Genomic DNA, 288358 nt, shown 5'->3' on the forward strand with positions numbered 1-288358 from the left:
AAAAATGAGCCAAATATAATTGAACATTGAAGATTTATCTGCAGACCTAGCTGAAACATAATTCATTATTCAGAAAGTACAAGAAACAAGAACAACATTTATGTACAGACCATTTTAAAGATGCACAGCCAGTGTGTGTGTTTGCCGTCCAACAAGGTTAGATGCAGCTGTAACGCACAGCTGTAACGTAGTTGAAGCAGTTGCCATCAGTCCAGCAGTATAGCGGTTTATTCAGTTAGCTGTGATTTTAATGCCTTGCTAATTAGAGAGGAAAATAATTATACTCAGTTGACATCCTTTGGGGGCACCTTTCCACTCAACTTGATCGTAGATGTTCAAATTAAGAAAGATAGACCCAGAACGCAGCTAAAAACTCAATTATCTCCTGTGGCTCAGTAGCAGGAAACAGGTGGACACGAGCAAATTATATCACGCCCCATCCCACTATAGTTACGTTTTTCCTCTTCACAGACAGACTGCGACAGTTCATTGAGGCTGAGCTTCTCTGCATTGTGACGTCAGCAAAAAAAAGTTGGTATTTTCTCGAAAAATGATTGAGGAAAAACAAACAAGGGGAAGAACTTTTCATGTCATACAGTGCTGTGAAAAAGTATTTACCCCTTCCTGATTTCTTCATTTTTTTTGCATATTTGTCACACTCAAATGTTTCACATCATCAAACTATTTTGATATTAGTTATATTAATATAAGTAAATACAAAAGGCAGTTTTTAAATAATGATTTAATTATTAAGGGAAAAAAGGGGGAAAGGGAGGAGTTTTTGGCACACTCTTCTTTTCAGAATTGTTTTTATTTAACCACATTGGAGGGTTTTCAAGTATGAGCAGCTTGTTTAAGGTCATGACAAAGCATCTCAGCAGGATTTGAGTCTGGACTTTGACTAGGCCACTCTAAACCATTCTTTTTATGTGGTCTTTTTTGGGGTTTTTTTTTACCCATTCACAGGTGGACTGGCTCATGTATAACCTCAGTGAGTTTGAGTTTAAGGGCATGAAATGATGGCCGGACATTCTCCTTCAGGATTTTCTGGTAGAGAGCAGAATTCATGGTTCCATCAATTATGGCAAATCAGCCAGGACCTGAAGCAGCAAAGCAGCCACAGACCATCACTCTGCCACGACCATGTTTCACTGTTGATGTGATGGTCTTTCTATAAAATGCTGTTCTTTTTATGTCAGCTGTAACGGGACTTAAACCTTCCAAAAACCTCTGTCTCGTCAATCCACAGAATAAAAGTCTTAGAGATCATAAAGATGTTTTTTTGGCATATGTGAGATGAGTCTTTGTGGTCTTTTTTGGTAAGCAGTGGTTTTGTCCATGGAGGCAATTTTTGCCCATTCTCTTTCTTATTGTTGAATCATGAACTCTGACCTTAACTGAGCCAAGTGAGGCCTGATGTTGTTCTGGGTTATTTTCTGACCTCGTAGATGATTCGCCGATGAGCTCTTGGAGTAATTTTGGTAGGCCAGCCACTCCTGGTTCCAGGTTTTCTCCATTTGTGGATAACGGCTCTCACCGTGAACTGCTGGAGTCCCAAAGCCTTAGAAATGGTTTTGTAACCCTTTCCAGACTGATGGATGTCAGTGACTCTTCTCAGCTGTTTCTTTAGATTGTGGCATGATGTGCTGCTTTTTGGGATCTTTGAACCTGCTCCACTTTGTCATTCGTGTGATTTCTTGATTCAGCAGGTCTGGCAGTAATCAGGATGTGGGTAGTGAAACTGAACGCTGTCCAAAAGATGTGGTTCGTCACAGTTATTTCATGATTTAATGGCGTGGGGGGATAACACACAGGGCCAGGTAGGTTTGAATAGCTTTTTCCCCCTTAATAAATAAAATAATCGTTTAAAAACTGCATTTTATATTTACTTGTGGTATCTTTGTCTTATATTAAAAATAGTTTAAGTGTGACAAATGTGCAAAAACTAAGAAATCATGAAGGGGGCAAATAGTTTTTCACAGCACTTTAGCTTCTTATGAGATGACCTTGACTGAATGATTTGAAAAGTTCATAATTTTTCTTTTCAGGTGTTAAATGATGGACTTCATGGCTTATTGTGTTGTCTTTAATTGAAAGTGGTTAGAAAAAAAGAACATCTTTAGAAATACTTGTAATGTAACTTGTTATCATCTGCGTATGAACTGAAAGAGTGTGATTTTAGCCGATGGTAGTTTATGCTGACATTTATAAGATTACACCAGTACATGGGGTTCTGAACAAAAGGAGTCAAATAAATGAGTTTCTTTTCAAAGTGATGTTTGCTTTTGAAAAGTTTTACTCTGGCTTTTACTGGTGTAAAACTAGCCTGGCATACCAGGACCGACAGCCGTGGCAAAAAGAAACCATACCCTCTTTCAGATCCAAGGTTTTCCATATCAGGACATACATGGTCTTAAAAAAGATAAATAAAACCTCAGATTAACAACACATGACATGACATGACTGTCTCATTATTTATTTAACAGAAACTAAGCAAAAATGCAAAAGCAGTGTGTGAAAGATTAAGTACACCCTTACTGCTTCCATAGGAATTAAGAGGACAAGCAGCAGCCAGGTGCTGCACAATCAAATGCACTTGGTTAATTGATCAGCAGCAAGTGTGAACACCTTTGGCAGTGCTGGTCTGGAGTATTCAAGTGTGTGTGTTAACACAATGCCAAGGAGGAAAGACATCAGCAATTGTTGCTGCCCATCAATCTGGGAAAGGTCATGAAGCCATTTCCAAACAATTTTAAGTGCATTATTCTACACTGGGAAAGATTATTCACAAGTGGAAAACATCCAAGACAACTGCCTGTCTTACCAGGAATGCATGTCTAATTAACCCCAATATAAGACTGTGAAATGCTCAAAAAAATTGCAGAAAAAAAAAAAAAAAAACTCCAGAGACTTCAGTCAGCATGTTCAAAGTTAAAGGTTATGACAGTACAATTAGAAAAAGACTGAACAAGTATGGCTTGTTGCAGAGGGAAAGCCTCCTCTCGCTAAAAAGAACATTGTATTTGAACAAGCTACAAGAACAATGCCTTTTGGACAGATCACCATGGAGATGGATGACCATAATGCACAAGGCCACATCTGATGACAACCAAACACATCATATCAGCACAAACCGTCATACCAACTGTTAAATGTGGTGGTGCAGGGGTGATGATTTGGGCTTGTTTTGCAGCCACAGGACCTGAGCATGCTGCAGTCATTGAGTCAACCATGAACTCCTCTGCATACCAAAGTGTTCTAGAGTCAAATATGAGGCCATCTGTCTGACAGCTAAAGCATGACCAGAATTGGATCATGTGACAGGACGGTGATCCCAAGCAGAGCAGCAAATCTACAACAGAAAAAGAAAAGAATCAAAGTGCTGCAACGGCCCAGTCAGAGTCCAGACCACGACCTGATTGAAATGCTGTGACGGGACCTCAAGAGAGCTGTGCATAAATGAATGGCTGCAAACCTCAATGAACTGAAGCAACCCTCCACAATGATGTGAAAGACAGTGGAGAAAACAATTACTTTGAGTTATTAATATGTTGTGTGCTGGTTTTACTCTGAGGTTGCATTTATCTAATTTTGAGGCCTGGTAAGCACTAGATAACTTTTTATTACAGTAAGTCCTGATATATAAAACCTTATAACTGACAGAGGGTGTATTTTCTTCATACCATGACTATATCTTCACAGCTCTGTGTCGATGCATGAGAGTAATCTGGCTGTTCCCATTATCATTCTGGTATAGGGGACAAAAAAAAGCAGTGGCAAACTGCATGCAAAAGACCACTTTTTTGTATGCTGTTAGCTCAGAAAATATTGTTTTTGATTCCCAAAGCCTCCCTACCTCTGCTTTGTTTGTGGGGGGTGGGATTTTTGAGGCTAGATAGGGGGCTGGGGGTGTTAAACTATGGGGCATAATTACAACACTGCAGCCGGCACAGTAAAGGTGGAAAGGTGCTGTCAGAGGTAGGAGGGAAAGTGGTGGATAGATTGGACACTGCTGGGGCTGGGCTCACACCACCGAGAACAAAATAGAGGACCCTCTTAGTTATTGTGGTGAGGGAAGAATAGTGCTTGTAAAGAAAGTGGAAAGCTGTGTTTCTTCTTCACACTTCATCTGCTGCTGCTGTTTTGATGATAACAATGTGCCACCATAGGTCTGGCATACCCTTTAATTTTTGCCTTATAATGATGCAGATGTAGTGTGCTGGCTGATGTCTGCAGACGTGACAAGTTTTTGTTTCTCCGGCACTTTTTATTAGTTATTTTAAAAGGTGAAGCCCAGAAAACACAACATGATAAAAAAAAATAAATGAATAAAAATATGCAAAAACTCAGTACTTTAATATTTCAGGAGATGAAAAGATGCTACAAACAACGTAATACTATAACAGGCAAAAAAAAAGTATTTGAAGAAACAAAATTGCACTACAACAAAGATAATAATAGGATGGCACATGGATAGAGCAGAAATATAATACTTTATGACAGAAAACAACAGTAATCCATATTCAAGAGACTAACAACACCATAAACACACTTAGACAACAATACACAACAGGGAACCAACAGTTTAAAAAAATAACCCTATAAAGCAATATCACAAACAGAACGATAAAAAAGCAGAAGTACGAAGCCAAAGCTGCATGTGAGGAAGAATCTGAAAATCTAAATCAATTATATTAGCCAAGAGCTGAAGAGAAAATTGTAAATGTGTTTTCCAGCCTGAGATATTAACTACGTTAAGTATCCGCTGCCTCTGCAGACAATTACTACAGCCGGAGTAAAATTGATATGAGAATAAAACTGGAGTGTAAAATCTTATTTTACAGTCAGTAAAGAGATCGTGTGCGCACAAGTGCAGGTTCTTCATTACTGAGCTTTAAGTCTGATTAGGACCAAAACAAAAGGCGGAGTGACCCTGGTTCTGTTCATACAGCATGAAGGCACAATAATTCAGTCTTCTTCAAATATTATTTCAGCTTCAATAAACTATACAGTCCTTTTTTTTTTTTTTTCTATTGCTGGAAAAATAAGTTTTTCTTGACTGTATTGTTCAAGGTGCCTTACCTTAGCTGTGGCCGGACTGCATCAGTGTTGTGTTGTGAGTTTGGTTTGGCAGAAGAATATAAACACTGAGGCTTTTATTCTGAAGCATTTGCAGTACAGTTAATACCGATCTGTTCGGTTAAAAACACCACGCAGATTACAGTGTCTGCGCTTAATGAACTAGATTGAAATGTAAATGGGGATTACTTGAAAGCAGCTGTTTAATGTGGAGTCTGTTTGTGCTTCCACTTTAACAAGGACATTGAATTAAATGACCTTCTATTAAGGCAGCATGTTGTAAACTAGAGCCTGGATGCTGCTGGACAAATTTCCTTTTCAGCTCTGCCAATTTTCTGCCAATCTTAACAATCCCAGAGATTTCTCTAGTTACTTTTTTGCTGTGACATTTAACAGGATTATTGTCAAGACATAAAAAGCAACCGTGTCAACTATGTCAATTAGAACAACAACAGAGAGAATGCTTCGATTTCAGCCAAAACCACAGTCTTAAAGGTAGCTCTCTGTGAAAATAAAAGAACAAATGTGTGGGTTGTTTGTCTCACTAATGTCACTCATTTTACTTTTAAAGCAGGCGCATTTTTGGAAAATGTGCTCTTGAACTAAACCTGCCTTGCGTTAATGGAAGCTGTGCTGCTGGAGGTGCAGGGCTGCAGCCCTCCAGGGATTCTTGATAAAAAGCCATTAGTCTCCTGTGGGCAATACCTGGTGCTTTACAGTATATAATGGACTTAACATGCTGGCCGTGTAGCTTTGTGTTGTGAATTTTATCCACCTTACTGGGATTAACCCCTAAAGGCTGATAGATGCTAAATGAATATTTATGACCCCAAACAGTGAGGGTGAGTAGTGAGTACTGTAGACACAGCCTCCCCTTTCACCACAGGTGTGTCTAAGTGTTTGAGAATGTGTGACATTGTGTGATGTCGTGTGCCTTCAAACTGACCAACATAATCAAATCCTCATAACATACTTTTAACCAGAGCGCTTTACTGCAACATGACTTTATAGATTTTTTTTTTTTTCCCCCAGAAGTGAAATGACCCCTGCTGGACACCAAATTCACCCTGTAAACAACCTTTTTCTCCTGGTCCGGGCTCTGTGGGAGGGCAGGTAGGAATAGTCAGATATTTCCTGCTGTTTCTGATTGAGCTTTAAAGCTTGCATTTGGTTTTCAAAAGATTATTTCTAAATCTTTGCTGAATTCTTATAAGGCTACAGTGCTATTACTAGAAAATTCTTACACTATAACTTACAGCATTATACTTCATTGTATCTAAAACAAATGATCAGTGTTGTTGATCCTTGATTCATCACTCTAAAGTTTAAATGGTGATCTCTTTGATTTGCTTTGTTAAACCTACTCCCCAAGGATCTGGGGATCTGAGAGTGCCCACACACACTCAAGACAAAAATATACGCTACATTCTTACATTTGAAAACGCTCAGTGTGAGGAATCCATTTTTCTGTCATTTCTATCAATATTATTATTATTATTATTACAAATACCTATAACAAAGGCCAGTTAAATGCCAAGATAACTCAGAAAAGCTACATTTTTGTTAAATTCATAGTCCCCAAAGGATGAACTCTTAGGCTTTCAGCAGTCTTGTGTGCTGACGTTCTAATAGGCAGGATAGCAGAAATAGCTGCTATGAAAATTTCTTAATTTTGCTGATAAAGCGCTTTGATTATATTTACTGGTATGATCTTGTAGTTCCACCCACAGACAGTATAACAGATGTCAGCCACTGGTTCCTGAAGTTCCAGTTTTAGCATTTACACCGCCACCATCTTGGTTACAAGAAAGAAAAAAACAAACAGATGTGCCGAGGAAGGGCAGGTCTGACTGTGAAACTCCACACTGATTGGCTAATGACTTGTGCTTAACAGCTCATTAGCCTATGAGCATGTCAATTCATGATCCTCCATTTTGACACATGACCAAGATTTACAAAACTTAATTTACAAATGTAATTTTTTATTTAGTATGACACAAAATGAGAGACTGAGCCCATAAACTCAGCAGCATTTACAGAGAGCTGTTTTCCAATAGACTTCTATCAGACCGGAAATCTTTTTGTGGCCACAGCTGTCACCATCTGGTGGTCTTCCTACAGAATTCAGATTTTTAGATGCTTCCCAATTGGCTTCATTTTTCCAACCCGGAAATCTGTCCAACCTGTCTATGGTCTCACGCCATGAATTACAATTTCTTTTCCCCTTTCTAGTAACAAAGCAACAATTCTCAGCATAATATTTGTTCTCTCTCTCTTTTTTTTTTTTTTCTTTTCACTTAATAAATGTAATAAATGACATTCACTGGATGAGTAAGTAGAACTGCTCAAAATTTAAATTGGTTCTTAACATTTGGTAACAGCAAACTGTTCTACCCTAACAAAACTTTCTCTCACAAAAAGCTTTTTGGGGGTCTGCACATTGGCTAAAGCTTTTATTTTTCTTTATTTATTTCAGTTCCATAAACTTAGTGTCTTTCAGAAACTTGTAGATTTAAAAAATTGCTATGTGTGGTTTTATTGGTGCTTATTGAGCTGCAGAGAGGATTTAGTTTTTAACCATGAAAACTGGTAGTGTCACACTCTGCCCATCGGGATAAACGTGAACACAGAGTAACCTGACAGTGCCTCAGATTTGCATTAAAGTCTTTCTGATGTTATTTTAGGAATCTGGAATGGCTTTCATGCAAATGGTAAAACTCACCCACACAACTGTCTTTTTGGTGATTTAAGGCACTTCTTGAAATTGATTTTGCTGCAATGCAGTTCAAGCCATCAAGCTAACTCGCTCTTTTTAACACCAGGCGTTTGCTATGGTTGCACGAAATTGCAAATCAGCGGCTGGTGACACTCTCTGTCATGTTTGCAATGAGAAAGCGAGAAGAGAGGTAGAGAAGAGAGGAAGCCGAAACAGTATCTAACACCTGCAAATGGAAACTGTCACAGCTTGATAACAAACCTAGAGGAGGTGGAGCAGAATAAACACTAAGCTCTCTAGTGTTGCTGCTTAATGAGGTTTTCAATGATACAATTCAGTGAGATGGAAAGAAGTGACTGGCAGTTGTGAATGTGATTCACAAAGGAAGCCAAATCCTTTGACCTCTGCAAGGATCTGTAAGTCTTCGTGGCCATACATTTTGTTCTTTTCAATGACCGAGATCCTATAGAATATCATAAATGGAGTCACCGCCACGGCTGGGCGCTCAGCTTCATCTTTGATTTAGTGCAGTGAGACAGGCAGAGACAGTGGCGCAGCCTTGCATGACCAGAGGCAAATGAAACAGGAAACTGACCGCCTCATCTTCTCAAGGGTGTCTGTGGATATCTGGGGGGGGTGGGTGTGTGGTGGGGATTAGGTAGGGTGGGCACAATTGGTAAGGTTGGGGGGGTATATTTTACTAATGAGGACATACTTGCTGTCACCTATGTCTGTACAAACAGATGAGGTAGAAAAATAAATTATGCATCATCATTGCACTTGAGCATGTAAACAGCTGAATAGTGCAGAGCTGTATAGCCATCTGTTTAGATACAGTATTTCTATTAATTGCACATATAGGCCTGTTGACTAATACAAATGCAGCATACAGAATGCTAGCTATCTGCCATATTTACATAGTTACCTAACTAAAGATGTATACTTTAGAGAGTTTGAGAAAGTCTATTACAGATGCAGCCACTTAAAATTGCCACATCCAGCCGGCTGTGTAAAACAAAGCTTCTACCAATGGTGGAACAAGTTTTGAAAATCTAAAATAGATGGATACATTTTTAGTCAGCATGACCTTTCACACAGTTTCCTCTGCAAGTCACCAAACATTTGTTTCATCAATTTATTTCAGTGAATCTAATAACTAAGTAAGTAAATAAATTAATAGGTTTTTATTTTCTTTAAAAAGCAGCGCTGTGCTGAGCTGAGCAATCCATGCAGTCTCCTTTTTCAGTCTCCTTTTAGAAGTTCCATAAACGCAGCATCGAGCTGCACTTTTATCAATTATAAAATTATTTTAAAAGCTACCCACTAAAGGTAGCTTATAACGTGTCATCGGCATTAATATGAACACCCATCACCTCCACGATGTCCTGCTTCTGCTGCCTGGTGTCAAACCTGATTTGCATGACAGTATTGTCCTTCCACCATCAGACAGGTGTACCTTCTCAAAAATGTGTATTGAAGATAAACTGATTAATACACATGAATCCTGCATTTTGGAATAGTTGGTTTTTTTTGTTTTAAAAAACACTTAAAAGTAAACTGTGAATTACTCAAAAATGGCACTTAACAATGGGTTTCATAGAGTGATGAGCAAAAACTGGACATTTCTGTTCAAATTATCATCGATATGTATGGAGGAGATCAGGAGGGAGGTGCAACAGTGAGCGTCTACAGCTGTCTATAGAGGTTCTGACATGGTTTTGGGGCTGCATTTCAGCCAGTGGTGCTGAGATGTTGTCAGAAATCATTTTCAGCACAGAAAACTCCCAAACACGCTGGCAATGCAGTTAAAGCATGCCTGGATAGAAAAACACACAGTGGAACACTATCAGTCATGGATTGGCCTCCCCAGAACCCAGACTTCAACATTACTGAAGCAGTGTGGGAGCGTCCCGACAGTGAATGGAACCAAAAAATTCAAAGAAGAGCTTTGAATGACCTTCAAGAAGCCTGGAGAACTGTTCCTGAAGTCTGCTTCAGAAATTACACAAAGCCGCCTCAGAGAGTTCAGACTGTGCTGAAGAATAAAGGAGGTCATACTAAATACTGACTTTCAGGCTCCGTTTTGAACCTTATAAACTGCATTCATGTATGTTTCAAGAAATGTTGCACCCAGTGATGTAGTCCACATTTTTGTAGTGGGTATACTGTGCTTACAAACAAAAGTACACCTGTTAGTGCAATGTAATCAACAATTATTTTGAGTTTTAACCATGTTTAACATTGCAAAATTTCTCTGGTGCTTACATTTGAATAAATGTACAGCAAACTTTACAACAGTTGACTTTGTATTAAAAACATGCCGAATTTAAAAAACAGTATAAAAGCAAAACATGTTTAAGTATTAAGAACTAAGTACAGAAGTACTATACAAAAAAAAAAGGCTGAACCAACTGTGTCTATCAAACTGGCAGGTTCTTCTAAAGCTGGGAGAAAGGGGAGCTTATGGCAGCTGGTGACAGCATCGGAGAAGAGTAGTAAAGAGTTTGCGCTCATCCTTATAAAGAAATTACTTATCATTGGGCACTTACGGTTATACGGAAATTCACAAGCTTCCTAGTGGGTATGCAGCGTATACCAGCGTATCACGTAGCCTACATTTTGGCACAGTACTGAACCACCAAATGAAAGTGAATTAGACCAGTGCTAACTTTATGGACGTGGGTGCAGGGAAACAGTTTGCGTGATGTAAATGTGGCTGAGAGCAAAGCTCATGGTGCTTTCCAGAAAACAGGACATTCAGAGACTACCAATAAAATGCTGCTGGACCATTTTGTGAATTCCGTAAATTTATCGTTTTCCAACTTGACATTTCATTTTTGGTGGTTTATTTTTTGCTGCTGAAACTGACCGGAGTATTAAAAGCATCTCGACAAGTGTTTGAAGTCTGACTTGAGCTGGATTCTGTAGCCAGAGGTGCAGCTGAATCTGCTCCAAGGAGGTCAGCTGTTTTGGTTTCTGAGCTAAACATAGATATTATTAGGGACACCTGTTATGAAAACTTAAACAATTTCTACTTGTCACAGTGCTCTTTAATTTCAACCATAGTCTTTTAACTATAATCTTTCATTGAGAACATAGTTTTACCCTCACTTTTTCATGGTTTTCTTTTTTACATACACATGAATTACCAGCCACTTCATTAGTTACACCTTGTTAGTGCTGGGTTGGACCCCTCCTTTGCCATCAGAAGATGGCTACACCGTGCTCATAAAAGAATGGGCACGGTCAGCAACAATATATCATTGAAACCATAGTCAGCTGGTACTAAGGGACCCAAAATGTGCCAGCAAAATTTCCCCTACACCATTGCACCACCAGCAGTCTGAACCACTGATGCAAGGTAGGATGGAGCCATGCTTTCATTATTTATGCCAAATTCTTACTCTCTGATCTTTTTCCAATTTGTTGTTCCATTTTGGTGAGTCTGCGTGAACTGTAGCCTCAGTTTCCAGTTCAGCTGAGTGGAGCGGTACCAAGTGTGGTCTCCTGCTGCTGTAGCTCATATTTAAGGTGTGACGCAGAGATGCTCTTCTGCATCTCGTGGTTATAACAAGTTGATATTTGAATCACTGTTGACTTCATTTCAGCTCTAAGCAGTCTGCCCATTCTTGTCTGATCGCTGACATCAGCGAGATGTTTTCACCCAAAGAACTGCTGCTCACTGGATGTTTTCTCTTTTTCACAGCATTCTCTGTAAAACCCAAAGATGTTTGGGCAGGAACATCCAAGTAGATCAGAGGTTTCTGAACAGGGTTTATACAGGAATCCTAGAGCTAAATTTACTACATTTTACTACCTATTTTTACTACCACTAAAATAGTCTCTGGAGCTTGAAAAAGGCGACTGGACTTCTTTTTTTTTTTTTTTTTTTAAAAGAAGTCCAGTCGCCTTTTTCAAGCTCCAGAGACTACTATGACCTGGATGACTGAGAATCTACACAGACATACCACTAAAATATTTTTACTACCAGGACGAAATCGAGCAGCTGCCTTTTTTGGGGTAGCGGTGGATTCACAGCACTAAGCCATGTAAGATGATCGCCCATCTCTCACCAAAGACAAAACTTTATCCCACTTACTTGAAGGTGTAACTGTGACCTTGTCTTGACTAAGACCTCATACACATTAATATTTCGAACACATTTCAAAAAGTGGCGCAGTAGGTAGGCGCCTGTCTTGCAGCCAGTGGGTTGCCGGTTTGAGTCCCTGTCCCTTTGCTGTGTTGTGTCCTTGGGCAAGACACTTAAACCACATTGCCCAACAGTAGTGCCGGTCTCTGGCTGCATGACCGCAGATGCTCGTCTCTGGATGAGTGATCTGGAACGATCATTTCATCGTGTGCCTTGTGCGCACAATGACAATGAGTTGAATCTATCTAAATTTGTTGCTGAGGTGTGACGGCAATACTTGTGCTCGTAGCTGACCTTGAGGTTGCAGTTGCAGCGCTTTGTGTAGCACCAAAAAACAAAAGAGGGATCTGCTCAACACACGCATGAATCCGCTGCTGGTGAACGGTGGATGCTCGGTGTGATTTGATCGCCGTCACACCGTTTCAGGTCAAATTTATATTTTTTCTGCACACTTTAGAAAACGCCTCTTGATCATTCCCCATGACTGGCTTAACCGCTGGGCTCCGGGGTATATTTGGCCATTTTTGACTATTTTTGCTTTTAGCTTCATAGTTGACCTTAGAAACTGTTTACCTTGCTTTGTTTGGTATCATTTTTTTTTCAGCACGACCTCATGTGTGTGACTGGATAGTTATTCTTTCATTTTGACATACTGTATTAAGACATTGGACTTACAATCACATAAAAACATAAAATCAGAGTAGAAAAAAGTTAAAAATCACAAACATGCTTAACGAATTTTTTTTACAATTAAAATGCAAATATAAGTTGTAAATTTCCAAAACTTGTGTAAAAATATAGTAAATAAAGTTAAATACAACTATTCACATTAAAATGCAGGAAAGGCCTCAGGTGTTTTTGTGTACAACTATTTGCAGAGCAATCAGGACTCACATTAAGATGCTAGAGAAATTATTTATGCCACCTCAAAAAACAGTTTCTGTCCTCCACAAGACTGAGGGGCCCATCACAGGCAGAACTTGCCAGTAATGTCTCTTTTACCACTTTTTCACCTGCTCCGCAGCAGTCAAATGCACCCAAATGCATCATGTTACCGCATAATTTTCTGATTGGTTGATTTTTCCACCAATAGGAAAGGGGTTGTCGGGAATTTTGTTTTGTTGTTTTTATTAGCAAGCGCTTCCTGTTAGCGAAACTCACATTTTCGCCATTTCTTTCTGCACAAAATGCGCATCGAAGGTGAGGACAATATACAGGAAAAAGCATGGCGTAAATTATTGGGCATAACTCTGGTTTTACTTGGCCTATCAATGCAATTTAAAAACTGGTACATAGTTTGAAGTCTGCACTTTCGATTCATGGCAGCAGCGTCCCGATGCTACGTCATCTAAAATCGGCGATGTCATTTTGACGCGCCAGCGCGTCCGTGCACTCCGGAGGGTTAAGCCAGTCTTTGCCGGGTCATCGAGTCAAAGTTGTGAAAACTACATTTTCTCATGACGAGGCGCAAAATGACTCCGCGCATGCGCACAGCAGATCGGACAGTGGAACCGCTCGTCTATCAACGTCAGCTCAGGTCCTGCTGAGCTGCCAATATTTCTATACAGATCTTATAGTTAAACGAACTTAAAACAAAAAGTCTGCATCAATGGAAAAGTCAAAATATATTGAAGGGGTGATGAAAAATTTACTACCAAGTCAAATTCTGTTTACTACCTTTTACTAGCCTTAATTTGACCTCATTTAATTTACTACCTTTTACTACCCCGCGGAAACCCTGCTGAAATACTCAGACCTGCCACACTCAGAGTCCCAATGAGCTACAGATCCACTGTAGTTAACATGCATTAGGACGTTAAATCCAGGATTGTCAAATATCACTTGCTGAGTAATGCTTACCTTTGAGATGAATCTCTCCAGTCACCATCTACATAGCTGCAAGTAACTGGTGACTGTTGAGGTCTCAATTTAAGTGACATTATGTTGAGCATTTCTACCCCTGTCTTGCCAACACATGTTACCGTTACACCAAAGTCCAACCTCACTGTGGCCTGTGGTCATTCTGTGCTGAAAGTCATTCATTCATTTACATTTGTGCTGTTTTAAATAAAAGCTGTCAAGGCCACTGACTCTAACAGGTGGAAACAATTTGACAAATCAACAATTACAACAACAAACTACATAACAAAACAAAACTCATATCAAGAGAGTTGGAGTTGATTTGTTTTTAATTTTTATTTTTTTATAGTTCAAATTTGGGCACAGTTATGTAATATTTGGCCCAGGTTAATAATAAAAAAAGAAGAATAACACTACTAATAAGAAGAAGAAGAACAAAACCAATTATAACAATATTAATAAGAATAACAAAAGAAGACGAATGAAAATAACAAATTGTTTTTCTTATTAGTAGCAACTACTGCTACTAATAAGAAAAACAACAATATTAATAAGAATAACAAGAAACCCCCTATGAGCAAGCACTTGGCGACAGTGGGAAGGAAAAACTCCCTTTTAAACAGGAAGAAACCTCCAGCAGAACCAGGCTCAGGGAGGGGCAGTCATCTGCTGCGACTGATAACTATCAAGTAATTAATTAAACCAAAGTAAATTAACAAAATCCAAATAAGGAAGAAAGAAAGAGAGAGAGAGAGAGAGAGAAAGATTACAGGCCAGGCATATCACCAGGTGTTTCAGGTGTGACTACAGTGTGATTCTGCAGCCAGGGGTGCTGCTGAAGCTGCTCTAAGGTGGCCCGCTCTTGTGGGTCTGCAGTTAAGCAGAGCCTCAGAAAATTCCAGCAGTCTGATTGGAGAGAGGACAGAAAACAAAGCAAAGATCAGTCAACTGCAGAAATCTTTTGGAACTTCTAAGCAAAATGTTTATAGTGTCAGGACCAAAACACAGTTATTCTACCACTGTCTCACCTTGGGACATTTTAATGTTTAAAGGAAGTTTCCCACGGAGCAACTCTGAGATGGTGAAACATTCCACATCATTCAGCATTTCATAAAGCAGCATGCCCAGCTGCCAGACTGTGATGGAGACAGCCTCATAGCTCCTGCATTTGGAAATCTCTGGAGGGGAACCCACTCTGGTCCCTGCAACGCACAGACAGAAAGGAAGGAACAGGTTCAGACTGAAATCAAAATCATCACTCTGCAGAGCAACGGCTGAATGGAGAGTCAGATGTCATACCACTGAAGCTGCTGTATGGTTCTTCCTGTACCAGGCAGCCACATCCAAAGTCTATGATGCGCACTCGAGGGTTTTTGGAGCCGGTCTCGAGGAGCAGGTTGTCAGCCTTGATGTCACAGTGGAAGACGCCTTTGGTGTGCATCATTAAAGCTGCATCCACCAGCTGCTTCATGATGTTCTGAAACACAAAGAGGACAGTCAGAGAGCTGAAAAAGGGACCGATTCCCGACAGTGTGGCAACTATCAAACAAGCTCCGTGAAGCTTCTCTGGACCGGATTTTAGTACCTTAGCAACATCCTCCTTCAGGTATCCACCATTGTATACCAAATAGTTCAGCAGGTCCACACATGGGACTGGTCTTTCTATGACCAGAAGAACCTCCTGCTCTAGCTCATACCAGTCTAGTATAGAGACAGCTGCACAAGTGCCTACTGATGCTGCTCCAGCTCCCAGTTTCAGCATGAGGAAAGCTTCCAGCGGGATTATGCATGTCCTGCCATTGACGTCCTAAAAAAAGAAACGTGAATGAGTGCATGAGATTTTCTGTCTGTTTCCTCATAAACAGCAAAGGTACAGGAAGGGGAAACATTTGTAAATGTTTGAATCACTCACCACTTCTTGACGCTTCACATCTTCCTTGCGGATGTGTTTGATCGCCACCTACAGATAAGACAGGGGTACTGTGGTTAGTGTGTGGAATGGTGGCAAAGTGCACAAGATATAAGAATATTATGTGTTTTACTCACTGGTAATCTATCCATCTTTCTCCTCCCAGCATAAACTGAACCAAAACCTCCTCGACCAAGCAGGCCACGCTCCACGTACTTCTTCTCAAAGCAAGCTACACAAACACAGATACACGTTTGACTGTTAGAAATGGTTCACATTTAGAAAAAGCACCTGGAAGCTAAACACAGCTCCAAAACACTGTTGGTGAGACCTGTTGTGGAGGAGACCAATGCTGTGCCACAACTCAGAAAATGATTGTTTGACCACTGAAATGTTTGCATATTTGTACTGCTTACTGACCATTTAATCGTAACACTTTGAGCCCTCAAACCGACGGCTGTTTGTATCAAATTACTATGATTACTATTAGTGAAAGAAATTCCGGAAGGGTAAATGTGGCAAGTGTTGATGGGAAAAGGCTTAAAACTTGCAGGCTAATAAAGGATTTGCAAACATGATTAAACACTACAAGCTTAAGCTCACTGTCACTGCCTGTCACACTTTCAGTTTACCTCTGTTGTGTGCGAATTGGAGGAATGCACTCGCTCTTTTTTCTGTGGAGTTTGATGGACCTGGGGAGGGGTCACGGGCACGCTCCCTGTTTGCTGTCTCGGGAGCCTGTGATGCCACCAGCTTCTCGGCATTGTCCTGCTCCTTCAAGTTAGCCCCCCCGATGGCTTCATCGCAGTTTGTGCAGCTGGGTCCACACTTCTGCTTTTTTCCAAGTGGCTCTCGTTCGGTGCTGGCCTTCCTTTTGACACCCTTTGCTGGAACAGCCTCGAATGCCAACTGAGCGGCTCCACTGGCACACCTCTGCCTTTTTCTGGGAGACTCGGATGTTGTGTCGGCCTTCCTCTTCTTTGCAGATCCGCTGCAATTTTGTCCCAAGCTCTCGTTGAGTTGGGTGGTGGTGCCACAGCTCTCTACAAATGAGATAAACCCAGTTATTATCAAGATTCCTTACTTCTATCATCAAACTATGCCCAAAAAGTCTGGGTGATGTTCAGTGTCAGTTTTAATGTTCAGCATTTTAAAAATCTAAAATAAATCAATCAATACAAAACTAAATGACAGCTACAGTTTGCAGAAAGAATGCAGTTTAGTTTCAGGCCTGTGACAGGACACAACCACCTGTCTGCAGTCACACATTTTATTTACACCTTCAGCACTGGTGGATATTTCTACTTTCTCCACCTTCTACTACACCATCACATGAAGCATTTAGCATTGTAGAAGCTACTTTAAGAAGAAGTAACCTCAACAGAGACACTAAGGTGCTGCTTGGATGTAATTGTAAAATAAAATTTGTATGTTTTTTGTTGAATAAAATAACATTTGTAATATAAAACACCCAGAAGTGCACACAGGTGTTTTCATTGTTTAACCTGAGTTGAAATGTGAACACGGGCTATGTTGTCTTCACTGCAGTGTAAACTGCAGCTATCCAACCAGCTAAACTCTTGCCCGTAGAAATGAAGAGGAGTCGTAGTAAGCTTAATTCTTTTCTCTTTACTGTGGCTCCTTGTATCACTTCACAGACAGAGTGAAAACTGTACCAAACAAACACAGACATAAGTAAATAATCTTACATGCAAATGAATATCCTTACAATATGCATCTTAATACAACCTTGACATGCTTAATCATTAAATTGTACACTTACGACATCGCCTCTTTGACATTTACAAGGTGGATGGCTTGGATGTAAAAAATTGCGGACCGATTCGCCTTTCTCCATGCGGTGACCAAAGACGGAAAACCAAAACAAAGCAAAAAAGGAAGCGGAAACTGACAAACACTCCCCAAAATAAGAGTCCACCCTTCACAATAAAAGCTGACCAACATTATGTCTTAATGACAACACACTCCCCGCCTGGCCTCTGTGAGGTCATTACTTAGCTGAACTATGAACTCATAGTAGCAGCAGTTTTCTGGTTATTAGCATTAGCTAGGAGCAACACAACATCTGAAACTGGTCTAAAGAATATCTTTGAATGACCTTGGACTGTGGTCTTTACTTCCACCTTCCTCACCTTTCCATCATCTCCAGGGAAGGTCCTTGTGATCATAGCCATTTGCCAGCTGTTGCGAGCAGCTTGACTATCTTTGAGAAGAACAATGTCTCCTACTTGTAGGTTTTGGTAGAACTTTGTCCATTTCTTTCGGAGTTGCAAGGTAAACAAGTAATCTCTTCTCCAACGATTCCAGAACTTGTTGGCAAGACTTTGTACTTGTTTCCACTGTTTGATGAGGAGGTCTTTGCCTGTAAAGTCTCCTGGTGGAGGTGGGACTCCTATTTTCTGAGTCAGGAGTATTGAAGGTGATAGAATGAATGGATTCTCTGGATCGGTTGAAACTGGGATTAGTGGCCGTGCATTTATGATCGCAGTCACCTCTGCCATTAGAGTGCACAGAACATCATGGGTTAAGCGAGAGTGCTGTTCTAGAAGCATGGAGTCGAGAATTCTTCGAGCCACACCAATCAGACGTTCCCAAGAACCACCCATGTGAGAAGCATGTGGCGGGTTAAAGACCCACGTACACCCCTGCTGGCTTAGAAATCTTTGCACAGGGGTATCTGATCCATCCTCCCTCATTCCAAGCTCCTTGCAAGCCCCCACGAAGTTTGACCCACAATCAGATCTTAGTTGCCTGGCGGGTCCTCTTATTGCAAAAAATCGCCTTATAGCATTGATACAGCTGGAAGTGTCCATTGAGTCAATAACCTCGATGTGCACGGCTCTGGAGCTCATACAGCAAAACAATATAGCCCACCGCTTGCTCTCAACATGTCCTCCCCTTGTACGTCTGGCAGTGATGGACCAGGGTCCAAAGACGTCCAACCCCACATATGAGAAAGGAGAGCAAGTGGCAAGGCGCTCTGGTGGCAGGTCTGCCATGCGCTGTTCCTGCAGCTTGCCTCTGAGCCTACGGCAGGTTATACACTTGTGTAGGACTGAACTGACAAGCCTCTTCCCTCCCAGGAGCCATAGCCCTGCTGCTCTGACGGCACCTTCTGTAAAGTGGCGGCCCTGGTGTTTAACCTGAGTGTGATAATGTCTGACGAGCAGCAAGGAAACATGGCTATCTTTCGGGAGAATTATTGGGTTCTTTTCTCCGATGTTCAGGTCAGCATTTCTCAGTCTACCTCTGAGACAGATAAGGTTGTTCTTCAAGATTGGGCTAAGGTGACCAAGGCTGCTGTTTCGAGGGACCGGCTTGTTTGTCTCCAAAGCCTCCAACTCTTTTGCAAACGCACCCCTCTGAACAGCTCCAATGATAACTTCTTTTGCTCGTGACAGTCCATCTGGCGTGTGCCACAGATGGCATTTATGCCATCCTTTACAGTTGTCCATGCTGTCAGAAGACTTGTAGGACCTTGCAATGTGAATTAGGAGGGCTACTGCACGGACAAGACTACTGAACTTTGAGAACCTCTTAAACCGTTCCGTGCCGAGGCTTCTCCCATGTAGCTGTGTGGCGTAAGTCCTCACTTGTGGACGGATTTCAACGTCGAGTTCTGGTTCGACCAAGTCAAATGACTGCGCCGGTTTGGGATCACTGGTAAGTTTGAGCAGAAAGTCAGGTCCAGTGAACCATGTTGTCTGCATCAAGCGTGAAGCAGGAACCGACCTAGATGCATGGTCCGCAGGATTGTCTTTCGTAGGCACGTAGTGCCACTGTTCCGGTCTTGTGCTCTGGCGAATACGCTGAACTCTATTGTGTACATAGACATAAAAGCGTTTGGATTCATTGTATATATAGCCAAGGACCACTTTGCTGTCAGTGTAGAACTTGGTGGAATCCAGCCTCAAGTCCAACTCATCGTGGATTAGCTCTGCCATTTCCACGGCCAAGACTGCTGCGCATAGCTCCAGTCTTGGAATGGTCGGTTCAGACTGAGGTGCAAGTTTCGATTTGCCCATGATGAAACCAATGTGAACTCGACCGTCTTCTTGTACAACCTTCAAGTATGCCACAGCACCAATGGCCTTAGTGGAGGCATCGGAGAACATGCAGAGCTCTGTATGAAATGCTTTGGCCAGAGAAGCTGCTGTATACGCTCTTGGTATATGAAGGTGTCTTAAATCCTGGAGCGAGTCCCGCCAGTCTTGCCATTTGCTTAGTTTATCTCTAGGTAGTGGTGTGTCCCAATCAGATAGTTCTGCTGTGAGTTCTCTGAGGAGAGCTCTTCCCTGGATTGTTACAGGGGCCAGAAACCCCAAGGGGTCAAAAACACTGTTCACTGTAGATAGGACCCCCCGGCGGGTAAAAGGTTTGGTCTCAATGGACACGTAGAAGGTGAACTTGTCTCTCGTTATTTCCCACAGCAGGCCCAGGCTTCGTTGGGCTGGCACGGCTTCTCCACTGAGATCTATGTCTTCGACATCTACTGCACAGTCCTCAGGTGGAAAAGCTTCCAAGACCACTTGACTGTTCGAAACAAACTTGTGAAGCCGGAGATTTGACTCAGCAAGTGCAGCTTGCGTTCTGCGGAGCAAGTCAATAGCTTCAACCTCAGTTGGTACAGAGCAAAGGCCATCGTCCACATAGAAGTGGCGCTCCACAAAGTGTACTGTGTCAGCTCCGTGTTCTTGTGCACCCTCCCTGATAGCTCTTCTAAGCCCATAGATAGCTACAGCCGGGGATGGGCTGTTTCCAAAAACATGGACGTTCATCCTGTAGTCTATGACTTCTTTTGTCACATCATTGTCCTTGTACCACAAGAATCTCAGGTAATTCCTGTGCTCTTCTTGGACCAAGAAACAATGAAACATTTGCTGGATATCAGCTAGGACCGCAACCTTTTCCTTCCTGAACCTCATCAAGACTCCAAGGAGTGAGTTATTCAGGTCGGGGCCCGTGAGAAGCACATGATTGAGAGAAATGCCGGAATGCTGGGCACTCGAGTCAAACACCACCCTAATCTGGCCTGGTTTTTGGGGGTGGAACACGCCAAATGTCGGCAAATACCAACATTCCTCCCCTTGGCTCAATGGTGGTGCTACTTCGGCATGGTCATTCTCAAATATTTTTCCCATAAAAGCCACATACTGCTTTTGCATTTCTGGCTTCCTAGTCAAGTTTCTTTGGAGTGATGCAAACCGTTTCATCGCTTGTTCTCGGTTGTTGGGCAAGCGAGGTCTTGGCTTTCTAAATGGGAGAGGGGCTACCCAACTATTTGAATCATTTCTATAGACTTTCTTGTCCATCAGCTTCAAGAAGATTTCGTCTTCAATTGAAGATGCCCTCTTGTTATCATGTTCAGTGTGGTTGAATACAGTCTTTCCCAATATCATCTCTGGTGCTTTATGTATCAGCTCTTTAATCTGCAAAAAATTTGTGCAGGGTTGGAAGATTGATGGTCGGCCATTATCGAGCACAGTTGTTTTGAAAGCATTGACAGTAGGCTTGTGCACATTCCCCAAGCAGACTTCCCCAACTATCACCCAACCTAAATCTAGGCGCTGGGCAAAAGGGGCGTGGTGAGGGCCATTAACTTGTTCTCGTACCTTGTGCACTCTAATTATATCTCTGCCAAGTAACAGGAGGATCTCTGCAGTAGGGTCAACCTCTGGGATGTGCTCTGCCACTCTGGCCAAATGTGGGTGGTGGAGAGCTACATTTGGTGTTGGAATTTCTGATCGATTATCGAGTATGTCATCGCACTCAATAAGCGGTGGGAGCGGGATTGTGACCTTACCATTGAGTGACTCAATCACAAAGCCTTCAGCCCTGCAACCAGATGTTTCAATTGTGCCAGAACATGTTCTCAGGTAGTAAGAACAAGGCTTACTTTTGACATTGAACAGCTTGAAAAAACTAGATCTTGCCAGCGACCTATTACTTTGTTCATCCAGGATGACATAAGCGTTGATAGCTTTGTCTCGTTGATCCTTGGGATATACCTTTGCAAGACAAATCTTTGAACACGAGCGGTTGATTTGTCCTGCACCACACACTTCAGTGCAGCTGGAGTCGACAATGGTTTTCGCACTGTCGATTCTTTCTCCCTCCCCGCCATCATGTGGTGGAGTTGAGGGAACCTTGACTTGGTGTGCAGGGCCTGGATGCATCGCAGAATCATGATTGATGCTATCACATTCCATGCATTTGACTACAGTTAGGCAGTCCTTGGCCACGTGAGTGGCTGAGCTGCAACATTTGAAGCAGATTCCTCTTTCCTTAAGAAAGATCTTCCTATCCTCCAAATTCTTAGCTCTGAAGACTCTGCACCGCTTGAGTGGGTGCGGCTTGCCATGTATTGGGCAGTTCTTGTTTGGGTCGCTGGTATTTTTCACATGACCACTTGCGTTTGAAGCTGTTGACACAACATCTGTCTTGTGAACCATAATGGGATTTCTTGTACTTTTGAAGGAGGGTTTCTCAGGCTTTACAGGTGAGTTGGTAGCACTCAATAGAGAAAAGCTGGGATCATTCCTCTTACGTGCCTCGTAACACACAAATCTAGCAAAAAATTCAAATGGTGGAAATAGTCCATGGTTTTCGTCCTTAAACCTAGAACCATCAGAAATCCATTTTTCTTGGAGCCCGTAAGGCAGCTTTGCTACTATGGGTTCAATACCGCGTGCAGTGTCCAGATAGGTCAAAGCTGGGAGGTAGCCATCCTCCCTGGCACATTGTAGCTCTATTAGCAAATCTGCTAATTCCCGTAGCCTTGTGTGCTCTTTTGCAGAAACCTTTGGGAAATTGTCATGTCGGTTAAAAAGGGACTTTTCAATCACTTCAGGTGCTGCGTAATACTCTTGCAGCCTTTCCCATGCCTTCCTGAGGGCTGTGGTTGGATTCGTAATGTGTGCTGACCTTAATCGTTTCACATGTTCACCCGACTCTCTACCGAGCCATCTAGTCATGAGGTCCAGTTCCTCAGTAGGTGTGAGGCCTAGCCCTAGGGTGGCATTGTTATACAATGATTTCCAAGCACGAAAGTTTTCCGGCTTATCGTCAAATTGGTATAAACAGGAACTCAGCAAGTCACGCCGAGCTAAGTACCGTGCTAGATGTTCTGTTGCAGGAGCATCATGTTTAGCTGTCTGTGAAAACCGTAGCTGGGAAGGCTGATCGTACTCATTAAATTTATTGTGACAAGGTCTTGAATTTCCCCATTGGTCACATTCTCCGTATGGAGTCTCAGCTTCCACCTTCGCTTCTGGTGACGCATACCCATCACCATAGCCTACTTTGGCTAATGCAGGGTGGCTAAGGTCGGACGCACTTGGGAGGACAGGGGCCTGAAATGCTAACGGGCTAGTATGGGTGGCCGCTTGAACTAGGGGTTGTGCAGAAGTTTGGGATTGGACGTAGTCGCTTGTTCGCTGCATTATATCTTCCTCTGACGGCCCCACCTCATCCACTAAAATATACTTTTCCTTCACATCAGCTGCTTCCCACACAGCTGCTTCGGCTTCAGCAGCTGCTGCCTCTTTCCGCATAGCGAGAGTTTCTAACTCAGCATCCATTTTTGCCTTTTCCAGCTTTGCTTCAGCTTCCTTAGCAGCTCTCTCTATTTTAGCTTTAGCTTCCTCGTCTGCAAATGCAAGGCGCGCTTTTGCTGCCTCTGCCTTAGCGCGTGCTTGTGTTAGCAAGCTAGCTGATGATGCAGACGACCGTGAACTTTTCCTGCTCACGACGGAACTCTTATCACTATGTTTTGAATCCATTTCACCACAAAGTACAATGCCAACCTTCAGTGTCTTTTCACTGTGTTGTCTTCACTGCAGTGTAAACTGCAGCTATCCAACCAGCTAAACTCTTGCCCGTAGAAATGAAGAGGAGTCGTAGTAAGCTTAATTCTTTTCTCTTTACTGTGGCTCCTTGTATCACTTCACAGACAGAGTGAAAACTGTACCAAACAAACACAGACATAAGTAAATAATCTTACATGCAAATGAATATCCTTACAATATGCATCTTAATACAACCTTGACATGCTTAATCATTAAATTGTACACTTACGACATCGCCTCTTTGACATTTACAAGGTGGATGGCTTGGATGTAAAAAATTGCGGACCGATTCGCCTTTCTCCATGCGGTGACCAAAGACGGAAAACCAAAACAAAGCAAAAAAGGAAGCGGAAACTGACAAACACTCCCCAAAATAAGAGTCCACCCTTCACAATAAAAGCTGACCAACATTATGTCTTAATGACAACACACGGGCCCTGGTAAGGACACTTTAAACAGGTGACTGACTCTGACAGCCGAGCTGTGAAGTCACAGCACCATCATACTGCAAATACAGTCCATCTGATAAAGTGACGCAAGTCTGTCAGTGAGTCCTAAAATTGTATTTCATTAAAACGTGAAGAATCTTGCCTTGAAAATACATTCGATCTGTTTCCAGTAAGTGTATCTTAAGACAAAAAAGAGGAATGCAGCTTACGGCACTAAAACCAGGGGAAATGAACCTAACTGTAGAAAATACTTCAAATCATTGGCAGATTTAAGTTGTGTTTTTAAAATGACCAGTATCTAGATATAAGGCTCCATATGAACCTTTATGCACTGCATGAAAAGCAGCAGCTGACATACCTGAGTTTCGCTCAGAGGCCGCAGGATGAAGGACGTTTATCGTCTTATTAAACATGGTTTTTGTAAATTTATAATTTTGTCCAAAAAAACACTGCAAATATTCAGATGTTGAATTCAGATGTTGAATTCAGCTGTTGTAACGCTGCAGAGTGAGTATACAAATGAAATGTTCGGTAAGTGCTGCGTGTTCACTTTGATGCCCAAGATTCCATTTCAGATCTTTATGACATCATTCTCTGAGTTAAAAAAAAACAAAAACAGGTTGAACGTTTCAAAATAAGAGCCCAATAATTACAATAATTACAAAATAAGAGCCCAATAATTACTTGGTGTTGGCTCTCACTGCGGTATTAGATTAGATCCAACTCATTGTGCGCACAAGGCACACAACGAAATGATCGTTCCAGATCACTCATCCAAAGACGAGCATCTGCGGTCATGCTGATGCGCTGCTACCGTTAGATAATGTGGTATAAGTGTGTTTACCCTTCCTGTTCCTGTTTCGGAGCACAGTCGTGTTTTGCTGTCTGTTAGCTGTTAAATCTGTATAACTCGATCTATCTGGATAATAACATATTTTGGTGTAATTTTCACCTACTTTATCTAGAGCACACTCTTTGCTGAATCACCTGTATTCACATTATTCACTTTATTTGTTTTTAGAAATTCGCTAGCTTAGCGCAGCTAGTAGCTTAGCTCTTAGCCGACTCACTACCAGCATGGCTTCTTCTCCTGTCTCTGCTGCACTTTCCTCCTCTGGGTGTCACATGTTTAGTTACTCCTCGGCCTCCTTTAGCAGTAACGGTACTTGTAATAAATGTTTGTAGCTCTGGAGGCCAGGCTTTCTGAACTGGAGACTCGGCTCCGCACACTGGAAAATCCTACATCTAGCCAGGCCCCTGTAGCGGGTGCGGACCATGGTAGCTTAGCCGCCGTTAGCCCCCCCCCAGCAGATCCCGAGCAGCAGGGAAAACAGGCCAGCTGGGTGACGGTGAGGAGGAAGCGTAGTCCTAAGCAGAAGCCCCGGGTACACCACCAACCTGTTCACGTCTCTAACCGTTTTTCTCCACTCGGCGACACACCCGCCGAGGAACAAACTGGTTATTGGCGACTTTGTTTTGAGAAACGTGAAGCTAGAGACACCGGCGACCATAGTCAAATGTCTTCCAGGGGCCAGAGCAGGCGACATTCATGGAAATTTGAAACTGCTGCCTAAGGCTAATCGTAGATTTGGTAAGATCGTTATTCACGTCGGCAGTAATGACACCCGGTTACGCCAATCGGAGGTCACTAAAATTAATATTGACTCGGTGTGTAACTTTGCAAAAACGATGTCGGACTCTGTAGTTTTCTCTGGGCCCCTCCCCAATCAGACCAGGAGCGACATGTTTAGCCGCATGTTCTCCTTGAATCGCTGGCTGTCTGAGTGGTGTCCAAAAAATGATGTGGGCTTCATAGATAATTGGCAGAGTTTCTGGGGAAAACCTGGTCTTGTTAAGAGAGACGGCATCCATCCCACTTTGGATGGAGCAGCTCTCATTTCTAGAAATCTGGCCAAATTTATTAACCCTAAAACCTGACTACCCAGGGTTGAGACCAGGAAGCAGAGTTGCAGTCTTATACGCCTCTCTGCAGCTTCTCTCCTCCTGCCATCCCCCCCAAACCCCATCCCCATAGAGTCGGTGCCTGCTCCCAGACCACCAAACACCAAAGCTAAAATCAGCAAAAAGCTATTTAAGCATAAAAATTCAAAAACAATAAATAATACAGCTTCATCAACTGCACCAAAAAAATAAAACAATTAAATGTGGATTATTAAACATTAGGTCTCTCTCTTCCAAGTCCCTATTAGTAAATTACTTAATAATTGATCAACGTATTGATTGATTCTGCCTTACAGAAACCTGGTTACAGCAGGATGAATATGTTAGTTTAAATGTGCTTTGTGTTCTATCATTTGTATGCATTTAATTTTATTAGTGCATCTAATTTTATTAGATGCACAGATTCATTCTAGGTTCAGCAACCGAGACGAGAGAATCCCCCGCCTGCCCCTTTCCTTCTGTTACAACCTTTCTGTCAGACCATGGCAGAACGCTACATGCACCACACAGCAGGCAGAGGGCGCCCATTACCCCACAAGTGGAGTATTGCGGTAGGCGATCGCAAAAGGGGGTAATGCCGCCCTAGATGAGAAGCCCACCTGGGCGGCTTCCCATGTGGCCCATATCAGGAACCGCCACTGCCTGTGTTCCAATAGCTAACCACAGATTTGCATTACCATATCATCCAACATTTCAATCTGCTGACAGTGTTTCATTGTTTCTAAAAAGTAAATAAATTGAAAATGGGACCCAGTTCACTCTGACACTGTTACTCAGTTGGCTTCCTCTATCCTGAGGTTACAGCGCTGCTGGTTTGCTGTGTGCCTCATGTCAACAAATCCTATCCAAAGATCCATTGAACAACAACGGGGCTCACTGACAATGTGTGGAAGCATAGGCGATATCAGTTAATACATTGCTGCTTGTGGCATTTTCATGTTATCTATTATCAATGCAAAAAATATAGAAATTCCCCAGCCTCACACTTCACCTGTATGATAACCATCAGCTGAATTAACACAGATAAAAATGGTACATACACAATTAACACTTTCTATTCACTCTTAAAACTGATCTGAGGAAGCATTTCTCAACATCTGTCATTTATGTCCCAGTTTCAAAAGAAAACATTAACATTTTATTCTTCTTAATTTAAGAATTCAAAATTAGATAGCAATCTTATGGGACCTGACCATAGCCAGTGATATTCTGCAATGAACATATTTTGTGTTGTTCATTTCCTGCCCTAGTGTCATGTTCATGTGTCCAAGTGTTTGGTTACTTCCTGTTTTAGTTTGGTATGTTTTGGTCCTTGTGCTTTGGGTTTGGTTTTGCTTCTTGTGGTTCCCTCCCAGCTGTTTCCCATTTCCCGTTACCTGCTGTGTACATATTGTCTGTGTTTTCACTTTGTTCTTGTCGTGACGTTGTCATAGTGTTGCCCCCGCTGTGTGTTTTCCCTCTGTGGTTAAGTTTTACTACTGGCCTGCCCAGTTCTGTTCTCTGTATTTTCCAGCAATAAAAGCTGAGATCCTGTGTTTAGGTCTGTCTCCAGTGTCTGCATCTTGGGGTCCTCACCTGCCACATAAAGCGTTACATGACAGACAAACAAACACAAAAAAAAATCTGTCAGCAAAATATTTATTATGCTAAAGATGTTTTTAAGATAAAAAAATGAGCTGACATACAGTTGTGGTCAGACATGCAGATAACATGGGCATGAACGCCATGGTAATTTGGGGCTTTTAATAATTTGACATGTTCTTTTTCCAGGGTGGAATGATTGTACAGCGTACATTTTTAATGACTTTGAAAAACAAGAGCTGGGTCCACAAGTTTGAATTTACTTTAGCCGTTCTCTAATCCACACAGGGTCACATGTACACACACATTCATTTAAATCTTTTCATAAATGGCACTGAAGGTTCTACAGTGTCTTTTAACTTGACAAAGCCAAGACATATTAACTTCTCCTTAGTGATCATGATTGACTGTAACTGATAGTTTGGCACTCGTTGGATTGACCGATACTCAGAAGAGTGGGAAAGCCCAGTGAGCTCAGTGAATCTAAGGAGGATTGTAGATTTACACAAGCTGAGACGGTCTGTTGGAGTCAGACAGATTTCAGGATCATCAGTTCAAATAGGTGCATGCTCACACCTTCTGTCAACTGGAAACTGCTGGCTAAGAGGGTGCTGACCAAGAAATAAGGCCCCTTGAACTGACAACTTCAAGCGCAACTGAAATTTGCAGCTGACAATATGGACAAGCCGAGAACAGTTTGATGGTCAGACAAGACAAAGATAAAGCTTTTTGAACACAGTACCAAGAGGTATGTTTGGAGGAGTAAGGGTGGCACTTTTAAACCTAAGAACACTGTACCAGCTGTTAGGCACGGTGGTGGTAGTAGCATGCTCTGGGCTGCCAGTGATACTGGTACACTGCACAAAGTGGATGGAATAATGAAGGAGTTGGAAAACATCCTAATACTTTAACTTCACCTCAAATCAGGAGCCTGACAGATGAAACTTGGAGTCCTGCTGTAAAGATGGCTGTTTTAACCAGCTATGGGGACTAACTTGGAGCCAGCCTCAAGTGGCCATTCAGTGCTGGAGGCTGAGTATGTAAAAATGTCACACCATTACTAAAATACTATTTTGGGAACCTTGTGAAAAATGACTTGTTATTGTAGAATATTTCAGCCAGTTGTGTATAAGAATACAGTCTTTCACCTATGTGGGATTTCTTGCTGCAGATGTTAAAAAGCCCTCTGTCATATTTCTCTGTCAGTCTTGTCAGTAAGACTTACGATCTTCTTCCTATTCAGAAATGCAGGAATGTGTAAATTCTTTTGATACCCACTCACGTGGCTCTCGACACAGACTGCACATACACCTGCAAAGTGATGTCTGCAAACTGAAGAGAGAGGTTAGGGAAAGCTCCACAGGAAAAACCCATTACGTACCTGATGTCCAAGATAGTATCTTTTATTTGAACATTTTAGAGAGTCTAGTAATAATTTTTAAAAAAATGAATGCCAGATTTGTTTTTATTAAATACATACACTTACTACTGAATGTCTTGAGTTTGAGGTGTTTAACTGAGGCCATTAACCAGAATGACTTTGAATGATTTAACTAGTTTGAAGTGTCTCTCAAGGGCACTCTGGATAGCATGCCTCCTCTGCAGACTTAACCTGTGATCCTTTCTTTATTACAGGATGACTTTGTGAGAGCTAGGCGACCCTGACACTTTTAACTCCTTGTGCTGTTCACGGTTCACAAGTCCATAGTCCATTAAGTTGTGGGAGGCATGGGCGGCATTACAAACGAAATGGTCTGTGCACACCAAGAGGAGAAGAGGGGAGTGTCTTATTAGAAAAGGGGACTTGATATTATATGCTGTCACTTCTGCGCCTCCAGCTGTACTTTGAGAGTGACAGGAAAAGCCGTCGTCTTCATGGTTCTGCAAGTGGTCCAACTTCATTATATGCAGCAGTGACACATGAGCCACAAAAGGCCAAAAGTCCAAAAAGATGATTTTCCAACAGTGTGACTATGACCAAACGCTGTATCGTTTGGCTGATACTTTCATCCAAAGCTTTTTACGGTCGTCAAACACTGGTGCTAAAAGAAGCCTTAACCCTGGCAGGCCACATTCACTTAAAGGATGTGTGGAGCAATTTATTCAAAGTCTGGCATGCTTTCCTCCTTCAGTTTACATCAGTTGGACAGGTGAGAAGAATGCTTTTCAAACAGAGCAGGTCAGTAACTCTGACAATGTAATACAAACCAGCAGCAGGAGAGAGAGAGAGCCAAAGTGAGCTGTGCTTTAGGTATCAGAGGACACAGGGTGATGTCCTAGAAAGACCAAAATGAACTGAGAGCAGATGCTCAAATTCTTTTTGTATATTGCTTTATGTATTCTTAACCTCTTAAAGTCATCATTTCCAGTAAAATATGTCTTCAGCTTTTTTCCCTTTAAGGAAAAAAAAAAAAAAAGAAGGAAAAAAAGCTTCCCAAAGACTAAAAAATATTTTACCCTGTGTACAACTGGATCTCATATATTCTGTATCTGCTTCTTGTAGCGTTTAAACAAAGCGACAGCATAAAATGCTGACAGTGAGTTAGGCATTCAGACCCAAGAAACTGTGTTTTTATGGCTGCAGCATTAAATCAGGTTGAAATCTGTTAGACACATTGAACATAATTTTATTCACATCCTCCTGGAAGTCGGCCTAGCATATTTGTATCTCTGGAAGTCTGGGGGATATCCACTAGAATTCAAATAAGTCAAGATGATTTTAGTGATATAAACAGAAAAAAAGCAAAAAACAAAACCCCTCACAATCAGGTCCCTTATGGTTAGCTGATGTCAGATATATCTCGTATTTATTTTGGTTCCCCCTTGGAGAGTTGAGGAAAGCTGTTTATTGTGATAAGCTGAGACACATGTCAATCTACAGTAGGCAAATGCAGGTTACATATTGGATCATATTTTTACATTCTTTGCGATCACATTTCCTTAGTTTAACCTGTACATCCCCAGCAGTGCACCTTCATGCAATTTCATTTTGGCTCTAAGTCTGTCCTTACCTTAATGTCACTGACCCAGAAAGCAGCACACCTAATGAAAATGAACACATTTCAATTTTGCCATATGATCTGTGGCAAATTCTAATACACTCTGGCTTCACATGTGCACCTTTTGGACACAATCCTGTATGATTGTAGTCAAAAGTTCATTGTAAAAACAAATAGGTGCGATCAGTGTGGCGACACTGATAACGAGGTTTTGTTCCTCATCTCTGTAATGAATGGAATAATCATCTCAGTGAGGCTGCTGTCGAATAAACGTCAGCACTAAACCATTTCTCTTCCACACTTCTTCTCACCCAATGGGCTCATTAGTGTGCTGCTGAAAGCTGCGCTCCACAGTTACACAACATATTTATTATGTAGTGGGTTTTTTTTTTTGCATTCCTTTTCTTTGCCTTCTTTGTTTGCACAGCAACATCCTGCACATTTCACAGTAGTGCTGTGATCAAAGTCTGCTATGATCTGCTATATTTAATGTGGCTCTCACTCACTCAGGTTCTTTCCTCAGTAAGAAATCTATAGGATAATGACTTATGTAGTGTTTATGTATATTACTTGGATAAGATCCAAAAATTGTTTGCCTGAATTTGTTGACTTGTAGTGCAGTTACAATTCAATCAGGCAGCTTTTTTAGAGTGAACTTTGCTACACTTTGTAGCTAACCAACCCTAGAAAACTGAAACTCCAATACAAATATCTTCACCTTTAGTGTGAAGTTTATGACCTTTAAAAGGTTAGTCACTTTCAGCACATCCGTCCAACATCAGCAGTGTGATGTGAGAACAGAACATCCTCATTACAACTGCTGTCAGCAAGATCTGTGAAGCAGAAAAGATAGCACAGATGCGCGGCTGGCTTTGCTCATATAGACACACTGACAAGTTGGAGGTTGCACATCTGTTTGAAGCATGTAGACTCAGGAAAAGATGAAGAAAATGGCCTCAAGTCCTCATCAATTTCAGACTGCTTTTTTCCCCCTATGCTTAAAGATCATTTTAATTGGATGCTGAAAAGTTTGGGCATCTTCTTCCTCTTCTTGTATTTTAAAATATTATACTGTATTTTGTACATTGAGGCTGTTCCAGGTCAAATTTGACCCAAACTGATTCAAATGGATTTGAAATCAACAAAATCAGGGGAAATTGTGGTTTTAGGGACTCTTGAACCTGTGAAACCGTACATGTCTGTGTGTATTATTTATGGATCAGTGCTGACAAAGTTAAAGTGGGACCTTGACTCTGTCACTGTGTTCCCATCATGTGTGCCCAGGTTCTCCCAGAGACAGGTACCTGCTGGTCTTTGGACGATCACAGGGAATCTGGAAACAGTGAAATAGTAAAACAGCATAGAAGTGATCACATCTGCTACAAAGGTCATACAGGAGTCAGATGACTAACTGACACACACGAGACATGTAATAGGGTAGCACTGTCGCCTCACGGCAAGAAGGTTCTTGGTTCAAATCCCGACTGGGGTTTTTCTGTGTGTGCGTTCTTCCTGTGTCTGATTGGGTTTTCTCAAGGTGCTCTGGTTTCTCCACCTCATCCTTTTCCTCCTCACCTCAAGCCTCATCTCCTGAACTGAAGTCAGGGCTGTAAACACAAAAAATCCTGCATTCCAGATATTGTTGTAATTACTTATTGTCAGCAGATTAGACAGCTGAGATGGCTAAACAACAACAGCTTGTTATAAGATAACATTATGCCAGCTAATGTTAGACCCAAATGTCCAAAAAAATCACAGCTTCTCTCTGATAAACAGATGAGAGTTTATTCAAGATGCGTCTGAGTCCAACAATGTTCACGCCATTTCAAAGAAAGTTTCACTAACGCTGGCTAATAGCAGCTAATAATGGCAAAAACAGCACAATATCATCAACAACCCACCTCAGTGTCTCTGTCATTGGATGTCACTGACTCATCGACTCGTATCGGACTTCTGATAGGATCGTTTTTAAAGGTTTTACTTAGTTACGTAATAAATCCGAGCAGTTCCAGAATGTTTTTGCCATTTTCACTTTCAATAAAATACATTGAAATCATTTCCATTTCTCAAAATTTCTCCCCTCTCACTGGTCTCTGAAACATTAATCAATCATCCATTTATTAACGTCAGATTATTTATTTATATATTCTAACTAGAGCTGTAGTTCAGTATTCCTTATGGAAACTTATTATGAGGGAATCCTTAGCCTAGGTCAAAATTGATCCCTTCCATACTGTGAAGGCATGAAATATGAACAGTAAATAAGAGTTAAATTAATTTCACTTTACCATATGTATAAAGTACAGGGCTGAAAGCGAGTCAAACTCAACAACAGAAAGTCTGTAAATCTGACTTCAAGTGCTAAACATAAAGATGCTGCTCATCACACTAGGCTACTATTTTTATTTCAAGCTTAGTCCCTTAGTCACGTGACACTGAGTAACGCTGTGCTTTTCTCTTAAACCTGTAAAGGCTACTTTTTATTCCATCAGGCTTTCATATCTAGGATTTAATAACAGTGTTTATTACTTGAATAAGATATCATGTGACAATCTGAAAATAAACGGTGACCATTGCAGTATCCTAACAAAAACATTGTGACCACAGAGCAGATGTGAGGAAAATGACTAATGATGAGATTCCTTCACACTGCTCAGTGTTCAACTAGTATGACAGGGGGGGGGGGCTTCCTGTGTGTGTGTGTGTGTGTGTGTGTGTGTGTGTCTGGGAGCTGCTGGAACAGAGCATGCATGCTCAATCAAGTTCTTCTAGATAAATAATATGGAAAGAGATTAGTGCCAGCAGAGATTGTATTTGTATTGCATAAATTTAAATTTGTCACCCTCATATTAAGCAGCTGATTTGAAAAAAGAAAAGAAAATGAATTTGGTGAATAAATGAATTCTAAAATTAAATATGAAGTGAAATTAAGGGATTTATGTTGGCTCTGATTACATTTAAATTAATCTGAACAAGTCTACATGATCTCTTCAGTTTCCTTCTTCGCTCTGGCTTTTGTTGAGATTTGGACAGAAGTTAACCAGTCAGTGTATAATTTACAAGAGCAGGACAACATGAAGCAAATTAGTTTAAAGATGTCTAAAAATATTGATCTGACAAGTGGATTTATGATTTAGTTGGAGCTTTTGTTAAACAGGCTTCACCGTGACTACAAGTACATACTAAAACATCGTGTGACAGAAGCACAAACACACCGAGTTTTGCTGCAGAGCAACAGAGGTTACACTAAAGCAGTAAGTAAAAGGTAAAAGCTGACTAATATATATCTACTCATACTTGATTTCACTTATTGCCATGTTAAATGACAACATTAGAGATTAAAAAAATTCACTTTTTTACTCCATACATTTATCTATTAAACATTTTTTTCTTTAAGCTAAGTTTAAGATAAAAAAAAAACACAATAAGTTTATAAGTTTAAAGCATTTTTTACCAACCTTTTGAGTTGGATACAGGAAACGCAGCACCTACTTTTGTGCTCCTCTGTCATGTCTAGTCTAATTTCTTTCAGATTGCTTGAAGTCAAAAACTCTTTGAGCCTAAATATCACTTCCACCGTCACAGTTATGTCCAAAATTTGTTCAATAAAGATACAAATTTTGCAGTGTTACCTCTGCACATCACCACAGTGGATTTTTAATCAAACAATCAAGATGGGACTGAAGTGCAGACTTTCAGCTTTAATTCCAGGGAATAATAAAAGTTTTACATTAAATGTTTAACAATTACTGACATTTTCAGAGGCTCAAAAGTAATTGGACAGTCGACTGGCAAAGCAGTTTTATGGCCAGTGGGGGCTGTTTCTTTGTTATTTCATGACAAATGAAATAGATGTTATATCTAGTTGATTCAAAGCATTGAATTTGCGTTTTATAGCTTTTCACTGCAATTTTAAAGAGATGTCAGTGCAAGTGAGGGAGGCCATGATCAGGCTTAAGAAACAAAATAAAGCTATTAGAGAGACGGCAAAAACTTTAGGAGTGAACAAATCAATGGTCTCTTACACTTTAAAGACTACAGACGACAGTATAATAACAGCGTTATTCTTGTGGTTAAGAAAAACAACCTCACAACTTCTAACTATGTTAAGAGTGCCTTTAAGGAGCTAGACGTATCACTGTCATGGTCTACAGTCCAAGACACCTTCATGAATAGAACTACAGAGGGGTTAGAACAAAGTGTGAAGCGCTGGCTAAATTCAAGAACAAGAAGGTCAGATTAGACTTTGCCAGAAAACATCCTAAACAGCCTGCACAGATCTGAAAAACAGATCTTTGGACAGGTGAAACAAGACTCACCAGAATGATGGGAAGAGAATGCTGTGGAGAACAAGAGCAACCACTCATGATCTGAAGCAAACATTGATTGAGACGATGTTCCAGCCCTGGCGTGTATGGCTGCCAGTGGAACCGGGTCACTTTTGTTTATTGATGACGTGACTGATAGAAGAAGCAGGATGAATTGTGAAGTGTACAGGAGTCTACTCTCTGTTTGACTCAGCCAAATGTTGCAAAACTGATGTGACAGCACTTCACACTGCAAATGGATCATGACCCAAAGTGTACTGCAAAAGCAACCCAAGAGTTTCCCAAGGCAAAAAGTCACCTGATCTCAACCCAGCAGAGCATGCTGAACCAAACTGGATGCAGAGAGACCCACAAACATGCAGCAACCCAACGTGGCTGCAGTGAAGGCTGAGCAGGGAGGAAACACAGCATTGGGTGATGTCTGCGGGTTCTAGATTTCAGGCAGTCACTGACTGCAAAGGATTTTCATCCAAGTATTACAAACAATCTTCATATTTAATATTGTGTTAGTTGGTCCAATTACTTCTGGGAATCTGAAAATGGGGTACTGTGTCTGTGTTAGCCCCACCCTATGGCAGCAAGTGCAGCCCCCCCCCCCCCCCCCCCCCCCCCCCCACACACACACACACACACACACACACACACACACATACACACACATTTTACTCTGAATTGGATAAACAAAAGAAGATGGATGGATGGAGGAGGACTGTGTCTAAAAATGGGCATAATTCCCAAATACTTGATGCAGATTTCTTTTGTTAAACCCGCTGAATTAAAGCTGAAAGTCTGCACTTCAATCACATCTTGATTGTTTGATTTAAAACTCCTGCTGTTGTACAGTACCTTCAGCTTTTCTGTTTTTTTTTTTAAATATATGATTTTTCTCTTTTTTTCAAGAAGAATGATTAAAATGAGCACAGCAATTTGAAATATGTACTTTACTTTAAAGTAGAAGCTTACAGCTCTGCAGACTCGGGTCCTTTCACTGTGCTTCATTTCTTGCTTTTCCAGTGGACAAAATTGAAACTGTCCATAGTCCTCACTGCTCAAAGTCGCCACCAATAACGCTTAGAACCAGATATCAGATTTTGGCTGCAGTGTCTTCTCAGGCACAGTGAGCAAAACACTAAAAGCAATAATTCAATTTTGTCAAAGTCATATTTTTATATTTTGCTACATTTCCCTAGGAATTCAGCACCTTTGGCTGCTCTTTAGCTCAGGCTACTGCAGGAAAAACTCGGGCTTGCGTACAGAAATGAGTTGATGTTTTCCTGCTCCTCCAATCTGAAAGATAATGTTGCCAGTTAGTAATAACTGATATCAAGAACTGGAAGAGAAAGCCCTCTTTCCTGAAATGACATCAGGCCCCCTGGCAACACATTTACAGGTTGACTGCTCCTGAAATGTTTTTGGAGGTACTGATGCTAAAAAGTTTGTTGATTCTGATTGCAGTTTGATGTAGTAACTTTTGTTTTCTTATCTACTTTTAGAGTTTATGTTAAAGGATCATGTATGTGTTTTCAGACTAATAATTCCCATAATCTTCAGTAATGACTTGAACTGACAGTCACATCCAAACAGTAAATCTCTGCCTTTGTGATGGTCAAAGAGACAAATAACAGTGAAGGTAATTCATTTCTTGGAGAAAACAGCTAAAAAATGTGAGCAGAGCATTAAAGGTTATGTTTATTAATTAGTTAAGGACTATGTATTTGTAAGTAAAGTATGTTTCTTTAACTGCATTTGTGATTTCAAAGGTTACCTTGACTCAGGGTAGCACTGTGCATTTGTACATTACATTGTATCATTGTTATTTTGGTGACACTCACAGTTACAGCGATCATCTGTGTTACATGCACAAATCAGTAGGTGTACCTGGTTACAGTGCAGCCAGACAAACTGATGAAGTCCATCAGTGGCTGGTTTTCATGCTGCACATGATGCCCATTGTTTTTCACACGGCAGCGGGATGCAGCAAAGTTGGTTACCTTGTTGAGGAGGTGTGTAGCCTGTCACCTGCAGCTCTTCATCTAACAGCTCACTCTGACGGCTCCTTCTCATGCCTCCCTGCTTCCTTCCTTTTCTCCCTGCGGTATTTAAAACTGAGCCAGTGTTGTCTTGTTTTGTTGGTGCATTTTTGATGGACAGTATGTGCTACCTCAGTGACACATATGTTGCTCTTCATGTGACAGCTTCACAGTGAAGAAAGGAGTCCGGGTTTGTGCGCATCTAGGCAAAAAAATATTCAGGTGCAAGAGGAAAGTGACACATGCCATGAAAAAGGAAAAGGTCTGCACACTGTAGAGCTCCATTTTAATAATTTAAGTCCCTTTTAAATTATTACTTTATTATTAAATTATTATTAAATGCAACAGTTCACATATGTGACGACAGCGTGTCTTTTTTTGTGACATGTTGCTTCACGGTACACATCATCTTGTTTTTTGCATATAATGGGAAGCAGGAGTAGCACTAATACGATGTGCAGAGAGTGAACAATGAGACTGATATTAACGTGATTAAATTTATGCTGAATTACGTGGATGCATCATTTCCTCTAAATTTGGTGCAAAAAGAGAGGTAATCGCATGTAACTGCTAATGAAGAAGAGATGCTAATCATGAAACATGTCAAAACCAAGTCTGAGTCCACGCAAAGGTTTACATTCTCCAGCCTGAGCTATCAGGCGATGCCTCTTCACAAGCTACAGACGTTACAGTGGAAACATTGCTGCCTGTGTCTGTAAAGATAAAAGTCAGTTGAAAGTTAAATGTTACTGCGGCATTTGCACTCCATTTCCTCCGCACTGTAGTTAAATGAGCGCTCATTGAGAAATGATGAATAGCGCAGACATTGGCTATAATATATATGGTAGCAAAGGAGAGCACTAACAGTTTCCTGAGATGTCCAGTTTATGTATTTGATTGTCAGTAACTGACTTGTATTACAGTAAGTTTGAATGCTTACCATTTACGTTTTGTGTTATTCATAACTATAAAGTAACCAGTATATACCCAGTAGACTTGGAGACTATAAATATGCTGTCTCAATCAGCACCATGCAGGCAGATGATGCAGGCACATGGAATTTTATTCCTGATGGCCTTTTCATTAAATGATGCAAACAACTCGAGTTCAAATGGTAAGGGGTTATTTATTCAGTCCTTTTATGGCTATTGTCGACATTAAGCGTTATAGTATGCAGCCTATTAGCTCAAATTTCTTGTCCGCTCATCATAATGAGTCAGATGCTCAGCAATAGCAGTGTTACAGCTGGATGTATAACTTGATTGTTCTCTGTGGTTTGCAATATATGTGTTTACCCAACCTCTGTCATTAAACTGGTGAAACAAAGCATTGCATCCCCTGTGTTTGATCAACAAATCACAGTGACAGTTTCATTTATCAAATGACAGAATCAAGGCTTTTGCATTTTGGCATATAGACGGTGTCACGGTTTAACCAGATTATGGACTTTGAGAACACAGAGTGCTGGTTACATTTTTAAATTACTCTGATGGTTAGATGGCCTGTTGTTGCTGCATAGCTTTCTAATTAAGACTGCAGTGTGAATGTGAGCGACTGTGTGTGTGTGTGTGTGTGTGTGTGTGTGTGCGTGCGTGCGTGCGTGTGTGTGTGTGTGTGTGTGTGTGTGTGTGATGACTACTGACTCAGCTGGAGAGGGCAGACAATGACAATGATGATATTTAGTAATATGCATGGCAACTGGGCCCTTAATTTAGACATCCTGCACTTACAGCAAAGTACAAGGTCATTTTTATTACACGTGTTCCTTTTTGTACCTTTGTCGTTTGTGCCAGATTTAAATTCTTTCCTTATTTTAAACCTTACCCAAGAAAAAAAAAATGCTGACTCACAACCTCTGTTAGTGCAACTGTCAAATAATGAAAGAAATCAGTTGTTTGGTTGTTCAAAAGAATACGACCAACAAATATTGCATGACCTATAACTTCCTTAAAGACTAATTTAAACGGGGGTTTCATTTGTGTCATGAAAATAACAAGACTCTCTTTCTTTTTCTTTCATCTCCGTAATGAATGAAATAATTAGGTCTGTGAGGCTACTGTCGAATGAACGTCAGCATTAAACCATTTCTCATCTTGACTTCCTCTCCCCAGATGGCCTCATTGATTTATCCATTTCCACGCATCCTCGCTGTGCATCTGAAATATGCCCCTGCAAACACATCATGAAAAAAGCCCCGAGTTGCCAAGGGCATATGGGTCTTTTGGTCTCTGCGCCTCACACTTCTTTTCGTGCAAATCCTTCTCATCACCTGCCCACTGAGATGGGCAGATATGATTGCAATTACACCCCAGGCCTGCCTCGAAAAGCCCAAACACACCACAGACTCATTTGGCAGCATTTCCTTCCTGCCAGTTTCTGGTTACAGCAGAAGCTGATGCTGCAGTACACTGGCACCACTGCAGGCGAGGCTTCTCATATTCAGCTTCATCTTCAAAGGGTCTTCGTTGTTGCTGGAAAGGCTGGTGACAGGCTGGCATTTCGATGACATGCCCCATGCTTGAGGGGCAACGTGGAAATATGTTGCCCACCACAAACTCTAATCATTGTTGTAGCCAGCAGCTGGAAGCTTATCTAACCTTAAGGACAGACAGTGTCTCAAATGAGATACACGCTGTGGTGAATACAAAAAATCATCCATCTCACTTAAAAGTTCTGAAAGTATTAAACTGATAAAAGTACAGCAGCAAAAATATCCTTGAAGTTTAAAAAGTAAAAGAATTCATTATGAAAAATGGCTCCTTTCAGAGTGCAAAAGTTACCGATTCATTTATGTGAGGTATATGGAGCCTTTTAATGCTGTCACTGCACAGGTGGCACTAAACCTAACCTTGCTCTCATGCTTGTCCAGTGCAACAATGTGCAGAGCAAGGACATTATTATCAATGGAGAGTGCACCTGCCCCTTCCCAAGCATCTTCACTGCCTGGTTTTGCAGCCAAAACTGAAGGATTTTCATCATAACACCAAGTCCCAGTGAGCACATACATTCTTTGTGTTTTGATATTTCATACTGCATATATTTAAAGAATATGGTACAATACAGACTTTGTAATTTTAATATGAAAAGTTAGTCTTAGATCTATATCTCCCCTGTCACAAAGTGAACTGACCTGGAAGTATCTTGTTGGCAGCCATAATAAAATCTGTGTGAATTCTTTAAACACTAAGGACTCATGGGAGTCTATGAGATGAGATTTTTGCAGTCCATGTTAAAATCATGATTTCAGCACGGCAGACTCATGTCAACAACATCCACCATCACATCATCAACCAGTCTAGTGTGAGTGCAGTCAGGTTCTCTGACCACTGTGCTTCACTTTTCCAAACTCCTTCACGCCTTTCCTTGACTTAATGATGTTTTCCATCAAGGTGAAGGAGAGGAGTTAGAAAAAAAGAGATTCAGCCACCCCCACCACCACCACCACCCCTCATCCTTAGATACCACCTTTCTTCCTGTATGGCTGCATGATGTGGGGACAGCTAGACCCACTCAAGTTAAGGTAGCGGACACAGTCAGTACCAGTGAGTCAGTGTGACAGTGTTTTAAAGCGCTGGGAACATGCATTGTAGTTATCTGTTCTTCCTTATTTCTTTCTTAATATGTGAACAAATCCTAATTATATTATTAGAATTTTTGGGGATTTCTTTAAAGCAGTGTGTCAGATTGTGTAAGCTTTTATAAAACTGCTATATCACACAGAATTCAGAAGAAGCCATAAATGCAGCACAGAAGAAATGATGAAAAGTACAGAGAAGACTACAGAGAAAAATATGGAGGAAATTCTGCCTCACGATATTAGCAAAACCAACCGCAAACACATATTTATACTTGTGTGGGAAGACATCAAGGAACTTTCTCCTGGAACGGTGCAGTAGGTGCCATCTATTCACATTCAGTACAATTCTGAAGCACATGACCTAAATAAATATGCTTTTTTATTTCAGCATCCATTCCAAATATAAAGTGCAATACTATCTACATTAATAGTGAGAAAACATTTTCAGTTTATTGTCTCTCCTTTTCACAGGAATCTGTCAGCTGAGACAATGCTGAAAAGTGACGTGCTGAGTTTCATTCTACTCAGATTTCAAATCACTTCTCACAAACGATGTCTCCACTGCCTTTAAAGGCTAGAGCATGCGGGAAATATTTTGTAGTGATACGGCTTGATAATATTGCCCACAGCAGGGACAGAATTTGAAAATGTGCCGAAATCAGTGTGACAGCAAGGAAAGTGTCATCAGTTCAAATCGTCAGTTGTTTCAGTTATGATTCTGCCAAAGAGGAGGACGTGAAAAGTGTTTTGGACTAAACAGAAAGTCAGTGTGACAGGGAGGTTTCTTGACCCTCATTTCTTCTTGCTGCCCCACTGCCCTCAGTTATACTGCTGAAAGCCAGTGGGTTAAACTTGCTTTACTGCACAACAGTTTAAGTGCTAAGAACCCATGACAGGATGTCATACACAGTACTGCGCAAAAATTTTGAGCCACCACTAATTTCTTTATATTTTGCTAAGAAAATGGTAAGTAGTTGCAGCAGTTTATTGAAACATATGCAAACATACAAGCAAATACAGTATATAAGGCAAAAACAGAGTTTGCAGAACTTTAACAAGCTTGAAAAATCAACATTTGGTATGTCCAACTTTATTCTTTGGCACAGCCTGAACTCTTTTAGGCAAGCTTTTTTGTAGTTTCTTTAAATAGTATTCAGGGATAGTCCTCCAAGCTTCTTGAAGGACATTCAAAGCTATTCTTCAACCCCCTATGAGCAAACACTTGGAGACAGTGGGAAGGAAAAACTCCCGTGTAGCAGGAAGAAACCTTGTATGTAAGAAGAAGGATTTAATATTAAATTCTGGATTTAACAGGGAGCCAATGAAGAGAAGCCAATATGGGAGAAATATGCTCTCTGTTACTAGTCCCTGTCAGTACTCTAGCTGCAGAGCTTTTAGGACAGCCTGATTGTAATGAATTACATTATTCCAGCCTAGAAGTAATAAATGTATGAATTAGTTTTTCAGCATCACGCTGAGAAAGAATGTTTCTAATTTTAAAGTTATTGCATAAATGCAAAAAAAAGAAAAAGCCCTAATATGTGCATTGAAGGTCATATCCTGGTCAAAAATGACTCCAAGATTTCTCACAGTGTTAATGGTGGGAAAGGTAATGCCATCCAAAGTATCTGGTTTAGGGCTGCATAAATCGATTATTTTAGTAATCGAGTATTTGCCTAATCGAGTATCGAGTAACATCTGGAAGGCCTGGGTTCGATTCCACCTTGGCCCAGGTCTCTCCCTCTCTCTGTGTGGAGTTTGCATGTTCTCCCCGTGCTTGCGTGGGTTTCCTCCGGGTACTCCGGTTTCCTCCCACATTCCAAAGACATGCACTTACTGGGGTTAGGTTAATTGGCTACACTAAATTGCCCATAGGTGTGAATGACAGCGTGAATGTGTGTGTGAAAGGTTGTTTGTCTCTGTGTTGGCCCTGCAACAGGCTGGCGACTTGTTCAGGGTGTACCCCGCCTCTCGCCCTATGACAGCTGGGATAGGCTCCAGTCCCCCCGTGACCCTGAACAGGATGAGCGGAAGTGAATGGATGGATGGATGGAGTATTTTATCGATTATTCCATCGATTAATCGAGTAATCAGATAAGAAATACTTTTTTTATTAACAGTTTATCTGCATATTTTAATTTCCGTACTGCAGTTTTTCACCGTGTGAACAAACAGCGGTGGATGGAGCAGCTACAAAGTTCTCTTTCCTTCACCTTAACACTTGCTGATCAGGTGGTTGATGAAGGACCTCCAGCTGTTTCCCAGTAAAGATTTTAATGGTGGTCACTAAAAGAAAAAGCTGCTGTTTTGGACGCTGGAAAAATGTTTCCTTTTGCACTACTTGAGCTCACCGTCTTTACACCAGCTTCGCCTCTTTGCACAGTTAAAACCGCTGCCTGCTATGAGTGTTTTTGAAAAACAAGTGGCTGCGGGAGCCATGGAATATTATAATATTTACATTGTGCAATAATGGTCCAGTTAGGGCTCAGAGTTGAGCAGACGGATGGCTTGTGGGTAAAAACTCTTCTTCAACCTTTCAGTCTTAGTCCTCAGGCAGCGGTAACGCCGGCCTGGTGGGAGCAGGGAGAAGAGAGAGAGTCCGGGGTGGCTGGGCTGTTTTAGGATCTTCATGGCCCTCAGCCTGCACTGCTTGGTGTAAATGTCCTGCAGGTTGGGGAGGGTGGCAGGACTTCATGGCCTTTTTAGGGCCATGAAGTCCTGCTTGGTGCAGTTTCAGTGCCATGTGCCAACACAATGTCATGTACCTAAACTCTGCTCCCAGTGAGGTCGATTATCTCGTCAATACTTTTACATCCTCACTGCGTATGACTTTGGATACTGTGGCTCCTCTGAAAAGGAAAGCCTCAAATCAGAAGGGCCTGACTGCGTGGTATAACTCACAAATGCACAGCTTAAAGCAGATAACCCGTAAGCTCACTAATTTAGAAGATGCTCATTTAGCCTGGAAAAAGAGTTTGTTGCTCAGATAAAGGCAGCATGACAGATGTTTACTTTGATTATGAAAACATGTAGGAGCAGATAATGATAATAATAAGTACTGATTTGTAAATGACTGGACACAAATAACTTTAGCTTATTACATAATATTATACCACAGTATTTTTCTATCTAACTAGGCAGCTCAATTGACCTTGAAGAAGAGGTCAGAGGTCCAAAGTAATGTGATATTTAGAACCCCCATATATCATTCCCTATATGCCAATATGTTGTCAATACAAACTATGGCAGTAAGAAACAGCTTCAAATAGCTCTATAGAGCATTATTATAACTTTAACCTTCAGATCAATGTATTGACTTTGAAGGAGAGGTCAGAGGTTAAATGTGACATATTTTAAATCTTTATACAGTACTTTCTATGTTGACAATACACACCACACTTGAAAGAATCATGCTTTATAAAGTTATAAGGCTTTCAACGTTCAACCAATAAATCATTAAGGTGACCTTGGTGGATGTAAGGCAAAGTTTAATGGATTATTAACATGACCCCACTTAACACCCCTGCAAAGTTTTATCAGAATTCAATCAAAACTTTTCGAGCTATTGTGTTTACAGACAGAATGATGTGTAAATGCTACCAACAACACAACTTCCTTGACAGATAAGATAAGATAAGATACTCTTTTATTTGTCCCACATTGTGGGAAATTTACGGTGTTGCAAACAGCAAAGGGAAAGCAGAACACTCAAAAATACTAAAATACTCTACAACAAAAATCTCTAATCATTTATATACATTTAGTAATGGGGGGGTAGCTCAAGTGTTCGTAAAAATGCAAAGCTATTATGTAAAGTTTAAACAAGAAGATGTGAGACTGAGACAAGCTTTCATGGACATGACACAGAGTGCTGTACTGCAGTGGCCACGTGTCATTATCGTGTAACTGTACCTTGCCCAGCAAGTCTTTGTTTATGTGCTACGGCCTTGAAAGCCGTTCCAGTGTCTGATTCAGCTCCATCGCTGGTCAATAACACAACTACAAAGTGACTCGATCACAATTGTGGAGTCACACTAAAATGGTGGTGCGTAGGTGGTGCAGCATCGCATCTCACTCTGTTTTTTCTCTTTCCTTCCCAGTCTCACCCTCTAATTTCTCTCTCCATGTGTCTAAGCAAGATTGTGTAACAGTAGGCAGACAGAAAAAAAAGAACTCAGGAGCTGGCATTAATTTGAATGCATTAACACCTCTCAATCAGCCCATAAGATTTTTCTACTGTTGCATGGCCAACCCAGCAGGGGTTTGTCCCACATCCTCTCCAAGCTTATGACATCAGTGTTGCAAATATTGTAAAATGGTTAATGGATTGGTTCCAATGTAGCGCTTTTCTATTCTTGATAAGCACTCAACACGCTTTATACAGCATGTCTTATTCACCCATTCACACACACATTCATCCAAGTACATTAAAGTGATTTCTATCTAACATTCTCACACACACACACACACACACACACACACACACACACACACACACACACACACACACACACACACACACACACACACACACACACACACACACACTCCGATCAACACATTAGGAGCAACACAGGGTTCAGTATCTTGGCCAAGGATACTTCGGCATGCAGACTGGAGCAGCCAGGGATTGAACCACCAACCTTCCGATTAGAGGGCTGCCTTAGCCTTGTAAGGGCCCTTTTAAGAGCAAGGCAGGTTTTTTTGAGTTGCATTAAGAGTTGGAGCAGGGGCAGGGACGCAGAAGATATTTCTCTAGAAAGATTCGATCCAGTGTGGGGAGTGTTTGATTCAAGGGGCAGAGGTGGGAATCAATACACCATCTTTTTTGGGCACACACTGTAATTCAGGAGGTGTTTGGAGAGGGGGGAACACTGAAACTGGAAGCACATGAAGACCCTGAAACGATCGTTCTGTTTTCCCAGCCAGCTTGCCCTTGAGCAAGGCAGTTAGCCACCAGCTGACGTGGAGCTGATTAGTTAATGCACTGCTGGACAATTGCAAAATCCAGACCTCAGACTTTCCAGGGTAAAAAAAACAAAAGTTTCTTTTAAGACTTTGCTTTGTTTCTTGTTAAATATGATCTCAAAATTATATGCACAGAGCTGCAACAGACAAAAGCTTCCTATTTATAGTAAAGTCCTATTTGTGCTGAATGTCGTTTTTTTCATGGGGACACCAATCTGTGGCTTGCAGAGAACGCCACTGAGTGATCACTAGCTTCTTAGGAGAGTTACAGTTTGGCAAATCAGGTCACGGCATACAGCAGGAGGCTTCAACAACTCTAAATGTTTTTTTTGTTTGCTTGTTTTTTACTTTACTTCCCCACAATGGGATATATTTTTCTGATATATTTAAAATGTGCTCATTTTTATCCTCACTCAAAAGTGTTGCATATGCCCACAAAGCTCCATTGATCAATTGACTCTTTAGCATACTATAATTGTCATAATCATTCTTATAGTTACAGCGTATTGTATTTTTGTATATTAGAATGAGCGGTAAGCAATCAAATGTAACTTCAGGCTCAAAGAAAATCTAAATATAGTTTAAAAAAAACACTTGAGAAAAGTAAAGTGAAAAAAAAATAACAAGGGAATCTGCAGTGGTCCCTGAGCAACACATGCTACTGGCCTTGAAGAACAAATGCTCCTTGAAACATCTCACCTCCTACAGTATAACCTCCCTGCTGCCTCAGTATAAGCAAATCCTACTTTCAGAAAAGAAGTAGAATAATTAAAAAGATGTTGAGGTTCTGCTTTTCTTTTCTTTTCTTTTCTTTTCTTTTCTTTTCTTTTCTTTTCTTTTCTTTTCTTTTCTTTTCTTTTCTTTTCTTCTTAGAAATTGGGCACGATCCTTCCCACGTTTCCATGATTGTCAGCCTTTTTAACATACTGCACAGGCACAGTTTCAAAGTGTAAAAATGCCGCCAAATAAGCTTGAAGAGGAAAAAGAGCTCCCAAAAGAGGACCTGCTCAAATATGTATTTCTCATCTGGTGTGGGCTTAAATGCTCGAGAAAAAAAAAATTGAACAGTATGTAGGATGCAAATATTCTCCACAACTTTTGGAGTGTAACTTGTGCAGGTTTAATTCACTAATTCTGGGTGGGATGCAAACACATTTGTTGTAGATTAAAAGTAGGCTAAGTCTCAAAAATAATAATAGTACATGCCTGAACCGTAAATCAGACTCACTGTCCTCAAAACCCAAAACAAAATAGTTATTCTTTGTTCTGTTTTGAAAAGAGACCAGCATGAGCACTTTAGACAGCAGGTAGCCTCAAACAGCTCATGCTGGCTGCAAGATGGTCTCTTCATTTTAACCATTAGGAGACCGACACCGTGAGTCAGCCTGGCTCTTTTCACTGCTGCTCCTTCTGCTTCTGTGGGGCCCCTATAAAGATTTTCTCAGCTGCCTCGCTGATTCTCGTTTAAGTTGATTATGGTACTTACTCTTTTTTGGGGGGGGAATAACCTACTTTCAGAAAAGTGTGGATATGGTCTACCCACCCATGCAGGCTATGCACCATTTTATGCGGGTTTGTTGTTTCCATTTTATGGCAGTATGAAATAGGCTATCGATTTAACTTGTCCTATTTTAACTTTGGCCAAGATTGGATTTTTAAACGAGCTGGGTTGGGCATCTCCGGCCGGCCCGCCTGGGAGCAGAGGATCACAGCGGGGACTGACTCGCAGGTCGGAGTGCGCAAAGCAGCGCGCCAGTGATTCAGCCGCAGTTTCCAGACGGCGCGCAGGTGGAGGCGACGCGGAGAGGAAGCAGCCGCTCTGGACGTACTGATGAAACGTTCGGGGATGTTCAATACGCGCAAGATTTGATCCATGTAAAGAACGAACTGTTTTTTTTTTCCTCCCTCCGCGGTGTTACGCTGATTTGGAGTCAGTGTCTTTATCTGGCGCAGCTGTAACCCATTTCCCCTCCACGCCAAAAGTTTGTCTGCTTAAAAAATGATGTTCTGCTCCGCTTATGTTTTTTCACGCAGTGCTGTGGATTCCGGCGTCAGCGTAAGTGGACAGTCATCACTTGAGAAATAGCTGCGATTTTTTTCGCTCTTAATTTCGGTGCCAGTTTCAACAAACAGCGGGCTTTTATTCTCGCACGCCGTCACTCGCCCAGGATTGCATCCATTTGAATTAATGTCGCACTCCATAATGGACTTCCTCGGACTGTACTTTTTACAGCTGGCTCTCATTGGTAAGTTGAACAACACTTAGAAAAAATTCATTGTAGTCGAACTTGTACAGAACGATGCGCCGTCCTGCGAGCGGTCCCTGCAGCTCGCCTTCGACCTGTTTTTATTCGGAGCTTTATCCTCATTAGTGCAAGCGTTCTTTAAAGGTCCGTATTCGCTTGCGTCTGTCAAAGTTGCATGATGAGATCAGTCATTTTCTCGCAGGATAAGCCGGTTCTGTTAATGTGAACGAGTCGGCGACAGGGTCACGAAAAGAGGAGAGATTCTGGATTTATTTACAGACCGCACAGAAAGCCCGCAAGTAACGTCTTATGTGTGACTGGGAGTAATGACACTGTGGCAAACTGGTCAGATTTTCTCCACTCAAGAGATTCTCGCTTGTGTTTTTCGCAGTCTTTGATTATTATTAGTAATAGTAATTATTATTTCTTGTTGTTTTTACCCTGTGGGCAGGAATCCCCTTCATACAACCCATATATTTAAATGATTTCCCAACAGCAGCAGATGGATGTGATAATAGTTTACAAAAGAAAAGATGAAGATGCCACAAGCTGCCGCTGCCGCTGCTGTTCTCCAGCTTCGCTGCGAAAATGCCAATGCAGACAAGTGTGTGTCAAACTGTTGTTGTGCGCGCCCACATGTGCCAGTTTTTATGGTTTGGTGTGAGCGTGCATATGGACGGGGTACGCGCTTGTGCACCTGCCTTTGCAGGTGAATTTTGCTGTCAGTACGTGCATGGGGAGGAATAACAACGTGGAGGTGGGTGCGCGCGCACATGGCATTTGTGGATAAGAAGCTTAAAATGAGCCAATCAAAGTGGTGTGCATGATCACATCAAGCACTGAAATCATGAGCAATGACCACCAGCACTGCAGACACAACAACACACACACACACAGGCGCACACACACACACACACACACACACACACACACACACACACACACACACACACACACACACACACAGCCTTTTCTTTAGCCATTCCTGCACACTTACTTGGGCCAGGTGGTGCAAGTCAATTTCAGTGCCAGCTTTGTTTTGTGTTTGCCAAACACAAGGGTAGAAAACCTGAGCTTTTCTGATTTTATTGCACTCTATTGTGAAAAAATATTCTACAGAGAAAAAAAAATTCTTCCTGCAGAACGAAAGCTGGCTGGAAACAGGATGTACAGATGGAGGGATTTGTGTTTGTTAGATTTATAGCCTCGGTGTTGACAGCTCTCCATCCTGGAGTTCATTTCCTTTTGCTGCAGATGTGATTTCAGCCAATCTCCAGGTGGACTGACAGCAGCCTTGCAAGCTGGGAGGGAACTGGAAATTCTGGGAGTCCTAGACAAGTGCTTCGACCACTTTCAGTGTTCCTGTCTCACACGCAGTCTATTAAAGAAGCAGTACTAATATGCCATCCCCTGTCTTCCTTCACTTTTTACCATCATATGTAAAACGTGTCACCACACTGCTGTCAGTCAAGGTATGAGCAGGGTAGGTAACTAGAAGCAATATGCGTTCAGTGGAATAGTCACTCCTCGTGCAGATGTTCTCACCTTGTCAAAAAGATGTGTCAAGACGGCACAGTCACTTAGCCGGGGCCTTGTGATCCCGTCCATCAGCCACACAAGGAGGCAGACACAGAGAGGCAGAGGGGAGATGAAAGGCAGGCAAGCAGTTTTAGCCTGAAGGTGAGAAAGAGGAAGAGGAAGGTGGTTGGTTTGAATCCTGAAAGGGGGGGCGGGTCATATCTAACATCACTGGTGGTGTTTGTGGACTGGCTTAGTTGAATTTAGGAAGACCAGCACACCTCATGAGTCGGTTTAAGAGGACACATTGGCTGTGTGGGACTGCATGCAGCTGTTTTTCTGCAGCTCCTGCAAATAAAAACGTGCTCCTCTACAACTTGCTGGGCCAAACCGAGCTTTAAAAGCTGCCTGTGGTGTCCAGGGCTGTTCTAATATCCATCCAATCTAATGAATGTTTCTCTCTGATGAAGCGTGCTGTGTGAAGTGGATGTATGTGAGATTAGTGTGCTGTGTTTCTGCATTTTGTTAACTTGCAGGGCTAAACTAATGAAATAAAAAAAAAAGGGGGGGGGGGGCAAGCATCTATTTACTTCAGCTTTAAATTAGCATATTTACCGCTCAGTCTTGTGATGCTTCACTGATTATCTGCCCGCACAGCTCTGAACATTTTGCAATCATTACCGTAATTAGTTGACCAGGTTTATCTGCATATTATTCTCTTCTAAGTGGCAAGGAGTAAATGAACATGCCCTACCTCACCATTTCTGACATGGCAGAGGGTTTGTAGTGCTTACCATACCATGTGGTGAATAGTCTTTTATACAAGGCACTGATTAGCTGGCAAGTAATAATGATAATAAACACAAGTGGGGTGGTATATTTTTGCCTAACATGTGATTGTAGTGATTGATTCTGGCAGTGGTGGAGGACATTATAGATAAGATGTGTCATGGGGGGGGGGGCATCCATCCACTGGTGCTTTTTTTTATCAGCCTGTTTTGTTCGATGGCTGATTAAGTTTAATCTTTTCCAATATGAAAGCTGTCAGTGTTAGTCAGTGCCACAAAAAGCCTGATTAATTTGCGGACATCAAACATAATGAATTCTTAATATAATACAAAGCCACAAGATATTATTGCTTTTCTACAAGTTGGTAATTTGATGGAATTAATAATATTTTCATCATCATTAAAATAGGAGCATCTGCTATTAAAAAAAAATACTGCAAAAGACTGCCTGTGCAACCAAATACTGTGTATCAAAATCATTTTATTAGGCTGTTTAGTGTTAGTTCTAGCAGTTTACCTATTAAAGCTGTAGAGGAACTGTAAAGCTAATATACACATTTTAATACTTATTAATTGTAAGTCTGTTGAGCGATGGTATTATGTGTCATATTGCGCAGGTCTAGTCAACACAATCCATAATAAATGCAGAAACATAAATACAACATAAATAAAGCTTAGTTTGTTGTGGCAGTTTGATTTAGTTTTAACAGGTAGCACCTGGCCATTGGCCAATGTGTATATCATTTTGATTTGTCACTTTTTCCCTCCCCAAACCTGCCAAAACAGCACCCACTCTGGGGACCTGCTGATTGCAGTGCATATGTAACAATGTTTGTCAAGCAATGTCATTATAATTCATCCCAAAATGAAAATAAAATCAAATATAAAAGTAAATCAATGCCCAATTAATCCTCAGGTGCTGGCAGTAAACAACAGGCCACACTATAGTTATCCCTGCCCTGTGCTTGATTAAGTTAACTTAATTATAGCATTCTAGTATGTTACTAACTGGTGGTCACAATTTTTGACAGATGAGGTCAGGCAGGAGTCTCCGTGGGCTATGATGATCGCAGGCACCATTGTGATGCGTGTAGGGAGCTGGTGGAAGAGAGCCTGGAGAGGTGGAGGTACAGCATGTACCTCTGCTACTGTATGTTCTGGACTGAAGAAAAATGAAAGTTAGTAGAAGCAAGACAGAATATGTGTGTGAGTAAGGAAGGTGAACATGTAAAGAGTGGAGATAGTGAAGGTAGATTAGTTTAACTAATCCAAAGCAACGGACAGTGCACAGAAGAGGTGAAGAAAAGAGCGCAGGCAGGGTGGAGTGGGTGAAAATGAGTGTCAGGGGTTATTTGTGACAGAAGGATGGCAGCAAACGTGAAATGGGAAGGTTTACAAGATTGTAGTGAGACCTGCTGTGATGTGTGGTTTGGAGACAGTGGCACTAACAAAGAGACAGGATGCCGAGCTGGAGGTGGCAGAGTTAAAGATACTGAGATTTTCATTGGGAGTGAGCAAGATCAGAAATGAGCACATCAGAGGGACAGATCAGGTTGAGCAGTTTGGATGGTTTGGACATGTACAGAGGAGGGAGAGAGGATATACTGGACAAAGGATGTTGAATATGGAGCTGCCAGGCAGGAGGAAAAGAGGAAGACCACAGAGAAGATGTAGTGAAGGAGGACATGCAGGCTGGTGTGACAGAGGATGCTCGGGACAGATGAGATGGAGGCAGATGATCCACTGTGGCGACTCCTAAAAGCAAGCAATCAAAAGAAGAAAAAGAAGGTTTTTTGGACTTGTGGCCACACACTACTAATTTTGTGGCAGCAATATTGGGATCACCTGGTGATATTTTTCTCCCATATAGGTCATCAGGGGACTCTGTAAAAAAAAAAAAATTCTAAATGTTTGATTTTTGATTCTAAAATTATAGGTTATAATAAAATCTTTGATAATATTTAACTGTGTTTACACCATCAGTCATTTTGTACTGTAGCTAATCACGCTGTGGTTGTTGATCATGTCAGTGCAGCCTTTCAAATCACTGATTGCAACAAAACAGCCAGTTTGATTTCACATTCTGAGAGTTCCAGATCAAAGTTTCCCAAAAGTAATCACAGTGTTGAGACTATTGAAAGCAAACCTGCTGATTCTCATTTCTTGCTAGATAATTATTTACTGATTAAGTTTCCAGCCCAGTGCAACAGATTTTTAAAGCAGTGCTTCCTTACCTAAGATTAGAGTGCACTGCATTGTATAATCTGATCATGGGGAGGCAAGTGATGCTTTAAACACTCTAACACTGCACAATACAAGACGTCTTCATGCCATTTTAGTTCCAGTGTGCAGTAGACCTATTTTTTTGTTGCTAGGCTCAATCAGTCTAAAGAAATGTTGCATTAAAGGTACAGTCAGTAAGTTTTTAAAGGATATTGTACTCATAAATACACATAGTGTGTAATTATATCTCCCAACAAATTGATTTATTATCATAACGTTATAATTAATCTATTAAAAATACATAGGAGTGGGCACCAGTTTGTGAAAGCCACCATGTTCCCCCCACCATGTTTGAAAACAGTGGCTGGTAAGAACATCTCCCTCCTGACTAATCATGTTTTATGCATGTGGCCAGAGATCGGCCACATACGGAGGACGCCAACGATGGAAGAGAAGAGAATTTGTAGGCATTCGCCTGCTTTGAAGGTTTACACTCAAGATATGAATGATCATGTTTTATGGTCATGCTGGTCATGGGGTACGCCCTCCATCACGTTTTATCTTGGGTGAAGGGGTCCCGTTGACCAAAGAAGTGAAAACGCGAAGGAATGTTAGAACGCGACCACCACCTTAATAAACATGTTCATTTATTCCCAGTATGCAACCCTCCGGTCTCTGGACAGCTGACAAGAGCCGGCTAAACACTAACATCAGCTGGTTATAAGCTAATGTTGTCAGCTAACGTTAGGTTCAAGTGACTTAAAAATTACACTTTCCCTCTGATAAACAGTCTGATTACATTGTCCAATAGTACTCACTAACCCCTATCGTAATCCTTTCACAAAGTTTTACAGCCTTCTCCGGAGTAAATAAACGTGAACACTTCTTACTGGAGAAAGCTGAGGTAAAGAGTGACAGGCTTCCACAGATAGGGAAAAACTCCGAGCTGGATCCGGTCCAAACAGGATACTATATATATATAGTAAAGCAGTCATTCAGACCCAGTCACTTTGGGTCAGAATAGATCCGCTAGCAATAAGCAGTCTAAAACACGACTTAATCAGTTCATAAATAGCTTCTTTTTTCTCATGTCAAATTGTTTCTGAACTGTTCGTGCTATGTTGGAGCCTTAATTCTCTGGCTTCTTGTTAACGGCCAGCCTTTAAAATGTTCACCGCTACGTTTAATGTCTGTCTGCTTGCTATGAAATATCCCAATTAAAAGCAAAGAGAGATTAATTAATTGTGTTTCATGTAATTCTGCTCAATTTCAAGAACACAGCACAGCTCAAAAACACTGCTTATGAGGCAAGATTTCATTTACGCTACACAAGAGCGCATTTACCTCCAAAACACAGTGGTTGCCAAGAGGACTGAGGTTTGAGAAAGTCTGGTGGTTATTTCTTTCTTGGTGGACAGAGCCAGAATATATGGAGGTGGTCATCAATTGTGTTAAGTGTGCAGTGAGGTGCAAACCTCTCAGTTCCTTAACAATTGAAAAAATATATTTCACATTGTCAAGTGCTTCTAATTTCTGCCTTATACAGGAAGGCAACAGTAAAGTAAAAAAAAAAAAAAAAAAAAAATATATATATATATATATATATATATATATATATATATATATATATATATATATATATATATATATATATATATATATATATATGTATTTGTGTATACTCAAAGAAGTAAATCAGACACATGCTTGGTACTGAGCCCATCTTGATTGCACGCAGAATTGGAAAAACTGTTACTGTCGTGTTTCTGCCTCTCTGTGTTTCTGCCCACTGCACTTTCTTCCTTTAGTGCTGGTTTGGTCTCTACCACACCTTCCCTCATCCTGGGCAAGCAGGGATACATTAATGCTTAATAGATCAAACAGTTGTCTAGTAGTTGCTAAAAGGGAGTCCTGCAGCCAAAGGCTGTTTCACGGCACAGTTGGTGGATGTTTGCGTCGCTCTCCGCCTATCCAGAGAAATTATGGGAATTCCACCTACTTCAAGGCAGAGTTGTGACCTGTTGATACTGTTTTTCTTTTCTTTTTTTTTTTTTTTTTTGTAGGTTCTGATTTTCTTTCCAAAAACAATGCCTGACAGCATTCACAAACAAAAACCAGCTTGTCTTCAATGCAGACATTTCTTTTTATGGTGAAATATATTATTAAACTTTGCAATTTCCCTCAAACTGCAGCAAGTTAAACAACTGAAAATAAAGTGCTCTACTACTGGAACAGGGTATAGTTAATTAACTGAAAATGAGCTACTGAACAACAATCTTTACCTGGCATATTTCCTCTTACCAAACAAAAGCAGGTGCAGCAGGTTTATATAAAAATACAAAACAAATGTCAGTTACTTACAGCATTTCCCAGTTTGTTTATAACTTCACCAGATAACAGGACATGGACCCGCTTCTCTTTTTTACTCATCTCCATAACTCATAACGGTTTTGGTCCTTTGCTCATACCGAGGCTCCTACTGAAGCTGCTGGCTCAACAAAGAAAATGTGTTCAAAAAGTTTGTGAGAAAAAGGTGCGGTGCTTTGCTTTTTTCTTTTTTTTTTTTTTTTTTGCAGGTTTATCTCTGTCATTAAAAACCCATGTTACCATTTATTTCACAGTTATGTAATGATATTAATTAATGCACCTCTAATGAAGAGTAAATGTAAAGAGTTTAGCTGTGGGAAGCATAATCATACCTTTCATACAGGACAAATATTAAAGTGTAGAGGGACAGCAGAGGAGATTCCACAGATGAGAAGATGAACATTTCACTCCACACAAATAGCTTCCTAATTATCAACCCACACACAGTCTTGGCCAAATTAACTCACGCTCAGTCTCACACAGACACACAGAATGGCCTCCAGTGTATGCAAACCAACCTCCTACTGTTGCTGTCAGCAGTTTTTCAGCTTAATCACTTTGGTTTGGATGGGAATGAATAATTTGCATCTTGCATATTTGATTACCTTGCATTGTAACTGATAATATTATGGACTATTGCAGCCATTGCCTGCATGCATTTATTCTGACAAATCTGAAGCCCACCCCTGAAACATGTATAATTCATGCTCACCCTTCTGTCTCACCAGGTCTCTGTAGCTGGCACAGCATTGCATAGTTTCCTGATTTCTCTTACTTGAGGATACTTCTCTGCGCCTTCAAGTTCCACTGACAGAGAGAAGCAAGAGAATATTGTCGAAGAAATTACAGGAGCAAACATAGCAGAAAGAGGAGGATGTGAATGTGAATGTGAATAAGCCGCGTGACAGCGAGAGAAGGGATTTATTTTTCTGTGAGGCTGGAGCTGTCGTTGGGCATCTAACGTAGAGGAGATACATATTCTCTGTAGAGTCTCACCCTAACTGACTTTCTCTTTGGATTCCCGGCACATCAGCTCAGTTCTAAGCCTCAAATTTACTCAGCTGGCCCTTCAAAATCTATTTATACTCCTGTGATTGTTTTTCATGCAGAGCACCTGTTGCTCCACATCCCTAAAGTGGAGATTTAGAGATGGCTTTCCCAAATCTCCACACCCAATCTTCCAATTTGTTGATACCATTTTGACACTTGATGTGTCTTGTGTGATTTATTGGTTTAATTTGTTTAGTTGCTGTGATAATGCTTTGGAATCATATAGGAAAACAAACTTTAGGGACTCTCATTATGACTCAGTGATAGTGACAACCTCTGTGTTTCATTGCTGGCCAGTTGACATTTATAGGCAGCGTTCTTGCTGATTTTCTCACTACACTCTGTTATCTCTTCTGGGACAAGTATGATTTTAGAGTGGATGCATTTATAAGGAAATGGAGATAAATATTCCCTGGAACCGAATGGATCAAACTCCTCCTGGGCTCCTAGGGGCCAAAGTGACTTCTTAAAACCCTGTCATTTCCATTTACTTTTGTCGAGGGATGATTATACCACATAAACAATTATGCTGCGCTTGTCTGCTAAAAGGATATGGCATTTACTGCCACTGTATTCCATATGTTTGTAATGAAAAGGCTGCAGAATGGTCTGAGCTGATTGTAAGAAAGCCTAAAAGGCTGCAATTAATCAGAAGAAGAAGCCCCCCTCGTTTAAGTGGGGGGATGGGGGGGGGGGGGGGGGGGGGGGGGGGGGGGGGCTTGGGTTGGCAAGGCAGACAGAATGAGAGGTGCTAATGAAACAAGCTAGCGAGGCTCCAAGGCCCTTCGTCAAATGTTCACAGTACTTATAGCCTGTAAGTGTGTCTGTCAGTGCTTATTTAAGTGTAAGGAACTTTAAGTGTCTCATTGCAGCCGCTGCAAACCATCATTCAGTCTCATACAATAAAGGCTCTTATCACAACACAACTTTATTGATAGAGGTGACAATCGTTTCAAACATTCTCACATGTTCTCATTTCACACAGACAGAGCCAGCAAAAATAGATCTGATTATGAGGAGGCCTCAGCCTCCATTCTCATGATCCTACACATTAATCACACATGCTGTGCCGGTGCCTGTCTGAGAGACTGAGCATACATATTTATTTTTGTCACTTTTACACTATGAACACGCCACAGACTATAGACACTATAGACAATTGGGTTGTACCTGTCTACTACCTGACAAAAATGACAATTAGACAAATCTACATGTATTTCTTTTTTGTTTGTTTTGGTCAGTAGAAAAGCTGCTTTCAAGGTGATTTTGTCCTTTTTAGTAATAGTTTATGATACGGGGTTGAGCCTGGTCTGCAGGGTTGCAGCAGTATGAGATTTCTGTTAAATAGTCACAGTTTTAGGGTAATTGGTGTTATACAGTTATTAATCTTATCAGTTACCCCTCAATACTGAGTACTGATCTAATACCAGTGTTAAATTAATAAACTGTGATCCCCAAACATGCAAATGAAAACTGTTGGTGTAGCTAATATCTCCAAGCTGCTGTCATTTTGCTTGTCCGACTACCAGCAGGTGATACAGTAGAACTGAATAGATCCCATCTGAACTGATCCCGCAGATGATGCCATCATCCGTAGATCGACCTGTTCTCACATCCCACTTGCCGAGCCAGGATCAGACCGATGTCCGATCCAAAGAAGCTGGAAATTTGAAGCCATTATCTTTTTTTCTCATAAAGCAGCATTTGTTGACACATCTGACAGCCCGTCGAGAACGAAAGAAGGTGCACATGTACTTTCCATATGGTTTCAATAACTCTAAGACCATAGAAAGCCTCATTTACATGGTATATAAACATCAGTTTTCATACCACATACCAGAAACTGTTTGAAGTCTAATGCCTCAAGGTTTTTATTCCATCTCTGCTGAGCTAATCAGCCAGCTTTCCCATGGAGGACATGAGTTTATTGTAAGAGGAAAGCTTTTCTGGAGAGCTGTACAGCGTCATCTGTCAATTAGTGTAGAAATACAGTGACGTGTTATTTTAAAAAATGGACAACATAAAATGTCCATCAAGAGTAGTTAGAAAAAAAGTCAGTAATTTTCTCTGTGGTGCTGAAATTGACTGCTTGTTAGAACTTGACAGAAATTTTGTGCGTTGTTGAAAGTTCAGGAAAAATACCAAAACGACTGAATCGTCAGTTTCTTTGGTCTCAGACTTGATGAATAATACAGGTTTTTAAAAAAAAGGTCTGTTTGGCCCAAGAGATTTTTATTTAGCAGCAAATTTGAACTTTTTACAAAACTGAAATTTGACTCAAAGATAATAATCAATATGAGGCTAAATAAATATACATGAGAGACACAAACAGGGGCCCAAAGAACATCAATCTTTATGAGTCTTTTCCTACTACAGCTCACATTTAAGTCAAGTTGTATTAAAAGAGTACTTCTTCCACTTGTCATCCTACTTTTCCCTGTGAACTCCCAGCAAATGAGAGCAGACTGCTCCGTCCAGAGCAGGAGCCGCCGTGCAGCCTCTTCTACGGGGCGCTGGGATCTGAGGAGCTAATTGGTTTCTAATCAGGGCTTCAGTTTCTGTGGTGGCGTTCCGCTCAGTCTGTCGAGATAGAAATAGAGGAAAAGTGTGAAATCGAGATTCAGGAATCGGGTTCAGTGCCAGGCTGTCAACTGACTAAACTATGGAGAGGTAGAAGAGGATGGGGATGTGTAGCAATGGGCCAAATCGCTGCAGGCGATCCACCAAGGCAGTCTCAGATGCGTGCCAAACAACATTTATGAGGGCTAATGAAAGAGCTTGCAACTCAACACCCTTACAAGGTTTCCACTCTGTTGTCTGTTGTGGGCCACTCAGCTGATTACACATTTCACATCATCACCCGTGCAGATGGGATACAGAATGATGTTGGGGGAAAGATTAAATCTGAAAAATCTTTGAGATTTGTTAAAGAGGCACTCATAATAGGGCAGTTTGTAATTTTCTCAGAATTGCACATCTAATTTAACGGCTAAGCTACAGATTGTAAAGTTTTTGCATTAAAATATGACCAGTACCGTATGTTATATAATACGAGTTGGTGGTGGAGAGTCAAGGAAATCATACCAGGGACGTGGAACAATTTAAGTTCTACTGAGTAGTGAAGGAGGAGGCATTATATTATTTATTTCTATACATTAGTAAGCACTGTAGTTGACCTCAAGTTAGAATGATTGAATGATCAGCACAGATGAGGACAGTAAATAATAAAAATATTATCTGATAAAATTCCTGTTCATTAGATATTGACAAGAAGTCATCTGCAGAGGCCAGGGTCTCCCAAGCTGAGAGTTCAGTTCATACATTCATGGCACCAGAGATGGATGTGAGTGAAAGTGCTGTAAGAAATGAACTGTGTCTCATTTTTGATGCTTTCTTTTATACACCACCATGTAAACCACTTATGTTTGTTTAATGAATGTCAACACGATAGCGCTGTCTCAAACTGAACATGGCGACTTGTGTGCAGCCAAATGCAACAACAGCATTTTGCACCCATTTAAAAGTTTATAACTTGCCTCTAACTACTGAGATTCCCCCACTCAAAAAAATCTAGCACTGGCACCGGCATCACCATTGGTGTTGATGATGTAGCCTCCTCCTCCTGCTGGCTGAACTTTAGTTGTTAGTCCCTCTGCTATGTAGCCAAGGTGTCAGCCATTGATGGTGACAGTTGTGCATCGTTCCACACGGTGGTGCCAACAGTTGTGATCCTGTATACACTGCAAATACATTTTTTCCAGTGATCTTTAATACTATCTTTACAACACACTCTCAGCAGTGGCAGATCCTACCGTTAAATTCTTTAATTGATTAATGTGCTTGAGAAGCATCTTTCATCTGTTATGACAAATAAACCTGAAGGTCGATAACTGGTGATAACGTCACCGGAAATAAGTCCAATAACGATGCACAGTCGACATTTTTGGCACTCAGCTTGCACTTTGGCAGATTTTGCTCACATTACGTTGTGTCAGCAAGCAAATTAGTGACTTAGAAAAGAGCACATTAAATAACATTTAGGGTTTCAACAGTAGTCATAAAAGTGTTCTAAGATTCTGCTCAGAGTCTGCAAAAGTTATTGCTGCTAGTATTACGATGTTGACTTTAAACCATGGAAGTTCCCATCAGCGGCGTCTGCCTTTCCAAGGAGGACGCCCGTATCTCCCGCTAGTGCTAAGCGCTTCTTCAGCTGTTGATGATACTTGAGTATATATCTGATGATGATTGACAAAGGAGTGACTGAGCATGCTGATGAAAACCTGCCATGTTATATGAAGTGATGCTGAGGCCTTGTTGCTAGAGTTTGACAATGGAGACAGAATGAATTTCAGATTGCTAGAAATACTATTTAATTTTTCTTCAGCTGGCCTTTTTAATTTAATGTATCGTAGCAGCTCGGTTTGGTCTTAGCTGATATTGTCTTTGTGCCTAACTGTTTGCACAGGGATTCCTGCTTAATGTGACTTTTGGTACACATTTCTCTGGACTATATTAAACGTGGATGTTATGATGTTAAGATGTTTAGCTAGCTGTTTGCCCATTGGCTGGTAGGCTTTTATGATGGTGTTGTATCAGTAAGGTTAATGCACTTTTCATTAACCAGAAGTAGTTACTCTCTGCTCTCCGTTCACTCTCTCACTTGCTCAGTAAATCTGTGTGAGTGGGACTGGAAACCATAATGTTAAAGGTCATCTGAGTGGAGTTACATGATAATGATTTGTGTTGGTAAATATAACAAAATAACCTCTCTTATCAAAAGAAACAAATATTAGTAATGCCCATAAAACTCTGTTGGTTCTTCAATATAAGTGACCCCTGTCACACTGCATGAATAGCTTCACAAACTTCGATAGCTGGGCGGTAAGGTGACAAGGCTAACAATAAATAACAGACTCAGGGAGAATGCAGAAACAGGTTGTGTCAGCAATAAAGGAGTTGTGTTTGTGGTAGTTTTATCGTGTTAAACTGTTTTCTTTAAACTATTAATACATTGATGTCCTGCAGGCCTTGAGATGGATTCCATGTGAAAATCATATGCAGCTTTTTGCCAGTCTCCATATAAGCTGAGAATAAGACGGGGCAACCCCATCCTATCTTCGCTCAGTGGATCATCTCCCTTTAGCTAAGCTGATAAATCCTGCCTTCAAGGTCTTTTTGTCCCAGCACATCTAAATACTTTTTTTTTTAAGATTTATTTCAGAAGGGATTTTAGAGTATCTTGATTGACATTCTGCACACGATAAAATAAGGAATTAGTCTCTTTTCTTCGTTTCATGTTATATATGTACCTCTTTCACTTGGTTTGCAGTGCCTCATTAATGGACAAGCGAGTGGACGTATTAGATATTGTGTGGGTTGTGACTTTCTTAAATGTTTTGTGATTAAGCACTCTGCTGCATTCTAGATGATGCATGTATTTAGGGATTAGATGAAACCCAGATCTTTTTGCCTTGAATATGTTGTGCGTTTTCTTTCTCTTTTTTTTTTTGTTCCTTTCTGGTTTTTGTGTTTTTGTGACTGAGACTGAAGATTAGTTGAACCAATATAAGTAAGGTATGGAAGCTTAGTAACACCAGAATGAATGTAAATAGAATTCGGTGGCACTGAAAGGTACAAAGTGGTCTAATTAAATGCTTCTCGATGTGAATTCAATTTCCCCAGCCCTCACGGCATCCTGTCAGTGACAAGAGAGCTGCCTCTCTTTGTCTTCTTCTGAGCAAATTGCAATTAGGTAGTGGGTGTATGTTGGCTTGCCAGTCAATCACAGTCAAAGCCTGCATATTAAATATGATGACGGTGGCAATATATGCAGACTATAGGGCTTCTGGTGACTCTTATTTGGAACAACAGACAGTTAACAGAGATATTGATTTCTCTTTATATGCTTGTTGAGTAGGACACCCGGTTCATTTAGAGGCTGGCTATTTACAGCCACAGTGCTGCTCTTGCTCATTGCTCTTAGGGTTCCTCAAAAATACTGATAACACTCACACAGCTGTTTTTTTTACTGATGCAGTTTCTCCAGACAGTTAACATTGGCATCTGCTGCTAAAGTGATTTTTTTTTTTTTACCCCCTTTGAAACTGATTTTTTTTCCACGTTATTACAGATCACTGTGGTTTTACAGTCTGCCAACGAGGAGCTTTTGTTTTTAATTAATGTAATTTGACAGACTGTAAAATAACAACAAAAAAAAATAAATAATAAAGCATATACTGATGTGGGGGAGGGCAGCAGTCAACACCTACACTTGACTTAATCTGATTGAGCCTTTGGAGCAGCAGTACGTGAAAGAAAGACAGACCACAGTTACACACCACTGCTGCCTCAAACCACAGCTACACACACACTGATACACACACAGATTTTCTTCAAATCAAATTACTGATGCCTGTTACGATGGCCGGTGTCGGCTCGGCCTCAACCATCATCTGCGTTTGCCTTCAGAGAGCCTCATTTATTTTGAGAAGACTTTTTTTTTATGACACGCTCCCTCATGTGGAACACTGAATATAAGATATAAGACCCGTCTGCCTGGTGACTTTGGGCCATGACGAGATCAAACAACAGAGTGAAGGGAAAAGGATTGGAGCGATGGAGGAGTGGAAAGGAGAAGATGAAAACTAAAAAAGAGAGTGAGGGAAAATATTGGAAGTCTTTTCCAGATGACTGCTGGCTTCCCTTCGTCCCCGTGGTCACTGTAAGCTTATCTCTAGGTTTAATTAGTTGCTTTTAACTCGGTCCTTTGCCCTTTCCGTGTGATCCTGGATCCTTGCCCTGTATGGCTTTAGGCCAGTGTGAAGATCACTGAAGCTACTGAACTGTGACCCAACCTTAGTGCTATTGATCTTAGGTCACTCGCCGTCACGCCAGTGACATTTCACAGATTTCAATTACTTGATAATCTGCTGCATCGTTCATCCCTCAGATGAGTCAGGTATTAGATTTCTCCCCAGTGCTCGAGCAGCTACATGAAACACAGCTTTTGGAGGATTCTTAACGCTTTGAACACCATCAAAGTGCTGGTATTTTTCTTCTTTATCTAACAGTGCCGCTATCATGGAGATGAAGGATTATGAGTAGATAGCCTCTGAGGTCAAAGCCACTTGACTTACTCAGATATTACTTGATGGTATCTGAGTAAGGTAATAGACACAGTCTTCCTAAAAAGTCGAGATAGGCCAGCAGCACAGCACATTGGCTAACATCACCTCCTACAAGGCAGCAGATAAAGTAAAAGCCCCTCTTTCCCTGTCAGCTGTCATGACCTCATGTCTGATCAGCAACCTGAACAAACCCAAGGTTACATGTTCACAGAACAGAACAAGATGCTGTCCAATCTTGATAACCACTAGATTGGCTAAAAGCCATTGAGGCACAGAAGAATACTCTTCAGTGGACCCCAGTCTTCGCAGGGTTCATGGAGGTCTTAGCTCCCATCAGTGTTGTTTAAGAACTTACACAGTGTACCAGTACTCCAGTGTTCTGTGCAGCAGTACACTCCTGAGCGGAGGAACCCAAACACATTATAAGACCAAGAGGCTGGCCTAAGACGTGGAGCCAAGAATCTGCCAGGGCCTGAGCCGTGATAGATGGTGAGGTGTTACGGAGGTTTTATTGAGGCTGTAGCGCAGCTTGTCGTGACAACCAAAATGAATGAGATCCTTGGCATCTCTGGGCACTGTCACCCCTCCGGTCCCATTTTTATTATTACTTATTCACGTACAGCAATAATGTTGGTGTAATTTCTGCTGCTATCAATTTGCAACCTTGGCTCTTAAACAGTGAATTATGCAACCAACGAAAAAAAAAATGACGGCAGCTAATCACCACCACTGTGCTGAGGATATTTACAACCTGCCTCGGCTCCCTGGAACTGTTCTACACTTGTGAAGGGACAAAAACATATGGAAATATGTGGGCATACATCTTGACTGGAGCAGTTCTCTGCTGGTCCTCTTGATTACTCAAATCATAAATCCACCCTCCCCACTATCACACTATGATGATATTTGCATATAGTGATTAAAGTTTTTCTATAATCACTGGCAGTATTCTTCTAATTTACCATACAATATACAATATACAAGATTTGTATATTGTATGGCAGACATTGTGCCATCATGCTGTGCTGTGTTTGTCAATAACACGAATGCTCAATGGTGTGGCTGTTCACCCACCCCTCCATGCTCGAGCACCCCCCCTCTCAACCCTTCCCCAAATGTATTATGTAAAGACAAACCTGGGGGCATATTTGCCTTCCCGCTGTTTAGCTTGTCGTCCTTCAGCTAGTTTTTATCTAATATACAGCATACGGTGCAGGTTTGGAGTTTGGTCTTTATGCTTTTTGTGAGATATTGGATAACTTTACACTGATGAGGTTAAAGCAGTTCTTGAAATAGGTCTAAGGATTAGTAGAAGTTTTAAGAATAGAAAAAGCCTCTTTGATTTACCTCGCGTATCTGAAGTGTGGCAAATGTGCCCCAACAAGGAATGGCTGTGGTTCAAAAGGCACGGTAGGGCCTGCATTAATCAAAGGGGCTGCCTGTTCAGCTGGATCACAGTGAAAATTGTAATAAAAAATTTTTTTAAAAAGTAGAGGTACAGTCCCTCAAATTTGCACTGAATTTCAGTACCTAAGTAAATGTACCAGGAATTTACTTTGAGTAATTGATTTTTGGCATCATCGAAACAGGAATCATTCAGGAAATGACAAACAGTCACGGTCACTGAACAGACTCAACCCTTCATGTCCATATCTTCATATCAATATCTTCATATTGGCTGCAATAAAACCTGATGTAAAAGTGCTGTATCACTGATATCATATCACAATATCAGTGATATAGCAACACCGTGTGTTTGCTTCCCTAGTGCGCACAAAAACGAGTCAAGCCCAGACATGTCTGACAGTGAGAATGATGTGTCAGCATCCAGTGATGATTTTGTAAAAAGGGAGCTATTTCAACAACCTCCAACAAAGCAGAATGCTTTGCAAAATGCAAGAAAACTGTTCCTTCTAAAAAACAAACATGTTTCACTGTGTGAGGTAAGAACACACAGCTGAATACAACCAGGCTATGAAGGCACGTGAGGAGCTACCACCAGCTGGTGATGTGCAGCCCAAAAAGTAAACAAATGCCTCAAACTAGCGTCAGTGGAGCTCTCGCTAACTGTACTCGATGTCTCAGGATGAGCAAAACGGTGGATGGAAATTACTGATGTGGTTATATGGTGGGAAAGGAGGGCTTTAAGCAGCAGGTTAAAAAAGCTGGACAACATCCCAGGTTAAAAATATTTTTCAATTTCACTCTTATTATGTGACAATATTGTGCAGGCTGCTGAAGAGTTACATGATTAAGTCCTAAGCAGTTATGAAATTTACTCAAAATTTCCTTTGAAAACACTACCTAGGCTACTTTTGTGCTTACATTTGACGGATGCCATGCCACTGCTACTGGACTATTCAGTCTTTGAATGATGTAGTCTGTCATCATTGAGATTAGCTTTTTGGAGAAGAACGATGGAAAGTGCCATTCATTTCGTTTGCACTGATAAATGCTGCTGATTGCAAGCTGCAAAATAAAACATTATTCAGTATTTTTTATTTTATCAGAATTATCATTATTGCAAATTCCCTTGAAATGTTGTGATATAATTTTAAGGCTGTATCGCCCACTGTAGAATTTCAGTTTAGAGCATTGTGGTGGCTGTTCTGCTCAGATTAACAACCCAGTTTGGTGCATGAAGTGGTTTAGTGATTAAATAGTCCACATAAACTAAAATTGTGTTTTTCCTGCTGGCCTGGAATCAAACCAAGGCAGAGGCTTCCACGAGGGGAAACTATTTTTTAGGAGAAGCTAATTTTGACAGGCAGCAGAAAACAGCTGCTTGATATGGGTGTTTCAGACAGCAAATGGAAATGCTTTCATGGACTCAGTATCAGTTAAATGTTCTGCCAGTCAATGAAACATCCCCAGATGTATTTAGATAGATTGATTTAGGCCATACTTACTCAGACGTTGTTATGGTTCCTGCCTCCATCTATGTCTGTGCTTCCACAGAGAGGTAAGGGAGACATGCATGGGAATCCACTTTGTTCATGTCAGACATTTATGGTCAATCTTACGGTCTGGCTCAGTGTTCCTATGAACACTGCCCTTCTGCTATGCTTCTTTAACAAGACTGCTGAAATTCCCCTCTTTGCATATTAAAGCCTCTGACCAGAGTAATGTCACAATAATCCCCAACCATGTCATTAGGGACCATTGAGATCTGCTAGCATGTTCGGTTACGCTTGACTGGATGATTCCCATTTATTCCTAACTTTCTTATCCGGCCTGTTCTCTGCAAAGATACGAGCTGCCAAGTTCATCTGTTTGCTTGTCTCCTGACTTGTTAGAAGCCTCTGTCAGCCTTGTTACTGAGCCTACTGATCCATGGCCATAAACCTGCGCAAAGGTGGAGAGGTATTAGCGAACCGGGGCTTTGCACAGCTGTTAGATGGGTGGCTTTAAGCCCAGCATCGCCCTCAATTCATTACTGACACTGTTAGTAAAAGCTGAACTCTTGTCAACCTAAAATAGATAAACAAATCAGCATTTCCTCCTGTTTGAGTCTTCCTTTTGAATTTCGAAGGCTGGCTTGCACATGTGGCCGTACGCTCACTCTGCTGTATTGATAATGTTGGATTGTATCAGAATCATTTTGTGTAATGACCCCCAAAGTAATGGTCTGTGTGTACATTGCTCAATAAAAGCAACGAACTGGTACCGTTGCTCAGGCCTATAATCTCCAGCTGTCCTCTAGCACTGCTTTATTGCATCCAGGTCTACTGGCTTTAATATCCTGGTTTGTTAAATCAGTACATTTCACTGCTGGCAATGCTGATTTGTTTCCAGCGGTTGCTGTAATTACCCCTCGTGGAATCAGTTTTGTTGGTGATGTTTACCAGACAAAACACTGGAAAAACAATTTACCCGAGGAGATGAAGATGTATCTGACCTCATGGGAAATCTTTACAAGATCAACACCATTAATTACTAACAAAAGATTCCCATCTGATACGTGTGAAAAGGCAGTACATGTTAAGTATGGTCTGTAGATGTGACTTGGTATTTAATGAAGCCTGAAAAGTGAGGAAAACATGGTTATTTTTCAAAAGAATGCTGCTTATATTTATTCATAATCACTATTTAACTTCCTTTATTTATTTATTTTCGCTTTGATAAACCCATCTGGACATTTCTTTATAACAGCTCGTGTGTGATTAATTTCACTCTCCTCACTGCACACTTCATCAAATAGATGTTACCTGGAGCTGCCACAGTTTTATCTCTGTCTTTGCTCAGTGACTTTCATTAACAGCAGGTAATGTTTGCGAACAAAGCTGCAGCTTCCAGTGTTTATTCCCTCATCTCCCGGCGCTCTTGTGAATGGAAAGCACACCCATTGTGGCCACCTGCTCTGAAAATAGCTGGTGTAAAACCTCAAGTCATAAGTCAACCGACACAGTGGCAGAAAGGGAATTGTTTCAAAATGCAAAGTGTGTTGCGCAGGCAACTGTGAACAGTGCAGAGAAAGGCAAGAAAGTGTGAAGATGCATGAAACCTACATTTTACTTTTTTTGGGGGGGCTGAGAAATATCCCCCACTGGCCATCGTTCTTCATGCAGCCGTGTTAGAGACATGCAGAGAGACAAAAACAGAGGCGAGGGGACACTCGGAGAGTGAGTTCAGCTTCAGAGAAGGGACAAAATGAGGGAGCTGAGAGAGGGATTAAAAGGTGATGCAGGGGGTGAACAAGGGACAACGAAACAGCAGGATGAAGAAAGAGAAAGTTGAGAGAAAGTAGACAAGATTAATTAACTTATTTTGAACAACAGATCCTATTAAAGCTGCTGTCAGCACCGCTGAGCGACTCACTGACCACTGAGCGACTCACTGACTTGCTCTTACTGAAACTGAATACTTTATGAGCTGTGTTTTTAGGTTCTGCCGCGTGTTCAAGATATATAAATACCTATACACGGCTGTGCATTGTCTGCATGCTGGTTACTGTTTTCTTTTATGGCTTTCCTGAGATTGCTGCAGCAGCGGTCAGGTATCTGTTGCTACACTATTACGGAGCGCGGCAGATAGCAAAATGGCAGGTAGGTCTGTAAACAACATCTGAGTGATTCAGTCTAGCAGGCATTTCTCCAGGTGTATAATACCAAAGAGCGATGGAGTCAGAGAGGAGGAGGTGGTGTGTGGGGTGAGAGGCCAGCTGCCAGGAGACAGCAATGAAAGATTGATCAAGGAGGCAGATGCCTTTTCAAGGTGAGATCTCAGTTCTGAGGGAGGGTGGGACCTCATCCTCACCTTCTCACCTCCTCAGTTCAGATGTTTTTCTTCTTGTCAGTACTCGGGGAGAGAGAAGATCTCAGAGAAGAGAATGAAGCTGAGCAGAGGCAGCAGGAAGTCTCAGATTACGGGAGTGAAGCATTGTCTGTTTTCTTTACCTGGTGGACTGCAGTAACACTCAAATACCTTCCCACAGTAGGTTTTCAAGTATTTTTCTCTCTGCAGAATACTTCCCCTTATCTTTTGTTTTCCTCTCATTTTATACATACATTTGCTGGACACTTTATTAGGTCCACTTTGCTGGTACCAGGTTGGACCTGCTTTTGTCTTCGGAGCTGTCTTAATTCTTCATGTCAAAGATTCAACAACGAGCTGGAAACATTCCTCAGAGATTTTGGTCCATATTGACATGATTGCGTCACATAATTGCTGCAGGTTTGTCAGCTGCACATCCATGACATGAATCTCCTGTTCCACCATGGTATCTGGTTACTGTGGAGGCATTTTGGGTACAGTGAACTCATTTTCATGTTCAAGAAACTATTTGTGGCATGGCATGGTTATCCTGCTGGAAACAGCTGTTTAGAAGAAGGGTACACTGTGGTGATAAAAGGGTGGACATGGTCAGCACCAGTACTTAGGTAAGCTGTGGCATCTAAACAACGCTCAGTTAGAACCTAAAAGTGTGCCAAGAAATTATCTCCCACACCATTACACCACAAGCACCCTGCAGTGTTGATACAAGGCAGGATGGATCCATGCTTTCATGTTATTTACAACAAATTCTGACCCTACTATTCAAATGTTAACCGTGAGCCTTCAGACGAGGCGGTGTTCGTCCGATCTTCTGTTTTCCAGTTTTGTGGTGAGTTCAGGTGAAATGTAGCTTCAGTTTCCTGTTCTCAGCTGGCAGGAGTGACACCCGCTGTGGTCTTCTGCTGCTGTAGCACATTTGCTTTAAGGTTTGATGTGTTGTACGTGGGCAGCACGGTGGCGCAGTCCCTCTCTGTGTGGAGTTTGCATGTTCTCCTCATGCTTGCGTGGGTTTCTTCCGGGTACTCCGGTTTCCTCCCACATTCCAAAGACATGCACTTACTGGGGTTAGGTTAATTGGCTACTCTAAATTGCCCGTAGGTGTGAATGTGAGTGTGAAAGGTTGTTCGTCTCTCTGTGTTAGCCCTGTGACAGGCTGGCGACCTGTTCAGGGTGTACCCTGCCTCTCACCCTATGACAGCTGGGATAGGCTCCAGCCCCCCCGCGACCCTGAACAGGATAAACGAATGGATGGATGGATGGTGTTGTACGTTAAGTATGCTCCTCTTAGTAGCTTGGTTGTAATGAGTTATTTGAATTACTGTTGTCTTCCAATGAGATTGAAGCAGTCTGGACATTCTGGTATCAAGGTGCTGAGAACTGCCGCTCACTGGACATTCTCTCTTTTTATTCAATTCAATTCAATTCAATTCAATTCAATTCAATTCAATTCAATTCAATTCAATTCAATTTTATTTATATTGTGCCAAATCACAACAAACTGTCGCCTCAAGGTGCTTTGTATTGTGGGTAAAGACCCTACAATAATACAGAGAAAACCCAACAGTCAAAACGACCCCCTATGAGCAGCACTTGGCGACAGTGGGAAGGAAAAACTCCCTTTTAACAGGAAGAAACCTCCAGCAGAACCAGGCTCAGGGAGGGGCAGTCATCTGCCGCGACCGGTTGGGCTGAGGGGAGAGAAAGACATGCTGTGGAAGAGAGCCAGAGATTAATATCAATTAATGATTAAATGCAGAGTGGAGTATAAACAAAGTAAATAAGGTGAATGAGAAACAGTGCATTATGTGAACCCCCCAGCAGACTAGGCCTATAGCAGCATAACTAAGGGATGGTTCAGGGTCACCTGATCCAGCCCTAACTATAAGCTTTATCATAAAGGAAAGTTTTAAGCCTAATCTTAAAAATAGAGAGGGTGTCTGTCTCCTGAATCCAAGCTGGAAGCTGGTTCCACAGAAGAGGGGCCTGAAAGCTGAAGGCTCTGCCTCCCATTCTACTCTTAAGTATCCTAGGAACCACAAGTAAGCCAGCAGTCTGAGAGAGAAGTGCTCTGTTGGGGTGATATGGTACTATGAGGTCTTTGAGATAAGATGGTGCCTGATTATTCAAGACCTTGTATGTGAGGAGAAGAATTTTAAATTCTATTCTAGATTTAACAGGGAGCCAATGAAGAGAAGCCAATATGGGAGAAATATGCTCTCTCTTTCTAGTCCCTGTCAGTACTCTAGCTGCAGCATTTTGGATCAGCTGAAGGCTTTTCAGGGAGCTTTTAGGACAGCCTGATAATAATAAATTACAATAATCCAGCCTAGAAGTAATAAATGCATGAATGAGCTTTTCAGCATCACTCTGAGAAAGGATGTTTCTAATTTTAGAAATATTGCGCAAATGCAAAAAAGCGGTCCTACATATTTGTTTAATATGTGCATTGAAGGACATATCCTGGTCAAAAATGACTCCAAGATTTCTCACAGTGTTACTGGAGGCCAAAGTAATGCCATCCAGAGTAAGGATCTGATTAGACACCATGTTTCTAAGATTTGTGGGGCTGAGAACAAGAATTTCAGTTTTATCTGAATTTAGAAGCAGGAAATTAGAGGTCATCCAGGCCTTAATATCTTTAAGACATTCCTGCAGTTTAACTAATTGATGTGTGTCATCTGGCTTCATTGATAGGTAAAGCTGAGTATCATCTGCATGACAATGAAAATTGATGCAGTGCTTTCTAATAATACTGCCTAAGGGAAGCATGTATAATGTAAATAAAATTGGTCCTAGCACAGACTCCTGTGGAACTCCATAATTAACCTTAGTGTGTGAAGAAGACTCCCCATTTACATGAACAAATTAGAGTCTATGAGATAAATATGATTCAAACCACTGCAGTGCAGTACCTTTAATACCTATAGCAAGCTCTAATCTCTGTAATAAAATGTTATGGTCAACAGTATCAAAGCTGCACTGAGGTCCAACAGGACAAGAACAGAGATGAGTCCACTGTCAGAGGCTCTAAGAAGATCATTTGTAACCTTCACTAATGCTGTTTCTGTACTGTGATGAATTCTGAAACCTGACTGAAACTCTTCAAATAAACCGTTCCTCTGCAGATGATCAGTTAGCTGTTTTACAACTACTCTTTCAAGGATCTTTGAGAGAAAAGGAAGGTTGGAGATTGGCCTATAATTAGCTAAGACAGCTGGGTCAAGTGATGGCTTTTTAAGTAGAGGTTTAATTACAGCCACCTTGAAGGCCTGTGGTACATAGCCAACTAATAAAGACTGATTGATCATTTTTAAGATTGAAGCATCAATAATTGGAAAGACTTCTTTGAACAGTCTAGTAGGAATGGGATCTAATAAACATGTTGCTGGTTTGGAGGAAGTAACTATTGAAGTTAACTCTGAAAGATCAACTGGAGCAAAAGAGTCTAAACAAATACCAGCAGTGCTGAAAACAGCCGAACATGAAGAATAATCTTTGAGATGGTTATGAATAATTTTTTCTCGAATGTCTAAAATTTTATTTGTAAAGAAATCCATGAAGTCACTACTAGTTAACGTGAAAGGAATACTCGGCTCTACAGAGCTCTGACTCTTTGTCAGCCTGGCTACAGTGCTGAAAAGAAACTTGGGGTTGTTCTTATTTTCTTCAATTAATGATGAATAGTAAGATGTCCTAGCTTTACGGAGGGCTTTTTTATAGAGCAACAAACTCTTTTTCCAGGCTAAATGAGCATCTTCTAATTTAGTGAGACGCCATTCCCTCTCCAGCTTTCGGGTTATCTGCTTTAAGCTGTGCGTTTGTGAATTATACCACGGAGTCAGGCACTTCTGATTTGAAGCTTTCCTTTTCAGAGGAGCCACAGTATCCAAAGTTATACGCAGTGAGGATGTAAAACTATTGACGAGATAATCGACCTCACTGGGAGCAGAGTTTAGGTAGCTGCTCTGCACTGTGTTGGCACTGAAGAGCATAACAATGAAGGAATTAGATCCTTAAACTTAGTTACAGCAATTTCAGAAAGACTTCTACTGTAATTAAACTTATTCCCCACTGCTGTGTAATCCATTAAAGTAAATGTAAATGTTACTAAGAAATGATCAGACAGGAGGGGGCTTTCAGGGAATACTGTTAAGTCTTCAGTTTCTATGCCATATGTCAGGACAAGATCCAGAGTATGATTAAAGTGGTGGGTGGGCTCCTTTACATTTTGAGAGAAGCCAATTGAATCTAACAATAGATTAAATGCAGTGTTGAGGCTGTCATTTTCAGCATCTACATGGATGTTGAAATCACCCACTATAATTATTTTATCTGAACTGAGCACTAAATCAGATAAAAAGTCTGAGAAATCAGACAGAAACTCTGAGTAGGGACCAGGTGGACGATAGATAATAACAAATAAAACAGGTTTTTGATTTTCCCAGTTAGGATGGACAAGACTAAGAGTCAGGCTTTCAAAAGAATGAAAACTTTGTCTGGGGCTCTGATTAATTAATAAGCTGGAATTGAAGATTGCAGCTAATCCTCCTCCTCGACCTGTGCTTCGAGCATTCTGACAGTTACTGTGACTCGGGGGTGTTGATTCATTTAAACTAACATATTCATCCTGCTGTAACCAGGTTTCTGTAAGGCAGAATAAATCAATACGTTGATCAATTATTAAATCATTTACTAATATGGACTTGGAAGAGAGAGACCTAATGTTTAACAATCCACATTTAATTGTTTTATTTTTTGGTGCAGTTGATGTAGCTGTATTATTTATTGTTTTTGAATTTTTATGCTTAAATAGTTTTTTGCTGATTTTAGCTTTGGTTTTTGGTGGTCTGGGAGCAGGCACCGACTCTATGGGGATGGGGTTTTGGGGGGATGGCAGGAGGAGAGAAGCTGCAGAGAGGCGTGTAAGACTGCAACTCTGCTTCCTGGTCTCAACCCTGGGTAGTCAGTTTTTTTTTTTTCTTTTTATCAGGCCATTGTCTGGAGATGGTCATGTGGGAAAATCCCAGTAGATCAGCAGTTTCTAAAATACTCAGACCAGCCCGTCTGACACCAACAACTGTACATGATATACATGATTTTTGTTTTTTCTGTGTTCAGAGCAGCCGTGGCCCGCTGAGGCTTTTTAAACATTTGTAGAACTCTATTATATGTGTCAGCATCATCAAGCACAATGACAATAATGCCTCTGGGCGTGAATCTTCACCTTCCCTCATATTTACTGCAACACCATTTGATCTTTTACATCTTTCTTCAGTCCCCTGAACTGTTTAAAACCATGTGGGGTTTGATCTCATTATGACAAAGCTTTTCTGACACTTAAAAGGGCCTGTCTCCACGGTTCAGCTTTCACATGCATTCCTAATGGTGAGAATGATAGTTAGCAATAAGTGCTAATTTCACATAATTGATTTTCCACTCAGATCCATTTAACACAATGTAAAAACCTTAATTGGACTCTTTGTCAGTCTACACATTGTTCTTTCACCTCCCACTATGTCCTCTGTAGACTTTCAGTGGGAAGGAATATAATGGCTCCAACAGTGGATCACATGAAATTTGTGGTAAAGAAGCAGGAGCCTAAAGGAGCAGGTGCATTTGTGGTTAGAAGTTTGCAGGTTCAACTCAGGCAGCTGTGGTTGGAGAGAGCAAATTAAGAGTTTTATACATTCCCTGCTGTGCTTTCAAGGTGCCTTTAATCAAAGCTCTTTCTTATACCCCTTTTAGTTTTAAAAAACATTATCTCTGATTGCCAGGTGAGTCCAGGAATTGTTTTATATATATACATATATATATATATATATATATATATATATATATATAAAACCACTATCCTGCGGCCTTTAGACATTCTGGGATATTGAGGCTGCTTGCCATCCAGAAAGAGCAGCGTATTTTAAGAAAAAAATGTTCAGGGTCATAGTTAACTTTTCAGCAATGTATTTCACTAACTAGTTAGAGACTTGTGAACATACCGCTTGACTCCACATCACCACCTGCTCAGGTGTGCTGTGTTCCCCTCTCCACGTGCTGTAAGCCAGGCCTGAGAGTATTGTGAACGACAGACTTGGAGACGCTCTGCTCAGCAAATGAAAGGTTGTGATGGACTTCTCATCATGTGTTTGGTGCTTTGGGCAGTATGTGAGTTGGTGGTAGAACCCTCAACACCAACTGTACCAAACTGTAGAAAGATCTATTGAAATGATATGTGCTGTAAAACTTACATGGGCTGTGCGTGTTTTCCTATAGCAGCCCTGAAAAATAAGTTCAGCTTCAATAAAAATACAGTATTTGTCTGTGGAACGATGATCATGGAAGAAAGGTTACACATGCATACCCTGCCCATATATTGGTACACAGGAAAGTCAGGTTTAAATGATAATAACACACAGACACCATTTTTACTGGGAAAGGCGACACGCAAAACAAGGACTCGCTCTTTGACATGACTCCAGCCACACTGTTCTCTGTAACGTAGGCGATGATCTGATAGTAAACAAACACAAAGCACTCCAGCGTTACCACGACAGCAGCGGTGCACTGGCTGTTGCAGAAGCCAGATTTGCAAAGTATCTCGCTGATAAGAGCTTTGACCACTGACAGAGTTATGGGTGTAAGTATTCACGGGTAAAGCAAGGGCATCAGACCATCAACAAAAAGTCAATAATAAGCTAATTTGCATTTAAGACAACTGTAGGGTGGCAGAGCATGGGGGGAAAAAAAGTCTTGATGCTTATAGTCCAGACATGTTCTTGGGTGAAGCATTTACCCTGATGAAAGTTTTCACCATGGTGTGTATTTCTCAAGGATGTCTCCTTCCCAGTAACTTGGAAAAATACAAGCTTCCTGCTCTCTTGGAAGCTGATGTGTGAGATTTGCATATTTTGGGTATGAATATATCAGGTTTTAGTATTTTACTTTTTGACATTCAATTGCCTGAAAACAAATATGTAAAAGTTCAGTTTGCCAGTGTAATTAATAACGCATTTTTGTAGTTTATGCTGCACGTGGTAGCAGCACTGATATTATTGCATAAAGTTTCTTCCAGCTAGCAAACATACGCGTGTCTGTGATGTGTGCAAGGACAGACACCGCCACCAGAGGCACATTAATACGCACAGTCAATGTGCACAGAATCTTAACAGACGTGTACATGCATAGTACTATACTATATAAATCATTCACATTAAAATACACAATAAATCACACAAGCACACTTTTAAATAGCTGCCAAAATGAGTAATGGTGTGACACTGGTACAGAGAAAAGGCTTTTAATTTACACCCTGCAGAAGCCTCACACATGGTGTATTCACTGCAGACTAAAAGGGCATCCAGTTCTGTGGGGGACCAAAGAAGCCCTTTTTGTGACATGGATGGGGAGGTTGCATTGGATGTAATTTTTCATTTTCATTTGTTTCATTTTTATTTGCGGTTTTCTTTGTCCCTTCTTTCTGGAAAAAAATGTAATCATTTCAGAGACAAACAGTCCCAGTTTGATTGGACAGAGACAACAAAACACCCTTACTGGTTTGACTCCAACTAGTGTCCCATGAATATAATTCCAAGGGCTGCTGAAAAATCTAACAGGTGCAGTGGGGAATATCGAGCCTCCTTATGCCACAAGTGGTTGTGAATCCAAGGCGGAGTGCATGCCATGGTGTTGTAGGACCTGTGAAATCTACTCAGCATCCTGGTTTAAAGTTCACAGAAACACAGCTGTTAACAAGGAAGCATTTTCTTACCTGTGGACACAGTTACCTGCATGTGGAAAGGGGATAAATCTACCTTCACTCGGTCTCCTAATTTTGACTCTGCTCTGTCGTGTGTACTCAGGGAAGATGTAATATTTATTCTACAGAACATGCAAAGCGCCACGCCTACGTAAATAGAATAGATTAAATTTTGATTAAAGTCAATATGAAGTTCTTTTTTTTTTTCATTTTACCTTTTCTTACATAAATCATGCATTATACATTAATTAAGCACGTTCTAGAATTCGAGCCAACAGAAAGTGTCAAACTTCTTTCTTACACGGGTTAATTTCATTTGCTTGATGGACAGGGGTGAATAGGGTAGGCATGTAAACTAACAGGTAACAGCATGAAACTTATGCCAGCTGCATAATTAGGGTAACTATTATTTTATTTTATTTACTTATTTTGCATCGTAAGTTCTCAGAAAGTTTAGGAAAAAAATGCACTTTTGCTATGATTTTTGATTTTTGCTCAGCAGTTCAAATGAGTCATCTTACCCTCACAAACCAGCCACACCATACACACCATAACCTCCAATAACTCTCATTGTTTAAAAAAATGTAGTCCATTTGTTTATCAGTCTCTAGCTCTGCACATTAGCGTGTGCTCCGCTAGTGAGCTTTTGATGGAGCACCTCCAGCTGTAGCGTACATTGAGAAAAGCAGGTTTACGCATCCCAAAGTTAGTCCGAATAACTTTGAGACAAACACATCTCCACCTTAGAGGTGTTGCTATGTCCATATGTATGGAAGATAACATTTACTGTGCATTTATTCACTGATTATTTACATCAGCTGTAACCTCATTAGTTACAACAGTATTTATAAAAAAAAACAAATCAGTTATTTATCTCAACCAAGTCGGCCACTAGGATTATCAAAAATATCAATACTCAGCTACTCAGTACTAAAAATTACAACCGTATCGATACGGTTCGATGCAGTTTTTGCCTCCTCTAGCTGACGCACAACTTCACACAGCACAGATGCAGACAGGTAGGCTCACAGTGTTTCTCTTAAAGTCCCAGACTGAAGCTGAGAAAAGTCTCCCAGCAACTAGACAGAAATAGAAACTTCGTCACAAACTTGACATGTTGTTTGTATTGTTCTAATCAATATAAAAAAGGGAGACTCATTTTTTTTTTGTCTTTTTTTCCCTCTGTGGTATTGAAATGGTGTTGAGTATTTTCCTGGGTATCCATATCAAGTTTTAATTTCTAGTTTTGTGACGACCCTGTTGCCCACCTAGAACTTTAAGCCGCCCACACAAACATAGCAGATATCGCAGTAAAACTTCCTTACTTGATTATTTATATTACTGCAATAATATTTTCTGAAAATGGTGTTTTTAAATATGCAAATGAAGGTTTATCTCAATAATCGGCATTCATTTCCATAATTACCCAATAGAGTATTATAAGATAAACACCAGTTGTATATTTTGGACATTTTCTTACCATATATGTTTGCCTTCAGTATTTCACTTTAAAATTGCCTTATGACCAGCAAATGAAGAGATGAAAGTAGAACCCGTATTTTGGAAAATGGTCATGATTTCTCAGCACATTAATTGTTGACCATTCTGCTGTGTGATGTCTTTAAGAAGGGTTTAAGAAGGATGAAGGAGGATGAGTGGGGTTAAAGGGTTGGATTTAAATCTTATCCACATCAGTGCTGCTATATTTCCATTTGGTTGCTGTGCTGCGCTCTGAGTGTCACTGATTAACTGATGCGGATGAGGCTCGAGTGGTTTTACATTAACAGGACAGCATTTGATAAACAGTTTCTCACCTTGCTGACATGAATTGGATCCTCTAAAGTACTTGCCACGTGCTACTCTTCATCTAAAAGTACTGCAAATTGTCAACCAATTCTTTTTTACTCAACTGTAATCAACAATTCGTGGTTGCCTAACTGCAAGAAGACAAATATGGCGGCTAGTTTCCCGGTTGCACTTCCCTCAGAACTGACGAGCCTTTGCTAGGGTAATCTACTGGAGACATGTGATGTGAAACAACAGCTTGAGATGTTAGAATGAGCAGTACTGTAATGTAAAAATTATAAACCCGGTATGGAGAAGCAGAGTGGATAATGGTACATGAATGCAGTCATGCACAAGTCAATAACCTGTAAATTGCTTTGTACATACTGCAGGTCAGTAATCAGATGTCTCCCCTACCCAAACCTGTTTATTTTATAACTTAAGATGGTGCCTCTTGTACATAGACTGTGTATAAAAGATGAACTGTCACCCATTGGATGGTAAAGTCCCACTGGGAGCCTTAATGTGTTTTCACTGACCGTCTTGGTGTTCTCAAACATATGGCTGTCCTTCCTTAACTCTCCCTCTGCCAGGCTGCACCGAGTGCTTACTCATAGAGGATAGCCTTATCTAGTTCTCTCTCTGTTATGGTAGGGGCTTATCTTTAAAATATAAAGGATCTTGAAACAACTGATGTTTTGAACTTGGACGGTGAATTTAGTTCAGCTGAAGTGAAACCAGATGAAACTGACGGTCATGAGGTGGGCCCTAACGCGTACACCACTTTATCCTCCTTTATCCTCGGGACCACAAAGTCGTGGTGCACTGACTCAGAGTTGAAGCTAGCAGTTGGGGAACATAAACCGATCAGGAAGACGTTTACAGAGTTCAAAGATTAAGAGAGCCATAAACTTATTTTCTTACAAACTTTACAAACTCAGAAGGGTCTTAAATGCCAGTTCATGTCACATCTCTGTTGGCTTTACTTCTCGGGCACAGAAGCTGCATTGATTTATTTTATATATATATATATATATATATATATATATATATATATACACATACACACACACACATACAGTTTAAGACTCAAATATTCAGTTGTGGATATGGACACATTTAGACCAACTAATAAAACATCCTTCCTCCGTCCTTGTCTGATATCTAAGACGCCAGAGGAAAGCCAGTTAAATGCATGAAGTCAAATTTATCAAGGTCAAAGTAAAAACATTTATCCAAAGTGATACAATCTGAAATACTGTATTTTGTCTCTCTCGGCTGTCACACAGATATAAAGTTGTATTTACTCGCCATCTATAACTTTTCCTCTATCTTCTGCCCTCCCTGTCACTTGAACCCTGTGTCCATCTTTCTCTATTCCATTTTCTCCTTCAACTTTCTTTACCTCTCCTGTTCCCTCGCAATGACAATATTATTTACAGTTGTTTGAGTTCATATTGTTGACCCTCCCAGCAGTGATAAGGTTATGGGCTTTCTGTGCATGAGGTGGCTGGTTGCCCCCCCTTCCAGCACGCACACACACACACACACACACGTGCAACCGCTCGTGCGTTGGCTGTGAATCATGGTCTGACCTGGAGAATAGGGGACGGACCTGTAATTAAGGCCTGGTGCTATCATTCCTCTTCTCACCTTTGCTCCTCTCCACCTTCTTCTTTGTCTCTCTCTTCCTTTCTCTTTCAATGCCCTTTCTCTCCATTTGTCCACATTCCTTTTTTTTTCCCGTCAAATTGTCTTTTCCCCAATTTTCCTTGCCCCTTAAATGCTTTCTGAGATTTGTATTTATGCAAATAATAGACTGGCGGTTTTGTCAGGCAGAACTGAAGCCTGGATATTGTAGCTAAGTCTCATTCTCCCTGACTGAGATGTGCAGGCTCATCCTGTTTGCCCAGATGAAATTGAAGAGTTGGACACTAGCAGGGGATCTTTTAATGTCATCATTACTCTAAGCAGCCACTGAGAAGGAATTTAGATGTGTGGAGAGCATTGTAATTTATGGGTAATGAAGTTCTTCGAGTAGTTGTCTCCTGTTGCTTCCTGGTGCTCGGTTTTGTGTCCCATTTTATCCCAGAATGTTGCAGCACTACACACAGCGTAGAATTTCACAGCAGTTCTTTCCTATATATACATATAAAAGAGATCCAAACACCCCACAACTTTGGATTGACACAAAACACCTCCAGGGAAGGTTGACTTCCCCCTTCCAGTCTCACCGTGTGAAGTCACTCACATTTAAAGTGGAAAACTTTGGGTATAAAAGCTGTTTTTAACTGTTGGACATCAAGCAGCTTTCTAAGCAGTTTAGATGTCAGTGCCTTGTTCAAAAGTACCTCAGCAGAAGTCACAGAGAGGTTGCTTTTGTTGTCCTTTTGCATCTCCTCCCTTCCTTCACTTGCATCGCTTCCTTGCCTCTTAGCTCCTCCCAACTGGATTATGTGGGAGAGGAACCAGAGCTGCAAAATAAGAATACCTTGCTCCTACAATATTAGTCATAATCACAATCAGTTAGTTATAACCAAGGGACAACTTCTGTTGCTCTAGGTACCAATGAGTTTGCTCCAAATGTGAGTCAGTCCCCACAGAGTCCTGGGTTAAAATACCTAAGTTCATGCTAATAAAAGTAATATTTTCAGCCTGGTACAAAACATGGCTTTGTATCTGTCTTTGCAGCTTCTTTTCTTTCTTTATTTTTTGTAATTCATCCACCTGGATACAGAAATTAGTGTCTTGGCCTCAATGATTGACAGGTTTCCAACTCAGGCAGCTGGAGGCGATCAGTGTCTGCTGTCTGCTCACCTTCACTACTTTGACTCCTTAAGTGGGCCTCTACTCTGTGTTTATGTTGGTCCCTTTTGGAGGCTAAGAAGTGTGTGTTTCAGTTCTGGGGAGTGAAATATTAGTATTTTATTATGAAATCACCAATATGTGTGTCTGCACATTGCGCCTGCACTTGATTATAGATGCACCTTGCTAATCGACCTACTAAACGACTCCAAAAATCCAGCATGACAGCAGCAAACGTTTTAGTGCCAAAAATAAGAGGTGACATCATGGTGGCTACTTTTATACTGTCCGTGGTTATGATATGTGAGATGATGCAAAGCTGCAAACCGTTATTTACTGTCATTCATTAATAATGTATGATGAATGTATGATTTTAAAAAACAAACCTTTTGCATGTTCTCCTCGTGCCTGTGTGGGTTTCCTCCAGGTGCTCCAGCTTCTTCCCACATCTAAAGATGTGCCTGTTAGGTTAATTGGCCATAGATGTAGGTGGGCATGTGAATGCTGGTCTATTTTTGTGTGACTGATGGACTGGCATCTTGTCCAGGGTCTACCCTGCCTCTCACAAAATGTCAGGTTCCACATAGCCTGCACAGTTTGTCTTCGGAGCATCGTGTTTCACATGCAAAGCCTGTGTGTGTGTGTGTGTGTGTGTGTGTGTGTGTGTGTGTGTGTGTGTGTGTGTGTGTGTGTGTGTGTGTGTGTGTGTGTGTGTGTGTGTGTGTGTGTGTGTGTGTGTGTGCTTGAGCATCTGCAGAATTATCTGCACCAACTGTAGCATGAGCATGAAAATGCTCTTAAACAATAAAATGCCTTTGACTAAAATATGCTCTCAAGAAACAGATGAAATTGAAGAATTGGATACCGTGAAATGATATTGCCTTTTATTTATTTATTTTATTTTTTGTCTTTTGGATATATGCAGACTTTCAAATCACAATAATCCAGTTTGAATTCATAATAAAATTCTACAGTTATTGTAACTCCTTTGCACATCTTTCGTGGAGCTCAGTCTATAAGCAAGTACATAATCTACACTCTTCATTATTTAAAAAAGAGTGACATCATTTGCATATCAGAATGTCAACAGGGTATTTGCATATTTTTCATGAACACTGCTCAATTAATGACTTTGCTGTGAGGCTGTAACAGGAAAGACCCCCTGCTTAATATTGATATGTTTTAGACCATTATTCTACTGAGCACAGTCAGTCAGGCGTGCTTAATCATCAAGTCAATTCAAATATTTATATTTGTGGCTTGATGGTGGGGCACGGGTACACGCCTAATGCTTTTTCAATATGGTTCACTGTGACTGATCAGGCACTGGATTGGATGATGACTGTGTGCTCCTGGAAATTATTCAACATGTATCAAAGTTGGCAAGTCAACAGGAGAGGTTTAAATAAATAAGCTATTCCCTGCGGCCCCCCGTGCCTACTCCGAGTCTGTTTGTAGGTGGACGGCTTGTGAGGGAGATGGTGTGTGTGTGTGTGTGTGTGTGTGTGTGTGTGTGTGTGTGTGTGTGTGTGTGTGTGTGTGTGTGTGCGTGTGGGTGGTGTGCGGGTGGCCAGGTGGGTCACTCATTAGCATATTCACTTCAGAAATTCAGAACTAAAGATGGCATCCGTGAACCTGCTTTCAGTCTTATTCACACCTAGAAAGTGCGTGCACACAGACACACACAAAGTACACAGACCTGTCAACACAGACACACTCCTAGAATCACAAACTCTTAACACAGACGCTACATGCACACTCATACACATCTTTGCCACACTCAGACTCTCTCTCACTCATATTCGCATTTCACATTAGAGTCCCCAAGTGTGGTGTTTGATAAATCTTCCCCTTAAGTCTATTATCCATGGAATACTCTGGTGGCACGAAAAAGATGCTTTGAAGTCTTCCACCCTTTCCCTGCTTATTCTTCAGTATGAAAACACAGATGATGCTCTGCAACTCAGCTGCCTACACACAGCAGATGCACAATATTCCGTTTGAAGAGTTCACTTCCAAAGTGCAAGATATGCATTTTGGAAATCGTTCAGAAAGCGTGTTATCTACTGGTGCAAGGGAAAAATACACAATTAGGTTTTTTTTGTTGTTGTTGTCGTTCGCTAACAGTCATTTTGCCAGAGTGGGCGTTATCATGCTATGTGAAACTCTTATTGAAAGAAGCCTTATAACGTTACCTGCAAGGCAAGGAGCCTGTAAGGCTGCATACAGAAGTTCATTAAGGATTGTTTTGGCCACTATCAGCAGTGCTGTCGTCAGCGCCAACCAGAAAGTGTCTATGGAAACAGCAGATCCTTTTAAGTTTGCATTCAGTCTGCTGAGCTTTTTAGTCTTGATAAGCCAGCGCTAGCAAGAGATATAATCACACATTTTGGTATATTTTGCCAAAACATGCCACGGGCCAGTGTTCATTCTGCCTGAGCGCTAATGTCAAACACCAGGTGCTTCATTCATGCTTCACCTGATGTGCTTTGCTACATTGGTGGTATGTAACTAATTCCATTAATGTTGTACTTCAGTACAATTTGGAGTGCTGGGACGGTGGGCAAATTCTCTACCACACCTCCCCCCCTCCCTCATCGCTACCTCATCCTCTTCCTCCTCACCTGAAGCCTCTTCTCCTGACCTGATGTCAGGGTCCCAACATAAGAAAACATGCATAGACGTGGTTATTTACTCCGAATATTGTCACATTTACTTATTGCCAGCAGATCAGACGTGTGACCCTGACAGCTGACAAGAGCTGGTTGAACAACAAGAGTTGGTTATAAGCTAACAATAAGCCAGCTAATGTTGGGCTTGAGTACTCCGATAAACAGTTTGATTATACTTCAGGATATCCTCACCTCAGTATGACGGTTATTGGTCAGATGTGAGCTTCACTGGACTCCTTTCTCAAAGTTTGACAGAAACAGTGGCGTGACAGCCAACACTCGCTACAGATGAATGCCGACCAGAGTATTTCAGGTGAGTCGCTGATAAAAACATAAAATATCGCAAAATATTTAATTGACATATATCTGCTTTTTAGTCATCACATTACATCACATTACAATAAAGTAGTTTCAGCTGCTTTGGGGTTCATGAGATTAGCAGCAGGTGCACTAGAGGGGCAACAATGAGACATCCCCCAAAACAGGAATGTTTTACAGGTGGAGGTCACTCACATTTTTCCCTTCTCATTTCTGACTGTTTTTTTTACTAGTTCTACATTTTGCTAGGGTCAGAGTCACTATTGGTAGCATGAGGCGATACCTGGACCCTACAGAGGTTGCACAGGTAGCAACTCCTCCAGGATGGCACATCAATACGTGCCATTGCCAGAGAGTTTGCTGTAACTCTCAGCACAGTCTCAAGATCATGGAGGAGATAACAGGAGACAGTTATTCTAGGAGAGCTGGACAGGGCTGTAGAAGGTCCTTAACCCATCAGCAGGATGGTATCTGCTCTTTTGTGCAAGGAGGAACACGATGAGCTGCCAGAGCTACAAAATGACCTCCAGCAGGACACTGGTGTGAATGTCTCTGACCAAACAATCAGAAACAGACTTCATGGGGGGAGGCTGATGTCCTCTAGTGGGCCCTGTGTTCACTGCCTGGCAGCATAGAGCACTGACTGGCATTTGTCATAGAATACCAGAGTCAGCAGGTCCACCACTGGTGTCCTGTGCTTTTCACAGATGAGTGCAGGTTCACCCTGAGCACATGTGACAGAGGTGAAAGGGTCTGGAGAAGCTGTGGAGAATTTTATGCTGCCTGTAACATCGTTCAGCACGACCGGTTTGGTGGTGGGTCAGTGATGGTCCGGGGAGGCATATCCATGGAAGGACACACAGACCTCTATAGGCTAGGCAACGACACCCTGACTGGCATTAGGTTTACAATCCTTGGAGCCACTGTCAGACCCTACGCTGGTGCAGTGGGTCCTGGGTTCCTCCTGGTGCATGACAATTCCCGGCCTCATGCAGGCAGTTCTTGGAGGATGACTGGCCCGCAAACTCCCCTGACCTAAATCCAATAGAACATTTCTGGGACGTTATGTTTCAGTCCCTCCGACAATGCCAGGTTGCACATCAGACTGTCCAGGAACTCAGTGATGCCCTGGTCTAGATCTGGGAGGAGATCCCCCAGGACACCATCCGTCATCTCATTAGGAGCATGCCCCGACACTGTCAGCACAGAAGCATGTGGGGGCTGTACAAACTACCAAGTGCCATTTTGAGTTGCTGCAATGAAATTTTGGCAAAATGGACTAACCTGCCACTTTATTTTCTCACTTTGATTTTCAGGGTGTGTTTGTAGGTTGATCATTTTCATTTCATTTCCTTTATTTATTTATTTTTTTTGAGCAGGGCATTATTATCAAAATTGCCTTTCCTCATAATGAAAACTTCTGGTGGTACTTTTGGTAGAGCAGCTCAATCAAAGTGAATACTGCACTTAGACTTCCTCCCCAACTGTATTGATATTAATCTGCTGGTTTTAATGCTAAAATTCTGATATATAGACTTCCAGTTTAAAAGTCTTCCCTCATTTACAAGCGTTTAACAACTTGTCTTTATTATTGCAAGAGTAAAAAATACAAACTTCATAACCGTCTCTGCTAACTGTGAATAACAGTTTGTCTTTGCAAGGCCTCAGTGAAGAAAAGCAAATTTTACAGCTGAATTTACAGTCACAGTTTTCTATCTTTTTTCCATTTCTGATAAATTGATTAAAAAAACTGTTTTTAAACCATTCTTGCAAATTAGGCACAGCAGCAAACTTCATAACTGAGAGGAATAATAGTCAAAACCCCCAATAACTGCCCCCAGATAAATAAGAGAAGAAAATATCTTCTCTCAGGAGGTTTTGTAGCCAGTCAGGAACAAAACCTCTCAAAGCTGCAAACTTTGTTTCACAGTTTTTTTTCCATGTAGGACAACAAAGACTTTTCTACAAAATCGGATAATAAATAGACGTGTGTGCCTTTGAAATATGTCCTCACTGATGTAAACGTTAAACACGCTGTGGATAATATTTTCTTTTATCATATTTTCTATTGTTTCGAAGTTAATTAACCAAAATTCTTGTATATTACTCCAAATTTGATCTCAGGGGAGACCTCTTTGTTGCTCAGCCATATGAGAACTTTGGGCTGAGTTAAAGCACCGAGTTAAAAGTGGTGCTTTCCACAGATACTTGACTGTTACGCAGCTGAAAGAGAACACACAGATAGAAGCTCATTTTCTTTTCTTGTGCTACCAACCAGCAGGATCTATGTTTAATGGAGGCAAACAGGCACTTGGACAGAAACAGAGACACTGATATGATGAAAGCTTTTTTTACCACTCGGCACAGCATGACAGATACAACGTCACAGTGAATTTAAAATATAATGATATGTCCCTGATGTTTTATGTGGCAGATGTGGGGATGGTGGGCACAAAAGAATACTTATTTGTCATTTTTGAATAATTAACATCGTCATCTTGTTAGAAAAACCTTTTGTTGTCTTCTCACTGACTCGGAGGCAATCTAAGCCAGCAGACCTCCCATTGGCACTGAGTGCATTAAGCAAACGCTCATCCACTGCTGAAATTGAGCAAGTAACTCAGGCATGCTGATATCTTTATGAGTTAGATGTGTAGTTTTTGGATAGCAAAGTGGTAGCTAGACACACATAATAATCTGTACCTGCACTGAAGAGAGCAGGCCATCAGCTGGAATTTCATGCTAGCAGCAACAGCTAACATTAAGCTCAAGTCATGTGCAAATGGGCCCATAGACAGCTAACTGCAGACATGCAAGTGCATTTATACATACAGCAGTCACAGTCAGGCGTGCATGGGCACGTCACATGATTACTAAAAAAAACTGCTGACAACACTTTGTTTATAGTTTTTGGCTGGACAACATGAAAAATCAAAAAGAGAAAGCAGTGCACGCAACAAGCTGCCAAGAAAACAGCCAAGACAGACAGATGAACGTGGAACCCGTTAATTGGTGTCAGAGGTAATGGTTTGTTCACTCATGCTGCCTATATATTGTCATGTCCTGGGCCGTTGGCCCAGCGTTTTGTGTTAGTTTATTTCCTAGTGTTGTGATATGTCTGCGTCTCTGTCCTGAGTCTGTGCCTGTTCCCCGTGTTTAGTGAGTATGTTCCTTGGTTTGTCACTTCCTGTTTATTTTGACAGTCTGGTTTTCCTGTGCTTTGTGTTCAGCTTTGCTTCCCCTGTGTAATTAGTTTCATTTGCCTCACCTGTTGTTCCCTGCTGTTTCCTCTTGCCCTGATTACCCAGTGTGTACTTAAGCCCTCAGTTTTGTTTTGTTCTCTGTTGCGTCGTTGATGTTTTGTGCCCGCATGTTCCTGTGTTCCCTGTGCCTGCCCTTCGTCTCCCTGTGCCTCCCTTCCAAGATTTTTGTATTTGTTTTTCCCCTGCTTCAATAAATCCCTTTTAAGTTACGCTGACTTCTGGAGTCCTTCGTGTCAGCCATTCCTCACCTGTTTCCTCCCCGGCCATGACAGAACGACGCAACCATACTAAAGACCCTGCAAGCTCCGGCCGCTACAATGGCACTCGCCTGGCGCTGGGGGGACCAGCTTTTTTGAACGGTCCCCGGCGACGCCGCTCACCGCCCCCGCCTAAACCGCAGGTCTGCCGCGTGGGCGGACTGTTTTTGGCGCCGGCCGCTCCCTCACCTGTCACTCCGCTCGCTGGCCCCTCCTGTCCTCAGCAGTCGCCGCAGCCACGGAGGACGAGATACCGGAGGAAGCGGAGAGACGTTTTCCTGGAGCCAGCGCCCGGAATGACTCCAGAGGAGTCATTTTTCCGATTCCTGGGTCACAGGGGTCCCTGGCCTCCCACCACTTCCGCGTCACCACTGCCTGCTGCTGACGGAGGAAGACCAAGCTCCCGGCAGCATCAGAGAGAATCGCCGCGGGAGCAGAGCGGTATAACGCCGCGGAGACGGTCACTCTCGCCTCAGTCAGCTGTAGCGCCAGCTCATTCTCCGTTTCCCCAGTTAGCCGTAGCGCCAGCTCATTCTCAGTTTCCCCAGACAGCTGTCGTGCCAGCTCAGTCTCAGCCTTCCCAGTCAGCCGCAGCTCTCCCTAGCTCTCAGTCGCAGTGTTCCCAGTCAGCTGTGGCTCCAGCTCCTCCTCGGTCGCAGTGTTCCCAGTCAGCTGTGGCTCCAGCTCCTCCTCGGTCACCGTGTTCCCAGTCAGCTGTAGCTTCTCTCTCTCGTCAGTTAGCTCCAGCTCCCTCTGCTCCAGCTCCCTTAGCTCCATCTTCCCCTGCACCCGCACCTGTTCCGCGGGTGGGGGCAGCCACGGACGGGCTGACCTCTGCACCCGCACCTGTTCCGCGGGTGGGGGCAGCCAGACCCAAGCCTTCGCATCGGTTTTCTGCGTTAGCTGCAGCAGCAGGGTCTCAGTCAGCTCTAGCTCCAGTCGCTCCCCCTCGCCTTCAGTCAGCTCTAGCTCCAGTCGCTCCCTCTCGCCTTCAGTCAGCTCTAGCTCCAGTCGCTCCCCCTCGCCTTCAGTCAGCTCTAGCTCCAGTCGCTCCCCCTCGCCTTCAGTCAGCTCTAGCTCCAGTCGCTCCCCCTCGCCTTCAGTCAGCTCTAGCTCCAGTCGCTCCCCCTCGCCTTCAGTCAGCTCTAGCTCCAGTCGCTCCCCCTCGCCTTCAGTCAGCCCCAGCTCCAGTCGCTTCCCCTCGCCTTCAGTCAGCCCCAGCTCCAGTCGCTCCCTGTCCACTCCAGTCTCAGTCAGCCCCAGCTCCTGTCGCTCCCTGTCCACTCCAGTCTCAGTCAGCCCCAGCTCCTGTCGCTCCCTGTCCACTCCAGTCTCAGTCAGCCCCAGCTCCTGTCGCTCCCTGTCCACTCCAGTCTCAGTCAGCCCCAGTAGCTCTTCCTCGGTCCCCGGTGTCAGCTGTTTCTGTGCCCTCTCAGTCTGCTCCCTCCGCTTTAACGTCAGTTAGCTCCGTAATCCCCTTGGACCCTTCAGTCAGTTCGGTTTTGGTCTCTTCATCTGCAGTTTTTCCATCTTTAGTCGCAGTTCCCTCAGCTCCGGCTCCCTCGGTAGCTCCAGTAATGACAGCTTGCCCAGTGTCAGCTCTTCCTAGCTCTCAGTCAGTCTCCACGCAGACTGCTCCCCGTAGCGTTCAGTCAGCTTCCACGCAGCCAGATCTCCCTAGCTCTCGGTCAGTTTCCACGCAGCCAGATTTCCCTAGCTCTCGGTCAGTTTCCACGCAGCCAGATCTCCCTAGCTCTCGGTCAGTTTCCACGCAGCCAGATCTCCCTAGCTCTCGGTCAGTTTCCACGCAGCCAGATCTCCCTAGCTCTCGGTCAGTTTCCACGCAGTCGGCATGCTCTAGCTCGCAGTCTGCCTCCACGCAGTCTGCTCTCCCTAGCTCGCAGTCTGCTCTCCCTAGCTTGCAGTCTGCTCTCCCTAGCTTGCAGTCTGCTCTCCCTAGCTCGCAGTCTGCTCTCCCTAGCTCTCAGTCGGGTTCCACGCAGTCGGCATGCTCTAGCTCGCAGTCTGCCTCCACGCAGTCTGCGCTCCCTAGCTCGCAGTCTGCTCTCCCTAGCTCGCAGTCTGCTTCCACGCAGCCAGTCGTCTCCCGGCCTGCTTCCACGCAGCCAGTCGTCTCCCGGCCTGCTTCCACGCAGCCAGTCGTCTCCCGGCCTGCTTCCACGCAGCCAGTCGTCTCCCGGCCTGCTTCCACGCAGCCCATAGCGTCAGCTCCCATGCAGTCCCCTGCACCTTGGCTATTCCCCGAGCGGCCCCTGCTGCTCAATAAAGCAGCAGTGTGCCCTGTTCCGCAGTCCCAGCCTGCGCATCCGGAGCCTCACCATGTAGGCCCCGTTCAGCCCAAGGTCTCCGCTCAGTCCGAGCCGCCAGGGGGTCCCGCTCAGTCCGAGCGCTCCGAGCCTGAGGGTCCCGCTCAGTCCGAGCCGTTGGGGGTCTCCGCTCAGTCCGAGCCGATGGGGGTCTCCGCTCAGTCCGAGCCAATGGGGGTCTCCGCTCAGTCCGAGCGCTCCGTGCCAGAGGGCCCCGCTCAGTCCGAGCCGATGGGGGTCTCCGCTCAGTCCGAGCCAGGGGGTCCCGCTCAGTCCGAGCCGATGGGGGTCTCCGCTCAGTCCGAGCCAGGGGGTCCCGCTCAGTCCGAGCCGATGGGGGTCTCCGCTCAGTCCGAGCGCTCCGCGCCAGAGGGTCCCGCTCAGTCCGAGCCGATGGGGGTCTCCGCTCAGTCCGAGCCGATGGGGGTCTCCGCTCAGTCCGAGCCGATGGGGGTCTCCGCTCAGTCCGAGCCAGGGGGTCCCGCTCAGTCCGAGCGCTCCGCGCCAGAGGGTCCCGCTCAGTCCGAGCGCTCCGCGCCAGAGGGTCCCGCTCAGTCCGAGCCGATGGGGGTCTCCGCTCAGTCCGAGCGCTCCGCGCCAGAGGGTCCCGCTCAGTCCGAGCCGATGGGGGTCTCCGCTCAGTCCGAGCGCTCCGCGCCAGAGGGTCCCGCTCAGTCCGAGCCGATGGGGGTCTCCGCTCAGTCCGAGCCGGTGGGGGTCTCTGCTCAGTCCGAGCGCTCCACGTCACCCGAGGGTTCCCCACCAGAGCCCGGGGTCGCCCTTCTCCGCCGCCGCAGGCCCCGCGGTCGGCCTCCAGTGTCTGCTCCCCGTCGCCGCCGCCGCACGCCCCGCGGTCGGCCTCCAGTGACCCCTCCTCGTCGCCGCCGCATGCCGCGTGGTCGGCCTCCAGTGACTCCTCCTCGTCGTCGCCGCCGCCGCTGGGTGCGCGGTCGGCCTCCAGTGACTCCCCCTCGTCGCCGCCGCCGCTGGGAGCGCGGTCGGCCTCCAGTGACTCCCCCTCGTCGTCGCCGCCGCCGCTGGGAGCGCGGTCGGCCTCCAGTGACTCCCCCTCGTCGTCGCCGCCGCCGCTGGGAGCGCGGTCGGCCTCCAGTGACTCCCCCTCGTCGTCGCCGCCGCCGCTGGGAGCGCGGTCGGCCTCCAGTGATTCCTTCTCGTCCTCGTCGCCGCCGCCGCTGGGAGCGCGGTCGGCCTCCCTCGTTGGGATTTTGCTTTGTGGCCCCTTGGCCTCTGCGGCCTCCTGAACTGTGTGTTTTTTGTTTTTGGATTTCCCACTGACTCCCCTGAACTGTGGACTGTTTTTTCCCCTGCTGTTTTTGTTTTTTCATAGCTCCTGGACTGTTCCTTGTTTCGACCCCCTGTTTTGGACTGTCTCCGGCCTTGTGCCGTCGCCTTTTGTTCTGGTCCTGTGTTTTTGTTTTCTTCCGGTACGGGTTTGATTTGTTTTGTTCACGCCCTGTGATTTCTGTTTTGCTCCCTGTCTTTGTTTTTGTTTCGGGCCCTCCCTCCTGGTCCCCCGCCTCCCGCCCTTGTCTGGTTTTGTTTTCTGGTTTTGGCCGTCGGGAGCCGGCCTTTGAGGGGGGGGTACTGTCATGTCCTGGGCCGTTGGCCCAGCGGTTTGTGTTAGTTTATTTCCTAGTGTTGTGATATGTCTGCGTCTCTGTCCTGAGTCTGTGCCTGTTCCCCGTGTTTAGTCAGTATGTTCCTTGGTTTGTCACTTCCTGTTTATTTTGACAGTCTGGTTTTCCTGTGCTTTGTGTTCAGCTTTGCTTCCCCTGTGTAATTAGTTTCATTTGCCTCACCTGTTGTTCCCTGCTGTTTCCTCTTGCCCTGATTACCCAGTGTGTACTTAAGCCCTCAGTTTTGTTTTGTTCTCTGTTGCGTCGTTGATGTTTTGTGCCCGCATGTTCCTGTGTTCCCTGTGCCTGCCCTTCGTCTCCCTGTGCCTCCCTTCCAAGATTTTTGTATTTGTTTTTCCCCTGCTTCAATAAATCCCTTTTAAGTTACGCTGACTTCTGGAGTCCTTCGTGTCAGCCATTCCTCACCTGTTTCCTCCCCGGCCATGACATATATGGTTTGGGACACCCAGTTTTCTACCTGCAGAGCTAGCATTTTCATTAGCAGCTCATGTTGCATTTACAGTTGGCGATGTCACCAGATCTGCCTGGAATATAATGTCTCAGTTTAATAAGAAATAGCAGTTGTATGAACATTTGGCCTGTAGAAAAATGTTTTGTAAAGTTAAGGCTGAGTGCTGCATTCAAAGAAATGAATAAACAGGATGATTTTGTTCTGAAGACTGACTGTTGATGGTTGTTTTTAGTCACATACAGACTTATTAAATAGTCTATTTTCAGAGATGACTTAAGTGAAGGTTTAGCCGTTTGTTACAATGTATTAAGGCTCACAAGCTGTGGTTTTAGTCTCCCTGGCAACTCTAAACAGTTACTTAAAGAGGTGATAATATTCTTAAACTATATTTTTTAGTTTTCTGATGATAATTTGAACAGAAATAGCAGCTGCACTGAACGCCACCTACACTTTTTTTTTGTTCTGATAGCATCCTGCAGCAATACCACTGACCTTACTAACCCCCCGCAGATATTACACAGACATTTTGGTATATGAGAAAGTAGAAATACTAGCTATTGCTCTTTTTAAAAGACTTGGCGCCCAACCTTTATAAATGGCAGAGATCTTCATTTGCAGTAAAACGGGTCAAGTGAAACCCAGTTAACCTCAGGTACTGTGGAAACACCTAATCTGTTCAGCCTGAGCTGCTGGATCAACTTTTGTAACCCCCCCCACAGCTCAGTGCGTCAAGCGCCGCTCTTTTTGGTACATTTACTCCAGGAGCCCCCAGTACATCAAGATCAATAGTGTAGGTACAGGTTAGGACCACGGCTGCACCCCGGGACTTATTCTGAGCATTAAAATTTAAATAGAAGTCACTATCAAAGCTCAAGCTCTCTCTCACGTTGAGATAGGTTTCTGCATCAGATGAACGTAAGGATTTACACTAAGAGCGTTTAAGGTCACCCACCCATTGTCATCAACTTGGAGGAACATGGTATCCCTGCACTGCTGTACATCCACTATGTCTTCCTAATGCCAAATGACCTTTAGTCCCCCCTCAGATTTCCCTGCTGGCTGTGAGGGCCCTTTTCCAAAGATATGCTGTGGAAATAAGGGCATGGCTCGCAGGCAGTGGGGCAAAATGCAGCAGACAGACGAATGAGGAGGACCTTGTAGATTGTATAGACAGACCAGACATGTAAACAGGTAAACAGGAAATGGTAAGAAGTCATGCAGAGGACATGTCAGAGATGTTTTAGCTGACAGATTTATCCACAATGACTTCTAGTGAGTTTTCTGGGCTAAATAAGCTTAAATTTCTCGATCAGCAACATGACAAGCGATCAAGGGAAGAGACCTCAAAGGTCAGAGCAGCAACATGAATATAGATTTAATAAATATTCCCATTTCCCTCAAAGTGCTGCATGCTAAAATAATGGAGTGAAGAAAAGTTAAAGTGAAGTAATATGACAGAGAGTTTTTCTTGGATGCACAAAGGCACACTAATATAATATAGTGTTATTCACATTTCCATATCAATAAACCTGGGCTAATGTGTACGATGGATGCAGTGGATTCAAACAGGACAGACTGAAATACCTCAGGGCAAAAAACATAAACAGATAAGCAGACAGGATTAAAGAAAGGCAAATATAAAGACATGAAGACAAGCAGAGGAAACAAACAACAGAATGAACAGTGCCCAGAAGAGGAGATAGATGGGATAGACTGACAAACTTAAAGACAGAGTGATAAGACTCTGAGGAAAACACACATGCACAGAGACAGACAGCAGACAGGCTGGTCTTTTCATGGCTCATTCTGCAAGAGATCAGGGGAGGGAAACGGCCTCTCAGCAGATGGAATATTTATCATGTCTGGCTCTGGATTCGCTACCCAGTCACAGCTGAGAAGCAGTGAGACGGCTGGGACAGATCTGGGCTGCACAACACACACTGAGCGGATTGGGACATGCCTCGACTTGGGCTTGCTGTGCCCATGATGGTGATGAAGGCCTTGTCACCAACCTGTCACTCGCCAGCCGTATACAGCTCAGCCAGGCCCTCAGCCAGAGACTGCACAAAATGGCCCACTAATGAATACAAGAGAGCGCTTAGCGGTTTACTAGCTGCCAGGTACAAGTTGCAGGCAGAGCTAGTTGTATTTTTGGTTGTTTTTTTTTAAACACACACATCCAGGAACCTGTGGGCATTGCTACAAGTCTCTCTTGCTTCCTGTCATCTAGTTTTAGTGTAGTCTGTTGACAGCTGAAGTAGGAAAAATGTCAGCACTGACGTGCGTGATATCAAGACAACAAAAATGACCCACTAAAGTAAACAAATGCAAAGCAAAACAACTCAGTAATGGCATGTCAAAAGTACAAGTGACAAAGCTACTAAATGTGGAAGTTTGCTTACAAGTAGATGCCATTTAAGCTGCTGTCATTCTCTTGAGGTTTTCCACAAAAAGGGTTGTGCCATTTAGAACTGCGTGCAAACTTTTAACAGTACACAAACTTCCCTGCTGTGATTCGAAGTCACATTGTGTAGCCTGACAATGATGGAGGTTTTATAACCTCAAGGCCAACCCACGCTTACACCGCTCACTAAAGCTTGAGTGATGCATTGTTAGTCATCTGTCTTGTGGAGAAGATGAGACTCCATTGTAAACAATGTGTCTGTCCATAGTGACTCCGAGGGACGTGTGTTACAGTATATGCAGTTTAATAATACTTGTAGTCAATTAATTTTCTTTTGTCCTTACTGCCATCCCTGTGATCGCACAATATCCCCGCCCTCTTTATGCAAAAAATCTGTAAGGTTTTTTTTTATTAGAGTGTACTTTATTAGTTTGTAAACTAGTCATAAATATTGCTCTAGACCTGTGTTCCACTATGAGCATATAAAGCAGCGTTGGTGGGATAAAAACACAACACTTTAGTTTTACAAAAAAATAAGACTAATTATTGTAAACTTGCTGCTACTGTAGCTGCATTTTTAAAAGTGCATATGTAAAAGAGGACAAAGACGTGGCTCTGCAGAGCTCCTCTGGTGAGACATTCCAGTTTTGGAATCACATGATATTAAACATTTATTGATATATTCAGGGGCCAGCTTTTGGGTTATACTGTATGGACCTATTTGGGAAGTTAGTGAGGAGTCTGGCAGCTGATTTAACTTAAGCCTGGAAAGGTTGTGTTTGCTCAAGCCTGAGCAGAGTGAGTGGCTGCAGTCTAATTGGGATGTGATGAATGAATGGTAACTCCCAGGTGTTCTGAAACAGGAGTACACTATCATTGTAGGCTGTTTTCAATTGCTTCAGGAGCTAAACCTCTTTTAGTCATGCCTTGCCATGCCCAGCAGTTTGATTCACAGCCAAAATCCATGAAAAACAAACAAGCAGAGCAGCCTCACAGATCTGCCAGGATGTCTATATACAGTTAGTCTTGTCCTGGTAATAGCCCCGTTGGTGACACTACTGTGTTTTTATTATGAAACTGTCACCTGTTAAAAGGATTTTTATTAAGCTTTTACGCCGCTAAGAAACATGCAGAGTAAAAAATGTAACTGCTGTTGAGTTTCCTCACTTTACTATGAGATTTATTTGTAAATAACAGCAGGAGATGTCCACAGTTTTAGCTGTTATAACTGAAACCTTTGTAAAAGCGGCTGAGCTGGTTTACTGCAATCAAATAGTTTATGTGAAAAGAGAATACACTATATTGCCAAAAGTATTCCCTCGTCAGCCTTCACAAGCATATGAACTTGAGTCCCATCCCATTCTGAATCCACAGGGTTTAATATAATGCTGGCCCACCCTTTGCAGCTGTAACAGCTTCAACTCTTCTGGGAAGGCTTTGCACAGGTTTAGGAGTGTTTATGGGAATTGTTGACCATTCTTCCAGAAACGCATTTGTGAGGTCAGACACTGATGTTGGACGAGAAGGCCTGGCTCACAGTCTCCGCTCTAATTCATCCCAAAAGTGCTTTTTGCACTGGTGCTCAGTCATGTTGGAACAGGAAGGGGCCATCCCCAAACTGTTCCCACAAAGTTGGGAGCAGGAAATTGTCCCAAATATCTTGGTATGCTGAAGCATTAAGAGTTCCCTTCACTGGAACTAATAGGCTGAGCCCAACCCCTGAAAAACAACCCCTGCACCAAACTTTACACTTGGCACAATGCAGTCAGACAAGTACCGTTCTCCTGGCAACCACCAAATCCAGACTTGTCCATTGGATTACCAGGGCAGAGAAGAATGATTCTTCACTCCAGAGAACATGTCTCCACTGCTCTAGAGTCCAGTGGCAGCGTGCTTTACACCACTGCATCTGACGCTTTGCATTGTGCTTGGTGATGTAAGGCTTGGCTTGCAGCTGTTCTGTCATGGAAACTCTCTACTCACTGTTCCTGAGCTAATCTGAAGACCACATGAAGTTTGGAGGTCTGTAGTGATTGATTTTGCAGAAAGTTGGTGACCTCTGTACACTATGCACCTCAGCATCCACTGGCCCCACTCTGTGATTTTACATGGCCTAACACGTCATGACTGAGTTGCTATCATTCCCAATCACTTCCACTAACCACCACTAATACCATTAACAGCTGACTGGTGAATATTTAGGAGCGTGAAAGTTTCATGACTGGACTTGTTGCACAGGTATCATCCTATCACAATACCACACTAGAATTCACTGAGCTCCTGAGAGCGACCCATTCTTTCACTAATGTTTGTAGAAGCAGTCTGCGTGCCTAGGTGCTTGGTTTATACACCTATGTCCATGGAAGTGACTGGAACACCTGAATACAATGATTTGGATGGGTGAATGAATATCTTTGGCAAGGTAGTGAATATAGAAATTTGTATATTTCATATACCTAGTATCTGGTCACCCATCATTCAGCTGATGGATTGGTTACTATAATCTAAATGATTCGATTTACTAATATCCTTTTGTCAGTATGAGCAGTGCTTTTTAGACACACTAGGTTCATTGAGATATTCGGTCATGACTTGAAATAATATAACTGAAAAACTAAAACATGATGTAATATTTCTCACAAGAACAAAGAATCTCCATTTTGACAGTTTCAAAATGTAATGTTATGATCTTTTACCTTTGTTAAACAGGGAAATGAAATGTTCAAAAAGCTGCACTGCAGAGCCGAATCAACTCTCTTTCAAAGCATCAGTGCCTCTCAACAGGTTTTCAAAGCCGGAAAACAGCACTTGTGGAGATAAGTTCTGTGCCACGTTAGGACTTAAGGATAAAGCAGCAGTGCTGTTGAGAGACATTTCTCATGTAATGATTTCTTCCCCTAGAATCCAATTTAAACAAAGGAATTTAGTGATCCATTTCCTGGAGTTAAGATAAGAAGAACAGTTTAACATGGTGGCTAACGGCTCTTGCAACTTGAGCTCATTTGCAACCAGACAGCATCTCCTGATCCTCCTCTCCCTCCGTACTCACCATCTCCTCCTCCTCTTTCCTCCTTACCCCTTTTCTTCTCTTTCCTCCAGGGCTGTAGGCTGGCAGAGGCTGCACTGGTCAGCCAAATCAGTCCAATTAGAGAGGCTCATTTGGGGCTGTTGGAGGGGCTCAGGTGCTCTACAGGGGTGGTAAATCTCTATTAAAACCGGAGCCCACTGTACTCTTCATTTTAATATCTACCCTTCCCAGCTTCCAGTGCTATCAAGGTGGTCAAAACCAGGCCTTCTCTTTTTGCTTCTGTTCACTCTCCTTCCACTATTTCCTGCATAAATAGGGCATCTCCGTGCCAGCAGTCTACCTCTATCCAGAGGCAAGGAGCACTGGTTAGCGGACTAAGTCTGGGCCAGCTTGCTTATGTGGATTATCCATCATCCTGTCACTGCTTTTAATTCAACGCAGTGCAGACGCCTTTAAGGGGACTTGACCTGAATAAGTTGTTGTTTGTATTTTGATGTAAAGGTCATTCCATTTACTAATGATGCATTGAGGGACTGTGATTGGTGCTAGCCTTGTTGTCCAGGGGTTCAGAGGGCAGGTGTGCTTTGGCAGGGCGCCCTGTATCAGACAGCTGGGTTCAGCCAAATAGAAGTATAACACAGCAGCAACCTGGTGCACCAAAAACACGTGTATCTGTCTGTTGGAAAAGTAACAAACACAGGAATCTGAAACTGTGATTCCCCACAGTATTTCAACACTTTAAAATCAATACTATAATCGAAACAAAAGAGCATCCAGGAGTCAAAAGAAAAGTAAAAAAAAATGCAATACAGTACTGTGTGTGTGTGTGTGTGTGTGTGTGTGTGTGTGTGTGTGTGTGTGTGTGTGTGTGTGTGTGTGTGTGTGAGAGAGAGACTGAGTGTCGCTCGGTGTGTGCTGCATGAATGTGTGAAAATGTATAGGGTGGATTTATGCTATCCAAAATGCATACATATAAACCTGCTGCATATGAGATCCTCTGTATGCTCTATGCATAAACATAAGATCACTGAGTGTTTTCTGAATATTTTATTTGCCTTTATGATCATGGGTATGTAAATACGAATCCAAGGATTCTTATGCGCCCTCAGTGTAATCACAGGAGAGAAGAGCTGATCTGAGGGGAGAGGAATTACAATAGAGGAGCCGAGGCGTCAGGTACAGCTAACAAGGCCAGCGCTGCCAGCTATGCAGATTGTGCACCATCACTCGTCCTCCGCAGGGAACCCGCCCACCCCATAACACGATGACTGCAGAATGTTTAAGGCAAACCGACAGTTCATTATATCAATGACAGACATCAATCTCTCACACCTATACACTCCCTAGCACTTATGTTGCTTAATATCCAGAGTATTGCCAGCAACAGGGATGGTCTAATTGCATCACTGCTATAATATAGCTGGATTTATGTGTTGTATAAAAGAGTTGTTTTTGTTTTTTTCCTTTGATGAGTTTACTTTTGTCTATGCTTTTATTAAAAAAATAAAATTACAAATTAAAAGCTTAAAGATTAATAAAAAAAAAGATACATGTACTGTACTTTGAGTACTATTGAGTACTCATAATACTTTGAGTTAGATTGTTACTATAGAAGGAACTCCTACAATTTAGTCACTTATACACAGTTGGGATGCCCGTGAGAGATAATAGTTGAAGCACCAGTGGTTTTAGATGATCTTTTAAGTACATGTAAAACGATATATGTTTACATTTGTACTATGCAACTTAGTATCACTTTATTTAAACACTGACCAGTAAACAAAATCTTGTAAACTGGGAGTTGTTGCAAACTAATATAATATAGTCATGATCAGAAAATCTGCTTAATGCATGGTTGCCTTAATAATGATTTATCTCTATGATTTCTCTATGATCATACTCATTTATTGACACTTCATTCACTACAACTTTGAATAGAAAATTGTGTTACCGTGACTAATTTGGCCAGAGGCTGAAATGTTTTCACTCTCATCTCTCCTCCTACTCTACAGATGAACTCAGATGATATCTCATATATTGTATTCATTTTTCATTCATTCAACAGTTTTTGGGAAGTCTGCACAGGATTAAGGGATGTTTTACAATATATATATATATATATATATATATATATATATATATATATATATATATATATATATATATATATATATATATATATATATATATATATATATATATATATATAAAATTATTTGTATATTGCTAGGAGTTCTCTGTGCTCCAAACACAGCCCTATGAAGATATTCATAAATACATGCATGTGGTAAAATCAGCTGCAAATGTTGCTGATACAGTTACAGTCCCTCAGCCATTCACACTAATATTAGGCTTCAGAATAATTATTTATCCAATTATTTATTCTAATATTCAGCTCTTTCTGATGTAATTTACATTTGAGTTTAAAGAGCAGATTCAACGCTTAATTTAAGGCATTTGCAAGCCATTCACTTTGAACTGCAAGCTACACCAGGAGAAAAAACAAACAAATAAAACTAAGTAACATTTCTCTGGTACAGAAATATGGGCAGTGTTGACTCACTAGAGGAAAATCAATTATTATGAAGCAAAAGAAAATCCTAAAATTACAGTTTAGTCAAAATTAGCCTCAGCTTCTTCTGGAGACAAAATGTGTTTGCCAATTATAATTGCAATATTTGCCTTATTGCTTAATATCAGCTTACTATCATTTTTGTGTCCCAGAAATCACAACTAACAAAAAAAAAACAAATAAAATTATTTATCAGCAAAGTCTCATCATCATCATCATCATCATCATCGACCTGAATTTCACAGCTGATGCATCCCAAAGTGTTTTATTTGACACTGCAGCTTTCATGTTGTCAGGATGCTGCACCTGAAGATGAGGATAGTACAAATATCAACAGCCCGTCAGGTACATGGGTACCACAGTTTATCTCAGAGGTAGATGGACTGTAAAGGCAGGGAAACATAAGTTTGAGCACTTTTTGGCAAAACCATCCATTCATATCTTTTATTATTGTTAAGGTGGAATTTTTTTATAGATACATAGTATGCATTAACATAAAAATGGTGAGAATATGTACATATAAGAATTCATACTGTATGTGCTGTAAGAAATGAAGTTCCCAGTTCAGGGTGCTAAGTTTAACATTTTGTGAATCATTTATTATTCAGACACTGCTCACTTAAGAGCAAAAGCAAAAGGTGGTTTGTTTGTTTGTTTATTTATTCATGTATTTCTTTGAAAATGATGATGCATTACAGCTTAGTTTGGATTATCGTGATACTGTTGAAAAAGCCAGGACAATTAACACGGTCATTAAAAAAAAAAGATGAGTGATTCAGTGTTTTTTTTTAATTTTTTATCTCATCGGCACACTTAGGCACACTGGAGGGGATTAGTGTACGATGAGCCTTATTTTAAGGGTGTGATTACATTTTCAAGGGCGAAAATCACATTACAAGAAGTGACTCAGGGAAAAGCCTTGTTCCCAAAGTATCAGGCAATGGTGCAGTGAAATTCTGAATATTTCCGAGGCCTTTGGCTGTGCAGAGATTTGTAATGTTTTTGTCTGGAAAACAGTTTATCGACGGCGAAACACCCGGCCGATCACACAGCTCCTTGCCCACTGGAATTGTGTTTTTATCTCTTCCTGAGATCCTGCAGTGAAAAGCTACTGTTATGTAAAGTGTGACTGCCCAGCTATATCCATGCCCACACACCATCCATCTAATGTCTGCACACCTACCCAGCCATGCCAATTTATCTACCCATCTCCCCTTCCACCCATCCATTTTACTCTCTGTTGCTTCTCTGATATGCTACCCAATCATAATCAGCCAGCCCTCAAAGGTAAGGGAGGGTTTTTTATCTCAATCAACAGTTCTCTACATCCCTATCGCTGACACCATCTACGGACCTCCTCTGCTAAATTAGATGTCATATTTTATGTATATATATATATTTCCAGCGCGTGCTGACATAACCACCTGCTGACCCCCACACTCAGACCCATCAGCTTGGCCATGCCTTTGCTTTCAACCACTGTGCTTTGATGACATGATTTGTATTTGAGAACAACATGTAATTTCCTGGTTAGGCCAGGCAGAGTATATTTCACCTGCCTTCAGGGTAAACAGAGCACAGCGTGCTAGTCCAGCTGACGGCTGGAACTGAGGAAACGAGGGTATGTTTGCAATTGAGTTCGTTTTTTCTAAAAAATGATGTTATTGTTTCTAAGGAACAATATCGTGATGATTTTCCAGCATCTCCTTGGATAGTTCACTAGCTAACAAGTGAAAACATGTAACTAAGACCAGTTTAAGGGTTTTTGGAAAGCTCATCCTAAGTATCCTGGTAAAATCTCCCTTCTAAACACACTTCTGTGTTATTACCTGGTAATACAGTATGTAACGCCGTCTGTCCCTGTCTGTGGCTCTGTGTCTAATCCAAGGCTGTGGGAGAGCGACAGGGACACTGTACCTCTGAGAGTTTCAGGGAGATAATTGGGACCTTTTCTCAGGTGATTACCATTCAGAAGGAGTTAGGATCAAAGCGAGGGCGCCCTGGCAGTTGAGGAGAGAGGCCATGGCTGCCTTCAGTAATCTTTTTCAGATAAAACGTTCCCCCCCTCCTGCCTCCCTGCAGGGCTCCGATGGTCCCGGTCCTTACCTGGCTGTTCATCAGTGTCGAGGCAGACCCAGGTTAGACTTGTCGATTCGAATAGATTTCAAAGATAAGATAAGGATTGCGTGATATAAGAGCAGATTTCAGCTTGAATCAGTCATTTTATGAGCCAGTGTTTCAAACTTACAGAAATCTGAGTATTTCACCTGATGGATGCAGTGTATTAATGATTTCATAAACTGGTAACAACATCTGTTTTTACAAGGGTTTGGCTCTGCAAAACAAGGGAGATTTGCTGTGCAATAAGCTCAAACAGCCAATATTAGCCAATATCACTTGTGTATCATCAAAAATAGTCATTAAATTAAAATAAGGAACCGCAGCGTTAACTGTTATGCAGTTGTCTAATAGCACTCATTATAAATATGAGTGTACCTAGCAGGACACGCTGCTGTAGTTCCTAGTTAAGGTAATTAAAATACTGATGTGAAGTGCATGGCACGCCAAGGTGTGTTTGATGTCTACAAGGGTTAGTTAGTCAGTAATTGATTTTTATCTTGCTACAACAGGGTTGGAGAGTATTGTGCAGTCACTTAATGTTCTGTAATTTCTCATCACTGCTTTTGCTGTTGGACGGCATAAAGATATTTCGCTGACTAACAACCCATTTTCAGCTGGATGAACATCACAGTGCAAAAGTCTTAAGCCACCCTTCATTTCTTTATACTTTGCTAGGAAAATGAGAAATAGGTGAAACATTAACAAACACATGTGGAAATAAAGTATATAAGGCAAAAACAGAGTTTTGTTCCATTCTCTGTTGAGATGATCCCACGCTGCTTCAGTAATGTTGAAGGCCGGGCTCTGGGGAGGACAGTCCATGGCTGATAGTGTTCCATTGTGTGTTTCTATTCAGGTATGCTTTTACTGTGTTGGCAGTGTGTTTGGGATCATTGTTATCCTGAAAAATGAAGCTACTGCCAATCAGATGCTTTCTGGATGGTACTGCATGGTGGATCAAAATCTGAGGGAACTTTTCTGTGTTCATAATTCCATCAACTTTGACAAAATCTCCAACACCACTGAGCGCCAAATCATGACAGAGCCTCTGCTGCAGGTAGTTTTTGAGCCTGCCACTTCTTTTATCCTCCACTTGACTGATTTCTTAAAAAATTTTAGGGACACACTACACACCAAGTTTTTGGCTAACAGCTCTTTGGGAATCACCTTGTTGTCAGTGTTCAATGGCTTAACAAAAGAAAAAAACACTGCTTTGAAAATAGTCGGGTACAAGGACTGGACTGAAAATGAGTGAAATGAGTCAGTGTCTAAAGGAAAACTTTGAAACAGACCTTTGGAAAGACTGGAGAAAGTCTGGCTCCTTGGAAGCAAAATATAAAGAAATGAGGGGTAGGTCAAGACTTTTGCACAGAATAGAAACTAGCATGTAATGCATGTTAATCTCCAGATCACACCAATAACAATTTTGTACTTCAACTCATGAAATAAAATTAGCTACTGCAAATTAAAAGTAAAAATCTGAAAACCTTGCATGCAGCATGAATCCTCTGCTTGTTTTTTTTTTTGTAACAATTGTAAAGATGAGGTATTGTGATGTGTTTTATGGGGGTTGTTATCACAATGGCACACTTTGGATGAAACCCCGATTCTGTCGCTCCACACCTAATTCATCATTATCCCGTTCTGCTCTAAAGTTATTCGGCATTACGTGGTGCTGGCAGTAGGGTCAGGCTCGGGGTTAGTTGCATGCTATCATACACTCAGGAGATAAAGTGATGTAGTGCTCCCACAAGTTTATTTCAGAATTCTTTGATAACCACAAGAAGTGAGTATCTTTATCTCTAGGTCTGCAGTAATGTGGTTTTCTACTGTAGAAGTCAAAGTAAAAAAAAAAATTAAGTTTTATTCCTCTTGTCATATCATCTTTAATTATGTAATTTTCAATGGTGTTCCAAAATAATGACTAAAAGTTGTGCTCAAATGACTGATTTAATTAGGATAGTCATAATTATGGCCCATTCAGATTCAGTAATTTATCACAACTTCAGCAACAGGCACAATGATTTGCATGATTTCCTCAGCCTGTCCATACAGAGACGTCACAGATGGAAGTAATGGCAAAATGTGATTCAGCCTCAAAGGCATTTTGTCCTTTTCCCTTTATTTGAAAAGACAAGTTGAGTGTTTTTTCTTCGCCAGCTGGTTACATATGAGATAACACTGCCGCAGAAACATATCAACACTCAGGGGCCACCGGGACATTTCCAGTCTTCATGTCTTTTTCATTCTTATCCTCTTCCAGTGTGTCTAGTCACGTATATAAAGCAGGCAGCACTATGAATGTAAATGCATGTAGACCTTATCTCAAGGCATGCCCCATCGAGAGACCTTTGGCAAAGCGAGGGAACCAGGCTGCATTATTCACAGCCACAAATGAAACTGTACCCCCATGAGAGATAGCAAACCCGGGAGAGAACACACACACTTGACCTGGCCTTCTGTTCATGCTGTTTTCACATCTTTCGGCCCTTATGAATTCCTGCAACACTGCAGAGGTGCATACTGAGCAACCAGACACATCCCCCATGGACTGGCTCCAGGCAGCTCAAATTAGCTATGGGAACTGTTTGCTTGGAAACACCGTGATAGATCTCTGTGAAACAAGGACCCAGTAAAAGGCACAAGCAGTTGTTGAACTGTGTCAAATGCCCTTGACATGGTGAAGATTCTCTGATGCAAAGGGTGCCAATAAACACTTTTTGCTATAAACTTTCTGCCAGTGGCTTAAAAGCTTGTATTTTAATTTCCATAACCCAAAACAACAGCAACAACAGTTGACGGTGATGTCACTGTTTGTGTTGTTTGCAGGAATATGGCTGCGTTTGAAGCCGATTCTGTTCTCCTCTTTAGTTTTGGAGAGAAGACAAAAACTGATAAAGCAAAGTGACCCTCAGACTACCTGCTTGGTTAGTTATTTTTGTTGTTTCAGATGTTGTTGTTGCCTCTAATTATACTAATTAGCATTTCATGGCTAACTTGCTTATTTTCACTGAACCTGAATTAGAGGTGGCACCAGAACTGATACTTACAGTACCATTCAAGATCAAAATATTTTTTTCTTTGGTACCGTACTGTAGGCGCCATACTCTGTGTACTGAGAAGGCAGTTCTTCCACAACTGAAGGGGGAAGCATACAGCTACAAGTGTTCTGGTCTGTCCTAACATGCTGAAGAAGAAGAGGGACTCTGTCAAGCACAGGGAAAACCTCAAATGGCACAGCAAGAATTGTGACTAGTGCAGCTATTGCGATAGCTCTGCTCCAACTCATTGATAAGAAAGGCAGAGTCGGCTGTGGGAGTACTTTGCGTTTGAGTTGGGTGACTGAGGGATAATAACTACTCAGCAACCATGCTAACGTTTTAGCCGGTATGTTTAGGTACATAGGATGATTATTTTGTTTTGGTCTCAAACTGGGTATTGATAATCGTGTAATTCTACTGGTATTGGTACAGACTACTACTTTAATACTCTAAGTCTGGGCAGTTAAAGCTGTGAACAAGCTACTGAGTTAGGAGTGGATAAGCTAGTAACCAGTGAGTCAGGAAGCAAATGAATAAATGGGAAAGTGTGTAAATAACAAAGTCAGTGAGAAGTTGATTGAATGAGTGAGAACAAGTAAGAGTGATAAGTAGAGCGCCTAAACAAACACTTTCTTTCTCCATATCGCCCCCAGAAGGCGGAGGCCACTAACCCTCCAGGCTCTTGCCCGAGCCAGGATATCCTGCTGAACCGTGGCCCCTCAGGGATGCAAGGACAGCAGTGACAATCCTGACGTGAATGCAGAGCCCAAGCTTCAGTCAATAAATGTGGCTGTGACTGATGTGCTTGAGCGCTGAACCTAAGTGTGTGACAACACGGCACTTTTCATTCTGACCTTTTTGTCAGTGCTGATGGACTCAGAGGTATGAATACAACGGAGTGTGCATGAAAATTTTTTTAAAGTACCGTTGAGATAAATCTCATCGTCTTGCTTTACTGTTTAAGCTTTACCTCTCCACACCTCGCTTGAAGCTTCAAATATTTGCAGAAACGTCGAAGTCTCAATGAAGTCTTAATTAAAATGCAGTGACAAATTGCATCAAAATACAGTAATGTACTCCTGACTTTTAGTAATGAAAGTCTGAATAAGATCATTTACCCAAAAAAACTCAATATTCCAATCTGTGAACTAAATACTGGATACAAGCATATGTATGGCAGTCTTAATAGGCTCCAGAGAATGTAGGGGGGGGTCCCCATCTTTACAGCAAAAAAAAAATCATTTTCATGACAACGGTGCAGTGTGTGAATCCTTCATATAACTAATACAACTAATAATTTGATATGCATTATTGGGCGTGTGGCAGGTTTGCCGAAACAAGCTGGTTCTAACATAGTAGAATCAATAATAGAATGCTGCACAGCATAAATGTGAACCGACAGCATGTGGACGGTGCTGTATGTTGCATCTCTTGCCTGAACATACAGCTAGCATAGAGTTAGAGCAATCTTCTGAAGAAGCTCCTTTAATCTTTAATGCATATATTCATCAGTACATATGCACTGTATGTGTCCAGATGGCTCGTGCGTGCCTGAGGAGTGTCATTTCCACTCGTTCATTCTGTTCAGTCTCCTCACAAAAAAACATGATCACTTCAACCAAAGAATACTAAGTGTTGAATATCATGTGTGGGGGGAAAGGATTTGAATTGCAAAGAGGCAGGAATTATAAATAAGAAGTGACAGTGACACTGGCAGCGAATGGCTTGAATGCTTGAAACATTTGGATTTGTAATTACATCTCCTTTGCAATTCAAATGGTTTCTCTTGCACAGTCTATGACTTTCTGCCACCTTTTCAGCATTGAGACCCCTTAATGCCCATTTCTGGACTGTTACTTTAGGCTGTTTGCACACTTTTGGGTCCCAAGGAGTGAGGTCTCATACACTTCAACAGTTTGAAGCCAGGCCTGCGAGGAAGTTATTGATTTGCAACAGCTACCACCAGAAACTGATTGAAATGGACCTAGCACTGCCTGTGAGCGCTCATTCCCCCTCCCACTCACCTGAATCTGATTTTCAGCGTTTCTTGCGTTGTTGTGGTACAATGCAGAAATTATTCCTTTTAAATAAACATGATTCACTAGTATGTAATTTATGAATAATATAATACATGATGACATTCAAAGTAAGAGGATTAACATTCAACTCTGCAGCTTTCTGAAGCTTTTAACTTTTAACTAATTATTTTAGTTTTTTTAGGTTGCAAATTTACTCTATGACCCGGCAGGTGGCTGTTTTCAGCGAGGGAAAAGGCTGATAAATGGATTCACACCCACAATATGCCAGCAGCTGAATGGTAGTGACACACAGAGAAAGGCAAAACACTAAATATTTCACAGAGGCCAAAGCAGTCCTAAAAGTAGAGGGAAAAGGAGATAAAATGTATCCAGTAGCCTTTGCTAAAACCTTCATTTTGCTTTTTGGTTTGTCGATTCGCCCATCGTTATAACTGAACCTTAACATAGAGACTAAATAATCACCGTCTTCCAGCCGTGGAAGTGGCTGCCTGGCAAGTGATACATACGAACTGTGTTGACAGCATATAGAGCTGCCTCATGGTGGTGAGAAAAAGAAAAAAATACAAAAGATAACTTTAAAGAGACGTTGTTATAGCTTGTAATTCTGGAAGTTAGTTCCTTGCTTTTTATATGAGGACTGTCAGCCCGCCAGATGATACAAAATTGATCAAAAAATGAAAACTAAGAAAATCCACTTTTTTGTTGATGTGGGAAAGCAAACACAAAAGGCTGGCTTCTTCCTAAGTGTGAGTTAAATTCTTTGCTCCCATCAATGTGACCTTTGCTGAGGTCACGTTGATAGGAGCAGAATTTTACTCTTGCATAAGTTTTGACTGTACTCAGTGGCACCTCAGGCTTCTGCATGCAGCTGTGTCAATATGACGCAAGCTGCTGTTGCAAATGAGTGCTTTCAGTAAACTCACCCTGGAAGAAAATTTCTGAAAAATAAATGGTTTACCCAGTTCAAGACAGAAACTGAGCATAATGTATGAAGGCACATGATGCCATTTGTCATTGTTTACGAGACACGTCCTCCCCCCAAATCAAGATCTGATAAGTCAGTCCTGACCTACAGGATATTTTATCACAGCCACTCGAGCTGGTTGATGCTTATGATGATACATGCCTGTTGGTATTTCATATTCCTCATCATTACACTGGCCTTACAAGCCATCATTTATGAGATATTACCCAGTTTAAGCTGTAAGAGGATGCCTGTATTCAAAGCCAACTCTGAAGTCTTCTGCCTCCAGTTTGGCAGCTCACAAAAATAGCTCATAAATAAATAGTAATTTAGTTTATATATATATATACATATATATAATTTATTTTATTTTTTATTTTTTTTAACTATGCTGTGGGTATACTGCTCATATTTGCTCTATCTGTTGATTTCCCCCTGTAGGATGAATAAAGGACCCTCTGTCTTGTAAGGAGCTGCATGTGTGCAATCATGTATCTTTCAGACCAGCATGCACTTGTATACACACACACACACACACACACACACACACACACACACACACACACACACACACACACACACACCTACATTTAAAAATACATGTACGCACATTCTTCCTCACATATTCATTTATTTGTCCAGAGTCCCTCATTACCAACTGATGTTACACTTGCATCACATACACAGACTCCCTCACTCTACAGCTACAGCTGACAGGCCAGCGGCCTGTGTCATTGTCATCATTGCAGTCCATGACAGGCCACTTCAGTGTGTGATGAGTGTAAATCCTGCATCAGCGCTGACTCCTCTCGCGGGCCTGCCACTGCTGGCACACAGTGTCACTCCTCATCATGTCCCCAGACAGACAGCTCACCACTTTTCCTTGTCCCACTGCCATTCACCAACTGCCTGGCAGCTTTTAGTCTGACCTCCCCCTGTTGGTGTGCTGGGATAGTGGTGAGTAACTAATTACTCCAATGAAATTACCTTTTGTCCGTGTCTTAATCCTCCTTACCTGCTCTGGGCAAAGCTACAGACTATCACTGATCTCTGAATAATGTGATGCTGGATTAACTTTGATTGTTAAAAAAGGTCAAATCTTAACATGTTCACGCACAAGTGGCATCATCAGCTGCCATTAAACATTCAATTTTAATTGAAAATCAAATCAAGTTTTCTACTGCTTATAAGTTTCTTACCCATCAGAGTCAATTTAATGCTTAGATAGTTTAAAAAATTGCCCCAGATGTATGGCATCAGCAGAGGGGTGACACGTGTGTACTGTATGCCAGTCGTGCTACTTAAAGCTGAGATATTGTCTGATTGTTTGTTTTGTTTTCAAATGAAAACCTGATGTACAATAAGAGTGGACATCATCTATTTTAACTGCGTGGCTCAAGGCGTGAGACTGTCGAACTATCTGTCCATCACTTTGCTCCAAACTAAACTATTTGATGTCTTACCATGAAAGTATGTGCAGCCTCCCACTGTTTACAGAGGCTGAAGCCTAATCAGGTTTGTGATCCCCAGATTTTTCCTCTACAGCCAGGACAAAATGTCCATAAAATATCTCAATATCTCCTGAATGGATTGGAGCAAAAACTAGCACAAACATTGATAGTTCCCATAGTATGCATCTAAATGACTTTGATTTTCACCTTTCCCTCTAGTGCCATTACTTTGACATTACCGTTTCTCCAGTAAAATATCTCCCTGCCAATATTTCAATGCCATGAAATTTAGTACAGAACAGACATTCATGGCCCCCTCAAGATGACTTTGTATTAACTTTTGTGATACCTCACCTTCTGTTTATCAAGTTACTGTTGTGCACCTTGGTACTTACACTCATTAATTTTAATGCATATGGTTGGTGTATTCGTACTGGAGTGTATGGCAGCATGCAGTGTACTTCAAGTATGCACAAGGTGTATTTATGACAGGGAAAATGATAGCTGGGGAACGCTGGATATGCTAACGCTCAATGCTGGCCTTCAGTACATGTAGTTGTCAACTGACCAAGCTAATTTTTAGCTACCAAGAAGACAATATGCAATCACTGCAGTGCTGTTTCATAGCAAATCGTAGCAGTTTTTCATCGATGTTAAATGTGTTGTGCCTTTATTAAATTGTCATTATCACTGTAAAGCAATTTTATATTATGTGAGGTTGGGGTCCAGCTGAAGTGCAGCAGCTAGCGCAACAATCACAATTAACTGATGTGATCGACACATCCTGCAAATGAACTTGTGTTCAGTTCAAGACAATACAAATGATTGAAATGAGTAGTACTAGTAGTAGCAGTTGTAGTAGTAGTAGTAGCCTCTCTACTTTTAAGATTAGGCTTAAAACTTTCCTTTTTGATAAAGCTTATATTCAGGGCTGGATCAGGTGACCATGAACCACCCCTTTGTTACGCTGCTATAGGTCAAGGCTGCTGGGGGGATGGGGGTCCCATAATGCACTGTCTCTTTTTATTCACCTCTTTCTACTCTGTTTTTACTTCACTCTGCATTTAATCATTAGTTATTATTAATCTCTGTCTCTCCCCCCTCAGCAGATGACTGCCCCTCCCTGAGCCTGGTTCTGCTGGAGGTTTCTTCCTGTTAAAAGGGAGTTTTTCCTTCCCGCTGTCATCAAATGCTGCTCATAGGGGGTCCTTTTGACTGTTGGGTTTTCTCTGTATTATTGTGGGGTCTTTACCTACAATATAAAGCACCTTGAGGCGACTGTTTGTTGTGATTTGGCGCTATATAAATAAAATTGAATTGAATTGGATTGAATAGTAGTAGTAGTAGTAGTAGTAGTAGTAGTAGTAGTAGTAGTAGTGTACTATGTGGAAGTGTACTAATGAAAGTATCCATAATGGGAAACACATTTTTATCTAACAGAAACTAATGAGAGTAAATGTTGTAAATGCAAAGAATTAGACAGGCTAACTATGTCAGTACAAGCATGTCAGATTTCTGAACATTTAGCTCACAACTGTACATGAATAATCTACTACCAGTAAAAATAATGCTAGAAAGATTGCATTCTCTTAAGCCGTGTCCACGTTGGAAGCAATTTGCAGCAACATGGCAACCAGGGACCACAGAAAGTGAATGTAATGTGGTGACTTCAAGCACATTATTCAGAGGTCAGACCGTAGCTTTGCCCAGAAATAACCACTGGTGATGTGAAGTGGACCCAAAATAAACTTTTCTCAACTTGCAGGCAAGTGATGAAGAGACTGCAAATAATAGCACTAAATGCTGTTGGTTGACATGTGAGCTGGTCTTAAATACTTTATCAAGCGACCAGCCGTCATCTTCAAAGCAATACACGATGAGTAAGTCACCGTGGAAGCAACTTTACAGTTACCACGACTAGTTACGTTATAACGGGTTTCTAAAGATTTTAATTTTCTTTGTATGTTTTGACATTGAAGGGTTCCATTTTGACTGACTAGCTACTAGGAAATCATTTTCAAAGAAACATTGTATCCATACAAAGTATACAAAGCATTGTAGCTTGCCTCCTCAACCTTTTCTATTGGCCTAAATACAGAATTAGTATTTAGGCCAGAATTAGATTATAGACTCATATTAACACTGTATACTACTCATTTTGTGTTAAGCCCTTTACTTCACTGTCATATACCTTTCTTGCCTTGTTGATGATTTCTCAGGCTGTACCATCCGATTTCCCTAAAGAGCCTTTGTGCAAACCACTTTCTTTTTATTGTGAGCTGATGGCATCAGTGCTCAGATGCTTCATGGAAACCAGGTCGCTGAATTCTCTATGGAATGCACACACACACACGCATGCACACACACACACACACGCACCTACACATGGTTTAGGGAGTCTGTTTTAATGGGAATTCATCAAGCACTTATTTTTAGTTGAGGGCAGTCACTACTGGTAATACAGCATAGTACCTGCTGCCAGCTCACAGCAGGAGGATTCCTTTATCCGTATTGCAAAGCAGGAATCTCTCAAAGGATAATTGATTATACACCATCTGTTACTGAAGTCTTATCACAGGAGTCTGTGGAAATCCAAGCTGTAACGCACTGTTTTTAGACTCAAATACAGAGTCAGATAAATGATTAGTAAAACTTTTTTTTAAAATCCCTTAAAAAGTAATTGTCTCTCTCTATATACTTGTAATCTATGTCTTGGCTCTTGGGTGGATGTCATGACATTTGTTGCCATTTGTGCAATTCAGTGCTCTAAAATGCATTCAAGTTTAGATCATGTGCTCAGGGAAACTCCCCAGTAAAATGGATAATTTAACAAAATTATAGAAATTATACATTAAATTTCAGGGGTAATGTGGTTATTTGCATGAAATCAAGAGAAATGTTTAACTCTGTTCAAAATCAATTTTTATTACTGCATTTGCACTAGACATTTATGAGAAACAGAGTGCAGTAATTGATGCACAACAATCAGCACAGATTACTTGGTTATGGCGCTCCATGTATGCTCCGCCTGTTAACGTTTTGCACGCTGATGTTATGTGCTGGATTGCCTCAGTGCCATCTCTGCACAGCCTGCATGTGGGGTCTTGCCTTGTGTGGTAGACTCCAGCCTCTGTCGAGCTTGTCCTTAGAGCTTGTTCCTGTGCTGCCGTGATTAGTGCCTCTATACTGTTTGCCAGCCTAACTTTGTCCAGCCATTGGCAGGATTTTTCATTATCAGAGACTTCTCCTATTTGCCGGTGGTACATGCCGTGCAGGGGCCTGTCCTTCCATGACGGTTCCTGTTCTTGCTCCTCTTCTTTCTCAGTTTTCTGCTGCCTGAATTATTCATTTAGCAGATGATCAGCTGTGGTCATCTTCCTTTTCATTTTTGTTGTTTCATCCAGGGTAATGGTTCTGACACTCACTAGTCCTTGGCCTCTTTTCTTCTGCTTAGTGTACAGTCTCAGGGTGCAGGATTTGGAGTGAAACCCTCCATGATAAGGAGCTTCCTTGTCTTGATGTCAGTGGCTTCTATTTCATTTCCTCCTTTGGCCAGCTTATTACCCCAGCAGGGTATCTTGTTGACCGGCAGGGTGTAGGCGTTAATTGCCCGGATCTTCTTCAGTGCTTGTTGTCTCCAGTCTTGATGGCGACTTGTGCAATTGGCTTGAAGTTGGCCTCTAGTGTTGTTCTCCACCTCCCCATTGAGTTCTTGGTGAAGGCTTTTAGGGTCCTGTTGATCTTGTGCAGTTCTTGGCTTTCCAGAGTCCATGTGTGTGGCACTGAGTCATAGGTTTTCTTGTAATCAATCCAGGTGGTGCACAGGTTGGTCAGTCGGATCTTACAGTCTTGAGTGAGTGCTCTGTCTACCAGTAGTGGTGTTTTGCTCCTCTGGTGTTTCTGCCAATTCCTGTGTGTGTGTGTGTGTGTGTGTGTGTGTGTGTGTGTGTGTGTGTGTGTGTGTGTGTGTGTGTGTGTGTGTGTGTGTGTGTGTATTCGTGGAGTTCAGGTAGCTTCTTTAACCAGTAGGTGTGAATCATGTCAGGTTCTGGTGCTGTCCAACTCTTTATATTTGAGACTCTTTCTTGGATGTCTGCCACTGTGATGGTTACTGGATCCTGTTCTGAGAGGTTTCTGTGGTCTGCAATTAGAGCTACTAGCCACTAAGCATTGTTGTTACGTGTTGCATCCTTCTCAAATGTGCTCTTTCAGTATTGCTCCAAATCTAGCCTTGGTGGTGGGGCTGTTCTAAGATTGTTCCACTGCCACTGAGAGTACTAGTTGGCTGACTTCCCTCCATGCTGCCTTAAGCTTAGTCTAAGTCTTCTTTTCCATTGAGGGCACTGCTCCTTGTGGCTGTTGTTTATCTTATAGCCAACATATCAAGGAGCTGCTGTGGTATATGTATTCACATCTTTACGCAGCCTTGGTAACTGACACGAAGGGTCCAGGTTTCCAGCTTAGCCGTGATCTTCTGTTTCTCTTGCCAACATACCATTTGTTTGTTATTGGGGCTTTGTACCCAATCTTGGATTGTGGGGATAATGATCTCTCCCCCCTGACCTGACATCCTGGCTGTCTCTTGCTGTGGCATTTGTGTTGTACCTCATCGATCTAGCTATCAATAGCAGTTGCTTCTTGTGGATGTTGGAACACTGAGCTGCTACTTGTTTCGATGTCAGTCTAGATTTTGGGTGTCAAAGAATTTATAGGTCCCACATCCTCTTCATGAAACCCCTTTCACTGGATCACTCATATTTTCAGGTAGGCTTGGTTAGCATGGGGAGCCTAGCCTGGGATCCCTCACTAGATGCATGCCCTGGCCGGGATTCGATCCCCAGTACATCAAAATCCATAAAGCTGACCGGTGTAACACCAGAATGCTGTGCCCTCAAGGACTGACTTTTATCAGTCAGCAGCTGTCTTTTTGTTTCAAACATCAGAAAAACAAACTGAGTTATGAGCGACACAAATAGCATGAAAACAATCTCTCAGAGGAGCTCGCGGAAGCTCCCCGTAGTTTCCCATAACCTGTGATTTTACAAAACATTTTAATTAAAAAGGCCTTTAAAAAAGTGATGACTGCAGTTTTCTCACTTCTGCTTTTAAATATTGTTTATTTGGACATTAAAAACTTGCATGGAATAGAGAATATGTATCACTGCTGTTACAGTGTATGTATATTTCTGTATGTGTGCTTTACCAGCAGGCCAAGAAGTGGGCTTTAAAACCAGAATTTTCAGCACCTGAGAGCACAGAGTAATTGAGTCATTAGTTTTGATCAAGGACCCTATCAGCCTCTTACAGATATATTACAGTCATTTTGTAGCACAAGTAAAAGTAAGTTAAATCCTCTTGGTTTTATTCTTTAAAATCAGTTTCCCTCGAGGTTACTCAGTAGAAGAAATTCCTCTCGTGTTGAACGAAATTAAGTAGCACTTTGAATTTAACTAAGAAGGAAATGGAATTAAATATAATTTACTGCAACTGAGTGTGGCTAATAAAAAGAATTATCAAATTAAAATGTTTTTAATCACATTCTGTCTAATTCTGCATTATTTCATATAATCCATGACCTACCAGCTGCAATCAAACATCACTATTACCTTATTCGCTCAACTCCTCACATCTACACTAAATCCCATTGATATGTACAAGGAAGCATTGATTACATTTTGTCTTTTCATTTAATCCCGCTGGGTACATGAGGCGTTAATGTTTAAATCAAAATCAATACATAACTTAATCATTCAAACTCGTCTCTAATTTGTTTGTCACAATCGATTGCTTTGGCCTGAGCGTGTTGTCTGCCCCTCTCCCCGTCAATTAAGGTGTGATGTGAGCAGACTATAGCTGCTGGATAGGAGGGAGAGGGGGGGGGGGGGGTTTATGACCAGCCCTGCTGACATTATGATCTATCAAATGTTATGACCTTGGGGATATTAAGTAGAACTAATAAAGAAGCAGTACAAGTAGAAATGAAATGACAGGAATGATTTCTCATTCCACACAGTGCTTGTTCAGGAGAATATAATTAGAGCATGGGTGATCCTCATTTACACAGGTACATTTATATTAAGAAGATATCATTTTAACATATTCTTCCACATGCAGGATTGCAGCTGCTATAAATTCTCAATCTCATATATAATACATACATTCTCTTTCAAGTCATAGCTCTGGGTAGACTAAATCTGCTTGATGACTGAAGTGGCAGCTATAAGGGCGCTTAAAAACCATTGCAGGGGTGATATCAAAGAAATTGTTCAATAGCTCAAACAGACTGGTTGATTCCGATTCTAGTCAAAATCCTTGACATTAATTAGTATTTTGTAAGAGCACTGGAAAAACTGGGTTGAAGAGAATGGGGTTCTGAATTGGCAAATACAGTAATTTCCCCTCAATGAAAAGCCTTTTACAATGTGTTACTAGAATAAGCCTCAGTTCTTAGAACAGCGGCTTTATAAGCAGCTGACAGTAACAACTACAACTCAAAGCCTCAGCGTCTTGACAGCAGATGAAGCAAATTTGATACAATAACAGCAAAAAAATCTAATATGAGAAGTCATCTTTTTGACAGCATAGATCCCTCCGTCTTTGCCGTTCCCATGTGAAAATACTGTGTCAGCAATGGTTAAGCGATGAGAACCTCAAGCAGCAATTATGGTTTATCTAAAGCTCTGCTGTGATCCAACTTTAAAAACAAATCTGTGCTGTATACATTGGTGCAATGCTGCCCCGAGAACACAGCAGGAGATTTTCTCATGCCACGTACTTGGCACGTCTGTAAGGCTCAAGCTAATTTCAGACTCATCTCTTATTAGTCCCCTTGAGACAAATTAAATGAAAATCTGCCTACGTCATTCAAATTCACAGGTATCAAAGTATTTTCTTCCAACAGCTTGGGAATCAAAAAAACGTAATGCAATGTCAGTGTTTTGAAGGCTTTGAGGGATTTAAGCGCTGCTAAGTTAGAACAACAGGAAGAAGCAGTCATCTCTCAGAGACTGAGGGGATTTTTACAAGAAAAATGGTTTGCTATTACAATAACAAATCAATTGGCCTCAAGGCAACGCCAATTGGAACTCCAACTGCAGATTTGGTGATTTGGAGACTTTAGTTAAATTATTTCATCTTCTGCCATTTAAGAAATGCCGATCAGCATTTGAGGTTATCAAAATACAATGTGGTGCATCTGAATAGCTGATGCTGCTAAAATTCAAGATGATCACTTGATTCCATACACTGCCTGCTCAACTCTGACCCCTTCATATGCCAACTTCATTTCCCCTTCCAAGGTATGCAGCGGTCTATCTGTGTACTGGATGGAAGCCGTTTGCTTGGAATATGGTCGTAAATCTAGCCAAGCACTGAAGCTTTATGAGGAATGCAGGGTTTATCAACAAAAATAAGGACTGATCTTTTTTTAACTTCAATAGTACACACTGCACACAGTGAAGGGGTTCATTGTGTTAGAATGCAGCACAGATTTAAGGCTCATAAAGCACTATCATCAGCATGAAAACAAGAAGAAAGTCATTGACCTGCATTGCAGGATTTGCTGGCTATATTCACATTATTGCACATTATTGAGATATGAGCCCTTGGTGCAAAAGGTGAACTTACAGGCCTTGAACTTTACCCTGACAAAATCTATTCAGGTACCGAAAGCTCCGGTCAAAACTATATATATTTTAATAGCTCTTCACTACCGCGCAGCAAGTAGTTTGCAGACGAGTTGGCATCTTCTATGCAGACTACAGGTGACCATGGCATATATGCTAGTGGCCAAAGTATCTGCAAGGAGGTTGTTGGTGTAGCACAGTATACCTCTTCGCAAGCAATTTAATCTAGTGACTGCCAGCAACCACTTGCCAACCAGTAGGGAAATACGGATTTTTCATTTGGGGAATTTGAATATTTTTGTTTATTTGTTTAAGTTGTTAAATATATTTCATCTGAGCTTCAGAGCTTTTTAGAGTTGTGATCGTCCCACTTATTTGGTGCCAACTTATCAACTTTGTTTATAGGTGTAGCAAAGTGAGCAGCGCTCAGATGGAGGCTGTGCACTGCATGAAGGAAAATCTAAATAAAGAAGGAAAAATTAAGAAAGAAATTCTGTCACTTCTATCTGTGAGTGACCATTTTACTGTATTACTTCATTGTATTTCACAGCCATTATGGTGATTTTTGTCATGGTTAATAACATCCAGCCATTCCCAGACTAGACCGACCAATTTGTAGCTGATTTCATCTTTTTATATCTATACTTGGTGTATTGATCTCAGTGATTTAGAAAGCTAGCGGATAAACGAAATAAAAATGACTCACTTACAGATGATACAGCATGTTTTTTAATTGGAGACATATCTGTTGAGAGGCTCTTACTATGATGTGTGCTGCCTGAACCTTTACAGATAAAAAATTCCATCTCTCTCTTTTCACTTCTAACAACCCCAGAAACCATCTGCATTCAGAAGGTGATGGAGAGATATGGCAAGTGAAGTTAGAGGCGGTCTGGCAGGGGCAATGAGCAGCAGCCTTCATCTTTGAGTGCAATCGATTGCTTGTACAAGTCAAGGGAAATGAAAGAGATCTGACCACCCTTGGATTGGGTAGATCACTCACAGACAGAATCATAACAAGTGATAGAGCCTATGGCCAGAGTGTGTGTGTTTGTGTTTTAGATTGATCAGGTGTGTGTGCATGATGAGGAGGGGATATTTCACTGCTGTGTATTTGGAGAAAAAAAAAAGTTTGTGGCTGAGCATCAAATGTGATATGCTTTCTCATTTCTTCATTTTTAAATATGGAAATAAAACATCACATTGCTGACTGAAGTCATTTTCAGATTTGTGGATTTGCATGCGATAAGTATTTGCATGACCAATCAAATTCACAGAAGTAAATGATTGCATCAGCATTCTTAATACTGTGAAATTAAAGTTGTTAGCATGCACCAGCCTAAGAGCCTATTGCGTTATCAAGCAGTGTTTGAAATCCCATATCATAATGGGAAGACCTCCCCACTTTATGCAGTGATTTGCCAGATATGAAGTGGTGAGAGAGCAGCAGGTTTGAACTTCTCTCCCAAGCACTCTGTAGTTCCCTGGAGCTTGAAAAAAGGGCGACTGGACTTCTTTTTGTTTCTTGAAGATGCTTCACCTTCAGTTCTCGGCTTCTGAGTGATGACTGAGAACCTACACGGACCACTCTGCCATTCGACGTCCTCGCTTTTGTACGCACGGCTCAATGAAAACACTATGAAAGCCTTCAAGAAAAGGTTGTTTGAAAGACAGCATTCATTTTCATTTAAATAATTCAAGGTGAACCTGATGATTCAGTACAAATCAAACTGAAATCAGAAATACATGGATGTATTCTTCTTTAGAGATGAAGAGAGAAGTAGTGTAATACTAATGTGGAGCCTTAAAGCAGTACTGACAAAGGCCCTGCAGTGTTCTTTACCAACAGTGAAATGATTTAATTTCATAATGAAGAGGTGAATCCAGTAGTTTTTGTTTGTTGCAAAAGATTAAAACTTTTAGATTTGGGAAACATGACTTCTTTGACTCTCCCGAGTTTGATTTGATGCTGTTTTAAACAGTTCAGTTATAAAAAAAAAAACTAAAAAAAACAAAAGAAAGAAAAGAAAAAATGTCAGTCCGAGCATTTTTAGATGCTCTGCAATTACCTCCCTGGACTCTACTTTCCTAGCAGTCAATACATCATGACACAGAAAAAAAAAAAAATACATCATGACACTTCCTGTAGTTTTTACAAGAGCCTGACTGATAATGGACTACTGGGGCTGATACTGGTTTCTAGGAAGTTTTAAAAAATCCATAAAACATTCTTTATACAATGTAGCACAGAGAATGATTTATGGATGCTTAAAAGTGGAAATTAAAGGATCCCTGTTTATTAACTTTCCTGCAATGTACACTCACCGGTCACTATATTAGATAAGATAAGATAAGATAAGATAAGATAAGATAAGATAAGATAAGATAAGATAAGATAAGATAAGATAAGATAAGATAAGATAAGATAAGATAAGATAAGATAAGATAGTGTTTATTCGTCACATGCACAGTTATACACAGTACAATGCACAGTGAAATGTATTTTGTACCTGCAGCCATATATACACACACATATAAATAAGAAGAATAAAAATAAAAATAAGTAATTCACACTATACACTATACTCTATATACTATACACTATACACATTATACACACTATTAGGCACACTTGTTCAATTATTCCTTAAAACAAATATCTAATCAGCCAATCATCTGGCAGCAACTCAATGCATTTAGGCATGTAATTTGGCATAAATGATATGAAAGCATAGATCCTTCCTGCCTTGTATCACTGGTTCAGGCTGCTGCTGGTGATGGTGTAATAGTGTTGGGGATGATTTCTTGGCACACTTTGAACCCCTTAATACCAACTGAGCATGGCTTAAACACCACAGCCTTTATGACCACAGTGTACCCATCTTCTGATGGCTGCTTCCATCAGGATAATGTGGCACGTCACAAAGCTCAAATCATCTCAGGCTGGTTTCTTGAACATGACAGTGAGCTCGCCGTACTCAAATCCACAGTCACCAGATCTCAGTCCAGCAGAGCACCTTTGGGATGTGATGGAATTGGAGATTCACATCTTGGATGTGCTGCCAACAAACTCTGCAGCAACTGCATGATGCTATCATGTCAGCGTGGAGCTAGATGTGTCCAGTACCTTGCTGAATCTGTGCCATGAAGAATTAAAGCAGTCCTGAAAGCAAAAGGGAGTCCAAGATGGTACTAGCAAGGTGTACCTACTAAAGTGGCCAGTGAGCGTATTTTGCAGACTAATTCAGGAAGTTTTGCTACATGAGCAACAAACTGTGTTGATAGTATAGTAAACAGTGGAGCTGCTCTGTGTTGATGCCATTTCTGAATTACCAAAAGCATTTTTTTTCTGCTAAAAAATAAATAAATAGTGGCAAATATCTGTGATAGAGCTCTACTTTTTTTTTTTTTTTTTTTTTTTTACCACAGTATAAGATTATGGTTAATGGTCTCTGAGTAAAAATGATTTTGTCCATGAACTGGGCACTTTTAATAAATTTTTTTGTAAATGTTTTCTGCTGACTGTTATTTATTGCAGATTGATGCTCACTGAGTTAAAAACGGGTCAATGAAAGAGGTTTAAAAGGTTCTTTTGTTGGATGAGTCTAATGTGATCAGCGTGGAAAAGGAATCTGCAAATGCCTGCTAAGAACTGTTAATAAAGAGGTAAACTAGATGAACTAGAGAGTGACAAGTAATTCAATTAGGCCTCCATGGATATCAGATTAGTACCTTTAAGTGGGTGAGTTATGTTATAAAAGTACATTCTGAGCTTTTTCATTTTAATAATGACCAGAAAACTAAGAAGTGGTAGTTTGAAATAATTCCAAGTACTATTCAAACATGGCTAATGCTTCCAGAGCTCAATTTAAGGAACTATTAGAGCTGAAAGGACTGCCATCTCTGTCCGGGTTAGTGGAGGGCCAGAGATTTAACAGAAGGAGACAGAGGTGGGGGTAGTGAGGGCAGCCAGGGTGGCTTTGCTGGAAATGGAGGCCATAGATCTGTTTGTTTGGGGATTAGGCTGGGATTAGGCCTCTAATTCCCTTCCCTCGTGTGCATAATTGAAAAATGTGTCTCATCTAAGGAAGATGAGAGGCCGCAGAGTCTGAGCCCCTCGCATCACTTGATTTTTAGGCTGTCAAGCTCTGAGTGAAGAGGAGGAACTTTTAACAAAGAGTTTCAGTCAAACTAATGTCCACAATTGATTTCTGCTTAGCTGCACAGAGTTGGTCTGTCCTTCCATCCATGTCTGTGAAGGATGAGCTCTCTGAGTGCAGCAACAAAGCGACAGACAGCAGCATCTAACCTGCTTTTTGTTCCTTGGCTCTGAGGACAGTGGCTGTCATTGCAGTCTGTAATAGAGAGCCTGTCTCCTTGGATTCTTTGTGTTTCATCCCCACATTTCTGCACTCTTTATTTCCCGCTGGCTCCCGCCGGACCAAGCACAGACATCTGCTGGAAATTTCCTGTATGTTTTTTTCAATGCATGACATGATGCAGAATGGTAGAACTGTAATTGTATGGCTAATGCTGAGATCTACACGAATCCAAGGACAAGAAGTCTACTTGAGGAGTGAAAATCCATTGTAATTGTGTTTTATATCCCACTGCTCTTTGGATACATGTGGCACTGAATGATGACATTGCACAGTGGATGATGAAGAGACCAGAGATGTATTACTATAAATCACATCAGATAGTACTGTAGAGCCCCATGTGACTTGTACAGAAAGGGTATATTTTATTTGTCAGATGCACATGTAAAGCTCTAACCTCCTACTAGATGGAGGGTAATATGTTTGAAATACCATAAATCCAACCAGACTGTCCGGACTTTTGTGAATAATGTAGGGTTTACCCACGATTTCTCTCTTTTATGTCAGCGTAGTCAAATGCATCCTGGAATCATTTCTGCCCTTTATCTTAACTCTTGACAATACACACGGAGCACTCGCACTTGCAGATTGAACCGTCACTTTCCTCGTGCTGCTGAAAGCGCGGCATACTCTTACAACAGATATGATCACACTTTGACATCTAAATGTTTCTCATCTCGGGGCCAAAAAGTCTCACTCGTCTCCGGTCTGCAGCCGAGCACGAGCTCTACCCACGAATGTATTCTTCCCAGATCCTTGCCTTTCTTAAGCTGTTTTACCGAAGTAAGAAACTCATGCCCCTGAGAATACGGAAGTAGTTTGATTTTGGAAATACTTGAGTTTAGTAGTCAGCAGTATTTTAAAAAGGTAGAAAATTCCATCTGTTTAAATATTAACACTTTCCTTCAACAACTATTTTCACGGTGCCTGTGATCCAGCAGTGCTCTGTGCCAGTATTAAAAGCCTCTTGCAGCTCCCACTTGTGAATTTATAGCTTTAACCAAATGAATATGAAGCCACTGGTTGCTGAAGGAGCATGTGAGCCCAGCAAACTTTCCCCATATGAATAAAGGTTAAGGCCCTTGAGCAGATTTAGGCTGAGAGAGAATTAAAACAAATTTTTAATACTTGTGGGAATCGCAGACACGGAGCACAATCGATCATATCTCACCACGCGGCCAGCCAAGATAAGGAAGGTGTCACTAAGACACTTGATCTCTTCTACTTATGAATTAGGCTGTTAGACGCTGCATTTGTATTCGCTCAGAGCTAATTAATTACATGCATTTGCCCACTGAACCACAGACATTTAATTGAAATGCAGATTTGAAAAAGTAAGTTTGTTAGAATGGCAGGAATGTTTTCACCTTTTTAAAAGAGTCTGAAAGGCGTGTGATTAGATAAGAGCAAGTGATGACCTTTTTGAGTTTCCCCCATACACCTTAATTAAAAATTCATCCTCCAAGGCCAAATGACTTTTCTCATTTGGTTGATGTAGTCTGTTGAAAGGAAGGCAAATTAAATTTGACCAACGCTACATTTAGCCAATGAACAGTACGCGCTGGGTAGGAAGGTTCTATGTGAGTAGATAAAGTTATGAGGACACTTAATTTGATAGGAGCTCATTGTTAACAACTTAGCTGAGTAGCTTTATGAAACGAACGTAGCCCTGTAAAACCAATTTGTTTTCAAAAGTGTACGTTTTTTATTTTTAAAAATAAATGATCTATCTCCTGTCCGTCAGGTCCTGAGAAATATCTGCCTCAGCGGCTAAATGCTACAGACAAAAAGCTAGTCTCTAATTGTGCCTCTCTGCTGTTTAGTGATGCAGCAGGTAGCAATTTAGTTACCACTCCACAAACTAAAATAATGACACAAAATATACAAAACAAAAAGCTGTACACCTCTATAGGAACTCCACAGATAGATCACAATTACCCAGCAAACATTATAACGTTGAATAACCAATGACAGAATAGTCCCAAAATGGCCTTGGGAACATTGCCTGGATGCCCTTCCTGGAGTTTGTGTTATGTGTTACCCTTTCATCAATTAGAATAAAACAAAACCAAAAATATAGCTCATTAGAAGAAGAAACTTGCCCCCCCCTGCAGGGCAACATCTCACCCTATTAAGATGACTATTAAAGGCTGTCAGCAGCACACTACACATCTATTGCTAGCATTGGAAAGAAAAGCAGAGTACCTGTTGTGCATTTTGGGAATATAATTTATATGTAGTATACACATGTCTTTATATATTAAAAAAAAAAAAACCGAAACTGAACTTCCTGTATGTGGAGGTGTGGCAGATCAGAATAAAAAACACTGACAGTCAGATGTGGATGTTATATATTCATTTGATCTATTGTTAATGCGACAGTTTCAACTACTGCAGCTTTAAAATGTAGTTAAAAAAAGGATAGAAAAAAGTTAAGACAGCAAATATTAATCATTTTAAATCATAATAGCAAAGATTACTCTCCCTAATCTTAAATTAAAGTTGAAGTTGAGACATGCAGTTTTCTTTATCTTAGCTACCAAATTCTAAAGCTTACATGTGGTATTAAACAGTTAGCTTATCTCTGTTTTTGACTACAAATGTAATGCAGTGTAATGTAGTTCATTTGCATCTGCAGGCTTCAGGACTGTGTGCTGGGTCACACCCTTTAAACAGCTGCAGGTGTTCCAGCTCCTGATTATTCACTCATTTATAAAGCTGCCCTGGTGCTAAATGCATAAACCAAATAAGCATTTTAATAACCTAAAAATCATCTCCAATTGGGCCCAATTTTTAATAACTATTAATTAATAAAAACACAAAAGATCAAGCACTGAACTGCAGGATAATCTGTAGGTGTGTTCCTGGTTCCTGATGATTATCTGATTATTCAAGGTGCATATACAGAGGTAGAGCCTGGAGCTGTGGTTTTGCTGATAAAACATACCAATGGGAACAGGGCTCCTTAAACCATAAAAAACACTATTAACCCCAATTTTCTGCGGTCTACTTCAGCTGAGGGGCATCCATCATTACTGCCATTTCTTATGGCCTCTTGATTCCTGCTATGACAGTAAGATACTCTGAAAAAGATTTCTCCAGCCGCTTCTGGTTCCCCAACTGTATGTATGTCAGTGGTGTGGCTTAATAATACAGTTAGTTTGAAAAATCTTTACACATTTTGCCTTTATTTGATGAGAGCACATAGAGTCATGACAGGAAATAATGGGAAGGGGAGAGAGACAGAGAGGGGATGACACGCAGCAAAGGTCACCAGACAGACTCAAATTGTGAATATTGTGGATACATGTCTCAACCCCCCCACCCCCTACTGCAGGATACCCTGTTTCCAATACTCGATGCAGATAAGTGTGACCTTCAAACTCTATCAAATGCACAGCTCTCTTTCAAAGTATTTGTATCACAGTCTGGGGAAACCAACCAATTTAAATGAACTCTGTCAATTCTGCCAAGAAGACTGGTCAAATATCCAGCCAGACTTATGCCAGACGCTTGTTGATGGCTACTAGAAGCATCTGGTTAGGTGCAGCTTGCTGAGGGACATCTAACCAAATGTTAGTGGGGTGTATATATTTGAGCCTGTATCAATTTAGAGAAGATCCTAAATAATTTCCCCCGATTCTTATTTTTTTTAAAGTCATTAAACATATATGCTGTTCAGTCATTCCACTCTGAGAAAATCATGAAAAGCACAAAATTACCATGATATTCATGTTCATGATGACTGTAAGTAAACTTTTGACCACAGCTATATATTTAACCCTACTTTTTTCCCCTGCAATTTAAAGCAATCTGTCAACAAGTGCCTTTGTTACTGTAATCAATCCCATATGAAGCACCACTGTTATGCAGGTGTAAAGTCCTGACAATGTTAGACAAATCCAACAATTCAATTTGTGAACAGGCACTTGGTGACAGTGGGGAGAAAAAACCTGTTTTTAACAGGAAGAAATCTCATGCAGAAGCAGGGTTAGGGGTGAGGGAAAGCATGAGAGCATAGAGAAATTACAAACAGCAGGACATTTACTGTTTATACGTGTCCTAAATCCCCGTGAATTGAAAGCTGACCACATCCCTTTATTAACTGAAATTAATTATTATACAGAAATAATTAAATTACCTTTTTCTAGAAAAAAAAAGTCCTGGTGATTGTTGAAAAGAGTGAATTACGAGTAGCAAACATGGAAACAGAAAGGCCTCCCGTTTGAAAGGCAGCCTTTCTAAATGTTTCCTCCCTTTGATAATGACACCTTTTCATTTTCTAAGCAAAATAATTAAATGTTTAATTACCAACTGACTTCTGTTCTTGCTAGATGAAAATATATTAGTTGTGTGTGTGACTGTATGTAACCTCCACGCAGTACAGCTGCAGGTTTACAATGTGCATATTATGATCGTATCAAGCCGATGACAATAGACACGCTGCATTATGGTGGCTGCAGGGCGGCTGTAACTGGAATGGACAAGGTCAAGTGCGGCACTCCCAGTTTTAAAGAGAACATAGTGTGTTTTCTGCTACCCTAACTATGATGGCAACACAAAGTGACATCTGTTCATATAATACTGGGGCAATGCTTCCAGGCAAGTATCAGGGTATAGACCAAAAAAAAAATTACCTGTGCATGTTGATGTAGCAGGTAAATGAGGGGACGTCAAGCGTTCTGGTCAGAAAACATGTTTACCAGTCGCGGAAAATCACGAGCGCAGATTTCATGAGAGAGCAGAAATTTCTGAACATGTTTACCAACAGAACTGTGCTGGACTGATACAGTAAGGGTTTGTCCTGAAATGCAATGGGGACCCCAGGCCTACTGGCACGTTGGCATCAGGGGTCACTCAAAGTGACATTTTCTGAATCCTGAGGGTGATGTGAAATGAGCACAAACATGTGCTAGGGTTAAGATTTCACATGAGATACACAGGAATCTAATATTTCGCTGTCAGGTTAATTAGTATTCTAAGAAAAGGTGTTGTGACGCAAAGGCTCGGTTCATTTGCATTATTCATCAGGACTCTGCATGCTTGCTGTGGGAAGCCTCTGTGTGTTTGTCTAGAGCCCATGGGAAATGCCTCACAAGGAGTTCCTGTTGAGTAGAAACTTTTTTGCTTGCAACCCCAAAAAAAAAACAAAGTGCTGCCTTTTCAAAAAATCAGCCAACTTGGATGCTCTTGTCTAAAATGGTGAACTTACTTGACTACCAGTAGATCAGAGAGACTGTCACATCACTGAAAGGTCAAAGATGTCCTGAAGCAACCTACCTAATCCTTTTCCTGTCAGTGTGAATAAAACTCTCACCTAATATCTTTCTTTTTCAAGCTTTAACACTGTAACACCGGTTTAGAGGCAACACTATATACATTACCTGAGGAAAAACATTTTTCCTTCCGCTGGGCAGCTTTTCTGTATGATGCCCCCCTTTTTTTTTGCCATTAATGGAAACCAGCACGCACAACTCAAAATAGAAGCCTTGGAGCTAAATCACTTTTCAGATTAGTTGACAGGTGTTTAAATTATTCTCATTCATGATGCTGTTAGCATGTAGTTTATGAATGTTATATGAATACTAGTAAATAGAAGAATATGCCCTTAGAGGTTTTTTGTTTGTTTGTTTGATTGATTTTAATAGTATGTTTGATTATAGTCAAAGATCATTTTGGCCATTTTAGAGGAAGCTGTGAAATATTTAAACATGTAAATATTTTTTTAAATTTTGAATATTTAAAAACTTATGGCATGTATAAAAGTTTGCACTTTATCCCTACCCCTAAAAGTGGCATTACAGTTGATTGGCTCATCAAAGGCATGTTCAGGTCATTTGGTGTGTACTAAATAAGATAAGATAAGATAAGATAAGATAAGATAAAACTTTAATGATCCCACGACGGGGACATTTGCGCATTACAGCAGCTCAGTACAGAGAAAAATGAAAAGGATGAGAAAAAACAAATGACCTAAAACAGAACAGAATAAAATAAAATAAAATAAAATAAAATATAAAAAACTATACACATATACATAAGCACTATATACATAAAATATATATATCAATGTCAATAATGTCAATGTCAGTGTAGTGGTAAACATGGCTTTGGAATTCAGTGAAAGTGACACGAGTCATATTTATTTTCTGAGTAAAGAAATGTTTCTACGGCGTGAATCTATGACTGGACTGAAGGGTTCTTAGAGTGCAGTGCACGGATGTCTGAAATATTTTGTAGAAAGTGGATCAGTTGTATCCAAAGCACAATCAGGGAGACAGAAAGTGACCACCGTATCAGAAGATCAATACATCAAGATTCGTTCGGTGAGATATAGAAAACAACAGGGTTATAGAATTTGCTTTTTTGAACATAACAAGACTCCAATTAAGAGTCCTGTGAAAAGAAGGACTTGTCTCAGGGGATGAGCAGTGTTTGTGGTCTCAGGGGGATGAGCGGTGTCTCTAAACCAATTCTCAGGAGGGGGAAAAAGGCTCAGACATACCAGCGTTTCACAGCGGGTGACTGAAAGTCCTATTTACTGGTGAGCCAAGTAACATAGGGGCGTATGTAAGGAGGCAAACAGAAGAGAGAATGATACCATGGGAGATCAAAGACAAAGTAAAACACAGCGGTGGGAGTATAAGGTATAGTAAAGTCGTCTGAGCTGGGACACCTGCACTGAATTGACTCCGCCCTGATCAAGGACAAGTAACACTTCAGTCTTCACAGGCACATTCAGCCCCAGACACACCTTTGGAAGAGGTACTTGAAGACCAAAGAAGGCCAAGGATTTTCCTCCAACGTCTACTGACCTCAACCCCACCGAGCACCTGAGTGGATGCAGGAAGACTCAGAAGGGCGACACCATGGAGAAATAAAAGAATTAGATATCAGCAGGGGTATTTAGGACTTCTGTATCTCTCTATCTTATCACAGATGAACTGTTAAATGAAAATAAAGAAGGCATTATTATACCAAAAGTAGATTTCCTTCACAAACAACACTAACACAATTATACCAGAAAAAGATTAGATAACCAACATATTTGGAAAATAGTTGTGCTGTTGCTGACAAACCAAATTATTCAACCAGTGGAGAGGTATTTATAAAGATTTATTTATTTAACAACCTGCTATTCAATTAGATGAATGTGCCTGGCCGATAGAGAGGTGATGTTGTGTGTCATTGTTGGACCGCATTGTCAGAAATAGGCCACAGGTGTAAATATAAAGGGGGGGGCACAGATGTTAGCAGAACAAATACCAGCTAAGCATTAATAATCATGTATTCAAACATAACTTTGGTGTCATCATAGCAGTAAATGTCCTAAAAGACAAAGGTCTGAGAGCGATAAATGTACTTAAGTTTAAACCTAATTTTTCTAATTAAAATACTTGATATTGTCTTTTAGCCCTTTTAGGGAGAGTATTTATGGTAGTGAAGGTGGTGTGGTGGTTAGCACTGTTGCCTCACAGCTAGAATGACATCCAGAAGGTCTGGGTTTGATTCCCGGTCCTCTCTGTGTGGAGTTTGCATGTTCTCCCTGTGTCTGTGTGAGCTTCCTCCCACAGTCCAAAATCACCCAGTTACTGGGGTTAGATTAATTGGTCACTCTAAATTGCCCGTAAGTGTGAGTATGAACAGTTGTCTGTCTCTCTGTGTTGGCCCTGCGACAGGCGGGCGACCTGTACAGGGTGTAACCCTGCCTCTCACCCTATGTCAGCTGGGATAGGCTCCAGCCTGCGACCCTGAACAGGATAAGCATAACAGAACGGATAGATGGAAGTATTGGATCCATTCAGTTGTCATATCTGTGCCTGTTACAAACACCAGGAGAATCTTTACATGCAGGCTTCTGCAGAGACAACAAGGTGAGAAGGCTTCAATTCAGATTTATTTATATAGCGCCAAATCACAACAAACAGTTGCCTCAAGGTGCATATTGTGTACTGCCTGGATGTTTGAATAATTGTATGTATTGGTTTGGGAATATTGTCTGTTGAAACATCCATGACAACAAAGGTCCTCTGAATTAAACTGAACTGATGCAATAACAGCATATCATTTCAGAGCACGGTATTATCATGTGTTATTGTAATTTGTAAGTACTTTTTTCAGTGCTTTATGAATTTCTTACCCTATCTGTGGCCCATGGTGTGTTGATAGCATCAGGCTTATTGTTCAGTGTTACAGATGTCCCCTTATAAACAGGCCTCCAACAGTAATCTATGGGACTCTACCTGTAAATGAACAGACAGCGAGGTGGCTAAGTGGAGACGGAAACAGCAAAAAGCTGTAAACGGATTGCACATTTCTGAGTACACCAGCGAGCCATTTTACTTCTTCATCATTGACTTTTCCTTTCAGCAAAATGGTTCTCTGTGCTGTCTGCACTATCAGCATAGGACAGAAGTTTCTCAGTTCTGGGGCCAACACCACCAGTTACTTAAATGCCGTCCAACCAAACTCTGGTTGTTTGTGGTGCAGTGACTTTGAGATATACGCCACCTCAGGTTAGCGGTAGCCTGTTCCAGCCTGACTCAGAAAAAGAAAAAAATCCTGCGCTGTGATCTTGTGATGCATAAAATTTTTACATTTCTTGAGGGTAGGATTTTGGCTTTTTTTATTTATTTTTTACTTATTTATTTTTTCTTTGAGCCAAAATCCTACCCTCCGCTAGATTCTGCTAGATTGTGACTCAGTGAGTCATGATGCGCCCGATACCATGGCAGAACACAATCTTCTCATTGTCATATTGTAAACAGATGGGGGAAAAGGATGAAACATGACGCGGCATCAATAAGCACAAAACAGCCTATTTTAGTCCCGCATCTTTCGTGGCTCTGCATGGTCTCTGCATTGCAGGACCCCATTGTGCTGCAGACGGGTAGAAATAAACAAGCAGGTTTATAATGACTTTTCTCTCAAGAGATTCCGAATGGAGTGATTCCACTATGGTGCTGTTTTAAGAAAAGCTTTTCTACCAGGGGTTTATGCCTGTGGTTTTTGTTTTTGTTTTTTTGTTTATTTTTTTTTAACCAAAAGGTATTAAAAGTAATTATGCCAATAAGATGAACATAATTAGCGCAGCATGAAACCCCATGCCTTTTCCCGAGAATTTTACAACCCTAATTATCATGGTATGGTTCAGCAGTTGATTGGGCTGTTCTCGGCAGAGAGACATGGCTTTGTAGTGTATTTGTGTCTATTTTATTTACATTTTTGTCGTCTCCAGTTATTACTGAGTTTATGGACTTTTTTCCAAGGACACATTAACGAGGCTATTTAACGTCGTCGTGTATTCATTAGAATGTGCATCAGAGTTTGAGACAAGTGACACTCTTTAGCCCTCAGTCTTATATTTTCCTCTAACCTCAGAGGTCACAGAGCAACATAACAATGTCAAGGAGAGGTGCACTTGACATTGTTATGTCACTGCCTCTCAGACTTTAGATGGTTGTCGAAAGTATGCGGATGGTTTCCAAACTTCCCTCTGGAGCTGCCTTCGGTGGTGACAGCCAACAATGTTTCCGCATATCTGTGACTCCCTCACAGAGTCGAGTCAAGTCAGATCTATTTATAAAGTGCTTTTAACAACCAGGTTTGTCACTAAGTGCATCACAAAGGCAAAAAAAAAAAGAGAACAAATAAAAATGAATAAAAATAAAAGAACTTTGCAAAAAAAAAAAGATGATCGTTCGAAAGGAGTTGGGGGAAGATTGAGGATGGCGTCTAGTGCCGTCAGCCAGACTGTACTGTATATGTACACCTGTATATGTGTGGGTGTGGAAAAATGGGTAATAAAGACACAAGAAAATGCATGCAGAGGGATTTGTCATTTGTCTCCTAGCAACCACAGCTGTCTCCATCTTGGAGGTTTATAAGGGAGAAGTCTTCACCTTCATTTTGGCTATTCTCCTCATGATCTTAGTGGTACACGCACTATAAACTACCTTATTCCAACTGTGAGTGAGACAACTACATGTGTGGGCTTCATCTGTGGGCAGCATTCAGCTAAACCTAAGAAAACTTGAATTGAATGTAATTATTTTCATTCTTTATCAAACAGCAGCTTAGCAGATATTTTTCTGTTGGTAGTAGACCAGTTTGTTGTTGTTGTTGTTGTTGTCTGTTGACAAACATAAACACTGTATGCGCTGCATTTATCATTTTAGGGGGAAAACGCAGTGAATAATCAATTACCTGAGATCATTTATCAGAGTTTCAGGAGGGGACCACACCTCACACACTTCCCTTACGGTTGTGCATCTATAAATGCCTTCCTGGCCTACATGCCTGTTTGCGCTTGTTTTCATGGCCCACCCTCCCTCCGCCTTTCTCAGTTTCTCACTTCCTCTTGTTGATCCCTATGGATCTGTCTGGCCCGGGTTCTCGCCGAGTCCTTCCCCAAGCCGCAGACTCTGGCCGAGATCCTTTCTCACTCCTTCCACCATTCTCTTTGAGTAAACACTGTTGAATTATATTTGAGGTTGTGCTCTGCAAGTGAAGTTCCAGTTATAAAAGACACACTACTCCCTGGTGCGTAAAACACTGATTCTCTTAGAGCATTTTCACACTATTCTTCATTCTCGCCTTTAATTTAAGGAGGCAGTGATGGTGAGGCACTGTAGCAACACTGAACGTTGCCACCTTCCATCTCCATCTGCAGAAACCAGGGTGTCCTGCATCACTGAAGGCCATCCACGACATGTAAAGACAAACCAGCTTTTTTCAGACAGTTCGTAACAAAATAGGCTTTCACAAGATTTTTTTCTTTACTTTTTACTACAAATATTTGTCACAGTAGCATGTAGCTACAATGATACAATGAAAGTAGGTCTTCTTGTCAATTCTTCAAGTCGAGGTTTTAGGTATTGGGACATAATAAAAAAAAATCTTATCCTTAGCAGTTCTTAAAAATAGGTAAATAAAAGCTCAGATGAACTAGAAAACATGCCATTATTTATTTTACAACAATTATGCTAAAATTCACTCCAAGGTCAGACCATGCAATGCTTGGAGAAATTGCTACATCACAGACTCTACAGGCCTCAGTTAGCATAATAAATGTTAAAGTTCATGAAGTACAATTAGAAAAAGACTGAACAACTGTGACTCGTTGGGAAGGGTTGCCAGGAGAAAGCTTCTTCTCTCTAAAACAAACATCTGCATCTGAACAAGCTGCAGGACGTCTGCAGCGAGAATCAAGGTGTTGCAGTGGCTCAGTCAAAGTCCAGACTTCACCCCGATTGAACTGAGACTGACAAAAGCAGACGCGAGACAATTACTTCAGCTTACTTCAATTTATTGCCACTAAAAGTGGTTCTAGAAGTACTTTGGCTTTGTTTTTTAAACAAATAATGACACGGTGTAATATGTCATGTGCTGTTGTTTATTTGAGGTTGACTGCAGCATTCAAACTGAATGGACTAGTTCTTATATGGTGCTTTCTCTATGTGAGCGCTTATACAACACGTTTACATTCACCCATTCATACAAGCACTTCCATGTGTAACTAAGCTAAGTGCTTTTGCTGTCTAACAATCACACATGTTCATACTCCAACGTTTGCATCCGAGACCAACTTGCCCAAGGATACTTTGGCATGCGAACCACAAACCTTGCGATTAGTAGGTGACCTGCTGTACCTCCTGAGCTACAGCCACCCCAACAATCCCTGTTTGCTCTTAGAGAAAACGGCATCCTGTCCTGATAAACTTTACCCCATTAATATCAACAGTTAAAAATGTGATACTGTCAAAGCTCCTAAAGAATTGACTACAGAAGCACATGGAGCAGTTAAATAATATTTTCCATTTTTCATCAGTTTCTTTGTTATTTTTGATGTGACGCTGTTGACTAAAAGTTTAAATTCTTTATATCAGGTTACAGAGGGACTTCAGGGATTTAGCAGTGGTGAAACAGGGGGGAAGGGGTTCGCAGTATTTAGAGACATACAGCCACTTACAACACTGACATTTCATGCGGCTCCTGGAAAAATTAAGAGAAGGGGGAGGAAGAAAAAAAGGTGTTCATAGCGGCGCCACAGCCCTACGATGCTGCTGCCTCAGCCCCGTGTGTCACTCTAAGTGTCAGCTTGATTAATGAGCCCCTGGTTCCTGTGAGTCCCCATCACAGGGACAACACAGATCAATACACAATGAAAACTAGCTCCAGAGGTCCCCGTGCACGGCCGCACAGGCTTGTCTGCGACATCAGGTGACTGAAACATGCAAACAGTAATTCTGTATGTTTTTAATGTTGCCTCAGATGTAACAGTTTAAATGAGTCGAAGTTCAAACAGCATCTAAAGTTCCCAGGAGGCATCTAACATATGCTGCGGATTGATTGATATTAAACCCACAGTACAATGCTGTAGTGCAGGCTTCTAAGCAGAAGTGCCCTGCGGCAGTATCTTGACTCGTTTTCAAGAAAAGATAGCAAGCTCTTAAGAAGCTTCTCTGTGTGTGATTTGGGCTCTTTTACTCTCGCTGTGTTGTTGCATCTTTTTTAACGAACTTTTTCTGGTGTTTGTATCAATATCCCATCCTGTAAAGACAAAGCATTGAAAGTCTAGTCGAGGTTTTAATTGCTTTGGCAGGAGCACAGGTCTGCCGCCTGCTCAGATTTGGGACCAGTCGGGGTCGATAGCTCACAGTCGATATTGCTTTGTGTCAAGGAGAGAAGGGGGGGCAGGGTGACAGTGTCTGTATTTATGACCACATATTGAAAAACGATTTTAAACAAGAGAATGATTGTTGATATTGAAGATCCGTGCATTCTAAATGGGGGAATTTTATTCTCGCTATTTCAGGGACAGTAAGTGATGACAGTTTACTTCCTCCTGGCTGTAAAAAAAAAAACGTTTTTGCTGCAGGCTGTGGTCAATGGAGTCTCCCTGCATCACATTCATCACATTTATTTTGAGATTTCCTGAAAGCCCACAGGGGTGAAACGGATAACGTTCTCTGCATATTCTCCACTGAGTTTGCAGAACTGTTTCGTGCCCATAAAAATTCAAGGAACTTCAGTCAGTTTTCTCTCCTGTAATTTCCAGAGTGACAAAAATTTTCAAATCATCACAAAACTCAAGCAGGCTGAAAATCTTCTTGTCTTGAAAAAAAAAATTCAATTGCTCCTATTTTTATTCTTTTCTCAGCGCTTTCTCTGTAAATAATCTTTCTGTGTTTGCTGCTGTTTTGTTAAGGCTGCTTACAGCTGGTCGACGAAAACTGTGATTACGATTTCAAAATAAATCAAAATTTCTGTGAATGAAAATAAGAGCCCAGTCCACACTGTTAAACCACAGTTTAACACTGTTTGTTTCATTTTCAGGCAACCAAGGACAAAACAAAAGTTAGTATTAATTAAGAAAATCTGCATTGCTTTGTTTCCTAAGAAGCAAAAAATTCTATATATTGCCTTAATCACTGCAGCCATTACCGTGAAACATTTAATTTTTCTTATTTTTCCTGTGTTGGTGGCAGTGAGTCACAATTAAATATCCTCATTTTTTTTTAATCAAAAAACAAACAAACAAGGAATTTGTTAAAGCTGGTTCCACTTTGTGATTTTGCATTATTTGTTAAAAACTAACTCTTGTCAGTTATTGTTCTTAAATTTATTTGGATGGTCACATGAATTTAAATACCTGCATGTAAACTGGATAGGTCATAATCTCGATGGTGTGTGACAGTTTAGCCCATAGTTTGTTGTTGTTGTTGTTGTTGTTGTGTGGACTGTATTCTTTTTTTAATGCTGGAATTCATAAACAGACCTAGTATGATAATAAAAGCATTGCATCGAAATGCTATGACTGTCTGTGACTTTAGCTGCATTCAGTTGATATTGTTTAATTAACAATGGGTCAGTTTAAAGTGTCAAAAATGATACTTAAAAAATTTTACCTACTGACAGACAATTAACATCTGATTCTGCATCATTTACTTTATTCAGGTCATTGCTCTGGTTCAAAATCTGCACTCTGCATAGTTCAGTTTCCAGGTGCAGCAGGCGTCTGTTTTCAGCCGGGAGGTTTGAGGGAAGTTAATCAGTTTCAGCTGCTTTGGTCTTAAAAAAATTACCAACAGGTGCACTTGAAGCAGGGATGGGAATTTATAAGAATTTAGTGATTCTGATTCCATTATCGATATCACTTTCTGTATCGATTCGATTCCTTATCGATTCTCTTATTGATTTTCACTGGGTTTAACATAAAATACAACTGCAAGGTGTGTGAGCAGCAGCCTCTGAGCCAGCCAGACTCTGGCAGTCCTCATCAACTAAATGTTACAGGAGATGGAGATTATTCATACAGTGTAGTGAAAGCAGTACAGGAAAATAGGGTTGTAACTATCGATTATTCCATTGATTAATGGAGTGATCTGATTAGAAATACTTTTTTTGTATTAACAATTCATCTGCTTATTTTAACTTCCATACTGCAGTTTTTTGTTTGGGTTTTTTTTTTGTTTGTTTGTTTGCTGTGTGAAACAAACAGCAGTGGATGGAGCAGCTTCAAAGTTCTCTTTTCTTCGTTGGCACTTACTGATCAGGTGGTTGATGAAGGTCCTCCAGCTGTTTCCTTTCGCTCCATCCGGGCTCACCGTCTCGGCCTTTTTGCGCTTGCTGTCTGTGCACAGACTGCATGTAAAACAGCTGCTGCTGTTGTTGAAACACTGCAAAGATAATTTTGTAATGCTTTTTATCTTGATGCTTCTGTCTTGAATGCTGTTTTCCAAACCAACTAAGGCGTGTGTGTAATGTCATCACGTAAATGTGTCCTCAAGTCAATGGAATCGAATCGCAGACTAACGGTTCTGAGGAACTGAATTACTGGGAACCGGTTCTCTACAAGAACCGGTTCTTGACTCCTATCCGTAACTAGAAGGACAACAATGAGACAACCCCCAAAACAGGAATGGTTTTACAGGTGGACCAAGTCATTGGTGTGAATGTCTCTGACCAAACAATCCGAAAAAGACTTCAAGAGAGGGGCCTGAGAGTGGTCTTCTAGTGGGCCCTGTGGTCATTGCCTGACATTGTGCAGCCCAGCTGGCATTTACCATAGAATACCAGAATTGTCAGGTCCACCACTGGCAGCCTGTGCTTTTCGTTGGCTTTTCACAGATGACAGCAGGTTCATCCTGAGCACATGTGACAGACCTGAAAGAGTCTGGAGAAGCCTTGAAGAGCATTATGCTGTGGGTCAGTGATGGTCTGGTTGAGGCATATCCATGGAGTGATGCACAGACCTCTGCAGCAACCTGACTGCACATTAGGTATCAGGATGAAATCCTTGGACCTATCGTCAGACCCTACGCTGGTGCAGTGGGTCCTGGGTTCCTGCTGGTGTGCAGGAGTATGACTGAATTGATACCACTGACTAGTCTCCATGCTTGCCTGACCTAAATCCAATACAACACCTCAGGGACATTATGTTTTGGTCCATCCAACGCTGCCACGTTGCACCTCAGACTGTTGAGGAGCTCAGTGATGCCCTGGTTCAGATCTGGGAGGAGATCAGCCAGGACACCATCCGTCCTGGAGGAGGGAATAATCCATGAGCCTAGCATCATATACTACTACTTTACAACCCGTGGTTAATTTAAAATAAAAAAAAACAACCTTCATCTCAAATTGTACAGATAGTCAAAGCCTAACTAAACTGACAGAGTCCCTGGCGGCAGAGAGTCACATGCCTGTTCATGTGCGTGGCAGCCTCCATGACACAAACCTTGCCCAACTTTTTCAATAAGCATCCGATTTAAAATCATCTGAAAGACCAAACAGAGTGACACCTCAGTACTACACAAGCTTATTACAACCACATTACATCATATATAAATCTCAATAAGTTAAATACATGTCAGTTTACACACACACACACACACACTCGAGCCATTTTCTGCTCAGCACAATCTCACGACAAGGTTTGCTTCTGACCATTTAGATCAAAGTGGCATATCCCTGAATTATGTAAGCATATAAAAAATTTGCTTGCCCATGGGATTCCTTTGAATAAGCCCATGGCATGGCCTCATAGTAAAAATATTAACTTTAAGCTTTATTCGGGTCAGCAGCAGCTAACATCCTTTTTGGGGCTGGGGAGTGAGGGGCAGATAAATAAATAAATACACATGGAGCACTTTTAAGAGCTTATTTCTGTAAAGTCTTTTGGGAACATTTTATCAGCCTTCCCTTCTAACTCTTGTAAATTGAGTGCATTAAATCAGTTATTTTCCTTTGCAGCTGAAAGTGCAAAGGTTCTAATATACTTTGCAAGAAAAATTACATTATGTGGAGGCGCAAAGCCTTTGTCTGCTCTTTTTCAGAAAGTTTGCCTCTACCATTACACAAAATGTTTTGTCTCAAAGATAAGCTCATATGAAGAACCACTGTTCTTCATATATTTTCCAACAATAAATGGAGAACATTTGTCACAGTGAACAGGCCAATATAGGTCTTTATTTCCTTTTCATGAAACAAAACCAAATTCTTATCCAGCGGCAGCATCACAGCCCCCAGAAACTTCCTCTGTATGCTTTTCATGTATGTGCCGGTAATATACAGTTATATGTGGAAACACTATGGCTAGTCATAGCACACATGATGCTGTGGTCGGGTGTTCAATAAGGAGCGATCGGGTGGAAAGGGAAGGGAAGATGGAAAAAAGCAGTATTTTTGGCAGTTAGACTGATGAGAAGCGACATCATAGAACAGAGTCCCAGATAAAGGTAAGAGATAGTGACTGGACCCCTGGAGTATGCAGATGGCTGATGGAGACTTGGGATGAGATACCCTGAGCAAACAGGAAAAGGTGGAGATGGGGACGCGGGGGGATTCACGACAGACAGCCGGAAAAGCAGAGCGACAGATCACGATAAATTTCAAGAAGTGTGAACAAAAGCAGTTTTCTAGGTATGAGTAAAGATGAAATCTGGATTGACGTGACTTTGATCACGTTGGATAATATACGTGACAAAGAAAGTAGAGCAGCAACAGCAGCCCACATCACCAAGATCCTTGTTATCCTTATTTCTCCAGTAGTGACAGTAATCCATGCAGGACTCATAAAGCAGCTTCCCTTATAACCTCAGCTCTTTGCTCGTATTAAGCAGACTTGTACGTTTTCTGTAGTTGTAAAAATAATCCATCTAACTTTTGTCTATTTATCCATTGTCACAGTTACAAGCAATAACTTCTGGCCTTTTTATGGCGCAACACAAAGGCTACAGGCGAAAACATCAGAGAAATGTAAAGCATTAAATATGGCGTTCAAACACTGGGAGTCTTAATCCTCAGATATTTCTCACCCCAAGATCCACTTTGAAGCCTGAACTCTTCAGTAGAAAATCTTTAGTGAGGGCGTGCGAAGTATGAAGTATGCAGTATGAAGTATGCAGTATGAAGTATGCAGTACGCACAGTGGCCAAGAAGAGTGAATTTCTGTATCCAAATTTTTAAATCTAAACTGATATTGATAAGTAGTAAATTTTTTAAACTGTATGTGTGTGTGTGTGTGTGTGTGTGTGTGTGTGTGTGTGTGTGTGTGTGTGTGTGTGTGTGTGTGTGTATATCTGTGATAGCTGTTGCATCCCTACATGATACATTTCACACAGTTTACACATGAATTAATGTTTTTACAAACCTCTTCATGCAGATGTGTGTGAGGGGAACATGAAACGGTCAATAAAATAAAAGAAATAAATATAATACAATATAAACAGCATCCTAACAGAGAATCAAAGCTGTAGACCTTGTTGAATAACACGAGCACAGCTCAGCTCTGTGGGATCATTGCCTCCAGTCTGCTCTCTCAGACACAGCACAGAGGAGTCGATGTAGGAGAGGGTGTCCAGGGTTCAGTTTTCTTGCTTCACCTCAGAGCTCGATCCAATCTGTGTGTCCCACAGGAGCTGAGGCACTGTAAGGCAGCTGACGTTTTACTCAAAATTGGTTCCTCATTAAAACTGTTGCTCACATGGGGTGTCAAAGGTTCGATTTTCATGTTCATTTACTCTTTAAAATGTAAAATTTACTTTTGTACTTTTTGTCTTTACTTTGTGTTTTTAGGTTGAGGTTGATTTGCTGGTCTTCTTGGCAGAGGCCAGCAAAAGGAGACCCGGGTTGAAAGTATCCACTTATGATTAAAACATTCACATGAAAAACCTTTTTTTTTTTCCCACTCTTGGTAATGGCAAAGCTCCTCTGCATGCAGATGGGACCTCGTAATTCCAAGCTCATGAATTGCTTCCGTGAGGCATCTGCATACATAAACTAAAGCTGCATTCACAATAGAAAAGATAATCAAAGTTTTATCTCTTTGTGGTGCACAGAAGGCAATCTTTACTGTTTAAACAGAAGGAAATGATTGACTCAATGAGGCTTTTCATAGCTGAGAGTTTGGGGTCAGATTTGGGTGGGAGACTAAAAAAAAAAAAAAAAAAGTCCAGGGTTGTCCCTCTGTACTCATCCGAGACAGGATCAAATGTACACCAAAGAGTTAAAATCTAATGCTTCTGCTTTACTTTTTTCTAGCGACCCTTAATCACCAAATAACAAGTGTTTTCTTTTATCCATCCAAAAGTTCCCAATCTGTGTTAAATACCAAAGAGGATGTTTTGTCAAAAGCATTCTTGTCATCTGCACGAGGACTGGGTATTAAACCCCAGAATCAGCCAGAATTTGAAAGCACTGAGTGGGTGGGAAAGGCCTTTAAACACAAGCAGAAAATATAAATAATAAAGCAAGGAATTGTAATGTATAAAGACCAGACATTAATCACTGATTAAAAGTGTTCTTCCATTAAGTGAACCGCTGACTCAACACGGATCCTGATAAACGCCAAACTGTTTTCGAGAGCAAACCCAGCGCTACCGTCGCTCTTAAGAGCTCGGTTGAGCTGAAAGAGGCTGACTGTGTTAGAGCCTGTATATGCACAGCTGCTCAGCAGATCACACATTATGGCTGCTTAAGTGTTATGTATATAAGTTAGTGAAACACACCTTATTTATTCATTCATATATTATAAATAAAACTTTTTTGCATTGTTTTCCCATTTTTATCACCTTTACTTAATAATTTCCTAATATTTTCAAACCTGTCCGTGACATTATGACAGCGTGACATGAGAGTAACCAGGAAATGAAGTCCTCTTGGAGAAAGCCATTTGTTGATAATTAAATAGAAGAATTATTTAAGTTTCCCTAAAAATGTATTTAAAAAACTGGTAAATGCATTGCATAAGCATATAAATGGATGGATGTACATATACAAATTTTAAGTCCCATTTCTAACAATGGACATGACAATGCAAAAGTGCCTTAAACCTGCACTTTTTCTAATGGCCAGCAGGTGCATCTCTGCTTTCTCCAAAAGGAGTCTGGTTGTGTAGAATATGGGAAATATGGGAAAACAACCCTTCTTCTATAACGTCACTAAACACTTTCCTTTTGAGCTTATGGTCTCATCAGCTGATTTCCAGTCTTAATGCAACGTGGTGCTCATTTTGTAAATTATGTCTGCTAACCGAGCCAAAAAAACAAAGTGGGATAGCAGTGGGCAGGTGCCATGTTAGCTCATGGTGTGAGCAGGTGACCATATGCTTTAGGGCTGAAAGTCAGCAGCCTGGATTCAAGTCCAGCCTGTGGCCCTTTGTGCTCTTTCTGTCTACTGTTGCAAGTCAAGGCCAAGAATTTAAAAAAAGCACATGAATAACATAAGATAGGCTTTATGGTGGGCCTACTTTGTGACTGGTTGGTTGCTGTTATATGGGTGCGACAGGTCCCTCAGTCTGATCCGCCTTTTGCTCAAAATGACAAATGGTGACAAGCTGGCACACTTTGATATATGATAATAGTTTATGAGACTTCATACAGTATAAGGACCAATGAAACAAGCAAAGTGCCACAGAAAATATATACACCAGGGCGAGCACAGAGCGCTTTTCTAAACTGCTAAACAGTAAGTTGTTGATAAAAGAGAAAAGTGTAGTTTTAATGACTTTTTACTGCAGTTAATTAAATGCAATTTTGCTGCCTTTTTTTTTTTGTTTTCCAGGAGCACATATTTAATTTGGAAATGATACTTTTCATAGGCGCTGAGGTGGCTCTGCATGCTGTGCCCTGCCTGACTTAAGCTACGGCAGCAGCTCTGCACCGCCCACACACTCACATCCGCACCAAGAAAGAGCTCACTTCCAATTCCTCTCCCGCGCTGCGTGTCGAGTCAGTGTGGACCTGTTTCTCTCTCCTGCTACTGAATAGTTAGAGCACAGCACTCAGGCCAAGGGAGCTGTTACCTCGCCTGACAGAGGGAGTTTCATCATTATTGGATCCATGAGAGAGGATTTTGTCACAACAGCGAGAGCAAATGCTGCTTCAGTGAATATCGTTAGCAGTGCTTTCATTTGGGTTTCACTGTGTAGTTCCGCAGCTGCTTTAGAGCATGTTGTCTGTTATGGCCACTGATTTAAAGGCTGTCATCTGAATTCTTTAAACGCCACATGGCTGGAAAAAATGTACTCATATTTTTAATGAGGTTAATTTGAAGTCACACTGCTCAGCTTTGGTCTACAGCCAAAATGAGCTTTCTAACTGGACGAGGGGGAGTCTGGGTATGCCGACATCTCAGTGTGATACTTTTGGAGGATCAAAAAAAATCTAAATTGATCTTTTTCATCACACTGGCAGGAATGTAGTAATTAAGTAATGGGACATTTTTTTGCTGTCAGTGTACTATTTTAGATTTTATTCAGATTTATTCACACGAGCTGGCCATAAAAAAAAAAAAATAAAATTACTTCTAAATAACTGCATTTTCTTTATGTAAACAACAGATCAAAATCCAAAGGTTGTCAGTTTCCAGCAGTGTAACTCAGGAACATGCAAATTCTCCCACTTTAGATACTAAAATGACCAAATGTTTGATACCTTTGCTTATAAAAGTGCTGAAATGCTTAATGATTATTAAAACTGCCTTGATTAATATTTAATGTTTGATTAGGTAATCAATTAATCAGCTAATCACATCAGTAGCGACAAATTACCTGTGCTACAAAGAAAGAGAAGGGAATTTTTCTCCACAGGGATCATGTGACAACAGCATACTTTCGATTAAACAACTATATTTATTTTAGTTGAACAGTTTAATGCCTCATGCCGTGCCCTAAATGTTTACAAAATGGTCTCGTCCGCCCTTGCAACAAGCAATTTGTGGATAAACCCTGGTGCAGATGGAAGCCCTCAGCGTGTTTTTATGAGTGAACATGGAGAAGCTTCTCTGTGTGTTCCAGACCTGGCAGTCTACAACAGGCACTTCAAATTGCTTCTGACACAAAGAGAGCCTAGCTAGTCATTTGTGTCTGACTTGATCTGTCTCTCTAGGGCTCGTGCATTATTCGTGTCTATGGGTTTCAGTGTCTACGCTCCTGTGAGTGGGTACATACAGACTAGTAGGACAAAGCACTGGCCGGGTCCAGGCTTGTATCAGGTCAGCTTGCCCCTGTCACAGCGTCCTTCCTCATTAAAAAGATGCCTCTGGCTCCAAACTCGTGACCACAGACCTAAACTGAGAAAGCGCTCCTCGACGTGACAAGAACCACATTATTACTGTGACGCCCTCCACTCACTGGACCACACTTTCAGGAATATACTGACATCACTAAGACTAGTAAAAAAAAAAAAAAGAAAAAAAAAACCAGAGTTGAAAACGGCCAAAATTCAATTTCAAAGTCACTCTTGCAGAGAGCACAAACCTATTCCTTTGGATGTTGCCATGACATTCAGAATGATGATCTGCTCATGCAGAATGATATTGCTCTGAAAGTGTAACAGAGCATAAGGTAGCTGGAGTGAGACAGAAGCAAATCTGTCAATACACATTATCATTTCATGCTGATCTCATATGGAACATAACGCTCTCCTAACTTAGATAAGGGGACGCCAGAGCCATTGGTGCATCTTTTAATCTGCTGCCTTCCATAATGAAATATCAACTCCCCACCTTCCTCATCATGGGTCATGTCCCAAGGAGTGTGTGACCACAGAGCTTTGCCGAGCGTTTACATCAAAGCCCTGCCTATTTTTATCTTTTGGAATGACATTGTTAATTAGCAGGCATCCACAATCAGTAATTAATGCAGAGTAGATTCTTGGCCCACGAGGGCATCTACCGTGGAGAACAAAAATGATAATTCACTAATGACGCCACCATCAAAACGGCTTGAAACCATTTCACTGTGCAAGAGATCCATTTGCCAGTTTCAAGGTTAGTTTTCCACTCGTGCAAAAGTCTTTTTTTTCTGTGATTTTAATTGTCTGCTGACCTTTACCCTGCATGTTAAAATATACATTTGGAGAGCTCTTTGTAGAACTTATAATTGGGGGTCGGTGGTGCAGTCAAAGCCCGTGCCTGCAATCAGCGTGTCCTCGTCGCGTTACCTTATCTGACCCCCGCACATGTATAGGCAGGGGCAGACACGCGCTTTACAAAATCAGACAGAAAGCTAAACACGACCGGCTACATGAACACACACCGGCATCCTCCGGCAGTCGCACTGAATTTAAAAGTGAAACACAGCATTCACAAGCCGACATCTATATGTACTCACTTATTTTCAAGCCTGCAGCACAGAGTATTAAAGCCATTTCACACCAGGCACGACGATCTGCAACTTTCAAATATAATTATTTCCTGGCGTGTAATGGAAGATTGCACACTAATACAGAAGGCTGGTGAGGCACAAAAAGTGACTGAAAATAAGAGCTCAAAAATAAAATCCTCCAGATACACATTAGAAACTAAAAAACAGGACTCACAGTTTACATGTAACTTTGACTGGTAACATATTACTAGTTAGTACTGACCAGTGATAGTTTTTTTCAATAGTGAGGACCTGAGCTTATCTGGTATATCTCAAACTGTTGGTGCACATGAACTAAAGGATGTGAAGGCAACTAGCTTGTAATTATTTTATATATGTGATATAGTATACTTAGGTAACCTACTAACATTTACTCTTTTGGTAGCCAGACCCATCACACAGCTCTGGAGAATGGCCTGTCATTCTGTTATGGGTGGGAACAGCACTAAACAGTAACATGCAGACAGGAGAGAGGAGGGACCATTAGAAGATTTATACCTACACTCTTCTACAACTGAGTCACACTGTGACTACTATGTCTGCACTGTGAGGACTACACTTTTGAGTGGACCGCAGTGTGTAAATGGTAAAAGAATAAGTTCTTATGCTATATTGCCAAAAGTATTCACTCACCCATCCAAATCATTGAATTCAGGTGTTCCAGTCACTTCCATGGCCACAGGTGTGTAAACCAAGCACCAAGGCATGCAGACTGCTGCTACAAACGTTAGTGAAAGAATGGGTCGCTCTCAGGAGCTCAGTGAATTCCAGCGTGGTACCGTGATAGGATGCCACAAGTCCAGTCATGAAATGTTTTCACTAGCTGTTGTTGATGGATGAGTCTGGGTTTGGTTGCTGCCAGGAGAACAGTACTCGTCTGACTGCATTGTGCCAAGTGTAAAGTTTGGTGGAGGGGGGATTATATTGTGGGGCTGTTTTTCAGGAGTTGGGCTCACAGCCTCTTAGCTCCAGTGAAAGGAACGTTTAACGCTTCAGCATTAAGCATTGACATTTTAGACAATTTCATGCTTTATATTAAACCCTATGGATTAAGAATGGGATGTGACTCAATTCATATGTGTGTGAGGACAGATGAGCAAATACTTTTAGTAATATAGTGTATTAGTGCTCATACAAACACACACACACATTCATACAAGCACTTTCTACGTCTAAGTGCATTCTATAACATTCACACACACACACAAAATCACACTTAGATGAACAAATGGGAGCAACTCGGTGTTCAGTATCTTGCCCAAGGATACTTTGACATGCAGACTGGAAGAATCAAACCACCAACCTTTCAATTAGTAGTTGATCTGCTCTACTTCCTGAGCTACAGCCACCTGTGGTCACTGGTGCCAATGTTATGCCTGCTGCTGAATTGTTATTGCCTTTAAATCACAGTCTGCCCGCCTGATCATCTACCTCTTTTTATGTTGTATATGTATATATCCCTCCCCTCACCCCCCAACTGCTCACAGTAGATGGCTACCCCTCCCTGAGCCTGGTTCTGCCAGAGGTTTCTTCCTGTTAAAAGGAAGTTTCCTTCTCACTGTTGCCAAGTGCTTCCTCATAGGGGGTTGTTTGATTGTTGAGGTTTTCTCTATAATATTGTAGGGTCTTTGCCTTACAATATAAAGCACGTTGAGGTGACTGTTATAGGTGGAGGTGACAGCTATATAGATAAAATTGAATTGAATTGACTTATGTATTACTTAAAAAAAAAAAAAAAAACGGTTCATGGCATTACTGCAGCTTTGGAGACCTTAAGAAAAAAACTTCTTCTGAACTGGTCTGGTTTGTTTTAGTTTTGTTAGATGTATCATAAATTCCTTTTATTAAGGAATAGGGTTGTTACAGTACCAGAATTTCAGCTCCATACTAACACCCGGGCAAATGACAAAAAATTGAGAGGCATTTTTTTTATAATGACTGGAACAATACTAACAATAATATCAGTTACATATTTTTATGTTGCCTAATGTAGTGCAAAAATATTTTAAGATTCTCTTAGGTTGTGCTATGCACAGTAACTACTGAGTGATGACATTTTTCAAGGACTTTGTCTGAGAGTTTGTGTGAGCACCAGACTCAGCACCACGGACAGCGCACCATGGCTTACCATCCTATCACAGAGGATATGTTGGACTGAGAGGAACTGAATTTTTGTGATTAAAGATGTGTCACACTTGTGGCATTGTATGATTGTTGTTCTGCTTCTAAGTGCTTCGCACAATCCAAAACAACAGAGACACACAAAATAAGCTGTCTATTGCCCACATCAGCGATGTGTCAGGGTACTGATAAGCAACACATTAGATGAAAACACCCAGCTTTAAAGGATTGCCAAGTGTAGCTCAGGGTTTAGTGGGTCAGAATATTTACTATGCTGCATCATTAAGTGTGGGAGTAGCATTTCCAGCATGGCCTCAAACTGTGCTTCTGACATTTGAAAATAGTGCTTTTATACCAATGGCACACAAGTTACCTTCTAACTACTCACTCACTGTCATCAGAGGTCCTTTTCCAGGGGGCAATAGGACACACGAAATTGTCGTGACAATCAGACTACCATTTTGGTTACTTTATTCACTCTCCCTGACTTTGTGATCATGGTAACTGATTTCTCCTTGAGAATGTTGAGTCTCTTATTTTGTTTTGCTCCCATCATCCAGCACTAAGTGTCCCATCATTATTATTTTCATTTGTTATGGGTAGTGTTGTATTGGTTGGTAGAAGCAGTTAACTTGTTTTTCACACAGATTATTTTTGTTGACTAACAACAGCTTTCTCTGCTCAAATGATTTAATTCACTCGTGCCCTTTATCAGGTCATCAAAAATAGAGAGAAAACAGGAAAATAAGTCAATGGCACTTTCAAACCAAAAGCAGAAGCAGACGTCCTCAAATAGAGGTCAAAAATATGTTTTTAAAAAACAGGCTCCAAGGGAAAAAGAAATTGCCATTAAAAAGCTCTAACCTGTCAGGCTTCAACTCTGTGAGAGCTCTTAAAGTGTCCTAACAACAAGGTGGCAGCGGATCCTTCGAGTCTTGGAAGTTGTGAGGTGGGACACCAGGGAACGGGCTTGTTTTTCTCGCACATTCCCACAGAGGGCGACACCTTGTGATGTTCCTCAAACTATTCCTGAGCAATTTATGTGTATAATTTAACTGTATTACCCTGTTATCCTGCCCACTGCTATTATCACGAATGCCGTTTGTGAACTGCAACAATTTTTATGTACATTGTAGGTGGCATGTGTCAAAGTGTCATCAACATGAATGCCAGGGGCTAAGGTTTTGCAGCAGAACATTACCAAGAGCTTTGCACTGCTGTGCTGCCATCTCACCTGGCAATGACGCAAAAGAAAATATGATTCATCACAACAGGCCATCTTCTTTCATTGTCCAGTTCTGACACTCAGAAGCCCATTGTAGGCACTTTTGATGCCGGACAGGGGTCAGCATGGGCACTCTGTGCAGCTACACACCCACATATGCAGCAGGCATATGTGGGTGTGTAGCTGTGACATCTGTTTTGTCACAAAGCGGTTTTCCAGCTTGGGAATCATTTAAGGGCACCATTGTGTGTGTTCTTACTGGATGATATGCTCCTATAGGCTGTATTCAGTGGAGAGAGAAACAATAATCCATCACTTCTCATGCATATATAAGGTAAGGTGTTGGGGGAAAACACCATTATTTGAGAAAGCATTTTGCTATGGTGGTGCCTGACACATCGCTCTAAACTCTACCATAAATATTCATTTCAATAGAGATAGATCAGTTAAAAGTAATGAACATAATTTATTGAAGTACAGAGTTTTTAAGATTAGACTTTAATGAAGCAGTGTAGCAGAGTGGTGTCCCCAACAAAGATAGGAAATAGGCTGGAAACCCCCAGAGTCTAGATGGTGGGTGTGGCTCCCTATACAGCCAGGATCAGGTGGAGATCTCAGGAAGAGTCTGAAAGGCGTAGATAAATAATGTCACTTTCTAAAGAAAAGGGGACAAGGACTGATTGACTCACAGAAAGGGAACAAGAAGATTATTAGATCAGCGTGACGACAACAGAACCAAGTCTGACAGCGTGAGAAAGCGGAAGTGGCAAAAAGAATAGAATAGCAGGGAGCGCTCAGACACACAGGAATACAGGCAGACTTTTATTGAACTTGTGCAAAAGCCGTAGATTATTTTTAATATAATTTTCTTTAAACTAGTCAGTGACTGTTAATGCCCCAAAAAGACATCTTTGTTCATTATCTCTCTCCCAATTGCTTTCATTTTTCTTTTTCTTTAATTTGTCAGGCATCTGCATACCAGTGTGTGATGCAGCAATGAGCAACAGCAGCCTGTCTGTAAGCTACATTAAAGTGAATACAGTATGTTTCCAAACGATAATGGCAGATGAAACTCCTCATGTGTACAAAATGAAATCTAGCCTTATAAGAAAAAAACTCAGTGCATTTGCACCAGCGCTCGAAGTCGAGACACTCTAGCCTTGGGCTGTCTAGGTAACTTTGTTAATAAACTGATGATAAATGACAAGCCTGTGAATAAATGAATGAATGAACGAATTAAAAACAACATTTTGAATGTTGGCTATTTGTCTCTCCTTCAAGTTTTCCACTTTAAAGTGTTCAGAGAAGCTTTGTTTCCGTTGTTCTGCCCACTTGGGATTAACTCAAGCAATGAAATTATTTCTGCCTGCAGAAAAAAAAAATGTTTGTACACAAATATTTGTGTAAGTGTGTGCTTACACAAAAATGCTGTAAATAGAAAAACACAAGGAGGATGCTGACAGGAAGACACATTTACAGCGAGAATGTAATTCTCAGCCACAGGAGCGTCGACACAGACAGGTAGCAACGTGCACATACACACAGCTTGTTTTCTGTCTCTACCCTAGATAATGCATACGTAGGGTGTCCTGGGGAGACGGAGGGGTGAGGTATCGGTGGAGAGCATGTTCAGGGCGTGTGAGAAATACTGAGGCGTATTTGTGTATTTTGACTGTGACGTTTCATATTCCTGCACATGCAGCAGAAAAAAAAAACGAAACAATAATAAGATTGTGTTGCTGTGTGCGAGGCTGCCGTGTTTGATGTTTATATGCAATATGCACATAGTGTGTGTGTGTGTGTGTGTGTGTGTGTGTGCAAGTGGAGATACAGCGGCTCTGTTCATTTTGTTGTCTGTGCGTATTCATGGTTCCATGTGTTCTTATAATGAAAAAGAAGAGGTAAGAAGAGATGATGCAGGAGGGAGGAGGGGAGTGCAGCTATTTTGGCACATGTATTTAGAAAGTCAGAGAAAGTCGGATCTTAACCACCCCCACCACCACCACCCCCCCTTTTTTTTTCTTTTTAATGCTTCCTTCTGTGCTCCAATCAGACTTTATAGCACCTTGTCTCTGGAGGACAGTGAGGATATAGCAGCTCATGAGAATAAAAATATCATTAGAGAAATATGAAAACCTCTATGCCAGAAAGCAACAATATATATCGCCTTAAAATGTGCCAAATGCCAGTGGGAACAATAGTTATAATACAGAAGCATCAAAAGGTGGATGCAAGGAAGAAAAACAACACCAACAGGGTACGCTGTAATACCTCTGCCTATGGATTCCCATCCATACTGATCATGAACCACACTGAATGTGCAAAGCATCTTTTTGTTTTGGCAGACAGAGGTTGGAGACAGGGTGTCATAATAAACTTTCTTTGGATACTCTTGTCTTTGCTGGTGCTGTGCTCAGAAAGCGTTTGGGGCTTGTTATAAATGGGAACCCAAGAACAACAGCAGCTCTGACGGAGACCGATGTTTTCCGAGCTTTGCTTTAGCACTCACAGCAGATAAGGAATTGGAAAACCGTGGTGTGGCAGGTGTTCGGGAAGGCTGTTGAGGTTGTCTTTCAGGCGCCACCTGAGATTTTCTAGACAGCTCTTCCATCACTACATAAAAGGAATGAAATCCAGGCTTTTGGTCACATGTGGCAAGGACTGATCATCAGAGCATTTCATAGTAGTTACTATGCTCATCATTGGCAACACACTAAAGGAAGACAAATTCCCTCTGATTTGCTGGGGGCTACTGTTTGATGGGTTATATAATGCCCATAAGGCACCAATAATGCATTATGAAAAGAATGAATGACAGTTTTGTACCAAGTATTCTAGTAATCTGAATTCTCTCAAAGACTTTATCAAGATCCAGGACAATAAATGGTGCAGTCAAAAATTCTCATGATCTACTGAAATTTGTCCGATTTTCCCTTCAGGATCATTTTCTCATGCATCTCTGGACAGCTTCCCAAGCAGCTCCAACTCTATCACATGGACAGCCGAATCTTTGGCCATAACCTAACAGTTTTCAGATGAACAGCCCACAGTTTCCCAGTTTTAAAGTCTAAAGGAGGCATATCAGGTCAACAGTGGGGTGAGCAGGAGCATACCCAAGTTGTTTTTTTTTTAACTTTCCCACAGTTTTCTGTAATGTCCGCAGACATCTGAGGGAGAACACTCAGTGGAAATGACTTATGTGTGTAGTGGCCCTTCAACTACCAAACTACCATTTAAGGTATTTTGGTAAATTGGAATGGATAACCCCGGGCCTTCTTTACTGTAGTTTGTAGTTCAAGTAGACCTACTGGGTGGACACTTCTGTGCAGACCACAAGGGAGTATTTTGGTGACCTCGTAGGAGGCCCGAGAGTGTTTAGGGTTCACCTGAAATATGTATGAATGTAGACTGTAAGAGCGAAACATTGTTATGAAGAATTTTGACTACTGATATCATTATCAGTATTTTTTCTGTATTTTATGTTTTATTTGGAACTCTTATACACTGACTTGCAGTAGGAATAAGGTTGTGTCCCAACACCCCACACATTACAGCAATCAACAGTAAAGACTGCCTAGCGTTAAAGCCAATGTGTTTAAAAAGGAGTAAGGATTTTAAGGTCACAGTGACAGCACCCAGACAATAGATGAAACAAATAGCCTTGTTTCCCCAGATTGCTCTCTAACTGAGAAAATTGGCAACAATTACAGCTGGACTGACACTCTATGGATTTCCTGGCACTACAAAAAAATATCCAATTCGAGAAAACAGTCTCTGTCTTCTCCCAGCGTTTTACTCACAAGCTGACGTCATTTTAAATGTCTTTTTTTCTACCAATGTTGTGGTCTGCAGCAGATGTTAAATCCACTTTGCACCAGGCTTTCTCAATCAACACTAACAAATAAGAGACACAAACACATATTCTGCTTCATCTGCCTCAGCAGCACATTAACAAACCAAACAAACAGAAAGAAAAATAGGACGTCTTGTTGACAGTTAGTTATTCTGTGGGCAGGATTTGCCACCTTGTACACCACATTCCTATTGCTTCCTGGTCTGGCTTGGAATATTTGGTGGATGGAGGTGATGAGATGAGGTTATCTAAGTTATTTGACGAATAGGACATTGGACGTGTGATATTGCTAGTTGATAACAGCTATGAATTCATTCTATAGTTTTTCAGAGAATAAAAATTGATGTCAGGATGGACTAATCTTCCCTTTGTTGTCAGGTAATCATGAAAGCAACTTCTATCTCAGTTGAAACAAATCAGTCTGATCATTATAATTTGCCCTTTCCCATTCAAGATCGAACTCTGGTTCATAAAGTGCCATGGAGTATTACTTGCAGCATCAGATATGGTGTGAGGGAATTTGCATTATTTATTAGGTAGTATAACAATTGGCTGAAGGATAACTTGGAGCAACGCCTTCTGCCAGTTGGAGCGCGCTGTCATGAATGATGCAAATCTTATGTAAATAGCTGCCAAAACAGGCTGCTGGAGGGCAGAGCAGAATCAGGGCTGTAGGGAATATGGAAGTTTTGGTGAATAAGTTTGGTATATATAGTAGACTGTATTTAACAGACTCTTTATTTTGTAAAAAGAAAAAAGTTGAGAAAACTAAAAATATCAAGACAGCTTTTTGAGTTTTCTCACCTTTTTTTGACTGATGTTGACTTTACTACAATTGAGTTCTGGCAACTTCAATTAACCTAATTACAACTAACTCTTGGTTTGGCACAGATTTTTAACACCAGGCACCCTTCCTGGTGCACACTTACCATTTATCCAGGCTTGGGAACAGCTGTGGGAGTGCACTGGGTTTTATTATAAAAGGGTGGTATCTTTAATATTAGTGTTTTGTTATTCTTTATATTGTTTGATAGGCTAGTTGGCAGGTAAAACAAAAACAGATTAGCAAATCCAAATTAGGCAGACAAACAGCTACATGTAGCACTCCAAGCATCAGAGAAACACAGTCTTTCACCACTGTTAGCTGTGACATGCTGTGACTTTAATTTGACCACACACACACACACACACACACACACACACACACACACACACACACACACACACACACACCTCCCCCAGTCAAGTCTTTCTTTGTTAAAATGCTAAAGGAGTTATCACACTGCAATCTCAACATGTTGGCCAAGGTGGTTAGTAAGAGGAAGTTTACCTCTTATGAAGATAAATCAGAGCTAGCTTGCTAATGTTAGCTCTGTTTCCACACAATGCAAGGATTGTAACTTATCTTAGAGCAGTGGGCACAAGATGGCAATAATATGTGATGCTGTTTGAGATGAAAGGAGAGGTACTGCTTTCACTTTTGTATGTTTTATTTTATATCTATTTTTAGATTTCAATAGACAAGCACTGCTGCCTTGCTTGCCCAATTTGGTGTTCGTCCTAAGCTAAGCTATGTGACATTTGTGAGGGGGGTATTAAGAAGAAGAAGAAGAAACAGCCTTTATTGTCCCACAGAGGGGAAATTTGGGTGTAACAGCAGCCACAGTTATTATAAATATAAATATAATAATTTACACTATTAAGATAAAGAATATATATATATATATATATATATATATATAAACAACAAACAAGATTAACCTTAATAATAATAACAATAATACTAATAATAATACTATATACAATCTACATGATGTGCCTGTGTGTTGAACCTTAACAGGCTGGACTATTTACAATATATTATATATTATCCTACAATGTGTAGGATAATATATAATATATTGTAAATATATTATATATTATCCTACAATGTGTAGGTTATTGTGGTTTTGTTGGGAGCAGTGATGGTTATATATTAATCTTCTAATATAATTCCCTGCAACAAAGCAAAGACATTTAAACATTTATATGTTGTGACAGAACAACATATATCACACAAAACATCACACGGGACCACAATGCATTATATTCTATTTCTCTATGCTAAAACTAGGCGCAATTCTGATATAAAATCCCAAAAGAAATGGAAACAATGAGAGCCTGAATTTGTTGTTTTTCCTGTTTAATGTCTAAAAGGTCTCTCTGGTGTTGTAAGTTGGTTATCATGGCTGGAAAGGATGCAGCATAAAATAGTCTTTGAACTGGGCATCACCTCTCTAGTGGCTGAACAGCCAATTTGGAGCAAACATTTAGTAGCCCGAGGATTCACTTTCTCAGCTCAACACAAAGAGCTGACCAACATTGTGCAGAAAAAGAGGAATGGAAATTTGTTGCTGTCCCACAAGGACCTCACAATGTCTACAACTGAATTCATTGCTCAGTCTTACCACAAACCTTCAGTTCTTCCAACTTCAACCTTTCCCTTTTACCTCTCCCCCAATCTGTAGTGGCCTTCCAAAAAGAAAAGACTTCTAAAAACAAAATAAGTCACCACCATTCCCTACATTTCTTCTGTTTGGCCGCCTACAAAAAAGGGTAGTTGACAAACACTGTCTGGCTTTTCTGGGGATTTTCACTGAATCACACAGTCCTCATCATCGTCAACAGACTGAGTTTGCTCAGCTGCCTCGTACTTTCCATGTAAGAACAAAAACATTCACCTTTAAAATGTGGTTGAGAGAAAACAGGTAAAATACTTGAGTCTACCACTGCGGTTCAAATGTTTGATTTCTACCTTAAAGCGCTAAATGATGTCAGTTTGGTTACATATTCTTTTCCCATGCAGTATCTGGAATTTGTATTCACATTAAAAAAAAAAAAAAACATATTCATTATTATATCTAGTTGAAACTTTTAGAAGTCTCTGTTTTTCATATCTTTTCAAATTCTGATCTTGTAATCTAACTTCAGCGTAATAATAATTTGATTCATAGCACCAAAGTTCAGTCTAAAATCAATTTATTATTATCTTGCAAAAAAATAGATGTCTTGACAAAAAGTATGATCATCATTTTAGAGGGGTAAAGTTATTTCTCACTGAAATAATAGATTTTCTTTTTTTCTGCATGCTTTCTGCATCAAAGCTGTACATTCCCACACGTACTTTCACTTCTAAGAAGACAAAGAAAAATGCCCAAGTTGCAGATGCATGTTTATTCTGAAACAGCTGTGGAATAATATTGACTTTCTTCGGGATGGATTAGTCACTGAGGAATCTGAGAGGAGCATTAGTATTCTGCATCATGGCCAGAGTATCTTGGATCTCCTCTAAATTTCACCATGTTTTGCTGAATCAATGATAGTGAGAAAAACAGCCCTCATAGCATATTTGGAGGGCCAATTGTTGTCCAAGGAGGCCTTAATTTGAACTAAAGTTATGCTAACATGTCTGTGTTTTTCTACTGCTATGCATGAGGACATTTATGCAAGCATGTTTGTTCTTTGACTCTGACGTGCGTGCACATTTATGGAAGAATATTGCTTTTTGGCAGCACTAGTAGGGAGGCGAGAGGGCATTATTAGCAGCTGTGAAAAAAAGAGACAACAGAGCAGAAAAAAACCCAGCAGACACCGTGAGTCATCTTGGTTAAAAAGTGTTCAGGGAGGCGCAGTTAGCTAATAGGGAGCTACAGTACAATAACAAAAGCATTGTCCCTTGGTAGCACTGTCAAAGATTTACCAAACAATCCAAGAGGCTGTTATCCTTAATAAGATTCATGATGGGGTCTTATAGCAAGTCACTCAGCTGTACCGCAACTGATGAAGTGAAAGATATTTTTTCTAGTCAAATCAGAAACATAAAAAAAAAACTATAAGCAGCATCAGCTCAAACAGAGAAAACAAACTTCAGTCATCAGTTACATCACGTACAGGGCCAGATCTTAAAGTCAGTCACAGTTGGAGCATTTAGCAAAGAGTTGAAAGCTTGCTTTATACTGAATTAAAGATTCGACTGAAGCCATTTTTTTTCCTATGCTAATCTATCTTGGGAGTAGTCTTTTTAAACAGTAAAGAAAGTTTCTATCGGCACCTCTTGTAAAGTTTAATAAGAGAACTCAGTTTCATACACAATGTCTTATTAATCTGCCGCAAGTGTGGCAGCAATAATTGTAATTGGTTTATAGTATCACTGTTTTGGAACAGCAGCAGCGCTGACAACAACTTACAACAACCATTGTTAAGGTTTTTGTAGCTAGCCGTGTGTGGCAACTGAGGCATCACTGTTTTGATGGTTACTGTGTCTTAATTCAGACACATACTTACTAGAGCTTGAATTTCCACAGGGCAGAGCTGTCTGAAACTGAACACAGTGCAGTTATTGTAAATAATGAAAATAGCTAGCAAGCATTGGCATTGTTATTAATATTTCTGCTTCCTAAAAGGTGAAAATTGGTTGGGTGAGAAGGGTAGAGTGTTTTATACTGAACTTTTTGACAGTTATAACATCTGAGTACTCACTTTACACTAAATGTGGCCACACTTGGGAATGTACTCACTGTGAATTACTCACTTCCATCCTGATTTTCCATAGCTGGCCATATTATTTGTCAGATAATTGCATTTAAAAATGCTCCAAAAGGCACCGGCACGGTGAGCCAGTTAGCTGGTGAAGCCTACCAGAACCTGTTTTGTCCATCCAATTTAAAAGATGTTCAATTTCAGGAACATGAATTTGAATATCCCCACATTTGATACCCTGAAGCCATTATTCTCGGCATGATAATTCAAACAATGGATCTAATACTGTAAAAAAATAAAATAAATAAATAACCTGAAAAAAATTAAAAGATGGGAAAACCTCAGAGCACAGTTAAATTAACTGGGCTGTGAGTAGTGCTTTAGAAGCAATCTTTAAAAGAAATACTTGAATTCTTTCATTAGGAAATCCAGATACTGGTACATGCAAACATGTTTTGAATATTACATCATGTTATTTTTTCGGCTGTTCTTCACACCATTTAGTCACAATCATCCTTTTCATGAACTCTTTGTGGTGATGGACGTCAGTTATCAAAAAGCATTTCTGAGCTGCCTTTATGTGACATAAGAGAACGCAGCTCATAGATTTTTAAATGTCTTTCATTGGCAGTGATTCATTCTTCGCACTGTGAATCAACATGAGATGTACTTGTTATGGTTGTTTGCAATTCGCGGCCCGCCGTGCCGCCATTCAACATGATCGTGTTTCCGTTTTTGCTAATGTGAACACTTCCATGCTTTCCCTGGCAAAAACATTGTTAATTCTCCGTTTCTGTTTTTGTTTTCAGCACTAAGAATGAAGCCAAATTGGCCTGACATCACAGGAATGACAAGCGAATTTTTTTTTTATGTTTGTTTGCATTCTTTCTTCTTTTTTTTAAACATTGATTTTTCTAAAATGTTTCTCTAATTTCAGAATCTTCCCCTTGAACTGTGCCAGGTGCGCTTTTGCACACGTGAGGGATGAGAGGAAGAACACAAACAGAGAGGCAGGAAGATAAGAGCGAGATATGTGGAAAGCATGGCATGAGAGAGGGAATCAGAGACAAACAGGAAAAGAAACAAAAAAGAGAGATGGGGGGGGTGCTCAAACAGTTTATTTACTTCGGTGGGATAAACAGGGAAGGATATAGGATGGAACGAATTTGAATGACAAGGCAACTGATTTCTCCTAATTGGTTTTGACTGACTGTCTTTGAACTGCCGGTGCGCTGCGGCTCTGTTTCCAGGCAAACAGTTATCTCTCGCAATCTGGAGTGCTGCTTAATTTCTCAGACAAATATCAAACCTCTCTCCACACTGGATTAGTTGCAGTTTAATAAGATTCGCACTGCCACTGCTCACAGAAGTCCCCCCCCCACCCATCCACCCACCCACCTCCAAACCCCATACTGGAAGCCAATGGGAAGGGAAAACTCTGCTTTAAGGTTCTTCTCTGCTCCACCTTCTGTCCCAGAACACCCACACACGCCACCCACATATCTATTCACACCTGCAGTTCAAACATACTTGCGTGCGAGAAGCAAAAGAAACGAGTCCAAATGTGTTTAAATATTGTTTCTCCTAACCTGCGTGAGGAAAACGACCACAGGGATGAGGTAATGTTGTACATTTCCAATGCAAATCTGCATTTTTGAGAGTTTTCTTAGAACGAGTGAAACATCTTGACACTTTTTTCTAGATACCATCTTTTGATCCAAGAAAACTCTCGAGTCGAGCTAATTTGCATCAGAAACGAATGACATTATCTCACCCTGCTGGTTTTTTTGTTGTGTTTTTTTTTAACCCCTCCCCGTGCGTGACATAAAATGAATCAGATTTTAAGGTTCTACAGTGAAAGAACTGATTTGTTGAAGGTCTTTTTTTTTTTGTAGTTGTTGTTCGGCACAATAAGTTCTGCCTGTCAAGACCTCAGCAAAAATGAGCTCTTCACTTGAGTGGCAGATGCTTTCTCTCAGTAGCATCCACAAACATCCAAAACCCATAGCAACAAGCTTCTTGCCGCTCTGCCTGTCTCGGTTTTTATTGACAGGCTGCGGCTGGATTAGCTGATTCCTTGGAACGGCTGAGATGCATCCAGCTGGGCACATGGCAGTTAACCTGTTTTCTCCACACGTATAGAAGGCTTCAGCCGAGGATGCTGTAACCTTTTGTTTTATCTGATCAACTCTTGAGTTCCATCCAGGGAGAGTGACAGTTTGAGTTAATCACGGATGGAGAATTTTGACAGTTTTGTGAGTTGGTGAAAAACTTGCAGAGTTCTGCTTTTATTTGAGGTACTGCTTTCCATCTGAATTACTCCATTAAGCTGAGATGGAATAAAGTTTTATTAAGATGTAATTACTTTTAATTACTGGCTTGTGTATTATCATTATTTTCTGTGTCTCATTTAGGCCATGTATATGCAAACTTAATTTTGTGGCCGCAACATTCCCTCAAATTCAAATGTTCTAGATGCATCTAGTTATTTTAGATAGATGTCAAATACAGTCTGACATATTTGCAGTGAAACTTTGGGATGTCCGTTAGAGTTTAAAATAAAGTTCTGTGGAGGGAAGCAGAGTGGTTGGAGCACACACTGAAAGGCCGAGCAGGATCGTTTAATTCTTGAACTAAATGCTTCTTTCTTTCCTCATATGTCCCTTTCTCTCTGCAGCTCTCAAATAGAGGCAAAAAATGTCCAAAAAAGATCTTTTTTTTTAAAAAATAAATCTGGGTTTTTTTTTGTTTTTTTGCAGAAAGTGTTGGTGCACAGTAATGATACCTGGTTAACAGTCCAGCCTTTGAGGCGGTCATATTACTTTGGTCCAAACTGAAATCTGAATCTCAGCTACTTTTGGAGGGATCATTTTGAAAAATTGTTGCAGAAGTCTTTGGCACCCACAAAATAAGACTAATGTCATTTTCCTCTAGAGCCACCGCGATGTTGCGTCAAATAAAACTGTTTGATGGATTGCCAAAGAATTCGGTGCCAACATTTCTGCCCTCTTCTGTTTTCTCGCGCCACCATCCGATTTAAATTTCAGCTCTTGCAGTACCTGCTAAACTCATGACATTCAGCAGTCACCATGACAATAATTTACATAATATGGTGAAGATGTTTAACATTACACCCCCTCATTCCTCAGCAAGGTGCTTTTACTGTACATTTCAAAACATGAATGCTTAAGTTGTCTTTAAAAAAAAAAAAAAAAGCAGGTTGTTACTCGTTCTTTGGTACAACTTGGTACAGCTGTACACTCTTATTCCTCTCACTTATGGCTGTATCTGTTCTTACTCTAATAATAAGATGTCTCATTGCACTATATATTTCTAATAGTGAGCAAAATATTATCCTTAGGGGAATAAACCTTGCATGTTATTAGTGCCACATGAAATAAAAGAGCAGACAGTAAAAATGTTGTCTCCCCACAACTAATACAGCTCCTCTCTGAGCCAATCTGTAACAAGTATGACACTTTGTTTTGACTGGAGCTGAAACACTTCAGTGTAATTTTGAACATGTCAAAATGTATTGGTGAGATACAGCACCCCCTCCAAGTTTCATCAAAACCTACTCAGTGGCACCAGATGTATTTCATGTGACATCTGTATGAATTCATGAATAATATAGCACACCCCTGGGGTTTATGAATGTAATTTTAAAATGCTTGAATACAGTGGTGAGAAGCATCACTGGCCACATTTGATCGCTACTGACAAGGGATGTGAAAATGTAATCCAATTATTAAATTCGGCTCAAATGCATTGTTTTAAGAATGAACCAGTGAGTCGTAAATCATTTATTTAGCAGTTTGTTTTGATTCGGAGCAGCCCGTCAGCTGCACACATCAAAGTCGGCTTTCTCATTGTGAGGGGCGTATGAAAAGTTATAATTCCTGCTGTACCTCTGGAGACCTTTAACTAAACTAGGCTACTAGACAAATTTGCCCTGAAATTTTTTGATTAACCCTCATGATAATGTACTGACAAGTTTCACGTTATAGGACGAAGGCACTATGAATTTGTGACTAACACAGGGGGGTGCAGAAGTGGACTTTTATCAGGGGTCCACAGTTTACTGGAGCTTGACTCATGTTAGGGGCTGAAGGTCATTTTCTGTTGTGAGTGCACACTGAGTTACCTTTTAATTTGAAAGTAATACATTCACAGCGAGTACCGAAAACAAGCCAATGAGCTAAATAACTGAATACAGGCAAACACAGGGGTCGTTAGTTACACCTGTGAAAATGTGGGAAGGAAAAATACACTCTATTGCCAAAAGTATTCTCTCACCCATCAAAATCATTGAATTCAGGTGTTCCAGTCACTTCCATGGCCACAGGTGTATAAACTAAACACCTAGGCATGCAGACTGCTTCTACAAACATTAGTGAAAGAATGGGTCGCTCTCAGGAGCTCAGTGAGTTCCAGCGTGGTACCCTGATAGGATGATACCTGTGCAACAAGTCCAGCCATGAAATTTCCTCATTACTAAATATTCCACAGTCAGTCGTTAGTAGGATTATAACAAATGATTGGGAATGACAGCAACTCAGCCATGAAGTGGAAGGCCACAGTAGGTTCCCAAGTCAAGAGTGCTGCAGCCCAATAAAAACCAGGAAAACAAACAGAAAAATCCCATGCTGCCTCCCACTAGTGCACAAAATGAGGATGATGGAGGAGTGAGTTTGGTGTGGGGTAACTTGACTGGTCTGCACAGAGTCCTGACCTCAACCTGATAGAACACCTTTGGGATTGATTAGAGCGGAGACTGTGAGCCAGGCCTTATCGTCCAACATCAGTGTCTGACCTCACAAATGTGCTTCTGGAAGAATGGTCAAAAATTCCCATAAACACTCCTAAACCTGTGCAAAGCCTTCCCAGAAGAGTTGAAGCTGTTATAGCTGGAAAGAGTGGGCCAGCATTATATTAAAGCCTATGGATTAAAAATTAGATGTCACTCAAGTTCATATGTGTGTGAGGACAGATGAGTGAATACTTTTGGCAGTATAGTGTATGTGGGGGTGACCTTTAGTCTCACACAACCTCTGTTGACTATGTAAGTGCTGGTACATGAGGGACAGAGACAGGCATAAATAGATAGTAGCCTGCTAACCTCAAACAAACTCAAAGTCTTTTGACTGTTGTTCCCACCTTCAATACAACCTCAGATCAGCCAAGCTAACATTTAGCATTGTTATTAATACATGAAAAGAATAACAAAGAGAAAACTCGTCTACAGAACAGTCTCCATAGACTCCATCGTGACTCTAACCTGTCCTCTCCCTTGTCTCACAGGAGTCCCACGTATGGCCCTCTCTGTGGGCGGGAGGGACTGTCTGCGTGCTGGAGACACCTGTTCCAGCGACGACACCTGCAGCCCACGACTGCGCACCCTCAGGCAGTGTGTGGCAGGGGATGGCAGTGTGAAACTGGGGCCTGGGGCGCGAAACCAGTGTGAGAACGCCATGACGGCACTTCTGTCCACCCCTCTGCATGGCTGCCAATGTAAACGAGGCATGAAGAAGGAGAAGAACTGCCTGAGTATCTACTGGAGTCTGCATCAGTCTGTGCTGCACGGTAAGATTTGCATTAGTCAAATGAAAATGATGGTTGTATTCCCAAGAGGTGGACAGAAGAAGGGTTCAAGCTAGCATGAACAGTTGTTCCTCCCCAACAAATATTCACTGATTACACTTCGGCAGTTATAATAAATATTTTTCTTTTTTTAATCTGCATGTACTTTATATTTCAGCATGTACCTCATAATGCTTCATAATGAGAAACATCAACAATGTTCTGTGCAGCATATAAAGATAGAGTATATGAACCTCTTTTACAGTACTTGTTAACCATCTTTACCAACTACTTAATTAGGTACACCTTGCTAGTAACAGGCTGGACCGCCTGCCTTCAGACCTGCTTTCATTCTTTGTGTTATAGACTGAACGGGTGCAGTTTTTATGACATTTTGTTACATTATATATATAAATATATATATATATATATATATATATATATATATATATATATATATATATATATATATATATATATATATATATATATATATCGTGTTTTTATATATTTGATCCGGCACACTGGACTTCTCTGAGAAGTCAGAAGTTAATCAAGCTTGACGTTCAACCACTTCAACCTCAGAACTCATTTTTCTGTTCAGTAAATAACTATAATTTGGCAACTTAATAAAAAATAGTAAAGTCCTTTACTATTTTTTTTCCTGTCTTTTTGATAAAACAGTAAATTTGAAATGTCACGGATAACAATAATTATATTTTAGCATTAAAAATATCATTTCAGTTAAAGAGCTTGTGTGTATTAGAGGATTAAACATCACAGAAACATAAAAAGTTATTTTGGTAATTACCTCTGCCAAGGAGGCCATGTTTCTGGTAGCGACTGCATGCATGCGTATCATCATTCTGTCTGTAAACACAATAGCTCAAAAGTTTTTGTATGAATTCTGATCAGACGTGTAGAGTGGGACCATTAAAATTTGTCTTACATCCACCGAGGTCTTCAAGGTCAACTTCATGATTTATTGATCGAAAATCAACCAAAATCCTCATAATTTAAAAAACTATCATTCTTATATTATAAACTCAAGTTATTCATGTCCAGTTATTTACAAATCAGTGCCTATTATCCATCACCTGCTCCTGCATATTGTTTGTGTAAATGTCTGTCATGCTGCCCTGAAGTAAATACTGCCCAGAGAGTGAGCTGCCTCTCACAGGTCTGTTAATTTAGAGCAGCTGTGACATTTATCTTACACTGGGTGGTGGTCTAATAAATTTGTTAAGCATTTATTTGTATGATTTTCTGTCTATATTTAAGCTAACTTCAATAGCTAACTTCTAATGGTCTTTGGTAATTTAACCAAATGTGACGTGTTTGCATCTTTTGCAGCTTTTATAAAGCTTTTATGAGCAACACGATCCATCAACAGTGTTACATGCTAGCATTTAAGATTCTGCAAAAACAAAATCTATCGTTTAAAAAGAAGAAAATACATTTAGCATCCCTCCTTCTTCTGTATTGGCAGGACTGAGCCTGGTGGAGAGCTACCCCTATGAACCAGAGGAGAGGGGCACAGACTATGTTCGTCTGGCCTCCATCGCTGCAGGTAAATCAGATGAGCAAGAGCTTTTCTTCAGTTACTACCTGGCTGGAGGAAAAAGTCATTTGACAGTTAAGCATCTATTTTATACAAAAAAAAAAACTAAGTGGGTTAGATGAAATTACATGTCAAAGTAATAACAGATCAAGTTGTGATTCTGCGTCATTTTGACAGAGCAAATATGCAGGTGGTTTTGCGTTTGATGAGTAACCGTCTCACTTTGCTTCTGTCTTGCCTCCGAGCCTGTGGGCAAGCTGCGGGGTTGGTATGTGCTGCTGTTAGCCCCCAAGGCACAGATTAATTACCTATTTACTTAATGCAGCTGGAAGCAGCAAAGCTGCGGTGGGTAAAGAGCTGAAAGCCGGAGTGTGAAGTAAAGACAGAAACAGGAAGAAAAGAGGTTGCGTGGAGAAAGAGACAGAGGAGGTGAGAAAAAGAAAATGGAAGAGAGGCAGAGCTGTTGACTCAAAAAACACTTCTTTTTTTGGGGGGGGGGGGGGCGACACAGGCTGCCCAAAAAATGACAAGCTGCCTTTTTCCCGCTGGAGATGACATGAAGTTAAGTGTCTTCTCTGACAACAGTTCTACTCTTTAAAGCGGAGCCACAGAGTCTGTGAATCTTAAGTAATGACTGAAATGAAGTGATTTGTACAGAAGGCATTCGTGCATACAGTGGAGTATAATGATGCTTGTCGTGATACACTATCAGGAGGAAACAACTTCATGCAGTTTTTCCAGCGTAACTCCACCAGGTCGCAGAGAAAAGGAACAAAATTGTCCTGAAACGAGAAGAAACAAAAGGAAAATTGGTGTGTTTAAAAAAAAAATACCTCCACAAAATGTTCAAAACAGCAAACAGAATATAAATATTACAATTTTTAATAACATTTTGTACTATTTGGATAGCAGGTATTTAAGCTTTAGCCATGTAAAGGTGAGGCGAGGTGAGGTGAGGAGTGGAAGCACTCTGTGCCACACAAGGTTTCCTCTTCCCACACCAAATAAGGTTCATTGTATTTATTATGGGATTTGAAGGTAGTTTTACATTTTGGCAGCCCGATGAAGGATCAGTGTCAAATACCAATTTCATGATTTCAAACCTGAACTAATGCAAGATGGCATTGGTAAACTGTACATGCTCTTTTTTGTGGATGGGGAAGGCATTTAATGGTGGTACGAGGGCAGTTCAGGAGATAGTTTGCATAACAGCCTTGAAGGTAAATTCAGGTTATGTAACCGGTTACCATCCGACTCAACACAGACATGTAGAGCACTGCTCTTCTTGTAAATGCGGCTTCACAGTACAGACCATAGAGCATATAAGCTGGTTTAAGCTTGGACCTGATTTCCACCTATTCCATCCTCTTTTTTTTTAACTGATTATAATAACACTCTACTCTACTAAGTAATTACTGGCTGCCATGAATGCAGTTGCATGTATAAAATAAATAAGTATCAAATCTATACCGTAACCAGACATGTACTCCCCCATAGCAGAGCTGCTCTACACAGCTTCTTTCATTTTCATGGATCTTCCCACAACATCTCAGGCAGCTTTTTAGAAAACCCACTGAGGATCTCAGCAGTGCATTGTAGTGGTGATATCAGCTCAGCAGCATTCATGGCTCCCAGAAATGCAACGTGCATGCTGCACTATTCACCTTCATCTCCTTAACCAATTCAATTTCTATGGGCTTGTTGTGCACAATTAAGTGAGATCACAGATTAGGCAAATGGGATAAGCCACACTCACCTGTTTGCGGGTAACTGTATTTGTGTCTGACTGTGAGGAAATGCACACAAAGACCAAACGGTTTGGGGTTTGTGGTCGTCACGTTTCAACACGCATGATCACCTGTTTTATGTGCCGCTTATTAAAACGACACCGCTCATTCTGGGCTGCTGGGAATTACAACAGCACCAGACCCGCACTGTATCTGCCATCTCGTAAATTTAACTCCAGTACCTCCGCAAGAGGTCATAGTTGACATCCGTGCCATGCATCCTGACAAGTCAACTGCCAAAACAACAAAGACGTGATTAATGGATGTTTTTCCACCCTTACAGCATCTCTCCCTCAGAGAGAGTAATGACCCCTTTTTAAAGATGCAAGTCAGAGTCACAGCTCATCATATTTAGTGGAGTATTCAAATAACAGAGCAGTTCACCCTTTAACAATTAATCAGTTAACTAACGTCAACTCGGCGTCACCGTGAAAAGGCTTCTGTTCAAACACGGCAGATGTAGCACAACAAGAAAAGACCTTTTTAACGCATTATTGCCCTGAGCGTTTTTTTTTTTTTTCCTGACAATGACGCTTCTCTTTGTGGACCTTTGTCATGAGGCTAATACCATCTGTATGTGTATTCTTATTTCTCTGATACAGCAAGTTTGTTACAAGCTTTGTAAAGCACTAAATCAATTTTTTTTTAGCTACAGAAGGAAATGAACATTGTCATACTGTTCAAAATTTCAGGGTAGTTTGTATAAAAGGCCTCTGTTTCTGCAGAAAAAAAAAATAAAATATATATATATATATATATATATATATATATATATATATATATATATATATATATATATATATAGGCATACACATTATATCGACGCACGATGTCAAAAATGCAGCGGCCGCATCCAGTGTTGCCAAGTCCGCTTATTATCAGCGACTTTGGGCTTGTTTTTTTCTAAAGTCGCTTGCAAATCTCGTGCGTCGCGGGTTGAGGTTTTTTGGGCTTGTTTTTGAACGTGGAGTTGCTTATTTGGGCTTGACTTTCTTTCCGAGTGAAACTCCTTGAATATTTCTCGGCGCCCTATAATAAAGCAAAAGACGAGTGGTAGGTAGTTTGTCCCTTCCAAGCTTCCGTTTCCTGTTTATCGCTCCTGCACAAGTTGACCGGGCGTACACCCAAACAAACACTCATAACAGCCCAGAGTGAGGAGGCAGCGTAAGAATGAGCTCCAGTAAGCGGGGAAAATATAGAAAAAATGTAATAAAGAGTGTGAGAAAGAGAGCGCACTTACAGAATGGATCCGAGCTCCGATGGGAGACAGTGGCACTAAAAGTGGGTCTGCACTATATACAGTGCATAGGGGCGCTGCATAAGAGGGCTGCGCCCAAACGATGTGACGAAATTATTTCTCTAGTCGGCATTTTCTGTATTTAACAGCTGTACATATGAAATGATCAGTAACAGAGGAACAGCTGATTAGGCACCCCTGTGCTCCTTCACCTCCCCACCACCCGCCCCCCCCCCCCCCCCCCCAAAAAAAATGGTGTCCGCATACACCTCTGAAAGGTTGCGGTCCTAAAGGCATTCCCCAGATTTTGCAAGTGTGAAATAAGTGCTCATCATGCTGATTTAGTTCAACATGTTAATACAGAGAAGCACACACACACAAAAAAACTGTGCATCCTTCTCTTCTATGAGGCTAAGGACGATGGGATTTACTGCTCCAAAACACAATAAGACAAAACAAAGAAGTGAGCTATACTACTATAGAGATATACTGTTTAAACTCGGCCTCAGTTTTACACAGTGTTGTGGGTTGCCAGTTGGGCTTCTTTTGGGCTTGTTTTCATAGAGCTGGTTGCTTGTTTCTGTCGCGAAATCTGGCAACACTGGCCGCATCGTTCGAAGGACCCGGCCCACGTCCTTCGCAGCCCAGGAAGACCGCAAAGATTGGAAGTGAGCGGCTAGCCTTCATATCAGCGTCACCTGCCCTCACCTCTGCTTAGCTCATGTGGCCTAGTGAGTGCGATGCACAGCTGTGTAAAAACAGCTGGTTAAACGGAGAAAGAACTTTTGCTCCTTTTTATGGTTTAATTTTAAGTCTTTTATTCAAAATAAGCTGTTAAAACAAGCATAACACATTTCAACATGAAGGAATACAGCTGAGCGAATGATTAATTTCCAACTATAACAAGTGAGACATTAATGTTGAATAAAACTATCCAGTTATGATGCTTAACTTTAATTTCAGGTGTTTGCTTATCACAGGAGCACTTCCACCCTTCATTGGTCTGTGTAGCAGACTGGTGGGAAAATAAACCAAATTTTGAAGTTTAAGCTTATGTATATTGATTCATTCATCAACCAAACTTAAATTAATATTTCTCATGTTAAATATTTAAATGTGATTAAAATGCGATTAATTTCGATTACAATTAATTACAAAGCTCCTAATTAATTAGATTAATTTTTTTAATCGAGTCCCATCCCTAATATATATATATATCCTTTGAATAAATAACAGGCTACTAATACATAGATTGAAGGATTTCACATATGCAGCCACTGGATCCAATTTTTCAACCTGCGCTCCACCCCTCCCCTCTACTTAGTAGTTAAGTTGGGAATAACCTGTGCTTTGTGATGGGTTGTTTGCTTGCTCTCTGAGGCCATTCATATTTTATGTGACAGCTTGGTGCGAGTCAAACTCACAAGGAGACACAACTACAGGCACTTTATAAACTAATGAGCAGCACTATCTGCCAGAGGAGCCGAGCGTCATCATGGCCGTATTGACTGGAAGGTCGCACGGGAAAAAAAAAACCACACACACACACACACACACACACACACATACACATCTACACATAATGATGGATTGGGAAATAATACAACAACAAAAAAGATGCTTATGAAAGGGGTTTCCACTGCCTCCACAGAGGTGGCTCATTACCCAGGAAGTCAGCAGGAGCATGGGCACTGAGGGAGGCAGAGATGGACAAAGTTGAGGAAGAATGGGTGGCAGAGAAGGGAGAGAGAGCTAACCAGAGGAAGGGACGAGACAGATGGAGTGGGGGTGATAGCGGCGCTGCGGGTGGCAGGCGCACAGTGAGGGAGGGAGGAAGGCAGGTGAGTGAGGAATGGCCCCAGATGTAGGGAGGGAGTGTTGAAAAGATGGATAGATGGATGAAGGGAGGAAGCAGCAGTAATTACAGGCCTTGTTGTGCGGTTGGAGAGATGGCGGAGCAGCTTTTTCAGTGCTGCCACTCTGCATTAACCCAGCAGAATGAAATATTCAGCCATTAGGCCTTGGCTGAAACACATCCACTGCCCGCACTCATGCAACATTTAGACACCATTCATGTTCTATTCATTACAGGGAGGCCTATTACATATAATCATCATTTTGGTTTAGTTTGTTCTTCAAGACATGCCTTTTTATTTTTTTTATTTTTTCACTTGTAAATGCAACTCTGCATGCGAGTCTGGAGGTGAGGGCTGTAAGTCAATACTAACTCCAATTAGGCCTTGAGATCATTTGTAAACATTGCTTGGGATTTGATTTTCTGCACACGAGGATGAAAACCTTTCTGCCTCTCACTTGTGTCTTCTTTGCCTTTCAGAGTCTGAAGTGACGACAGTGAACCGCTGCCTGGATGCTGCCAAGGCGTGTAACATAGACGAGACGTGTCAGAAGCTTCGCACCGAGTACGTCTCGTCCTGCATCCAGCCGTCAGCCCGCTCGGGGCCGTGTAACCGAGCAAAGTGCAACAAGGCGCTGAGGAAGTTCTTTGACCGCGTCCCCCCTGACTACACTCACGAACTGCTGTTCTGTCCGTGCACCGACACGGCCTGCGCAGAGCGCCGCAGGCAAACCATCGTGCCGTCCTGCTCCTACGAAGACAAGGAAAAGCTCAACTGCCTCGCTCAGCTGCGGATCTGCAAGGCAGACTATGTGTGCAGGTAGAAATGGAAAAAAAAAAAAAAAATCCTGTCTTACATGCTGCCTGCTGCTAAAAATATTTTACACATAATTTCCAGAGCTGACGTCACTTCTCACACTGAGTTAATCATTTCCAGCAACTGTGGCTTCTGTGGCAGCGGTTTTTTTTTTTTGTTTTATTTTTTCCCCACTGCAAATAACCTGCACGGAAAAAAAAACACTACTGAAAACTTTTTCAGGCATGCCATAGTCACACTTGAAATGGCCAATCCAGTACAGAAACACTGATGGATTTGGAAGGTCCCGCTTCTTTAAAATGATGTTCCAAGACTTGAAACTGATTAAATGTTATCTGACACGCAGAGGCTGAAGGTAAATTCCCACTTAAATGGAGAAACAGGCTTTAAAGACTTCATCAGCTCCTATTGTTAAACTTGTTGGTAAACACCCGCCTGAGGATACTGACACATCCCAGATCTTCTTTGATCTGCCAGCCTTTGAGGAAACTATTTGAGCCTCGCCTTGTCGTATGCTTTTAACACCAGCTGTTTATTTATTCATTTTTACTTTGACTGTCTGCTGGTTTATACTGAAAAATTTAAAGTCAGATTCATTTGAAATGGCTGAGCTTAGAGCGCGGTGGTTAGCATTGCTGCCTCACAGCAAGAAGGTCCTGGGTTCTAATCCAGGACCTTCTTGCTAATCTGGCCGGGGCCTTTCTGTGTGGAGTTTGCAGGTTCTCCCCATGTCTGCGTGGGTTTTCACCAGCTACCCCGACTTCCTGCCACAGTCCAAAGACATGCAGTTAGTCGGGTTAGGTTAATTGGTGTAAATCAGTTTGAATGATTGTCTTCATGTGTTCAGGGGGTACCCAGCCACATGGGATAGGCTCCAGCCTCCCTGCAGCCCTGAATTGGATAAGCAGAAGAAAATGGATGGATGGATGGAGCTTAGAGCTGTTGAATACCGTAACAGTTGCACAATAACTGAGCGAGAACATGAGAGGAATAATGCAGCTGGTAGCTTCTTACATTAAAGTTGCCTTGATTTATTTTTGGCCTCTAGCTGAAAGACAAGCAGCCCAATATGAAGGGATTTGTTACTGTGTTAGCAAACAGTCCCTAAACACTCACATCAAGCAGACGTGGAGCTGCATTGCCATTAATTCCAGCTCAGTCAAACACTCACGTTTGAAATATTTATAACAGAACCAGAATAAAGATACAGTTTGGTATCCAGGCTTGAAGATCAGTGCACCCCAAAAAAAGTATTGCATGTGGAAATCTGAGAGCGTGGCGCGTACAGGTGGATGTTGGGGTGGTGGAGGGGTTGAAACAGCAGGAAGCACTAAATATCAGAAGCACAACTGACATATCTGGGAAGAAATGTGAAATTTTGCAGCCAAATTTGCAGGCTGTGTTCAGAGTATTACACGGAATGGGGTTGAAGAGAACACTCAACCAATAAACTAAACTGCTAAAAAAAAAGACAGTTAAATTAGGATAAAGTAACACCTGATTTATTGTATACTACAGCTCAAAAGGTTGGGGTTACTTAGGAATGTCCTTGTTTTTGAAGGAAATGCACATTTGTTTAGTTTCAAAATATCATTTAATTGATCAGACATGCTGCAAACAACTGGAATCCTAAATTACTTTTTATTTTCAGCGGCGCATTAGCATGGATCTAACTATCCCCCCTCGGTCCCAATGGCACATTGTGTCACCTGATGCAAGTTTATCCTGTTAAAAGGCTAATTGATTATTATGAGGGGGAAAAAAGCAATTTCCTGTTATGTTAGCACAGCTGAAAACTGATGAAGTATCAGCTTTGTCGTTGAGTGTCGGGAATGTCAGCTGCTGGGGGCTCAGTTAGTCTCACAAAAAAAGAAAAAAAAATCACATAATGATTGTATAATGTTCCCTTTACATAACTGGGCAAACTGGCTCTTACTAGAAAAGACAAAAATAAGAGGCTCCGGTGGGAAAACTGAGCAAGAACAAAGGAACATCAGAGTCTCCAGTTTGACAAACAGACCCTTTATAGGTGCTCGGCTGGCAGCTTTATTAAATGGAAGCTGCAAAACACCAGTCGCAATGTCAGCAGTGAAGAGGCAACTCCAGGATGCTGGTTGTCCAGGCAGAGTTCCAAAGAAAAAGCAATATCTGAGGCTGGCCAATAAAGGGAAACGATAAAGATGGGCGAAGGAAAACAGACGATGGACAGATTATTGGACTAAAATACTATTTATCACAGAACAGGCTCACACACATCCATTTGATTTCAGCTACAGTTTGCTTCATAATTATCACACTTATTTGGTCAATGTTGAGCAATAACAGTTAGTCTTATTGACCACTGAGACCAAAACAGAGAGATGCTTTATTTACCACGTTTGCCAGAGTACGAGAGGTGTCGTCTGTAAACTGCAGGGGTTTATTGTCCCATTAGTGACTAAGCTGACGAGCTTACTGAAGGATGACGAGCCCAGAGAGCTTAGTTACAAGTTGCGTCAAGTTGATTTTTTTTGACCGAGTGCAACATGTGGCGGTATCGTCACCACTGTCTTGTTTCATTTCGAGTGCTTTGTTGACGGTGGCCTCGCTCACTGACTTTCCCTCAGGACAATAAACAGCGTTGCGTATCTTGGAAGATATGTCTGGCCTGGGTGATATGTTCATTTAGATTTAATTAGTCAGTTGTGTTTAATTAATGCAATTGTTTTACTCATTAACTGTGTTTAATTAGCTCAATTAAATTCTGCATTCATTTTCTGAGCGAAAGCAGTCATGTGAAGTAGTCATTATTGGAACAGCCTTTCTCACTTGGGATTCATACACGATTTTACTGCTTAGAAAATGTTTATTAACAGCGGTCGAGGCATCGTCAGGTTCAGAAAATAGTTTGCAGAAAAGTGACCCTCTGCGCACGAAGAGTTATCTGAGGAAGTGTGGCTATTCTGCCTTATATCCCTGTGACGACCGAAGGATTTCATTCAAATTTAAATGGGCTGTAAAGTGTGGAGTCAGAAAACTAACAATGTCTTGTGAGGTCATTAAGATTCATAGGGTGTGTTTCTCTCAGGAACATGGGGTTCTCAGAAGCATCCAGTCAGCCTCCTCTTACTGACAGCAAATGGTCGCCAGCATTTAATCTAGTTCCTCTTCAAATGTCAAGAAGACAAAGGGCTTCATCTGTCACGGCTATCGATCAGGCAGTATTCTCCGCTGCCGCCCCGATGGATAGAGCATCTCAAGGCCCCTGCACGGCCCACCAATCCCGCACCAGTCAGCTGGCATTATCTGGCAGCCTGTGCTGGATGCCTTCACTTAGTGCACAGCCTATGAGTTTTACGCACATCATTACAATGACATGACAAATGAGGGCAAAGAAGAGAGTTGTGGTGCCCTGAGGGGATCCCGTTGCAAATGCCAGTCGGCGGGGGCCAATGATGCAATATGATGGCCTCGATAGCCTCGTACGATGATGGTGATGAGGTTAGATGTCTGGGCGGCTGGCGGGAAAGGTAAGGAGGGAAGGCAAAGTGGCTGTGGGAGGAAGTATTTATATGAAAGATCCATATTTGTCTAATCTCCTCGTGGCCAAGCCTGCCAGACAGCACCCACAGTATGAAGAGAGCAGAGCTAAGGCCTATCTTTGCCCCTCATTGACTCTTTATAGCCTGGCGGTCTTCCAGAAGATGACTGCCGAGGGAAAAAAGAAGGAAGAAAGACTAAAGGGGGGATGAATGTCACCATGGGTGACTGGAGTCGGGGTTGAAGTGCAGCAGAGCGGGAGTTCTTGAAGGGCACAGGGAGTTGTTGTGGGAGTACGAGCAGCTAGATGACCATTGTAGTTTTCAAATCCTCATTCTGTTGCTGAGAGAAAGCACCAATGCTGGCCACAACTCATTGACATGATGTGTGCAGCAGCCAAGCACAAGTAAATGATGGATGGCATGTTATTGCTCCCACAGGTCTCGCTGGGCACAGTTCCAGTATGATTGCCAACCCTCCGAGCAGAGCGCCAGTGGCTGCAAGCAGGAGAACTACGGAGCATGTCTACTCGCATACACCGGCCTGATAGGTAAGAACTAAATCTTTCTGCGCCAGCCCACCTCTTGTGATAGATTGGGAACAAAAAGGTTTTAGAGGGAGGAAGGCCAGGAGCAGACAAGTGCATTGAACAGGGCTCAAAAGAAATGAATCACGGATTGTGATGAGGAGTGTGCTTTAGTAATCGATGAAGTGCTGATTAATGTGGCTACAGCGTGCCCAGCCAAATCGTTGGCATTATAAGTAGTGCAATTACAACTATTGACCGCTGTTTTGAGAGAATTATCCCTGACGTGACAATGAGCGGGACTGGGTAGAGGCGTAGAACATGGCCTATTGTGCTCTGGATGAAAACTTAACAAAAGCTCATATAATGCACAAAAGGTTGTTAAAAACCACTCAGTTCAAACATGTCATTATTGGACAACAATACGCAAGTGAAGTACTGCAAAAAAAAAGAGGAAAAAAAGGTTGTTTGGTTTGTTTGAAACTGAAGTAGACGGATAAAGGAAGACAGAGACGGAAAGCTATGCGGCACAGATTGGCCATTGTAGACAACTCGAGACAAAGTGAAACTCTGAGGTGCTGTTGTTTGGAAGCCCCAGAAAAATCAATAGAGGTAAATCAGAACTTCTTTTTTTTTTTTTTTTTTCTTTTGCCACACTGCCTCAAAGTGCAGCAATTTTATTCTCACCCTCTTTAAAAATACAAGCTAGGAGGCTTCCCGGGGAATGACTTCCCAATCATTTCCTGCTGAAAGGCTCCGAAGGTTGAAAAGATTCACAATGAAAAGAAAGAATCTGACAGTGTCTGAACTTTGTGTCTCAGGCCGCTGCTCTTATCAGAGTTTGCCAGGCTGCCTACAGTGGTGGATACACATGTTTGGGGACTTCTAAAAGAAAATCTAAACAACTGCCGCGGCACTTGTTGCTTGGATCTGTTGTAACAAAGACTTGCAAGAGATGGCGAGTTTAAGTGCTGCCTCTTTTTTTTATGCATATTGTGTGTATGATAATTTCACCCACAATAAAAAATCAAATTTGGAATAATCACCACTCACACAAACAGAGTGTTTTTAATCACATATTTGCAATTTTCAAATGCAGATATAATACAGTAAGATTTCCTTGACTGACGCAGTCCCAGCTGGTGTCACGCAGCGGCACTAACTAACCTGCCTGTCTGCGTCCCCGCGTGCATTCACTCTGCTTTCATCTGTTCCTCCTTTTAAATTCCTCTCACTTTCCCTCTCAACGAATACATTTACATGCACACTAATAACTCAGACTTAACATGATTAGGGCAATGCTGGGATGATAGAAATTGCCATGTAAATGCCTTTATTTGATTATCGTAATCAGAGTAAGGTCATAATCAGTCTAAGCATAACAAGATTAAATCAGCCACAATTCTGCTCAAATAACATCAAACTTCTCAGTCAGACAGTTTCTGAGTTTGCTTTGGAAACTGCGCATTTATGAGGTATTTACGAGAGGAGCGAAGCACAGGGTGACAGGCGGAATAGCTTGAATAACAAAAAGACAGCAAAAGATGTTAAATATTCAGCTCAATTCAGCTAAATCAAAGAGATTGCTTCCTTTTTATGCAAGCTTGCTTAAGGTCAGATTCAATCACTGTGCTGTAAAGAAAGTAATGTGAGAAGATGTGTTAGCTCAGTATGCCTGTAAACATACAGAGCCGTGTTGTTTTCCACCTCTCCTCTCCTCGACAGGAAGCACAATAACTCCCAACTACCTTGACAACTCCACATCCAATGTGGGACCCTGGTGCTCCTGCGCAGCGAGTGGCAACCACAGGGAACAATGCAACGACTTTCTGACTTTTTTCCATGACAACATCTGCCTGAGTAAGTAACAGCTGCAGAGAGAGAGCAACAGAGAAGCAGTAAGAACCCAGGCAAAGAACCAGAACAAGAGTGAGAATTAAGAAAGTCTAGTTGTGAACAAAATAATCTGTGACACTTTTGTAGCAGAGCAAAATCCTTTGATGCACTGCAACACGGGAGTCGGGCTAGTTTGTGCACAGAGGAAAAACAGAACAGACAGAGGAAATATAACAGAGGTATTCATTAATTTACTTTCATACTTGTGTTTTCACTGATTTATATATACATACGCTGACCAGGCATTTCATTGGGTACGCCTGTTCAACTGCTTGTTAACACAAATATCTAATTAGCCAATCACATGGCAGCAACTCAATGCTTTTAGGCATATAAACACAGTCAAAACACCCTGCTGAAGTTCACACCGAGCCACAGGATGACGATGGGAGGTGATTTAAGTGACTTTGAATGTGGCATGGCTGTTGATGCCAGATGGGCTGGTCAAAATCTGCTGATCTGCTGGGATTTTTCCCCCCACAACCATCTCCTGGGTTTACAGAGATTGATCTGAAAAAGAGAAAATATCCAGTCTGCAGCAGTTCACCCGGTGAAATTGCCTTGTTGATGCCAGAGGTCAGAGGAGAGCAGCCAGACGGTTTTGTGCTGATAGGAAGGCAACAGTAACTCAAATAACCAGTCGTTACAATCAAGGTGCTGCATGTAGAAGAGCGTCTCTGAACGCACAACATGTCAAACCTTGAAGCAGATGGGCTCAGCAGCAGAAGACCACACAGGCTGCCACTCCTGACAGTTTAATTTGCCTCTCTTGACTCAACAATAGAAGACTGGAAAAAACATTGGCTGGTCTGATGAGTCTTGATTTCACTGGGCCCCTTAGCATTCATCATTTAAATCCCATAGTCTGCCTGAGTATTGCTGCTGACTGAGTCAGTCCCTTTATGAACACAATGCACCCATCCTACAGTGTGATGCTACTTCCAGTAGGATGACTCACTATGTCACAAAGCTCAAACCATTTCAGACTGGTTTCTTGAACATCACTGTTCACTGTATTCAAATGGCCTCCACAGTCCAATAGAGCAACATTTGGTGGAAAAACAAATCCACAGCAATTGTGTGATGATGTCATGTCAACATGGACCAAAATCTGGGAGGAATGTTTCCAGCACCTTGTTGAATCTATGACATGAAGAATTAAGGAAGTTCTGATACTGCATTTACTTTTCTGTTGATCCATCCATGATGATCCATTTCTAATTCACCATCGTGTCATGGGAACACGCTGCTGGTTGTTATCCACTGCCCACTCCTTCTTTGGTCTTTGGGACTTAAAACAACAAACTGCAGCTAACCAGAGCTGCCTTTAAGGGGCAGAGTGCAACTCAGAGTTTAAAAATGGACTTTGAGATTATAAAGTCATTTGTGAACAAAAGGTTTTTATCATTATTTTTTTTAAGGTACTGGATTACATTCACTTCACTGACAGGAAAAAAACTTCTCGCCTGTGTGTGACTTTATTCTCAGAGAATTTTTAAATTGCAAATTTCTGACTTTATTATCTCAAAGAATAACAGGGCTTTTTTTTTTTTTTAATCCTCTTAAACCTGTGACTTATTCCTCCTCATTTTCAAAATTTAAGATCAGAAAACATCCTGTCTTTAATCTTGGAAGTTTTTCTACAAATATTACTCACCGTGCTGTTAATCAGTAAGAAAGGAATGAAGAAAGACAGCAGAGTCTCAGCTATTCCTTCTGAGTAGCAATGTGTAGACTAGTGCTTTGTTTTTGCCGTGTCTCAAAGGCATTGTTGGGAGAGGTCGTACCAGTGGCACATCAGTGACACAGTAAAGACAACAGAGTCACTCATCCGCCATTGTTATTGCTTCAGTCAGTATTCATTTATTTATTTGCACAATTAAAACTGTCAGATAAGCAGCTCTATGAATTATAGCAGAGAGAGACCAGTGGCACTAATGCAACACCACAGATGGTGGCACAAAGTAATGGGTTAACACAAATATCATATATTTATGTGATTCACAGGGACTCACTCCTGAAAAAAATAATAATAATAGCATGTTTTCTTAGTTGCAGTACATTGTGGTGATAAACTGCAGCTGGTGTTGCATTAGAATTATCCACCGATCCGGTGTAATCTTTTATTCATCCAGCAACAACAACAAAACAGCTACGATGATACGGGATCATCCCTCCGAATGAATGATAGCACCAGTGACAGAAGAATGACACTAGTGACAAAGTAATAAAAACTGTAGCTGCTGGTGTCTCACACACACACACACACACACTGGAATTTATTTGGGGTTATTATATTCTTTCTAACAACAAAAGCAGACATGTTCTTACAAAGCTGTCAGCATGAATAACAACATCAGTGACAAACCACAGACACCAAACGTTAGGACCGTCTGACTGCGGTGACAGAACAAAGCAAACTGCAGCTGCTATTCAAGGTCAGCTTATACATATGTTCAACTACGAGTACCAAATTCTCATCAGATGCCAAACAAATGGCCTCTTACCACTGATTTAACCAGACACTACAGCAACATCAGCTCCATCACAAGTGACCAACTGATCTTCATTTTTATGATATAAAAGCTGCTCAAGGTTTTCATAGTTAGAAAGACACTATTTTAGATGCCAAAACCACGTAAGGTTTCCAGTATTTCTGTCACAATTTTTTAAACCACAAGCAGAGCTAGATTATATCTGCGGCTGTCAGTGCTCAGTGGAACTGTGGCAGCGCTTCACAGTGAGGTTCCCTCAAAAGCATTACGCGAGTTTAATCTGGGAATTTAGTTTAACTCATGTGTAGGAGACTATTTGTACCCTCTAAACACAGGGGTTGGCCAAGGATGCAAAGGTGTTACACAAAGTAAAGGTGTGAACTTCACTCTCAGCCTTACCCTCATTCTCAAATTGCTTGAATCACTTTTACTACCAGGAAGTGTAGCAGCATGTATTCCCGCAGGGATTTTTTTTTTTTTTCCCCCCACAGTGTGCACCGTCACCCACACATTTGTGCAATTCATAGTGTCAAAACAATTCCTGAGAGAGATCCCGGGGGCAGTGGGTGCAGCAAGAGGATGCTAAAAGCAAACCGTCTTGTAGAATTTTTGGCCACTTGTTGCATGATCGCCCGACATCTTCTTCAGGTTGCTCGATTTAGGGGTAGCCACAGCGGATCACCTGTGTGGCTATCCTGCTGTCTTTGCCCGGCTGATATCTCCCAGAAACAATTATTCTAATGTGTATGAAAAGCTGCGCAGCGGTAGACCCAGAGGCAGCAGACGTAAACCAAGCAGCTTTGTGCAAAGATTAAAACAAACAGTTTTAATAGAAAACAAGCTGTATTGCTCAGTAGTTAAAAAAAAAACATAGACCTAAGGATATTTGTTAAAACCTTTTTTAAAACTCTTAAGTAACAAACTCCATACAAAGAATTAGTACATTAGACCTCAGTGAGTTAAAACTTCCAGAGTAGTCCCATGTTTTTGACCCGGCTGATGGATGTCTTATTTTCCAGTGAAACTCCTCATGTGTATCCTGCAGTTGGGAGGTCGACTGGCTGCGGCAGCTCTTGTGTGCTGTTTACAGTAAGCTCAGACTGACTGGCCTCGTTTTCCTGCCACTTGGCAAAAACAGGACATGACTTAAGCAAATGGCTGAAGTCAAACATTTTGCATATGATGATAAAGATTAACAAGCTTCTAATGGGAAAGGACCAGCGGTGCATGTCACACTCATCTCAATCCTAAAACACTCTTTTTTTTTGGGGGGGGGGGGGGGGTACATAATGAATTGGCAGAGAGTTTGGATTGGATCCAATAACCGGGGAAATGAATGTGCCCCTGGAGAGTTCCTGAATGTTTTCTTTCTCCCATGTTTCTCGTATAATCGCGGTGTATAAAGAATTGTTATTCATTTTGAGTACAGAGCAAGACTCTCCTGTCTTTAGTGATCATTCAGTTTTACAAATGGACGGCGACATCATCATCATCAATTAAGTAAACCCTCCTTGTCTCTTTCGGTGTTTAAATTTCTCACAACTGAATGTGTTATTTTTGCACACAGCCCCACCCTTGCGCTGGGGCTTGCTTGCTGAGACAGGACTTCAGATGGCCTTTGATGACTTTGTAATTGAGCGTAATTTGGTTTCCTGCCTTCGAACTAATGAGGCGGACAGAGAGAATAGTGGCAGGGAAGAATACAGTTGTTTGCAGAAGGGGAGATGGGGGGGCTGCTGAGGAAAACTTCCCTGAATGGAGTGAGCTCAGTCAGGTTTTAAAAACAGCTGTCACCCCACCTTACCCCCTCATCACGGCGGTAATAGTCGCATCACTATGCAGAACAGCAGCTCTGGACCTCTTCGTTCTCTGAAAGCTGTGTGTGTCAGGGAAAAAAAAAAATGAGGACAGATGGAGGTGAAGCTAATTTTATTTCTGCAATTATGTAAAATCTTTTCTGGAAGTTAAATTGGTGGTGTAAGAGGGAAAATGAGGGTAACCAACAATACACTGAGGAGGTTGGGGGCATGCATAGGATGTGGTCTGCCTTATTGCCCCAGGGAACTTATGAGGTGGGTAAATAAATGTAAAAAAGAAAAAAAAAAAAAGCTCTCAGGAGGAAACTTAAAAGGCAAGGAGATGGCTGTGCTTAAACAGCCGTGTCCAAACATTTACAAAGAAACTGTCGCAACAGCTTACCACTAAAGATATCAATTGGCACTTCATCTCTGCGTGATGGCGGGCGGTGAGGCATGGTGGCGAGCAGCTGGAGTTGCATCCCTTGCTTCTCTCATCCGTCACCCTGCCAGGGAATTGCTGTGCGCTGCCGAACCCTAACTGCACGCTTTGAGCGCACCGGAATACTTTCCCACCTGTCCTACCAATGCTAATGACCCACAGCACCATTAGCACGCTGGTCCACAGCCTTTTCTGCAAGACATGGATATAAATACTCATAGCCTCAGTTGGGATCAATGCTTTTTTTTTGTTTGTTTTCCTCACTTTTGACTCTTTGAGGTTTTGTTGCAACATGCACTTCCTACTTAGCTGCAGGGCAAAGTGAACAGGCAGGTCACCCATCACCCATCCACCGGCTCTGATGCTGATGTTGATGCGCTGCATTGACTGCTGCACAATTTAGTTTGCAGAAGGAACCACCTCAGGAGAAATTATCATTTGGTTATGATCCTGTGAGACATCAGGGTCTGTGCGTCACACGCTGATAGTCCACTGAAGACTTTGAATTCACATCACTAAATTCGAGTGGCTTCAGCACCCCCCCCCCCCCCCCCCCCCCCCCCAGGAACAGTTGAAAAATGTGGGATTTTCATGTCTAAGCACTCATATTCATCTTATAAGATATGGATATTAATTGATGACTCTCTCATTCATGTCTTCATTTCGAGCATATTTTAATTGAAGTGACTTTCATGAAAACATAATTGCTGCTGAGTAACCCATTAGCCAAATGAAAATGAATGCCTATAGAATATTAATTCATCATATGAGCATAATTCATTCTGGTTGCAGTAAATCCGAGAACCGGATGTAATGAGTTTCCTTATAAATCCAGCAGACAGTAAATTGTACATTACATTATACACAACGCACATAATGTAATATTCTTCGCAGTCAGAGGCTTCTTACTGTAAACGGGCCATTTAAAAAATCTGATCATTATGTCAAACTTTTACAGAAAGCTGACGGATAAAAAAATGAAGGGCTTTTGAAGGTTTTAAATACATTTTAAGAAAACCAATCCAAAGTCCAGTGTTCATTTCTGACTTCACTGACCTCCTCTACCGTCCTACTGTGTCAGCGCTCTACAGAGTATCAACAATCAAACTTTTCTGCCCATATTTCACGCTCCTGTGGTTTTACTACGTACTTCTGGCAGTGCAGACAGTGAAGGCACGAAATGTTATCTGCTTCCATCACATGAGGATTCAAACCTGGAGCATCGGCAGCATTTGTTTCATTGAATTACATCCAAATTTGAACATCTGTTTCCTATGCTCCTGTGAAAGGAGAAAAAGATGAAGTTTTCTAGTCATTATAAATTTGCAATGCTTCAACAACTTAACGCCAATGAATGGCAGCCAGTGGTCTGTGGAAGTACACATGCTATAAGCCTGATTGTTGGTAAACGAATGGGTATGAATGAGGCATATTTTTAAAGTGCTATATAAGAACCAGTCTATTTATTTCTTATTTTAACTTTTCCGGTTGCATCTAATGCCATTTAGTCCTCACAGACTTTTCAGAAATCTGAGAAAATCCATATTTATGTATTTCTTCAGGATATGCCACAGATCACACGTTATTCACTCACCCTCTCATGTAGGACCACTAGAGGTTGCTTAATTTTATTTTAAAGCATAGGTATTGGTCGTAAAAACCTGCCTGTATTAACGACCTATCAGGGGGACATGCTGAGTTATTAAGGACAACTTGTTGGTGCAAAAATGCTATTTTATGTTTGTCAAACTGTGTTATCTTTGGCATTGATTGATAGATTCAGCAGATGAAATGGGAACAAATGATGTGTTTTTGCAACAGGCTGCTAGTAACAAAGTGCCTAAAGATACAATTTGAAATTGGTTCTGTGCTTTCTGCTATGTGTAGACACAACACCGGTTCATCAGTTCAGTTGAGTGACTTTTCTATGCTTGAATGATTCATAGGTCAGTAAGATTCCTCTGAAAATGGTTAGGTACAAAGACTGGACTGAAAATGAGTGAAAAAGCAGCCAATGTCCAAAGTAAAACTGTGAAAGACCTTCAGAAAGCCTGGAGCACTGTTGCTCAAGGCCACTTGAGTCTGGCTGCTTGGAAGCAAAATATAAAGAAATGAGGAGTGTCTCAAAACTTTTGCACAGTACTGTAGCTCTTGGGTTTTTCTCAGAGCTTTGCACAGTCTGACTTTGGGGTGGATTTGCTGGGACATCCACTCCTGGGAAGATTGTAGCATTCTGTTAACACACAGCTGAAGGCTGCAGACCAGCAAACTGCCCAAGCTTTGGCTTTTATAGAGGTGGTCACACTTCCTGATGATTGAGCATCAATCAAGTTCATTTTTAATTTGCAACAAAATGGCATAATTTAAGCAGCGCACCAGACATGCACAGATATTAGTGTTGACTGCTGTGTTAGGTGTGCAGCAGTCACTAAAATCAAGTTAGATTTGTCTCAAAAGTTAAAGTTGAGTCATCGCTTAGATCACACTTCGCTGTTATTTCACTGTGTGTGTGTGTGTGTGTGTGTGTGTGTGTGTGTGTGTGTGTGTGTGTGTGTGTGTGTGTGTGTGTGTGTGTGTGTGTGTGTGTGTGTGTGTGTGTGTGTGTGTGTGCGATTGGCTTATAAAGTGGTATGGGTAGAGAGCCACACAACATCCCTTGCAGGTACGCAGGCCAGTATTACACAACAGCAGTTTTTATATTATAAAAAACATATTTGTGCGTTTATATAGATCTACATGTCTCACTGTGTGCTGCATGGGAAGCTGATTTAGACTTTAAACAATCATAACCTCTTACATGGTGTAAGAGCTGTATGGTGGTGTAGCGCTGCAGCTACAAAAACAACAAAAAAAAAAACAGATTTTTCACATTTCACTCTTTAACCAACATTAAAATTGTTTAGGCCTCTGGTAAACTCATCATTTCCTCCATCTTTTCTTTCCTGGATCGATATCAGACATATCTTGTCATTTTAATGGCAGCGCCTCCAGAAGGGGGGCAGCATGGCCACAGTTCACCTAGCTCCCCATGTTTGTTTGTTTGTCTTCTTGGATGGGTGTTCTGTTAACTGTAATTTCCCCATTGTGGGGATGTATCATCATCATCATCATCATATGAAGACATGACATTAACATACAGTATCTGCTTCGTTAGATGTCCGAGGTTCCACGTAGTGCATTACTTAGTTGATAATGTTGTTTGACATTTGGCATTTAGAAAGGAGCGGAAAATATAATATCACACTACTTCAAAATAATAACAATCTATCAAACACACTCTAAGCTCTCACAAAATGGTCCAGTTAAAATTTTGATTAAATCTGTGTTTTGAACTGATGACAGAAACATCCGGATTTCACAGTGAGCGGTGGCAGGTAGTGACAGTGGATGAGTCAAAATAATGAACCCCCAAACTGATACGGGTGATATAAAATCAAAACAGTGTTTTGAAATGTAAAGTCCTTTTGGTGGTTGATAAGACAAGAAAATCATCAAATACATTTTTGCTTTACTTTCTGTGTTTTTGTTGAACATAATTGCTCACTGTTGCTGCTGGTCAGCAAATCAAAGCCTATTTAAGCTCACCATTGTCTGGTGATTGGCTGTTATGACTCAGCTGTTATTCAACTGTCAGTGGGAAACAGTCTGTCTTTAGTCATTACCTCACATTTCCAACTTGCAATCCCATATGCAGAGGACACTTCAGTGTACAGGTGCTGGTCATAAAATTAGAATATCATGAAAAGGTTGATTTATTTCAGTAATTCCATTCAAAAAGTGAAACTTGTATATTATATTCATTCATCACACACAGACTGATATATTCCAAATGTTTGTTTCTTTTAATTTTGATGATTATACTGTAACTCATAACTAATGAAAACCCCAAATTCAGTATCTCAGAAAATTAGAATATTAAGACAAATACAAAAAAAGGATTTTTAGAAATGTTTGCAAACTGAAAGTATGAACATGAAAAGTATGAGCATGTACAGCACTCAGTACTTATTTGGGCTCCTTTTGCCTGGATTACTGCAGTAATGCGGCGTGGCATGGAGTCGTTCAGTCTGTGGCACTGCTCAGGTGTTATGAGAGCCCAGGTTTCTCTGATAGTGGCCTTCAGCTCTTCTGAATTGTTGGGTCTGGCATATCGCATCTTCCTCTTCACAATAGCCCACAGATTTTCTGAGGTTAAGGTCAGGTGAGTTTGCTGGGGATACCGTGGTCCTTAAAGCAGGTTACTGGTAGCTTTGGCACTGTGTGCAGGTGCCAAGTCCTGTTGGAAAATGAAATCTGCATCTCCATAAAGTTGGTCAGCAGCAGGAAGCATGAAGTGCTCTAAAACTTCCTGGTAGACGGCTGCGTTGACCTTGGACCTCAGAAAACACAGTGGACCAACACCAGCAGATGACATGGCACCCCAAACTATCACTGACTGTGGAAACTTTCCACTGGACCTCAGCCAGCGTGGATTCTGTGCCTCTCCTCTCTTCCTCCAAACTCTGGGACCTTGATTTCCAAAGGAAATGCAACATTGACTTTGATCAGAGAACATAACTTTGGAGCACTCAGCAGCAGTCCAGTCCTTTTTGTCTTTAGTCCAGGTGAGACGCTTCTGACGCCGTCTCTGTTCAAGAGCAGCTCGACACGAGGACTGCGACAGCTGAAACCCATGTCTGCATACGTCTGTGCTGGTGGTTCTTGAAGCACTGACTCCAGCTGCAGTCCACTCTTTGTGAATCTCCCCCACATTTTTGAATGGGTTTTGTTCCACAATCCTCTCCAGGGTGTGTTATCCCTATTGTTGTACACTTTTATCTACCACATCATTTCCTTCCCTTCACAGCCTCTTTACCAATGACCTTTTGTGTCTTGCCCTCCTTGTGCGAGGTGTCAGTGGTCGTCTTTTGGACAACTGTCAAGTCAGCAGTCTTCCCCATGATTGTGTAGCCTACAGAACTACACTGAGAGACCATTTAAAGGTCTTTGCAGGTGTTTTCAGTTAATTAGGTGATTGGAGTGCGGCACCAGGTGTCTTCAGTATTGAAACTTTTCACAATATTCAAATTTTCTGAGATACTGAATTTGGGGTTTTCATTAGTTGTCAGTTATAATCATCAAAATGAAAAGAAACAAACATTTGAAATATATCAGTCTGTGTGTAATGAATGAATATAATATACAAGTTTCACTTTTTGAATGGAGTTACTGAAATAAATCAACTTTTTCATGATATTCTAATTGTATGACCAGCACCTGTGTGATCAAGTTGGACTGAGGGATGTTTGGATATGCTGAACAGGGAAACCGTGCACACCGTTGGCCCTTTGTTTTCCTCTCTGGGGTTTAGGACAGTAGCAGCAACAGGTGTGTCTTTTATAATAAAAAAAAAAATGTTGTGGAATCAGTTGTTCTTTAGGACCCTACTATCTAGCACACTCATCCATTTCTAACCTGTATTTCAATGTATTATTAAATTCCACAGTTATATTAATTTCCACTTTTCACTTGTGTTACTGCAGTAGAGGACTTTCAGCAGATATTGTGATGGTTTGTATGCGCTGGCACTCGACTGCCCATGACCCCGTGTGGTGCTCATATTTTTGCTAAAGAGAGAATCCTGACAGGAGAGGGTCTGAGAGTGTATGTCCTTGGTTTTCACTGAGTGAATGAAAGCACTGGAAAATGTGAAAATCCTGCAGCATAATTTGTATAATTTTGACCTTACTTTAAACTCAACATTATGCATAAAATCAAACATTGCACGTATAATGTTCTTATTGATTATACACTGCAGAAGGCAAAAATTTAAACAAAACATAAAAGACCTTCAGTTCCAGGATCAGATCTGTTGGTAGGTACAGATGCTTTAGACAAGTTCAACTCAGAAGGGTTCACAACTGTGGGTTGTTATTATGGGATGCCTGATGGAGTGAGACCAAACTGGCAGGTGTTTGCAGCGAGAACAGAAGACTCAAAACTGAAATGGAGCAGAAATGTTCAGACAACAAGGAAAAATGCTGTAAATCACACTTTTCTCAGTTTGGTCTTAATTAATTCAACTCACATACACAGCCGCACACACGCACACACACACACACAGCTGTGTCAATCAAATTAAGATATCTCCTAGCTCATTCCCACCCTTGCAGCCTCAGGTGTTTTCAGTCCTCCTGTGCATGTACATTCTTGTTGTCCACTCCCATCTTTGGCCTTAAATGGATGCAGAGACTCCGTCGGCCCATTATTTGGATTTTTTTTTTTTCTTGTGCCGCCAGTTATGAAACACAGCAATGAAAACAACAAAGAAGACTATGTAAATTCAGAGGAAACAAACGAGGACTACAAAGAGGCAAAAAAAGTACATCATTTCACACAAGGGAAGCATTAAGTATGTCTTCAGCTATTTATAGTGTCACTGTTACCAGTAATAATGATAATAATAGTGGCCTTGTGCAATTTAGTACACACTAAATTCTTTGCAATGACATTTTTGTGGATAAATATTAATATAGGTAAGTGTGTTTGTAAGTAGAAAAATATTTCTAATAAGAAATTAAAGCCCTGCAAACTTCTTTGTTTTATTTTATGTAAGATTCTGTCTCGCCATCATTTCTGGCTCCACTGCAGCTTTTCGGACCTGATTCGCTCCAGAAAACGCATGTGCATGGACTCACTTGTGTCTGCACATTCTTCCTGCTATAAATACTTTGTGCGTGTGTGGGGAGGAAGAGCATGCACATGATTTTTGTGCACTTACATCATTTATACATCCAGTCCCAGAACAACAAAGGTGATAATTATACTTATTAGAAGACACATGCCCAACTATTATTAAACGCTGCTACTTAAGGTCTGCCTTACACATCATTCTGCTTCTCATATTTTTTTTTATATAATACTACTCTTTCTCCCAGACACCGTTTTTTCCCTCATTGTTAACCACCATCCTCTCCACACGCACCATAATTTGTTCCCAACTGTCAGATTCACTTATATGTACCATAACTTCCTAACTACCAGTCCCTTCTTTTTTATTCACATTAGTCATCTGTCTCTCATGAACAACTTTACCAAGGTGATAATGGTGTGTGTGTGTGTGTGTGTGGATACTTTATGGCCTTACAAACCTGCACTGCAACACATTTTGGCAACCAGAAACACTACCAGTATACACCATTATTTTTTTCCTTATATATATATATATATATATATATATATATATATATATAGAGAGAGAGAGAGAGAGAGAGAGAGAGAGAGAGAGAGAGGCAGATTATGGGCACATCCTTAGTTTTAAAAACCAGTAGGAAGGCCAGACCAGGCCAGTCCGCTAGAGCTGAGTGAATAGCTAAGTAATAGCTAAGTGAATTAGCTGGCAGGCATGCTCACAGGAAATGAATTAATAATTATTTTATATCATGGCCATAGTTCTCATTTTGCTATCCAGATTTGCCATTACACAGCCCTGCATTACATCTGACTTGCTGGAGCCCTCGCCTCAGAGATGCATGCAATTAAAACCAAAGCATCCATCTGTTGCTTTTTCCATAATGTGTTTACATTTCTTACATTAAAAAAAAAAAAACAGGGTTTTTGGCTCACACTTCTTTCTGTCCTGTTTAACAGCAGACAGCTTTTTTATCGCCTGAAGAATAACATATTTAAACTTATTCCCCAAGTATGAGTAACACAGGCAGCTCCTTACACCGGTGGCCCAGCAAGGCAGCAAGATGAGTAAATTTGAAAACTCTGAACTGTGGGGCATTCGCTGCTCTTTCAGGGGCCGTTTGTATTTTTCCCTCTTAACTACCGAGGTTTTTCTTCCTGCGAGTAGGAATAATTGTGCGGTTTAAAAAGCTTCTTTTTTTTTTAATTACTGCCACACAGTGTTTTAGGTTTACGCAACTATTATATCTGAAAAATGCTGCCAAATCCAGGGTGAAGCTAATGCTTCAGATCAAGCAGCCTGATGAGTCACAAAGCAAAGTTGACCACCTTCCAAGTTCAGTTTCTCTTGTATGTAGTTATAAAGTGGCCAATCACAATCAAAAGAGTCACACAGGAGAAAATGGAGAACACTCGAGGTGATGACTCATGTAACAATGATCAAAGTCTCTCGATGTTTTTCAGCATGGATGTCATGTCAGTGTCTCTGCGGCTGCTCTTTTGTTCCAGAAAATGCGATTCAGGCCTTTGGAAATGGATCGGATGTGAAAACAGGCGCCAGCCAGCCCGGGGTGCCCAGTCCAGCAACGGACAACCATAGCCCACACTTGGCAACCACTGCCCCAGGCATCTCTATGGAAACAGAGCAGAACATCCTGCGAGCACAGATACCTACTCAGGTGAGACGAGATGGAAGACTGAAAATATGATGTACAGCCTTCTCCAAACACACAGGCACTAATGGAGACGGCCTCACTCAGAGTCGGGTCATAAAGCCGCAGATATCTTTAAGTGTTTGTTTTAACTTAGTGGGAGCAGCAGATGGATGGGATTTACACAGCCTGGATAATTCACACAGCACCGGGTCACAGAGAGGCTGCGATGAAGAGAGTTGGCTCTCTGTTTATTTGGCAGCTTGTGCAGAAAATTCACGTCTTTACTTGAGCATCCAAATTCAAGGTATCCTCAGTGGCTCAAGAAGCATCAAGAAATAATCATTTGTGCTTCTACTTGTTTTACTTGTAAATTCACCCCCCCCCCCCCCCCCCCCCCAAAAAAAAGTTTGGAAAAGCTGCTGAAAGATTTTTAGATTCGTTTTTTTAATATTAAGTTGTGCAAGAAATATGAGTCTAAGACAAGATAAGACATGCTCATGCTGTAGTTTCTATTTTATGTTACTTATTCAGTTCAATTCCATTTTCTCTTATCGCCCAATCACAACAGTCACCTCAAGCTGCTTTATATTGTGAGGTAAAGACCCTACAATGATTACAGAGAAAACCCAACAGTCAAAACTAACCCCTATGAGCAGCACTTGGTGACAGTGGGAAGGAAAAACTCCCTTTAACAGGAAGAAACCTCCATCAGAACCAGGATCAGGGAGGGGCAGTCATCTGCTGTGAGGGGAGAGAGACAAGACAAAAGACATGCTGTGGAAGAGAGACAGAGATTAATAATAACTAGTCATTAAATGCAGAGTGGGGTGTAAACAGAGTAAAAAGAGGTGAATGAAGAGAAACACTCAGTGCATCATGGGAACCCCCCCAGGCTGCTGTCCTGTGACAAGCTGTTATTGACTCAGTAACTCAATACTTTGATTAGGCTCAGCTCAGTGAAGCCTAACCCATGGAGTGTGAGTGAAGCAAGGCATCTTTAAGATGCAATTTAACGATGCTGGATGGATGGATGTGTACATGTACCTGTATTATTGTGCATTCATGTAGTTTAAATAAATTTACAGCTGAAACTAAATTTCACATGAACACTCAATGAAGCCAGAAAGAAACTCAAAGTCTGAGAAAGCCTCATACTCAAAAACATGGCAGACGAAAGCAAACGTCTGGATAATGTAAGCATGTTTTGGTTTCCACATAGAGTGACCTCAGCTACATAGAAAAGTATTTGTTAGCATTAATCCAGACAGACAAGACAGTAAAGAAATTGAAGTGTCATGGTAAAAAGAACGTACAGCATCTTTCAGTCCTAAGGTTTTACCTATGAAGACAGCTAAAAAAAACATATTTTAATATCATCAGAACATGTTAAATATTACACTGTCATTATTTATTCAACAAAAACTCAGAAAAAAGTCCATCTTTACTGTTTCCATAGGACTAAAGAGGGTAAGCAGCAGCCAGTGCTGCTAATAAGATGCACTTGATTAATTCCACTCCCCACGCTTATATATGACTGCAGCACTTCATTGAGTGTTTGTCTTCTCTCTCCTTTAGTCCGTGTTTTGCTCCGTCCCTATTTGTTGTTTTGCAGCCACAGACACTTCCTGGGCGACTCCTCTGAACATCAAAGTGGTCTGGGGTCAAATGTGAGGCCGTCTGTCTGACAGCTGAAGCCTGGCAGGAATTCGGTCACGCAACAGAACCATGATCCCAAGCACAGCAAATCTAAAACAGAAAGCCCGAAAAGGAAAAGTTGTAGCTGTGGTCAAAGCCCAGACGTCACCCTGTTTGATAAAGAAGAGTGGGCCAAAATTCCTCCACAACAATGTGAGACACTGGAAAGGTCGAATAGAAAAGTTACTTGAAGCTATTTGACTGTCAAAGTCGAACAGAATGTTTTGGCTTAGTTTGTGTTAAATAAGTAGCGACACAGGTGCTGTTTTTCATCTGAGGTTGTACTCAGATGAGTACCTGGAAACAGCTTTCAGCATATTATTCCAGCTGCAACGCACATGAACACAGCAAAACCAGCAGAATGACTTTCCGACTCTAGAAATCCAGCTATCCAAGGAGTTCCAGCTCTCCGAGGAGCACAGGGATGTGGTCTTTGGGGGTGTGCGGGAGGGGTGTGTTATCGTCTTGTGCGCACACCATCAGTATGAACACACGTAACTTAAACTGCTACTTTACCAACACTATTAACAGGTTCTGTAAACTCCATTAACAAAGCCCATACAATGCAGGAGGAAAGTAAACAACTACTGGATTCTGTTGGACATAAATTTTAATGTGAACAGCCTGTTTTGCATTAAACATGCACACAGTATTGCAGATTTTAATAATGAGGAGAAATTTCTAAATTATGTGATTTACATCAGGGAAAAGAAATTTGTTCCATGCATTATGCTCCAAATGGGAACCAAAAAAAAAAAAAATGCTGTAGATAACATAATTGACAGTCTGGCAGCAGATATAAATAAACTTCACAAGCTAAATTTATAACTAGGCCACTTACTTGGTTCCAGGGGGAAAGCTGCAGAAAAATGGCCAAAACCCAAATTACATCTTTTGCTGCGAGCCCTCTGAACGGTGTGTCTCACACGCAATTGTCTCAACAGTGTGTGTCATCATTTCACTGCAGTGGAGCTGACACTGTGGCAAAGAGAGAAAGCAAACAGGAAAAGGACGCTTTCTAGAAGGTGGACATTTTGTCACCCAACAGTCGAGCAATGACACGCCGCTGACGTGACACCAATCAAAGTTAATTGAGTCAGTAAATTAACCGTGGACGGCAGATCCACGGTCCTGCAACACAGCTTCAGTCTTCAGGACTTTACAAACGAGGTAGTCAAAAAGGAGAGTGGGGGAAAAAAAAAATCCCATTTATTATTAAATATTTTTACACATCCTTGTTCTGTTTGTTTTTATTTGAAATGCTCATTTTCAGGTATGAAGTTGTGATTTCATTCTCCAGATTCCTTTTGATATTATGAAGGTATCAAAGATATTTAATTTCAAATGAAGTCCCAAACATGCAGTTTTTCTGTTAAAAGCGTTTCCACTCGGGTGTCCAGACAGGTACAAAGGGGTGGATGTTAAAAGTGAAATCTCTTAATTATTAGAATCACCAGTCAGCCTAACATGCACGTGTGAGGAAGCCAGAGTACCCAGAGGGAACCCACGCAGTCACAAGGAGAATGTGCAAACTCCCCACAGAGACAGGATTCACTTATAGTGTAAAAATTCAGATCTTTTTATTTTAAAAAAAACATGAAATTACACAGCAGAAACATAGATGATGGTCATCTTATTACTGAATCAATGTTTGGCTGATAAATTGTTACATGTTTCTAAAAAAAAAAAAGAGCTCGACTGATTGAAGAGTTACTCTGAAAAAAAAAGGCCGTCTCCTGCTGTGAAATTGCGTCAGGTTGATAAGTGGCAATGTCCTTGGCATCGCTTTTCTTATTTTTCAACTGTGAATGTGGAAAAATTTGGCCATTATACCCACATAGTTGCTCATAAAATCCCAGATCATTTTTTTTTCTCTCCTGCCTGTGCTGAAAATGTGTTTCCTGATGTTAAATCCGGCGGCAGGTAACAGATTGTTTTGTATTTCTGTGAAACATAAATGGATGTTTCATCCCCAGATTTGTATGTTTTCCTTCAGGTAAACGAGAATGACAGATTGTGGGGCGTCGAGGGAGACTCCACTCTTCCCTCTCCGGGCCTTTTGGACCACGGAGCTGAGCCTGTCCGCCTCTCCATGCTGCTGCTGGGCCTGGCTTTGATGCTCCTGGTGCTCTCCTGTCCATAAGAGGCCTCGGTTACCTGGCCTCCAAAGACAAATGTCAAGATCCAAGGGGGAAGGGTTGGGGCGCAAGAGAAAAAACAGCCATTTTCTATGTGTCAAGTGACGATGAGGGAAAGGGTCAACTTTGTCCTACCCTGCTGCCCTCTCCCTCTCTGTCATAAAAATCACACTTAATTTCTATTTGTGAATCATGACTCAGAGCTGATGTGTTGTGCAGCCCACACCTTTGCGAAGACCATCTGAGAGGGCGCCACTACGGCACCATAGGGGGGATAAACGGGAAGCACACACACCTCATTTCCTGCTTCATGCCTGCCCAAACACAAACTTTTCCACACAACACAGACACGCACACACACACACAAAGACACACAAACACGACAAACAGACTTCACTAATTTGATAATAACATCCAAACTACAGTGAAAATGGCCAGCGAGATCAGAAGGTGTACAGCGAAAGACACTGAAGACGCAGTGCAGGAAAACTATTAAATATATACATATAAAACAGCACAACTTTTTTTTTTTTTTTTTGTCCTTGAACATTCCTTGATGTAAAAGAAAAATATTAAGTGTTACGACTTTTCTCTCACATGAACTGTGATGACGTGTTACACATAATTTAAGCTGGAGCGTGCGTGTGTGCGTTCGCCCACGCGCAGCACTCCGCCCATTCAGCTTCGCTCTTTATTTTGAAGGCACAGATTAAATTTGAACCAATCATTTTGTTACCCAGAATGTTAGATGGAAGCACATGTTCTCATGATGTCACAGTGAAATTATTTGATTATTGTTGTGTCTATGTTGCAAGTATGAAGAGTTCATTTCCAAAACAGAAAAAAAAATCATTATATTTTATATATATATATATATATATATATATATATATATATATATATATATATATATATATATATATAATTTAAGTTGAAACTTAACATTCAAAGAAGATAGAAGTTTATTATGTCATCACACAAGGACCTAAATTGCTTTAATGTACGCTCATCACATGGTGGATACCTCACTTTGGAAGGGGACTCTTCATGTAGTCATCCATTAAGCTTTAAGTGTGAAGGCCTACAACGTGTCTTGGGTCTGTTCCTCTTTAGAACTTAAAGAAACACAATCAATGTCAAATGGAAAGAGGTTGAGACAAGTTTATATTTTTTAAAAGTAAGAGAAAACATATCTATTGACAAGTTTGTGACCAATCATGCTTTGCTGGTAAGGCTGAACTGGTGGGACATAGTCGGTGCACATTTGAATGGATGAATGGATGCATCTGCCTTTGTGAGATGGAAGCAGTGACCCATGTTGGCTGCTACCTGCAGGGAATCTACATCCAGTGTGGGACAGTGAAGAATTTACAATATGTACAGTAAAGGCGCAGCTCTGCGTGGTGAAGTGGACCTGTCTGTGGAAGGCGCTCAGGAGTAAAAATATATTGTGGGGTGTAGGGGCAACCTTCAGTACTGCCATTTAATTCAGTTTATTCAACTGCATTTCTAAATTATACCACATGTACTGATTTTCACACAATGAAAATGTGCTGGCCTGCGTTGCAAGCTTCATGAAGAAAATAACACAAGACGGACCTAAGAAAAGCAACACTGTAAACTCCAGATAAATTCATAACAGCACAAGAATCCCATTTTGCCTGCGAGAAGGAAAAAAACGATTTATACTTCCTCAGTGGTACTCGTGTCATTTCAGTGTGTTTTAACGGGTGAGGGAAATAATTCAACTACTTTAAAGAACCAGTTCACTCAAATCACAAATATTCTCTCACTAACTAAATCATGCAGATATATAGAAGACCAGAAAATTGGTTTTGTATTCCATCTGCAGCCATTTATAAGTACTTACATGGAAGCACACATCCCTGCCTTTCCCTTTGGATGGCCAAAATGCGTGGAGAGCCGCAGGAGGACCCCTCACAGAACAGAGCAGGCATCGATGAGGCTACAGTGGAAATGTGTTGCAAAGTGGCTTGCAGAGGCACCAGAAACCAAAGCAGCTTAAAGTGGACATGAAACACTACAGGTATAAAGGCTAATTTACAGCTTGGAGCCCTGCTCTAAAGCATGCTTTATTGTGCCAATAGAGCAAGTGAGGTCACTGGGTTGGTTGGTTAGTGGCTGCTAATAGACTTAAATCAGTTTATGTTAGCTAACTAGTGACAGAACTGCTAACTGAGTGGAAAACAAGGAAACTAAAACTAAAAAGCACTGCCCCTGGCTACAGCAGTGATCAGCAGATCTGTCAGGATTGCTAGCTGAGCTTGACTCGGTGGTCTGCCAGCACTAATGTTATGCTCAGTTTTTGGTTTTATTTTCCCAGGTGTCAGGAGAAAACTAACTGCTGGCTTCCAAATATAAATTTTTTAAAAATTGCATTGTTCGCTACACTCACCGGTCAGTTCATTAGCGAAACCTGTGAAATCCATTGTAATCCAATGTAACAGCTCTGCTTTTACAGAGTCTTTACTTTCACTTTTTCTTTATGTTGGCCAAAGGTGTGTTATTAGGGTCACAGAGGGTGGTGGGACTAATTTCTGCATTACATTTAAAAGCTACCCAACAGTTTGGCCCCTGTAACACTTTTTCATTTATTACAATATAATTGTCATTTAGTTCTATTCTGCTCTTGGCTCCTGAGGGAAATATTTCCCTGCATTCACCAGCTGGTCAGTATTTTTGCCAGCTGTTTAGCGGCGGGCAGGTAGGGTGCGAGGGCTTTATCTGAAAACAGCTTCTAGTAAACGTCAACAGAAAGAGAAAAAAGCTTAAAAGCTGCGGCGCAGAAGGCAGACAGCTCTCTTGCTCTCAGATGTTACAGATATAGGTTATCAAACTGCACTACAATGGATTTATTAAGGCTTAAATAACAATTTACTGATTCTTTAAAGATAATCTGGAAGCCAAGAATAACTTGTGGACTAGCAGGTTGAGGAGTATCTCACAGAGCATGTCACTGGCCTTTTCAGCTGCTTCTGGTTCATTGAGAAGAACCCTTCCAAGGACTGTGTATAAGCAGTATATAAATTGATTTTGGTGAAGCTGCCCTGGAGCCCTTTTCCAGAAGACAGGTAGTCAACCAGTCAATGAAGCAGTCCTACTAAATTAAAGTGTCACTGAGGAAGGATTTTCTATAACAATCTAAAAGTTCCTGTTATTAGTGGAATATGATTGATTAAGCATTAGTAAATGTTTAATTAAGCTTTAATCAAGCCCTTAATCATGAATTAAATGATTAAAAAGTTGAGTTCAAAGGTTTTATTATTGTTTAAATTAGTAAAACATTGCTGTGGCAGCCACACGATTGCATATTATATGTCTGCTCTGAATTATTTACATCCACACTAATGGACACTGTGGAAAAGCAGCATTCCTGAATTTAAGGAACTGAAGTGGGAAATGTTTATTTTGTAGTTTGGGTGAACTGGCACTTTAAGTTTTCACATGAGAAAATCACCAAAACTTCACTTATGCAAGTGTCTGGAGATTAGAGCATCTGAGAGCCCCCCCCCCCCCCCCCCCCTTTGGTTTTCACAGAGCCTCTGTCTCATTTCATGATGTGTCACCAGCTGAGCGCCCTGTTTTGATTTGTCCTGTGTTTCATCAGTCAGCGTGCAGCGAGGTGACTGACCAACCTGCTCCCTGTTTGTCTGCGCTGGCAGAATCCCTGATGTGACGTGTGTCACTTCCAGAAATAAAGATGACATTGTAAATGGAGGTGAATTCTGACCACTTTCTTGCACCGGGGAGGGGGGGGGGGTTCTTTGACCTGTCTAGAAATTTCTGGCTCTCTTGACAAGATGTGACTGTTGACCCTGATCAGCATCAGCTCTCTGCACCCCCCCACCCCCACCCCACCCCCAGGCATCCAGTTAAAAATCCATGTTTCATCACACACAGGGCGTGATTTGTAAAGATGTTATAGTACAGTGTATATACTACACAGTGAATACCATATATATGATGTCTATAACATTCATACCTTGAGTAAAAATAAAAAAGGATTTTATCCAAAGTTTTGCTTTTGATATGTCAGAGAAAATCACTGAGGGGCTAATTCTGACATGAAAACTTCACAAAGCACAACTTTGAGGCCAAACTTGAGCATCAGAAACTTTAATAAATGAGACCCCTGGTGTAAATATACCTGGAGCAAATTGGTGTTTCTTCTAAACTACTCCATACCTTAAGGCGATAATGCAAGGATGTATGTGTGAGGCAGCTGAGGTGAGGCACACAGCAGCTGGAAATAGCCACAGAAACCCTTGATGTTAAAGTTTTTGGAAAAAAAGGCTGACAGTATATAACTTAGAAATCACTGCATCATTGTCTCACCCAAGTTGCGGCTTGGCTAAAGAAAAAGGCTCAGCCAGTCATCCTTACAAATTGAGACTCCAGCTGCACGTGTGCGCCACCTGTGCTTTGCATATTGCAGCTGTAATTGGTGCCGTTCTCCATATTTTGGGTCAACAGCTATGTGGGACAGCAGGAGGTCTGTCCCACATAGCTGTAGCTGTTAGGTCTGTGGCTGCTGCTAGTGCTGAAGTCTGATAAAAAGCTCAAAATCTGACCACCAACAGGGAGCTAAGTACTGCCCGACATCCTAAACTGACTTGTGAAGTGCAGTATGCAAGAGTGTTTACTGACTTGTGACACTTTTTGGCTCCCCAAATTCAACTGTAGCACATAAACTAAATAAACTGAATGCTTGTGAGGAAACAGATTCTGTGCTCTTGAAGCTGAGGGAGGCACGCTGTTTTTGTTGCCACCACAAGTCATTGTGGTGAAAGTCTGATTTTGCTGTATGACATCAGCCACTCGCATCATTGTGGAGGAACTTTAGCTCGCACTTCTTTCCTCTTCACTCTTCGGTTCATTGAGGTTTCCAGGCGTTCATTTACACAGCGCTCTGAAGGTCAAGCTGAGTCTGGACTCCGGCTGGGCCATTGCAGCACCTTTCTGTTGTAGATTTGCTGCTGTGCTCGGGATCATTGTCCTGTTGTATGGCTGAGTTTGTGCCAAGCTATAGCTGTCAGGCGGATGACCTCACATTTGACTCAATACTTTGGTATACAGAGGAAGTCTTGGTCGACTCAATGACGGCACGGTGCCCAGGTCCTGTGGCTGCAAAACAAGCCCAAATCATCACCCCTGCACCACCGTGCTAACAGTTTGGTTTTTGCTAAATGTGGTGCTGTGGATTATGACCAAACACCTCCACTTTGGTCTCATCTGTCCCGACGACGTTGTTCCAGAAGTCTTGTGGTTTTTTTCAGATGCAGCTTTGCTCTGTAAGCCATGCAGCCATGTTCCTTTAGAGAGAAGAACCCTTCTCCGTGCAACCTTTTCAAACAAGCCATATTTATTTAGTAACATTTAATATGCTAACTGAGGCTTGTAGAGTCAGATATGTAGCTCTTAGGCTTTTTGCAGTTTTTCTGAGTTTGGGCTGAATTTGCTGGGATGTCCACTCCAAGGAAGATTGTGGCGTTGTATTAGCACACACCTGAATGCTACAGACCAGCAAACTGTCTGCTTTTATAGAGGTGTCGCACTTGCTGATGAGCAGTTAATCAATTACATTTGATTAGCAGCACCTGGCTGCTTCTTACCCTCTTAATTCCTATGGAAGCCGTAAGGGCATAGTTGGTTTTTTTGCAGGCGTAAAAAATAGAGTAACTTCTTTTTCACATGAGTGTACAGTCCCACCTGCTCTCCTGATGGCTGGGGTACAGAAGAGGAGAAGGCTTTGGAGGAAGAAAGCTGTCTTTATTTCCAATTCTGTCATTTTCCCACATTAAAAGGTTTGTTTACATCAGGCTTGCTGATCTCAGCACCTGTAACTGCTGAGTTGTTTCTGCTCACCTGCCTGTTGCATTTTCTCCTAATCGTTATGCTTAGGTTATTCTGTCATGTCACAAAGCGTAAGTGCTACAAGCCAGGCATCAAAGATCTTGGAAAAATCCTCCATCCACTGCTGCAGACACATTACAGGCATTTTGTCTTATTAGCAACATCTTGGACTGTTTCTGTGGTTTTGAAGCTCTTTACTGGGGACCTGCAGCACACGAGCAAACATGATGGACTTACTGCAGATTATTAATGAGTGAAGTCCTTTGACATAACAAGAACAGAGGGGGAAGACATCATCATCATATACAGAACGAAGCTGAGGACGGATTGATCGAAGAAACTCCCCCGAGAAACGTTTACTAATTGTCATAATGTGTCAGAACGATGCACGAGAAAGAAAAAAAGAAAGTCGACATCCGAGACAGAAAAAACACAAATGCAGCATTCCTGAGAATCCATCTCGCTGTGTAACCTTTGTTCAGCAAATTTGAAAGACGACGGGGGAATTTTTTTTCCTTCCACAGACATTATTGCCCCTGACAGCACTGCTGAAAAACCAAGCGAATCAAAGCTGAGGAGAGATAATTACATTAGACTGTTTGGTGAAAGCAATAAAGACTAGATGACCCGAAAATGGGCGGAAGCATGTAAAGTCTGCAAACAATATCTGCTTACTTGAAATTAGACTGAGATGATGAGGAGGAGGAGGAGGAGGAGGGGAGGATGGTTTCATAAACAGTACTGTTGTAATGTGAAGGAGGGGAGGGGGTGGAGGGGATAAAGAGAGGAAAAAATAAGAGGCTCATTATCAGCCAACTGCTACAGAGCAGAGTGTGCAGCCTGTCATAATGATCAGGATGGATTTAGTCAAAGACTTGGAATCAAAGGACAGCACCTAATCATCTGTTTACTCCATATAGGAGCTCCTCAGGCGGAGAGAAAACAGGGTCGGAGCAGGTAGAGGAGAGCGAGAGAAGGAAGGGGAGGGAGCAGAGAAACAAACTCAGAAAGGAGACGCATGAGGACATAGGAGAGAAAGGAATTAAGTGAGTGGGATTGGGAACATTTAGGAAAAGAAAGCGGGAGAAAATAGAAGGAATAAATAGAAATAATCAGAGAGGGAACAGCAAAAGAGGACAACGAGAAAGAAAGGATTAAGAGAGACAAGAGGAGCCCGAAACAACGAGGGAAAGAGACGTGACAGGGATTAGAAACAAGAGTAGGTGAGAGAAAGAGAGATAGAAAGGTGAGATGACAGGAAGGAAGGTAGTGGGAGGAAGAGGGGGGAGAGTGAGAGGTGGAAGATGGAGAGAAACTGAAAAGGAGATAAAAAAAAGAGAGAGGAAAGGATTTAAGGAAGGAAAGATCAGAGAAAAGCGAGAAGAAAGGAGCATCAAAGGGAGAGGGGTGCCAGGAATGAGGAAAAGAGTAGATATAAGAGGGGAAAAAAAGAAAGCAGGAGAGCTGAGAAATGACAGATGTACATAAGTGTGTGATGTATGTAGGAAAATAATTGGGAAGGGGAAGAGTCAAAGAGAGATGGACAGCAACAGGGGGGAAAAAAGAGGTGAGACAGACATAAGAGGAAAAGTGGGGGCAGAAGGAGAGAGGAAGGGAAGTGAAAGACAAACAAAAAAGGGAAGGATGTGAAAGATGAGCCAGGGGTCCATGTGAAAGGGAATATGGAAGGAATGAAAAAGAAGGGGAAACGAGAGGGAACTAGAACTGGGAAAGGAGGGAAAACGGGGAGAAAGATGCAGGGAATGTGGAGATGAAAGAAGAAGTTGGAAAAGAAGAAATTAATTTAGTGATGGAAGGAGACAAGAAAGAAAGAGGAAAAAGCTGAGGGATCAAAGACGGGAATAGTAACAGATGGAAAGTCAAAAAAAAAAAAGGAGGAAAGGGGTAGAAAAGAAGGAAGATGGAACATCTACATCATGAAAGGGGGTGGCAATAAAAAAAACAGAATGATGGGTTGAATGGGAAGAGTGCAAGGAGGACTGACAATTCATGAGGAAAGAGGAAGGAAAAATGAAAGGACTGGAATCAGTGAAGAGAATAAGAAGGGAAAGAGAGAAGAAGGAAGTGTGGGTCACAAGGCAAAAGAGACAGATCAGGAAGCGAAAAGAGGAGAGTGAGAGATGGAAACAAAAGGAGACAAGGAGTGAGTGAGAAGGGAGGGAGAAGGAGGGAGGAGTGGCAGACGCAGAGATTAAAGGGAGAGAAAGAATAAAGGAGAGATGGAGGATGACTGGTGATGAATAATTGCTGGTGAGAACACAGCAGCTCAGCGACACTCAGCTTCCCCTGCCGCCGCTTAGCTGGAGGGCTCGGAAACATCAACCGCAGCATTAAAAATAGCAGTGATTATTTGAAAACAGGCCTGGGGAAAAGTGTATTTACAAATAATAATTCTCAACATTTGTTTTATCTCACTTGAAGCAGCAGATGGGAGGGGCGGATCACAATCTGACAATTGAACACGGGGAAAACTTTTTGTCTCGCTAAACCGACACTTTTAACCCACAGACACCTGCTAGGCCCGTTTGCTGCGTGCCGCTTAAAAGGATCCGAGCTCAGCTGGACAATCCGGGATCGACCCTGCTGCAGCCTGGCAAAACAATTTAGAAGGGGAAAAGTAATAAATCTGTTTTATAGTTAAGTCTAAGGTGACAGAGCAGAGTGGCATGAACGTGGGATATGAGCAGCCTAAAACTGAAATATATATTTATATGAGAGGAGTCAGAGTAGGAGGAAATCCAAATTCTTAGAGCAGAAAGCAATAAAAAAGTGGCACTGTGGCCTTTTTAGTTCACGCTTGCAACCTTGGCGGGTCCACTGCATTAATGAGCTTTCATTTTCTTTTATTTCTTAATTTTGAGTGCAAGCAGCAGCAGCAGCACACCACAGACCTGAGAATGGGTTAGAGTAAAAATATGATAACATTCTTCAAACAGCTTTCTTCTTCTTTGCAGTCTACTGCTAACAGGGGCGGCTAATGTTCTCGTTTTTTTTTTTTAAAGCAAATAGTGGGCGAGGGCAGAAATGAAAGGAAAAAAATGGAACAGGCCAGCTGGACCACACTGGATCCCAACTGAAGAGCTGGCTATCCACCAAATTACTGACAGGGTGTCACAGTAGGGACTTGATCTGAGGTCAAACGGACTGATTGGATGTTCCTGCTGTTTGTGTCATAGGGGTATTATCACAGGGCGTGTGGCGCTGCTTTGTAATTCCATTTGTAACTGTTTGGGGTTGGTGACAGGAAATAGTATCAGACTGTGATGTGGTAGACATCTGAGTGTTCCTGTGCACAATGTGCACACACATCATCACGAAGCAGAAGCAGGGAGGTGAGTATGATGCTGCAGTACTACAGACATGCATTTTAAAACAAGAATACCTCACTTTAGTTTGCAATAGGATGTGCGAGCTGTGTACACAAAGTAGCTTTTCTAGAAGACTGAATTTCTTGCATGAAAGAAGGCAAACTCGAGAGGGGAAAAAAAAATCAGTTACAAATCCAAATAAATAAATGCTGATAAACACAATCGCAGATATACACATGCACGCACACACACACCTTACACTTGTTAACACAACATCTGTTGCATTAAAGGGTTGAGAAACAGCACATCTGTTTCCATCTATAAATAATTATGTGCTTTCGACTGACATACACCTTCATCATCCTGTCCGTGGCAGCTCTGCCTCAACAACTGGTCAACGTGTCTCCAGGTCATTATCAGTCTGCACTACCACCTCAGGGCCTCTTTTTTCCCCCCTAATGAGAGCATATTATGTAGGACAGAGCATGCAACATCTATATAATGCATCCTCTCATTGCTCAAGCTTTTACAAGCATTGAAATCTGTCCTTTAATTGTAGAATGGTCATTTCAGTACCAGGTCTTGTCCTACATTATATTACATTTGTGCACCAGAGTAAGTGTAGGGCTCATTAACACTGCCTACAGGTATAACTTGTGTTTCCAACCAGGTTCTTGCTATGTTGACTTATGGAATATATTATTTATTAATAGGAAGCCCACTTCACCCCGATTATGTGGTTTGTACAGAGACACACCATCTAAGAATGTATTCATTGCGTCAACAGACCTGATTGCTTTTGCAGGTTTTTACATTAGCTGCACATTTATTCCAAGGAAGCCACAAAGTCCCCTTCACTGGGATTCACACAGGTGTCCACCAAAAACTCCCCAAAAACCCTCCACAGGACGTGGGTGTTAGTTTCTTTTTAGGGCGAATCACACCTCACCAATAAATACAGCACAACACCAGGTTTTCTGCACTCTGTCGGAACATTGCGCATATTTTTGGACTCATATGCTGCCAGCGACTTCTCCTGTCTGCTCAAATATGATGATGGTGCTAGATAAAAAGTTGATGGATCACCATGCTGTTGAGTTCTTTATGATTTGTCTTTCCATGCAGTTTAGATTCCCCCCTGTTCTCTAGCAACAGCCCCCAAAAAGCCAGAAGTCATCAGAATTACTGGGAAAAAAATACATTTAAAAGTTGGAATTTATTCAAAAACTTGAATGAGATTCACACTGAGTGAAAGAACAAACCTGTCTAGATCTCAGTTTGGAGACTGTGCCTGCCTCTGTTTAGGACAGGTATTCTGGCTAATGTAATATCCAATCCCGACACACTGTCCCTCATGTTACCTTATAGCACAGTCACACTGTGCTATAAGGCACTCCCTGTCAACTCTAAGCTTTTACATACCAGGGCATAGTTTAAAAAAATAAAATCTAGTCCTTAGCAGGTCTGAAAAATGAGGTAAACACAACCTGGGATGAGCAACACATATTACACTGTCATTAATTATTTATTATTTTAAAACCAAAACTGGAGAAGCGCTGTGTGAAAGACTACTTAACACTTTTAGAAACACCTTTAGCAGCAATAACTTGAATAATCAGTCTCCCACATTATTGTGGGGGAATTTTGGCCCTCTCTTCAGTTCATTGAGGTTTGCAGGCATTCATTTGTACACAGCTCTCTGGAGGTCCTGCCAAAGCATTTCAGTCATGTTGGGTCTGGACTCTGACCGGGCCACTGCAGCACCTTCCTGTTGTAAATTTGCCGCTGTGCTCGGGATCACTGTCCACAGTTAAGCTTTAGCTGTCAGACAGATGGCCTCATATCTCACTCTAGAATACTTTAACATACAGAAGAATTGATGGTCGACTCAATGCTCAGGTCCTGTGGCTGCAAAACAAGCCCAAATCATCACCCCTGCACCACCGTGCTGACAGCTGGTGTGAGGTGTTTGTGCTGACATGCTGCGCATTCTGGCCAAACATCTCCACGGTGGTCTCGCCCGTCTAAATGACACTGTCGCAGAAGTCTGCAAACCTCGTAAGTTTAGTCGGTATCACCTTAAAAATAAACAGTTTAAAGTTGTTTAAAATTTCAAATAACTTGGAAAGGGAGTGGAGATTTTGTAATTTTACAGCACAGGAGGAACTCCGCCTTTACCCTAATCCATCCCTAAACTAATTTGTGGTATTTTGCACAGCTCTAGTACTTTTAAATTCATCATTGCGAGATGAAGATCCTCGAGGGGACGCAAAAGGGGGCTTGTTTTGGAATTACAGCATCAAAGACAATCATTTCAAGTTGAGTGTACTTACTTGAAAGACATCTTTCCCGAATTTGTTCATAGTCTGGAGCACCATCCCTCTGGCACTAAACAAGCACATTCAAACAAGCGCTGCAGGAGAATACTGAAATTAATTATTCGTAGTTATCAAGACAAACAGCAATGGGTGGATTTTCACATTTAATAATAGACAAAAATGTTCTGTCATTCTTTTATGTACATCAATAATTACAAGGTCAGTAAGCTATTATCCTCAAGTTTTACATGTAGTTTTCATCAGCTTCTAGTAATGCTTGTTCATCCTACTCTGCTGTCTTACATACAAAATATGCTATGTACTGCGGTCACATTTTTAAAAGCCGAGAGAGGTTTGCCATAAATGATTTTTTTTTTTAAATCATTCAACAAATATCATTCACAATACTTTCTCATTATTTACAAAAAAAAAAAAAAAAAAAACAGCAACTGCTAAATTATACATATTAACAACCTACATCCTCGAGATATATAATGCCGCTACACAAAGAGACAGAAAACAAAGGAAGAACAGAAAGACAGAGGGGGTAATGCCTGCATTTACAATGACCTTATTCGGACGCTTTAATCTAAGTATTTCGGCATTTTGAGTACATATTAATGCTGCTAGTGTCTACTTGTGAATATTAGGAACGTTTCCAGTTACTAAACACACTTTATGAACATGTATTGGCTGTACATTTCTATCAGCTAATACAGAGATTAATAAAGTGAACTAAGGCCACTGCAAAGTTTCAGCGTTACCCTGGTAAAGTTTTGAGGCTTGGAAAGCGGAGCGAAATAAAAAGGAAGCTGCCCAATCTCCTCAAACCAAAACAAAAGTGGACAGGTATGCAGGGCAGTGACAGTGAACAAGGTTTAAACATTTCCCTTTGCAAGCTTCCACACTCCCCCCCCCCCCTCAGATATTTTGAGCTGCTCGGGGGCCACTTCACACCCTGGCAACTCCAAACGGCGGTGGGAGGTAATCAGCTGGAAAATCTGAACTTTAGGACCCAGGGATCGCGTAATGCAAAATCAGCAGAGTGCACACGGTAAAGTTCATGTTTACCAACAGGGCTGGGCTCTGATGAGTTAGACCAAGTGGAGAATGTCAGCAGATCTAACCTCGGTGTGTTGTGCTCTTAGGTTTTTGGTTTGTCACATCGATGCGGTACAGGATAGATTCAAACTAAATGCGTGCAGTGCAAGTAAACTCAAGTTCAGATTAAAATGTGCAGCTGTGTTTACACACTTCCTTCTTAGTAAATGGTGAGAATGGTATGTTTGAACTGCTGCAGACTGGTTTTAATCCGGGAGGGCTGAAATCATTTTGTAAGCCTGCTGTTGCCAATATAAAATTTAGCAGAAATGTGAATGAAATTTTTTGCATTTTCATTTTAATCAAAATCATTTTCCCTGCAGTATAATGTTTTTTTTTCTTAGAACAATGTCCATAGTTTTGCTCTGCAATCTTATTCTGATTGCACAGAAACCAAAGTATCTCCAGTCTCTACTGGTCTGCAGGTGAAAAACTTTATATAAAGCAGTGACTGCAGGATGTGATCAATGCCTATCAGAAGCCTTTTAAAGGAACTCCGTGGAGTTTCTGCAAGACCTCAAAGGTACACATGTGACACTGGCTAAACATCCAAGGTGGCACTTTTAACACCAATGAGATATGACTGAAATTAGAAGACCATAAAAAGAGGCTAATCATGTGATGGCCAAACTGGACAACATCAGTGCACGTGGGCACAGCTTCACCCTCCTACAAAGTCAGAGTGTAAACATGTTCACCATCTGGCATGGCTAAAAGTAGGGATTTAAAGCATAAGATGGTTATATGGACTTCTCTTTGTATGTAGAGCTAAATATATTTTGTGCACACAGGCCACCATGTATCCAATTACAGCATCCAGTCTCAGAATTATCAACCCGACAAACTGTTATTGGCCGAGACCGAGAAGAAAGCACCACGCTCTAAATGAGACATGAAACACGCCGTTACATTTATTATTAAAGAGATAAAAGTAATGACATGCTTTAGATATTAGGTCATCTTGTCCAGTCCTACCATTAAGCTGTGAGTCCAGTTCTAACAGGTGTAACGCACAACTCAGAGCCTGTACACGCCAACACAATCCTGAGAAGCTGCCTAATCGGCAAAAAGATAAATAAATAAATGAAAGCACCCACGTGGGTGGACCAGCGATGAACTTTACTGGATAAATGTTGAAACTGCAATATTTCTTCTAAATTTGCTTAATTGCTTTGAATGCCTGGGACGTGTGTAGGAGCCCAGTGTGAAGCTGCGGACAACAAATTTGGGTGACGTGCTGTTTACAGATACACAAGCTTCATGTAATCTGCAACTCCAAAAAAAGGGGAGAGACTGGCTGGATGTGAGGACAGAAACTGTAGTCTCTGAGTGTCTTAAGCCAATTATACCACAGAGGTTTAAAGAAAACACACACACACACACACACACACACACACACACACACACACAACCATGAAGACGTCAGGATCTGACACAGGATATGTTTGTCTGAACCATCAAGTAGAAGAAGATCATAGTGGGCTGACTGGGGAGCACACAGAGCTTACATCTTCTTTACAAGCTCAGTGTCTTTCTAAAAAAAAAATAAAATATAAAAACACAACTTAAAAGTGACAGCTGGCTCTTTAATGGTCTGAGCCCACGATTACTGTCTGTATTAACCACTGCACCGCCCTGTCACCAACGGCCAAAAAGAAAGCGGCGATCACACTGACAAACCGTCCTCGCCGAGTTACAGTTTTCTGATTTACCTTGGCTGCACAGACAATATTTTCATGTTACATTCATTTATAGAAAAACACACAATCTTTATGAAATTATTACTACAGTACACTTGAAGCAGTCGCACACCAGATCCATACGAAGAGTTTCACTGCAAAATGAGATTGCTGTTTGGTGTGGAACGAAATAAAATTTGCAACGATGGAGATGACTGCTGTTATAAGTTTTGCCACTGGAGAATACAGTAAAGCAATCGAGCCTCATGAACAGCTAGTGTTTTATGTTAAACAGAAGCAGACCGTTGTGGAATGAAAACGTTACCCTGCAGAAAATCTAATATACAAGGTGCTGGCAGATCTGAGAGCTGCTGATGGTGCAGAGGACAGACAGGCATGTAGTTCATGTGCAGTTCAGGCATTTTAGTGTCAGGAGCACGTCACCATTTTTGATGAGGGTCAACGGGACTTTGCGAGCCATGTTTTTGCTGCGTCTCACGGTCACACTTTCGCTTTGCAGGTTATTGTAGAGTCTTTCTTTTAAGCAGAAGCTGAACCAGATAAAGCATATTTCTCTCCCTGCAGCCACAGAAGCTAACATTTTACCAACATACCACATTTGATCAGGATTTTTGGAACTGAATTTCACGTCCAAATGGTCGATGGCCAACTGGCAAACATCTGAGGTGGGGGTTTTCAAATGGACAGAAACAACTCTAAATATAATACTTTGCAGAACTCAGAAGGACTTTTTGTGGATACCATATTCAGCTAATAACAGTTATTTTATTTTGCAAAAACAACTAAAACTATCCAGGTTGGGTTAAAAAAAAACAAACTTTATTCTTGCAGAGGAAAGAGGAAAAAGTGATTGATAAAGACTGCAGGTGAAGCGCTTTGATTCCTCAAAGCACGAGCATGAGCTGAGCCCATTTCTCCACGCCGCGACGCTCGCTGGGGTTGCTGAGCTGGAGTTGCGAGCACATGCGCCACTCTATAATTACAGAACGTCAGCTTTGTTCATGCTTTCTGTTCTGACCTTTTCCCAGTGCTAAAAGTGTGCCCTTTAACCAGGCGGTGTGAAGTTCTAGTATGCTGAGCACATGTGAGAGCCGGGAACTAAACACAACGAGCTCTTTAGGGTAGAATGCAAGCTTTTAAATTGTTCTATTACTGCACTTCTCAGAGAGCGGCAAGTTTACAACCTTCTGAAACAGGAGGAGATAGAATATATGTTCTATATTGACACATTTCTTGACATATCAAAGGCCTCTAAGTGCTGCAGTGCGACTTATATACTGCAAATATGACCAGTAAGCCTGGTATACGCCTGGCTGAAGCAGTGAAACAAAGAAAAAGCAAAAGCAAAGCGACACAAATGCTAATTTGACGCCTTCTCACAGAAACTTGACAGCTCTGTTTTAAACTCCCGCTCTCAGTTTTTTTGTTCTGTATTTTCCCAGATGACAAAAAGAAGTAATGCTGCTTTAAAAATGGACGTCATATTTTAGATGAGGGCTGCGGGCCGAACAGGTAAAAGTAACAGAAGTAAAGAAAAAAAACGAGAGACCAGACGACAACATAATTTCACGAGACAATTTTTTGCCTTTCAGAATAAATAGTCTGGTCTCCTGTGACATGGGGCCAATTCAAAAGTTCCATTTAACAAAGGGGCTCTTAAGGAAAGAGGCACTGACTCAGATTCTGGCTGCTTAAAAACGGTGCACTTTATGTTCAGTTGTTGGCCCGGTACCATTTAAGCATTGGCTTTAGCAGCTCCACTGTAGCTGCATCAATAAGGACACAGACATCAGTGCTGTATGGGCTAATTGCGCAGATGTAGATAGATCACACATGTGGAACAATTGCAATTGAATGGCACGATAAGAGCAGCAGAGATGCTGGTATCCCGAGGGGAAGAGGGATGCTTTGCATTTGGGGAAACGGGAGCAGTAATTAGAGGCTATGGATTTCTTAGGCAACAGTCACAGAGCTGAACAGTCGCCCTGGCAGCCCTCACTAACTTCAGCCTAATCACTTCAGTCAATCAGAGTCAGATGATCTATAGGAAGCCTGTTTCACATGGGTTTCGAGGCCCCGCTCTGCCAAAGGGACAATCGTTAAACGCCAGAAGATTTTTTTTTTTTACCACTAGCTGTTTAACTGTGTGTGAGAGAGCCCTGCATCCAGCCATCGGCTTTCATTACAACTGGAAGTGTAATTAGCTGGAAAAGTTTCAACTGCACTGGCGATCCAGCCAGCCGGCCAGCATGGATGAGGCGTTGCTGTGGTCCTGCTTTGTACCACAGCAGCTCGGCAGCCGGAGAGACAGGAGCAGGCGAAGCTTCAGACAGGCCACAGAGTAGGCAGCAGGAGAAGACACATAGGCCGATTGAAATGTCACACACTCTTTAAATGGGCTTTGGCTACACAGGCAACCTCCTACAGTGGATCCTCATTAAAGGAAGACTGAACATGCTGTTAGCTTGCTCGGAGGCCAAACTGTGCAAGACTCCAGTGACAACAGCCCTCAGTGCTGAGCTGTGAACATGACAGCAGGTGACAATGGGCTACAAATGGGTACAAGGGCTTGCTGCAAGTGTATGTATTATGGTTGTGTGTGTGCATGTGCAGCTGAGAATGTCCAGTTTGTTCCTGTCTTCAAAATAACACAATACAAAACAATGAACAACAATAACTTAAATAAAATGCGAACATAGAGGGTCGCAAAGTCTCTGGATTTTTTTGTCAAAAACTATGAGACAAGGATCTCTTCTAGCAGCAAGCCGTGGCCGCCTCGACTAACGAGGTGGTGTCGACGAATGTAAAATGTTTTTTGAGGGGGAGGGGAGGGGTCAGCACCTGCTCTGTCCCTGCCTCCCACCCATCCTCCCTCCCTCCCCCCTCTCTGCGTCTAGTTGCTCTCAATCAGTTCGAGGGGACTCAAAGCATCAACGTTCCTGTAGGAGGAGAGGACGGGGGAGACCTCTCAGGCTGCAGTCTGCCAGATGTCTCAGCCCCTTTATCAAAATGTTCCAGTCCTGCGTCCCAGCATGCATCTCTCCCTGCCAGAACAGAGCTGGCGGAAGTCTCTGAAGGATGGGGCCGAGGCGGGGGGCTGATGGGAGAGCTTTGGGTGTTGGGATGGTAGAAGAGGACAGGGGATGCAGTCAGATACAGGTGGATGGCTGCGCTGTGGGCTGCTGTTTACGGTTTCTCAGTCCACCAGACTTCTCCTTGTATCCCACACACATCTGCTGAGATACATCGACGAGTGCGCTGGCCACTGCCAAGCCTACACAGACACAGAAGAACTTGTTTAGTTAAAACTGAAAAAAGAAACAAAACTACAGACTTATTAATTGTTCATTCATTTTTTTAAAATTTCACCTTTCATTATTTTCCATGGGATAGGCCTACGTAATGTGTAGAGTGGTGTAATAACATATAACACATGTCCAAAGTTTCAAATTATGAGGTCCAAATATGTGCAATAATCTTTGTGAGCTTAAAGCTCGCACTGCTCCATCAAAGAAAGGGGAAGCCCCTAATATGGTCACCTCAGGCACACAGCTCTGGCCATGAGCACAGAAGCCCCACCCACAGGCTGTTCAAATCTTTTGTTCTGCGAGGGGCAGCCAATCAGAAGAGAGCTTAAAAGGACGACGACCTTTAAGGGCAGAGGAGCTAACTGAGAATCTCGAAAAGAGTCCAAGAATAAAAATGTGGAGGATAACAGGTCAAATTTAAAGTAGAAACTGACCCATAAATGAGGCAATTATTGCAGGTAAGTTCCATTAGATATAGAGTACTAAAATGTTGAGCCATAATAAAATGACTAATAAATCACATAATTTAAAAAACTAAACAAAACACTGAAATATATGTATTGGTGGCAGTCTCAAAAACCCAGTATTAATTGGGTTACACTTCAAATACTTAATTGTGGGAAAGCTGCTGGTGCGTGGAAAGTAAACAGGCAAGCTCCAACTCACAACACATACGCAGACGAGGAGCTGGCAATCATTAACTTACACCACACTTCATCAACATTTATTAATATTCTCTGAGCCATGAAATACCAATAAACTCCATTTATCACCAATATTAGATGCATTTACCCCAATCAAGTAAACATAGCTGACGGCAAAAAAGAAAGCGGCTGTGCCGGGGAATCACATACAGAGAAATCATACAGCCCGCTGCAACTACTAGCTTTCTCATTGATTGAGAAAGGGGTACAGGATGGCTTAAATCACCTAAACGAGGCTAAGATGCAAATCAGTGATAATCTAGAGAGGCGATATCCTCTTGGTTGTTTGCAGAGTAACAAGGGCAGCCATTATGAAATGAGCTGAGCTGAAAATAGATGTGCTGTAAGGATGTGATGCTGAAAACTGAAAACAGCTTAAAGATTTGATACCAACGCCGGCGGATGGGAAACAAGTTAAAAGCATTAGAACAGGAGACCCCCCAGGGTACAAGGAGATGGTAGGAACACGGCTAACATGGTCTCAACAAAAGCTGCCCGAGGGAAAGCTCCATCGAGAGCCGCGGCAGTTTTGTTATGACAAAAGGACAATGTGGTAATTAATAAGGGCCTTAGGCATGCTGATGGTCTGGGGACTGCAACTGTGGGAGGCAAAGAGCTATACAACACAGAAGAGGGGAAAAAAATACTGAAAGAAAGGCAAGCTGAATTACTGAGACACTAAAAGAAAGCGAACAGGAAACAAAAACTAAGAAAAGGTAAGCGATGCAGCGCTGGGTCTTATCAGAGCATCTTGAAAAGAAAGATAAGGGAAACAGATGAAGCATGGGTGCGAATGTAAAGACAGCAAGTGACAGAGCAGAGGATGAGAGAAAGTAATGGACTCAATCCTCAGTGCTGTCAGAATGTTGGCAGGAAAGGAAAGGAAAGGAAAGGAAAGAAGGTGGAAGGGAGCACAGAGAAACAGGAAAAAGACTAGACTGCATTTTAAAGCAACAAGAATGAGGATGAGGAGATCGAGAATGAGTCTGCATGGATATAGCTGCAGTATGCTTCCTAATACACAGAGTGGATGAAGGAAGGAAACAGATGAGAAGGAGGGCAACAAGCAGCCTTCATTTCACCACAGGAAGAGAAAAAGAAACAGAAAGCAGGGAGTGAAGAGCAGAAACAGGAACACCAGAGACAGCACTGCAGCTTTCAGGCTGAAGAATTTTTAAGAATCAACACATCCATGTCAAAACAATGGCGTCACTATGAAATAATTACTGTAAACATATTAGACTATTGTCAAGACGGATGAGTATGGATGTGTATGATTTTTGTCAGGACTACTGAGCACATCCCATAATCCCTGATCAAGGAACTAATCAAGTTCTGCCTAAGCCATTTAAAAATCTTGTTATTTTTGATTGCCCTGGTCTTTCATTAACATTTACGAGTGTGACAGACCTAAAAAGTGTTGCTCCACAATAGCTTGTCACTGTGCACAAAACACACAATGTCTCACTTGCATTGTAATGTGGGTGAAACTCAAGATTTTATTTGTAACACATATTCAGATTTCTGTTTTGAGATGATGAACAAGCACACAGAAATGGCCTGAATGACGGAGTGCTGTGGCTGTTAAGTATACGGGTTTTATTGGGGTCACTAAGAGGACTGGGGAGAGTTTGCGGTTTTTAATTATTTTCTTTTAGTTAAGTTATTCATGTATATTAAATGCATTAACTTGGAAGTATTTTGTAGTTTTACATGGTACAAATATAATAAAAATGCAGTTAATCTCTAGATGAATCATCAATATCACGGGTTTAATTTTCTTAAAACTGGAGCTGGTGTGTGCATGTGGGCGTGTATCCACTGGAGGCTGGATCATAAAGTCGGCGTCGGAAAACAAAACAAAGGGGAAGTGAACCAAGTTAAAAAGAGACTGAAAGGCTCAAAATTGTCACGATTCAACTAAAACCAAAGCTATAGTACATAAAACACAGGGAGGAAGTCAGATCAAGGAAAGATGATGTAAAAAAAAAAAGTGAAGATCAATCAAACAAACAAGTCAGGAAAGAAAACATGTGAAGGATTTTAGAGGCTGCATCTTACCAGACTGTCCTGGAGGAGGGATGCCGCCGGTGCCCCTGGGTAACCGAACAAAGATGGAGAGCACGGCGGCTTTGTTGCCAAAGCAAGGCTCGAGGGCGATGGGTTTTGGGACGGACTGTGGAAAGAAAAGGGAAAAGAAAAAAAAAAATTAGACATCACAAGCCTCTCAAATCCTGGTGAACACACACCATTTTCAAAGCCGTGGATAACAGAGGCTTTACTGTTACTGTTCTTGTTTGTGTCAGCAACATGCATAGAAACACACACACACACACACACACAAAAAAATTTATCCTGTGCTGAGATGCAACTACTGATCTGCAGGCACAAATTGCCCACCCCTCCAACCTTCAAAATCCCCAGCTGAGCACAATTTCATGACAATGCCGCGTGTGCGCAGCGTTGGCAATGACTGGCTATCAAGTGGAGATACCTGAACGGAGATTTGTGTCTGCGGTGCAGTCCTGTCGCCGCAGGCCGTCTGACACACCTGACTCCCTAATACCAGTATCTCCTTTTTATCAGAAACTCATCCATATGTGGGGATGAGTCCCCCCCCCCCCCCCCCCCAGTAAACACTGTCCAGATCTGCTGCTGCTACCCTCGTACAATATTTATGGTTTTACTCTGACAGAGGATATGAAGAATGCCACCATCTTGCCTGCATACAGATAACTTCTCATGTTTCTCTGGCTTTGCCTTTTGAATTCCTGAGCCGGACAGAAAAATTGGGCCATGGCACGGCTTCACACACTACTGACACTGCCTCTCAATGTGTTCAAACACAAAACCTTCCAAACAGACAAGCTGAGATCCTTCCCACGGCAGTCTTTACACTCTGGAGAGTTGAGTTTAACGCCCCAAGTGGGAATGCAGCTAGAGTGAGACACACACGCGTGCGCACAGGCATTTTAACATGCACATACAGCAGTACATACACACTTTGTTTTGCTTTTCCACTCACAGAGTCATCACAGCTTGTCTCACTCACACATACAGATATACACACACAGGCACAGTAAGTATACACATGGGGAGCAGGGCAGTAATGATATTCAGGCTCTGACCCATTTTACACATTTATTCTCTGCTCCGTCTCTCTGAGGCTTACCTTTCATACCAGCAGGATACACAGGCTGTCTCACAGGTAGCTAGGGAAGTGGCACAAAGACCTGGATGCCTCTGGGTGTCTACGTGTGTGTGTGTGTGAGTGGGGATTCAGTTCAGCTGATGTTGTAACAGAAGGGAGTCTGTATTTGTTTATGCCCCCACAGATGCGTGTCTGCCTATTAATGGCACGTGTGCTTTCAGAGGTGTATCTGTACAACTGGCAATCTGACAGAGAAGGGCGTTTTATTCTCCATTATGTGCACTGTATACAGTATGCCTTAGTGGATAACGTCACGCCCTTTTAGACACGCGCCACACTCAATAAACGCGCTGGTGATTTTACATGTCGGCCTCATGCCTGAATAAACCATGAGATCAGTTTTTCCCTAAAAGCAGTGACTGGAATTTGACTGGGTAGGACACGGTAGCACTCCTGTAACATTTTCACACAACTGTACCCTCTTATGGTCGATGTCTCAAAGGGGCTTCTTGCACGCAAGGGATCGCAGCGCCTCCCAGCACTGGAAGCTTGACGGGCAGGCCACTAGACAGTGTCATGACAGATAATCGACAGGGGCTCCCACTCTCTTATGGCCTCATGCAACCTTGCAAATACACACTCTGCTCCCAGATTTCAGACCAAAACCAACATGGGGGCGTTACTTGCAAACTTTCTCTTACATTTACAAAACAGTCACTTTACTATTTTGTCCAGCAAAATGCATTTCTAAAAATATTTCATGTGCAAAATCAGCCATGCTTTTTCTTCATTTTACATCAACGATGGTTCTCGTTTTCAGGGTGGGCACCTCTGGTTTGCATGAAGCAGCCTATACCTCAGCTATGGAAATGAGGAGCGGCAAAACATGGCACCCACTCAGCTACCAGAATGGATTATACTGTACATATATGGTATATGTACAGTGACTGGTAAGACGGGAACTGATGGAAATCCTTGGACACCCAGCAAGCCATGTGGAGATAAACATCTCTGTCGAATTCCTCTGTGATTTTAGGGCCCGATGAAGCAAGTCAACAATGTCCTGCAGACGTGTGCATTTAACAAGCCGACCAGCTGATGTAACATTGTGACAGAAAATAAATAAGTCTACCTGAAACATCAAAGAGAGCCTCGCAAATGCCGCAAAACTCTAATTATGTGGCAAATGAATCCAGCACTTAGAAATTATGCACAATGATATATAATCAGTTTAATAAAACATCCAAAATACTAATACTATGCGTGCATAGCAACCAGCGAAACAGAAAAACTGGTTTCACACACAATAGTTCAGACGCATCCACTGGAAACACTGCAGTCAAACAAGCAGCAGCAACTAAATATCCAGACACCAGAACTATGAGCTGCTTCTCGACTCTGACATGCTGGAATTTTAACCATAACTTATTGTAACGTTGTGACTGAAATTAATCTGACTAATGTAGACAAAGAGGCCCAAAGATAATAAGATCAGATATTTTCCTCTCTCTTCTCCTTCAGCTCCCTCCTTGAGCCTCCTTTTTTTAAACTCTAATTTCAGAAGGCTAAAATCAAGCCAAGTTTATCCCAGAGTGCTTGACCTTTGACTCAGACAAGAGAAACCTTAAGAGCAGCTTATCAAAGAGAAGACAGAGCTCCTTCCTCCATGTAATGTTTTCCATTAAAAACGGGGGAAAAAAGTTCTTTCACTCCCTTCTTCTGCCTCTTGTTTGTCTTTGTTATATTGCTTTCAAAATGTAATTATTATAAACAAAGAAAACTGTTTCTAAGAAGAAAGGCAGTGCTGACAGCCACCTGTTACACTGAAGTATTTATCGTCCCTACCAAAGAAATGTTTAAAAAAAAAAAACACTAACAGGTGAGAGCAAATTTCTCTGGACGAGGACAAAAAAAAAAAGTCATATTTTAAGAAAAATATACTCAACGTAATCAACATGATTATATATAGTAAAAGCCATTTGACTGACTCTACATTACACTTTTATATGTATTCATTTAAAAGACTAACAGACTTTTCTTATAAATGAGCACTAAACATCTTAACAGTGAAAACAAAGATACACTATATCAGAGGTCCCCAACCCCCGGGCCGTGGACCGGTACCGGGCCGTGGGACATTTGGTACCGGGCCGCACATAAAGAATAAATAACTTAAATTATTTCCGTTTTACTTATTATCTGCGCCTAAACTATATTTTATTTTGAAAAATGGGCGGATTCGCTCCGTTACTTCCCTTCAGGCCTGTCTAACGAAATCGGTTGGTTGACCTACATAACGCTTCTTTAAATTTTTGAGTGCTCAACAAGAGTAGAAAATGTAAGAACTAGTCCATTTACCATTTTTATTTATCAACACCGGGGATAGCAGTGAGGTAGACCCAGCCATCAAACTGACTCTCCAGCGCTTGACACCGCGGCTCTGCAGCCACGCTCCATGTGAAATCGGCCGAACCCAGTCAAACCAGAAGCCAGCAAAAATGAGTATCAGAGAAACAAGCTCAGGGGGCTTACACTGATTCAGTGTTATGGTGAGTTGTATTTTTCATGCGCTTTATACAGTAAAAATCACCTAAGTCGAAGTCGCACAAATCGGGTTTTCGCTCTAGTTGGATGGCATCTGCAGGTCCTGATTTTCCTAACATTAATTCCAATAAAATCATCACATAAATCCGTCGGATATTCACCTACCTCGGATGAAAAATCTGGTCCCATTGTAATAAATTTCCAGTTAAATGTGATCGCATAAACTGGATGAGTTTAGCGCTAAAACCCTCCTCAGCTCCTGTCCGCCCACTTCCATGCATCGGCTCGTTCATGCACAACTACACACACACTAACAATGCCTGGAAATTGTTTTAGTGTTTATATCAGTTCATTTCACCGGGGACAATCGTGGCAAGTGCAGCTACAAACTTGCACTTACGAGTAAAATTTCAGATTATAAAATTTGCAGAAGCAAATTCATAGATGAAGCAGAAGCCATTGCAGCGAAATTCGATAATAGACCCCAAACTGGGCCATTTGAATCCGACTGAGGTTATTTTTACTGTATTTGTTTTTGCGGTGTATCTTATTTTGAAGGCATGTTTTACCATGGCTCTAACAGCTGACCAGGGAGCGCTGTGGGCAGAGAGCCTGTTATTCATGTTGAGGCGGGATGTTACGAGAACGCTGCTGATAGAGTTGCATACGAATACAAAGTGGATTCCCGTTTTTTATTATTATACGTAGAAAATATCACACTTGGTTATGGTCGTATCATTTATTTTGACGTATTTATTCGCCACACCTTAAAAGCCGGTCCGTGGAAATATTTTCTAACACTAAACCGGTCCGCGGCTCAAAAAAGGTTGGGGACCACTGCACTATATGACCAAACACAATTACCCGTCTGCCTTCACACACACGAACTTAACTGGTATCCCATTTTTAATCCAGAGGGTTTAATATTATTTTGGCCACCCTTTGCAGCTGTAACAGCTTCAACTCTTCTGGGAAGGCTTTCCATAAGGTTTAGGAGTGTTTATGGGAATTTTTGACCATTCTTCCAGACGCGTGTTTGTGAGGTCAGACACTGATGTTGGGCGAGAAGGCCTGGCTCAATCTCTGCTCTAATTCATCCCAAAGGAAGAACTTGACTGGCCTGCAGAGTCCTGACCTCAACCTAACTCACTCATCCATGTGTTTATGGACCTGCTTTGTGCACTGATGTTGGAACAGGAAGGGGCCATCCCCAAACTGTTCCCACAAAGTTGGGAGCATGAAAAATTCCAACATGTCTAAGGAAGTGATTGGCCCAGCACCTGAATTCAGTGATTTGGATGGGTGAGTGAATACTTTTGGCGATACAGTGTATTTAAAGCTGTTACATGTTGTGACAAACACTTTCAGCCCTGCCTCCCAGCACCTGTGCTTATTGGGGGAACTGTAAGCATGCTACTACTGCTAATCCTCTCCATCCCGTGTCAGACACGAGGCTGCAAAACTGCACATGTTTTACTCAAACTCCTGACTGTTCTGTCTGAAATGGCATGTATTAACCAATCAGGAATCAGCTGATGATCAACTAGAGCAGTAAGGGTAGATTATACTATTTATAGGCACACCTCTCTCTGAGTACCTTTCCGTGAGTGAGCATGCAGACAGAGGCTGAGCGCTCAGAGAAAAATTAAGAGTCATTCTCTGAGTGATCATTTCGATGGTAAATCTAGTCAAGCTCCCAGCACAGACATCATCTTTAACACACGTGTGTGTGTGGTGAGTTTGTCAGTGTTGCGATTATAAAAATCACCTCTTTGATTTGGATTAAGACCAATTCCCTGGAGCACCCGAAGAAAAAGTGGAGCAACTTTTAACAGCACAACCAATTAAAAAAAAATAAAAATGGATGAGAGCTAATGTATGTTTTTATAGAGAATGGAAAAAATAAGATGTAACTTGAAGTAAATATTAATTTCATTTATGTTAAGGGTACTGTGGGACGCAGCCAGAAAGGTTTCCATATCGCTCCAAAGGCACTTTAGAAAAGCAAATTTAAAGACTCACAAGAGAGGTGGGAGAGAACCAGATAAAAGCATCCTATTTTTCATTTGATTAAAGTAAAAGCCAATATTTTCCCTCAAGGCAGGGAAAAAAAAAAACCCTTAATATCCTTTACAGCTTTGTGTGATAAATGAGTGATGACTCAATAACAAGATAAGACAACAAAGCACTCACTATAAGGATCATTTCTTCCCATTTTCAAAATCAGGGTGCCAGAACATCATTATATTCAGCTGACATGGGTTGCTAAAAGAAATGGGAATAAAAATACTGACAACTGACAACCAATACAACATAAGGTAGTGCAATATCACACTTGGCTAATTTTGCTCCTCGATCCCTCGGTGCAAGAAAAGATGAAACAATTATTTTGGCCTTGCCAGCAGCCCTTCACCGAGGCTGGGTTTGCTCCAGTCCACAGGTCTGTTTTTGCCTCGGGCAAAATGTATTTCTCATCCAGTGTGTTTACAAATTGAAAAATAAATAAATAAATAAAATAAGTGGTGCCGTGATGGCTTGAACACATCTGTATTCTGTGTAAAAATAAATAAACAAAAGAAGAAAAAGACTAGCAGCTTTTAATTTCACAGCTTAGAGCTGTCATAAGACTTGTCTGCCAAGTCCAATTTCCACTGCAGCAGCTGCAAGCTGCTCTTAGCTTCTGACTTGTTTTCGTGTCGTTTCTCATTTTAGAGCAGCGGCGTCCCGCATTCAGACTGAAGAGGGAGCAGGTATTGCAAATAAGCATGGTATTGGAAGAGACTTGCCATCAGACTGATGTGAGATGAACAATGGGATCATTTTGATTTCAAAAGGCCTTGTTTCACTGTCAATTACAGTGTTCATCAGGACTGCATCTGATGTACAACCTCAATTTCAACTTGAGGCTACAAGGCAGGTGCTTCACTTTCTATTTTTGACAAAAACAAAACGGGGGGGGGGGGGGGGGGGGGGCACAAACACACACCCAGTTTATCTTCCACAACATACACTTTATTTTGTCCTGTGCAGACATTAAAGGGGGAGGGGGGGGGGATCAAAACACAACACCTTGAAAAATTCAATTATCCATCCTTTTAAACTCTTTGAGCGTGCTTTGTCTTTGCCTAAGATGTTCCCCAAAGGAGGTGTCTCTTTCTGTGGTCTTCTTCAGAAGCTGCATGTTAATAACATTCCCCAGCAGATCCCTGTGTTACATAGTGTTGAAGCCCCCCCCCCCCTCCGTCCAACTTCCCTCACCAGCCACCACTCTGGAGAGTTATCTAGAGTGGCCAGGCAGAGCGGCAAAAGGTTTTGTTAAATTACCTCCACTAATTAGCCCAGTAGGAAGGATTGCCCACACACACGTGCACGCATTGATGTGGGCACACAAAGCGGCTGCATGCTGCTCCGCTTTCATCCGCTGCATTCATCTTTACTTTAGCAGTAGCCGGGGTACAGTTTCCCCTTAGCAGCAACGAGAGCAAGTCAGCCTCTCTGCTGCTGTGACTCCCCAGGTACAGTACAGCCACTTCCACTAAGCCAACTCTGAGTTCATATTCAGTCGGTTTCTTTTCACCAAAGAATGTTTGGCAGCCTGTAATGGCAGCATTACACTAAATACTCCAGAAAAGTTCATCCACGTACAGTACTGTGCAAAAGCCTTGAGCCAATTTCTATTCAATTTCTGTTCAATTTCAATTTCATTTCTTTATATTTTGCTGGGAATTAGGTGCAGCAATTTATCAGAATGTGCGAGCATATATGGAAATATTATGTAAGCATGCAGTGTTGTTAAAAAGTATTTCCCAGCTTTCTGAGGTCTCGTTTTCGTGAATATTTGTCACAGAGCAAAGAAATTTTAATATTAGATAAAGATAACCCCAGTAAATACAAAATGCAGATTTTAAAGGATGATTCCATTAATTAAAGGGAAAAAAAGGGCTTCATGATGGGCTCCAAAAACTCTACTTTGGATCTTTTGTTCCATTCTCTGTCAAACTGATCCAACACTGTTTCAACACTGTTGAGACCCAGTCTGTGCCCGAGTGTGTTCCACTGTGTGTTTTTTCTATCCAGGTACACTTTTACTGGATTTATAGTGGAATTATTATAAATGCAGTTTTACTGTATTGCATGGTGAAGCCAATTCTGATGGTCCTCCTCTCCATTCATAATTAACCAACTTTGACAACATCCCTCCATCAGACCTGTTGCCACTCATTTTAGTTTGGCACACCTCAACCTTTTCTCCTCATTTTCCTTTTCTTGGCTTCTTGACAGCCACCCCTCCACTGAGACCATGGCTGATGAGGCTTCAGCAAACAGGAGCTAGATAAACTGAATGTTCAGGTGTGTCTCTCAGGTCCTGTGTCAGGTCTTTGTTGTTGTTGGGTTTTTTTTTGTTTTGTTTTTATTATTTATTAAGGACATGACTTTCAGGTACTGTTCATCTGCTGGAGATAGTTCTTTAGGCCTGCCACTGGTCCAGTTTCCTCAATAGATTCAACTAAAGAAATGAGAACAGTGCCTGAAAGTGCCTAAAGATACAATTTAGATACAAAAAGATACAACACTAGTTCTTGAGTTAGATGCCCTTTTTATCCTTGAATGGTTTCGAGGTTAAGACAAACACTGAGAATGATCAGGTCCAATGACTGGACTGAAAATGAGCGAAAAACCAGGAAATGTCCAAAGAAATGCTTTGAAAGATCAGAAAGTCTGGAGACCTGTTGCTCAAGACCACGTTAAAAAATTCTGAGGTCTGGCACCTTGTAAGCAAAATATAAAGAAATGAGGGGTGGCTCAAAGATTTTGCACAGTACTTAATATTTCAGTGAACCTTATGACTTTGGTTCACAATCGAACCAAAGTCATAGGCATGGACTAGTGACGTGAAACCACACTGGACAGAGTGTAACCCCGGGTGTTAAGTACGTACATGTACAATAGTACCAACTGCATTTTAATTTTATTAGAACAGATGACTAATGATAGCAATGGCTGTCAACATCTTTAATACACTGGCACACACTCAACCCCAAACAATTTGCTGGCCAAAACAAGCAAAGAAAACGCACAGACCTGAAACGCTGGAGCTCCAACACCAAACACCAAGATTAGCAGAATGCACCAGACCTGCAGCTTAGAATGGTGTTAGATAAAACAAAACTTTTCCCCAATAGCAAACATTTTTTTGTTGCCACGTATGTCCTGATTCCTCTCGTCCCACAGTATCTATGAATAAAAGCAGAGCAGAAGGCGTCACAAAGGTAATCATCTGCCTGCTATGCTGGGACCGCAGGCTCCATTTGGCAGGAGCTGAGTGAATATATCTCATCGGCGGAGCAAGTTTGGACTTCCCATTGCGACTATAAACAACTTTAATGATCTTGAGCTTGCTGTGTGGCGGCTGGCCTCCTGTATACTCAGATTGTGGGCCTTAATACACAACTGTAGCATCCTGATAAAACAGCATGGAAACAAGGGGAAGAACCTGCTCCGAGTCGCTCAATCTGAACTGGGAGGAGATAGGATAGTGCGCACTCACTGTCTGAGCAGGTTAAGGCACAGAAAGCTGAGGAGGAAGATCTAAATTGGATCTCTGCTCCTGGGCTGCTCCTGCCCTGATGGAGAGGAGGAGAGCAGGCTGGGAAGAATAGAAGGGGAAAAAAAGACCAGAGCTGGAAGAAGAAAAGGTAATGCAGAGACGGAGGAGGAGGAGGTGGTCTAATTCTGCAGCGCCTTTTCTTTCTCAACCACAGTACAACAGCACAAGAACACACAGGGGTGCACGCAGAATGCATATAAACACACACAAAGAGGAAGAACAAACAAACAAACCAAAACAAAACAGATAAGGCCAACAGAAAACCCCAGATAGCTGATAGGATCGGTTAAGGGCTGGTAAATTAGAGGAGGACACTATAGTAAAGTAAGGATGTCAGACAGGAGTCAAGAGCAGGAAAAGAAAAGAAAGGAAGCAAAGGACAAAACAAAATGGAGAAAAAAATGTGAAAATAAACAGAGGACAAAACTGAAGGGAAAATATGAGAAGACAAGAAAAGCAGCAGCAACATAAATACAACAATGGGAAAATATACAGATTAGATTAGAATAAAGAATAAGAAAATAAATAAATGAAAGACAAGTTTTAAAAAAAAAAGAGTAAAAGGAAAGAAGAGAAGCAGTGCTGGGTAAAAGAAAAAGAAAAATCAAAAAGAAGAAAACACAAGAACACATTAAAAGAGGAGAGAGGGCATAAAAAAAAATAGGAAGTGGGGCCAAGCTGCAAAACAGAGAACAGTGGAAGAGGCTAACAAAGGAAATTATGATGAAGAACAGACAAAGGAAAGATGAAATAAGATAATAAAAGCAAAGATTAACAGAAGAGATGAAAACAGGACATTAAAAAAAAAGAAAAGACAAGAAAGAAAAAGGGTGAATAATAAACCAAAGAAAGGAAAATGAATAAAATGAAGATAAAAGCAAAAAAAAAGTAAAAGATGGTAAATCACAAAGTAGTTAAAAGAAGAGCAGAAGAAGACTGAAGAAAGAAGAAACGAAGAGGAAGAAAAGGAGCACGGGGAAAGAGGAGGGGGTAGAGAAGGGAACATTTAAAGAAAGAAGAGAAGAGGAGAGGAGAGAAGAACTGAGGACAAAGGACAGAGGGGTAGAGAAGTGAAGAGGCGGCATAGTTTCTGTTCAAGCAGGGATTTGATTAGCTGCTGATCTTCCCAAGGGGCTCCTGCAGCCTTTGCTAGAAGTAACCTTGTGCTCATGATCCAAGCCCCTTGAGATGCATGGACCCTGTCAGAGCCGAGGGGCCCTGAGGTACCCTGCTAAAACAGTCCTATAATTCTGCACTGCATCTGCATTCAGGGGTCATTCATCACAAAGCGCACAGTCACAGGTATACCGCCTGCGGCTCTGTGCCCGTCGTATACTAAACTGCAATTTCTATAAGTGCACAATTCCTGCTTTTAAATGTTTTCTGCTGGTGCACCCATTCTCAGTATCTGCATTTAAATCCACTCCGACTTCCCCTCTGCCGGGCGCGTTAAACTCCTCTCTATAATGAAGTCTTCTAAACCTCCGTCTCTACTTCACCTTGACCTTTACGTTTAAATTTACCCGTCTACTACTACAATATTTACTCTCTATACAGATTTCTTTTCAGCACAGCCATAATTCGCACGGTTGATCTCAACTAAAGATGTGATCCATCTTGCAGAGTTGGAAAGCTATCAATTTAAAACTGTAAACAGACATAAGCTGGTTTCACACGTGGACTCCTGAAAATGTCAGGATAATCGAGTCACGACTTTGTCTGAAGTCGTTGGTTCTCACATGTAGGAGATGGTCTGCATCAGCAGCATTCTCACTACTGGAAATACACCATTTGGTTCTGCTGCCAGTAAATTATTACCTGCACAAATTGGTCATAACACTGATGTGATCCAATAGTGCTTTTAGGGTCAAGACCATTAAGTGATGATCAAGCTGCATTAGGCATTTGCACACGAATGTCCATCACATCATGTCTACAAATGTTCAGCGCTGCAGTGCGCGTACGGTCACAAGTACTGCAAACTGCCTTTAAAGGCAGTTCCCGTTACAACCACATTCTGTCATGATCATGCACAACGCACACCCACGCACACACAAGCAAGGTAAATCAATATTAGCCACACTTCAGGCATTAGTAATAATTGTCTTTTAAATTTTTCTTTCTAACTAGCCTGAAGCACTAAACAAACAAATGAACAAACAAACAAACCTTCTCAAAAACTGAATCTTTACCAGTTTTAATACTTCACTGCAAAATTAATGAATCATGTTGACAAAACTTGCTACCTTCAATTTCGCTGTTAGTCTGACTGGGTTTGGTAAGATGAGTCATAATTTTATTGTTGCCCCCTAATTTTTCCATTTTCATGCCTGCAAACACGTCCTGCAAGAAGGTGTAAATTTATTTAATTATTTTTCCTCAAATGAAGAATCTCTCAATGTGGGAAGAAACTCGTCTTTCTTTTTGTTTTTTAAGTACAGTTTTAATCAGCATTAACGTATTCTTGTCTGCATGTATTTAACTCCAGGGTTAACTGAATTCATTCCCATTAGAATTCACAGGCTACCCACATAACCTGGAAATAACTGGTGTAATGTGCTGCGTTACTCACTGGGAGCCCAATTTCATCATCATCCAGCCCTCACACTGTCCCGGCCAATGCATACTGCACTGACCCTCATTAGGCGTACTAGACCTGCAGTACACTTCAAACTCGTCTTCATAAAAGAGCTCAATTTGGCCTTCTTGGCTTGCTGAAAACTAATGAGATCACCTGGAAAAAAAAAAAAAAAATCTTCAGAGCCAACAGTGACGTAAAGCAGACGACGTGCATCTCTCACTGACTGCAATCAAACCGCAGCCAAAAGATGTAAGACTGAGCTCCCACTCGAGGGAAGATGAGTGACACCGGCAAAGATGGATGGGACTTCCCCGCTTGGGGGGGTCCCGTCTACCCAGACAAAGAGGAGATCTCTGGGGTTCTGTGGTGATTGCTTTAAGAAAAGGTTGTGCTCACCTTGACGTTTCCTCCTATCAGGTCAGGCGGCTCCTCCTCAGTCTCCAAGGCGACGTTGATGGTGGCAAAAGGCCGGCTGGCCATCTGCTGCATCTCCCTCAGCAGTTGCTATGGAAAAGGAAGAGGAGTAGTGCGAAGGTCAGTGACAAATAAATACTGTCTACTGTCCAACCTCCAGACAGCTGTCCATCATTCATGTTTCTGAGTCGAGTCTTTTTTTTTTTTTTTTTTTTTTTTAAAAGGACCATTTCTCTGTCTCTCACACACACACACACACACACACACACACACACACACACACACACACACACACACACGCCTGCGTGGGCAGAAAGTATTTAGATTGTTTCCTGAAGTAAAAGCGTGAAAAGTCTACTCTGACCGCCATTAACTTCATTTGTGTCCACTTGGCTGAACAGACACAATCTGTGCGCGTCTCTCTGTGTGTTCTTTGCTCGTGTGAAGTGTGATTTCACACCTGGTGAGTGCATTGCTCGTGACCAAAGGGAGGGCAGCGTCAAGCTTCAAGTCTTTTGGACGAGTGCGTCGCGTGTTTTGGCTCACAGTTGTTTTTCGTTACGCTTTCACAACAACCGATTTCCTGCGCATGAACCGTTGAGTCAACAAACTGCAGCCACGCCGCCCGACACCACAAAACTCTAAACTGTCAATCTGTGGAAAAACACTATGGTTAACATAGGCACCGTAATGAAACCAGCAGGTAGCCCTACTCTGCTCACCAAGCTCCCTCGATTTGTTCATTTGCAGCAGCAGACACGTTCAGGGACTTTTTTCCACTAATGCAGCGGTTCTCACTTTCTTCCATGCAGTGAAATAAAGGTTAGCACAATGACTGTACAAAAAATGCTGTTTCCCTACATAAATCATATTCGTTCAACCCGCTGTGACTTTATATTTAGCTCCTGGTAATCCACACGCTTCCTGCAGCGGCACCCGACCATCCCGTCCTACAGTTTGAGAACCAGCAGCCTAATAAATCAATCAAACATCTGTCTGACTGATCTTTTTCAAATGTGGCAGGTGCAACATTCTCACAGTCAGTGCCGCAATCTTCCGTGACCTCATAATGATGTTACCACTTCAGATAACATTACTGACTGTGACATCTACCTTTGCTGATGCTGACATGTCTGTGACAGCAGACACCGAATCAGGATTTAAAGCTCATGTGACGAGGACGTGAGGGGCTTATTTAAACATTAAACGGGCAAGGAGACAAATTAATAAATCCCCCACCCGACCTCTTGATAAATACAAGAACCAGATTGACTCTGACAGAAATATCTGCCTCTTTCTCTAGTAAATACGTCACTGTCCCACCATCTGGTTGCTAAGTGTGCTGCCTAGCAGTGCGATTGTGTGTTAAATCAGAGATGCATCCATCAATTCCTTTGTAAACTTAAATGTTAAATCAGTGGAGCTTTGAGTATGAAAAGAATTCATTACCCAGAATGGCAGACTTGCATTTTATAAATCAGTAATGATTGATTTGGATCAATGACTTCAAACATTTGCTCAGAACACAAAAGGCAGATTTAATAAAATCTTAAAACTGATATATAATCTATTAAATAAGGCAAGAAGTATCTAGTATAAACTATTTGCAAAGTTTGCCTCAATGGAAAGTTTTTCCCAACATTTTAGTATTGTAGCTTATAGAAGTATAACTTATTTTAACTACTTTTTTTTTTTTAGTGCTGAGTATATTTTACACATAAAACCCACAGAATACTAAAGCCAGTATTTCTAAGTCACCCTGCTTAGTGGTCAGAAGTACAAACTCTTAATGGTGACAATCAACGACAAGTACAGTACCTTAAAAGTACACATGAGTAACTTTTTAGTAACTTTCCTCCACTGCAAGGCAGACGCACAGTCTCATTTTGTTCTGATTTATAGCATGGACCTTGGCCAAAGGAAGAGGAGGAGGGAGGCGATTATGAGGAGGAAAAGGAGGAGGAAAGGGACAAGAAACAGTAGCTGAGAGAATAAGATTGGACAAGGAAATAAGGAGAAGTGCAATAAGAAGAATGGGCCAGGTGAATGATGGGGACTGCAACAGTGTGAAAGACGCCGAGCGCGAGCAGCAGAAAGGTAGGTCACAGCAAGGAGAGATACAGATCACGAGGTTGAAGAAAGCCAGAGACAACAGTAAACAAGGTGACGCACCCGTGTCTTCAACTGTCAAAGCAACCAAAGTGCTGCGAGTACAGAAACAAACCCCCTCAACCATCGAGGAACCAGGACCTGAACACCAGCAGCAGCACGTGTGAAACGAAAACACCTGCAACGGTCCCGAGAGCAGGAACAATACTGACAGAAATGAAGATAAATGAATAAATCAAAGGGAACTGTGGAGATTAATTGATCATTTGTTTGAAACATAAACAGTAATATAAAATAATAATAATAAAAAGAACAGTCCAGCGGCCTCCGTCTCAGTACAGCGAGGTCTTGCCAAAAGAAGTGCAAGTAAAGGGCAGAGCTGCAATTCAACTTGAACGCACACACAAAGCAGACGTCACACATGGTACTGATGTGACAGAGGATGCTGATCCTTCTGTGAACCCCTCAACAGCTTTCAATTGATATGCTGAGTGTTTTCATCGTCTCGGAGGACGTCGATCCTCTTTATTGGCATGTTAGCACTTTCTCCCTAAATGTGACGCCTTATAATGATATTCTTAATACGGGACGCAGAAATAGCTCGAGGGAAAGTCTCTCTTTCTTTGTATATTAAAGCCAAATGAAGAAAAAGGGGTCTAAATTTAATGTCCCGGATTCTCTTTGTGGCGTAAGCCAGCTCATTAAATTCTTGTATGTATCTGTGGATGTGTGCCCATATCCAAATCTCCTCTGTTTTAACAGCTGGGATAGGAGGAGCTATTTTCTGGAGTCGCAGCTTTTAAAGTAATGGTTTTACCTTAATATGGTAACATTTTAGGAAATTTTTACCATTCTTGTCTAGCCTTGATATATGGGGCAGTTACTCTGCTCATAAAACCATAACTTGTCATATTACCACTTTCCAGAGTTATTATACAGAATACACAAAAAACACGATGTTAATAAGTGAGTTTTACAAATAATTGCACCAGTAGGTAGATTTTCTTCTATATTATCACAGCTAGGGATTCAAATATTTATGAAAAGCCAATTTGAAACTGTCACCTAGTACTAGCTTTATATTAAAAGACACACTCCTTATTATCCAACCTCGATTTTTTTTTCCTGCAGTCTGTCAGGGACCAGTTAATAAATGAATAGAAATGTTTCACAACTGTGATAATAAGCATTAAGAAATGCATCAAAAACAAAACATTTCCTAATTTTCCCTTTTCTTTTTTTCACCCCTCAATTCAATAAGACTATTTTTGACCCCCAAAACAAACAAACAAACAAACGAAAAAAAACAAAACAAAAGACATCTAATGCCTTCAGCTGGGGAGAAAATTGTCATTATTCGTCATTCTTTAGTATTATAACTGGTATCAAAAATATTGAGTTTGTTATAAAAAAATAGCTGGTATATATTAAAATCCTCATTATAACAGGTGTCACAAACGAGGGTCAGCACTAACACACACACACACACACACACACACACACACACACACACACACACACACACACACACACACCCCAGATGGTGAGAACATGTGCATTTTCAGAAGTACTTTGTGGAATGACTGCAGACAGTTTAATCTCATCTGATAGACGCTGCCTAACAGTTACCTGGATACCGCCTGCACGAATGACTCATCATTTTCCTTTTTACTCACATTTCCTAACGAACCGCATGGCCATTCACTTTTTTATGAATTGATGGTCCTGGCACAGCTTGTTTTCTCCAGGAGTTTTCAAATGGCTTGCTTAAGTGAGCTCAAAGCTCTTCTAACAGGAAGTCATAGCAAATTTGCAAATTAATAAAACATTAAACCGCTTAACAAAAGGCAGTAATAAAAGGACGGTTCGTGGAGGAGGTAAAACATTGTTGAGGAGGTTTATACAAAAAAAAAAAAAAAACCTCTCACACATCAAACAGAAAGAAACCATAAATCAAATCAGTCATGAGAAGCAAAACTGCAAACAAGCCCTATAAATAGAAATGGTGTGCTGTATAATAGTAAAATGACGCCCAAAAAGTGTGAATGAATCCAAACACAATAGGCGATAGTTGCCTCATTACCATGAACACAAATAAAAACAGGCTTAAGCATCTGATGTGCCCAGTCTTAGTTTTTCACTCTTCACTGCGGCAGCCACCACACAAGAACAAATGAAAACGCAAATGAGCAACTCATTGTGCTGAGTCTCGATTTGTCATGATTAGATATCCCGCCGTGTGAAACATCTGAGAGCCAAAACATGTAGCCTTTGTGGATGTGATGAATGCTGGGCTCGTGGTGACACAACGTGCAAAGAGGTGCACACATTCTTCCACCGCACAGGGTTAAAACTGATATTTGTTGTGTGTGTGTGTGTGTGTGTGTGTGCGCGCGCGCGCGCGCGCGCGCGCGCGCGCGCGTGTGTGTGTGTGTGTGTGTGTGTGTGTGTGTGTGTGTGTTTTAGGGATGCTGTTGTATGAGTGCATGTGCACATCAGGAGCAGTGACAGGCAAAAATCAGGTTCTTTTGATTTCTCGCTCTTTGTTCCTTTGCTTCACTGTCATAAGGAGGAGATACACAGTATCAGGTAAGTGGTTTTAATGTAGCGGCTGATCTGTGTACAGGTATGGGAACACGTCCGTGGGCGTTCACATACTTACACAAAAATTTAAAGGGAAACAAGACACAATTCTGAATTTAATAAATGGATCAGACTTCTGCTAACAGTAAAATCAAAATGTAAATATAAATAATTTAACTGTAAAACTAACAGCTCACCTGTCTAAGATGTAATAAAAGTATAATTTCCCATTAGACTCTCATTTGTTAGTAGAACAGGAATATTTCTGCTGTTGTGTTTGGAGACTCATCCTGCTTCTGTATAAAGCTGCAGGTATTTAATATACTGACAAGGAATGACTATCAAACAGCTGAAGGCAGTACTAGCTTCAGCTGCTTTTTTATCAGACCTGGATTATTCACTCTGGACATCTCAGTTTGTAATAGATGCAAACTGTGCACCACAGTAAAAAAGGAAAAACTGAAGATATAAGTAAGAAATTTTGTGATTCGGTGTTTGCATGTGTGCTGCAGACCACACACACACACACACACACACACACACACACACACAAAAAAAAAAAAACCTTTCAAACTTTATTCTGCAAAGAAAAAGTCATTTTAGCCCATAACTGTTTGGTGACCAAGGAACTGGAGGACAGAGATGGAGGATAAAGAAGAATGACAGTAGATTCAACCGGAGAGCCGGGGCCCAAAAGAGCAGTTGTGTCAGCTGTTGGGAGCTAAGATAGCCTCCAGCAATCTTGAATTGGATAGGCGGTTACAAAAAAAATGGATGGATGGAGACACATTCTGACGGTTGCACCACTTCTATCCTCTCATCTGCTCATTGTGACAGCGTTTCAGGGTGAGCGAGGCTCAGACAGCTTCTTCACTCTCGCATTACACCTTCTGAATGAAGATAACACTCAGAGCTATTTTCTGACAACTGCACAAGTCCAGCCAGAAATTTTGTCTTGAGAACAGGAATGTTTAGAGTTTAATTAGAATAAACGGAACTAAATTTGATCCCATTATTGCCAACAAGTCAGTTAGCTGACTTTGGCAACGATAAAAAATTACCTCCAAGAATGACAAGACAGCCTATTAAGGAGCGAATAACACTATATTTCCCAAATGCCAACCATTTAATATTTAAGTGCAATGATTGCTAACAGAGCGAGTGAGTCCATTTAAATTGTTTGTGTATCTTTATATAATGGTGGGAGAAACTAGAGCTCCTGAAGAAAACCCAAGCAAGCACACAGAGAACATGAAAACTCCACACTCTATTTGCACCGTTTTCTACCTGGCATTACATTGAGCCCTCACAAATCTATATAAGAGCCCAGTCATTTAAAAGATTTTTTTTATATTACACTAGACAATCACTGGCCACGTTATTTATTCTTATTAACACAAATATCTAATTAACAAGTCACATGGGAACAACTCAACACATTTAGGAATAAAGACGTAGTTGAGACGACCTGCTGAAGCTTAAAATCAAACATCAGAATGGGGAAGAAAGGTGATTTAAATGACTATGAATGTACATGGTTGTTGGTGCCAGACTGGCTCGTCTGAGTTTTTCAAAAGCTGCTGATCTACTGGAATTTTCCTGCAAAGCCATCTCTAGGGTTTACAGAGAATGGTCCAAAAAGAGAAAATATCCACTGAGCGGCAGTTCTCTGGGTGAAAATGCTTTGTTGATGTAAGAAGTCAAAGGAGAATGGTCAGACTGCTTTAAGCCGATAAGAAGGCAACAGGAACTCAAATAACCATACGCTACAACCAAGGTTTGCAGGCGAGCACCTCCGAACGCACAACAAGTCAAAACCTTGAAGCAGATGGGCTACAGCAGGAAAAGCCCATACCGGGTGCCACTCCTGTCAGCTAAAAACAGGAAACTGAGGCTACAATTTATACAGACTCAAACCTGAACACAAGATTGGAAAAATATTGCCTGGGAATATGAGTTTCGATGTCTGCTGCAGCATTCAGTTGGTTGGGTCAGAATTTGGCATAAACAACATGAAAGCATGGATCCATCCCGCCTTACATCATGGTTCAGGTTGTTGGTGGTGTAATGCGGTGGGGGATGTTTTCTTGGCATACTTTGCACCCCTTAGAACCAACTGAGCATCATTTGAACATTGCAGCCTACTTGAGTATAGTTGATGTCCATCCCTTCATGTCCACAGTGCACCCATCTTCTGCTGGCTGCTTCCAGGAGGATAATGTGCCGGGTCACAAATCACCTCAAACTAGTTTCTTAAACATGAGAACGAGTTCACTGTAGTTCACAGCCACCAGATCCCAATCTAACAAAGCATCTTTCAGATGTGGTGGAACGGGAGATTTGCATCCCGGATTTGCAGTTGACAAATCTGCAGCAACTACATGATGATGTCATGTCAATATGTTACAAAATCTCAGGAATGCTTCCGGCAGTTTACGGCATTTACTTTATGCCATGAAGAATTAGGGAAGTTCTGAAGGCAAAAGTGGGTCCAACATGGCAGCAGCAAGGTGTACCTAAGTGGCCAGTTAGTGTGCATCAACTACTTAAGTGTTAATCAAAAAACCAACATCAAAATTGAATACCTCCTGCTCTCATGTAAAATAATGAACTTAAATCAAACTCGTGATAAACTTGAAGTGGTTCTGCATTCTGAATCGACATTTATACTGATGCAACTGGCTGCACCAGGCAGCAACATCACAGTCTGGATCTGCCGTGGTAAACAGCATGCAGAGAGAGTGAGAATCTGCATGCAGACAACATCCTTTTTCATAAGCACAGCTCCTTGAACAGCACAAAGCAGCAGAATTGATTTACTGGATAAAAAGCAGATGGAGGAGCATCTGAATGTTGCGGTAAACAAACTTTATAGATTCAGTCCACCTCCCTCAACCTACCTGCAAACAACCCGCTCTCATGTCTAAGATACAGGTAACCTTTGTTGAAAAAGTGAAGTTTGGCTCAAATCATATGGCTTTATTATCATATTCACAATTAGACTTTTCTTTTGTACACCTGGGAACTGTCTACAATGTATGGCCTGTGCTACTGAACAATGAGCTGCTTCTGTCTAAATCTGAGAGTGACAGCAGGGATAAAAGGCTCTTGTTCAAGGACAATCAGAGTTCTACAAGTTCAATCAGTCCGGATTTAAAAGACATTTTCGCCGGAAATTAGAATAAATTAAACAAAAAAAATCATGCTTTAGAAATATTAAAGCCCAGTTAAAGTTTAAGGGGGCAGTTTGTAAAACTAGTTTTTATCATAACAAATGTTTTCACCAATTCATTATCTGAAATATTCATTTTTTGATCTTTTAAATACAAATCGCGTAAATTTTGTATCTACCTGATGAAAGTAATATTCAGTGTTCACAGCTTTGTTTGTATTTGAAGTTATTGTGCTAATAACAAACAAACAGCTGAGCTGAGAGCTGCTAAAATGCTGGGGGAACTGTAGCGTTTGGTGTTATTTCTCGATGCATTTGTTGGCACGAGTTATTTTCTGCCATCAAGATCAAACAGTGACTTAAAAAAAGAAGTAACTTTTATTGTTTTATATACACAGGTCCTTAATGGGCTATTTTTTTCCATCCCAAAAACAAAGTCAGGTTGGTGCTCACTAGAAATCATCTCCAACTGTGAGCCACATTTAATGCATACAGTTAACATTGTGTTAAGTGGGATAAAATTGAAACACCTTTTTTTTGTTAGGTTTGATATATTTTTTAAATGACTCCTTTGAGTCCTCAAGCTAAATCTATTTTCCCGTGCCCTCGGTGGAGAGTCAGCATTTTTTTAGTCTTGTGCCCCCCCTCTCCTATAACCAGGTTAAAGAGAAAGGAGAATATGGAGAATAACCAGCCTGGAAAGAGTCCTATAGAAGAAATAATTTGCACAAATCTTATTATGCCATGCTGTGAGTAGGCAGCCGCTGTACAGCAAACACTCAGCACTCCAAAGATAACCAGACGCCAGAGGAGTTACAGTGCAAGTCGCTTACTTCTTAAATTGGCTCTTAGTTTTCTGCAGGGCAGTTAGTGTGTGTGGATGGGAGCAATATCTGACTATGGCAGAGCAAACTATGCATATATAAACCTAATTATAAGATGAGTGCATAGAGGTGGGCACGCACAAGCATGCACACAGACAGGTTGGAGATGCGTGCACATGGCCAGTCATGTATGTGTGGATATTTTCTCAGCTGCAAATGAATTATCTCAGCCGCACAGAAGGAATTTAATTCCAAAGGCACAATTGAGTAAAAAGCACACTTGCAAAAGTGCCTGAAGGGAAAATGTCTGAATGAAATGTACATGTGAAGTCACAACAAGCACTAGAATGAGTGAAAACACAATAGTACTGAAACAATTACTCATCTACTGGTCACCAACAATTCTGCTTACATATTGCTCATTTACTTAGCAAGATGCACTAATTGACCAATAATTGGTTGGATTTGGGCAAAGCAAACAATTTCTGGGTACAACAACTAGGAATGAGTATTTTCCAACCAAAATACAGATTAAACATATACGGTATTGTGTAAGAGCCTTGAACCACCCCTCGCTTCTTTATATTTTGCTAGGATAATGGGAAATAGTTGCAGCTATAAGGCAAAAAAAGAGTTTGTACCATTCTAATGAGCTTAAAACTCAATATTTGGTACGACCATTTCTATTCTCAACACAGCCTGAACTCTCTGAGGCAGCCTTCGTCTAATTTCTTTAAGCAGTCTTCAGGAACAGTTCTCCAGACTTCTTGAAGGACATTCAAAGCTCTTCTCTGGATGTTTCTGCCTTTTGTTCTGTTCTCTGTCAAGATGATCCCACACTGCTTCAACAATGATCAGCTCCGGGCTCTGAGGAGGCCAATCCATGACTGATGTTTCATTTCTATCCAGGTATGCGTTTACTGGATTAGCAGTATGTTTGGTAGCTCCAAACCATGACAGAGCCTCCACCGTATTTTACATATGGCTGTGGACACTTGCTGTCGTACCTCTCTGCCAGACCTCCTCTCTCCTCTCTTTCTCAGGTCCAGTGTCAGGTCTTTGCAAGATGTTTTTCCTATTTCTTAAAGACATGATTTTCATACTTTTCATATGTTGTAGACAGGTTCGTGGCCACTTGTCCTCCATTTGTCTAGTTTCCTCATTTTTTTAAGGACATACCAAGATTTCTTTTAAGTACTATTTTGTGCCTGTCAAACTATGTTATCTTTGGCACTTTTCATGGGAACAAATTATGTGTTTCTGCAAAAGGCTGCTAGAAGCAAAGCTTTGGTAGACCTTCAGAAATCCTGCAGAACTATTGCTCAAGACCACTTTAAAAAAATTACAAGTCTGGCTTCTTGGAGGCAAAATATATACTGTGTACTATGGTTACTCGAACCATTGTTTCTATCAACGATTCTGCCCAACAAGGCAATTCAAGTCCAATGTTCACTTTCCTTTTAGCCTTCTTTTGAGGACATATGTGGCTTTTAGCTGCTAAATTCACCACTAATCTCACCCTCTAGTTGCCAGGTTTGTTTCCTTCTTGGTGCTGCTCTTGTAAGCTACTGTCAGCTAGAAACACTACTAATAAGAGCCATGAGAGTGAACTAAGGCTAAATTAGTAGGCTAATGAATTGAAAAGACACAAACACTTCTTAAAGCTAAGGGAAACCAATGAAATTGGCTATAATTGCATTTGGATTCCAGTGAGCAAAACCCTGAACTGCACAGACATTTGAACAATTGTTAGCATACAAATATATTGTTAAAAGATGGTAATTGCATCCCTAAAACAAAACTGTCAATTCAGAAATATGTGTACATGCTCTGCCTCCCTCTAAAACACACACACACACACACACACACACACACACACACACACACACACACACACACACACACACACACACACACACACACAAGGAAAAGTTATCTGAGGGAACTGTGTTTGAGCAGTTTCAAAGCGAGCAGCATTGTGCCAAAGAGATTGAGTGCGTCAGCAGAGCATGTATATATGAGAGGGAGGGGGCAAAAGGGAAAAAAGGCAAGATGCGGGAGAGAAACAGAAAGGGGGAAATTAGACTAAAAGAAATAACGAAGCCTGTTGGTGAGGCAGAAGTGAAGTGAACATGGAGGAGGAGGTGGGGGGGGGCTTTGGAGAGGTGAGAATGAAAGACAAAGGTGTACAAAGCGTTTGCCCCAGGGAAGAGGGGATGGAGTGCTCGAACGCCTGAGTGCAGAGAACATATACACACACAAACAGACACACATCCTGCATACAGTTACAGGTGCGCATACAGTACACGTGCCGCAAATCTCAGAGCACTACACCAAAGCATTTATTTATTGATGTGTCTGTTTAATAAACGCTGTTGGAGAGAGAGTTCTCAATCATGCCTTAGAATCACTGAAGGAAAACTGCAGTGAGAGGCATGGAGAGGAGGGGGGGAGAGAGAGGGAAAAAGGGAGGGAAAGTAGAAAGAAGGCGAGAGGATTTCTTAGGCAATGGAGGAACGTTAGCGACTTGCTGCTTCTCTCTCTCGCTTCATCGTTCCATCTCTGTGGTGGTGAGGTGGGGGGTAGAAGACGCACGCTGTGAATACTGACATGGGAGAAGGCTTTGATCCGTCGATCCCTCCCTCCCTCTCTACATCTTTGTGTCTCTCTCTTTCTACTACCAAACTCTTCCTTGCTGGCCTCCTGCTGTCCACGCTCTTCTCCTCTTGGTCCATCTCAGCCATAAAATCCTAAGTTAGTGTTTATTCTGTATATGCTGTACACAGTTCAGGACTGCACTGCTTCAAACTCATTGCTCCATCAGACACTTCGGATATGAAATGGAAGGATGACGTTAATGTGTCGAAAGCAATGGCAACCTTCAAATGAATCAAATGACTAAGATTCAGCGAAAGAGCATTTAACCAATCAATACAGGAACCACACACGCCAGATCTGTTTGAAGCAGCTCATTTGAACTCTCATGCTGTGGTGTTGAAATTGGACTGCTTCACCAAGATGACTAAAATGTATTGAACTGTGGCAAAGCGCTTGGTACTGTGAGGAAAGGGGGTCAGAATTTGATACGGGTATGCAATGCATGAGTATCCAACAAACAGTCATGTGCAAAAGTCTTGAACTGCACCTCACTTCTTTATCCTTCCAAAGGAGGCAGACTTTCTTATTATTATTATTTACTTTAAAGTGGTCTTGAGCAATAGTTTTCCAGGCTTTCTGAAGATCTTTCAACATTCTTCTTTGGACATTGGCTCCTTTTTCACTCATTTTCAGTACAGTTCTTGTATCTTGTACCATTTTCAGAGGACTGGTGCTTTTTTCTTTTTGTTAAGTCACTTAAGACTGACCTATCAATCAAGCATAAAAAGGCATCTAACTCAACTCAAGGGTTGACCCAGCACTGTGTCTAGACATAACTGGCAGCTTAGCAATGCTAGTCATGTCCAGACAGAGTGTATTTTTTAATTTTATATATATATATATGTATATTTTTGTTTGTTTGTCTTTTTTAGGTAATTTTTTATATATATATATATATATATATATATATATATATATATATATATATATATATATATATATATATATATATATATATATATTTTTTTTTTTTTTTTTTTTTAAATTCTAAAGATGTAGCTTACTGCAAAAAAAAACAAAAAAAACAACACAAAACAAAACGAAACATACAATTATATTTTTGTACCAACAAGGTGATTACCAGAAAGCTATTAGCTGAAAACTTCTTTGAGGAAAGTGAGGGGAAAAAAAAAAGATCTACAGCAGATAAATAGTCTCTGAAAGTCATCTCTGTAAGAAATAATAATTTTAAAAAATCTAGCAAAGACCTGACAGATGAATCTGGCCCTTCAGTTGATCCAACTACTGTTCGCTGAAGCCTCATCAGAATCATCTCAGTAGAAGGGTGGCTGTCAGGAAGCCATTCTTAAGGAAGGGGAACTGAGAGAAAGGGCTGAGGTATGCCAAATCACACAAGAACTGGGCTGAAAATTAGTGGCGACAAGTCTTACGAAGTAATGAATCCAAATTTGAAATTGCAGTCAGTGCTGTAGTTCTAAATATTTTTTGATGTGTATATGCAGAGGATTGGCATTTCTGGGAATAAACGCAGCTCAAAAAATTAAAGGATCTCAATGAGAAAAAAAGTCATGCTGGATATCTCTACTGATATGGACTGGGTAATGTGTTGGGGGGGGGGAAAGGATGCCACATCGTTTGATGGAAATGAAAATTATCAACCTACAGGCTGAATACAGAGACACCCTGAAAATCAACATAATGTCCCAGAGGTGTTCTAGTGGACTTAGGTCAAGCGAGTGTGGGGGCCAGTCAGTGGTATCAATTCCTACATCCTCCAAGAACTGCCTGCATACTCTCGCCACAAGAAGCTGGGCATTGGCACGCACCAGGAGGAACCCAGGACCCACTGCACCAGTGTAGGGTCTGACAGTGGGTCCAAGGATTTCATCTTGATACCTGATGGCAGTCAGGGTGCTGTTGCCTAGCCTGTAGAGGTCTGTGCATCCCTCATTGGATATGCCTCCATCACTAACCCACCACCAAACCGGCCATGCCGAACGATGTTACGGGTAACATAACGTTCTACCCAGCTTCTCCGGACCCTTTCATCTCTGCTTAGGGTGAGCCTGCTCTCATCTGTAAAAAGCACAGGGCAACAGTGGTGGACCTGCCAATTCAGGTATTCAACGGCAGATAATAATCAGGCTCCACGGTGCTCGGCAGTGAGCACAGGGCCCATTAGAGGACGTCAAGCCCTCAGGCCACCCTCACGAAGTCTGTTTCTAATTGTTTGGTCAGAGACATTCACAGCAGTGTCCTGCTGGAGGTCATTTTGCAGCTCTGGCAGCTCATCCCGTTCCTCCTTGCACAAAGGAGAAGATTTCCCCACTGCTCTTCTCCCTCTACACCAACAATTACACCTCAGAGGAGCCGTCTGTTGAACTCCTTAAGTTTGCAGATGACAACAGTCATTGGCCTCAGATGGTTACAAGGCACCCTACAGATGCGAGGTGGACCAACTGATCCACTGGTGTGGTCAGAACCACCTTAAACTGCTCAAGACTGTGGAGATGACAGTGGACTACAGGAAGAACCCACCCACCTTACTCCATCTCACCATCCTCAACAGCTCAGTGTCTACTCTGGACTCATTTAAGTCTCTCAGGACCTCAAGCGGACATCCCACATTGACTCCATCAGGAAGAAGGACCGGCAAAGGTTGTACTTTCTGAGGAAGTTCAACCTGCCTCAGGAGCTGCTGATCATCTGCACATCCATCATTGTCTGGTTTGGATCAGCCACCAAGGAGGACAGGAACAACTGCAATGGACAAATCAGGTCTGCAGAGAAGATCACTGTGGCCAACCTGCCCTCCATTCAGGACTTACACCAATCCAGACCCAAAATACGGGCAGGCAGCATCACTGCAGACCCTCACACAAACTCTTCAGACTGTTTCCCTCCGGTAGGCGCTACCAAGCTCTGGATGCCAAAACTACCAGACACAAAAACTGTTTCTTCCCCCAGGCCGTCTCCCTGATCTCGCCATAACCCATCTGCCCTCCCCATGCTCATTTGCACAGCCACTGCACCACTTGTAATTTGCACTGTTGTACCACCTGTAAATAGATCCATTATTACTTTCACTACCTGCTGCTGCTGTTGTAACGCTCACAACTGTAAATAGGATCGTACTGTAGTTTTCACCTTATCTATATGTATATTTATTTATTTTTTGAGCAGTATAGTGTATTTGAGGAGACTGAGTAACAATGGGCCCTGCTCCAGTATGCCTCTGTTCTATTTACTGGTCAAAACTAATATGTAAACAACCAAATCAATGAAGCCAAATACACAGTTTAAATCATCACGACTTGTTTTCTTTTGCCAACTTACACACCAGTAACTATGCATTTATCTTCACACCATGCATTGTTTTATATTGCAAGCCAGTTTCACAAATGAGCTGGCACTATGTGGGAACTTATCTTGATTTTTAGCCTGAATTGTTAGATTTTATTATATATTAGGTTTGATTAGGTCTGCAAACAGAGCTGCCAACTGGCCAGATTATAAGAGATCTTGTTCAAAGTTAAGTGAATGTTTAATCACAGTTAATATTTAACCTATAAGATGCCAGCATTTGTGGTTAGGATATGCACAAAAAAAAAAAATCTTTAGAAAGTATTATAATCTCAATATGCTGCAGTGCATAGAGTTGAATTGTCGGGGTAATTAAATAATTTTATTTGTAGCACTTTAAGCCCTGAGGACAAAGTGCTTTCAGCAGACATAAATAAAAACTGCAATTATAAATGAAAAACACAATAACAGTATAACACATGACTAAAAGCCAACCAAAACACCATATGGCTGAAAAAGCAATCCGATTAGCTTCACTGCATCACATCATCTGACAGCTACGGCGCACACCAACGCAATGAGCGAACAGGAGAAGCAGTGCACAGAAATGGGGATGTGATTTCCAGGGAAAGCATCAGAATGGCGGCACATACACTGCAGACACGGAAACAGGTGTGCAGAGATGTCCTGACGAATCACAGGAAATAAGATGTCAGATGTTAGAAAATTACACTTCAATACAAATGCAGCAAGTTCAGTACATAAATGCACTGCAGATGTCAGCGAGTGTAGCTCCAACGTGTGAGAGCATCTGAGGTGAGGCATAGCTCTCTGTTTAATGAACATCCTTACTTTAGAGTTGCTGACTTTAGAATGACTAGAGTAAACTGAGGGGCCTTGGAGGTTAAAACAAAGACTGCACAAAGACGGAGGAGATGAGACAGATGCAGAAGGAAGAAATAGATAAAAGAAAGTAAAGACAGCCTGTAATAAGATGAAACAGAATTAAAAAGTGCAGGAGCGGGGCTTTGACGGAGGTTCTGGGCTTGCACCAGTGCCATGATGGATGGGTGAGGGTGGGAGGGGGTGCTACATGTTACTAGATCAAATGGGGGTCACCCACAGTGTAGTAGGGTTGGGAAGCTAAGACAGCTTGTATATTGTGAGCAATAAGACACTGGCACTGATCCAAACTCTAATTATACGCACCATCTCTGCAGAATTAAGATTAGGAGGATTTAGAAGCGTCTTGGGAACACTGACAGACAAAAAGCCTCATGTTCACACGCACAGTAAGATTTCCTACGTACGCAGAAAATGAAAATGACACGAGGGCAAAATCTGCACTGACACAGAATGCACTGCTGAAATACAATTCAGCCAACCCACACACTGATCTACTATTCATTCACTTGTACACAAACGCTGTAGAAACAAATGTTATCTTTTCACAAATGCAGAATATGCCCCCCAAACTCAGGCGGGACTTGTACAAATACACATGTATTATTAGTACTCTTTCACTTGTGCACACATAGTGTATCATTTGCATGCCAGTTATTTTCCTTTTAAAAACCAAAGCTAATATTTGCTTTGGAGTTGGCACGGACAGCTGAAGCATGAGCATAAAGCCCGTCTTCTCACACTGTTGCAGAGGTAGCTGGCTGCCAGCGCTGCAGTGGCTCTTGATTCTTTTTCATCACATTTTGATGAATCCGCATCTTGTCAAGTGCAAAGAAACTCTTGTTAGATTGACTATGTGGAGGATACCTTTAACAAGGCCTTTCCTTTAAGCGCGATGCATGTTTTCCTAAATATTCTCAGAATCCTCTTTGAGTGACCGTGACTCACCCTTATCCTCTCTCACCCCTCATCCTTCTACCTCTCACTTCAGGATTGATCACCTCTGAAGTAGGCCTTTTGTTCTGTGCGGTGGTGCAGCGAACATTGACCTCAGGAGAGAAAAGGAGATGGAAGACATCTCTCAAAGAATCTTAAAGCATCTCTCTAGTTAATCTACAGGGGCCTTGCAGAGTTTTGAGGAAGAGCATAGTTGATGTTGCTGCCTCAGTACCCAGAAAACAGATCTCTCCTACATGTCCACTTGCCCTGGTTCATTGCATCATAATGTGCAGCCAAAATAATGTCAATTACTTGGTAAAAAAAAAAAATTATGCTTTATGCAACCAAGTAGCACCCTCAGAGGCTGCGAAATTGAGAAAACCTCAAAGTACGAAGACCTGTAGTTAATCAAATGGCCAGTGGAGGCTGGCTCTGAAAGGGAGTCAATCTGCATGGAGTCTTAGGTTGAAATGTCCAAACATACACGACGAGAAATAATTTCATTTTACAGCTTTGCAAAGGAACAGTCCCATAGATAATCACAAAAGGGGTTAAATTTTATATAATTATCTTTGGAGATATATAAAGCTTAAAATTATAAAATTTAAATTTGAATCCCATTAACCCATGGTGGCCACTCGGTTTCCCCATAATGGCCTGATGACACTGATATTCAGGTGAGCTGTTGAGATATCCTGAAATTTTCTGTCAATAAGAACTGATGTTTATGCCGCTGTTACGGAAACTTTCTTTGAAGTGGATCTAACATTGTTGGACACTTAGAAAATAAACTCTCATACAATGTGAGAATGTAATCAAACTGTTTATTAGAAGGAAAGTGTGATGCTTAGTACGCGGGAGCCAAATGTTACCTGGCATGGCATCAGCTGCTGCTGTTACAGCCGGCTAACTGTCAACTGTCCGGAAACGAGAGGGTCGCATATCAATAACTGTGACAATATCAGGAATAAATAAGTGTATATTTTTATACGTATATGTTGATGCACATTTTATAATTTTACAGCCCTGACTTGCAAAAGAGGACGAGAAGGAGATGCTGATTAAAAGACCTATTTGTGCCCTTTAAATTAAAGCTAACCTTATAATTGACACGTTATGTTTTTTTTAAGGTGTTCATTAAAATTCCTCTCCCTTTTGGAATTCTTGTAATCTGAAGCATACTAATCAAATTCCACTGGGATACAGAGGGTTAAAGATCACAGTAAATTACACAAGTGCCTTTTTAATAAAACTAGCCAGCAAAAGCTAGCGTTAGCTTAAAATACCACCATTCTACCTTCACATTCAAATATGGTCAAATCTGGTTTAAAATAAAGAAAAATGAAAGGAAAGAAAGAGCAATATTTAAAAATGACAGCTACCAAAATGACAGGCTCTAGGTGTTAAAGCCATAGTCAACTAACTAACTAGTCTACTAACCAGAAAGTGATACCACAGTGGTTCCAGCCATCTTTTACATACAGTCTATGTTTACTTACTAAGATCCTTAGAAATAATCATTTAAATTTTTTTCCCCAATGTTTCATTTCAAACCTGCCTCAGACACTTAAATTTAAACTTGGTTCTGTTTATAACTTGCACGTTATGAATTTCACTACCTTAATGTTATTTATCATAACTTACGTTTTAAGTGATAAACTTTGCACTTCATATGGTTTACGCTGTGTGAGAAAACTAGTACAGCACTGCTTTTTTAAAGGCAGCTTTCAGAGCTTTCATGTATGTCTTGAGACATTCTTGTATTTGCTGGTAAATGACTGTAATTAGCATAATTCAGTACCACAGCTTTGACTTGTTTAAAAGGAGCTTAGTGTGAGACTTTTACGTCATCTGCTCATCGGGAAACAAGGCCACACAGCAGCAGAGAGGGAAAACATGGCTGAGGGGTGGGGGCTGGTGTGGGGGCTCTCAACCAAGAAGCTGCTAAAGGCAGCTCTGAAGAATGCTGCCTGGGGTCCTGGCAACGTGCAAGCCGAAAGAAGAGAATGAGTAAGTGTGAAGAATGGTGGCATGAGAACGGTCGGGCTGAGCAGACAGAGCGCCAGTTGCGGTCACCTTGAGCAATCCATCTCCCACCTCCAGCAGGGACGGAGACTGCAGGAGCAGGGAGGACTGAACAGGTTTCCTCCCCCTTAATAGCATTTTGCAGAGAGTGAGACAAGGCGATGGCTTCTCCCTCCCTGAACTTGTCCAGTGTGGATACGGCCACAGCTGAATTGCTGGAAGGGGAGATAACCGGACATCCCTGACAGCTGAGACAAACAACACAGGACAACACTAGCTGAGACAAACACCACAAGTCTGTCAACACTGCAGCTGAAATGAGCTTTCGTTCTGTAACAAAAAAGAAAAAAAAAAAAAGAAAGAAAAAGAAAGGAAGGGGTGATACTTTGGCTTCTTTGTCTTGACAAGGCTATGTCTGCTACATGAAGAACGAAGGGAAATCAAGCTTTTTATTTATTTTTGTTTGATTCAGTCAGTAGTCAACTGTGAGGAGACAAAAACCCCTTACAAGACAAAGAGCTATTAAGCTAAAGTAGATTCATCACCTACGCAGTCCTTAATGTTTCAGGAGCACGACACTCTCCCTCGAGAATCACGTGGCACGCGCCTGTGATGTCAATTGTTCATTCTACATGTATTTCTGCTGTAAGGAACACAATTTTTGCTTTGTGTTCACACGGAAAAGGGGTAGGAAAAAAAAGAAAGAAATTTCTAACCCAAAGGACTGTTACAGTAGTCAGTATGAATGCCCTCTATGTTTCTTAAAGCAAGGATGCACTTCTGGAGCACAATCCCAGAACATTTCACTCTACCACAGAGCCATAACAATGACCATGGCCTCAAAAGTCTGCCTTCAAGGGCATAATTATTCTTACTGAGAGCAGGCATGGTTGAATCCATTTTCAAGGGTACACATAGGTAACACTAATCTACCTCTATGTTCAAATAACATTTCTTTCACAAGAACGCAGTGACTGACATGGAGACCTTTCACTTTACCGTTTAAGTCACAAAGCTTATGCTGTTTGGAGTCTCCGCAAATTACACAGAAATCTTTCATCTTCAACCTGCCACTGACAAAAAGTTCACATGGTCAAGTTTACACTGGCAAAGTGTTGCTGAAAGCTGCATTTGCAAAGGGATTTCAGGTGTTGCCTCTGGAACTGAGCAACACATTAGAATGAAAAGTATGAATTTTGTAGTCAGCATTACAGTGACCGGGCAGTAGCTGGGGAGCAGCATCGCACAAAAACCACTCATATGTCACAATAATAAAGTCATTAAAGCTTGACTACTTTATGTGTATGATCCATTATCTCCTTTATAATCTGGTTCAAAACCCTCTGCTTTTAATTTCAGTTTATGTCACATGAAATCCAAATTCCAAACTGAAAAGTCTCTGACAGCTAAATATTAGCAGTGTGCCTGTTCCAGAGCTCTGCAGGTCATCTGTGCTGGAAGATCCACCATTTAGACTGCAGATCAAGCCAACTAAACACAGAAATGTCTTTGAAGAGTATTGATCAAGTCAGTGGGTTACAGGAGTGACGCAGATGTGATGTACAGGGTGCCACACTCTTTTAGACTCCAACCATCCACTATACTGCAAACTCCTCCACCTGATCCCTGCTATACGTTCACCCATGTTTTAAAAAAAAAAAAAAAAAAAAATATATATATATATATATATATATCTATCATGAGTATACTCAAAATGATTTTTTTTTTTTTGTATAAGTTTAAAGTTCTGATCCTTTTTTGTGACTTACTTTAAACTCAAATTGCCCCATTTTTACTTAGCTGATGATAAAAACTGAGCTGATTATTAAACATCTCTGGATGTCTGCAGGCTATGTTAGTCCTACGCTAATAATGTTTAGCTGGATCAAACTCCAGTTATGCTGAAGCCAAGTAAGACTCACACTGCCAGCATCACAAAAAAAAAAAAATAACAAAATAAAAAACATCTTTTTACAACTTGGTAGCATTTACATTTTATTCCAAAATTCTTACTACAAACCTGTTTTTATATCATTAGAAAACGTAATGTAGCCTGCAGTCAGCAGCCTGTCTGTTAAAAAGGTTAAACCAGATCTACAGGAATGCCAATGGTCTTGCTTTTCACCACGCAAGTGGAACCACACCTGAATTCTATTAGTTGATTTCAGTAAGAGAAACCCATTCAACTTCAGTTTAACAATGAAAACCAACATCAGCATTACAAATGAATATTATTGCAGAAGCAGAACAAGATAAAAGGCTGTCCACTAACCTTTAGCACAGATGCCACTAAACCAATAATGAGCCCACGGAGTCTCAACAACCTCTTGCTCAGTATGACCAACACAGGATTTCACATACAGCGCCCCCACAACAAAATGTGAACCCACAACTTTCACAGATTGATTCAAATTTCTTGGAACAAATATGAACACCACACAGAAATATAATATTCATGGAGCTACTTTCCTGCCAAAAATTAAAGGAACAAAACATGTTTTCCAAATGCCCCATGATTCATTAACAAACTGCGGTTTGCAAAACATCACTAACAGACTAATGATTTTTGTTTTGCAAGTGCAAAACATACCTATCAAGAATAACGAATATCTAATAAATCATGCTTTGCAAAGGAATACAGCATTTACAAGATAAACTATATTCTTTCAAGACAAAAAAGGTGACTTTTAGTACAGCCTTTCTGCTGTGAATGGCCCAGGAGTTCTCTCACAAATGGTCAGCGTAATATGCCCTCCACAATGGCAGATGGCAATACAACACACCAGGAGGTTCAGCAGCAGATATTAATTTACGAATAAATATGCAAAAATAGCTACTTTCTGAGCTATCAGTGTTGGCATTTAATAATAATGACAAACAAATGAAAATGAATCAAGTAAACAAGAAAAGAAAAAGCCACTGATGTTATGAGTGTTGATGTTGCACAGTTTATCCATCAGAGGGCGCTTATGCAACTTCCGTGGTGGCGACACACGTTTGGAACAACACAAACACAACAACTTAAATGAGTAGAACATGTAGATAAATAACTTCACCTACAATTTTCCGGAAATCTGGAGTGGGGGGATATACTGCTCAAAAAAAATTAAAGGAACACTTTAAATCAGAGTTCAGCATCAAGTCAGTTAAACGTCTGGGATATTGATCTGCTCAGTTAAGTAGCAGAGGGGGGTGTTAATCAGTTTCAGCTGCTTTGGTGTTCGTGAAATTAACAACAGGTGCACTAGAGGGGCAACAATGAGACAACCCCCAAAACAGGAATGGTTTCACAGGTGGAGGCCGCTGACATTTGTTCTCTCCTCATCTTTGGCTAGGGCCAGTGTCACTACTGGTAGCATGAGGCGACCTCACAGAGGTGGCATAGGTAGTCCAACACATCGATATGTGGAGCAGAGAGCTGGACACCCATTGGCAGGTCCGGCATCTGCTCCTTTGTGCAAAGAGGAAAAGGATGAGCACTGCCACAGTCCTACAAAATGACCTCCAGCAGCCTGCTGGTGTGAATGTCTCTGACCAAACAATCAGAAACAGGGAGAGAAACAGAGAACATGCAGACAGTTCCTGGAGGAAAGAATTGATACCACTCACTGGCCCCTACGCTCACCTCACCAAAATCCAATATAACTCCTTTGGGACATTATGTTTCCATCCATCTGATGTCACCAGGTTGGACCTCAGACCGTCCAGGAGCTCAGTGATGCCCTGGTCCAGATCTGGGAGGAGATCTCTCAAGACACCATCGTCTCATTGGGAGGACGCCCCGACATTGTCAGGCATGCATACAAGGACCTGGGGGCTCCACAGACTACCGAGTAAGACTTTGAGTTACTGCAATGGCGTTTTGTCAAAATGGACGAGCCTGCACATCATTTTTCCCTTTGATTTTTGGAGTGTCTTTGAATTCATCCCTCTGTGGGTTGATCATTTTCATTTCCATCAAACAGTATGCAAACTGATTTTGTTTCCCCCTGGGAAATCTGATGTGTTTTCAAAGTGTTCCTTTATATCAGATATATAGAATTTGGGGAGTTCTTCTAGATATTTTCAGTTTCTGATTGCATCACATTATTTCTATGCGGCTGCTGTGAATGTTTCTCATCAGCTCTGGCTGGATATGTAATGTGGACAGTGTAACAGCATAATTAAGTTCTGTTAGCTTGGTCTTCATTTATTACATACTAATTACTGGGTGTAAACATGTGGTACAGTTGCACTGTGTATTAAAGCGCTATCAGGGGATGCACACGGATACTCCCTGGATCATGCTGTATACTGCTCCTGGCATGCAGAAGTGAAGCGACTCCAAGCTACAGTGAATTCCTGCGATTCTAAAATTATAATGTATTACAGAGCATAATCGAGAAGTGCTTTGTAAGGGGGTAACAGCTGCAAGGTAAAGGTGGAAAGATTGTTTTTTCCTTTCTTCCTTGCTCATGTGTGAACTGCATTCACATCTAGCCATCTGCTTCTGGGGCTGGTGTGTATGTGTCGGGAGCAGCCATGCCGGGGAGAGGATCCTATTTATCATTACAGATGATTCTGGAAACAGAACTGATGTGGAGCCTACGTGCTCCTTGATGTCTTCATTGTATTCCAGGTTTCTGCCTATTCAAACGATACTTGTGCCAGTCTGTCCCACTCTACTGCACTTTCACACCAAACCATCTGCTGTAGGCCTTTTTCCATGTGAGGCTGTGTGTGTGAGTCAATGAGAGAGGAGTGAAGGTGGTGAATGTTTGAGACTGTGGGCTTGTGTGACCGTGCATGTATGACAGCGAGTTGTTTTGAAAGCTTCTAAGAATGACTGCATGACTGATTATGGAGATGCAATTTACAAACTTCCTGATGATGCTGTACACTAGACTGAGTTTCATTACAGACTTAACTGCCAACACCCACCTTTGTGTTCAGTTTGATGTGTAGGACTGTGTTCAGATATCTAGTTCCACATTATCAAAATACAGAAGGCCACTTAATTTACTGCAAACAAACAATATATTTTATCCATGTTTCTTAAGGAAAGGGCAATGTGTCTGCTGATACTTCATTGTTAGCCTGCATTGTGATCATCAGAATCACAAAACACTACATATCATGGTGGACGTTTGAATACTGAGTGAATATTACTATACCCAGTATAACGCGCTCAGAGTACTCCATAATGCCTCATGGAAAGATGTAAACAACCTATGGTTATGAACCAAGCAGTAAATGCCATCATGCACAAAGAAAAATCACAACTGGATAAGAACAAAATTAATATGTGACAGCTACTACAAAGTATTTCTATTCAGTAATTTGGGAAATAGTCACAATAATGCATGTTGGTATTTATTTTAGCCAACATTTATCTGTTACATTTTAACTGTGTAGCCACTATGATGTAATTAAAATGATGACAATCATAGTGCCTGAAAGTGTTTTGCTGTTTAGGTCACTATATGCTGCTCTACACATGAATCCCACTGCAGCAAGTACGGAGAACAGTAGTTGATGAACCACTGCATAGAACGGTTCCGTGGATTTTCAATACATTCTCTGGTCCTCTGTTTGTACAGTAGCAGGGTGACTGCTGATGTTCAAAGTGCTACATGGCCTCAATCTCTTAAATGTCTTTCTTGGTTAAATTAAGTTCTACTGCAAGTGTGTGTGTGTGTGTGTGTGTGTGTGTGTGTGTGTGTGTGTGTGTGTGTGTGTGTGTGTGTGTGTGTGTGGATGCACAAGTCTGAAGACAAAGTGAAACAGAGAGTATACAAGTGTTGATGTACTTCAGTTATGAAGCAGCACGGGCAAGCAGGGACTGCTGAAAGCTGCAGACAGGGTCAGTGAAGGTGTCGGTAAAAGGTCTCAGTTCTCTCCATCAGCTGAGTTTGGAATGGACGGGGGCGGACAGGACATTACGAGAAGGCCCAGAGAAAAAAAAAGTCACCCACCCAAAAAATGTGGGTCAGCAGTTTGCAGTGGCTAAGGGCACAGACATAAGGAGACAGCCATGGAACCATTTAACAACCTTATTGCCAGCTCTTCATCCTCACGCTTGGCATGAGATGGCAAGAAAAGGTCCCACATAAGCTGTGCTTCAGTCTTAAATAGCGTGCAAATATGTCAGGTGAGGAACTACGCACTTGTTGGGTTAGACAGGTAAGGAAATGGTTTGAAACTATTTATACTTCTCACTTTATTAAAAACTTGGCATACAGAGGGGAAAATAAGTATTTGATACACTGCCGATTTTGCAAGTTACAAAGAATGGAGAGGTCTGTAATTTTTATCATAGGTACACTTCAACTGTGAGAGACAGAATCTTTAAAAATAAAAAATCCAGAAAAATCACACTGTATGATTTTTAAATAATCTATTTGCATTTTACTGCAGGAAATAAGTATTTGATCACCTACCAACCTGCAAGAATCCTGCCTCTCACAGACCTGTTAGTTTTTAAGAAGCCCTCCTATTCTGCACTAATTACCTGTATTACTTGCACCTGTTTGAACTTGTTACCTGTATAAAAGAGACACACTCAATCACACTCCACCATGCCCAAGACCAAAGAGCTCACACCAATAACTATAAATATTTAACCATTTTTATACTTTAAGTACCTGCTACCAGTGGAGCAAGCTGGGTGTTAAACTTCAGAAACATTAGAAATGGTCTGTAGCTCACCGACATCATTGCATGAAAATTTGGATAAATGTTATAGGATGCAATTAGCTGAAGCCCAAAGTCAAAATACATACAGGTATGCAAAAACTGCTACACTCTTACATACCTCACATAAAGTAAAAAAAAATATATATATGATGTGCAGCAAGGTGTGAACATCTGAAACTGTATGTACACCGTTTTGTGAATTCACAGGTAAAATGCTTCAATATAAACAAGTGAAAAGTCTTACATAAGAGATCACAGCTTTTTTCACCGTGTCACATCCTGTTAAGGTCTCAGATCTCCGATTTGCTTCCTTTTTTTTTCTTCTTTTTTTTCTTTTTTAGAGGGACTTTTATGTGTGGACGGCGTATTTCCCCTCACAGAATCATCAAAGAGAGAAGGGAAAAGGTGCCCATTTCTAGCAGGAGCGTGTGTTTGTGTTTGGAGAGAATATTTTTCAAAGTGAGTTCGATAACCTTTGATTCGAACAGAAACGTTAAGTTTACACACTGCAGGCCATTTAGCAGCTTTGGTTCATTTTATGACAAGGGCCTGAGCCTTGACACCTTCACTGACATCCTTATTTATAGTTAAGAGAAGGCAGTAGTGGGCAGATGTTGGCGAGAGGGAGGGGGCTGAGGAGGGCAGCTTAATGGGTGGTAATAAATATGTGAAGGTATTTAGAGACGTCTATCCCATCTCCACTCCCTCTCTGCCTTCATCCTCCGGGCAATCTGTCTGTTGTGTAATGTAAATGTGGAACACAGCAGAATTGATCAGGGACATTATCACATTCTGCATTTATGTCAATACCTCAGGGTGCAATGCGTGTCTAATATATGTCAAGTTATATGTGACATATTTCTGGGTTAGTGCAACAGTGGATGTTGGATAAATTCACACTTTGTCAGCGTGAGGATATTTTTGTGAAGGTACAGTGGAGGAGGAGGAGGATCTCCAGGGGAATACAACTGTATGAGATCCCAGTGAGGATGAAAGAGAGAATACTGGGAAAACTGACAATGAACATCAAAGGCTTCCTCTATATGCATTACAAAGTCATCGAAAGGGGCCCCATTTCTGAACATATGACTCAACTCTTACGCAGCCAGGTACAGAAAACTCTGTCTTTCAACCCTTCCATTCTGGCCCAACATCTCTCCTACAATCTAGTGAAATTAGATATTCTGTCCTAAGGCAAAGAAAGTGAAAGTGGTACCATTATTACAGTATTTTGCATCATGATATATTACCCTTTCACTAGATCTGCTTGCTGGATTTTTGCTTTAATTGCCTAGCTTGCTTTAAAAAAAAAGAAGAGAAAAAAAAGGAAAAAGAAGCAGCTTTAATCGTTTGTGTCTTGTTACAGGCCTCCGTAAGCTGTGCCTGAAACCTGTCTGTTGTTGGATGCTGATGAGAGAAAACTGTAACTCTCATTTCAGCACTTTGTCTCTCTTTAAAGATGAATTTTAAGAAGGTAAATATAGATGTAATGCTAAAAGACAAAAGTCAGAGTCAATTCAGAACCACAGCTCTTTGAGACCTGCTGTACTAAAATGTTACCACAGGAATAATCAACTTGCTGCTCAAGCGCTTTTAATACCTATTCTGACTAAAAGGGCAGGGCCTTTTATGGAACGATACGGCTGCTGTGGTTGGGTCTGTCTAATGCCATCTGGCAGCTCCAGCTTCCTTCAAAGGAACTGTCAGGTATCAAAGGAAGGCTTTGATTAAGATTCAGGCACTACAGAAAGATGCACCACATACGCGCACATGTATGCAAACAGATGCAGGGTGAAGACACACGAGGAAAGAAATGCATTTGAACACTTTGAAACCTGCACAAACAAGCCACACAATGCACAACAGGTGGGTTCCCCGTGGTTCCAAAAACCAGTCTTAGCAAGTGTTACCCTGCGTCTACGATGAGAAGAACTACAGACACAGTCCTCAAGTCATCAATACTCCCGGCACCAAATTAACACCTGAAAACCTTACAAATGAGAATAAAACCTTAAAAATTGTGGTTGTAGTTGTCATGCTACAGAATAAAAACACCTTATTTTCAGCTGCATACAAAAATACACAGGTACAAGTAAATCATTTCTGATTTTTTTTTTTTTTTTTTTAAAACAGGCACAATAAAGGCTTAAAATAACAGAATTCAAATTTATAGTAAGTTTAATTTTTTTGTAACTTGTATATAAGCTACATGAATATCAACCAAGCTTTTGTATTTTGTATATTTTTGTGTAGTATAAGAGTAAATGTAACAACAAATGCACCTTTCTAAAAAGCTGATTTCAATCCCTGTGCCTACAGCTCCATCTTTTTAAAAAAAAAAAAAAAAAAAAAAAAAAAAGCTCACAGTGACATTTGCATTATAGGGCTCACGCTAACACTGTTATACAGAGCGACTCACAATGCCCGTGACAGCACGATGAGCTTAAACTCCTTCAAGTCAAATGACAAGCAGCCAGTGGTAGGAAATAAAAGACTTAAGGCCATTGGCTTAAATTCCTGTGACCCTGCAATGACCACATAAAATGCAACGGCCACCACTTTCCACTGCGTCAGGCTTAAGTGAGGTGAACGTGGGCATAATTAGATGCAAATGTGTGTCACTGTACAGCTGATGCAAGCAGCAAGTAACATGGAGGAATCAAGGATAAATGTGAGAGCCAAGCCTTGGGGGACAGCGCTAAAAAGAACAGAACGGTCTTGATGTCAAGGAAGCGAACGGCTGTAACGAAGACAGTCGACCTCGAGGAAAAACATGATTAGCTTTCTGTTTGCGTAAATTGCGTGTCACGCTGTGTTCACGCAGAACATGAGCATGCATGAAGGCAGGTTGTCTGTGCTGCTAGATTAAGTTTTTTTTGTCTTGACTTCCTTATATAATTCTCCTAGATGAAGATAGGTGGCGAGCAGTTATGACATGAGAGTGAGCCCAAAAAAAAAAAAAAAAGACTATCTTTATAAACTGGCTGGTGTTTCCTTCAGATTCTTTATAGAAAGCACCTATTGTGGTGAATATAACTCAGGGCATCATCTCACAACACTGCTGAAATGCGACTTCACAACTTGGTGCATAACTAGGACTGAGCGTCATTTGCTCAGACTGCAGTGCTGCAATTGCCATTTTATAGCTCATCGCCTCACTCACACCTATTGAGAGTTTATTTTTCACTCCGGGCTTGTAATGAAGAAAAAAAAAAAAGAATAAAGGATTTTTATTCAGTCCTTTTGAGGCAACAACCATATCATGTTGTTTACCATCTTCGATGAACTTGTGTCTGTAATGGGGGCTATTTCACAGCTGACACTTTTATATGCCACAGTAGGAAAAGATTAGATGAAAAAAAAAAAAAAATTATTACTAATAGACATGAACAGAAAAGAACAATTATTAATAATAAGAACACCTGGGCTTTTATACTGTGACAACTAAAAATGTCGGCTGTATTAAAGGCAAATGTATCCAATGGGCCCATCTTGAAGAGATGACTGGTAAATTACACCATCATCATCATATGGTTTCTTCAGAGTTGTGAACAAGTTTTAAATTATGAAAGCTCTTCATTGTTAATCTCAGTATCAAAATTAAAGGAGTGCCTTCATAACTGTTGCTCAAGACTTTTAACCGTTCATCGAGAGTCTGCATAAAAAGACAAAAACCAAAGTTCTTCTACAAACAGTACATTCAGCAGCTCGCGCGCTAACGTCTGCAAACAGTTATTTGATATATTCTGAAGCCCTCATCTGAATGAATGGGAAGGGATTTAATTTCTATTGTTACGGAGGCAGAAAACCTGCACGTACTGAATCACCAGTCAAGCATGATTAAAAGAAAAATGGTGACCTTTTTTATGGATAAAAAAATTAAAGCTTTTCCACAGCAAGTTATACTTCCGCTTGCACAGTTTCGCATCATTACAGCTTCATTAACAGATTAATCAAAAGTGTTGCCGTGATCACCGTCTCTGCTCATTCCACCGCAGCGCACAAAATACAAAATATTGGCCTGTGGGCACCATCTAAACCTGGAAACCAGCATCCAATAGAAGCTGTACCTTCAGCGGGGTGCATGTGCACATGAAAGGACGGCCGCAAATGTTTTCTTAAAAGCATGAATAAATCATACTAAATATACAATAAATAATGGAGCAGGTGTCAGCTATCTCACCACTTGGACAAATTCAGAGTCCTTTGTCTTGAACTGCGGTTTGCAGCAGTACTGCTCAGCCTGCTCTGCAGCCTCAGTGAGCTCACACTGTAGCAGCAGCACATGAATCAATTCTCAACCAGCTTCAGGTTCTGGGTGGAGTCACCCTGCACCTCTCAGAAGATCTTCAGAGCAGATCACAGAGCAGCACTACCAGCTGCAGTTCAACACAATGGAGTGAGTTTGTCAAACTGCAGAATCGGTCTCACAACAGCAGACTGATGAGCCCAGGAGGACGGGCCGGTGCCAGCTTGTCGCCTGTGACTGAACTTTCAAAATAAAAGCACAGGGATTGCCCGACAGTTTACTGGTCACATCACTGTCTCGGAAGAATGGGAAAAAAAATAAATAAATAATAATAGGTACTAGCCAAGCTTTTCTTCATTCATGATGCAGGTCAATGATGTGATGGTAACGTTTGAGTTAGCTACACATGTAAAGCAGTCTCAATCAGGTCCATAGGTCATAACAAACAAACATATTTATTTGATATGAATATGACAATTTGGCCCTTTGAATGTTTATTTTATTCATTCACTGATGCAGCTCTGTATTATTATTTATTTTGAGTATAATAAGTATTTAGGTAGACAATACAGCATGCAGGAAAGTCAACATTTTCTAACAGAAAGCCCTTGGTTCCTACCACTGAATATAAACCATGGTTTATATTCAGTGGTTTCTACAACAAGGACCCTGGCTTATTTGAAAGTAATCCGTCCTGCCCACTATTTGTGGATTTCACCACATTTTCCTATTTGGTTTTTCACTGTGCAGCCCTTTGCTTACTGTATCAAAGGACACAAGGAGTGGTGACAAGGAGTAGTGATATATACCCCCCCCCCCCCCCACACACACACACACAACTGAAAGTGTTGCAAGTGTCCAAGTTCGAGCACAACAGCACTGACTGTATAAATGCCACAGCAGAGCCATCGAATCAGGTCCATGAGCAAATTGGACAATGAACAATTTTGGTAATTTCAGCTCTGTTGACATGATTGAAGACAGGATTAAAGTGCAGCCTTTCAACATTAATTTAAAGGGTTTGGGAATTACAGACATTTATAAAAATAGTGTCACTTTTAGAGGATCAAAACAAATTAAACAAATTAGTTTTAACATAATTTTAAATATAAGGCTTGTGGGCACCGGGGTGCTCAGTGGGTGAGCGAGCGAACATGTATATAAAGACTTTTGCAGTCAATGACTCTCTAAGTCTAGAAGCCACGGACATCACTCAGTGTTGCATTTTTCTCTTTTGAGGGGAAGCGCAGCATTTACTGCAGCCACCATGAGCTCGTTCTCATTTGTGGGTCTGTCTGCCTGGACTTTTGTCTTCAGTGAGTGTAAAGCGTGCACTTTTGGGCTGTGATCAGGTGACCATTGAAGAATATCACATTTCTTTACCTTGAGCTTTTGGGTTGCTTTTGCAGTATATTTTGGGTCATTATCCATTTGCACTGTAAAGCGCCGTCACATCAGATTTGCAGCACTTGGCTGAATCTGGGCATCTGAGTATATTCATCCTGCTGCTTCCATCAGCAGTCACTTCATCAATAAACACCAGTGACCTGCTTCCACTGACAGCCATACATGCCCATGCCATAATATTGCTTCAGATTATGAGCGTTTTTTCTCCTTATGCACAGTTTTGTCTTTCCATCATTTTGGTACAAGTTAATCTTGGTTTCATCTGTCCAAAGAACTTTTTTCCAGAACTGTGCAGGCTCTTTTAGATGTTTTTGGGCAAAGTCTAATCTGCTCTCGAGTGCAATCACTGCTTTGCACCTTTTGTAAACCCTCTGTATTTACTGCCTCAAGTGATCCTGACTTGGCTAAAAGTCTTAACCAAGGAAAGAATTCAGTCATTATCCACTTTAGTTGTCTTCCACGGTCTGCCGAGTTTTTCGGTGTTGCAGAGCTGGCCAGCGCGGTTCTTTTTAAGAATGTATTTCATTGCTGATTTGGCCACTCCTAAAACATTTTCTGCCTCTCTGATAGGTTTTATTTATTTTCAGCCCAATGATGGCCTCCTTCACTTGCATCAAACTTGTGTTTGATATCTTTTTTCTTGAGCTCTCAATATGAGGTCAAAAGAGATATTAACACTTGGAAGCAACTCCAGAACTTCGATCGGCTTAATTTGTCATGAAATAATCAGGGAATAGCCGCTCTGGGCCATAAAACTGCTTCTCAGTCAATTGTCCAATTACTTTTGAGCCTCTGAAATGGAGGACCATTTCTAAAAAAGAAAAAATTTTAAAAAGGCTGTAATTCCTTAACAGTTAATGTAATACTTTCATTAAGCTTTGTGAATTACAGCTGAACGTCTGCGCTCTTAAATTAAAGTCAAAATATTTATGGGCCCGACTCTGTGTTATGTAAAAAGTATTGTTTGACTAAGAACATTTTTATCTTTGAAAGGGAACGTTTCATTTTAGTTTTCATCTTGTGAAATAAATCATTTGATGTGAGCCCAGGTTAATTCTGCAGCAGGCATTTTAGCAAAACCAACAAGCTTTTCCAGGTGTTGGGGATGTTAACATTGGCCCCAGTTTCCTGTAGCCTCCAATCCTCTTAACAAAGTTCCAGTTTTAATTTTGTGTGAAGGTTAGACTGTAGAGCATCCAGATGGACAGCAGTGGCTTTATGATGAAGAGAGGGCAGAGTGGGTGCAGGCAGGAGAGGTGAGGCTGATGACGGCACTTTCGGACGATGTTACAGGCAAAAGCCACTTCAGCTGACACACCGAGTATAAAAAGCACAGACCAAAAATTCACATTAAGCACAACATTAGTGTGCATGCTCTTAGACACTGCCCCCACCCCCACAAACGCACACATACACAGCACAATGCAGAAACACAATGCCACCTGCACGCAACCTTTCAGCCACTCGTTCAAAAGGTGGTCTAAACTTTTCTGGAAGCGCACATGAAAAAGCATGTTGTCATTTTCCCAGGGTGACGGTATTCAGAATGCAAAAACTGCACTTGATGACTTTTCATACTCCTCGCTAGTTTTCGACATGCAACAAGCAAACATAAAGCTTGACAGTCTGGCTGAACAGCTAGTCAGGCCAGACTCTTTAACATTTGTTGAGCTTAAGGAGAGATGTGTGACGTAAAGTAAAAAGCCATCAGATTTTTGCTGATGATAAGCTAGTAAGCCATCCTGTGGGCCCCTACCAAACTCTCAGTCACATAGTGAAGGTTTCTTTATATGTATAATGTTTAAAATGACTTACTCACTTAATCGTTCTAACTGTGGCGATGACTTGTTGGCTAACAAGACATCAATTACACGACACACTGATGGCAAAACTCTGTTAGCAATCCTTCCAATGACTTGTAACTTGCAGCATGATTGCACATTTTCATTAGACTTAGCATTTACTTTAACCCACAAAAACCATTGCACTGAACACACAACGATATGTTATATAATAAAATGCCATAAAAACCAGGTTACACTGACGTGCTTTTAACATTCTCTCCTGATTGTTTGTGTGTCCTGAGTAGACAGAGGGACGCATGATTCAAAATACTGGATTCCCAATACCGCAAAATACCTGCTGCTTCATAAAACAAAACAAACGAATGCCTGTTTCAGTATATTAACAACCAAACACTTAATATGTGCGGGACTGTTGTGATTCAAACCACAGTGTGCACGCTGATAATACCCGAAGGAGCCAAGAGTGTGGTGTCACCTTAATGCCTGTAGTGCTGATTGCTTTAGAGCATTAGCAGATCTGATGGGAATTTTTAGTCCTTGGAATACAACAGCTTTGGGGCAGAAACTACAGTGACACAATGAGCTTAGACATTAGCATTAATAAATAACTTAGAAAGTGCTAATGCAATCACATATTTCTTTGCAATTCTTGAACAAAAAAAAAACAAAACTAACTCCGTATATTTATTCCCGTTGGATAACCCACAAAGCAAAGCAGACTTACTTCTCGCCGCCGTGATGCCCAGCAGCTCTGTTTGATCTTCCAAACCACGGCAGCCACCAGGAGCAGGGACAGGAAGCAGCTGTGGGTGGGAAGACAGAGGAAGTGATGAGTCCAAAAAAACCAAACAAAAAAACCTACAACAAACAGATAAAGACGTGAGAAAATTCATGAGCATAAGGATCATTTGAAGCTAAATTTGTAGTGAAGAAGCATTTGACTATGAGTGGTTTTCTGTCACATATTAACACAGACTGTTGTCATCAAACACATGCATGTGTGTGTTCTTGGCTGACAGCAATTGATGCCACAGAAATGTTAATAATACCATTGAGCCCACACTGCACAGTATCATTATTAAAAGAGCGACAGGTTTGAAACTCTGTGGGTAACATTCACTGTCATAAGCAGTGAATCTGCCACAATAAGCAGAACCTTTGAAGTCGATCTGACATTTCACTGAAGCCTTCTCCATCTGTACTGTAAATCCACCAAAATCACCTGACAAATATCACCAGCTGATAAAGTTACACAAATTTTCATTTTACAGGAATTATTGTTCTTTTTACTAAGATCCAAAAATCCAAACTATAGATACATTCACAGTTACAGAATATGAAATAACTGAGGATGATGTCACTGCTTCACAAGATACAAGGTGAGCATGTTAAATGTCAAACAGCTATTGAGAGAAAAAAAAAAAAAAAGAAGCTGACTACACTTTGCACTTTTCTTCAGATTGTTGGGGAGGGTGGTCAAGCACGGTGTTTTTCTCCTCAAACATCTTTAGGGACACACATGCACACATGTCCTTTCACCATCATACTTGGACTTCAACCACAATTCCATTTTATGCCTCATCCTTATTCCAGGATGCTTCTCCTCCTCTAAGTTTTGACATTGAGTGCCATCTTTGTCATCCTGTTATGTTTTTGCTCCATTTTACTCTGCGCTCTCTTCCTTTCATTCTTTAGCACTTTGATTTTTTTTTTTTTTTCATAGTTTTGCTTGAAAACCGAATGTGTTTTTCCCGCTTCATTTCAAGTGTCTCCCCCCCCACCCCACCCCACATTTGTACAAATAAAATATACAAGAACGCTGAGCGCTATTTGCACTCTACAGAAAAACACCTTAAGGTGATGATGGTTGTGGTGACATGTCTGGGTGACATGGTTTGTTAGCATCTGCGCGCGCGTGTGTGTGTGTTTTCCCTGACTTCCCCCCGACTTCCCCCTGGGTCTCAGACACGCAAGAAGAGCGTGTGTGCGTGCACGCAAATACATCAGGGACAACATCTTCAGCGCTCAGCCTGTCACGGCTCCTGCTGATCTTCAGTCAGACTTCCTATGTCCCAGCTAACATCAGTGTTGGCAACTGCTGCTGATGAGCGAGGTATCAGAAGTATGATGGCAAAATGCCTAAACATGAGTGAATCGTGACAGTTTCCTCCAGGAAGAAAGAAGAAAAAAAAAAAAAAAAACATCTAATCTAAGAAGAAAAAGAAAGAGACACGACATCGAATTATTAAGTCTCATAACATTAAGGATGGCTTACTTTTTTGTATCAGGTCTAGAACATTAATTACAGTAATATCTGCGATTATTTTCATACACGGTTCAACTTAAAGAGTTTGTACCGTGTCAAGCAGTCATAATAGGCTATAAGTAAAAAAGATAGTTTGGTGTTTTGTCATAGCTAGAGGCATTTTCTATCAGACACACAGTGCTGGCAGGCTTCATGGCAGCATGTGTCACTTTTAATTGAAAAATACAGAATAGTACAAAGTAAGTGAAGCCATGTTTCCAGTTTATACCACAGCATATCGGCCTCCAGGTCTCTATATGCTGCAGTATTCAACACAAGACTGAATCCTCAATGATTAATGGGCTCTCAGTTAAGTGTCTGAAAGACTGAAAACTACTGGCTTTGACTTTCATAAATTCATAAATGTTTTATTGTCTCAAGTGTAGCTTTTTCTATTGTTTATCACATGAATAATATTTGTGAATTCACTTTCAGGGCTTTGAAGTGGATTTAATTAGTCCACACTGAAGCGTAACTTCTTCAGACACGTGGGCCTTCCAGTAAGACCCCTCGCAGGGTTTTCTCCATAGTTCTACCACTTTTTTCCATCTAAATGCCTTTGCCTATTTTAATAGCGGCTGTGATGCGTTCAGATCTTTATTCATCGCTCTCGACCCCCATCCAAGCCCCCGCCCACCCTGTGTGACTCTTTTAAGGGCCATCCATTCAAAAAAAAAAAAATAAATATTCCCTTATCTCTCCAGGCTGAAGAAGACCCCTAAGAGATCCATCCGTTCAGCCATCTTATTGATCTGGCTTCCTTCTCATTGCTTTAAAAGCAACACGGTGCTGATGAATGACTTGCATGAATAGATATCGGCCTCACATCAAAGGTCTCCCTGCTCAGCAGGGTGGGAGGGGAAAAGGAGAGAGAAACAAAGGACAAGAAGAGAAGGAAAGACAATGATGAGGAAAATGGACGGTGATGGTGGAAGAAAACGTGAAACACAGACAGATTAGAAAGCGTAAGTTTAAACAATGGACAAAGTTAAGAGTTAAGAAGCAGGAAACGGAGGACAAAGACTGAAAGACAAGCCTATTGGAAGCAACACCAGAGAGACAAACACTAAGGGAAGCAGACACAGATCGAAATAGACAAAGAAATGTGCTTCATTTGATCTCAGCCTCCACCGGGGAAGCCGCAAAAGTTCGTCAAGCTTCAGCTAACACCTCAACCGATACATCACACCTAGATATCTCACTTTCAGTGGGGAATTAGAAATAAACATCCACCAGCAGATGCTGTCTCATCAGAGCCACCTGCGACAATCACACTTCACCTTCACAAACATCTCAATAAATGTAACTTTGAGCTAATGGATTATGGATTTTAGAGGTGATATTTAGGTGATTTCCAGAACGGAGCATCCGTTTGCCTTTGTGGAGCAGACTCCAGCAGTCCCATTAACAAAACGAGCCAAAGTAATGAACACATGGGAGTGGAGTGAACTCGCTAAGCTGGTTTATAAACTGGGGTTACTGTGCCCATGAGGTGCACCAAAGATACCCAATCAGACCTGTCGGGTCATCAGGTGCAGATCTTTGAAATGTTCCTAGAATCAGATCCAAGTACGCTGAGGGTGCTTTCAGTTACTGCGGTCCTGTTCTTCTGAACAAGCTGCCTGCTGACCTGAGATCAATTACATCTGTGCTGACATTCAAAAACAGACTCAAACCCTTTTTGTTCACGCAGGCTTTCATTCAATAGCTCTGTGTGGGGTGTGTGTGGTGTTTTTGTTTGCTTGTTTGCTTTGCTGTTTTCACTGCCTTGAGCCATTGTAAATCCAACACAGGTTCTTATGGTTTTATCTTCTGCATTAAGCACATTCAGTTTATGTATAACAAAACATCCTATATGAATAAAATTGCCATACACATTAGTTTTTCTGGCCTAAACATTACAGTTGTGTTAACATTTATGTTCTGTCTGTAGAGATTCATGTAATTCCACGTAGTCTGACTACTTACTACCTACTGCGAGAGCTGTCTCAAGTGTTTTCATGCTTTTTAACAGCACTGAGCTAACCAGGTTAAACTCTGAGTCACTCTGATGGCATGCTCAAGAAAGGCCCCAATCTAATGAGAAATGCCTACTGCTCAAAATCAACTCTGTAGAAGGAATGTGCCAGTATGATGTCTTTTATCCAGTTTCTGCAATCCTCAGATATCGAACATGTAATGAAAAGTGACTGGATCAAAGTTTGAAAGTTTAAACATTAAAGGATCATTTCAGACTTCCCAAAATACAACCATCTGACTGTAATTAGTGCAATCAGCAAAAGTCTTTTTTTTTTAAAAAAGAAGCAAAATCGACAATTAATATATAACATTATCAAATACTCAGGTTGAAATCTCAGTTTCAGCCAATGCATCGCATTCACTTGTAATTTCACCTGATAAAATAATATACAGAAAGTATTGTTTTGACACTGATACCAATTTATGGAACAGTCTTTAAAATACTGCTCAAAAAAAAAAAAAAAAAAGATTATTTGGTTTAATGAACGTCTAATAGTTACCATTTTGGCATTGCTTAATTTGTTTCAGTAATTGTGAGTAAAAAGGAGGCTTTGATATTTTCAAAGACCGGCATCTTTTCATAACCTTTGGAAAAGACAAGCAAGTACGTCAGATGTGTAGCAAGTGTGTTAGCATGCTATTATTCACATAACAGCAATGGTTTTTCTACTGAAACCAAAATACAGTCACATTAATTTAGCAACACTAAGCAAAATTTCAGTGTGTGTGTTTGTGTGTTCTAAAGCAAACACTAGGCAAGAGAACAATGTAACAAGATACTCTGTATACTCAACAAAAATATAAATGCACAAAATATTTTCCTATTTCATCTCATAATTAATCAACAATGTATAAGCACAACAAATCAACATTTAAATTTATTCTAGACATTTTTGTCATAGGTTACTTAAATCAAAGTTTACGGCATCATCAGTTTTTTACCCTCAGTGCTTTCTAAAATAATATATAGACATGTTCCAATTTTGTTCTATTTATAAATTTGTGAGTTACTCTTTTCTAGATTGAACTTGAAAAAATTTAGCTGCTCAGTCTTTAATAAATTGGTCCAAAGTTTGATTGTGCAACAGAAGATGGTTAAAAAAAAAAAAAAAAAAAAAGGAATGCTTTCTTGAGCACCTCTGGTTTAAAATTTTTTTTTAAAAAAAGGGAAAAAAAAAGATGGACACGGTCCATTTTAGTTGCAGAGTGGAGAGTGGAAAAAGAGCCAGGCGGAGTGTATTATAGCCATGGGCTGCTGAGGCCAGAGAGGTGAGCTCTGACGTGTCATTGGCTAACCTGACAGCAAGACAACAGCCACGGGGCAAACACCAACACACTGGTTCTGTTGTCTACAGCCAGCTGAATACTAATCCTGCACTCTGCCTGCTGCTGGCTTTTACTCCAGGGTGGGAACTGAGACCTGCTCACTAGCCAAACAGCATTTCATTTTCACTATGACTGATAAGTTTTGTCCACTGAACCACACACTAATCAGCAGTTGCTTAGAGGTCCTATTCTGCCATGCTCATGTCGCCACTAAACCCTGCAGCCCTGTGGGTGATGAGACCCTTCAAAGAAAGGCTAACCTACCTGAAATAAAATGAGGGCTGAACATGTCACAGAATACAAATTTGGGTATAATCTGTGCAGCTTTAAACTGTTTGTTTACTCTCTACTCTCACAACGGCAGCAGGGAAAAAAATAACAGACTCAGTTATTTTTGGTAAGAGGACAAAACCAAATCTGTTCTAAGCAGCAGAATGAGAAGCGTGCAACCAAAGCAGTGTGCTGGACTTAGTTCACACAGCCTTGATGACCTCCTCAGTGCCCAATTATCAGTTAATTGATTCATTAACCGATAATTAAATTGGCCATCCTCAGTTGGTTAAGATGACAGGGTGGAGCCAGTTAGAACTGCACTTCTTTGAAACTAGAAGTTCAGTAGAAGGAGGATTAATCGTGTTGCAGTAATAATCATTTATGTGGTACATTTGGCCACTGTGGCTGCAATGAGAGGGCTGATATTTACTGAAGATACCAAAGCAGAGAACTTAGTAAATGTGAGTTTGGTGGGAGTATTGTACTGTCTGCTGGATGTCATACAGGTTACAGTGGTAGTGACACACTCATGGATTAAAAACAAAAGCTTCCAAAGGAATATAAGGATTTAGACATTGATTAGTGATAAAGGAGGAGATTTCCTTTGAAAACCTACGCAGCTTGAGTTTTGGCACCATCGAACCTCAGCAGGTAAACAATAAACTGAAGAAATGAGAGCTATTCAACAAGTCGCATTATATCCCAGACAATCCTGTGCTGAGGCCTGCAGCATGAAAACTCCAATTCCACATCATCTTTTGTCCTGAAAGCTTTTGCTTTTGCCTGCATAACCCTGCCAAAACTCATTTTTAAAGGGGAAAAAGGAAACTTGAAAGCAAATGTGCTAGATGCAGTGGAGGTGGGTAGACACGAGGCTGATCAGATGGGAAGAAAAAAACGTTAGCCCTCCTCTTGGGACCTGTTCCCAGGTGTCATGGCCCCAGTCACATTCCTAGTACCCTCTTCCCAACTCATTACAAGTGAGGAAAAGGAGGAGGAGGAAAAGGAGGAGGAGGAGTGGAGGCTTTGAGTCAAATCTAGTGATCTCAATGATTTATTATTTATGGGGCTCAGAGGGGCTTTCAGCTCCTCACAGACGTATCAGGATGGTTTTTGCCACAAGGTGCTTCGTGCACTCTCTCCTTCTGCTCTATCTTACACTTGTATCTCTCTCACGCCTCACTGATGACCTGGCAATGATGCTCGATGCACAGAGTGTTAAGAATGCAAGAGAGCGGTAGGAAGAAAATAAAGAGTAGGGGTGGGGACGAGGGGTGGGAAGTTAAGAAAGGGAGAGAGAGGATCAAGATGAAGAGAAAGTTAGAAATATGGAGACAATAAAGCCAGAAGAAGGGAAGAAGAATGTGCGCAAAGGAGAGCAGAGAGGAAGAATGAGAAAAGATAGTAATGCAGTGACGTAAACGGGCAGTTTTGCAGAATGAGAGCAGGCAGAGACCCAGAGACAGAAAGAAACTGAGGACTAAAAAGCTTGGAGAGGAGAGAGTGGGGGTTCTGGCACAGCACAAGCACCAGCACCTGCTGAGTGCCAGGGGAGGCCCCTTAGGACAGACAGGCTGGGTTTGAATGTGTGTTCAGTCTCTCTCTCTCTCTGCCTCTTTTTTTTTTTCTCCAGGTGTTCTAAAAGGGTGAAAGTGAATCGGCTGTCACTGTGCACCACAAGGAGTAATCTGTGGGCAAACGCTACACCGAGTGTGAACACGTGTTAGTATGTGTTTGAGGAAACAAAAGAAAGCAGCTGGTTTCCAAACTGTTTTTTCATGTGGAAAACAGTTTTCACATGAGTCTATGCGGCCCTGTGAAAACCTAAGAACACTTCCAGTGCTTCCATAGGAATTAAGAAAGTTTCAGCCAGGTGCTGTTAATCAAATGTACTAAACCAACTGCTCATGAGCAAGCGTGATCACCTCTATAAAAAGAGGTTTATGACAGCACAGTTAGACAAAGACTGAACAAGTACGGCTTGTCAGGGAAAAAAGCCTCATCTGTCTGAAAGAACGTGGCAGCACAGCTTAGGCTCGAAGAGAAGAAGACTTCTGAAACAATGTCCTTTAAACAGACGAGCCCAAAGTGGAGACTGACGTAACGCGCAGAGCCGTGTTTGCTGTCGGCACTTCATACCAACTGTCAAGCACGGCGGTGGAAGGGTGAAGATTTGGGTTTGTTGTGCAGCCATGGGGCCTGGACACCATGAACTCCTCTGTATACCCGGCATTGCAATCACCCAGTTAAAAATACTGGGCCAGAAATTCCTCCAAATTAACGTGAGAAACATATAAAGTCATACAGGAAGCTGCTAAAGGGGTTCTACAAGCTACTGAATCATGGAGCATACTCACATGACTGTACATGTAAGACAAAAGGAATAATTGCTCCACTTATTTGTTAAATAAAAAAAACGATATTATATTTAACTTTAAAAGAATAAGCATTTATGATTAAAAAGATTTGCAACTATAACATGACATTTTCCAATAGAACAAACAATGGCATCCAAGGTAAAACTGCAATTTGTAGTTTATTACCATCAAATATGAGGAAAGAATTAAGAATTAACATAAAAACATTAATTTGAATATGAATTAATATTAAATTTAAACTAAACAGCTTACCTGGCAGTAGTATCTGCTGTAGTTTTTGAGCTTTGGTTATAATTTTCTCAGATCCCTTTGTTGACTTCCCATTTGAATTTATAGTGATGACAGACAATGTTCTTGATTGGTTTGCACTATAGTAATGACGAGCGCTTGCCTGATCCTTTTTTTCTAAACACTAGTTTAATGTTTTAGTATAAACAGTTACTTTCCTTTTACAAAAAACAATCAGGTTTTTGTAAAAGGAAAGTAACTGAAAAAAAAAAACAAAAAAAAACATTTGGTTTCAATGAAAGCAAAAAAAAAAAAAAAAGGAGGACTGCTCATTTCAAACCTAAAGCAGACAGCAGCCTTTGGCCCACCGCCCACATTGTTAGCAAGTGAGTGAGAAATGATTAAATCATGTGGGTAAAGTTTTTGCCCACTGAGATCCAAAGACACATCTCTGACCCAGGATGCTCCTGCTATATTAATATAGATGAATATTCATAAACGTTCTGATTATGCAGCTCAATAATTTCAAAAGTTTGCATGCCCCAAGTTCTGCTTTTGCACTGCAGAGTCTTCCGCAATCTGTCCTCCTGTCAATCATCCATCACCCGTCCTGTCAATTCGACGCGAGACACTCATCCAGACGGACATTTGTGTACAAACACAAACGTGTGTCAGAGGGAGAGCCGAGTGCATGCTCTGCACGGTGCACATCACTGCTGGGGTCAATGTCACATTCTTTTCCTCCGATTATAGTGATCGAATTTGAAGACAGAAAGCTCTGGGCTCCGCTGTGACGCCAATGAGGACAAATGTCACAGGATAATGATTGAGAATGATTTGTCTTAAGTTAACAGGCTGGAGTTGAAATTGACATTTGGATTTGATCACACTGACCCAACTCCAACACGTGCTCCAGTCTGAAGCGTTAAAAATGCAGCAGAGAAAAAGTCGAGCCATTCGCTGCATTGTGGGTTTGAAGGACAATCACTCAGCTCAGAGGGCACGCAGCACTACTGAGTGGCCAGCTGCCTCATGTGTATGAACAAAGAGTGTTTCTGAGTGCGTGTGCTTAAGTGTGCACGAAAGACTGAGTGTGTGCATTTGAGAGACTTTCTGTGCCAACGTCTAAACCTGCAGATGTGTTTGAGAGGCTCGACAGTGAGATGATGATCACAAAAACAGAATTATTTAGGATCTGCTGCAATCCACTTCCAGCTGCCAATATATGCAAGAGTGGCCATTAGGTTCCTATCAAAGTCTGGACCCAACGCAGAGAGCTGTGCGTGCCTGCGTTTCTGCAGTTGCACCCATAGTTAAGAGGATGGTCTTGCTTTTATTTCTTTCTGCAGCTTTCTGAAGACTCAGTACCCAAAGGAAAAAAAAAAAAAAACCCACAGAAACAGAGAAATATGACGAGTTACCAAATAATACATGAGTACATTTAACTCCATTATGGTCAAATAGTTGCCGCTGAAGCCTCGAAAGCAAAAGATCACCTACTAAACACATGCACGCATGGATAATTCATTTACGGCCCTCTTCATTTTAGATGAGTTCTCGAGATGAAAGAGGAAGGTGTTTTTGCTATGCTTGCACATAGTGTCAAGCAAAATAGACATGAATAAAACTGATTACTGAATACTGATCTTCCTTAACCATTAAAAACACAGAACTTTAGGTGCAAGTAAGACAAGGGTACTATTTTAGCACAAACACCAGAGAGAGAAAAAAAAAAAGCAGAAGAGAGGAAAGAGCAGAAACACTGGTGTACAACTGGGACATGCTCAGCACAGACCCAGAAGAGAAAATGCAGAGATTAGACTGCTGAGGCTTCAGCAGAAGAGAGTAAAGGCCCGATGGGGAGGGTAGAGGGAGCAGTTAGTTGACTGTGGGAGCCCGTGCGACACAGAAGGCTGAGATACTGACAGAAGAGACCTGGGAACGACGGCACAAATCGCCTCTCCGCTTTAATCAGGTAAATGGTTTAGAACAAGGTCAGCGGGAGCAAAAGAAAACCACTGCTACCCGCTTTCTGCTGCTGCATGCTGATTGTGGTTTGGTAGTGCTGAAACTCAAGATCTCCCAGTTATTATGAGTCACTTCTGGTAGATTTCGATTTCTAGTGTTGAGGTATTTGTCCCGGAAACTAAACAAAAGCAAAAGAAGTTGTCAACTGGCGACTTGAGACAGGTACATCTGTAAAAACACAACGTTTCAGACGTCGAGAGAAAACAGCCCCAAATGAAAGCTCAACTTCACTCTGATGCGCATTTCACTCAAACTTGTCTGTCTCAGAGGAGAGAATTTAAGCCTCCTTGGTGGCAGCAGGATGAGTCATACAGCGCCCACACATCCACCCAGACTTGGCCCAGGGTGGGCAGCCTGCTGCTACCCTGTCTTTTAATGCCTCAGTCCCAAACAAATTTAATTTCCCCTCTGTTAAGAAACAAATCACTAATCATTTTAAATACACAACCATGATAACACACTGCACAGTGAGGGGAAATGCGATTTTTAAAATGTGTTTGAGATATTAATAATTAATCTCACTGGGCATGAGATGTTGCAAGGGTGACTGAGACTCGGTGCTGCTGATTCACATAAGCTGCGTGGAGATCCGTCATCCTTGCTGGTGTGCAGTTATGTTGGGAAATATTTGGGAAGTTGGGAATTTCTGTAGTGCTTTTAAAGGCTGCTTTTCTTTTAGACTAATGTATATCAGGGAATGTTGACTATCTCAATACTTTCTAAAGCAAAATGTTACTCAAAATGAGAGTACTTTCGGCTGTGGACTGACATGCATTAGGTGCTCTAATGAGTATTTTTTGGTAACAGGACATTTGTCGTTCTAGCTATCAATTTGTTAAGGTTATCTGGAGACATCCCCCCCCCACTGCCTCATGAAGCTGAACCGGTTTAATGAACACTTTTTTGCAGTTCATTGTCCTCCTGTAAAGGGAAAGCAGTGTCAATCAGCCGTATACAGGGCATGGCATTATAAATGGAAATGACAGCCTTCCCCTGTTGTACAATTCTCAGACTTTACCATTTTCACTCCATTGTTTTTTTGGGGTTTTTTTGGTGAAACTGATGGTTGGTGTGACAGAGGAGGATGCAGGAGAAAGGGTGAGGTGGAGGCGATCCCAAAAAGGAGAAACCGAAAGAAGAAGGAGGAGGAGGTGATTGTTCTTTGAGCAGTAACTTTTTCTGGGACGACTTTGTGCCTACAGTATAATTGAACCCACAAAGGCTGATGCTTGAGATCCTTAACTAGCCAGATGTATTACTGTGGTTTCCAGCTGTGCTAAGATAATTGGGCTCTTTTGTTATAATCAATTCGCCTTTGTGCCATTTCTAAAGTGGGACTATAAAGATATTCCATTATATACCACTAATGACTTATAATTAATGATTTCATGAATGAAAAGTGATCATTTATAACATTTATGGTGAATTTACTGTTAATTAAAAAAAGAAAAAAGTGTTTGCTTTTTAAACCTTGTGAGTAGTGGTGTGTAAATAAGTACAGTAACTAAAGACTCGAGCGCTCGTATTCATCAGTCTGAATATGAACATGTTGCTCACTGATGCACCAAATAATTTTTAAACAACAATCCAAGACTGTCCGACAGACAAACAATATCCTTCAAGCTCTGACTACATGGACAAAAGCTGATAAATGGATTTGTTGTTAAAAATACTCAGTATTCCCAGTCCTGCCTACTAACGCTTTTTACTTTCCAGAGCTCAAGTCCGTAAATTCTTGCATTTGTTTTGCTATTAATGTGGCTGTGAAACTACGGCGCAGGCCCACCACAAACCTGCTCCTTACATTTGTTTTAGGGGATCTCATAGTCAGCATCAAAGTCAAAGCGAACCACTCTGTATCTTAGTAAATGTGTGAAACACATGATTGGCTCTGCTAAACACATCAGCTTTCCTGCCATGTATAAAATAGAATACATTCATCTCGAGAGGGATTTCCAATGGAAAGAACCAAGTGTCGCTTCTGAAAGATAACAGTGTCTTAACAAGCAGTAACAAATTAAATTTTGAGCCAGGTGCTGTTGATCTTACTGGATTTGACAGGTACTTACTGCAGCTATAGTAAGAAATACTGCGTGAACAGGTGAAACAAGACAAGACTTTGTCTGCTCACTCAAATATTATTTGTTCCACAAAAAGGTGAGCAGTGGTTAGACTTGATGAATACTAGAGCTACACTCACAGTCAGTGACTCTGTGAACCTATGCATATGCATAGAAGCGCATACTTTACTTTAGAGAGCAAAGCATTCCTAACACCAGGGTTTTGCTTTCCGCTGGGAGCAGCCATGTGCTAAAATATATGGAAGAACCGGTGCTGGGTGGGAGTGCCCACCAGATAGCTCAAGTTATTTTAATATTAGCTGTCAAGTAACAGAGACGTGTCTGCAGGCTCCCGGGGGAGGCCAAATTTTCTAGGACATCGGGCTTCAGTGCTGCACTGACTATTATGAGGTTAAGTCAAGTTTTTTTTTTTAAAGAAGTAAACACCACACTGGGCCGGCGTGCAGTCAGCGTTCTAGAACATTTTCTTCTGTTATCTTCAAATAAAAGCAGCTCCCCGAGCAGAACAAGAGGAACCTCACTGCAGGTTAAACAAGCTGAACGTTGCCTCAAACGGCTAACCGTTCCGTCGCCGTGCCTCGACCTTGTTCTTTATGCCAGACCGTTACTTCAAAACACTGTCTCGCTCTCATTTCGCCCGCACTGCTGCGAACTGGGATCGGCAGAACCCGGTGCTAAAGCTGGAATATCTGCATCTGGCTAAATCGGACAGTCAAGTGCTCTTGTGTAATTCTGCTAATTATCCATTCAAGTACCATCAATTCCCCCAAAACACACACAGAGATATGACCTCTGTGGGTTACGCCGTGCAGCTCTGCTGAACATTTCCTTTGTAAACGAAAGTATTTAGAGAACAAACTTTTTCCATTTGCAGGAGTGAGAAATGTAGGCTACATGATGTGTGGTGTCAGACCTCCAAAAATAAATAAATAAAGCCAAAGTTGCACTAATATTTCCATGACGAATGTGCTCCAGTGTGCAATGTTAAAACTTTGCACTTTGTGACAGTTCTTTTAGCTTCTTCCACTCAACAGTTTGGTAGCCAAGAAATTTGTCATTCAGGTCACTGTTACTTCAAAGACTGCTTGCTTTTGCAGCAGCCAAGTTTAAAATTAAAAACATGACGGCTCGGGGGGGGGGGGGGGGGGGGGGGGGCTCAAGAATACATTTTCATTGCATTTCCAAAAATATTTTGGAAATTTCACATCCTCCAGGGCTTTTCCAGGCCTGGAAGAAAACATTCAATTTGCACAGCTAGAGACAACATTCAATTTGTTAAACATTTGTTAAAAAAAAAAAAAAAAAAAAAAAAAGTTATCCATAAATGTTGGGAAAGTCCTTGACTCCGCCTGATCGGAAACAGCGAGGGGAAAAAACATGCAGTTATTTTCGCTTTAATAAGCAATGACAGAGCAGGCCTAAGGTGAGAAAGCCCTGGACAACTGGACGTGAGTATGTGAATGCATCTGTTTGCTGTTAACACTGATGTTTAATGCATCTCTTCTGTTCTGTGGCTGGAGAATGCTTGTGGGGGTATCTGTGCTGGCACTGCAGATAACAGAATGGCACCACCTTCATCTGTCCCCGCAGGGAACGAGGCAGGGAGAGCAAGAAAGAGAGATTAAGACACAGAGAAACTGAGTGAAGAAGCGCAAACAATTTTCACGTTAATTAGCATCCCTCTCCTCCCCTGCAACACAAACAATGCAGCACCCACAGATCGAGAAGCAAACAGGGACAAGGCTGTGAGCTTGCTAACTTTAGGTCTCATCTGTGCTGAATCAGTGGCAGGCAGCAAACACATCAAAAAGGACAGTGCTGTGGGATTAAGAGCACGTCAGAGGGAGTGGTGGGAGGCTAGGAGTAAAAACAACAAGCCAGGGGATGGTGGGGAGGGAGACAAGGGAGAAGCAGGCAAGGGAAGAGACAGAGGGAGAAATGGAGGAGGCGAACAGAAGGGAAGATGGAGAGCCAAAGATGAAAAGAGAAAGACAGGAGGAGAACATGGTGGGAAGGTGGGAAATGGGCCGGATAAGAAAGAAGCAGGGGAGAAGAAAAGCTCGGAATGGAAAAAGAGCAGCGAGGAGGAAGGAGGGGGAATATAAAAAATGAGCAGAGAAATAGGGAGCGCGACGGGAAGACAGTTCTGTTTCTGAATCGCTGTGCTGCTTGCTTCCTGCACACAGCGAGCACAAGTCGCGCGCTTTGCTGACATGCAAACACCCGAATGCTGACGCATGTCAATAAACGTACCAGCATCACAATCTGGGAGCTGCAGGGTTACTAACTGAAAGCAAAGGAAGTGAGGTGCAGCTGCCTTTAATGCTGCACAAATCCAAAATGTACCTCAGAAGTGAAGAAAAAAAACAAAAACGATTTATTCAGCTGATGTTGAAACATGTTGTTGAACAGCCGGCCAAATGGCTGGTCAGAGAAAATAAAAGAATCCATCAAAGCAGCTTCGATCAAATCTATCCTCCTTTACATGGCTGCAGAATCAATAACAACAGCACGACTTGGAACAGCTGGCAGGTTTTTTTTTTGTTTCTCAGCGCAATGTGGCGAACGCACAAACGTGAAGAGAGTCCTACAATTCTCCTCTGGGTTGGAGGCGCGCACACAAACTCGCATACTGGATACTCAAGAGAAATACCATACATGCAGTCAAGCATGCAAGGACACAGTTGTGTATCCAATTTTTTTGTTCCATCTCATTTTTAAATCAATAACATATTACAGCAGTTTCTGAAGAAGTCGAGCACAGGCTCGGGGATTCGTCGAAGCTGAACATATGCACATTTTTAGACCTGCCAGAAAAAAAAAAAAAAACTGCATCTCCATCATTACAAAGTAGTGCACTGCTCTGCCAACAATACTCCAGAAATTCATTTTAAATTCCAGTCAAGATGCAGAGGTGAGCCACTGTAACTTAACAGATATATCACATGAAAATATGCGCAAAGTCATGTGCAAAACTGCAAAAATAATCCTGTCTCCATGCCATCACATGGCACACCTTCATAAACTGCAGAAGTAAGCAGATAGTAACGCAGACCCTGTAACGTGCAGTAAGACGTTAATGCAAGGGGGAAAAACTCTGGCTTCAAAGCAAACAGTACGAATGTAGAAACTATTCTAACAATATTTCTGTTCAATTTTTGCTTTATTTATCTTTTAAGGGACTGGCTGGTGTACAAATCTGAGCATTTAGCAGCGACAGCAGGCTACGATAAAGCCTAAAACATTTAAGTCCCCAAATATGAAAACAATGTCTTCATTAAAATGGCTGAGATGATCTTCACTCATCATGGACAAGAGCAAGCTACCAGCCACTGCTTCTCCAGGTTCTGTTTCACTCTGACTCACAGCGGAGCAGAAGAGACGCTCACACAGAGAAAACAAAGCAGGAAAACAGCAGCCAAGACTCTGAGACTAAGCTGAACTGAAACAAGTGCACAAAGGCAACGTTAACCTTTGACTTGACTGTGTGCTCAAACAGCTAACAGCCTTTTGCTAATGTTAGATAAACCTCACTCCCTCTTGCCAGCTTTGGTGCTACACTGCTCTTTAACATTTGTTAATTACTTAACACAGCGATTTCAACAGAGGCAGCTGTCGCTATCGTGCAGGGGCGCCGATAGCGATCATACTCCACGTACCATCCCCGAGTCTAACTGAACCGTGCCAAGGCAGGGTTTGCTTAGCTGCACCCAGGCACAGTGATCACACTGGATAAACACATTGGACTTTAGGGGTTAAGCATACTTGACAATGCTAAGGTCAACATAATTAAGTGTAAGATGGTTTTAGTTGGCATGTGAACACATGTGAACACATGTTCAATAATGTTAAGGGCTTTTTTTTGGGGGGGGGGGGGGGGGGTGTTTTTTGCATAATGTGAGTGAATAAAATAGCTGGCGGCTGCACCTATGTATGCATGCCTGTATGTGCTGGCAGCTAACCAGCACCTATAAAGTAGTCAAGCTGTGATGCTTCTTCTAGTAATAGCTGGTGCAGAGGGAAAGCAGCTTTTGTGATCCATCACTATCGTTCACACTGAATTACACACCAACACAGACACACACATATACACAGTAAGGGCGAGTGCAGCCACTTTTAACGCCCACATATCTCTGGTGGGGAGCAGGTGGAGTGACAGAGGAGGGCTGCTTACCTGAAGAATGTGACGAAGAACTGCACAAGATCCATGAAGTTACTGTGCTGGGAGAAGGCGATCTGTTAAGAAGGGAAACAGAGGACAGAAGACTGCGTCAGAAATCTGCTTTAAACGGGGAGATGTGGAAACAGGTCGGCAGCGTACATTCAAACATGCAGGCTTTAGACCAGAGTTGACCTTGTAGATGTGAGAAGAGCCGGATAAGGCTGTTCCTGCTCTCATAATGCGTGCTTGTATTGCATATTGTGAAGCATGTCTATGACTCCATGCATGCTTTGTACATATATGTATATTTCTAGCGATCTAAAACAATCTGTGACATTTCTCCATCACTGAGGCTACCCATGCACTTATTCCTAACTACTGGGAGGTTGCCAGTCTGTTGTCTTATCTGTGCTCCCGATTAAATATCTGTCAGAGAGACAACAACCCAGCAACCGGGCCTCTCAGCTGCCCACAGCCTGCAGAAAAACCCTCATACCTGCACATGTGGGCAGAAATATTCACTATGTAATCACCACAAGAGCAATTGTGCTAACAAAATCCTTTCTTAATCAAGGTTGCCAGGGGTAACATTGGCAGTGAGGTACCACCTCCCCAATGCCCCCTCCTCCTCTTACGCCTACACTCCCCCCCACGGCAAAATGCCTCACGTACATCTACTCCAACAACACAACACTGCCTCTCTCTGGCAACACAGAGGTAATGTAGATCCTGCTGCCAAATTCCACTCACTTTTTTATTTTTTTTTCCCTGATGTGGCAACTTGGACCAAAGCTCATCACCACTCCTGCTTATAATTTCTAAGAAAAGCCGGTGTAGCGTAGCATTCCTCTGGGAAGAAAAAAAAAAAGGTAGGAGGAGGAAGGAAAAAAGATAAGGTAGAAAAACCACCTGTGTTCTTGTCAGATTAGTCGATGAATATGTAATATTTGGGGGTAAAAAATTGGCAGGTCAGATTGCAAATAAATCTACAGTGTTTACACAAGACCCAAACCAGGCCAAAAGCACTGGCCTATACGGTGAGATGACAGGGGAGGGTGTGCTCTGGGACAGGCCCGGGGTCTAATTTACTTGTGGAGTCAGCACCATCTGGATTGCTAATGTGTTAACTGTTGATTACTGTTGAGCACCGAACCCTCAGTGTAATAATTTTGCTCCAGACTGTTGAACACTGAAGATAAGTTCAGGGTACCAATATACTCAGGGAAAAGTTTTAAAAAGATGACATCAGCAGAGATCAGGATAGGCAACCAGCACAGGAGCAGTTTAGGAGTTAGCCACAGGGTACTGTAATGGACACCAAATCCCGCTAACGCTGTAACGATCAGTGGTTTGATGTTAATCAAGATACAAATAACCACCGACTGTGAGCCTCCAACAACTAATCTAAGTTTTCCACAACAAATAAATCTTCTATTAGAAACGGTTTAATCTACAAAATACCTGATCTCTTCCAGCTATTGATGTTTTGAGGTATCTGAAACAGCTCTATGGTTTTTTTCAAGGACCAAATGTTTGAATAACATTGTTTAGAATTAAGATTTCTGCTGATTTTTGGCCACAAAAAAGGCCTAATTTTAACTAAAATAATCTTTATTATAGTTTACTCCAGGCTAGGTTATTTCAGAAACACTGAAAAATAATCCTGATACACAACCACGCTCAGTTTACTGTGTTGTGATATCAATCCAAAGAAAGTTAAATGTTGCCACATTAGAAATGCTGACACTGTTAAATATTTCTACTTACTTTGATTATAGATGAGGAATTTTACTTTAGTTGTCATAGATAGTGAATTATTTCTTCACTGGCTGCACTGATGCAGGAAACCACACTTCAGGACACACACAAACATGTCATTACGCACGCAGATGAAAATCCAGGACGACTATTTTTTTTCCCCCTTTTTCTCCCCAACTTGCTTTCTGACATTAATCAATGCTTGTCAAGCTTCCCGGGATTTAAAATCCATCCATATACTTCCAATAAAAGCCCCCACAGAGACATTTCAAGAAATTATTCCATCTTTAAAGAAGCCAATTAGGTATTTGCAATTAAGAGAAAAACGTTTGGAGGGAATATTTTACTTCCCTGTGCTCATGAATGTAAATGGTGGGTTAAGAATGAAAGGATGAAAGCAAACGTATCAGAGACTGTTTGAACCTGCGAGTGGCAGGAATTCTTTCAAGAGCAAAGCGTAGAATTATCAAAGAAGCCTTGTCAGCTGGGGCGCTGAAACCCAGTATGCCTTGTGACAGTGGCCTAACAAAGCCATGTACTTTTTTCCTTTTTAGGTGATTAGAGATTCATAATTCTCTCTTCTAATGAAACTGCCCCCTTCAAGGACAACGCTAACTTGTCCACCACAAGAAAAAGCAGCGGCATTACTTCATGTCATTACTGCCTTAACTCCATTTTGAAAAGTGCGAGCAGGCTGTCGCACTGAGAAGATGTGCGATAACAGTTATTGTAGCGGTTAATTTCAAGTGTCAGCAGTGTGCGGTTCGCTGTCACTGACAGGCAGGCTGAAGGTGGCAGCAGGCGGCCTGGGCGACGCTCTAGTTATGTGCCCAGCAGAGGGTGACTCTTTTAGGGGTTGCAAAGGATCTCACAGCAGGGCCCGTCAGCCTGCCGCCCGGCATTAGGGCTGGAAATATTCTACCTTAATGGATTCTGACAGCTGCTTCAAGTATATTTTTGAGTTTTGAAGGAACGTGTCGTCACCATTGCGAGGGATGGGTGCTCAACAGGTTCCACTATAAAGAAAGGGGGGACTGAGGGAGGAAAAAAAAAAAAAAAATTTTAAATGTGGCAGAGCTAGATTGGATTGGCAGCTTGCATGTTTGTTCTGTTGCCGTGTGAACTGTGTTTTGAAAACACTCCAGCTTAAATATGACTGTGACATAAAACTGGCCAAACAGCTAGGCAAGCGTAAATTAATGTCTTGAGGAAGGGACTTCTTTTTTTTCCCCTCTGGTGCAATACTACTCACTCTTTTGGAGGGTTACAACTAGATTTTTAAAACTTTTTATTTATTTTTAATATTTTGTACTTCATTGAACATTTCAGCCACAGTCTGGCTGCACTGACTGGTCGGTCAGCCGGTCACCGTCTTTGGTCTGAACTGTGTCAGCATCTATAAAGACCATATAAGATAAGGTTTATGCTTCCCAAATGATGTATAATAATGTTGGGGATTTTACTGTAGCAGCATCAGAAGGTCCTCTCTTTTTTTTTTTTTTAGTGTGTGTGAAATTATTTAACCAGTGAATGACTTTTACATCTTGGTGCAGACATTCACATATTCTGAGGAGCAACCAGGTCAAATTTTTAACCTCTCCAGCACTTTGTTTGTGACCAAATACTTGGAGAAGTAATAATATTCCCATCAAACTCAGATTTAATGCTGATAAATGCAAGCAAAAACAACAAAATCTGAACAAAAAGGATATTAAACCTGCTAAACATCAACATGGAAGCTCTGTCACCATATAGCACTGCTGAAAAAAAAATTTGCATTTTGCTCAAAACAGCGCAGTGAAAGTGAAGCCTCAAAAGGTCACTGGCATCACAGTAAACAGTTTTACTTTATGTATTTAGCAAGTTAGATTAGCTGGGGAAATGATGAGAAGCTGGCTGATTTTCAAATGTACAGTAAACAACAAAATCTGTGAGTAAAATCTGTGCAAACTCACTTCAGTGTCAAACGTTTTCAAATGTTTTTAAGCTGAAAAATGGAGCAGTGCCATTTTAACGAGCACAAGTAATTTAGAACTAAACTGATAAACAGATGCCAAAATGGAAACTCGAGGTAACAAAAGACTTCCAGCTTGAATGAACTTTCTTTATTTTAGACTTGGGGGATGTGTCGACCTGCATCTCTGCATTCTGGCTCTAACACAGTCAATGTACAGGTCACACACGGACGTGGCAGTCCTGCTGATGTGATGAGGAGTTCAAAAAGTGTTGAAATTTACCCACAGCACCTCTAATTCCTGTGGATATACACAGGAAATTAAACAGGCCTACGAGATGAAGATTAGCAGAAGAGGAACATTTGGCACAATAATCTACAGCACGCTGCCAAAAATCACCGTTTCCAAAAAGAAGTAAAGATTCTGGGCTGAACAGGTATGTCAGCTGACTTCAATTAAAAAAAACAAAAAAAAAAAAAAAAAAACTTTAAGATAATTTAAAGGGAAATACAGCAACACATCCCCTCAAGCCAGTAGGAGCTGGAAAAATAATATTTTCTGTCCAGAAAAGGTGGAGGATCCTGAGGTCCTGAGGAGGATCAAGTCCATCATCAAAAGCATGATGGACAAGTACTGAAAAAAGAAAAGACTCACTAATAACAGCTCTTTAAATCTAAATTAGGTTCAAATATCCTCCTGTAAAAAATAGAAATGAACTACATCATTATATCGAGGTGATACAATTTTGAATCATTTGCCATTTAAGTGATATTCCTAAAGAAAGTACTTACATCTGTAGTGTTACTGAATCTCAGATTACAAGACAGTTTCTTGCTGATTAAATTATAGAAATCAGAAACAAATCTTATCGTTTTTCCCCATTTAGCTTCACTTTTTAAATAGTAGTAATTTCATGATGTATTTGTCACTCTCCAAAGCCAGCCAAAAACCACTGCTTCTGTTTTCTTACCTCCCTGCGATCACTATCGAGACACACCCACCAGGCAGTGAGGCATGGCCCAGATAAACACTACATGCGTCCGCACAGATATGCAGAGCAGCAGTCAGCTGATAGCTACAGATGCTGCTACTCCACAGCAGGGTATTAAATTGCAGGCTGCTCTAATCTCTACGATATCATGACATGTTCACTAAGGCACGGAACAGAAGATCACAGCTCTTTAATGTAATTAGTCTGGGATTTGTGTTTCATTACAAACATCATTAAATTCAGATCTATTCTTCATCAGGATAGAAGAAGAGTAAAAAATGGGGGGAAAGAGGTGTGTGAGAACGCCTGCCTTACTAATCTCCCTGCAGTCGATCCTGCTTTGATGATCTGAGCAGCTCGACGGTGATGAAGTCATCACAGAATTGACTCTGACCACTGGGAAAGAGCTCATTTGGTAAGTGAGAGTAATTACAGCGGGGTGTGTCCTGTAATCCAATTCGGTGCTCTACATAAAATTGTAAAAATTGTAATAATTCTAAGTAATAAAACCTGGAGCTCAGCAGACTGGCAAATGCAACAAGTGGAGTCAAGGTAAAACAGACAAAAAAAACAAATTCTCTTCAAAATGATACACATGCCGTTTGAGCGCTAATTTCAACCACGTGAAAGCAAACAGCAGCAACCTTGAGGTGGCGAGTGAAGAGAGGGAGCAGGAGAAAGACAGAGAGCTCTGTATAGCTGCACACTAAAAGCCTGGGCAGAGAGCTTAGTTTGCACACTCTGAATGCAGCATGTGTTTCAACTTAACATTCCACTTTGCCCTTGCTCTTTCTAAGTTGCTGTTTATGAACCATTTTCCAGCATGCCGATCTCTGCCTGCCAACACTGGAGGACCCACCGCCTACGGTTCCACACACAAGCACACTACTCACATCCCAGCGCCACACGGCAGCAGACCGCTGAAGACGAGGAGAAAAGGCAAAAAGAAAAGTGAAGGGCTATTACTGAGGAGGAATCGTTACGAGAAATAAAAATCTGAGATCGAGGAGTGTTGGCAAAAGAAAGAAAACTGGAAAGTGTTACCTCGCTGACGAAGATAAAACTCCATGAGCGCAAAGGGGGGAGGGGGGAGAAGGACACGGCAGCAGACCTGCGTGTTTTAGTTTCAAAATAGGGGTGATCTTCTACATGATCCCACCCAGCCAGCCCAAAGGTGAGGCAGCTGGAGCTCTAAAGCTGAAAGAACTGAAAGCCCTCACAAGGCAGGGGTGTAGTAGATGGAGGCAGGATTTTCTCCCCCTCTGGAGGAGGGCAGGGGGGGGGGAAGGCGCTTGCAAGGGGCAACCAGTGAAATCATTTCCAGAACTGTTTGGGGAGGCACACAGTTAGGCGAGCTGCACAGAGCACACAAAAAGCCAGGCCCAGAGCATCTCTCCCTCCTGGCAGAACATTCATTTATTACATCAACATGTTGTATTGATGCAGGACTTTATTACATCCTTTACCATCGTGCACAAACACCCATGTGCACACGGTGCATTTATCAGAACTCTACAAATCTACACAGAAGGCAAGTCACTTTCTACTTTAGTGACAACTACACGTGTAAAGATGTCGATACAAAGCTGTGTGAGGTGTTTGAAACTTAAGTGCTGGTAATAATGTAAACGAGCAGCATTTTAATCAGGTCAAGTCTGTCTTGCAAATGGAAATTCATTCTTTTCAGCATGTTGCTACACTAGAATCAGTTCTTATAACAGACCTTAAGCATCAACAGTGTAAGTGGATGGTGTAGCTCCAAGGCTTACAGCAATGTTCAAGACCCAAATCTGGGATTTTAACCGTATCTTAATGCACCTCTGTGACTAGCAACCTCCCCATTCTGTCACATTTAAGGTTTCAGGCCATCACTGTTTATTATACTTTCCACACATTGTCATGCACTAATCTTCTCATTTTAAGGCTTCGAGAGTCATATCTAACTTTCTTTTCACTTTCAGTAAAGTGAAATGAACGCTGATTCTTTGACGTCATATGAAGGACTTACTCCGTCTGTCAGGATTAAATGTGCCCTGATAAGATTAATGTAAAGCACTACATAAACCGACCATCAATCACTCTTCTTTGGGCATTTGATCATCAATACATGTCAGTTTCTGCATAAATATACTGCTCACAGTGCAGCTTTAGCATAAATATACAACCATAAACTGAACAATTTTAGTATTGCATTAGTCTGTAGTGAGTTTGTCTTCACCTGCCTGCTTTACAAATATGCACAGTAACACAAAGTACTTTAACAGGCACCAGTTATCTTTCTGTTGGGTTTTGCTTACTTGGATCTTGATGGGCCACGTGAAGTTGCTGACGTAGACAAAGAACGTAATGTTGGGGCTGTTTCGGAAATCAAAGTTCTCATTGGAGAAGCTGTCTTTGAACTCCTTAATGTTGCTCCGAGAGACGATAGGGATCTCCTCTCCAGCCTGGGTGCCTGCTGAATGGCATAAACAAGGGACGGAGACAGAGGGAGAAAAGAAGAATACAGAAAACAGCAGGGCGAGAAAAGAGGAGAAGAAAAGGAATGGGAGGAGGGAGACAGGACAAAGAGGTCAAATGATATAGTAGTTAGAGGTAAATGAGGAAATTATAAAAAGAAAAAAAATGACAATGAAAGAGAAATAGAACGGGAATGTCACATTCCTGCTCAAGGGCCTGGTGGCATTTTACTGACAACAAATCTGAAACTTTGTATCTGCATTGCTTCACATTTGTAAACTTCCAGGTCCAGAAATGACTACAGTGAAGAGAGAGGAGTGACATTTCATACCCTCCTTAAACAGCTAAAAATATTTTTAAAAACTGCTAAAAGCTAAAACCTTATTATTACCTCAGTTATTATGAACATATAAAATATAAAAAGAATCATCTTCACACTTGCTTTGTCCGTTTCAGACCGTGGTTTAAATGGTTTAATGCATATCTACATCACTGGCCAATGATTTTCTGTAAAATTACGCTTTCATTTAACTAACTGCTCGAGCTCCACTAACACAAGGCTTTGCTGAGACTTACCGGTGAAGCTGGTCGCCCAGGTTACATTCAGATTGAAGTTCTTGGAGGCATTTATGAACATATCTAGGTCTCGGTTTGGCTGAGGACACAGAAACACGCACAACTCATCATCAGTATTACGTGCACTGCTGTGATTTTTCAGATAGAAGTTGAACCACAATTGAGCGACGATGGAGGGGTCAGTCTTTACTGTAACAAATACAGTAAGTGAAAAACAAATTGCAAATTGCAGGCAGGTCAGAAAAGCCCTGTGGTTCTACTGTAACTGCACAGCAGTGATTTTATTCACTCTTCCGGTATCATTTTGTAGCTGTACAAGCAGTCACTGTATTGCAGACTAGAGCAAATTTGTGGCGCTAATGGAGGCTGAATTAACAAATCAAATGTTTGAATAAGCACCACTGCTGAACACAGTATGCATTACATTCACTGTAAGTGAAGCTCAAATAATGTCAAACAGATGTAAGCTGAGATGTAATTGATGTTTACTCACTTACTGAGCGCCAGTGTTCGTTAATTAATAATTTATTTAAGAAGCAGCACAATTAACATTTCAACAGCTTCATCAAAGTTGGCCGAAGATGGAATGCCTTCTCTGTTTATTATTATTATTATTATTATTATTATTATTATTATTATTATTATAATACATACGTGCTTTACAGATTATTATCTTCATTTTGTGTTAAATTTGAAATGTTCTGTTTGGGTTTTATGCTCTGTATAGTTTTTAAATTATCTTTTGGAATCTCATTTACTAAATACCCACACACACACACACACACACACACACACACACACACACACACACACACACACACACACACACACACAGTTAAAGAAGCAAGATGTAATCAGAATGTAATTTCCTGTAACTTTAAAAAAGCATTCAGGGGCCAGTTTGGCTCAGTGGGTGACCATATGCCACATGGCCGCGGTGCAGCGGGCCAAGGCTCGCGTCCGACACACCGCCCTTTGCTGCATGCCCCCCCCCCCACTTTCCTGTCTATCTTCACTGTTCACTATCCAATAAAGGCAAAATGGCCAAAAAAACAAACCAAAGCATTCAGCTGAGTCTCCCCTTTAGCTGATTCTACATTTGTAAACCTTCAGTAAAAGCTTTGTCAGGGGAAAAATGCCATCTGGAACATTTAATCAGACGCTTATGTTTCAATTTTGGCCCCAGATGCTGCAACCAGGTAAACACGACTGGACAAGCTTTTGTTTGCTGTGAAAACATCTGTGTGACTGCCTCTCTGATGAGCACTACATTACCTCCTTACTCTAACGACGGGCCCATCGGTGAGGAAACTAACTTTTATGCAAAGAACATCATAAAGCAGGAGCCTCAGTTTGCTTAGTTAATACTGACTCTTATTGTATTTTCAGGCTAGTTTTGGTACCATGCTCATGTTTCATCATCGTGCTTTTTGCCCGTCCACTACAACCAATGTGTATGTGAATTACTGAACTACCATCTAAGTAAAGACCAAAGCTCAGCTGTTTGACAATCGCTATAAACTTTCTAATCCTTACAGAAGTGACATCTGCTGTGGCGGTGGGGTGTTCCCTGTTAGACACATACCTCCTCAGGTGTGGCCACAAAGTTGATGGCGGTGTAGTAGCGGTCGTCTTCCTGTGACAGGCTGAAGGTGAACTGGTAGTCGATGAGGAGCGTGTCTGTTTGAAGCCATTGAGCCGCCAGTGTGGGAGAATGTGGCGGGGATTATAAAAGAAGCAGAAGAGCAACTCAATCAGTGTAGTTTCAAAGTCACACAAGAACATGGTTTCAGACAGACCTCCAGGCAGGAAATTATCCCCATTCTTTCTCCATTTCAAAATTCTATTGACTTTCTGGGATGGACCTGAAGATTTTGGAGCGTGTTCTGTGATGAAGGTCGTGACAGAGGATGGTTTATACGACAGTGTGCCAGCTAGTGGTAAATTACAGCTGAAGATCACCTTCACTACAGCACAACAAAACACTGCAGTTCAAAAGAGGAGAAACATTCTAACGCCACAGGTTTATTCTGCAGTGATGGATCCATTTCACAGGGCTATACATTTTCAAGGAAACACTTTTGATAGGTTCTGTACAGAAAGAAGAAAGCAGCAGTTTCCCTCTGCTGCATACTTGCAGGTCAACAATGACAGCTTTTCAACTCATGATTAATATCAGTTTCAATTATTCTGCAGACTTTTTTCTTCATTATTAACAATGTTAAATTGTAGAATCCAGGAACCAAAAATTAATCTGGATAAAAGTGATTCAGATCGGATAAAATCTCAAAAACAAGTTTTTCAAAAGAATATAAAAAGATTTTTTAATTTTTACTGTTTTCTCTGTCTTTAAGGTGACCCCAAGCTATTCTACCTGTTATTCATCATAAAGCTTATATTGTCATATTTAGTCCTATTGTCTTGTTTTGGTAATCCTGTTTCAGAGTAATCCAATTCAATGCTGCATTAAAAAGCATTTAGTTGGCAAATCTGAGTTTATTTTTTATCATCAAGCAGTCACAGCATCATGTTTGTGTCCGTGAACCTAACACTTGCCGCTATTGTTCGTCATAAACGCATCTACAAAAACAACGGTCCCTGTTGGCATTTTTTGACAGGAGGTCATTGTGCACTATTACAGGGAGTAATGGGACAGGAAGGAGCAGCCACTCTGAGCTGTCGGCCGCTGGCAGCACAACTCTGAGCTCAAAGTAACCAAACAGTCGGCATCGTGGGGACACGCTCGTATTGTGTGAAGCTGAAAATCAGATCACCAGAGCTCACAGAATGATAGAAAATTCCCAATTATTCCCCAACTTCTTTATTGAAACTGCAGTTTGATTGTTGAATTGTGTGACCACAAACAGCCACCAAAACAACCATGTCTGAATAACCAAGTAACTGAGTAACCATTGCAGTTAGTCTATTACAGATTAATAACTTGAACATGCACTTTATGTTTGATTGATTTTCACAAACTAACCAATTAGTTATCAAACTATTTCAGAATTAATACGGCTAACACTTAATTTACCTGTTAATAGAAATGCCTGTTCATTTATACCTGGCAGGATGTCAAACATATTCACACCTTGGCAGAAAAGAGGCTTAAAAAAAAAAAAAAAAAAGCTTCTTTAAATACAACTCTGGGTTATAAAGTACTGCTGGTTAAACAGACATAACATTACTATACCCTCTATGATCACAATTAATGAGAATAAAAAATGACAGGATTAACGTACAGTGTGGACTGCTGTACTGCGCTCTGCGCCTGCAAAATGAATTATCACAAGTGGGAAAAGAGCAAGATGGTCCTTCATAAGCTCCCCTACGTTCTTTGGCAATTTCATCTGCGTCTCACTCTCAGTTCTCTCCATCTGCGACTTGTTTAAAAGAACAGCGCTTCCTCTGGATGTTATTTTTTGAAACATCAAACTACTTTGATTCAGGAGCCGTGTAACTGTCTCGCCTCTGACATGAACAAGGAAGAGATTCAGACCTCACAGTGCTCTCATAATGTGACCCCCCAGCCTCTGTCTGCCTCTCACAAACACACACACACACACACACACACACACACACACACACACACACACACACACACACCCTCTTACTGACGTTAGTAATTGTAATTCCACTTACAGTAGCATGTTCCCTTGAGGGGGTTGCCTTGGTAGCGATTCTCGACCTCACACCTGAAGAGAGGCGAGGGAAAGATGAACGGGAATGGCAGAAAATTCAGAACGAAGGGAAAGAGGGAAGAAAAGAAGGCAGAGAGGAATGTTAACCTTCAGTCAGGAAGTAACACCGCAGTGTAAAGAAGAAAGGATTAAAAGGAGGCTGAGTGAACGTGATGGGAAATTAATAGGAAACCTGTGCCTACAAAATCTTTAAACTTAATAAGGCAAAAAAAAAAACCTGCCTCATTTTCATACTGATGACCAATCATTTGTGAAACTTTATCTCGACTTTTTAATGGATATTGGAAAAACCCTCTGATAATGAAGTCCAGGGTTAAGACAAGCACTAAAAATATAGCTGCAAGCGCTAATGAACAGCTGCTACTAGAGTGTGCCACGGTTAGAGTTTTCATTTTGAAATCTCAACATGTGGCCTTGCAGGTATGGAAAATAACATTTCTGAGGGGAAAACTGAAGCTCATGTGGTTAATCAACCTGCACATGAAGGTTGTTGACTTTTGGAAACCCATTTCTCAAACTGCAGCTGGTTTTACAGGCTCATTCATAATGTATAAAGAATAAATACATTTACTTTGGTAATTTTGTGAGAAGTTGACTACATAATTCAAAGAAATTCAGCTTTCTACTCTCACTGCAGAAGCCTCGATGCCTGTGCTTAACCAGTTAGTGTCTCTGATCACCCAAGTGCCTGATGAGCCTTTATTATCACAAAGTACTATCCTGAAGTTAAGCTTCTTTGTTCAAAACACAAGTTCCAGACTTCTGAAAAAATGGGCTCCTAGAAAAGTTGAAAAGGGCTATTAGACGGTCTTCTAGAGACCAATTAGTTCCACTCTGCTGTCAAATTCTCTGAATGTTTGCAACATATAATCTGTGGGACAAAAAATAAAGACTAAGGTACCACCACAAGCAATCTGAATTATAGGGGGTCTAAGACATTATAGTGACGGCTTCCCTAAAACTGTACACACAACACCAGTGAAGGAGAAAAAAATGGCAGTGCAGAAGAGGACCCAGTGACAGGTGAGCATCATGAAATGTGAAACTCACAGGTGGCATCTGTCTCCTTTGATGCCTTTGGTGGTACAGAAGCACTTGCCATTGTTAGGGTTGCACATGCTTGCGTGGCCGTTACACTTGCAGGCTGAAAGAAAAGGAAATAATTTGTTTTCTTATCACAGCAGCTATCAAACACACCAGCCTTCTACAGTGCAGTATGTATACGCAGTATGCCGACAATGTAATGATAGATTAAGTCATTTAAATGTGACTTCGTTTGTCTGTCCTTAAGCTACGTTCTAAGCTGGGGCCAGACTTGAGTCCGAGCATCCATAACCTAGAGGACCTTATGATGGCCTTTAAGCTGTTATGCCCTGTTTGATAATAGTGAAGCTCTGCATCCCCATCCTGACTGCACGTCTGGACAGTTGTTTTTCTTCCAGAGTCACATCACTTTTTCACCAAGATCTCGTATTGATGATGGGAGAGTCAGACTGCTGCATGAAATCTTCTCATTCTCAGTGGGGTTAATGTCTGCACTCTGTGCTGGATAATCCATATGTGACCAATCTTTCACAGTTTCAGTCTGATGAATCTTGGAATATGCCCATGGTGTCGTGAAAGGGGAAAAAAAAAATATCAAATGAAGGAAAAACCTGATCATTCAGTACATCCATGTAGTCAGCTGACCTCATTTTTTTGGGGCACCAAAGGTCGCTGAACCTAACCTGACCAACTGAAGCGACCTCAGATGATAACCCTGCCCCCACAGGCTTGTACAGAACACGCGAGGCATGACGGGTGCATCACTTCATCTGCCTGTCTTCTTACCCTGATGCACCAATTACAGGGGAACAGGGCAATTCTGGTCATGTGGACTCAGCACACATGATCTTTTCCGTTGCTCTAGAGTCTAATGTTCATGATCCCTAGCAAACTGAAGCCCTTTTCCAACTAATTAGCCTCACAGATAAGTGGTTTCCTTAAGGCTACACAGCTATTTAGTCCCAATACTTTGACTTCTTTGTATATTGTGTGTGTGGAAATGATCATTCAAGATTTGCTTAGGTAAATCTAGGAGTTTTTTTTTTTTTTTTGCTGGACAGTCTATAACGAATCTAAACTCTAGTACCCTTCTCAACACTGGTCGCCACACGATCGCTAATTGGTAGCCATCTAATTACCAAATTGTGCCCAGATCTTAATAATGATCTATCACACATTAAGCAAGGACAGCATCATCTAACATTCAAAGCAGGTGTGATTATTTCACCTGTCAATGTGCCACAAAAAACAAAAGGACTGCTTAAGTTAACCCACGGCTAATAATTCCCAACTCGAGGCCATGCAACAATACCCCCCCACCCCCCCCACCCCCCAGTGTCATCAGGTTGGGGATGGGGTGGCCTGTACAAAGCACCTTGAATACAGGCTTTGAAATCTAAAGGATCCCCCACGAGCCGATCCTCATCACAACTGCACCTAGAGACTCCAAAAAAGAAAAAAAAGGCCTGATCCTCCTCATGCTGTTCACTGCACTGGCGTAAACAACAGTTATGGCAATCTTGCCTGTTTCAGGCAATCGCATCAACACAGCACTCTCCAGGATAAAGAGCAACTTTCCATGTCCCGAGAGAAAATCGTTTTGGATATGAACATATGAGAAATGTCTGTTAGACTTAGTGATTTTGAGGAGCCATTTTAACACGCCTGCACAAACATTAATGTGTAACATCCTTTGCATTAATTTATCATCATTTATCATTCTTAAAATGACTCAGCCCCCTTGGTAGAAACAGCTGTGAAATATATTTTAAAAATCTCCTAGCAGTGGGGGACAGCTGGAAGCAAAGAGCCATCTTATGATTCATCATCATTTAGGTACATGTGTCATCTTGATTATTTGATAATAATCTCCGTTTTGAGGCATCGATTGTGCAAGTTTTACTTGTCCACATAATGCCTCTTGAGTCAAACCAATTAGCTGTGAAATAAAGCGTGCCTTTAATGCCCGTGAGGGGCACACTGACAGGACAGGAGAGAGGGCAGGTTATTGACTGACTGTCACTGACACAGAACTTAACAAATACATGTTTGTACCAGAGGGAGGCAGAAAAACTAAGAATCACACAACATGCACTGCGGCTGTAATATACTGGTAAGCTAAATTAACCTGTCGAAGGAATAGACAATTGATTTGCTGTCCGACTGACTGACTGTCAGCATTAACTGTAAAGGAGTAAATCTTTAATATCCCAGGGAAGGCTTTACGGTGCAGCGAGGAATCAGGAAAATGGCTGACATAAAAATGAACAGTAAAATACTGACACGTTAAATGAAGCTGCATGCTGAAATACTGACTGGCTGATTTAGTGCTGGACTGAATGGCTCACGGATACTTACGCTGGCAGCTGCCCCCGTTGGTCGGATCTCCGTAGAAGCCGGAGATGCAGCTCTCGCAGTGTCGGCCGGTTGTCAGGTCCTCGCACTTCTCACAGATGCTCTCGTTGACACACTGGCTGTGACCATTACACTGACAAGCTGCCAAAGAGTAAACAAAGCACATACTGCATAAAGATCACACCCCGAGGAGAGGGGGAAAAAGTTTATGATAAGCAGTAAGAACATGAAAGAATTTGCAGATTATTCCGAGTAGAGAAATTTATGTAAAATCGGGGCTCTATAAACATCCAGAGCTGTTTGTTGTTCAGTGCTTGAGTGCCTCATAAGAGAGGTCAGAGCGGCCACTGGTCTCTTCATAGCAGCATCTCAATAATTTTATACAAGAAGATCACTATATTTATTAAACTGAGTATTCCTTCCAAATGCCAGGACGATACAAAACTATATTTCCCCAAAATGCA

At 41.3% G+C, this 288358-nt stretch overlaps 3 protein-coding genes across 3 annotated transcripts in view; 1 reads left to right on the forward strand and 2 right to left on the reverse strand.

The window, feature by feature from the left end:
• Positions 1-14498: 14498 nt before the first annotated feature.
• Positions 14499-36965, reverse strand: LOC115772677 (serine/threonine-protein kinase pim-2-like). Its single transcript, XM_030719066.1, has 9 exons — positions 36893-36965; positions 25102-25143; positions 16347-16757; positions 15852-15946; positions 15718-15765; positions 15391-15612; positions 15105-15282; positions 14834-15007; positions 14499-14711 (listed from the first exon to the last, which is right to left on the reverse strand). Exons 1-9 carry the CDS (start codon positions 36963-36965, stop codon positions 14572-14574), a joined length of 1383 nt encoding a protein of 460 aa, XP_030574926.1. The 3' UTR covers positions 14499-14571.
• A 10497-nt stretch (positions 36966-47462) lies between these two features.
• On the forward strand, positions 47463-191756 carry gfra4a (GDNF family receptor alpha 4a). The gene is made up of 8 exons (XM_030719048.1): positions 47463-47722; positions 160646-160927; positions 162414-162494; positions 167845-168184; positions 172141-172250; positions 173952-174086; positions 187034-187203; positions 190871-191756. Exons 1-8 carry the CDS (start codon positions 47665-47667, stop codon positions 191015-191017), a joined length of 1323 nt encoding a protein of 440 aa, XP_030574908.1. The 5' UTR covers positions 47463-47664; the 3' UTR covers positions 191018-191756.
• A 15949-nt stretch (positions 191757-207705) lies between these two features.
• Positions 207706-288358, reverse strand: part of atrn (attractin) — a 128537-nt gene continuing 47884 nt past the window's right edge. Inside the window, exons 19-29 of the mRNA XM_030718251.1 lie at positions 287898-288035; positions 285546-285639; positions 284437-284489; positions 282380-282474; positions 280795-280873; positions 280059-280216; positions 273070-273131; positions 256982-257060; positions 223627-223734; positions 211408-211522; positions 207706-208608 (exon numbers count right to left, since the gene is read on the reverse strand). Coding sequence (XP_030574111.1) covers positions 208484-208608; positions 211408-211522; positions 223627-223734; positions 256982-257060; positions 273070-273131; positions 280059-280216; positions 280795-280873; positions 282380-282474; positions 284437-284489; positions 285546-285639; positions 287898-288035 — 1106 coding nt within the window. The 3' untranslated portion in view covers positions 207706-208483. The remainder of the gene's footprint in view (positions 208609-211407; positions 211523-223626; positions 223735-256981; positions 257061-273069; positions 273132-280058; positions 280217-280794; positions 280874-282379; positions 282475-284436; positions 284490-285545; positions 285640-287897; positions 288036-288358) is intronic.

This window comes from Archocentrus centrarchus, chromosome 22 (assembly GCF_007364275.1).
Source record: "Archocentrus centrarchus isolate MPI-CPG fArcCen1 chromosome 22, fArcCen1, whole genome shotgun sequence".
In the NCBI taxonomy this organism is placed as follows: Eukaryota; Metazoa; Chordata; class Actinopteri; order Cichliformes; family Cichlidae; genus Archocentrus; species Archocentrus centrarchus.

Bases quoted from the DNA above. Each gene is read 5' to 3' on its own strand.
- LOC115772677 (XM_030719066.1), bottom strand. From the start codon at position 36,965: ATGAGAAGGAGCCGTCAGAGTGAGCTGTTAGATGAAGAGCTGCAGGTG. The intron at 15,766-15,851 runs GTGAGTAAAACA...TCTTATCTGTAG, and splicing joins GAAAGATGGATAGATTACCA to GTGGCGATCAAACACATCCG. The intron at 15,613-15,717 runs GTGAGTGATTCA...TTCTTTTTTTAG, and splicing joins ATGTGAAGCGTCAAGAAGTG to GACGTCAATGGCAGGACATG.
- gfra4a (XM_030719048.1), top strand. From the start codon at position 47,665: ATGTCGCACTCCATAATGGACTTCCTCGGACTGTACTTTTTACAGCTG. The intron at 172,251-173,951 runs GTAAGAACTAAA...TCTCCTCGACAG, and splicing joins CGCATACACCGGCCTGATAG to GAAGCACAATAACTCCCAAC. The intron at 174,087-187,033 runs GTAAGTAACAGC...CTTTTGTTCCAG, and splicing joins CCATGACAACATCTGCCTGA to AAAATGCGATTCAGGCCTTT.